The following is a 288,358-nucleotide window of genomic DNA, read 5'->3' as shown; positions in this document are numbered from 1 at the left end:
AAATTATCGTTGATGTGCTACAAAATCTGTATGTTAAAATGAATTATTATTACATTAGAATGTCTACCTAATGAAGTTTTGAGTTGTTATGATCACCGGATATATATAAAAGCCTCTTTTAGACATCTGAAAAACATTTTCGTAAATACCAATGTTTTTGTTCAGTGTTGATTTTTGAGTGTATAAAAGATAATAGGTAAGGGTTGATTTCTCTCACAAACACAGCCTCAGGGCCACGCATCTGTAAACCTTAATTCTACTTCTATTACATTAATCTTGAAACGTTGACAGGATTTCGTAGTAATCGATATGCAAATAGGATAAACTGTATACATACTCAATCAAACGTAATTGCATACGTGGCTTAATGAATTATGAGTATCACTTCTAATAAAGGAATAAACGCCGTGCGGAAAATATGAGACAAATAAAGTAATTAGCTATATTCAGTTATATTGCAACTCGAGCGGGTATGGCCCTACGCTTTTATAATTGTAATTGCCTTTAATAAAGATCACATTACGTTTGTGTGCTGATGATACATTTTTCTTAAATGATACAGAACTTCGAAGTTCATAAGCGCAATTCAATGCTGAAAAAAATAGTGCTTGCCTGTCGGTCTAAATGTTGTACTTGCCGGTCAAAATCCGTATAAATCAGAAATAAAAACACTGTACATTCACACTTTTCTGACTAGCATTAAAAGCTATGTTTTGTAGCTTTTAATTTATCAGCAAAATACAACAGAAACACAAAAAGGATGATTATAAATAGTACAAGGAAGTAAAAAGAGACAAAGCGTAAAAGTGATGATGAAATTCAGAGATTTACAATGTCAAAACTATGACTACTTTGGCTGATTTTCATATTATCTTGGATTTTTCATTATAACATCGAAAAAGTGAACGTATATTGGCTTAATATAAATATGAAAATAAAACTTCTCCAAGATTGGTCACATTTCGAGTTTTGACAACGGTAGTGAGCACAGAATGAAATTTATCCTTAATTTGCATGAGTAAAATACTTGTCAATTATTACGCTGTCCATGTGTCTTGTTACACCACTATCTTATTGTCAAAATGAAAATCTATGTAAAAGTCTTTATTGAAACCATTCAGGTGTAAAATTAAGTCACGTCAGTGCCATTGTTATACCTTTAGCTCCGACATAAATTCTACCTCTGAAATGAATGGTATCTTACGTAAACAAGTTATTTTGAATGCACTTCTTTTAACTGCATAGCTAGGGTAGACTCTGATATCTCAGAACTGTTTTGTTACTGCATTGCCTTTATGATTTGTTTACCAAGGATTTTATAAAATAATTGGTTATACACAATGTTATCAAGTTCAACCTTACATGGATTGCCACCACTACAGAATCTCTAGAGACATGTTCCATTTTTGTTCACAACACACACTGGCATACACTGGTTAAGGAGAGCACTCATAAAAAAATGGATCAGAATACCTAAAGATATAAAGTTGTTCCTGTCCACGTATCAAGCATAACAATAATACTAACTACATCACAAGGTCATGAATCAACAGTGCGACAACAAAACAATCTATTTTCATTACTGCAACTCCGTTCTTTTATCGGCTGGATCTTGCTAATACAATAGATTTATGTCTAACCTCATCGCGCCTGACAAGATCATATGATGCCTGGAACAATATACGGGATATAGGTAATACAGTAACTGTTATAAAAAGACAAATCAGTAACAAATTTCTTATCTTTTTAGCTGCTCTATGTCTAGACAATTATTATAGTGTGAAAATTACAGTAATGAAAGCCATTTATAATGGATAACAGTCTAGTACGCATACGTATACAATAAGATGCACACAGTCTTGAAAATCACATATTACAACTGTTATTTCTTATTTATTCTCGCTCAATATTAATATTAAAATTATATATCTATTGTACGAAACATTTTTACCTCCAATTAAATTATATTGACGCTAAACAGCAGTCACTGTGTCATCTTCAGTTAAAGAACATTTCTTGATAATATTGACATAAACAACTCAATAAACAAACGAAAACTGCTGGAAATGAACATTACTTCGTTCATTTTGATTGTATTTTGTCCACATTATCTTTATTTCTTCTCGTAATTTTCAGTCCTATTGATCCCAAACTTTATTACATATAAATGAGATTTCTGTCTCTTATAAATTTATATGACTCATACAGATCTTTTGAAAACCACTTAAATTACACTTTCCCTGCCAGCTGACTCATGAAAATAGGACATAATGCATTACTTGATTTTGATCAGGAACATCCACATGAACAGAAAACAATAAATAATAGTTTTAAATTCATTTAGAATAATGTAAATATACGTAGATGCAATGTCTTTTTGTCATTACGTGAATAAAATTTGAACAGTAAATCAATATATTGAAGTGTAATCCAACAACAATAAAAGTCTTATTCAAATTAAGCCCGCTAGCACATACTTCGGCTGAACATAACTCACTTAACGCCACGGATATCAAAATTAATGCAAATACATCCAAATGATGAGATATACCTTCATATCTAATGTCCGTCCAGGTTTAAAAACAAAAAGCTTTTATTCTGTAAACCTCTCAAATCCCAAAACAAACTAGATTTAAATGAGTTTTCTTTGATAGGTCAGTTGAGACTGAGTGTTGAAGAGATGAAGAGATGAATTGATATGTCCTGATTGCATCTGTAAATTTTGTGTTAAGGAGAAGAAATTTGTGCTGACAAGTAATCTGTACCTTTGATACAAAATAGAAATAAAACTACTGGATCTAAATGACAATAATTTGAATTTTGAAATATTCCATTTCACTACGGAAAAAGCAGAAAACGCTAAATAAAAGACTGTTGTAGAAATAGCAGACATAAAATATACCCCCTACTCCGTACACGGCCCCCTCCCTATTCCCCCACCCCTACAGACACACACGCCCTCCATCCCCCACTCCCGACCGAAAAATATATAATAGCAGTAACAACAAAACAGATTTAAATTAAAAGACTACGGTAGAAGTAACAATCAACAAGGCACAAAAACCTGATATAAAAGACTGTGATAGAAGTAGCCGACACATATGGCCAACATTTCCAAGGAGTTTGCTAGAAACACACTAATATCCTCATCAGCATGTACTTAACCATTAATGTCAAACAAATGATTCATTTCTAATTTGTTACAATTATTAAAGAAATAATTAATAGTAAATGAGTGTTTTAACCCTATTTATGCACGATGGGCGGTCATACGTCGGGCGTAATAGTTTCACGAGTGCGACATATTACCGACGTACGAGGATCCTCGTATTATAGTTTTGTTATAAATTATTTCGATTCTTATATGCCCTTAATCTAAAACCGTAGACAAAATATAGAAGCGCTCTTTCTTGGTCGCAACAAAAACTTTGACGTCACCGCACGTTAATGTGACGTCATTCTAGCGTAAGGGTGTTTTGACAGAGACAAGCATATTAGAATAAAATATAACTCAGGACTTTTCCAAATATGAGACCTAAATAAGCCGCTCAACTCACATTGAAACGTTCATATGTACCGAAAATTTTATCTATATTGATATTTTGCTTGCAGAAGGTTCAGCGAAAATATTCATTTGAAGTATTTTGGTTATACTACACAGTCGAGTACAAAACTTTATAGAGTTGGCTATCAGTTTGATAATAGTTATTTTAATTGCCTATGGCTCAAAAGTAGTAATTTTATAATCGATAGATGAAATGGCCTGTGCAGCAGATATAACTACAAAATATATAATCAAATGCACCATGCTTATATTTCTAAATGCCGGTAAATTGCGCATACGAGTGTGTAATTACGAAATCAGTTAGTATAATCTAACTTATCAAAAGCTTAAACCTATTCAACCATTATTTAAAGATGGTGAAATGTGAATGTATAATTTTATAGTTCACTGGTATAAAAGCTTACAAAATTGAATATGTTCTTCCATGAAATAAAATAGGGTTATTATAATACTGGCTCGATCTGGGATGCTGTATTCAGCTAGAGTGGGTTTTGTCGAATCAGATCTCACGAGGCGCACAAGCGCCGAGTGGGAACAAACCTTGCAAACTCCACGAGAGCCGAATATAAAATCCCAGATCTAGCTACTGTTACGATGACCCTTATATACCTCCAATTTTTTGTCTGTTGTTTTGCTATCGAACGAAATCTTCATTGCTTTTTCGGCGACGCCGTCTAAATTCGTTTTCGTTACCTATGCCACGTGACTTCAGTTTGCAAATCAAACTACTTGATAACGCATTATAGATAATTTATCAAAATGGAAGATTTATGCAACACTCTGCCTGATTGGACGAGAGTGTCAATTTCTTTCACTCTGTTGATTGTGCTACGCTGAGTGAAATGTAGACAAAGCTTTTATCCTAAACGACGCTGTTCACAGTTTTAAAGCTAACTTTGGCTCAGTATATTTAGCAAGAATATTGATATATCTCAAAATGATAAGTAAGTTTAATAAATATTATAAAAACCTGTTCAAATACCAACATATATCAAATTAAGGAAAGAGCTGAATACGGTCTGCGTATCACATGAATAAGGGTGTGATAAGAGTATTTTATGTAGAGAAATGCTTTTTAAAAGATTTTGCTTGTTACAATTGTCGTCTGTATATGAAAAGGTTTCTTGCTTTTGTGACTTATTCAGATTGCACATTAAAATGAGTACTTGTTTGCTTTGATATATTTGTTATAAATTATTTAACTGATTTATTATATATGAATATTTTTCTTTAGTATGGTATGCAAATATTGAACTCAGTTGAAATCTGTTTTATTATATATATGCTATATAATGACTGAATCTCATTACAATGAACTGAAGGTACGCTGCATACAGTTTATCTATGTGATATGACTACGGTCAAACTTTACTTATGAAACAGAAATATTGAAATAATTACAATTGTATGTTTTGCTTGACCTTCACTTTTTTATAGGTGTGACGTCATTGTCCAAAGATTCATGAATAGCGAATATGCATTTGTTAAAGCGGGATCAGTTGGCCTATTTTAGAAATAAATAAAAATACTAAATAAAATAATCCTTTAATTGATTTTTCTCATGTATTCTAATCAAACTTGATTTGTAGCATCTTTATTAGGCCCGCAGCCAACCTTTTTCAGCTGGGACATTTAACCCCTTTTAGGGGCTGCTAGAGCTAAAATTAGAAATGCCTTTATACAGCTTCTCATGAACAGCTTCGTGGATCTTTGTCATACTTGGTCATTATAAGGTCCTCTTCCAAATTTATTTATATAGGAACTTGGGCCCTATTAGGGACCACTATAGCTAAAAGTAGATATGCCTTTTTTCGCATTAACCACTAAAATGTAATGGATTTTTATCAAACTCGATGTGTAACAATATCGCAAGGTCTCCTGCTATTTTGTTACAAATGGGGATAGGGACCAATTTAGCTAAAGATATAAACACGTTTAATGACCTCTTCTCATGAACCACTTCATGAATCTTCATCAAACTACTGTAATTATTCGTCTAAGGATAAACGAAACAAAATTGCATACCTACGAAACCTTTGCGAAAATTTTAAAAATATCCATTTAAATTGTTAAAGTGCGGTGTTTAGTTTTGCAATTTGAAAAATGTTAGATGAAAGATGAATGTTAGATGAAAAATTCATAAACTTCTTTCCTTATTACAATTCGCCGACCATCATTTTTAAAGATATTTCTTGTTATGTTTGAATAGAACTGAGTGAAGTTTTTTATGTGCGCTGTTTATAGAACTGTATCAGGTCATATATATTAAATGAAAATAGTACGGCAACATACAATACAAAAGGTACAATACGGAATGTTTTCCTGCATGTTTATATTTACTTGTGAAACTCAAGCCAATTTCTTGATAGCCTCATATATTACAATAATTCCGTTTAGTTTGCTATGCATGTCAAAATAGTTGTAATAAATTCAAATGGTAATTTTCCCACCAAATTTAATTATTTCATCACGATTTGAGGACTTTGCAGAATCGTGCGTATGTGGTTTTACAAACATGGAAACATATGAAGTCGTTTCTAAATACATGCTAGTAAATAATAAGAAATTAGGCGCAACATAAATGCAGATCTGTCTTGTAAAAACAGGCGCCTCAGACAATGCTCATAACTGATGCTGTATTATTGTTGTTATATTGTGCCACAGTGAAATGTGAGCTTTGAAATCTTCATATTGTGTAAACTCTGGACTTTGAATCCGACGATGGCGGCGCAGATGCAAACTTGTATGCTTGCATTGTGGGGTATTTTTTGTCTCCATTTTATACAAATTTAAATGGTTGATTTAATACAATCAGAGTGAAGAACAGATAATAGTGAGAGTTGTATTTTTCTCTTTTAGTTTTATATATTAACTTAAGAAAATAGTGTATCATTGATACATCAGCACTTCAATCACCGGCTTTCAATGCAGTTCGGTTAGCGACTGACTCATCACCCACTAATACATGGAATATATTACATGTATTCTGTTAGCGACATAGCTGTCACCCCGCATGTGATGAAATAATGCCCGGAGGGCACCTGGGGTCTTCCTCTACCATGAAAAGCTGGAAAGTCGCCAAATGACCTATAATTGCGTCGGTACAATGTAACACTCCCAGCCCCCCACCCCCTCCGCCCCGGTCTCCTGAAAGATATATTATCTATAATTTATTTTTTTAGAAAACTAGTGTGTTGTTCTATGAGTGACTAAGGCATCCCTTATCAATACTTTTTTATTTAGAACACAGAATGACGTTCTGCTGGTGATTGACATGTCACACAAGTCATCAGGTATCATTAGTTTGAAAATACTGTCTTAAAGTTTTTACATGTATTGCATATTTGTTTGCAGGTACATGTAAAAGAAGGATTAATGTTTACATGGCATACAGGAGCTGATCCATACGCATGATCGCTTTTTATGGTTTTGTATGATTTCATGAATCAAAAAGTACTTTTTTTTTTTCCAGAGGTAATGTCCTGCTAAACGGAAATAGTCATACAGCGTGATGCTGGATGGGATAAATCTGAGTAAAAATTGAGTAATTCAAAAAAGATTTGTTCAAGAGTAACAGACCTACAGATTATTATTTCAGAAATAACGCAGTATTTAGAGATAAGCTGAACTTGCATCAAAACATAAACTGAAATTCTATAATAAACCATGGGTAACATTTATGACCTGCGTTGGCTGGAAAAGAAGCTTGATCTCCAATACTCTGTACAACTGTCGAAAATTACCCAAGGTAAATACTACCTCTGAGTCAAAGAAAGAAAAACATTACAAATCAATACGTGCTTGATTTTAGGTTGATTTTAGTCATATTAAGCCCAACCTAAACATGGTCGTTCAAATAACTAAAACTTGAATGTGTCTGTAGGACACAGGGTGTGCCCCCACTGGTATATTTGTCACAAATAAGGGGCAATAATTCAAATGTTTGCTGTCTTAAGGGGGTATAGCCTCAACAAACATTTTATATAAAGGATTCATTATTCTAGGCCATACACTTTTTTAGCTATGAGCATCACAAACAAAAAATCCACTATTTTGGCTATTTCAAGGGCCACAACTCTGTAATAATCGCTAAGATTTCCAAGAAGAATGCTCAAGAAGAAAGAAGTGTGCAAGGTCACATTATGATAAAGACTTATGCAAGGTTTCATGAATTAACATCTAATACTTTTTGAGCTAGCCACGTCATTAGGTAAAAATGTGCATTTTTTACTATTTCAGGGGCCATAACTTTAAAAATAGGGGACAAAGCCAGACGAAAAATAGGAAGTGCGCAAGAATATATCATGATAAAGACTTATGCAAGGTTTCTTAATTCATATCGAATACGTTTTGAGCTAGGCACGTCACAAGGTGAAAATGTGATATTTTACTATTTCAGGGGCCATAACTCTGGAAATAGGGGGCGGACTCAGACAAAGAATAGGAGGTGCGCAAGTTCATATCACGATAAAGATTCATACTAGGTTTCATTAATTTATATGAAATACTTCTTGAGCTAGGCGCGTCACAAAGTGAAAATGTGCATTTTTGACAATTTCAGGGACCATAACTCTGAAAATAGGGGGCGGAGCCAAACGTACAAATAAGAGGTGTGCAAGTTCATATCATGATAAAGACTCAAGCAAGGTTTCATCAATTTATATCAAATACTTTTTGAGCTAGGCGCGTCACGAACTTCGGACGGACGGACGGATGCACGGACAAGACCAAATCTATATGCCCCCACAACTCATGGGGGTGGGGGTCACAATAAATCTATTCCATATATTTACTAACTTTTATGGAAGCTCTTAGGTGACAAATACGCGTTTTTTCGTGACCGTGTGTTATTAACTCGTAGGAAACGAGATAGTATCTCGTGACAAAGCGATACTTAGCTCGTGGACACGAGAAAGTATCTCCTTCCCAGGAGTTGATGTCTCGTGGCCACGAGATAACTTACTCGCGGCCGTGAGATTTTATCTTGTTCCTACTCATTAGTCACGTGGGTACAAATTACTATCTCGCGGCCATGGGTTTTTAATCGTGTGGCAACGAGATAAAAATACACCGCAAGCTTTTCACCTCCAATATTCCGTGTTTTTCCACTGTAGTGATTGAATTCGTAGAGAAGTTACAAAAGGCTTTGAATATCAATGTTGCTGTCATTAAATTTGATAAAAGGGTTTACTGATTTTTATAGATGATGCTATCAATACACACTAATGAAAATCTTAATGTATTTCATTTCCCAACTTAATCATCTGTAAACTGCAAGTCAATGTAAATATAGAATCGGGATTGACTGTTACAAAATCCTCTGCCGTTTTGTGCTAAGTGCCAGAGGAGCATAGCTGAATCATATGGGAAAGACCGGGATGCGAAAGAACCTATTAGTAGATCCTTTGAAATCACAGAAGGAAAGCAAAACAAAGAAAAAATGTAGTCTGTTATGAGGGGTAATGATGTATGCAAAACACTTAGTCCCCGTTTAGGATGGCTCTGTTATGCATATGTATTGAATTGACTCCCAAAAGATTATCCCAAAGGACCAAACACTATAACAATACTGACTTCAAATAAAGTTATTATTATAATAAAGTTATTTTGCGGCTTACTCACAACACGTACCAACTGCTGTGGTGATTATTAATTGAAAGGAAATCGAGGCAATCAGGCAAATAATAGCAGACTAGGTTTGACTATTTTAGAAATTCATTATATGCTTAAATCATCACAACGATATTATGTTGATGTCACGTCGACTTGATATTTAGCGCAATGTTTTCAAAATTTATCACATATTTTACGTATTAGCATTTTTAAAACGAAATATCACATTGCACGACGGTCTGCATTAATTTACACACAGTTTGAGTTGTTTTGCAAAATGATTCACCATCATTTTCGTCCAAACTGAACTGTTCCGCAATACATATTATCATTTCCGGTCCTGGCGTATTTAAACAAAGGAGAGTGAATAACTACCATTTTGCGTCATGCATACGTGAAGAAACAGTCCTATTATATTTGATCTAAATTTTACAATAAAAGTCATATCAGAATCAAACTAATCTATAGCAAAACCGTGTTTGAACACTATTTAAAAACTCGGGCGGTAAAACATCGGGTGTTATAATTTCACGAGGGCTGCATAACCGCCCATCGTGTATAAATAGTGTTTAAACACGATTTTTCTATAAACTACTTCTTAAATAAAATGTGCGATATATTTGCCACAGAACTGCTCATGATAGATATAATTAATATATCGAGGGGTGAATGCGACAAAGTGCTAAGTGCATTTCATGAAATTTTACAGGAGAAGGAAAAAACATTCCTATTGCTTTATAATTCTGACAGCTGTTGTAATATTTTTAAATCTGATTAAAATCAACTATATTTTTTTTAATCTAGTGAACTTTTAAAAAAAATGTCTGGCGGAAATGAAATTTTGATGAAAATGTCACTTAGAACTTTGTCGCACTCCAAACAGATAAATATTTGCAAAAAGTTAAGTGCGACAAAGTTCTAAGTGGTTTTATATTCTATAGTGAAAGGGACATAAAATGCATCATTTTGTGTCCAGTTTTTTTAGTGTTTGAAATCATTAAGTAAAATGAACCTTACTAAAATCATGTCACTTTTTCGCAGTCATTTTTGCTTACTATTTGAAAACTTAGTGAGCGTGAAAAGAGTCTAAGTGACATTATAAGTAAGCACTAAAAATGTACAGGTCATACAAAGTTTTTGTTTTAGAGCTTAATTTTCTTTAGAAGGAAATATTTTTCATGTATCTAGTAAACCAGCATGGTGTTTGATGGCTGGACACAAGAAGTTGTCCTTAAAAACTTACACAGTAATCAAAAAGTTGTGTTCACTGAGCAGAGCAGAGTATAACGAATGAAACTGCTTTATCTGCTGATTATCTTTTCAATAATACATGAAAATATTTATAACACTAAATACAGAAACAATACATAAATGTTTTTCAATTTATTTCTTAAAAGTTTTCAAATTTCTATAATTACACTGAACAAAATGGCTAGCCGAGCACAATTTATCTTTTTAAATTGAGCCACGCCATGAGAAAACCAACATGGAGGCTTTGCTACCATGGATCCAGACCAAGGCTGCGCGGATGTGCAGTCTGGTCAGAATCCATGCTGTTCGCTTTCAAAACATATAGCATTTAGAGAAACCATTAGCGAACAGCATAGAACCTGAAAAGACTGCGTGGATGAGCAGGCTGGTCTGGATCCATTTTGGTCACAGTCATTATGTTGATTTTCTCATGGCATGGCTGATTGTATTCCTTGGCTTAGTTAGTGTAACAATTTTTAGACAATTATAAAAAAAACTGTTTTTCAGACTTGATATTTTCCTAAGAGTCTAAAATTCGTTACACTACAATGAAATATTTCTAGAAATAATAACAAAAATTGGACAGCTGGTATTGTCCGTAAGTATTGACCTGGCACTCATTAATCTTTGCTAATATTTTCGGTGTTTTTCGTTAGTTTACGCAATATTTGTAACCCTGAAAATATTTATATTACCATACTAACCTATATAAATAACCACTGAATTATAGTGGCGTGGTAAAATGTCCACGTACATTACTACAAGTTCAAAACCACCTTGGAACATTTTTTTATTCAATGTAACGTTATATTATCGATATTGCTTTTCACAAATTCTGATTGTTTTCTTTTGTAGTACATACTATCTGGAAACACTAGTGACAAGTATCTTGCCTTTTTATCTAATATACTTTAAGATTTTTATTCAACATTTTCTACATCGGTTAACTTTACTACATATAAATTTCTTTGAAAAACTTAACCATGATGTTTGATCAGATAAGTGTTGCATTTTTTCTACTTGTGTAGATTGCAGATAAAATCGGAGTAAAAACGTTCAGAGCAGGACATGAACCACAACCCTGAGATTGGCAGCTAAATGTTCAGTCCGCACAGCTACTTGCATATATGACATTTGGTGAATTATGAAGAAATATATACGCAATAGTTACATCACTGTGTAGCGTCGGACACCGAGAATTAATTTAGGGAAATATACCGAATATTCATGAGTGCCAGGTCAATACTTATGGACAATATTGTTCAGTGTAATGCTTTGTTACAATAAAACAGTTCTCTGTTTAAACTTTCAATAGCAAAATGTTTTTTCATAACTGTAAAAGAAGCTGTTTACAATAAATAAAGCTTTAAATTATCATGCATTTTTTCTATCCACTGTACTAATAAGTTGTGAGTACAGAAAATAGTACGAGAACAGTGTTTAAAATTGCTTAATGAAGCTTTAGTACTCAATTAATTATCGAGAATTATATACAAGTATATAAGTTGGAAAACAAGCCTTTCATAAAAATAAGTATAATTAGATAACTTAATCTTGACATGATTGATTGATTTTATTACATGAGTACCTATAAATAGTATCAATTTTGCACTGAAAATGCTCCTATTATCCTATTGCCTCATGCATTGTCACATCGCAATCGCCATTATCGATAATGACCCTGACGTTAGGACGGGAAATTAACGTCTGTAAATAGAAATGACGTCAATTTGTTTAATTGAGGTAAATAGCACATAGTTTAATGTAAGCTTTATTATCTTGAGCGTAATTGTGCATTCTTCATGAAATAACTTATTTTCTATCCCAGATTGTATTTTAAGCAACTAAGTACAACTACAAAGGCATTTGATTTTATAAATACAGTTTATAAAGGAAATGAAATAGAAACAGAAAATTATTTTGGTAGTACAAAATGTATATGCTAGAAGCCATGTAAATGGTACACTTTTCTTACTATGTTATAGGTAAACATATAATAAAAAGGTATATACATGGGAGAACAATGCCTTTGAGAGATAATGGCCCTGGAAGAAGATAATAGCGCACAGGCTAAAACCCTCGGGTTATTATCACCTTGCAAGGGCCATTATCACTCAATAGCATTACTCTCCCATGTATTAACATATACATAGGTAATGAAATTTATTAGAAAGTGAGTTAACCTCAATCTTATCAGCATTACCATTTCTGAGTATATGAGTTTATTTATGAATACATAAACGTACAAAATTTTTCCTAGAAATCCTATGTAGATTTTTTAATCCAGAGCACTTATCACCAAAAGCTCAGATATACATGCATTCATCCACTGTTATTGGAAACATACAGAAAATGTAGTAAATTTTTTTCAAAATAAACATGACAATGTTTAAGTAAACTGAGAAATGACAAAAAAGTTACCAATGAATCTAAATTCCAGGCAACCATACACATGTAATTAGAAAGCAAAATGAACTTACTTATATTCTTGTGAAAGGAAAACAGAATTTAATTATATACTGTGCAAATGTTGCAGTATAACTGTGATTCAAAAGGGAAAAAACAAACGTTAAACAAGAACTATGCAAACAGTCATAACTCACAGAAGATTTGTCAGTGTCCTCATATTAGAGTATTTGTCAGTGTCCTCATATTAGTTGTGTGCTACTACACAGTTTGTTTTAAGTATACAAAAATGTACATATTACAATGTTAAGTACTTTTTGTTTCATGTGGTAGCAGCTCATAAAACACATGACATGCTGCTGGAATAACATCATTCAAACATAATTAAATAAGGTCATTGCATTAGGCAAGGCTTAGTGGGATCAGATTCACCCTAAGCTGTTGCAACTGAATGCTGCTTGGATCAGGGGGTGTTTCATTTGTACGCCTGACCCGTGAGGCAAAATTTACAGCACCGAAGTCAGAACTAGCATAGTTGTACTTGTAGAAATACTTGTTGGGTTCGTCACACCTCAGTTCAGATAATCTTACTTCACTAATATATACTTTTCCCCGTCCTCGTTTAGGTCAAAACTTTTTAGTGAACAAGACAAATGTTTGAAATAAAAAAAATCAGACAATTTCATCTGAAGAACTTTGTAAGGGTTGTTGCATCTAGCTGACTGAATTATAGTTGCCCATTCAGGGGTTGCATTAAATACTGAGATGTTTAGATGCTGTTTCAATAGCAGCATGCACACTGTCGTTTTTGTTATAAGTGTGCCCTGTTTCAAGGTATTTATGGGTAACCGATATCAAGCCATACTTCTGAATACAATACCACAGCATCGTTATATAATATTTATTCTTGTTCTGAGCATAGCAATTATCGGAGTAAAAGATGAACTTTTTACATCCTAGTTCACTCTTCTCTCTTATAAAGTTATGAACACACGATGCTATCTCACAGGCAGCCCTGCTTGCGACTGTCTCATTCCACAAATATGAATGGGCTTCCTTATTTCCCGAATTATATATAGTAAAATTGTATGAATTAAGTCTGCGTTTATAACAGAATGAATTTGCTTTCCCTTTAGGAGTTACAAGGACCTGTTCCAAGTCAAAACATGCAACTGTAATATTTTGATTGCTTACTGCTTCTTTTTTGTCATTTTCTTTGTTTTGACAGGCTAGGCGATGATTTTGTAAATGCTGATCATTTTTCATTTTCATATTAACTTTGTCTGCATCTGAGGCATTGTAAAAGGAAATACACCGGTCACATTGGTCATTAATTGGTTTGTGGAAAGCTATAATAAATTCAGTATTGAATACTCTTCTGTAAGTATGAATTTCAACCATTTTTTCATTTTTTTCTTGGCAGGACTGACAGTAAAGTTTGTACATTTTTTTTTCAACGATAGCGTTGGATCAAGATACTGTTTCTTTGAGTCTTTTCTACAGTAATGAGACTCAATAGCTCGAAAGGATTTAATATGATCCCTTACTTTTTGAAGCAATAGATCAGGTGTTTTGTTCCACCGGCTACCCTGACTTTGACCCCTTCCATCTAACCTACTACTCCTGGTAGATGAACGTTTTTGTGTGCTGTGATGACAATTTTTGGAGAAATATCTAAGGTATGTAGAAAGAAAAGCTTACAAACACGAATTGAAGTTTGATTCTCTAGCTTTGGCAATAAGTACTGAAAAGAATACTTACGATTTGAAGTTAACTTCTTGCGCCCTCTATTTTTCAAAGACATTTTTGTGAACTTTAGTAAAAACTGCTTTTGTTTCGTTGCACAACCAAGTTGCCATTATGAATGCAGAACCTTTTCTCTATCATTTTCCGTAAAATTTTTGGTACACTTAAAACGACAACCTGGTCCACAAACTGGCTTAAGTTGTCTCTGCCTCCGGACATTTCCCCTTTTTTTACATAACTTGCACCTTCATTGCACCTTCTTTTCTGTATATTTTTTTCCATAAAAACTTATTTCGTTTTCTTTTTCTACCTCTTGTCACTTCCTTTACAAACTCACCTTCTGTAGCTGCCACCTCTGTAGTAACACTTGAGGCATTCAACTTCTCCTCTGAATTTACCTTCCTATGATCAGATTTTTGCTTTTTACGCTTCAAGGCCACAAAGCTTAATGGCAATTCATCTTCAATATTATTGCCTCCTGAGCTACTTAGATCATTGTCTGTGATAACATAATCTATAGTGTCACTGTCGCTACCCTGTAAAGCATCGATATCAATAGTTTGTAAGAAAGTGGCATAATCATTTAGATTAACAATTACCTCATCCAGTAAGTCATTTTCTTCATCCTGTTCAGATCTATCAGTATCTACTCCCCTATTATCATGATCACACTCAGATCCTTCTAGCCTTGATCTGATATTCTCTTCTACACTACCTGATCTGATATTCTCTTCTACACTACAATCTGTTCTATAACTTTCTAAATCTTCTTGTCTAAATTCTGCATTCTTGACCTCACTCTGTTGTGACATCTCCACAACATCTCCATCATGCACGGACACAATCTTCTCAAATATACTATCTGCTGTTCTATCTTCTACTATGTGCCTTAATCTGTTCGATTTATCTGTTGAACCTTCTTTGTTTCCTACACTACCTACAACTGTTTTAGCATTCTCTTCTACAATACCTGGTTTCTACATTCATCTTCTTCTTTGTGCCAACCACTACTTTCTTTACCATACCTTAGGCTATCTCCTTTTTCATCTAGTATCTCATCTTGGTCTTCATGAAACTTTCTAACATCCTCTTCTGCATACGAACTGCCTTTACTGTTATCAGCAGGTGGTTTTAAACTTACCTCCGTTCCACTCTGTGCGAAGTGGCATGTTTTATTTTCAGTTCTAGATACAACGCTTTCAGTTTCACTGACTGACTCCAAACCTTCAGACAAGCTCTCTTGCAATGAGTTATCTGTTTGAGATTGATTTACATAACCTTTTATTTTCTCTTCTACCAAATACATTATGCAAGCATACTCTCCATCACTTATAACTGAAAAACCAGAAAACTCGCTAGAACTATTGCAGTCTTCAGACAAATGGAATGCATTAAAAGGCTTGACAGGACACCTAGACAAAATTATGTGACTGACCTCAAAGCAACATTCTTGGCTTTTAAACAAACCCGAGCACAAATGCTTGATAAATTGAACCAGGTTATGTATAGATGAATGCCCTGTCAATGTGGCTTTGCCATCAGGACAAGGCATTCCACAGTCATTCCGACTGTGTGCATCAAAAACAAAATACATGTCACTTTCTTTCATGACAGAAATTGTGTAACAATCAATTGTTACAAAACAGAAATGAGTCATGTCTTTTAAGGAATCAAATAAACTGTAAAAAGGAACATCCGTCTTTTCTCTATTTACCATACCACTGTATGACCTAACAACTTTCATATTCAATCCACACACTTCTGTAGGTAGTTCACAAATCATCAACATTTTGCTCAATCCAGTAGACTGGTATAAGAAATTTCCATCATTTAAAATGTTATCTAAGTCATTTTCTTTCCAGGTATCAGTTTTCTTTGCCACTGCTAAGACCATAGCCATGAGACTGTTTTCTGTACACTGTTTTCCTGCACCACTGTATCTACTATCCCCCTGATGGGTTGTAGCTTGAACAGACATCATCCTGATGATATATATGTGTATATATTATACAAAAGAGTATCTTGAGATTCTGTTTAGGTCCTGTTGGTAATTGATCAGACTAGATGCAATGATTTTTTTTTCCTTTTTGGGAAAAGGTCCGGTACCGGATAAATTGGGGAAAATAGCGCGGTTTTTACTCAGATTGGGAATTTTCATAGTTAATTAATAACATCATTTAGAATGCTTCTTCCTTTAATTCCATGTAAATAGCATCAAACAAACTGTTTAAATGGTTAAATCATGGTGAATATCAATGTAACTTAAGTTTTCCTTCTGCAATCATCATAATGCAAACTTAATTTGGTCATTTGGGGAATTTTTGAATGATAATTGGGAAAAAAGACTGCATTTTTCAATTGGGAAAAGGTCCTTTTAGGGGTACTGTATAAAGAAGGAAAAAAATCGCTGAGATGTAATGATAATAATTAAAATGTTAGGCAAGTAGAGATATGTTTCCTGCATGCTGCAAATTCGAAATATCATCAAGCTATTGTATTTTTTGTTTTGTTTTGTTTTTATAGGTTATATGGCAACTTCCAGCTTTTATCGTGGAGGAAGACTCCAGATGCCCAGCCGTGCATTATTTCATTACGCACAGGCACCTGGGTAGAACACCCAACCTTTCGTAAGCCAGCTGGATTGCTTTCTCACATAAAGAATTCAATGCCACGAGTGAGGCTGAAACCCACATTGGTCAGGGGCAAGTGATCTGACGTCAGTAACCTTAACCACTCTGTCATGGAGGTCCCTCAAGTTATTATAACAACAATGGGAACCAAATTGTATCAAGTTCCAATACCTAATACACTGTAGCTCATTGAACTGTGCACATCTTCATTCAACAGAAAAGTTTCCAAAAAATCTCATGCATGATAAATGTCACAAACAAGACTGGTGTATAATTTAAGGGTCAAAAATCACTGAAATGTACCTAACCTGCTACAATGTTTCATTCAATTACTGACAAATTGAAAGTTTGCTTAAAACAGCATTGACATATCTGTAGGACGGACATATAAACATATACACATACATAGACAGAAAGACTGACATCTATTTTATTCATTTTGGAAATCATACTAAAACAGTCAAAAAACACAACTATTTATTATCTATAAAAATAAATCATAATCTTCACTGTTCTCAAAACAACTAAATGAATGAGCGCAAAAATATACCTTTATATGTAGCAGTTACATAGATGCTGGAGAACAATGCACTTTGAGAAGCTGTATTTGGTTTCTCCCTGAAGGCAAACAAGAGGAACATGATGGCCAAAATTTGGTAGAAATACAGCAGGCATTACTACATACCAAATATATTATTATCTTTTGCAAATAAGGTTTAAGGTAGTTCTGCACGTTTGGGTTGAAACTTTTTCAACAATGAAGAATTTGATTACACATTGATTATCATAACTTCAGAATATACCTAGAAAATTCGGCAATTGAAAAGATAGGGTTTTGTGCTTTTTTTTCTAGACTGATTTGAAAAATTTGGACCTCACACAAGAATTCATAGTGGGAGTCTATGGGAAAATCAAAATTTTATTAACATTTCCGCGAATGGATTTTTTTTCTACAGTGTAGAATTTAATGAATTTATTCACAGTCATAAATAAACTATAATAATTATCGTGAAAAAGAATTTATAGATCTGTGTGCTTGTTTTTGAGATATTTGCCCATGATTAGAGTGATCCGCACATTTCAAGCTAACATATTTTTGAATTACATGTTAGATGATTTAATATCATGTCATAATTTTACAAAGATAGTTGCGTTTTCCTAGTAATACAATTACTCACCATTTGCCATTTATTCATAAAAAGATTTTCATTTCTGTACAACGAATCCAGGCTTTATTTTTATACAGATAAATGATGTTACGCCATCAATTACGGTTTATCAAACATGCAGATCTACCTTAAAAGAGGACTTTAAAACTTTTCCTTTGCAATACTATGTAGGACAAGTGGCCCATGAATGGGGTACCAATGTTGATGTCATCTGAAAACCTGTATGTCCGCTAGACAATGCCACATTAATGTCTAAAGTCTAGGAAATTTTTTTTTTCCTTTCGGTTGCCATAGCAATTTAGGTTCTGCATACTTATTTCAAACTAGAGTCACCCAAGGATCATTTCTGTAAAATTATCTTAAAACTAGCTATATACTTATTGTACCCCCCCCCCCCCCCCCCCCCCCCTCAAACAATGAAGTTGTTGTGCATGGTGCAAATTGTTAGGTTCTTTAAAAAAAAATTGCAGTTACAGGACTATGCTTTTCGTTACTTTACTATATACATAGACTGCATAATTAAGATTATGCCCTTGGTTAATTTTCATTAATGTGTGCAAAGTCATCTTAATTTATGGCTGAATGTACCTAAAACATACATTGTATTTCATTACCATAACTTGTGCATACATGTATGAATGAAATACCCAAACATTGCTTTTTAAGATATTTTTCCTTACAAATAAGCAAGGTAGAGTGAGTGACACAACAGACTGATGAGCCTTTCTACAAATGTAGGAATTATTATTGGTTGTTGTTTTTATCTGAAAAAGAAGTGGAAAATTTACCTTTGTTTGTTCAAGTGATTCTCATAATTATAAGTTGACTTGGCCCGATATTTCTAGTATTTTCTACTGTGTTCTGCAATCAGATCTTTGGGCTGAAAACATAATTATAAGTTCATGTTGACTTATATACTCTGTAGCTCTACTTACAGTTCTTTTTGTTTTCATGCAATTTTTTTTTAAGAAAGAATTTTCAAAATGTTTGACAAGCGTTTTTCAGAACTTAAATAAATACTGTAATAACAAAGTTTACAAACAGTGGCATTTATTTTTAAAATTATGTAAACAATTTCTTACCTAACTTCAAGAGTTTCCAAATTCTTCATAATCACATACCCAAGAATCTGCCACACTGTGCTCTGTTATTTTACAGACTTGATGAGATCACAGACAATGGTTATGACATCATAGTCATAACTGGGTTAAATGCATTCTGTCACTTAGCACTTTTTCACAGTAAACAATACTTGGTTTACAGCCACATGTTTTTACAGTGAAAAATCAACTGTTTGTCAAAAATACATAATAATCCTTGATACCAGATACTGATAATGATATCATATTTAAATAATAATACTAAATGGAACAAATATTGAGAAATTGAAAAATATTTGTCACTTAGTACATTTATACTTAGTGCCAAACTTGATATAGTTAAATGCGACAAAGTGCCAAGTGCCATGAGGCACTTAGCATTCTGTCGCACTCAAATTGTATGTCATTTTCACTAAGCACTTTTTGACCATTTTGTTATAAATTCATTTAATGACTTACTATAATATCAATACTTTTACAGGACATGGGCAAGGTCATAACAGTTGATATATGACAAAAAGTGTTTTTTTCAAAAAAATGTCACTTAACACTTTGTCGCATTCACCCCTCGATATGTACATGCGCACAGTGACTTTGTGGAAAGGGGAACGAGGAACAACACAAAAAAAGCTTATTAAACATGCAACAAAACCGACAAAAGACCAATGAATCGACATTATTCTACTAAGTCACGTGATCTAGGATACATATTAAACTATCAGTCTCAATGATAATATTTCAAGCAGATATTAAAACTATGTTATGTCGCATATCAACGAGATTTCATATCATTGCAATAAGTTTGTTCAGGATTGATTTTCCTTTTTTAAATCCTCGCTTAAGTCACAACTAATCTAAAAAGATAATAAACAAAATACAATGTAGCAATATGACTTCTGTTGACGACCATTATCATTGATTATTAGATTTCATAATTATGAATTTCTGAAAACTGATGTGTCTAAAAAAGAGAGTATGCATGTGCATGCTAAAAACGAAGTGTTTGATTTGTTTGCAAATAAATATCACAATATGTCCACATTTATGGCTGTCTTTCCCTCAGTTAATTTTAGAACTCTTTCTCTACATTAATTTTGTTCATTTTAGAACTAGAGATTATAATCATTTTTGTACCCCCCGACAACAAAGTTGTAAGGGGGGGGTATACTGGTTTCAGGTTGTCTGTCTGTCTGTCTGTCCGTGTGGTCGTCTGTCCGTCTGTCCGTAGACGCAATCTTGTGCGCACCATCTCTCCTTATCCCCTTGACAGAATTTAATGAAGCTTCACACAAGTGATCAGTACCAACAGTAGTTGTGCATGGGGCATGTTAGGTTCTTTAAGAAAAAAAAATTGCAGAGTTATGGGACTTTGTTTTTTGTTACTATACTATATACATAGACACAATCTTGTGCGCACCATCTCTCCTCATCCCCTTGACACAATTTAATGAAACTTCACACAAGTGATCAGTACCAACAGTAGTTGTGCATGGGGCATGTTAGGTTCTTTTAGAAAAAAAATTTGCAGAGTTATGGGACTTTGTTTTTTTGTTACTATACTATATACATAGACACAATCTTGTGCGCACCATCTCTCCTCATCCCCTTGACACAATTTAATGAAACTTCACACAACTGATCAGTAACAACAGTAGTTGTGCATGGGGTATGTTAGGTTCTTTCAGAAAAAAAAATTGCAGAGTTATGGGACTTTGTTTTTTTGTTACTATACTATATACATAGACACAATCTTGTGCGCACCATCTCTCCTTATCCCCTTGACACAATTTAATGAAACTTCACACAACTGATCAGTAACAACAGTAGTTGTGCATGGGGCATGTTAGGTTCTTTCAGCGACAAAAATTGCAGAGTTATGGGACTTTGTTTCTTGTTAACATACTATGTACATACAGCCTGCATATGCAATCTTGTGCGTGCCTAATCTACCAAACCCTTGCACACAATTTAATGAAACTTCACACAAGTGATCAGTACCAACCCTAGTTGTGCATGGTGCATGTTACATTCTTTTAGATAAATATTCTGCATAGTTATGGGACTTTGTTTTTTGTTACTATACTGTATACATACAGTCCACATAATTATGCAGTCTTGTGTGTGTCAAATTCAGTGTACTGTGTCAGTGCATGCGGGGGGTACATTCATCACCTTTAGCTCTAGTTATTACACGTATAGCAAGTGTGTCTTTGGTTTTGAAATAGTCTTGATTGCACATTTACATAAAATAACTCTAACAAATATATACTTGTATAAATGTCATCTAACCTAATCAAGACTTTTTGCGATTTGTTTTGATATTATACAAGGACAAGGTTTAACAAGTTACGCTATAAGCTTTATCATTATTCTATGCAAGTTTTATTTTCTACAAAAGAAATCTCACAAAACAGTTCCAAGATTGGACAGTTTTATTAGATATCTATAAACAGAGTCTTTTTTTTTTGAAAAAAAAATAGAAAGGAAAAAGTTAGACCTCTGAAAACGAAATGGCGGAGGTTCTTTCGACTTTTTTTATATTTTTACTTCTCAAATCCTCTGTCTTTTTACATCTACTAACATGCCGTCTGTTTGTGATTGTACTGTATATTAACAAAGATAAAAATCGGAAATGATGAGTCGCCGAAAACATGTTAGTTTTCTGACGGGTCAGTTGACATTTCTATCTGACGGTTTTCTTTCCAGATGAATGCTATGAGCACTACAGTGGGTACTGAATAACTTCGGCCTTCGTGATATATTCATACGCAAAAGAACTCCAAACTCGGGTTATTCTACGGTAAACCTAATTTTGATACGTAGTATTTCTTAATTAAATGACAAAGATATATTATATATGATGCAACTTCAAAGTTTGATGAAAGTGCTTTAAGGTTTCTGGGTTACTCATCTTCAGCTGACAAAAACACTCCAGCTTAGGTACACTTCTACCCTTTACAAGATAAAATGCGGTTGTTCTAACCAAATTTTTAAAACAAATATATATATATATATATATATATATATATATATATATATTCTTTATTTCAGTCTCATCAGTGTACAACATATATATACATAATATATATATATATATTCTTTATTTCAGTCTCATCAGTGTACAACATATATTACATAATGTACACAATAAAATATCAATAAAATGCACACTGCCACTCTGTAAAAGAGTTATAAGAGACTTATAACTAAAACATATCAAGAGTACTTTGGCTATTATATAAAACACCACGTTAAAAAAAGATGTAGTTGCTAATCGAAGCTCAAATAAAATGTTGAGACAAGCCCATAAAACAGTGAATAAGAAAACAGCCAAAGTTAAATTTAGTTGTACTAAAAAAAATATTTTAATCTCATCAAATTTTTGATGAGCTAACTAGCATCCACTTTTTAGCAAGAATTATAAATGAAATCATTTAAATATCAAGAGCTGTCCGCAAGACAGCATGCTCCACTATTCGGCAATTTGAAAGTAAAATGAATTTATGTTTCAATAAAAGACCTCTACTTACATACAAAAGCTATGTCTATAAAGGAAGCTTTCGAAAACATGACCTTGACCTTATGTATAATGTGCCCAGCCCCTGCATATACTTTGTTTGTATGCTGGACAATGTTAAGTGAATTTGCAATAAGATAATACGCAATAGTAACAAATATATATAAGAAATCAAAGGTTGCCGAAAAACTATTACCTTTAAAATAACCTAAGTATAACACCTTGGTGACCTTGACCTTGGGTATAATTGACCCAGCCCCTGCACATACTAAATTTGCATGCGGAGCAATGTTAATGTGGAGTTACATTAAGCTTTAAGCAAAAGGAACAAAGAAAAACAAAGGTTGCCGAAAACTTTTAACCAAGAAAAAGGCTCACGCCGACACCGGGGCGCTAGTAGAGTAGCACCCATTTTCTTCGAATAGCGGAGCTAAAAGGCACCTTAGCATTTTTACAGAGGTAAACAATTGTAAAAGTGCACCTTAGCATTATTTATAAAGATAAAATTGTCTTCTGCTTAAAATATCATTACAGGTTTGGCACATCTTCTGATTAATGATGGATATGTGAACAACACAATAAACTGTTCAGTTTCTGATAAAGCAAGGAAATTAGATTCTGCATTCAATGCATGGTGGAATAAAGTCTCCCTCAAATTATCATACAAGCTACAATTAAGTAGCTGTTTAAATTACATTCAGTTAATATATTTCTAACATAGAAACCCAATTCTTACCTTACACACGCGATTTAGAAATAGCCCATTGTGCAATTCGCCTGTACATTCTATCCGCAGATGTATTACAAAGACGCACCCAAAAATTTGAAACAGTTTTATGTTGACGTGCTATAGGGGGCTGCCACTCCATCTCTCCAGCAAGTGCTGCACTAGGTGTATATTTACCAACACATAAAAAACGCATGGTTCGATTATGCACTGCGTTAATACAAGAGTATTATCGATAGCCCCATTATTGATTATTGGCCATACAAGTGAATCATATAGTTTAGAGCAGATATCATACGGCACCTCTCCAATGGCTTTACATTTAGCAATAACTAGTCCAAGCGCACGACTTGCACTTTGAGCTACAGCTACACTTTGCAGTTACATTATAGTCAAGAAATTCATTTAAAACTATACCAAAATATATATACTTATCTACAGTATCGACAATCATATTACCACACATACAAACACAGTTTGATCTTACCACTATTAATATTCATATAATTGGTATAACACCAGTCATTTAGAACATTTAATAAAGTTTGCAAGTCATGTGCGTTTTCAGCTAGTAAAACTATATCATCTGCATACATCAGAATACAAATATTTTCATTCTCAAACGAAATACCAATCGCCAGAGATTTTAAATACAGTGCTAAGTCATTGATATACAAATTAAACAATAAAGGAGACAACATACATCCTTGTCTGAAACCAGTTTGTACACTGAACCAGTCTGTCTTAAAGGAATTGACTCTAACACAAGCATAAACAGATGAGTAGAGTGATTTCACTGCTGTCAACATTTTTCCAGAAATACCGATCTCTTGTAGCTTTACCTATAGCTTCTCTCTATTAATACAATCATAAGCTTTTCTGAGATCGATGACGGCAGAAAATGTAGATTTATGCAATTTCTTCCTGGTTTCAATCAAATTAGTAAGACTTAGTGACGAAATTTGGTCAGTTGTACTACGTTTTTTTCTAAAACCTTTCTGCTCATCCACAAGCTTGTCGTTACCTTCCACCAAAACATTTAACCGATCATTAAGAATAGTACAATAGATTTTATACATGGAAGATGCAAGTGCTATTCCTCTTTAAGATAAAGGATCTCTGGGGTCTGCGGAACCTGATTTGGGAATAGGGTTGACAATAGACTTTCCCCATACTGTCGGCGCAATCCCATTACTAAAACATATACTAAAAAGTGAATGTAAGAATAAAATTGCTGTATCATTCTTTAAAACTTCTGAAGATATGTTATCTGGACCCTGAGCTTTACCATATTATGCTTTATCAACCGCATTTTTTACTTCAAGGATAGAAATAGTACCATTTACGTCGGAAGCAAAGTCAGAGTTAGAAACACTATAATTATGGAACAAAGAACTAAAGTCTGACTGCCATATATATACTTACTTCTCTACTTACCTTGACAATCAATTTATCAAAGAAAAAAGACGGGGGCAAGCAGTACGCACGTGTGTGTTAAAACCGGATCATAGATAACATTGATTGACACGTATCGGCTATTCAGTTATATAAGGACTCTTTCCACGCCGTTTTCCAACAGTATATTATGGTCACTTTTATTATGAGATTGTTTCAACACGTAGAAAAGGAAGTCCGTTGTCTGTTTACTTGAAATTGGTTAATCAACAGAAGAGCAAAATCACACAAAATTGTTTTTACTGGTACGAAAATGAAATCTGATTCGGTAATTGCGTTCCATATATCTGTGCACATAATATTTATAGTTATAAAGCTTATTCAATAGTATTTGCTTTCAAAAGGACGTTTAGTCAGCATATGCACGTCTAAATAATTGTTTAAAAGTTTAAAGTTTGAGTATTATTGCTGATTTCCATATTTGGGGGATCAGAAAAAACTATTTAATAGTGATTTGTGGAATCTTCTAGAACCCTTCTTGAATGACAATTACGTGATTTTACGAACCGGACAATCTGTATTGAGATTAAGTTAAACATAATAATTTCGAATACAACTTCAGATAAAGAATGCATATCCGTTTAGTAAAAAATGTGTATATAAACAGAAAATAGTTCTAAAAAGTCTGTTCTTTTATTAATACTATTAATTAGTTCAAAATTAAGGACATGTGATATTGCACCAATATTATAAGTGAGCTCAGAAATAGTAAAGATAAGAGAAAAAGGCCCGACTTCATTTAGAAATAATGATGAGATTATACATACTTTGTAATATAATGATACAAATGGATATATTGAAACACAGACAAATAAATAAAATGCGAAATTAATATGAGCTGAATTATAATAACAACTCGCTCTACTATTTTCGAAACTTCCACATAACTAGCTTAAATATAAAACTTTTATCAAAATTGTCTTAGTTTAAAGAGGCATAGTTTTGTTAACTGCAAGTCAAAATAATGGAACTTCTCATGAAGTCGGAGACTTATGAAGTGTCTGAAAACCTTCAGTACAATAGTTCCTGAGAATGCTGTTTACAAACAAAACTTTCATAAGATGACCATGTTTAAAAGGGGCATATGTATTTGTCAAATCGCCACTGCGAACAAACGCCCGCCCTAGTGATCACGCGATTAAACAAGATATATTCAAGTTCACGCATTTGGAATGACGAGCTTCTTAAAACATTGCACAAATATATGACCATTTTGCACAGTTCCGGTGCTAGTTTATAACTTAAATTATCGATTCCTTATTTTAACAATTCTCATCAAACAGTAATGATGCATTCCATATCCATTTTTTTAAATGGCCTGATTACAAATGGCAAACTTCAATACGCATTTATCAGGCGTTTAGAGATATCAGAGGGGTAAATAATATTATGTCTGAAATGGCATCCTTGGAGCTGAACATTGAATGAAACATATTGAAGATCCTAGATATAGAAAAGCAACATAATATTTAATGAACTTTTTGAATTTGTTGTTTTTTTTTTAAACTCATATATTATAGCCAATCTAGTCAATGGAGTATTTTTACATACCTTAAAATCATCTTTAATTTCAATATTCGATACAATGTTTTCATGTTACACATGGAAGAAATATACTACTACAATTTCTGACATTAGGTTACGTTAGAATCATTTTAATCTTCTCTGAGATAAGGCTTTTTATTTCCCAACAAAAGAAAGACTGCGCAATTATTACCTAGTCCTGAAATGTAGGAGTTTAAAATTGATCAACGCTTAGCTAATGTTATCATAGATAAGGAAGAGAAAATCGAACTTTGAAACATGGTTTGAAAATGGTTCTATTATAATTTATTTGATGAAAATTGCAGTTTTTGATCGGGAAAAATGAAGAAATGACTCTGTCTCCATTACATAATAAAACTTTAAATCTCACAATGATAAAATATCATCTATTGTGTTTTAGTCTATGAAACATGGAAGGTTGGTTGACTCATAATCGTTTTTATAGTCGTAAAATCGTATCTTGACGATAGATAAAAATGCATTTCATTAATGAACTATTGCACTGAAATCCATCATAAGTCATGGAAGTCGAAATAAATTTGTAATTGTATAAATAATGTTTACAAAATTGTGATTTTTTCTGACTTATTACCTATAACTATGAAGTATTCTATACGAAAATTGTGCATTATATTAAGAACAAACGCATATGCTTCATGTAAACAGAATGGGAAATATATGTATAATATATGGCAAGATTTAATGGAAGACGGACGAACCATCGCGTAAGACACCAAGGGAACATGATCATAATTTGATTCTATGATCTTGACTTTGAATGGACATGTCCGAAAAGTACACTACTGACATAATTCATCATATTTAACAGTCAGGGAAAATACATTGTAATTTGTTAACTTGTAATGTATACGCCGTTTCTTTGTAACTGGTAAAGTATATAAAGTATATAAAAAAATCAAAAGCTCGAGCTGTTTGAATTCTATAATTATAGTAAGGATTGTGGCCATGTAATGACTGCTTTGCTTTTTTGGTTATATAACTATATTTTAATCCTCTTCATTATGAAATTGTATATAGAAAGGGAAGTGCTTTCTGTAACCAGTCTTGTGTACTCACTTACGTACGTACAACATCAGTATAAAATCTCACAAAATTGTTAGAAAAATGAAATCAGAATCAGTAATTTCATTGGATAGCTCTGTACACATTACATTCATGGTTGCTAAGCTTAATCAATGCAATTTGCATCATGTAAAGCCTCAATTTACAACCGAGCCGTTTAGTTAGCATATGCACGTCTAAATAATTGTTTTAAATTTGAATATTATTGCTAATTTACATTTTGGGGGGATCAGATAGAACTATTTGATCATGATTTCTGGAATCTTCTGGGGCCCTTCTTGAATAACGATTAGGTGATTTCATGAACAGGACAATCTGTACTGCTATAAATTCATACTGGATATTAAAATAAGGCAATTTATTCCAACAGAAACTTTAAGAAAACATGTAAATTTTTATCACAAACATTATGTTAAGACAGAATATTCTGCCTTTGTAATAGTACTGTTAGTTTGTTCAATGTTAAGGGCATGTGTTATTTCATATTTTAACATTTTAAGCAAGCTCGGGAAAAATGAAAACAAGAGACAGCGAACAGACGTCTTGTAAATATAATGAGGAGTCTGCCTAATGCACAAAGACATATTTTAGAACATAGGCAAATAAGTGAAATGTTAAATTAATAAGAGCTGACAAGTGTCGACTATTAAAAGGTACTAGTACTTCAACATAATACGAGCTAACATTCACAAGCTTTATCGAATTTTCTTAGTTATAATTTTGTAAATGTAGGTCAGAATTTTGAAACTTGGTTCAGAATTATCATTTATTAGACTTATAAAGAGTTCAAAATCATTCAGTGTTGTAATTACAGTTACTGGGAATCCTGCTTGCATGCAAAAGTTTAATAAGATGCCTATAGTGTTGACGAAAATATTAGCATACTTTATGTCTGTGAGATCCTCTCGTGATATCAAAGACTTTTGATCAGTTTGAAAGCATTTAGTCAAGTAGTATCTGAAAAGCTGCTTACATGAAATACTATCAAAATGTCTCTCGTAAAAACATGCCATGAATCATAAAATTTTGTTTCGACAATATTGAACTGAACATGTGTCGTGGAGTGTATTTCTACAAGTACTTAACATGTTTATCTGCATCTGTCGTTTTAGAGATATATAATATGAAAATATAATGATTATAGATCGCAATCGAGTTAAACAATAGCGGAATTGGTTTAACGGTGTCTTTTCTTGAGATGTTATGGAATATGTAACATCCCTCCTTTCTCCTAGCACTGACTTAGTGGAATTATATCATCAAAACCATTGAATGCATAACTTGATACAAAAGGACCATAAAATATAACAACAATGTGGAAACATTTTACAGCCGCCACATGACAATTAGATACTGTTCTTGTGACAGTTAATGTATCTTTACGAAGATCCATTCGAAGCGAAAACTATATGTTTTTGAATTATCCAAAGTCTACTTTATTTATAGTGTTAATGCACTAAAAGAAGAGTAAAATAATTTTGAATGTTTAGTATCTATAGGAATGTTTAAGGTACTAGATGCGAGATTAAAGTAAAACTTTAAACGTGTATCAATTCCCGTAATTAATACTGTATAGGGCTTTAAATTCGCTGGAATCACTTTTATTCAAACTGTCCTGTGACTCCGGAACATGGTGGGGGTAAGAGTGAGGTACGCAGCATTAACTGGTTTAAGCTCCCAAGTGTTGGTTATGCATCTTACGGTTCCAATGGAGAGCCCATTGTGTTTCTTTATTTGTTCATTTTGTCCTCATGTGTTTGCTTTGTCTTTGACTTTGCGTGTATTTGTCTATGTGTACTAATCTTGTGCACGTCCACTTTCTGTGGATTACGCTTTGGGATGATGAATATTCATCTTTGTTTAAGGATAGTTCTTCAAAATTAGGTACGAATTTGAAGCTATGTGTGACGGCACTTTTAACAGTTTGTATTTCATATATAATACATAAAAATTAATATAATTAATGCCGCTGTCAAACCTAGAAATTTTCCTAGGCCTTAAGTTAAAATGGCATGACTTCCCTTCGAAATTTATATTTCTTACCTAATGACTGATTTCCAATATGTGACAATGTAAAAAGCATATAACATGATTATTATTTACATATTTATTTCTGCTCCTTGGTGAATTCTTAACATACCTTAAAAAACCGAGAAACATATAGGACCAATTCCATTAACGCGATCACAATAACTTAAAAGTCATATTCCCTTCACACTAAAATAGAATTTAATTTTCCTTTTCTTATCAACGATATCCCAAGTTCAAACCAAACAAGATATTCTATTTCTTGTCGATTAAGGAACATGAAAGGCTTCTAGGAGAATATTACGTCAGAAACAAATTTTTAAGAGATATTTTATTTGATTTTCTCCCACGTTTGCTAGTAAATGTCTTTGTATGGATATTTACTGCAACCTTTTGATGTTTGCTATAAAGAGAGTCGCTGTGATATCTATTGATCAATCTATAAATAGTTCAATAGTTCAATTTTTATTTCTTTAAACTTTCTATTACCAAACATATCATTAATTCATATGTTGTTACATTTGGGATTATGGACATCATTCAAATTATCTGTATTGCAAATTTCCCCTTTAGTGAGATGTGTTTCATGAACAGACTCAATAGAGTTTGCTATTATATAACTCTCATCTCACTTTGCTTAGCTTGACTTCTAACAAATATTAAGCGCATTTTAAAGCAATAAAGATACGAAAAAGAGAATAAAAATATTTATTTACGTTTTGTAGCATTTTTCAGTTTTTCTAAAATTTGCTTCATAATTATCAGCTTTTATCTGTTTCTCTTTCCAAAAAAAAAATTAATATGAAAACGTACCGAATCTAAAGATTAATCTGTGATATTTTGAATAAAGGCTACCTTAGCTGTATCACATATGTTTTTGGAAGGAAAACGTTGATATGAAGATATAAATCAACGAAGAAATAGCTATATTTACTGTTGCCTAGTCATATGATATCAACAAAAAAAAACTTCTGTATTAGAATGATTGAAACGAGATAACTGAGTCAATGTAGAAAAGAAAACACTGCGATTTGCCTGATGATAATTCAGATACGGAAAGTCCTACTCTTAAATTCAGATACGAAAAACACGAACAAGAATCGCTTCATCATATTGCTCTAAATCATGATTAAATACGTTTCTCAGATATCGATATGTAAATCGGCAATAAGAATTGAGTTTAAATCAATTACTGAGACGTGCATATCAAACTAAACGGCACCATTTTGCAATTTCAGACTTAATGGAATGCAAATGACTATGATTTAGCGTTGTTATGGAATCTCAAATATCCACAGGACAAATGATTGGAATGCTATTCAAGATACCGACATCACAAATAAGCGCGCTAAACCGAAACAGATACAGATACCTATTTAAGCTAAGGTTTAACCTCTTTTAATGCTATGGTTTCAGCCTCTGATTTATTTTCGCGTATGTACAATGTACCATGGTATGTATGGCAGTTTCATGAAGTCTGTCAAAATTTTGCATCATTTTAATTACCTTTTTGTTGCATATTTCTAGCATATTACGAGAGTTTAAGTATTTTAAATGTCAGACCTTAAATATTGTTTCAGATCTGATTCGTGTTTTTTGAAAAATGAATTAACGTTGTTTCAATTCTTAACTGTACTCTTTCATACTTCAACGAATCATGACGTCTTTGTTAACTAATTTAACGGTACTCAATCTGTTGAACGTCACTTTCGATAATAGTAAAGTGCACCACACAAAATCGATCGCAAAAGAAAGGAACGGTATAAACTTTTATGTTACAAAGTAATGCAAGTTCAGAAACATCAAATGACTTTAGGAATACTCAGTTTCTATTTGCCCCAGGTAAAAACACGTTACTTATGTGATTTGCAACCGAAGAGAACAATTCGGTTAACTCTTTAAGACAACTAGCAATATTTCAAAAGGCATTTTACTGCATCTTTCGGCAAAACCTGCTCAACGAAATTTTAAATTAAACTAGAGGCAATGTCAAACTCATACGCATTTAACAGATGTTTACTCAACACTTAATCAATTAACAAAATAATTATAACACATTTAGAATAACACATTGCCCATCACACATTAATGTGAAATCCTACTCGAGTGTCAATGCGGTTCACCATAGAGCAATTAGATTTTACCTGGGCACGGGCAAATACACCCCAAACGCAGCTGTACAGGGTGAAATGGGCTGGAAGCCTATTTTGCATGAGCAGTGGAAAGTGATCTGTAATCACTGGTCTAGGTGTTTAAATTATGATAGTACAAGAGTGAATAAGAAAAATTTTAACTGGACATTAAGCAAAGGTAGTAGTAGATGTAAGAATTGGTCTTTTATTGTTACAGAAAAACTAAAGTCGATTTGTTTAGACAGGTATGCTCATTTACCATTTTCTTGCAAACAGTTTCTTAAAGATGTATCTGATGTGTTGATGCAAAACCATGTCCAAAATTGGAAGACTGATTTAGAAAGAGTGACAACTGTAATTGGTACAGGTGGCAATAAGCTAAGAACATATAAGCCATTTAAGTCTACATATACTGTCGAACAATATTGTAAATTAAACATGTCATTTGGGCATAGGTCTGCGTTTGCTAAATTCCGGTGTGGTGTGGCACCACACCGGATAGAAACTGGGCGCTATGAAAATTTGCCTGTAATTGAAAGAAAATGCCCATTTTGTGCGGACAAGGTTGAAACGGAAATGCATGTTTTACTTGAATGTCCAATGTATGTGCTAGATAGGCCATTGCTATTTGAAAAAGCTAACTCTGTCAGTGCTAGTTTTCATACTTTATGTGATACTGATAAGTTACAGTTTATATTCACCCACCCAGATATGTTAAGGATTTTAGCAAAAACCTTATATAACATTTTAAGACTCAGAAATAATCAACTATATAGTAAAAAAAATACATGTAGTTGATTGTATAGATATCTAATAGTTGCAACATTATTATTGTTTTAAAATGAAGAATTCTTACACACAGTATCACTGATAATTGTAGTGTTGCCGCGCGGGTGGGGGCTTTACGTGGTTTTGTGCATCGTCTTGTGTTGGTCGATGAGTGGCTGTAACATAAACTGATTGTATCCCCTCGTTGACTGATGGGAGATTGTGCGTACGGCTGTTGTGATTGCCTTCTGTCGCGTTGTAAGGGTACAATTATCTGTGTGTATACATGTAAAATATTTTTGCTAATCCAACTACAGATGATCTGATCATAAGTAGATTCATTATTTTAGCTCCAATTCTTATGTTGAAGTACATTAGTACCCTAATACAATTTTCAGTATCTTAATATCTTCTACTTTTATGGCAGATTTTAGACTATGATTAGCAAAGATATTTTAACTTTTAATTGTATAAATGTAAATAGCACGGTGAAAGTTCATTGATGCTTGATCTTAAGCACAGGCTAAATCACAACTAAATAGAGTCTCTTGGTAATGTGGTACTTTCCTCTGGAGTGGGGATGAGGATCATGATCTAGTTTAATTAGATACCTTAACCCATTTTGAACGCATAAAACAATTTTGTGTGAAACTGCTTTATTTATGACAAGCGAAATATTTATTCTTATATAATTGAGCCCGCAAGCTTAGCTCAATAGGGGGAGCGCAGATCAATTGATCTCGGGGTCGTGAGTTCGAGCCCTGGGCCAGGCGTATTTTCCCTGTGCCGATTTGATAAACGACATTGTATCTGAAATCATTCGTCCTCCACCTCTGATTCATGTAGAGAAGTTGGCAGTTACTTGCGGAGAACAGGTTTGTACTGGTACAGAATCCAGGAACACTGGTTAGGTTAACTGCCCGCCGTTACATAACTGAAATACTGTTGAAAAACGGCGTTAAACCGAAAACAAACAAACAAGCTTATATAACTGTTTGCAATTTGAACCCGTTCGTGTCAAATATTTCGAAAGGTGAGGTTTTTAACTCATCCATATGCACTTTTGAAGGGCTGAATAAAATGATTTTTTTTTTGCGTATATCAAGATTTTTACAATGATTTCATGATTTCACCACTTTTGTATTTTCGCAATATCAGAGATATGTCACATCACACCATCAGACCATGAGTGTATCAAGATTTTCAAAACGACCGAGGAAAGTGTTTGCGTGTCGCTTTAAATGAGTTGAATTCAAAGTTGTAGATACTTACTTGTATGTAAAATATGTCAAAAAAAAGTTAAATTTTCGTTTTTGGATTTGCAAAACAGAAAATGAGATATTACTGCACTTATTATTTTTTGTTTTCCTGTTAGGGTGAAATTTTCTCCTAAAAACACAAAATGTTTACGTGATTTTTTTTTTTAAATTGGTGTAGTCTTGAAAAATAGCGATGTAAAAAAAATATATGATGGCTTTAATTGTTTTATTATTATTTTATTTGTTTTTTTTTTTTTTTTTTTTTTTTTTTTGGTTTTCTGTGCAATTTTTATGACATAAACAATGTAGTTGTGTAAACGGATAAATATTATATATATATATATATATATAATATATATATATATATATATCTATATATGATGAAAAGCGCTTACCCAAAACGATATTTCAGACAATTTTCTCATTGTGGCATTATATGAGATATAAAGGCTTGTCGTCGATAATTACTGCTAGGAAAGTCGATTTAAATGCTTTGATCTATGATTGCATTTCGATTTTCTTCTGTCGTTACATGTTTCCTGCTATATAAAATATAATCAAGCTTTCCCAGTTAAAGAGCATGAAGCAAGTTCAGAGAATATTTATTTACAAAAGTATGTTGGCGACCGGAAGTATAGTTTATTATCCTGTATTCATGGTATTGCTGATGCAGCGCACGATAACTCAGAATGTTCAGTTGTTCAAGGTAGAAGGTAGTCTGATAAAATGTGATGTGAAGATTTTTTCTATGAAAATGTTTAAATGTACAATAGAAACTAGAAAGTAACGACACACTTTAAACTGTGCAGTTCCACAAACACTTCTGATTATAATAAATCGAAAAAGAGTGAATGGAATATATTGCTTGACATTGTTTGAATGTACAATCCATCAGTGAAACTTCACAAAACTATTGCATTCTTATCACAATAAATTTTGATCGAAAAATAATCAAAACTATTAAAAGTTAATGAAGTATCCAGAAGTTTGATTATTTCATTACAAACTTTTTATTGAGTCAATAAACATTAATGACTTCATGCAACATGAACGTTATGAAACGCAGTGATGCTGCACTTCTTGATCAGAGTATACATACGCTTGGGTAACGGCAGTCATAAGTCTGAAACTGAATACAATGCTGTAGACAGGTTTCGTGGCATATTGATATAAAGAAGATAAAGAGAAGATTTCTATTTAAGAATAACCTGTTTGTGCTTACGAACAGCCAATCCACTCTCTTATAATACATAATGGTGATAAAACAAGTCATCCAATTGTTATGGTACAATCCGCAACAAAAGACTTAGTCAGAAGCGTGTGTAGCAATAGATGGATGATTACTACCGAACGAAATGAAATTAAGCCGTTGCTAGAAAATCCATCAGAGCTTGCACAAGGAAAACTTAGACTAAACAGTTTAACAACTCTACTTCTCTGTTCAATATTGGCAAACTCTTGTAAGAGAACATTTTGTAGACATTCTGCAAATCTCATACAGTTGAGACCATTTATCCTGAACGATGCTGTTAGACATGTCTTGCCCTTGAGATGTATAAACGTGCTTGATCGAACAGCTAAATCAGAAAACATATTATACTATCAATTCCAAAGATTCAGCAGACGGTCCAAAACAGTTGTTTAGACATATAAGACGAGCTCTAAATCTAACATACCTTTGAATCGGAATGCATTTCAAAATAGATATTTACTTGAGTATGGTAAAAAAAATGGTCAAACATATATACTAGCAATTTACTAACACAGAATCGCAGATGTGGTGTCATGAATTCGGATAGGAGACATACAGTTGATGTAATGAAACTCAACAGAAGTCATAACAATGTAAATCTGAAACAGAAATGTACCGCACTGTTTGTGGCAGAATGTATAAACTAGAAAGTTATTGACTCTAAGATTGAGATAGGTGCAATACATTCACTTGTTTCAACCATAATTTGATGAAGCAAATGCATTGGGTGGCTTAGTTTCCTGTTCACATAATGAGTGAGAAGATGTGAGTTTATATTGAGATTAATCATAAGAAGTTTGAATGTGTCTTCCTGGTTGCAAATCTGGAAGCAATGTGATAATGGTGGGATTAAACTCTACACAGAGGCCAAAAGGTAGTTCAGCGTTAGAACATGACAGATCATGCGTTTAGAAATAAGATAATAGATCTTCCATTTTACATCATTTTATATCTCAGATTAAGCTTAAAAGTATGGTAAGAGACAAGAACAAACGTCCATCCGGAAAAGTCACATTCAAAGAATGCATCCGCCAATACAGCATTCCAATAAGAAAAATGTACATGTTGTGATGTATTCGCATGCTCACCGACTGCGCATATGCGCGAAGGTATATATAAACAGAAACAAATGCAATCAAATAGAAGTAACACCCGAATTACTGTCACAGTGATGAAATTTAGCCAAAAGTTTGTGCAGCATATGAAAACGTAGCACTGCTGAAGATGTTGGTAGTAGTATCACATAAGTTATAATGTTCGACATGACTAAATGTTCTTGCAAATCTTATTAAATGTAAGTTATACCTCCTTTTGATATTGCACAGGTGTAATTATATTTAGGTAAGGGAAATTGACAATATCAAAATAGTTCCCGAAATTAAAGCTTTTCGCAACCATCAATACTCCTGTAATGGTTTCCCTTAACGATTAAATTATTGAGGATACATGTTATTGTTTATCACTATAAGATAAGTACATCATATTTTTGTAATGAGTGTTGTCACATTAAATCGAAGACACTAAGAATAACAAGGAATATAATCGACACTTATTGACGAGTTTTTCACAGTCATTTAACTGGGCAATTGGGAATACTGTCTGAAAATAACTATAAAATGTATTTCAGAATAATTTATGACTCTGCCCACGCTAAAGTTGAGCCAATACCGGCGGTCGTCTTAACAACATGTAGTGTAATGTGCATCCTTTCTCAAAACAGTCCTCTGCATACTCAGTTAACATTTTGTGACCGAGGAACCCACTGCAAAAACCAAACATTTGTAAATCTATGGTATTTAAAAGTATGTAGTCGCTGTACAGTTGTACAAGGGCAGTATCCTATAATTTCAGGTATTTCTTGCATTTGCCCATTGTCTCTTGAATTGGCTGCATATTGCCATTATCGCAGGTTTTCCGTTGTCCTAGGGGTGCGATTTCTGAAAGTCCAGTAGAGAATCTGGACGCCACTTATAAACTAGTGTCCGCGAAATATTTTGATGCCTCTCGACATGCTGCAGTAAGTAGACGGACCAAAAAGTCTATATTGTTGCGTCTTGTTGGTTTACGCTGTTAAAATGTATTGGGAATCAACAAGAATTATAAATATATTCTTGAAATGCTATTTTTGATAAAATCATTGATAGTTTTATATGTATGCATCGATTTGTCCGAAATGTTAACAGTTGGTAAGACACAATTATATCACTATCGTCATTTATTGTTACCTTAAATGTTTAAGCACAAGCGCTATAATTGCAGATCCATACATTCAAGTGGAAGCTATTGTTGCACTGATTTCCTATCGAGGCACTAGGAAATCATCTAGTCAGAATCAATACCATTCGTATCCATTTTAGACTCGAGTTCAGTTTGATATGTACGGACAAATAATAGGTTTAATTTGAATATTATTGCCTCTTTATCAAAATATAGTGCAGTATTACGCTGTGTTATTTACAAAATGAGCTGCTCCATTCCGAACGATATTTCTCATGTTCCAGTTTGAAGCAATAGCATATTTTGTGCATTTTGCCGCGGCTGACTCTTCTTATGATTTCCATCGAAAAAGTAATTTAAAATTCAAATTGCCCGTTTAGTGAAAATAATTCTTTTTTTTTGCAGTCAATAATAATTGAAACCGAGTCTGATGTTATAGTGTGCGTGGTGCGGTCATTTCTTAATTCCAACACGAAACTTCTTGTACATTGTCTCATATGTAATACCTATCTGTTTTGTCTAGATTTATGTACTTCTGTTTTACTTCATATAATATCTTTAGTATTCATTGATATTTTATGTGAATACTGTATTACATTTTACATTTTTATCGATAAAATAATTCCATACACATTAGTAAGTAATACATATTCCCTGAGTGCAACGAAATTGATCATGTCCATTACAGATTCCAATTAATGTCTCCGTAGAGACTCCATTTATTTACCCCATGTCTGGAACGCTAATGACCTGATTTCTGCATACGACAGCTGCAGACAATAAGGAAACTTTTTAAGGAACAATTAAGAAGAAAACATAGGACACGGTTGCAGATACAATTGATTTTCTATGACAGACAAAATATGGCGAAAAATACCATGGCTACCGAGACAAGAGAACAAACCATGGTAACTGCTACAGGAAGTTTTAAAAATATTCTCAACAGCAGACCGATTCAGGTTTGTTCAGTGACATATAATTAGCATATCGCGGAAACACGCTACAACAATGTAAAAGGTTAAAACACAACAGAAACGTGTGTTATCGAGACTTTATATAATATTGAAATATACAGATTGTAACTGTGTTCAAAATATTACATACCCCGGGAAAAATTACAAAATATTGTACTCCTTTGCCATTTTATAATTCAGTGTGGTAGATTTTGTTGATATTTACAAATATTACGTGTAAGTGTGTAAGCTTGCATTCATATACTAAGCATATATGCACGTTGGATTGATCGCAATGCGTCAAATGATCAATGAATCGGATGCTTTATACTGGCACTTGTAAAATGACCAGCATTTATATTTGCACTGGTTTCGTAAAATCTTCTTATTGCAAACTTTCTATATGTCATTATAAACTGACTTTAAGCGTTTTGAATTTGTAACATTTGGTTTTAGTTAACAAGTTTCCTTTTAACTTTTGTCAATGATTATACATGATTGTATATCTTTATTTATCTCATGCTACTCTGCCATTGATATTTGTAATACATATATATCAATAAATATCGAAACAGCTAGTGCTTTTTCTAGTTGCATCAAGTGGAACTTCTTTCTGTGAAAGCACAGCGTATATAAAGAACGAGTGTTCCAAAGCACAACATCGTATTAAGCTCTCTGATATAGCAGCCTTGTATTTTAACAAACGTTACTTTATGTGAAAATAACAATATACATACATTTCGTACAGGTATTGTTGCACATGCTCGTAAAATCCTAATGTCTCAATGCACACATGATCAGTCTATACATGCAAATAACTGGGACGAGTAATATTGTGAAACTAATGAGAAGTTTAAAATCAGTATGTTTATCCTTTAAACAGTGCTAATTCTGATACCAAATTTAGAGTTTAGTTAACGCTTCGCAGTAAATCAAAACTTACCAAAAGTATGAAAGACAACATATGTACACGTAATTTAATGTTGATTTTAAAAAGACATTCTTCAACTGAATACAGTTGTGTTTCAAACTGAAATAGTCAAAAGTCAATTTATTTCGCAATATTTCAGGGGTATATATTTTTTCGAACAAAGATGTGTATATAACATCTCAGCTTATTCGTGAATAGCTGGAAATTATTTCAGCGCTTCCATTTTTAAATTAGATTTAATATAACTTCCACCAGGTTTCTATCTGTAATCATGACAGTGAACATAAAGTCTGACCAAAAGTTAGAAGAGGGCAGTACCGAGATGATTATCGAATAAAGACAAATCCTTTACCAAGGTATCTCATTGCCTGTTTTTAAAGGAAGACTCCGCAATAAAATATATGCCCATCAGGCAGAAACCCAAAAAATGGTGTTCAATTGTAGTTGAGGTAGATATAACGCTTTATGCAATGAAAACCTTTTTAAAAAATCTTCTCAAATTTCCATTTATTAGAAAAATAATTACCACACAAGAAACGTAGCCTTTTTCCACATTTGCTCCCATTGTTGCAACTTCAATGTTTTTATGAATATTTATTTGACATTATTTGTATGTGATATCAACAAAAGTTCCCAAAATGGCATTAAACTTAGTTTTAGCTTCATGCCATATTTCAAATAATTAAATTGTTATTAAATTAATGCAAATACAGAGGCATAATTTATCACTTTGATTATCAAATAAATTCAAAATCAATGATGATGGACAAAATAGATAAAAAACAACTGTGCCATAAAACGTAATGTACTTTATCTGAAACATTTAGTGAAGCAGACAAACAAATTCTGGTATGTCATATTTTAATAATGGACACTAATACACCATTGAAAGGCAAGCATTAGCTTATCTTAACCTGTTAACTTTGAAGACACGGTTTCTTTGTTATCAAATTACATTTATAATTAGTATCGGAAAATTAGCTTAAGCTTTGTGTTTACGCCAAAATTTTAGCAAATGTTGTCGATGTCGCATAATTAAGATAACAGAAATCAGATTAGACGTCTAACATGTCGTAACCTAATCATTTCACTATTTGTCATTAGCTGGTTATTCTAAATTAACCGACATGTGTAGTAATTTTGCATTTAACGGATTCCTCGACCTTGGATAATATAAAAATAAATTCAATTTTCTTAAGTTAAATAATACAATTATAATACTAAAGGCGTTCATATTAAAGGTCCAATACTAAGGAAAGTGAACATTTTAATTTCTTTTAAAAAGCACAGAAACTTATTCATTTTATTGGAAAATGAAAGTTTGTATGTAGAAATTCGAAATAAATCGCAGTATATGTACAATTATTTTTCTATGAAGTATGAAGAAAGTTAAAAAGACCTGGGGGGTCATTCTGTCGATTCATTGAAATTTCAATATAATGCACATACATTTCTTTGAGTTCCAAAGACCTTCTGTAAATTTTGACCTGCCAATCTTCATTATTTAGTGTCTTGCAGAAGTTTATGCACTGGCTATGAAAAAAATTGCCAACTCACTTTCCCTTAGTAATGGACCTTTAAAGAAAATACGCATAACTGTTACTTTTTGCACATGGCAGTTGTATAAATTCTATTTCTTTATCGAAATATGAAGCTAGCAGGATTTTCTAATAATGTAATAAATGCAGATATTGACCAACATGTTAACACAGTTATAACAGTGCTTACATCCGTGAAGCAAGGCGAATTCGGGTAAGGGATGTGGTATAAAGAAATGATTGAAACACAGACCATATCGAAATATTAACCTCTTAATGACAGGTGCTGTGATAGTTATAAACATCTGTTATTCAAATTATTGCAAAATGTAACAGTTGTCTTCATTACAAACTCTTTGTTTTCGTTGGAACGCTTTTCATACATGTAAACTGCACTGCACTGCACATTATCTTTGAAAGGTTTCTAAATGCCACATCTTGTTGACAAAATTCCTTCTGAACTTTCTTATTAACAGTCTTTTGTATGAAACATATATGTACGCGGTAACGCCTTCGACACGCTCATATATTTATTCCAAAATTAAAATTACAAAACCTATATTCATTCCTTTAATGTTGAAATATGATCGACAGAAGCAAGCACTGAGCTTATTATAACGCTACAACAGAGTATTTTGTAGTACATAATGAGGATGCCGTCAAAGACATTTGGTAATATGTACTAACTATTTGTTTGCTGCTCTGAAAAGAAGACAGCGAGAATGTTAATAATATCACGATTACATGCCCGAAAGATGATCGACCGGGATTATGTTTAACAGATTTCGGCTGCAAATGTATGAAAACAATTTTACGTCGGGTGAACTGCCGGTAAATGTCAACCGAAAACTATCACAGGAAATGTTCCTTATACTGAGGTGAACAAAGTAAGGCTTTCCTTCATAATCATAGACGAGCTACTGACTAGTTTGAACAACTTGCTAATGTATAAAGCATAATTCTTACATAATTAATATTTCCTTTTTGAATTCTGCACATTGTCTGAACTTTTGAAATATCTTAGGAAACTATCAGGCGCAATCACAATAATATAAAAGTCATATTCACTGCACACTGAATAGAATCTTATCAATGTTATTCCAAATGAGTTCATACCAGTCAATGTATTTAATTTTTGCCACTTAAGGAATATAATAGGCTTTTAACAAGATTTAACGTCAGAAACAAACGTTCAAGCAATACTTTAGACTATTTGTTCCTATTAGATGTCACTGTATGGAAATTAAAGCCAACCTTTTTTGGAGTGCTAAACCGTCACATGCCTTATATCTACTGATAAATCTGTAAGCAAAATCCGCTTTTATTTATTTAGTAAACATATACATCTGATATACATCTTTTACAAAAGTTTTTTTTTTCTTATCCTTTGAGTTAAAAAATATCTATTCAAAGAAATAAAGTTCCGCTTAAGCTGTTGCTAGAAGGTGTGGGGGATTTTGGACATTTCATTATCATTTCATGACACGAGTGTACTATTGTTTTCTTGATGGTATTCTATGCTTTCTTAGGGTCTTCAAATACACGTAAACAATATTGTTAGTATGTGTATACTTCAAAGCCATCAGAAAAAAAGGGTTATAGTTATTCAAATGACAAATCCTGTACCTTTAGTTCAGTTGTAGTATTTCAAAGACTTACATTAATTTTGAATTTACATAAGCAGGTATAGATCTAAAGTCATTTTCATCCATCTGTCGTCATGAAACAAACCGAGGAACCAAAGCAGACCGCTTGTTTGCAAAAATAAAGGTCAGTGCAGCATTTGAAGTAATTGTGTTATGTAAAATTTTATTGTCATATTGAATTACGTGAACAAGAATTACTATAGCTAAATTATAAAATAGCACAATGAAAAAAGCAACTGACCAAAAATTTGTCTTTCAAAACTCTTTTGAGTAGCGGCATGCATCTGTACTTTGTCCAGCTGTATTTGTGTAAGCAATACCGACCTCAATTCTAAATTGCTTACAATATATAGAGAGCCCTAGAACTTCCGGCAGATAAAGCAGCTGTCAAATCAGAGAATATGCATAATTACATTGTTAGAAAAGTAGTACTTTCTATTTTCCACATAAATTGATATTGTCAGGGTCATAAAATGAGGTTACGTTAATATGATAATGGATTGAATATATACTTTCTTCTTTGTTGGAATGTTTAAACTTACAACAAATATGAGAGATGACAGAAGAATTATTATGTTTTTAACCCTTAGCCTGCTGCAGGCGAGTTTAACAGCCTTTGCAAACAGCTTGGAACCTGGCTCCGTGTTCACAAAACATTTTTCAGTCTCAGCTGAGTTTGAGTTTGAAATTTTAATATCAATTTTACTAAAACTTCAAGGCTAAATTCCAACTGAGACTGACCATCAGTACTAAATAGTCACTTGAAAAATGTTATTCACTTCAAATCTAATTTTAAACATACTGTTTAGATATAAATGACAAATAAAGTTTCGTTATCAAACTCAGCTGAGACTGAAAATGTTTTGTGAACACGGGGCCAGATCAGACGCCGATTAAATCGGCGTCTGATCAGGTTCCAAGCTGTTTGCTACTCTGACAATATTTCTTCCAATTTTGGAGCAAATTGAATGAACTTTACAATTTTAGCAGACGACATTTCCAGCAGACGACAATTTATCTAGCATGCTAAAGGTTAAAGCCTACATCTACAGAATGTTAAGCAGTATGTTCGTTTCAACTACTCATATATGATCACACCACATGTCCAGTCGTACGACTGTGAATTTCGTATAATTTCATGCATGCGTGGTAAACTGAAAGCTTGTCCGCTCGAAATTTCTAAATACAAATAACAGACTTCAGTTTTAAGCACAGTCTTAATGCAAATACCAGTAATTTGCTGTTGTCTTTGATGCATACATATCAACAGACAGAATCAAATTCTACATCAATATATAGTATAGCATAAATATCTGAAGTAATGTTTCAAGACGGTTAAAAAGTAGTGTCAAAATCATTCCAATAATGGTTTTCATTCTATTCAGTTTTATATTTGCCACGCAAACAATTGGAAACTACGTTTATTTGAAAACAGAAATAAATTAGAAAAAACTATTCAGGATTTAGTATTTGGTTTTATATTTTGCACTATCTTTCATTTCATATGTCATTATTGAACTTTTTCTTGAAATTCCATTCAAAAGAACCAACAAACGAGATGTTTAAAAGGTACAGGAGACATTTGAAATTAATAAAGCTTTTATTTTTGTTACTCTGGACTTTCTCTCATTTGTATCTATCATTCCCATTTGATATTGCACAGTTTATGCTCTTACGAAATGAAAAACAATAATGGTAGGAAGAAAAATAGATATATTAAATCAACATTTTTAGGATTTCCAAATTTTTCCACAAAATTACTTCATATTAGCTACTATATTTACGTCCATCGTTTCGGGGTGCTATTGTTACTCATTTTAACAATACAATAGGCTATGTGCTGAAAGTAAGGCTTAGGTTGTGCATTTTGAATAAAGGTGGCCTTAGCTGTATTAATTTGTGAGCATTTTATATTCATGTATATTCTATAGAGAAAAAAATTGCTCTTGCCTACTAGTAGCCGAACGGTTTTGTCTACAAAAAAATAATTTGATTTTCAAACTTTAACTAAGATTATTAAGCCAACTTTAACTAGAATCCTGAATAATTTGGCTGGTAATCATTCAGATATGAGCCGTGCCATGAGAAAACCAACATAGTGGCTTTGCGACCAGCATGGATCCAGACCAGCATGCGCATCCGCGCAGTCTGGTCAGGATCCATGCTGTTCGCTATCAGTTTCTCCAATTCCAATAGGCTTTAAAAGCGAACAGCATGGAGCCTGACCAGACTGCTTGGATGCGCAGGCTGGTCTGGATCCATGCTGGTCGCAAACCCACTATGTTGGTTTTCTCATGGCACGGCTCATATGTGGAGTCCTACACGAAAAAACAGAACCGCTCCATCATATTGTCCGAAATCATGACTGAATACGTTTCTCAGATATCATTTTGTAAATCGGCTGTAAGATTGACTACCGAGACGTGCATATCAAACTTAACGGCACCATTTTAGTTTTAGACTTTAAGGAATGCAAATGACCATGATTTAGCCCTGTAGTCGTGTCTCAAATCTCTATAGGAGACTTAAGTTGAATGATAGTTAAGATACTGATACGACCAGTAAATTGGCTAGTCCGTAATTTGTTATAAAATGAATTGAACAGAACCTATTCAAACGGAATAAACTTATATATATAATTGTTGTGACATTGGCTCTAAAAACGATGAAACAATGAAATTTGACAAAGTTGTTTTTAGCTGATGAAACTAAACCGATCAAACAATGAAACTTGAAAAAGTTGTTTCAGCTGATGAAACTATAAGTGTCCAAAATGATTTTTCATTTTCCGTCCGTACAGGTGTCATTTTAACCGCAGCCTTAAAATTTCACACCATTTCTTCAGATGGTTTAAACAGGCTTAAGTTAAGATTCGGGAAGTCGGAATTACAGTTTATCATGTTTGAACTTTTAAGACCCGAATAGTTAATTTTACCAAAGCAAATAAAAGATACAATTTAACCATAGAATGTGGTACTATAAATACAGTGAAGAACGCTGCAGTTTCATAGTAATTTGCACGCAAACATGAATATAAATGAATAACGTAAGAATGAAAACCATAATCTAACATTCAGTTATTGCCATGGTTTCAACCGCAATGTGATTACATTTGTCATAGGTCCCATGGCATGAATCAGACTAATCTGACATCTGTTTAACTTTTAATATCATTTTGCAAAACTGCTCGTTGCATTTCTATGGTATTACATGTGCGACCATTCAAAGTATATGTACAATAAAGACGGAAATTGAGATATGATATTTGTTTCTTTGAAAATGTTCTTCAAATCATTTAATGTAATTTCTACTCTAAATTGTCTTTACAGTTGCATCCGTATGATAAGATGTCATCAGGCAGTTTCTTGATCAATATAAATCTAAATGACAGAAGACTGCAATAAAACCTTGTACATGTATATTAGATTCAGTCTCTATTACCGGTTATTCTACTGGACTGTAATGGACGAGATTCTTTTCGTGTTTTAACCAGTTTAACACGAATTCATGCCTGAAAATCACTTTATACACCTTCCAAACTATTCTCTTTAAATACTTCATTTTTTGTCACATTAGTGCAATTTTACTCCGTCGATATTCGCCTTAACTGTACAAATTCCATCAAATGTTTTAAAACCAACTCAATAACTACATGTCCCAAGTTAAAACTCATCTCATGTTCAGTATATTTGTAATTTAGGTATGTTGCTTATGAGACCAATTATACAAAGAAAACTAACAATATCTTAATAGCTATTTACGGTGTATATGAACGCGGACGTTTCACAATTTTAATTTCATAAGTGGGAGGCAATGTTAAACTCATATACCTAGGACAATTATAGACTTTTAACGAAACACTTAGTTCTTGTCCATGTTTTAGGAATTATTAAATTTCTAATACACTTAGAAAAATAAATGTTGTTAACATCTTTTTGAAGGATCGAACGCGAACAGGGAAACGAATACTGTTGTTACGAATAATGCTATCATATAAATGAATTGCATTAATACACGCCACACGCTCTGATTTGTATGGTCATTTCCAGTTATGTAAAACGTTTATTTCAAACTGAATTTTTGAGAGTGACAAACAAAATTAATATTCCGACATAAACTTTTGCATTTTGGTCACATTAAGGTCAAAATATTTCAAAAAAGGAATAACTCATTCGTTAACATTTTTGAAAACATAAACATAAATAAATTTGTATCAGAGATACTTTTCACATCGGACCATGTGTGTATGTTGATATGCATAATAGTAACCGCCAGTGTTTGCGTGTTACTTTAAAACAGTATTCAGTTGTGCAGATACTTATTTTTATCACAAATATGCTCGAAAAATAATTTTAAATTTCTTCCTTGCGTTGCCAAACACCTTGCGTTGCCAAAACAATGATGTAATTGAATGTGTTATGATTCATATTAATATATAAAATCTGTGACGCTTTTTTTTTATTTTATTGAAATTTCCATATGACATTAACAAGATGATTGATTGTCCAAATGTTCGCCAAATTTAAGAAATACACGCGAAGTAACATTAAAAAAATTAAGTGGGCGTACATCTAACAGGGCATTCTCTTTTTGTCAGAATATTAAAATAATTTCAAGTTATAGATATATAAAAGGTTAAGTGCGCTGCTTCAAACAGTACTTGTGACAGTTTTCTCATCTCAAGCTGTTTTATGACGTTACATAAAAGTTAAAGACTTGTTGCCAATAATTACTATCAGGAAAGTCAATCAGCTTGCTTTGATCTATGATTGCATTTCGATTTTCTTTTGTCGTTATCTGTTTCACGCTGTATGAAATGTAATCAAGGTTTCCCGATTTAAGAACATGTAATAAGTTCAAAGCATTATTTTTTACAACCGCAACTTGGCGACCGGAAGTACAAACTATATTATCCTGCATACCCGACATTTAGGTCTGTGTTTAATACACGATATCTCAAAATATTCACTTGTTACCAGATACTTATCGTAAATGCGATTCATTTAAAATTATGTCTGTATGCATAGAAGATTTTACAGACGCACGAAACATTTAAATGTGCAGTTGTACTCTTCTAAATATACAAGAATGTAGCGAAAAGATTATATTGTAAGACATTGTTTATATTTGCAATCTAATAATGAAATTATGTTACACTACTATTGCATTCTAATAACTAGTACCATGAAACATTTTGACTGTAAAGGAGAAATGTTTTACCGGTAACAACACCGGATTTGTGTTGATACAAAACGCCGTCTTCTAATAAACGCTCGAGAAAAAAGTTAAACTTTTCTACAGTGGTTATGATGAGACAGGAAAACATCTTGCAGAAATAAATGACCAAAAGGTGGTGAAAAATGCTTATATATGGCACTGTCCTTGAGAGTTCCAGCTTAAAGAGTCTTTGGACATTTGGCAACGAAATTCAATGAAAATGTTGAGTTTGTGAGGTCTTTACAAGAAAGTTTTCTACCAATAAATGAAATGGAGATAAGCTGTTTTAAGAAAGTCTGTCATATAATTAGACTTACCAGTCTTCTCATGCCTTCTTCTCCGTCTAATTTTAGGTACATCTGGCAAAAGAAACATTTGCAGACCCTCCGTAAAACTAATACATTAGGTTTAATCTGAACGGGACTTACATTTGCATAGGAAATAACTTTAGAGAAAATTATGAATTAAATAATTATGAATTAAATAATTTTCGCAAAAATAAACATATCGTGATTTTATTGAAAGATTTGCGAGAAATTGTTTTTACAAGTATAGAGAAAAAAGGCGAAATGTCTAATGCTTATGATTTTGGCGCGTTGAAATTCAAGCTCGGATTTGAACTTTTCAAAGAACTTGACTTAAATCTTAATGCAATGACAGAAACATTTTACATTTCGAATTATTATTGTCAGAGAGTTTTATTTAATTAATGTATATATGTCATACAATGTTACAAACAAAGAGTTCGAAAAAAATGAGTAAAGGTCACTCCAGATATTAAAGGGGTCAAAAGTCATTTTCATGTGAAAACTAAAATGTTCAATAAAAAGATAAAAGAAGAATATGCTAATATTAAAAATCAAAGAGTAAGATACGTGTAAAAATCTCAAAATTTGGTATTTTTGTAATACTATCTTACGGTTCAAAAAGAGTAACTGATAATTATTCATTTTATGCATTTATGTCCATATATATGGTGGAGAGAGAGAGGAGAGAGAGAGAGGGGGAGAGAGAGAGAGAGAGAGATGTGGGGTGGGGGCGGGGCGCAAAGAGTTCCATATTGGACCACCTTCATTGCATTGATAGAATGTGCATGTATATAAGTCAGATATTGTTCTCAGCATTCGGTACTTTATCAGAAGGGAAGTCAATTTCAAAGGCTAATAACATTCTTAATTATATATTTCATCTGCTGATAAATTCTTGGAGACGGACATGGCTAAATTTATGAAAATAGATGTTGATTGTATGGCTGCCCTAAGTGCAACATTTCCACATATTTCGGCCGAATTGTCTTCATTACTCTTATTTACCCTGCCGAAAAAGTAATCTCTCATATATTTCCGTGTGTATATGATACCATAATGTATATATAGTTTTCAAACATCTATATCAAAGTATTCTATTCTGTAAACAAAATAAAACTGAAAAAGAGTTAACTTTATTTTAATGTCTAAGATTTAATAATACAAGCTCAGACACGGTACTGTCCATACAAAAATACAAAAAAAGAACAAAGATTTAAAAACTATATTGAATTATATTATATTCTACAGTCTAAGTTACTTATACACAGAATAGAAGTATCAAATAATGGACTTTTCGTAGAATTTTATTTTAAACTGAAACTTTTTCCAACCATCAGTCCTACTTTACTTGGTGTAATGATTCCCTCTATATCTGTTTCTATATGTATGCCGTATGTCAGTTACAGTGATTTATCCGAAACCTGAAAAGTTCGCAAAATAGACACAATATTTCAATCGAAATCGGCTATAAACGGAAACACGACATGATATTATTTCTGAAAAAAAAAACAACTTACCTTTATCTTCATACTTTTATAAATTATTGATAAGAATGAGTAAAATAATGCGTATTTTCAATGTTGATATCTTTTTTCTTAATCATGAGTTTATGTTTTAGTACACAGTGTTTATTAATTAAGTAAAACGCGTTATTGCCGAGACTGAAGTCGAAACGACACTCATTTAATCTGTTTCCCTATGCAGACACGAAGGACAACCTAAGTGCTAAATCAATGTCATTTGCATCCACTTAAGACTCAGATTACAATTCATATGCATGCCAAGATAATATCAGCTGAATATTCTTGCAGATTCATGTTTCGGAAACTGATAAGCAATTAATCATGATTTTGTTGCTTATCTATATGAAGCACCCGTTGCAATTTTATAGTGCGTGTACTTTTCAGACAGTCATATTAAATGATATTAGAATTAACCAATACATTTTACTTGTATGTTATCGCTGCGTATTTGAGTATAAAGTAATGGCAGTTATAGTTATAACGCAGTTTTTTTTCGCGGGATGACAAGAACCTTTTATAATATATGTAGATCTACTATTATACGTTTGTCAGACTTCAATGTTATTATAAATTATGCTAAATTGAATCCCATTTACAGATCAAAAAGGTAATCGGTTGGGACACCTAAATGTCAGTATTGATTTGAATTCTAATAAAAAAAAGTGAATACTGTAAAAGCGCATATTTTCGCTGGGTCAAAATGTCGCGAATTTTTGAGAATGTTCGCAAGTTTTAATATTTGCGAAATAGTAAAATTGGTATCCAAGTTGAATTTGAATTATACAAATGGTGAATATTTACGCGAGGATTAATTTTTGTGAGATGTAGGGCCCCGCGAATATAGCGAAAATTTAACCCTCGCAAAAATTTCTGCTTTTACAGTACTCGTATTATTCTTATTATGAATCACTACTACTCTGGAAATCTTGAACCCTTCTTTACAACGTATTTGGTCTGTTTAAAGAAAAGGAATTAAAAGAAAAACATTGTGGCGTCGCCTTTATACGATAATCTCATATCTATCCATTATTATTCTATGTATTGCTGCATTACTTACGTACTACTCTATGCCTTATAGACATTTGCGAATTAAGACAAAATGGAGTGGGAACACTTAGGACGATCAATTTTCAAGGGGATATCTCAACATAACTTGTTATAATGGTAAGGCCTGGCTTGTTATGCCATCACTATGTGGTAGGGGTATAGATTTGGCTTTTTCTGTTCATCAGTCCGTCTGTCCGTCAGAGAAAATGTGTTACACATATCGCCAAAAGTAAGGAACGGGCATCATGAAATTGTATAGGATGCTAAAAACACCAGGAGTTGTTTTGTGATCTATGGAATGTTAAATCGAAATTGTTTCGTCGCACCGACACGACAGACGAAGGACACGGGGCGATCATACTAGCTCACCATTTTGTCTCATATTCACAACTTCTTCTCTAGAAGAACATTTTAGTCAGGTGTCATAACGGTAGGCCAAATACTTTTGGCGACATTTGTAGCCTAAATTTTCTCTGATGGACGGACAGACAAAACCAAATCTATATCCCCCGCAAAGTGGTGGCATAGTAAGTCAGACCATATCACCACTGTGGACATGTTTTCCTACAGCGCATAATATAATTGCATTATGTTGAGATGATCCCCTTAAAATGTCAATCGTCCTAGTTGTCCACAGTCCACCTCGTCCTAATTCGCAAATGTCTATTAGGATAATAGCTGTAAGCGTTACTACCAAACCATGGCTGTGTGTAAATACCTAAGTTGGTTGAACAAGTATGTTTGATAAAATATTGTTCTCTGTATTAATTAAAGTTTCGGCTTACCTGTTAATAAATTCAATTTTTAGCTCAAATGTAACATCTTTGTATCAACCATGATAAGTGAAGTCTGGATCTTCGTGGGGAATGCGTTTATTTATTGCTATATCCAGTGAAGTCGTGATGCAATGATTATGTTGGCAAAAAGTTCAATATTTTTATGCTAAGAAGTGTCTTCATCAGTAACGGTATGATGATGATTTTACAATAGCGAGAACTTTGAGAAAGGGATTAAAACTGAAAATTTAAATAGTACAAAACGAAATACAAGTAACTATTTTAGTCAAAGCCCTGAGAACTGTTGGTTTAATATATTGCTTCAAGCGCAACATGTACAAATACAGTTACAGTTTGATAATCATCGCTTGGTGTCAAAGCCGGTAAGTAGTGTTAGGACCTATCTTGTGTCGATCTGATATATACCCAATATTCACGCAATACCTTGTACACTGGTGTATTTAATTACAAGGTCATACTCCCAACATGAGTGTTTTTATTTAATATTTATCAATATAATATCAAAACATTTGGCAGTGCAAATTTGTTAAGGTAAAGGTAAAGATGAAGTTTATTTACCGTCGCTTTTTGTAACAAAGAACTTAAGCTCTGTGGAGCTTTTGAACGACCCTATTTTAAGAACAGTTAAAAACCAATTATACCTTACCCCCAGCTATTTGCTGGTACCCATTTACAGCTGGGTCGACTGAGGCAATCGTGACAAAGTGCCTTGCCCAAGGACACACCGCACTAGGAGAAGCCAGGAATAGAACCCTGGGCATTCACCTCCGTAGGAAATCGTCTTAGCCCTCTCGATCAATGCGTCCACTGCAAGTGATGTTTTTCGATATGTCATATTAAAAGCAATGTTATTTTGACAAATTGAATTGCTTCTTTTTATTGTATGAAATAAACAAAATTAGCCATGGACAATCCATTATTTTGTAACAGTTTCGAAGCAATGGCACATTGTGTTTTTTTTAGACTCCTTATGATTTCAGATTGAAAACGGAAAACTTGTTTAGATTTAAATTGCCCATTTACTGTAAATTCATTTGTGTGAAGTAAATTACAAATTAAACCCACTCTGCTGTTACTTTGATTTGGTGCAATCTTTGCTTCTTTCCAAAGGAACTTCTTTCCGATTTGCTATTTGAAATGTTTCGTATTTATCTGTTTTATTACATTTCATATAATCATGATTCACTTCCTGTCTCTTTAATAGCTTATTTATAAATGTGTAAAGTATGTATTACATGTAATATTTTTTTCGATAAAATTTTTTCCATATACATTAGTGATTTGTTAGAAACTGTATTCCCAAAGTGCAACGAAATTGATCTCGAGCATTACTGCGACCATTACTGCTTCCAATTAATGTCTCCGTAGAGATTGTATTTATTTACCCCATGTCTGGCACGCTAATGACCTGATTTCTGCAAACGACAGCTACAGACAATGTGAAAACGCTGTAGACACAATTTAGCGGCGACAAACGTAGGCACCGTTGCAGATACAATTAATTCTATATGACAGACAAGATAATTATGGCAAATACCATGGCTACCGAGACAACATTAAAACCACACTTACTTTTACAGGAAGTTTAAAAGTGTTGTAAGCAGTAGTCCGATGCAGGTTTGTTCACTTACACAATTTGCATAGTGAGAAAGCGCAATAGAACAAGAATAAAACAGAGTAGTCACGTGTGCTATCATGAATTTATATAGTATCCAAATAAAGATATTGCAGCTCGTCGTTTGCTACGGTCAAGTACTTTAATGTGGAATCATTATGTCTTGAAAAAAAAACACGAAGTATTGTAGGTAATTAGGTGTTGTATTTTTTGGTCCTCTGGGATCATGGAGTTCATTCAATTCATCAGTAATAAAATTCAGATGGAGGTGTGGGTGTTGTTGCACTTTCCATTACCACTCATGGACAGGCTCAATCACAGAGTCAGTTATTATTTTGCTTGGTTGCATTCTATGTTTCCAAGTGATATTCTTATAGACTTTATCATTATATCAGAAAACCCGAAACTAATAGTATGCTTTATTACTTATACAATATCAATAATGTCATTACTTTGGTACTGTTGTAAATTACTGTAATACAGAATGTTAATTCATTCTATTTTTGAATGAGTGTCCCAGGCTTTAGAAATGTTCTAACTGTCTTACAGCTTAGATTCGCTTTTTAATTAACTTTAGATTGAAAAAGAACTCAATTTAAAGGTTATAATAGATCCAAGTTTCATACTATTACTACATATTCTTTATATAATCGTGAAATAAATATATTTTTCGTATTAACAATACTATACATCAGGTTTTAAAGACCCCTCACAAACTATTGGCTTACTTTTTCCTCCCACATGAACTTCGAGAAAACCATTCTTATAATACAGCTATATTAAAAGATGAAAGATGGAAAATTTAGACCCGCATTGAATATTATGTTTTCACAACTTCATCTGCAACTTGTTTAGTCAATTTCTTCAAGTATGGTTTTAAAACATAGATAAATAACTGTCTTACACTGTGGAAATAAAGCGTGGTCTCAATCAAATACTGAGCATATTGCTGTATCCATTCAATCAAATGTTTAGACATTTGCCTAATATATGTACGTCACAGTGAATTTGTAACGAGATACCTGTATTTCTCAAATTTATCATGCTAAACATGTAAAATTACCATCATGGAAATAAAAAAGAATACAGTTAATCTGTGGCGCGTCTTTAATAGTTCACATTAAATGTGTTCGCAGCTAAACACAGTATAAATGTGTACTTCCACTAAAATACCAGGAAGGTTTTCATATCAATTGACTGTTACTGTATTGCATTGAATTGTAACTGTAACTCTCCATATGCAATTAACTTCTACATTTAGCAAAGTTGGATACATTTGATGAGGATTTTCTATATTTGAAGTAAAATTAATGTTATATTCAATCTATAAAGTAACGTACATGTATATTGCAGTTACATCATCGGACCTAATTCGAGAGAATTACTTAGACAACAGGTTACTTTTGTGCTGTGATTGCCTTTTTGTATTAAGAATAAATGTAATATTAATAAAGCCAATCGATTCAGAAAAAAAAATATAATTAGAGAAAATAAACTTTGATGGTGTCTATATATATATTGAACTATAAACAGTGATAACTGTAGAAGCGATAAAAACTTATCTTCTATCATGTTTTGCTTTTAAAAATAAACTTCCAGTCCTAGGCATAACACATTGTTTTGGTGATATTCATGTAAACAGCAATCTATTAAAGAATTATAAATGAAATGACTTAGACAACGTTTGAATGCAATCCAGCATGAAGATTGAAAGAAGATAATCTAAATATTGACTGAAATTGTACGACTAAACGGTCAAAAAAATGGAACACATTCAGTTACAAAAAACAGCAACATGCTTGTAGAGAAACTTCTGAGTAATGACATGAATATCTTACAAAGGTTGTGATTATATCCTGATACGATGAAATTGAAATATGAATGTATGCTGCTTTTAAAATTGTCTCAAACGGAAACTACAATTATATAGTGAACAAAACATATGTCGATGTGCATTCATGTAGTCATGCAACAATGAGAGCGTTTTATTTCTAAGGAAAGCCGTCTATTGTTCTCATTTAAGCTGTATAGTTTCAAGGATACGTAAAGTTATACATCATTATCATGTAAGGACAGCTGAGCCGCACCATGAGAAAACCAACATAGTGCGTTTGTGACCAACATGGATCCGGACCAGCCTGCGCAGGATCCATGCTGTTCACTAACGGTTTTTCTAATTGCAATACGCTTTAAAAGCGAACAGTCTGGCTCCATGCTGGTCGCAAACGCACTATGTTGGTTTTCTCACGGCGCGGCTCAGTTCATGTTCGGCTTTGTATACTTACGAGCTTTGTATTACGCTTTATGAACTTTTTGTATTTAAGAACCACTGTGATAAAGATCAATGCAAATGTTGCTCCCAAACTACTCCCATTTCCTACAACTATATATCTAAAAACAAATTCATGTTAATCATATACAAGAAATTCCATGTTTTCTTTATACAAATAGTTCTATAGTTCTACAGAACTTGATATTGGAATTGATCAAGACCATAACGTATTCTCGGGGAAATATTAATGAGCCACACTATGAGAAAACCAACATGGTGCGTTTGCGACCAGCATGGATCCAGACCAGCCTGTGCATCTGCTTTCAAAGCCTAATGCAATTAGACAAACCGTTAGCGAACAGCCTGGATCCTTGCTGGTCACAAATGCACTATGTTGGTTTTCTCATTGCGCGGCTCATTTATTTAGTAACCTTGATAAAATGAATGTTAGAAAACGATAGCCGACAAAATACAGAACTATTATAGAAAGTCACCAGACAGATAACGTTGCTGATATTAAAACACTAAGACAAGTTATGGTTCATACGAGGGTTGCTCCAGACGTAATATGACTGCGTCCATTGCGCATTATTCATTGTTGTATTATTATAGAAATTACATCAAGATGTAAGCTGATTTTAATTATGATTACATAGATAAATATTATTTTCTAGCGTTGTTTCGATGTGAATATATAAAACTTTCATTTCATTTTCGACCCAGACGACATTTCGCCACGCACAAAAATAGCACTTCTTTCATAAACAGTAAAAATACTACCAAACAAAGACAATCGCAACTGACATGATAACAACACACCTACTCATATGGAATTATAATGTTGTGTGGTCACATCTGTTAGTAGTCAATCGTGAAAAATAAATGCATCCTCGCGAATTGAAGTTCGTTATGTAGAGCTTAGTCTTGTTACTACTTATTGACAAACATATCCATTTGAGCCGCACAATGAGAAAACCAACATAGTGCGTTTGCGACCAGCATGGATCCAGGCCAGCCTCCATGCTGTTCGCTAACGGTTTCTCTAATTGATATAGGCTTTGAAAGCGAACAGCATGGATCCTGACCAGACTGCGCGGATGCGCAGGCTGGTCTGCATCCATGATGGTCGCAAATGCACTATGTTGGTCTTCCCATGGCACGGCTCATTTATGAAGTCCATAATGTCAGTGATGTGCGGTGATCTTCGCTTCCATGTGGTATTTTCAATACATATTGTAAATGGATTAAGGTACTAATGTTTTGTTGTTTTCTTTTCAGCATACATATTTTTGTGGTTCCAGTGACATTTCTTTCGGTTCAGTCCTGGTATTTTGGGCCTTCGTGGTCGAATGGTTCAGGTCACTGTCTTTGAATCAACTGCCTCTCACCGATTTAGTTGGAGCTGTGTTCAGAATGGAAGCAATTAATACATTACAAGATTATAACAACAGTTTACAATATCATTACAAGGCTATTGCTATAGATTATTATGGGTTCAGATATTTATAATATCCAATACCCTTTAAAACAGTCTCGATTATCGATAACATGCAAGGACTTAGGTTTTGTGAAGTCGTTGATAAAATACGCCACCATGGTCATTAAAGTTAATAAAAATCGGATACAAAATGACAACCTATTGGAGGGAAAATATTTCCATGTTTGGAAAAGTACATTTAACAGTTTGCAGAACACTGTAATAAGGCTATAAATTACAGGAAACCAACACTTCCGTTATTTTTTTCTGAAATCTTTATGATGACATTTCTGACGACCATAACTAAGACACCTTCAACTTAAATAGACCTACGCTTTTAGTTTCCAATTAAACTATCAATTGCGGCTTATTTGTAGTCAGGGAAAACGGGGAGAATGGATTTATTACTTAATTTAGAAACGGAGAATGACAAATACTAGAAAGACATTTCAAAAACATTGCAATGTGCTTCCTCTAAATAATAAAATGAGCCGCGCCATTAGAAAACCAACACAGTGGGTTTATGACCAGCATGGATCTAGACCAGCCTGCGCATCCGCGCAGTCTGGCCAGGGTCCATGCTGTTCGCTGTCAAAGCCTAATACAATTGAGAAACTGTTAGCGAACAGCATGGATCCTGACCAGACTGCGCGGATGCGCAGGCTGGTCTGGAACCATGCTGGTCGCAAACCCTAAATGTTGGTTTTCTCATGGCGTGGCTCAAATGATATCGAAAAAGAAAGTTAGATTCTGTTTTTTTTTTACTAGGGAAATTTGAACTCATCACATATTTAGGAATGTCATTTTATTTATGCCATTACAATATGATTAACATAAATAAAGTTATTATTTCACAAATGGGATGTTTCCCTGCGATTAATTTATATTCCCAGTATGCAAACAAACGGATACAGCTTATAAGAGTTTTATTTTTATTGTCTGTACAGAGTTTAATTACTGTAATGTCTGGAGCGCTCCTTATTCCTTAAGACAAGAACACGCAACAGTGTATGAAATATTTAACCATTCAAGCTGCATACTTAACGCTCATCATGCTGAACACGATTGATGTTTGCCTTTGCGACCACATCCGTGCAGTCTGATCATGATCTGCACTGTTCGCCATTTAGTCAGTAATTTGTGTGTGTGTGTGTGTGTGTGTGTGTGTGTGTGTGTGTGTGTGTGTGTGCCCTTTTAAACAGTTATTGGTACTGTCCAAATTGAAAGATGGACAAGTTCATTATAGAAATTTAGCAGGGTAAGGGTTAAGACAGAAGGACGCTGCTGCAGATTCACATCTGACCAGTAGTCAGCCACTTTTGCCATGCTCACAATCAAACTACTGAGAATATATAGACATAAGCAAATACAACCGTATAAGGTGTGCATGACTACAATTCTAAATGTAAGTAAGACATTATTTTAAGGATATACTGGATATACTAGATACTAGAATCAAGTGAAATGTAATAAACTGAACACTAGAATTTCGGAAAGCGATGTATCATAAACCAACAAGCTTATAGCATGTTCCTGTAATGGGAGGTAGCATGGTGGGTGGAAAAAGAAATACCCGAGCACCAAGTAAACCTGAATGATAACTGACTAATGGGAAGGTTGCTCAAACACTAATGCAACTCCCTATATTACTTTTTTTTATAAAAGATATGGTTTGCAAATTGCAATAACTTTCACACTGAAACCAAATCTTTCCTAGATGTTGATATGCGCCCTGACAAAACTTCCACAGTAAAGGAAATAAAAGCTAGTCACATAGGGCTAGATCTAGTAGATGTTAAAAAACTATAACCCTTCTTCTTTAAAAATGAACTTACAGCAGCTGCCGTATGTGAATGGAGGCTGGCATTTGAAAAAAAAAAATGTATTTTTAAAGTTTTTTTTCAATACAACATATCTGTAGAACTTTCCAGTTTCTGATCTGCACTTGGAGACAATAGTTTGCAATTTGTCAAAAATATAACAATTGTAATGCCTGTTGTAATTACAGGAAGTCTGGAATTTCTAGGGACACACTATTAACCTGCTTTGTTATGGGTTCATAAAAGTGTACCCGAGTCTCATCACCCGTAATGAGATGGACGAAGCGTTTTAGGATATTGTAGATACATTTTCAATACTAACTGTTTAGCCGTCAAAACGCGGTTGCACTTTCGCTCTTCATGTTGATATCCGCTGAAATATTTCGTTAGCTTTGAGAAGTGTCTTTAAAAAAACATGACCTCTGGATAAACTAAAACCAGAACAATGAGCAAACTGTTGAACAATCAATCTAGCATCCTTGTTTGGTATTTCTTTTAATATGTCTTCAAGTACTCTTCCGCTGACTTGAAATGTTTATCCAACGAGTAGCGGTGTTGTATGATACCTTAGTATCTACATAAATATCAACTCTTTATAGATAGATTTTGTGCTAAAAGCAAGTTTTAGAACCAAGAAAATTGACAAGCATATTTTTAACATGTATATCCTGGTGTATGCTTGAATTCAGAAAAAAAGACCAGTCTTCTAGACAATTTAGCGCCTTTTAAATCTCACAGTTACATATCTTTGTTTGGGGCATTTTAAACAACGTTCAAGTGCTAAAATTTTACAAAACTAGGTTTAACATTTTGAAAATTGTTTATTTTTATTTCTTTAAAAGGAGAAAAATAACAGGAGGTCAGATAAACAGCAATATTTCAGATGTCACAAAATCGACATTTTGTAGAATTTTGTTTAACTATTGTTCCTATTTTATAAACTGTTTTGATTTCCTTTATAAATTAAACCATTGAGGATACTTGTTTTTTACTTTAAGACACATATATTGTTTTTTCTTACATACTTTTTGTTTTTACAAACAGCGGCTGTAAACTGAAAGAGGCCTTCCGTTGTAATACCATTTCTGACCAAATTGATCTTTACCATATACTTTTAATAAACTAATGATAGGTATGGGTGATAATGATGCATATCTTACGTTTCGGTAGTTTTTATTTCTGAATGGTAAATGTATTTGAGCCGCGCCATGAGAAAACCAACATAGTGGCTTTGCGATCAGCATGGATCCAGACCAGCCTGCGCCTCCGTGCAGTCTGGTCAGGATCCATGCTATTCGCTAACGGTTTCTCTAATTGCAATAGACTATGAAAGCGAACAGCTTGGATCCTGATGCGCAGACTGGTCTGGATCCATGCTGGTCGCAAAGCCACTATGTTGGTTTTCTCATGGCGCGGCTCATTTGTAATACAATGTTCTTTGTAGCAGCTTCTATATTTCAACGTCATCGTGTTCAAAGCGTTTAAAGCACGTGTGCTATCATAGCGACAGAAATTGATTATGTCCCTGTTTTCCCAAGAAAATAACATCTAAACTAAATCAATGTCATTTGCATCCACTCAAGACTCAAATTACAATAGTGCCATTTAATTTGATATGCACATCCAAATAATTGATTTAAATTGAATGTGATTGCGGATTTATGTTTCGAGATCAGATAAATGATTAATCATGAGTTTTGGAGATCCACTTGAGTCTTTCTGGAATTATCTTAGGGAAAATTTAAAACAAACAAATGTTTTAGTTTTCAATGTCTTTTAATGTTTTAACCAAATTTGGAATGTTTGATAGTTTACACACAGTGTAAAATATTTCACTCATATATTTCAATAATTCACTCAACAAGCTGCATTAAAAGGTTGCATTGTGACAAGTAATTGTTGTACATTTAGATAAATTATATGAGCCTGCCATGAGAAAACCAACATAGTGGCTTTGCGACCAGCATGGATCCAGACCAGCCTGCGCATCCGTGCAGTCTGGTCAGGATCCATGCTGTTCTCTAACGATTTCTCTAATTTCAGTAGACAATGAAAGTGAACAGCATGGATCCTGACTAGACTGCGCGGATGCGCAGGCTGGTCTGGATCTATGCTGGTCACAAAGCCACTATGTTGGTTTTCCCGTGGCGCGACTCAAATTATATTCTGTCTTTGAATGTACATGTATGTGATATTATTCATAAGTGGCTTCGCACGGATTAAGGGAAGGTTTCCGTTTTCATTTTTAGCAATTGTTTGAATCCTGAATGGATGGGAATTAATTGTGACATATTTGGATAATTCAAATCAGCCTTAAATCATATAAATAGATAAACAAAAGTATTGCATTCTTAAAATATATCACCTTGCAACTCTGTTGCGAATATACTTTGGCACAGACAAATAGCAAATGTCGCAATTAAATATTGAAGAATTCTGATTTTATACCTTAATAAGAATCTCGGGTGCTGATTTTTTAACTTTGCCAAGGTGCTTTGATAGGAGATTCATAATGAAAAAGAATCTATATTTGCAATATTGACCTCACGTTTACTTAATATATGATATTGCGCCGTACAGGCGCCGAAACACATTTGATCTGTTACTTTATATAAATGACCTTTCAGAATCTAAATGATATTGCTGAACGGTGCGCACATATCAGAATCTGTTATTAGGCGCAGTATTCTGCGCTAGACGTCTGCACATTCATATTGTTCCGCAGGACGTGTGGCATCTTCGTTGTGATTTAGGGTAACATGGACCTACATATTTTCCATAATGGGTAATTTTCACAGAACTGCCACACAAAGCCAGTCCCATGTCAGTTTACAAATCCTTATTGCCCTTATTTAAAAAATTGTCCTAAATTCACATAAAATGGTGAGAAAAGTACTGTTCGTATATATTTTAAGAGAGTTTTAACTGTCAGATTCGTTTGATGCAAAATCACTTCAAAATTATTGCTCGGACCTCGATTTAATACTCATGCTTTAATTGAGTTTAACTTCACCACAAACAAACCTTCACTTCTATTCTTTGCACCGCAATGTCAAAATACATTATACAAATGAAATCTAAGCAAACATCAGCTTTGATTTAATTAAACCACTGTGCCCGACCACTCAGCTCAATAGCGAAAGTGCGTACCTTCGTGTCGCAGCGTCGTGCGTGTGATCCCCGGGCAAGGTGTATGTTCTCTGTGACTAATGATAAAATATATTATGTCTTATGTCATTCATATTCCCATCTGATTCATGTGGATAGGTTGGCAGTTACTTGCCTGAACAGGATGGTACTGGTACTGGTACTGCCGTTACATAACTAAAGTTGTAACTACTATCCTGTTAAAAATGGCGTTAAACCCAAAGCAAACAAAAACCTAGACATATGGTACCACCTAAAATGATAAATTTGTGTTCAATAATCTGTCCACCATTACATCACTAGACCAAATGACTCCCGTGTTGGTTCCTTAGTACTATTAGGTCTTAATATGAAACCACGGTTACGTTGATGTCAAGTCAACCTACTATTTGGCATCATATATGCAACAAAAAATAAGGCTTCCCTTTATCTCTCACTATAGTTCACATAAAAGACGAATTAGAATTGAAATAATTTACAGCATTTTTTGATATATTACAAATATGTTACAAGATCCGTTGACGCAAACAATCAAACGCAGTTTGATTAAGTCTATTCATAAAATCCCCCACGCCCCTTAACACCAGAACTTTATAAATATAACTAACAATGAAACGTCGCATACTCCAACAGAACAAGAAATAGAAACATTTTTATAGTTATAGCACACCAATCAAACCTGTAGAAAGATCTATATGGAAATCAAGATGTCGATAAAGTTATATCTACTGCAATTTTAGCTAATTATTTTTTCAACTTCTTATTATGAACCGACTATTTTATACTTCAAAAGCATGACACTGCATTTTTAAAATATGTACTACTTTTGCTCGATCTACTGAACCTTTACAAACTGACACCAGAAAAATAACGTTACGTCGTTCAGACATTATTATATAATGATAAGCAGCTGCGGGTCAAAATTTCTACTGGCTCTTTTTGCAATTTGTCAAAGACGGTCATTACGGAATTACGGGCTTCACCCCGTTGTAATTACACATAATTACCGTGTTCCTAGAACAATTGGCAAAAAGAAATTTTGTGTTTGAAGTGCTTTCCAATACAAATGTAACTGATTTCAATAGATTTTGCTTCACATGGTCCAGAAACATCTGACTCTCAAACAAAGCATCACATTAACTGAAGTTGATAATCAATAATGGTTTCCTTGTACATGTGGTTATGATGTGACATAATTGCAAAACATATGCAATAAGGTCACAACTATCCAGGCGCTCTCTTGATATGGATAAAGGGTTTAGATGATATTTCAGTGTCAGGATACTTCCCTCAGTCTAATTTTTCATTTTAGATGCAGTCTATTAAAGTTAAGGAAACAACACAAAGTCCTGAGACAACTGTGACTGTGCCATAGTTACTGGTGTATTAAGTATCCTCTGGCCTTCATCAATACTCATTTGATCAAGAAAGGAAATCTCTGACTAAACGGAATAGTTAAATTTTATTATCAACATCTTGGTATAAATCATACAAAATCATTCATAAATATGCTACACTGCGATAAGGAGGAACGAAATATCTATGTTTTTCTACAAAACTGAAACATACTTATTTATTGCTGATCTGTCAACATGTCCTCTTGAAAACAATCAGTATTGACTGCTGTAAGCAGGTTCCATGTTGCAGTACCACCGATGTTTGCACTATTATCTATTATATACTTGAGTATAAAAAAAACACATAATTTTACTCTCTTCTGACGAAATTTTTCACCTATATTTTCACTGTGTTAGCACCCCACATATGTTAGTACTTCACTGAAGACATATAAGAAATGTTCACGGCAAAATCACCTTTGACATTGAAATAATTTCTTCCTGAAAATACTTATATACCTTCTGGTTATATTTTAGATCAGGTATGTTAATACAGGACGTGTATATTAGGGGTGACATTATTTATTGCGTGGATAAGTTGTGAAAGTATGCAAAGCAATATTGATATATCATTTGAGCCGCACCATGAGAAAACCAGCATAGTACGTTTGCTACCAGCATGGATCCAGACCAGCCTGCGCATCCGCACAGTCTGGTCAGGATCCATGCAGTTCGCTTTCAAAGCCTATATTGCAATTAGAGAAACCGTTAGCGAACAGCATGGATCCTGACCAGATTGCGCGGATGCGCAGGCTGGTCTGGAGCCATGCTGGTCGCAAACTCACTGTTGGTTTTCTCATGGTGCGGCTCATTTTACTCATGCATAACGTACTTAACTTTTTAAGCATGTATGTTTTGTTATAATGTCTGTCATAAAAACTGCCTTTGCTACTTTGTATGAAAGTAATGTGATGGAAGGTGCAAGCACTATTGTGGAGGAAGAAAATGTTCAAAGAAAGATTTGTATTGCGTGTTTTTGCTTATGAAGATACAAGCATAACTGCAGGGCTAAATCAATGTAATTTGCATCCATTTAAGTCTCAAGTTACCATATTGCCGTTTATGCTTGTCAAAATAATTGAATCAAATGCAAATCGTTGCCAATTTACATTTGGGATATGATAATAATTTTGGTCATGATTTCTAGAGTTGCACATCAATAGTCATCGAAGGACGCACTTATAAGGAAAAGATAATTTTACAAGACATATAAGATCTAATGGCTTGTTTCGATTCTCGGGACTGGTCCAAATATCTGGCAGTTCTTACTTGGCGTCTCTATTTCCCGTTTAATCTAGAACGTTCTAATATGTCCCTTTTCCATTTCAGATGTTCAGTTCAACCTCAGACAGGCAGGAACATATTTTATCATTACTCAGGGAAGAATTTCAATAGCTGTGCCTTTTAATCTTGATTATTTGGCATGTATCGCTATACCAAGTAATCTATACGAATTTGACGTTATTCTCTTAAATATCAGAAATGTGAAAAAGTAAGTAAAATCAGAAAGGGAGACACTTTTATTTTAAATACGCATCAGGGTTATGACACTTTCTATGTCAACTTTTTTTAGCCACCTAGATGTATGTGTTAGGTTCAAGTGTACTATCTTCATTGCCATGGTCCCAGTGCTATTACTGGGAAACAATATTTGTGCCACATGTATAGACCAATTAGCTTTGTCAAAGTCAAACATTTATGGTTCCTGACTTTAAGCGTATATACTTGCAAAATGGTCCAATGTTTGTGTGAAATCTAAATCCAATGCATAACATACTGAAGGAAACTGTAACTTTTGTTCATTTCCAATGTGTAGAAAGGGATATAATTTTTTCATAACAAAGGTAAGGTTATGGGACATGGTATTTGAACTAATCTTATGATGTTTACAACCTTATAAACAGTATGAACTGTTATGCCAAGCATCTCAGACGTGTAGTTGGTCTTTATCCAATGCGACATACATTGACGTTAACGTCGAATCACGGATATTTTGTCTTCTTTTCCAACCTTCGCTGTCTTCTAGCGATTTCTGGTCCATTTGCTTGTTTATACCAATTGAAAACCAGGACACAGAAAACCGTACATTTTCGTGGTTGCAGCTTCATTAACTTATAAATTTCAGCTGGAGTTTGCCAAAATCTCTACATTACTTAACAACTGTCTCATTATCCATGCGAGCAGATGATGACTTCACATTCGTAATTAACAACAATATTTAGATAGTTTAGACGTTTTTACTTCCGCCCTCACGTTTGAATAGAGCCTAATGTCGGTGCATGCCGCCTGGACGTGTTGCTGTACTTTGGCATAGTTTTAGGTATAACTGCGAGTATTAACGGTAAAACTTGTGTCGGTTATGCGTAGATATGGTATTTAAAACTTTCTACGCGCTTTGCCTATCAGCAAACATGTTACAAAAATATATGACTAAACTACACAAAGATTGCGTATTACAATCATATATTTCACATTGCACTATAACACAACAGGCAGACTTTCACATCAAAAGTTTACGTTATTTTTGAAAATCCCTCACACACATTTACCGCGGATTGTTTTATAGTGTTTAATTTTTGCCTGCATACATTTATCACGCATTGTTCTGCAGTGTTCAATATCTAGGGTGCGTTGTTAAGCTCTATTTGTTTTGTGCATTTCATTAAAGCCCCTGCATTTCCTGTTATCACAAAACAAGCAATTTCTGTCTATTTCATAAATTGCATTGTAAATATTGACATGTGTTACTAACGGCCCGTTATTAAGCAGTTGGTGGTCATATGGAATAGGCATATAATACTTAGAGACTGCAGTTAAGCTATTTGATCTGTACGTGGGCAAATGATATAAAACCCTCATCCATCGTGTTTTGTAGCACAGTATAATTTACATTATTAGATCATTTGGGTGGGGGGAGGTAAAAAAAGTGGTCTCTTAACACATATGGTCTTCTAATATAACATTATTTGTTCTTTAACAACACAAAAAGCAACTGAAAAAGTGGTCTCTTAATGCAAGTGGTCTCTTAATAGATGTGATTTCTCCAGCAAGTTGAACGGTACAAATGAAGTTATAATATTCAATACTTTGTTACAGAAGGTATGCTTTATGAAACATAGTAGTTTCATACAAAGCTAATATCTCTGAAAACCACCATTTCCATAATGTATGAAGAAAATTCAACTTCTCGGGCTCTAAGTATTTCTGGACATATGTTGCATTAACAGCAATAATGTTTACCACTTATTACACAGAATAACGACATTCTCAGGTATTTGCATGTTATATTCCCATATAACCCGTCCCTTCCGCATCTTGGACTTACAATAAACAAATACTGGGATCTTTCGAAACTGTCCAACAATAACAGTGTACAACAATTATACAACTATAAACCTGTTCTAGCTTACAAACGACCCAAAAACCTACAGGATTATCTTACTCATTCGTCGCTAAACAAAAAATCTTTGGATTCTAAAACAAGTAGATGTAACAGACGCAGATGTACACATTGTGACAGTATTATTGAAAGTGATACATTTACGAGTACAAATACAGGGAAAACTTTTAAAATATTTTTCGGTGGAAACTGCACGTCTAGTGACGTTATTTTTTTAATCACATGTAAAAGGTGTAAAGTACAATATGTCGGTCAAACGCATCAACTTGTGTCGAAACGGATGAACAGTCATAAATTTGATATCAGAAGTATATGTGACCCAAGTTTTTCATCAAATGTTGCTCTTCATTTCAATTCTACTGAACATTCTATTGAACACTTTATTTTTATGCCGATAGACTCCTCAAGGAAACGTATTGGATTCATAAATTAGATACGTTATATCCGAACGGTATGAATGCAAAGTCATTGTATAAATTCTTACAGGAACCTTTATGAGAACTGAGATGTCCCGTATTATGATTATGATGTTGAAGTTAAGTTTTGCACTTTTATATACTACCTGTTTAATATAGTTACGTAATCTTTCTGTATAATCTTAACACTATCAAAATTGTTCAGTTTTAATTTTTAACATGTTTGTATTCTCAATTTATTGTAAATATAAATATTTTTGTGACAACGTTTTACGAAAACAACAAAATGCATCTTAATTATTACCTCCCTTTATTATATATAAAATTTTGATAAAGACAGTACCGTCTGCAAGTTTTGTTTGGAACGTAATTTGATTAATTCTGGCATATATATTGTATTTGCTAAATAAATTAGCAAATAATATTATAAACAATTAGATTATTTTTTTTAATGTTCAATTATCTTGTTAATAATTTAATGTCTTTCCTTCATATATATATAACAAAGTGTGCCTTTATCGTGGCTTTATGAATTTTAAAATGAATCTCTGTTAGATTCCACCTTTAAAACTTTTGTATTTGAATCTTCAATAATTAACTGTTATTTCCACTTTTTTGAATATTATTTACTGGCCGAGTCTCTGTGGAAATGCATGTATCATTTGATTTAGTTAATTAATGATGAGTTTATGTGTATTATCTAAATTATAACGTCTACAACTATTACATTGAAAAATAGAATAATAATGTATATCATTTAACATTCATAGACGTATTATTTCATGAGGCACTTTTATCAGCCATTTATGGCGTCTAAACGTCGACGTCCATTTGGCGCGTCAACGTCATTTCCGTATTTCACGTATCATTGTGTATGTTATTGTCAACTGAAGAAGCTTATTAAAGCGAAAGATGTTTTGACAAAACTGTGTTGGTTTATGAATTTTCAACATTATAACATGTTATATTCAGGAACTTGATAATTTCAGACTAGTTCGATTTTGAGTATTATTTGATTAACATAATCGTATTAACTGAATGTACTGCAATAGAATCATTTTTTTAAGGTCAAGGCAAGCTGGAAGACTTCTGTCCGTTATGTGTAGGGTCTGAACATGTAATTCTAATTTGTTTTGATTTTCTTAAATTGTTAGTACGTAATGAACAAAAACAATATTTGTATATATATGAAAGGATGGAACGACTATTAACATTAAAAGCAAAATGATTTTTGTACTGGCAGCCGATAAACACAACAAAATACTTTATATCTGTGCGAGAAAATCAAAGGGAATACTTAAAACTAAAATCGATTAAACTACAAAGGTACACGAAGCGAATTGCTATATATAATTCGAGATCGTCGACTACAGTGTTCAATTATTGCCGCGGTGATTTCTTTAGGGCTTTTGAATTTCATTAAAGCCCCAGCATTTCCCAGTAACTGCGATCGCTGGAATCCAAATACATTTTACATTCATTTAAATCCTTAATCATGACTAAAAAAGGTTGCTTGTTAAAGTTTTGCCGTTCATCAAAAATCTGATGGTTAATGACAGCTTAGCTGAATCTACATTTATTTGTATTCAGGCCAATTGATCATGTTTTTGTGCTAAAAAAAGAGCATGTGGTATCTTACTCTAGATGTCTACATCCGCCAACGCCGAGGGTAGTAGTATTTCCGCAAGTTAAATGTTTCTGGTGCATGGACACTAGATACGATTAATCTCTTTACGGTATCTACACAAGTCTGAAATTGCCAGTCAAGACATCGGTGGCTGTACACCGATATGTACACCGATATACATTATGGCTACGTGCATACACCGGCGAATTAATTAAAGAGCTAGATTTCACTGCTATAACCCCCCCCCCCCCCCCAACAACAACAACACACACACACACTTCCTGCTTTTCCCCACAGCCCCACTTAAACTAAATTCAGTAAAAAATCAAATTTTAGCTGTAGCATATTTGTGGTGATGAAATTACGCTTTACCTAGGGTAATAAGCAAAACTGATGATCGCAAATACATAGGTATTTGCCTTTTGCTATATTTCTAGGGTCGCTGAGTAAAAATAAATATCAAAAACTTACGGATTTAAAATTAAACCTAATTCAAAATTCGAAGCACGTTCATCAGACTGCAAGATTTTCAAAGTAACGTGTGAGCATAACAAAACTGAGAAATACATGTCAAATTTGTACTTTATTCCTAAAGTTGTTTATAATATTTTGATACAAAATTGCCGAATTATACAACTTTAGTCAGATGATGACGTATCGCATATATATTTAAATACTGTAAGCAAGATGTTCTCTTCTGTCAAAAAACATGGCTGACTTTTCTTAATTAATTTATGACCCTGTATTAAGCCATCATCGAGTCCTTTACCAGCCGTATGTCGTATAATTGGAACCATTTGTCAGTCAGCTATAATATTTCAAATATTCTGACATCAAATGAACGTCACCAGCTCATTCAAATTTCCATTGTCTATAGTTTATACACATTGTCAATGTGTTATTCAGTTTGTGGTGGAGATAGATGGTAACACGTACATAAACATAACAATTAGATGATATACATCTACATGTGTTATGAATAATGAATGAATATCTGTCAAAAGAATAACATAATAGTGTCATTATAGAAGATATTGCTGAATAACAAACTACATGTAAAATGTATAGTTTAGTTTCACGACATTTTTTAAAGTGTAATATTGAATATACGTTGTAGTTCTTTATTCTCCACAGCAGTGTTGCCGCGCTGTCGACTCTATTATGAACAGATTTTAGCAATCAGGCAAAATTGCGAATGTCTGCTCTGTTGTCATTAATTATTTACAAGTATCAATTACTCTAAAACAAATGAAATACTCAGGTATTTCCATGTTATAAATGTTACCTTAATGAACCATTAATGAAACCATTTTATTATCATACAGGCCGGCGGCGCTTAGGTATATTGCAGCTTCATTAACTAATGGCGGTCGAACGGAAAGGCACGTGTTCTAGGCATGCAATGTTTTACAAGCAGCAAATGAATGAATTTTTACTTGTGATAGTAATCTTTTTCAAGATAATTTCGTTTTTTTTTCTATAAGATACCCGTTGATAGCATAAGTCAATTGCTTAAATAATAAACGATATCTGATTCAACCAAGCTTTATGTAATTCACTTGCTATATGACAAATTCCAAGTCGAAGTACATGAAATCAATTGTATTTCGTAAGAAAACTGTTTCTGTGATCGATCCGGGATTAATTAAAGCGTTCACAAAGATTACACAAATAGCAAGGCCCATCATACCTCATTTTTATACTGCGGAAAACCCACGTTTGTCTTCTAATATCACATATGTTTACTATATAGTTGCCCGGCTCCATGGCTGCATGGGTTTTTTCAAGTACAACAAACATTTTATAACTGACTTTTGATCCTGTAAAATAGCATATTTTAGCTGACGGCTAAATTAAACATATGTTCGGAGCCAGAGACAATAAAAAAAGGTCAATAAAGAAGCAACCTGCTGGACTGCTATAAATGAGAACAAACGTAGAGCCAGCCTAAATATACGAATATCAAGCAACTTGTTATTACTATTCACTTTCACATCCAAACACAACCTTTTTTCTGTCTGTAGTTCTACACAACTGTCAAAAATATTTAAACAAAGCTGTCTCTTGTAAAAAGAACTTTAACCGTCTTCAGAGAAATACATGGTATTCATAACCTGTTCGCCATCGAGTCTGTAACGACACAAATGTAACCCTATCCGTTCAAATAGATGAATAAAATATTGGTTGTTTCACAAATATGACAGTTACTAAATGAATATATCTCTGTCCCGAAATGCCAGTAATGAATGATAGATCTGGATTTAATTTGTTTTTATGTGTTTATATGTTTTATTTTGTGTATAACTCCGTTTTAACAGCATTTCGGTAAAGAATGGACAGTTACACTAACCAGTATTCCATTTTCATTTCTATTCTCAAATATTTTTTATTATGTATGATGAAGATTAAATCAATGAAAATAATAACAGAAAACTTTATATTAGCTTATAAACAAGGCAAAAAATGTATTTTTATTCAGTGATGCCAGTGGCTTACCTTATCAACCTCGACAGTATTTCAGTAGTATTTCAGTACTTAGTATACAGTCACATACAATACATAGAAATACTAGGAAGGACGCTATCATGAAATGAAAACGTATTGTCCTTCAGAGATAAATCTATTCCAATCTGTACATAAAGCATTTTTGTTTATTGTTTTTGTTTGAGTTTCACGTCACACCGACACAATTAAAGGTCATATGGCGACTTTCCAGCTTTGATGGTGGAGGAAGACCCCAGGTGCCCCTCCTTGCATTATTTAATCACGGATTGGCAACTGGCTAGAACTACCGAACCTCCGTAAGCTAGCTGGATGACTTCCACAAATGAAGAATTCAACACCCGGAGTGAGGCTCGAACCCACATCGATGAGTGGCAAGTGATTCAAAGTCAGCGACCTTAACCACTCGGCCACGGAGGCCTCTGTTCATAATATATATGACAGGAAGGTGTCTGCATCATTTTAAATTAAATAAATGCATACAGAAGTTAAAAATATAATGCTAAGTCACAGAATAACATGTACATATTGATTTCAATACATTTAAATAGCTTGAACTATTAAATATAATTTCTTATTTTCCAAAACAGAAGCTGCTGACTCTTTTATAGCATTGCCTAAAACGTGGTCGGCTGCCCTGATTTAAGAAATGATCTTCATAAATTATTTACAAGTGTCATTTATTCGAAAGCAATAAAATGCTCAGGAATTTCTGTGTTATATTTGTAATCTTAATTTACCATTAATGAAACCATTTTATTATGATTACAGACCCGCGGCGATTAGGCGTATTTCAGCTTCATTAACTTTAATGGCGATCGAACGAAATGGCACGTGTTCTGCGCATGCAATGCGTCTGTAATCAGCAAATGAAGTAATGAAATCATTTAACAAGATAGTTAATGTATTTCAGAAAATCGATATAAACGGAGGTTTCTTTTAAATGCATTGATATACTACTGTACATTTGTTTAAAAAGATGAAAATGTGATCAATGTATTGCCTTACGTGTATTATTTGTTCAATGGCTATATGACTAATTCCAAAATTTATCTTACACGAAGTTTTTGGCATTCCATACGATAATATGACTGTAATCACATCAATTAGACAGAATATTGTAACCCATTCTGTTTAGATAAATGAATAATGTATTAGGTGTGTCATATAAATGTAATCTATGTAATCTTTTAGATTACGATGCACTGGAAATACGAAGAAAATTGTCTTATAAATATTCCGGTTCCGAAATGTCAGTAATGGGTGATTTATCCAGATTTAATATCATAAATGCAAAGCAAGATGCTGACGTTGCAATGGAAGATGTAATTCAGTCTAATTTTGATTTGCTATGGAACGTCTCAATCACACTTATAATGAACAATTTCAGAAAGAAGTGTTTCATGGCTGGATGACGACAGCGAAATTACAGCGATTGTTCTATGAACTTCATTTAACAAATCAAAACCAAAGCATGTAAATGGTGTTTGGTGATCATTTTGTTTGTTTTGTTTTTGTTATGTTCAACGTCACAATCATTTCACCGACACAATCATAGGTCATATGACGACTTTCCAACTATTCATGGTGGATGAAGACCCAGGTGCCCCTCCGGGAATTATTTCATGACGGGCGGACACCTGTGTAGTAAGCCAGCTGGATGGATTCCGCACATGAAGAATCCAACGCCCCGAGCGAGGCTCGAATCCACAACGGCAAGGAGCAAGTGACGTAAAACCACTCAGCCGTGGAAGCCCCTGTTCGTTGATTATATTGTTACACGTTTACGAATCATAATTAACGAAACGAAAATAGAAATACTTTTGAGCAAAATAAAAAAAAAGTGGAAAACCACAGGTCGCCCAACACGACATAACCGAAAATGTTGCAGGCTCGGTTTGATTGAGATATGTATTAAATGATTCTTCAATTTGATCAGGTCAAATTAGCACAATTATCAATAATCTAAATATTCTAATCATTAATAGTTTAGTGTTGCAAAAAGTAGGAAGTAGACATCATAAGATTGTTCAAAAACAATCTTTAACAGATGGATAAGTTGTATGAGAACGTGACATTTGAGTATTTTACGACATGACACAGTGAGCCAGTACCTACATATATTACAATATAAAGAGATGTTTACCTAAGGTCCGAGATTGTACTCTGTGTTATTTGTCTTGTCCTGTTGGTTCTTAGAGTCAATTCAGTGCACTTTAATATGTCAAACTGAAAATGTTACCATGTTTGATGTGATTACAGGGCTAGAAATCGTGCTCTCCCTGGTTAAATCATTTACTCTTAGAAGAACCCATTGAAATCGACAATAACAACAATTTTATGCTAGGATGCTAGGGTGATGAGCGTTGCCGCACATTTTATATCTAGTTTTCTCTTGAACAGACGCGATCGACCCAAGTCTGTAAATGTTTGCTTTGTTTCATTCTATGCTACAAATAATGTTCTTAATGATTTGATTTACATATATCACGCGAAAGAGGGCCGTAGCACATACGAGTATTTCAAGCATCGCTTTTAATTATGGACTCCATCTGCGTTGTTTACCGCCCTAGGTCATGTAGGTTGGCTTCAGTTTTACTACTAGCCGGCAATTGTATTTCATACACACATGAACATAATAGACACCAAGTATAAGTATTAATTTACTGCATCTGTGGTGTCAAATTGTAAATTGTTACAAATGGCACCAGGCAAATAGATTTATTACAAGGAAAATGAGTACTATACAGTATTTGATTTCAAAGATTAATTTTTTTCTAGTTGTTTAGTTCAACGAAACGGTAAGACGATCAGTTGTTTCTTAGACGAAGGGATAAAACTCGGTATGGTTTCTGTCGGTAATGATCTTTTGAGTTAATTCTCCTATTTCTCCACTTTGGTGCATTATGGACACGACACCACAAGCTTAAAGTGTCAAAAGCTGTCAATTTTTCCACAATTAGCAGTTTCTTTTGACCGTTTTAAAAATTAGAATTATTTTTCTGGATAGTCTTTTTGTCTTCCGTCAGACTAGTTCTTATAACAATGGTGTAAAGTGATTTTATAAGCGTTTTTAAGTATCATTGAATATTATAAATTTATTAACTGAAGTTGAAACGAAATTACACCATACAGTCACAGAACAGCAATGTCCCAATCAGTCCATTGGAGAATCGTGTTTAACTTCGGAATCCCTCGGCATTGTGTAAGGTATAAATATTACAAAGCCAGCTATCAGTCCACCCATTGCGAGGAACGGCCAGCTGAAATAATAATAAAACATCACATATCAAATGACAGTCTTAGAATGACTTGCTAATGTCTGGTAAAATACTGATGACTTGCAAGATGCTAATGAAATACTGATGACTTGCAAAATGCTAATGACTTGCAAAATGCTGATGACTTGTAAAATGCTAATGACTTGCAAAATTCTGGAAAACAGTTAACAACCTAAATTACAATTTTTATCGCGGTTTGTGTCTTTGATACATAATTATAATAACAGGTTAATTTCACATTAATTTTCTATTTAGAAACATTCATTGTTTAATTACGGCTAAGACATTCTAAGAAAATGAAGGGATTTTGTAGTTTTAATTGCCTTATAGATAAGTTTTCAATATAAATGCTCCTTAACGTTATGAAATATCTAAAATTTACGTTTAAATACATTACTATAACATGAATGCCTCCTGTCCGTATGTCATATCAGAAAAGTTTAAACTCTTTGTCCGATCATTGCAGCAGTAACGGAGGCCATTTGATTCGTTCAAGCAACAGTAGAAATCAGACTTGCCAACGAGACGGATTGCTTCTGGGCAATTAAATCCCGAACGAGTAACATCATTCCTATCTATGTAAGATTCGCAGTATTCACACATCACTGAAAACAAAGATTTGGAGAGTTATAAATGACTTCCTCTGGAACGCAACAAGTACTGGGAGACAAGACGAATGCTGACGTTCATAACGAATACCTCCTGTCAGAATGGTATTTACTCTTTATCTGATGACTGCAGCAGTAATGAAGGCATTTTGATTCGTCCAAACAACAGTAGAAATCTGACTTGTCGACAAGATTTGCAAACTGAATGCCTGTATTACAATCTACATATCACTTGGGCAGTATTCACACATCATTCAAAATAGACAGACCTGGAAAGTATGTTATATTATGCATGGCATACTGAGTACACTCGACAAACATCAAACTAAAACAAAACCAATCACTTCAGACTACACAGAAAAATTCTGAGGGAGAGCAAAGAAAAGAGATTTTTTTCTACAACACAAAACGTTGAATTGAATTACAAATAAATTTTTGCATCTTTTTTTCTGAAAAACAAGTATATGATATGTGTCCGTCGTAATATTTAAATATGTAATGTAATTGATCATCGGCAGGTTGTTTTAAAACGTTCGCTAACGGTTTCTATAATAACAATAGACTTTGAAAGCGAATAGCATGGATCCTGACCAGACTGCGCGGATGCGCAGGCTGGTCTGGATCCATGCTGGTCGCAAAGCCATTATATTGGTATCTGTCCAATATATCACTTAAACAGACCGCTTTAGGTTCAGAATTATATAAGTTTGGTACTTATCAACCAATTACGTTATATTGACACCACTGTGTATATTCGATGGCATATCTATTAGAAAATAAAAATCAATTTTTATTCGATTCTGATCGAATAGGGCTATATTTACTTCGGATAGGTACAAAGTTACATTTGGTTGAATTCGTGTAGTAAATCCCTTACTGATGTAACCACTTGCATGGAGAAGAAAAAACAATATAAAACTAGACAATCTCTAGAGCAGATGTAATCATATGAGCCGTATAATCTATGAAGTATACACCGCTTTTGAAAATGAAATGAGAAGTGCCATGAGAAAACCAACATAATGGGTTTGCGACCAGCAAGGATCAAGACCAGCCTGCGCATCCGCAGTTTCTCTAATCCAATAGGCTCTGAAAGCGAACAACATGGATCCTGACCAGCTGGTCTGGATCCATGCTGGTCGCAAAGACACTATGTTGGTTTTCTCATGGCGCGGCTCAAATGTGTTCGTTATACAGATGTTGCTGTTCTTAGAATGTCAATTCACTATGAATTTCGTTCAGTTGATAATTCTATGTGAAACTCAGGAATATATTTTTTTAAGTATCTTTAAAACAGGGTGATTGTATAGTTGTATTGTATTGTATTGTATTGTATTAAGATGTAAAACAAATGTATTTAATGAAATGATTAATAAAAAGAAGTACAAACCAATATTAAAAAGAAACAATCCAAGAACTATGTACGCTAATACATCCATGTTTATGTATTTTGATAATCGTTGTGCTTTTTATTCAACATTATTTCAGTTGTCATTGAGTATTCTTGAATGTAGAATAAATATTTTATTAAGCCTTTATAAATAAATCATAATAGTTTTAGTGAGGTTTTATTGTTTACAGCGAATATTTATCATGCAATTATATTGATCTTAGGCTTCATTATGGTCGATTTTGCTGTAAATTGAAAGTTACTCACTGAAGCACAAAATGCTTTTCAGTCTAAAACAAAACTCGTTTCAGCATATTCAAATTAAACCAAGCCCAATTGTACAGGATCCTGTTGAAGCCATCGCATATTGCCTTATGTCTATTTATGTCGACACATGACCTGACAATATGATTATGCAACAGGATGCATGGAACGAATGTGATATGATTACCGCGATTTCGAGACCAATGTCGTGGTAGCAATATGCTATGTCCTTTCCCAATAAGCATTTTCTTGTAATATAACAGATAATTGTCGCATAAATCTTTGACAATGATTTTTGTTCATCTGTATAGTCCATGTTTACCTAATTAGCCTTTTCAACCAGGTATAGCCATTTATGATCAACGCATTTATAGTACTGACTTTGGGTTGTCTTATGGTTTGTTGTACGCAGGGCAAAATCAAATAGTAGTTAATATCTCTTTTATTGCTAATCGATACATGTATGAAAAATAAATCATTGTCATCAATTCAAATTAATTTATTAATAATCAACCTTGCATTATTCTGCTCGGCCCTTTCCGCTGAATGGAGGTCTTTCAACTACCTAGTCATTTCGCCATTACACTGGAAGACGTACATTACGACAATGCGATACGAAGTTACGACGACGCAACATGTCATTTTAAGTCGCGATGTCGTGCACTGAGATGCACTTTTGTTGAGGTGTGTCTAATATGCCTAATATCGTGTCTGTGTGTCGTCGCAGCGCATCAACGCGGCACGACAAGTGACATTTCATCATTACATCACGATTTGGCTACACGACATAACAGGAATGGAATACGACATGGCAACACGACATAACGGCGCAATATTACAAAAAGACAATAATGAGACGCATTTATGATATTTGTGCTCATTTTAGAAAGTAGTTGCAATGTATGTGAAAGATTGTGGAAGGGAGGGGAGATAAGCAATATCGATATATGCTTTTCCATGCCTTCGAATATTTTGTTCAAAATTTACAGACAGAACATTGGTTAAATATACTTATTATTGATTTGTGTTCCAGTAATTGAAAAAAGTGTGATAAATATAAAGAAAAAAATTAAATTGGGCCTAAGCTAAAAAAAAAAAAAAATTCAAGCACCTTACGAGATTCGAACTCGGACCTCGCGCATGGAAAATATGTGCGCTAATCACTGGACCACAGTGACTTGTTACATAAATATGTGATAAAATTATGTATATAAATAAATTTTGACATGTGACGCGTCAAATCGACGGTACGACCGGTACAAGAGCATTTCACTGGTTTAAGCTGCAGAGGGGAATATCCGGTTTCAGGGTAACGGCGGTAATTAAGCTCTAAAGTAGCGTTTGTTTTTTTTAAGCGAGAGAAAATTATGTGCGTAAACAGGAAAGACGTAATTGAAAAGTTTCAATACTGCATATTTTTATTATGCTGTAGGAAATATAATCAAAGATTTATTTGACCCTAGAAGCAGTTCTAAGTCCTGACACAAAGTATGGGCTTAATCTTCCTTTGGTTTCCTCTCTTTGATATATTTTTGTTAAGACTGGCCACCAAGTTCTTTCAAGTTCTTTTGTAGTATCAAAATGTCGTTCTCTTAAACACGTCTTAATTTAATAAACACACGTTTCAATTCATGAACAAGTTTTCAAATCATCTACCTCCTATGGAGACAGTGTATTAATGATAAACGTTGCTGAGTATCGGTTATATTTGCATTGCAGTAAATAAGAAGTACGCATCGGTTTATCTTCTATTCTTACACGACCGGCAAATTACCTACATACACATAGAAGAAAATCAATCCACGGTTATTTTGCGATAACCCATTTGGCTGTTCCGTATACCGCCAAACCCCCGCGTGCAATTCTTTATATGAATGACAGACACGTGACGTTTGTAAATACGCGCGTGAAAATCGTAGTATCCGCGTACAACAACAAAGTTCGGCTGCAAAAGGGTACAAACAACTAATCTGTTGCGTACAGGAACAGTCTGCGAGATTCGCCTTGGTTTTAGGGGCTGGAGGGTTTGATGGCCATGTTACACAATATTTGCTGCAATTCGTAAACAATGGGGAGACTACATGGAGGTTTCGCCATGAAGTTACTGAGAAAAGCTCTTCTACTTATTAGGAAAAGCAAGCAATTAATATTAAGAATAAGAAGAATATTGATTAATTAATATTAAGAATTAATATTAAGAAGAAAGAACTTAATGAGTGTAAATAATTTTAAACAATACAACCAAAGAAAACAAACAAACAAAACAAAACGGATAGAGACAAAAAAATTAAAAGGCAGAAGGAGTATTCAAAGCTCACACTGGTACTCATCCGTGCAGGTCTTCATAGACACATCACTGCTTTAACTTTCTCCGGAAAACTGTCACTTATGCGTGATCGTGATTTCGTAGAGTCTAACAAGACCCTGTCAGGAAAAAAATATGACACTGAAAAGAGAAGGAAAATACTTTTGTGAACATATATTAAGGAACCAATCAGTGTTAAAGATTTAGAAAAAAAAATTAAATGTACATTAGCGGGCTATTTTCTCTTGAAACACCAGTTCCATTACAGAAAAAACAAGAGCTGTCGGAGGACAGCAACGCTCGACTATTCAACAGCCTTGTCGCTTGAATGAATACGAATGTCGAAAAAGGGGCATAATGTAGTAAAAAAGTAAAATAGGGTTATGGAACCTGCATAGGGCTTATCAGCTCATAACAGTGGACAAGTGTATGAAGTTTCAATCCATTCCCATTACTGGGTACTGAGATACCAGCTTACATATAAGAATATAACCCAAAACTCTTAAGTTGAAAAAGGGGCATAATTTTGTAAAATGCGAAGTTGAGTTATAGACCCTTTGCACTGCATGTCATATCATGACAGTGAACTAGTGTGTGAAGTTTCAATCCTTTCCCATTAGTGGATACTGAGATACCAGCTTACATACAAAAACTTAACCAAAAATTTCTATGTTGAAAAAGAGGCATAATTTTGTAAAAAAGCAAAATAAAGTTATGGGACCTGCTTTGTGCATGTCAGATCATGACAGTGAACAAGTGTGTGAAGTTTCAATCCATTCCAATTAGTGAGTACTGAGATACCAGCTTACATACAAAACCTTATCCAAAAAATTCTAAGTCGAAAAAGGGGCATAATTTTGTAAAAAAGCAAAATAGAGTTATGGAACCTGTGCAATGTAAGTCAGTTTATCACAGTAAATAAGTGGGTGAAGTTTCAATCCATTCCCATTAGTGAGTACTGAGATACCAGCTTACATACAAAACCTTAACCAAAAATTTCTATGTCAAAAAAGGGGCATAATTTTGTAAAAAACGAAACAGAGTTATGGAACCTGTGCAATGTAAGTCAGTTTACCACAGTGAAAAAGTGTGTGAAGTTTCAATCCATTCCCACAAGTGGTTGCTGAGATATCAGCTTACATACAAAAAACTTAACCAAATCGGAACGCGGACGCCGATGCAGACGCTGACGTGGACGCCGACGCATGGGCGAGTCCAATAGCTCTACTATTCTATGAATAGTCGAGCTAAAAATTGTTTGAGATAATTGCACAGTTTGGAGTAAGGAGGGTTTACAAAATCTGCGAAAATATTCATTTGTTGTTGCTGTAGATGCTGATGGGAATAGGCATGTAAATATGTCCTATAATTAGGCAGATAAGACATACTATGGCGTACAAGCAAAAGAAAATGTAAAGCAGCCTCGCATGTAAGAACTGTTATACAACATTTTCTTTTGGAAAGTACATAAGTAAACTCAATCTAAATTGTAACCGCTTCTTTGAAAGGCATTTGTGCAAGTACGGAAATAGCAGTGTCTGGTATGCCAATTCACCGGTAGGAATAAACACAAGTAACAACCGGGTGTCAAACTTAACAAAAAAGCTTGCAATGTTAGGTACACAAACCATTGTATTATAGCTATGGTGTCTTCTAACTTATATAAGACTGGGTTTTCTAGCAGTCAAATTATGTCTGTCACTTGGCACAGAAATGTGCAAACTTTTAGTCATTATATAAAACCAAATGATCAAGAAAGGAAACAATTAAGTTCACATCTGTCATATAAATGAAACAGCAACAAGTTCTTACCTTGTAAATCCTGCTCCATGCATTCCAACATGACAGGATAATGAGAATAATATTTCTGACATCCGAGTTGCTGTGAATTCCAACATGTCAAAATTAGTTGATGTTAGTTATTCTGGCAATATAACACAATTTCAGCTTTTTCCTGGTAACATTTCATCATGTACGATAAATGTGTACTGTAGTGCCAATCCTTGCGAAACGTAAGAAGCCAATCGGTAGTATTACACCGATTATTTTCTGTAGGAAAGCATTACATATAAACACTACATTTTGTACATTTGTTGGAGAAATAAATGAAATTATAGACATGATCAAATTTCTATCACTTATTCTGTCATTTATGTGCTAGATCAATTAATGTTGTGAAACTGCAACATTTACAGTTTGCGTGGGAGGAAATTTCCACAGCCAAATCCAGGTGCGTAGCACGAAGTGTAATTCATGTAAAATATAGTTACCATTTTTCTAACACTGTTGTTTCAAGTGTGTCGTGTTAGAGTCGAAATAACAAGCTCCCAAATGTGATTTATCGTAGAATAACCAGAGATTTTAGTTCTTATTCGAAACAATAAATCATTAAGGCTTACTGCCTTCATGATACATGTACATTCGTACGCATAAGAACTCAAACATCGGTTATTCTACAATAAACCACACTTGGGAACTCATTATTTCTTTTTTTATATCTGTTATACATATGTCTAAAAGGTTTTATTACTGCTTTTATGACAAAGTTTGTTAAGATGAAGATGTCATGCGCACGAGATAAGATGTCGAGTGCACGAGATAATTTAATCTTTAAAAAAAATGTATGTCCTAAACTTAAACGACTTTATCCCCAGCAGAGCTATTGAAAAAATGTCTTCTTACGGTTGTAAGCGGACACTTTATCAAATGCACGCACTCTATCAGTAAACAACCAGCACGTGAAGTTCGTGAACGAAGTCATAAACTGTGCCTCACGTAAAGAATGTCTATTTTCAAGGTGATTCAATTTTTGGCTATCTTCTGTTAAAGGTATCAATTTTTTTAGAATTCCAATATATGTAAATAAAGCTACCGGTAAACACCCACGTGATCCGACTTTCAGAAATAGCTGAAACGTCCCAGCGTGTTTTTCTCTGCGTATTTAAGGGCATAGAAGACAATATTGGAGTTCGTCCTAGCTAGCAGAGATTTAAATGAAGACAAATCTTCTGACGTTAAAAAGCTTCAAGCGTCTTCTACGCCGTTAAATACGCAGAGAAAAAAACTCGCTGGAGCGTTAGTTCTTGGGATGAGTTGGGAAATTGGCGAAATGACAATGACTATTGCCACTGGACTGGAAAAGAGTGCGCTTTACGTGTTAATACCACCCCTTACTGTCGACATGTAGGCATCGGAGCTCCATAACTGGATGTGTCGTTTTGTTATGGAGGTACGATATATCTTATCTGTTTATGTATATCAAATTTTAACAGTTATATAGGGGTTTGTTAAAAATTTAATCTTGGACTTCGTAAAAGGTGTCTATAATATATGTTAGCAATACACCCACCACAAATGCTTTAAAGAAACCTCGAACAGTATTGGAGTTTGTCCTAGCGAGACGGCTTCTTACGTCTGTAAGAGGACACTTTTGAAGAAGCCTCGGATGAAATTGGTGTTCGTCCTAGCGAAAACGGATTCTTACGTCTGTAAGACACTGTATCTATCACATGCATCCGTATAAACAAGTCCTTTTTTTGTCAGATATTAGCCGTCTTTGTATAAATAAATACCGGGTAAAGTATGACTAAATCTTAGCTCGTTTTTGATAATGCGAAGTATGTGTTAGATATTGTTGAATGGACGTAACCATTATAATCTTTAGCCTGCTGGCGGCAAGTGATTCTGCCTTTGCGACCAGCATGCAGTCAGTAAATTTTCAGTGAACACCCAAACTGAATGATGGATCAGGCTATTATCAAAATTTTCCAGGGTAAAGGTTAATAACATATTTTGAACAAAGCGTTGAAATCTGTAGATATTAGTGCAGCAATGTGAACTCTAAAACATGTTTAAAGCTTTGCTGAGGCTTAGACTTTAGACTACTAGCAATAATCTTAAGTTTGCAGAACGTGTACAGATGTGAAAGAGTCATAGGGAAGATTTTATTAAAAGGTACATTGTGAGAGGGCGTGGACAGTAGCATGAATTTCCACTACCGTCCATGAACAGGGTCAATAAAACCGAGTCTGCGACATTTTCATTTTTATTGTGCTTGGCAACTTGTGGAGATTCTACCTTTTCTTCAAATGTAGACTCACTCTAAGTTCTGTATTTAAAGCACATTAGTGATATATACAACAGAACATACGAGCCGCACCATGAGAAAATCAACATAGTGGCTTTGCGACCAGCATGGATCCAGACCAGCCTGCGTATCCGCGCAGTCTGGTCAGGATCCATGCTGTTCGCTTTCAAACCCTATTGCCAATAGAGAAAATGTTAGCGAACAGTATGGATCCTGACCAGACTGCGCGGATGCGCAGGCTGGTTTGGATCCATGCTGGTCGCAAAGCTACTATCTTGATTTTCTCATGGCGCGGCTCAAATAAGAAGATCCTTAGAACGCAATCCAGAAAATAATAGCAGAAACGGTTTGATTGTGTCTATTCATAACAGGTAATGAAAGGGTGTACACCCATCACGACTCCTATCACCGGCTTAAGAGGATTCTACTATAGAAAAATAAATGGACTCCGTGATCCCCGAAGAATTGAATTTTCGATGGAACTGTCTGTTTTTAGAGACATGTTTCTTTTCATTTATACATGCAGTTAAAATGACCTTAATACTATCAGATGTTTTTAGCAGTTTACAGGTATCAGTGGGAGATTTATTTAAGACAGCAAAGACATATTACATATTGTTAGATTCCGATTAATAAGATATGTTTTATTGATTTTTAATTTCATTAGTTTGTAATTATTCCCCTCTAATATGGAAGAATTTATAAAGCTATTTCTTAATTTTTCAAATTAATTTCTAGTTTTACATTTGCATTTGACAAATATCGGAATATTTCAACAATCTGAACCAAACGGCGAGTTTTAAAATGTGTATAGCTCTAAATTCAATTATTTAACAAATATTATACAATATGTCTATATTTATATCGTGCCTAATATACTTTTTATTTATACTTAATGCTAAAATAAATCTACCTTGGTACGGCAACCAGGATAAAAAATCTAATTTCAAAAGCACCACCACTTAATCTCCAGCTTGTATTAAGCGCAAACTAATCTGTAACTTGACCAAAATGTGATAAACCACCATTAAAACAAAATCCTGATAAAATAATTCAGACATTATTTTTTCTAAAATATGACCTTCTATTAAAACGAGACAGAAACAATTTGAAAAAAATACAAATGAACAAATTAGGATGGCGCATAACAATTAAAATATGACGATCGTTATGAACGAAAATAAGAAAAAGTCCGTATCCTGACAACAGTTGCAAAATTTGAAAGCGTTTGAAAGACGTAATTGAAAAGTTTCAATACTGCATATTTTTATTATGCTGTAGGAAATATAATCAAAGATTTATTTGACCCTAGAAGCAGTTCTAAGTCCTGACACAAAGTATGGGCTTAATCTTCCTTTGGTTTCCTCTCTTTGATATATTTTTGTTAAGACTGGCCACCAAGTTCTTTCAAGTTCTTTTGTAGTATCAAAATGTCGTTCTCTTAAACACGTCTTAATTTAATAAACACACGTTTCAATTCATGAACAAGTTTTCAAATCATCTACCTCCTATGGAGACAGTGTATTAATGATAAACGTTGCTGAGTATCGGTTATATTTGCATTGCAGTAAATAAGAAGTACGCATCGGTTTATCTTCTATTCTTACACGACCGGCAAATTACCTACATACACATAGAAGAAAATCAATCCACGGTTATTTTGCGATAACCCATTTGGCTGTTCCGTATACCGCCAAACCCCCGCGTGCAATTCTTTATATGAATGACAGACACGTGACGTTTGTAAATACGCGCGTGAAAATCGTAGTATCCGCGTACAACAACAAAGTTCGGCTGCAAAAGGGTACAAACAACTAATCTGTTGCGTACAGGAACAGCCCTGCGAGATTCGCCTTGGTTTTAGGGGCTGGAGGGTTTGATGGCCATGTTACACAATATTTGCTGCAATTCGTAAACAATGGGGAGACTACATGGAGGTTTCGCCATGAAGTTACTGAGAAAAGCTCTTCTACTTATTAGGAAAAGCAAGCAATTAATATTAAGAATAAGAAGAATATTGATTAATTAATATTAAGAATTAATATTAAGAAGAAAGAACTTAATGAGTGTAAATAATTTTAAACAATACAACCAAAGAAAACAAACAAACAAAACAAAACGGATAGAGACAAAAAAATTAAAAGGCAGAAGGAGTATTCAAAGCTCACACTGGTACTCATCCGTGCAGGTCTTCATAGACACATCACTGCTTTAACTTTCTCCGGAAAACTGTCACTTATGCGTGATCGTGATTTCGTAGAGTCTAACAAGACCCTGTCAGGAAAAAAATATGACACTGAAAAGAGAAGGAAAATACTTTTGTGAACATATATTAAGGAACCAATCAGTGTTAAAGATTTAAGAAAAAAAAATTAAATGTACATTAGCGGGCTATTTTCTCTTGAAACACCAGTTCCATTACAGAAAAAACAAGAGCTGTCGGAGGACAGCAACGCTCGACTATTCAACAGCCTTGTCGCTTGAATGAATACGAATGTCGAAAAAGGGGCATAATGTAGTAAAAAAGTAAAATAGGGTTATGGAACCTGCATAGGGCTTATCAGCTCATAACAGTGGACAAGTGTATGAAGTTTCAATCCATTCCCATTACTGGGTACTGAGATACCAGCTTACATATAAGAATATAACCCAAAACTCTTAAGTTGAAAAAGGGGCATAATTTTGTAAAATGCGAAGTTGAGTTATAGACCCTTTGCACTGCATGTCATATCATGACAGTGAACTAGTGTGTGAAGTTTCAATCCTTTCCCATTAGTGGATACTGAGATACCAGCTTACATACAAAAACTTAACCAAAAATTTCTATGTTGAAAAAGAGGCATAATTTTGTAAAAAAGCAAAATAAAGTTATGGGACCTGCTTTGTGCATGTCAGATCATGACAGTGAACAAGTGTGTGAAGTTTCAATCCATTCCAATTAGTGAGTACTGAGATACCAGCTTACATACAAAACCTTATCCAAAAAATTCTAAGTCGAAAAAGGGGCATAATTTTGTAAAAAAGCAAAATAGAGTTATGGAACCTGTGCAATGTAAGTCAGTTTATCACAGTAAATAAGTGGGTGAAGTTTCAATCCATTCCCATTAGTGAGTACTGAGATACCAGCTTACATACAAAACCTTAACCAAAAATTTCTATGTCAAAAAAGGGGCATAATTTTGTAAAAAACGAAACAGAGTTATGGAACCTGTGCAATGTAAGTCAGTTTACCACAGTGAAAAAGTGTGTGAAGTTTCAATCCATTCCCACAAGTGGTTGCTGAGATATCAGCTTACATACAAAAAACTTAACCAAATCGGAACGCGGACGCCGATGCAGACGCTGACGTGGACGCCGACGCATGGGCGAGTCCAATAGCTCTACTATTCTATGAATAGTCGAGCTAAAAATTGTTTGAGATAATTGCACAGTTTGGAGTAAGGAGGGTTTACAAAATCTGCGAAAATATTCATTTGTTGTTGCTGTAGATGCTGATGGGAATAGGCATGTAAATATGTCCTATAATTAGGCAGATAAGACATACTATGGCGTACAAGCAAAAGAAAATGTAAAGCAGCCTCGCATGTAAGAACTGTTATACAACATTTCTTTTGGAAAGTACATAAGTAAACTCAATCTAAATTGTAACCGCTTCTTTGAAAGGCATTTGTGCAAGTACGGAAATAGCAGTGTCTGGTATGCCAATTCACCGGTAGGAATAAACACAAGTAACAACCGGGTGTCAAACTTAACAAAAAAGCTTGCAATGTTAGGTACACAAACCATTGTATTATAGCTATGGTGTCTTCTAACTTATATAAGACTGGGTTTTCTAGCAGTCAAATTATGTCTGTCACTTGGCACAGAAATGTGCAAACTTTTAGTCATTATATAAAACCAAATGATCAAGAAAGGAAACAATTAAGTTCACATCTGTCATATAAATGAAACAGCAACAAGTTCTTACCTTGTAAATCCTGCTCCATGCATTCCAACATGACAGGATAATGAGAATAATATTTCTGACATCCGAGTTGCTGTGAATTCCAACATGTCAAAATTAGTTGATGTTAGTTATTCTGGCAATATAACACAATTTCAGCTTTTTCCTGGTAACATTTCATCATGTACGATAAATGTGTACTGTAGTGCCAATCCTTGCGAAACGTAAGAAGCCAATCGGTAGTATTACACCGATTATTTTCTGTAGGAAAGCATTACATATAAACACTACATTTTGTACATTTGTTGGAGAAATAAATGAAATTATAGACATGATCAAATTTCTATCACTTATTCTGTCATTTATGTGCTAGATCAATTAATGTTGTGAAACTGCAACATTTACAGTTTGCGTGGGAGGAAATTTCCACAGCCAAATCCAGGTGCGTAGCACGAAGTGTAATTCATGTAAAATATAGTTACCATTTTTCTAACACTGTTGTTTCAAGTGTGTCGTGTTAGAGTCGAAATAACAAGCTCCCAAATGTGATTTATCGTAGAATAACCAGAGATTTTAGTTCTTATTCGAAACAATAAATCATTAAGGCTTACTGCCTTCATGATACATGTACATTCGTACGCATAAGAACTCAAACATCGGTTATTCTACAATAAACCACACTTGGGAACTCATTATTTCTTTTTTTATATCTGTTATACATATGTCTAAAAGGTTTTATTACTGCTTTTATGACAAAGTTGTTAAGATGAAGATGTCATGCGCACGAGATAAGATGTCGAGTGCACGAGATAATTTAATCTTTAAAAAAAATGTATGTCCTAAACTTAAACGACTTTATCCCCAGCAGAGCTATTGAAAAAATGTCTTCTTACGGTTGTAAGCGGACACTTTATCAAATGCACGCACTCTATCAGTAAACAACCAGCACGTGAAGTTCGTGAACGAAGTCATAAACTGTGCCTCACGTAAAGAATGTCTATTTTCAAGGTGATTCAATTTTTGGCTATCTTCTGTTAAAGGTATCAATTTTTTTAGAATTCCAATATATGTAAATAAAGCTACCGGTAAACACCCACGTGATCCGACTTTCAGAAATAGCTGAAACGTCCCAGCGTGTTTTTCTCTGCGTATTTAAGGGCATAGAAGACAATATTGGAGTTCGTCCTAGCTAGCAGAGATTTAAATGAAGACAAATCTTCTGACGTTAAAAAGCTTCAAGCGTCTTCTACGCCGTTAAATACGCAGAGAAAAAACTCGCTGGAGCGTTAGTTCTTGGGATGAGTTGGGAAATTGGCGAAATGACAATGACTATTGCCACTGGACTGGAAAAGAGTGCGCTTTACGTGTTAATACCACCCCTTACTGTCGACATGTAGGCATCGGAGCTCCATAACTGGATGTGTCGTTTTGTTATGGAGGTACGATATATCTTATCTGTTTATGTATATCAAATTTTAACAGTTATATAGGGGTTTGTTGAAAATTTAATCTTGGACTTCGTAAAAGGTGTCTATAATATATGTTAGCAATACACCCACCACAAATGCTTTAAAGAAACCTCGAACAGTATTGGAGTTTGTCCTAGCGAGACGGCTTCTTACGTCTGTAAGAGGACACTTTTGAAGAAGCCTCGGATGAAATTGGTGTTCGTCCTAGCGAAAACGGATTCTTACGTCTGTAAGACACTGTATCTATCACATGCATCCGTATAAACAAGTCCTTTTTTTGTCAGATATTAGCCGTCTTTGTATAAATAAATACCGGGTAAAGTATGACTAAATCTTAGCTCGTTTTTGATAATGCGAAGTATGTGTTAGATATTGTTGAATGGACGTAACCATTATAATCTTTAGCCTGCTGGCGGCAAGTGATTCTGCCTTTGCGACCAGCATGCAGTCAGTAAATTTTCAGTGAACACCCAAACTGAATGATGGATCAGGCTATTATCAAAATTTTCCAGGGTAAAGGTTAATAACATATTTTGAACAAAGCGTTGAAATCTGTAGATATTAGTGCAGCAATGTGAACTCTAAAACATGTTTAAAGCTTTGCTGAGGCTTAGACTTTAGACTACTAGCAATAATCTTAAGTTTGCAGAACGTGTACAGATGTGAAAGAGTCATAGGGAAGATTTTATTAAAAGGTACATTGTGAGAGGGCGTGGACAGTAGCATGAATTTCCACTACCGTCCATGAACAGGGTCAATAAAACCGAGTCTGCGACATTTTCATTTTTATTGTGCTTGGCAACTTGTGGAGATTCTACCTTTTCTTCAAATGTAGACTCACTCTAAGTTCTGTATTTAAAGCACATTAGTGATATATACAACAGAACATACGAGCCGCACCATGAGAAAATCAACATAGTGGCTTTGCGACCAGCATGGATCCAGACCAGCCTGCGTATCCGCGCAGTCTGGTCAGGATCCATGCTGTTCGCTTTCAAACCCTATTGCCAATAGAGAAAATGTTAGCGAACAGTATGGATCCTGACCAGACTGCGCGGATGCGCAGGCTGGTTTGGATCCATGCTGGTCGCAAAGCTACTATCTTGATTTTCTCATGGCGCGGCTCAAATAAGAAGATCCTTAGAACGCAATCCAGAAAAATAATAGCAGAAACGGTTTGATTGTGTCTATTCATAACAGGTAATGAAAGGGTGTACACCCATCACGACTCCTATCACCGGCTTAAGAGGATTCTACTATAGAAAAATAAATGGACTCCGTGATCCCCGAAGAATTGAATTTTCGATGGAACTGTCTGTTTTTAGAGACATGTTTCTTTTCATTTATACATGCAGTTAAAATGACCTTAATACTATCAGATGTTTTTAGCAGTTTACAGGTATCAGTGGGAGATTTATTTAAGACAGCAAAGACATATTACATATTGTTAGATTCCGATTAATAAGATATGTTTTATTGATTTTTAATTTCATTAGTTTGTAATTATTCCCCTCTAATATGGAAGAATTTATAAAGCTATTTCTTAATTTTTCAAATTAATTTCTAGTTTTACATTTGCATTTGACAAATATCGGAATATTTCAACAATCTGAACCAAACGGCGAGTTTTAAAATGTGTATAGCTCTAAATTCAATTATTTAACAAATATTATACAATATGTCTATATTTATATCGTGCCTAATATACTTTTTATTTATACTTAATGCTAAAATAAATCTACCTTGGTACGGCAACCAGGATAAAAAATCTAATTTCAAAAGCACCACCACTTAATCTCCAGCTTGTATTAAGCGCAAACTAATCTGTAACTTGACCAAAATGTGATAAACCACCATTAAAACAAAATCCTGATAAAATAATTCAGACATTATTTTTTCTAAAATATGACCTTCTATTAAAACGAGACAGAAACAATTTGAAAAAAATACAAATGAACAAATTAGGATGGCGCATAACAATTAAAATATGACGATCGTTATGAACGAAAATAAGAAAAAGTCCGTATCCTGACAACAGTTGCAAAATTTGAAAGCGTTCATGCCATTTCTAATTGCATTATCACATGACATCAACTAAGACGTAAATGTAGTGCAAAACAATTCAAATAAAATTGATGCAAAATAATAAACGACTTATATTATGACAACGGCATTTTGATAACGTTTTAAGACTTCTTCTAAACACTCAAACGAATCGACCTGCAGTGTTTTGCACTTTTACTAGTAAATCATTTAGCCGGATGTATGATATCTACTTCAGAAGTTCATTGCAAGTCCGCGGTAACAGGTGCAACCTTCTTCGAGCAATGTTTTATTGCAGTTTACCTCATTTAAATATCACCCAGTTTGAAATAAAATGTTTATGACATGAGTGATATTTTATTGGTTGTGAAATAAAACCCGGAAGACAGACAAAATTTACTAGTCCTAAAATTTAATTGTATGGGTATTTTAGTCCCAAAGTTGTAATCTTACATTACTCTCTATATTAATTTCATTTTGTACCTCACTTAATATTTTGTAGATCATGGCTTTTGATATTTGCAAGATGAATAAACTTGACAATTGCATCCGATTATACTCTTGCTGTTTATATTTTCAAGAAGAATAAACTTGGCAATTGCATCCAATTATACTTTGCTATTTCTTGTTCAGTGTACTTGTTTACATATAAAAAATGTTAATATAATACTTTGATGTTGGATAAAGGACCGCGCACTGGTCAACATTGCAGATCCTAAATAGTTGATAACTGTGAAATGGCGTCGTGTCAATGTTTATGTATTATTATACATGTGCGTATTTCTTCAAGTGCATATTTAAGCTAGACAGAACTATAAATAGACAAACGATATCTTTGAAAAAAAGATATTCGACGTTGTTAAGGGTTTTATGTGTTGAAAATGTTGGATTGTAATTTAGATAAAGAAGTATTTGTTTTTTGTTTTTGTTTTTGTTTTTGTTAGGTTTAACGTCGCACCGGCACAATTTAGGTCACGTGGCGACTTTTCAGCTTTGATGATAGAGGAAGACAACAGGTGTCCCTCCGTGCGGGAACCTGTGTAGAACAACCGACCTTACGTAAGCCAGATGAATGACTTCCTCATATGAAAAATTCAACGCCCCGAGTGAGGCTCGAAACATCGCCAGAGACATTAACGGAGGCCCCCATAAACAAGAATAAAATAAAGAAGTATAATATAGTCATACTTTCATACTGTTTCAATGAAATAACTGTAACTGTCAGTCTCCCGCGCGTTGTTTACATATTAAGAAATGTATTACTTCTTGAGAAAATTATGACGCTTTACAAGAGAGGGCAATTTTAAAGTTATGCTGCATTTCTGACAAATTTCGGTAGATATACCAGCAAAAAGACGACACTTTTGTGATTCAAAATCATATCAAACACTTCCTTTTATTACTAATGGTTTAATCAAGCGGTGGAAATCAGTCCACATGTACACTACAGAATATACGGAGATAGCCGAGCTCACCACAACCGTCAACTACACTCAACATAAACACACACTTTGACCCCCAGGATTCGTGTACTAAAAACCAAGCATCATTCCGGTAAAACTTCAATATTACGTGTGTTAATACTTCATATCTGCAGTATTTTGTGCTTCTCATACAGGCGTCATTAGACACAGTACCTTCTGTATCTATGTAATACTGTGTTGAAATGTCACGAAACGTTTTGTGAAACAGTTTGTTAATGTCAGCCAATTAAAACTATGCATGTATTCATTTCTGTTTAGTCCCGATGTTTAATAGGTTGAATAGATATAAATTGCTACCTATTTTTTTTTTAAGGTTACATTCTACCAATTCAATTCCTTATTTAAAATCTAACAACAAAACATTCAGACCTCATTTTCAGCACTTTAGAGCATTTCAATGATATGAAAACCATATATGGTCATTTAGTATAACATGTCTTCTTATCAAAAATAGAAAACTATTGACATGTTATGTTGTATATAAGAAAAACAATCTGTTCTGAGAAACATCACCCACTAAAAATGCCCCCATGAAAACAGCCGTTAGCAATTACGCGTAGGTAGACATTTTTCGCAAAGAATAAAACTTATTCCAGGAAATTCACAATGAAAATGGTCTAGATCTTTTCTCAATACAATAAGCAATAAAAATAGGCCACAAATTTAACTGTCACCTCCTCATGTCACTCATTATACCAGATTCCATCCATAGCATGGAACTACATTTTGGACTACTTCACATTAACACTGAGTACTTTCGTACTTGAAGTCATTTTACTGACCGACGCCGTCATATCTTCTAATATAGTGGGCTCCGATTCTGTTTCGTTAAAGTGTATAATAGTTGACTATCTACTATCCTGCTTGTTTAGAATACATTTTACTAAAAGAAACAAAAATGTAAATGTCTCTTTAATATTTTACATATGTTTGACAATAAAAAGAAATTTCAATATCAATAGTGTAAATATTTAAACACATAAGCCATCTTAAGTTAAATATAACTAAAGTTAATATGACATTGAGACCATGTTAAACTGTTTGTACTTGCAGAGCGACCATACATCTGCTCAACATCTAAATATAAACAATTCGATAGAACAAAGTATCATTCGATCTAATCAACTCTTTAACTCTTTGTAGAAAGTGTTGGTGAATAAAAGGCTAAGTACAACTAGGTCAAACTATTTAAGATACTACAATGAACATAATTCCCTCAAGGGGGATTGCGCTTTGTAAATATTTAACTAACCATTATATTATTTTAGTAATCCTTTTGCAGTTGGAGTTACTTCCTATCATAGGAATGTGTAACTTTCTTGGTTATAAATGATACCTTTCACTTGTGACGTCGCAATCATGACCATGTACGTCATTTTAGTGTCAAATACGATAAAAATCCGGCAAATTTTCTCTAATATTTTTAATTTTGCAGCTACAATAATAAAACTAACATATAAACATGCGTAACTAAAATTTCTACGACACTAGAAAGCTTTCGTGTCTTTTAATAGTGAAATGCAATATAGGGGAACGAAAAACGGATAACACAAAGGAGTCTGCTAAACACTTTCAAGGATTATTTCTACCTGATTAAAAACCGACATCTGTTTTTACAAGTATATTTTGAACGTGTCTGACTAAAATTTTGTGAGACTCGAAATAATGAATTGAATTTTGATACATCAAACTCTGTTTGAAATCGTACGCTCAGTAAGTACTAATACTGGCATTCAGTCACAACCTCTCTATTATCTTAAGAGAAATTTCACTGTAAATACATTAATTAGCGTTTTACAATAATTTTTCAGAACTTATTTTTTTAATGTTTCTTCATCAAGCAATGTTCTGAATTCCGTCATTTACAGATGAATGCATTTCTCATGGTTACGACAATGCGCTACTTAAGTTTGTCATTGATCAATCCACTTTTGACTATTAGACCTTTCTAACGTAAACGTAATTACGAAACGGAATACTGAATCCGTAAAATTTTAGGCTAATTTGTGGTCTATGGGAGACAATTTTATCCAATAGTAATACAATAGTATCTGCCTTAGACCATTATTTGCAAATAACATTTACAGATTCAGTAATCCGTTTCCGATTTACGTTTACTTTAGAAATGTCTATTACCTGGTTGTAGTATGGGTAAGACTTAATTGTTCATTCGCTTTCAACTGAAAATTAGACATTTGAAATAAGATACGAAATTTTTCCCGTATGAAAAACCTCTTCTAACACCCATCAAAGCTAAAAATCTATATATTCTAATTTTGAGTAATGGTTTTATTTGATACATCTCATTTGTTTTATTACATTACTCCTTATATAAATCGCCAGTCAATTGTTTGTGTAATTGACTTTTCTATAACTCAACATAGGTATGCTTGGCTAAAGTCACAATTAAAAAATAACTATTTTGAAATTCATTGTAATGCCATGCCATAGAATACTTTTTGAATGCCTTGCCGAACAATAGTAAAACAATGAATCCTCAGTTATTTGGATCTCGGGCAATAGTTTACACTTTGATATAATTTTTGATATTGACAAGCAAATCATTCAATAAACGTAAATCTATAATGTTGCATAAATTATCGGTCAATAGATTTGCGATATGACCGGTCTATAGTTCTCAAATTACCGGCTTGTGGGTAGGCCTTCTTTCGGGTTTTTACGCAGACGACAAAGAAAATTAATGGCTGGGGCTGAAAGATTTGCTGAAACGTTTGAAAAAGATATTTATTAAACGAAAAATAGTTGGAAGACGTCGACGTCAGAAACATAGATAATGTGGAAATCTCTGACAATGTGGGGAATCACATGATCAAAATAATCTCTAAACCAAATTTATATTTTGAAGAACATGAATAAATTTCACACCATGATAAGATATGACATTCAAACATAGCCTTACATATGACTAGTTAATTGTTTTTAAATTATTAGATAGCTGACAATAATGATAGATATCCAGTAATTACAAACACTAATGAAAATAAGAAGTCTCAGTTTCTTGAGGTGTTCCAGATAATCAGAAAATGATTGTGATTGAAATCTACGTAGTTTAAGGATACATTTATGTTGCCATATGATAGGCTATAGTTTAGATAAACAACAAAAGTTGCTTCAATATTATCCCATATTATTCATAAAATTATTTTGGTTTAAAGATTTTTTTGATCATATGATTCCCCGCAGTGTCTGAACACAAAATTTAAGCAGGGTAATATTTTTCGAACTTTGTGTGGCAAATGGAATATTTGACATCTTTAACAAAGTCTAAATTTCAGACATAAAAAAGCTGATTAATATACATTATGAATAATCAGTTTCTTGTATTTTTGCATGACTGATGTCTAAATTTATTAGATATAATAATAACAAGAAGATAATCTAATATATACGATTTTAAAGCTATCGCAGCAGGATATGCATCTTTCAACAGCATGGAATCTATAACTTTCCTTCTTCATTGGCGTAGTAGAGATTTAAAAAGCAATAAGTGTTGATGAAAGGGCGTGCTGTTGAGGAACCAGAGTGACAAACCTATCCATGTTTTCCTTAAATTAAAAAAAAATGGTTTTTGTTATCCACAGAAACAAAGAATTTTTAGCAAAAGGTCTGTGAGGGGAAATCATACGTTTGCATCTACCAATCTCCTTCTCAGCTGTTTACGCACTGATAATTGTAGTGTGTTTTCCGTATTGTCTTTATGATCATTTCTTTTATTTTTGAACATTACGAGTAATCATATCCTTTATAATGTTTTAACATATTTCAGCTATCGGAACTTTAAGACGGTTTCTTTTAATGTAGCAAAAATGAAGATATGAGTTTCTTCATGGCCTTCATTTCAACCCGCATTTTTGCGAGAATATGCAATTTCGTATAGCACTACTATCACAAATCTATTTACCAAACATTTTAGCGCTTTATCATTTAAAAATCGAGAAAAAAAACAATATCCTATATACATGTACAGTTATAAACGTACTTTTGAAAAACCATACATGCGTTACCTTTAAGTACGTACATAATGCACGTCATCTGTTTTTCCTTTTAACGTCACATTTTACTGTTGGGTACAGTAAGCAAATTAAAGATAAAAAAAATACTGAAAGGTTAAAATTGTCAATATTTTCAAAATTTATTGAAAAATACCCGTTCTTGAATATAAAAACATGGCAAAATTAATTCGAGCCGTTTTAACGAAATTAGATGAATGTGCCTTTTACCGAAAATCTGAAAATTTGAAATCTTCGTTTTTTCTTCTTCTTTCCAGTATTTTGCTTTTAATGGAAACAAATACTTTATAGCATCAAATGCAATTTTATTATTGTAGCTCAAAACGATAAGAGAGAAAATAAACTTATTTTTTATCTTTTTAATTTTGTACTGAATAGAGACGAATTTGCAACATCACAAGTCCACGGACTTGCTAAAACCAATACACAGTAATTACAATTTCTATTGTACATAACATCAGCTTTAACAGGATATCAAAATTATATGTGGGTTGTTAAAAAATTAAAAAGTGCAAGTCCCCGTTAAGTGTATAAGAATTAAATATAACATTAATTTTAAATACTATAAAATCTTATCAATGTATATAACTTGTCTAAAAATAAAAACAAGATGCTTGTGTAAAACTGCTTTCATCGTGACATGTTAGGCAGTGGGGGTAGTATTTGCTAACAAAAATGCTAGATTTACAGTTGTAGAACATACTCGTACTATATATAATCATACATTATAAATATGTACTCCGTTGAATCTACCATACACGAACATGCACGCACGCACACACGGACACACACAAACACACACGCACACATGTTATTTCGTGCCTACATAGATACTATAAAATAGTTCTTCGTTTAATATATGCATACTCTAATGTCACACAGTAACACATGGTTTCCGACTTACAGTGTGATGTTTTAAAGCCAAATAGCTGTCAAGACTTCTGCTGAATCTTTCCACTGGCAATTGATAGAAATCCTTTTCCTGTGCTTAAGAAATGGAATGTGAAAGTAATGGTTAATGATTACATTTCTGTAACTGCGTGTTTTCTTACTACAGAGAATTTGCATATGCATGGTTACGTAGAATGCGTATTTATACAATGTAGCTGAAAACTCGAAACATGATTGCTAAAAGTTTTCCTTCCACTTATCAGTAATCTTAATATATGCTTTAAAGGTCTGAAGGTCGAACCGGAAACCAATATCACATGAATTTATCTTCTAATACCTATATGAATAAAATCTATTGAGACTCTCTCTCTCTCTCTCTCTCTCTCACCTCATGACTTTATTTGGATTCGTGCAAAGGAGCATCAATTCGCGCATTCGCCTCTCTGTTTATTTGAAAGCAATACAGTATAAAAGTGTACCCTGCCTTGCATAACTGGTAATAAGATTTGGTTCATGCACTTGCTTAAATCCCTGGCGGTAAAAAAGAGCATCGGAGTAATAATTCAGCATGGACTTCTACTTAATATTACTAGGTTTCGGAATTGTTCAGTGTGCTAGTTTAGGGCCTGAACCTCAGTGTTCGAAATTCCACTATGAAGAGCAGCTTCTGGAGAAGATGATAAGGACTGAGGTGAAAGTTGAAGAGATAGAAAAACGTATTTTGGAAACTAATCAACACGTGATTGACGTTCTAGAAGATTTGAAAACCGAGAGTGTAGACATAAAGAATGAATACGATGAATTGCAGAAACGATATTCCAAGGAAATGGAGGAACGTATATCAGAAATCTCTAAACTGAAAGGTATCGTTGTGAACTACTTATTGGTCATTTTTATAGAAATTGTAAAGCTTTCTTGTGCTGTTCATTGATGCATTAGATTCAAATTATAATTTATTAAGCAGGATACATTTTTTTCTTATAAGACACTTTTATTTCTTTTTTCTGTATGGTGTGCCATTTCAACATGGAATCAGAAGAATTTATTTGTAGCAACAAATACAACTATCAAAAGGGAATTGTAGTCTAGTGGTTAAGGTGTCAGTCGCTTAACCCGGAGGTCATGGGTTCGGAATCCACTGAAGTCGCGACCATGGCTTTTCATATGACACCAGTACTGATTTTTCCAGGATAAACTAAATATACCTCTGATAAAATCATATACTAAAAGACTCCGAGTCCCCGCCCGCTTAGCTCAGTAGGGAGAGCGTTGGTCTACGGACCGCGGGGTCGTGAGTTCGATCCCCGGGCAGGACGTATTTTCTCCGTGGCGATTTAATAAAAGACATTGTGTCTGAAATCATTCGCCCTCTACCTCTGATTCATGCGGAAAAGTTGGCAGTCACTTGCGGAGAACAGGTATGTACTGGTACAGAATCCAGGAGCACTGGTTAGGTTAACTGCCCGCCGTTACATGAGTGAAATACTGTTGAAAAACGGTGTTAAACAAAAAATCAAAAAACAAAACGAAAACAAAGAGTCTGCACTAATTAAGTATCAACATCTAAGTTTGAAAAGGAAACAATGATGTTGATTCGACCTACATGTACTTAGTAATAAGTCGAAACCTGAACTAGCACCTTCGCCGCCGGAGCTTATTAATCACCTTCGGTAACTTCACGTTCTTCGCCTAAGTTTTTTATATCTGTTATTGTATATTTGTGTGTACTTTATTTAATTACAGATACCCTGTTGACAGAGACAATAGCATTTCAAGCACGTGGACCTGCAGATAAAAGTCTTGACACTGGTCAAACTATTGTATTTGCAGAGACAATGTTCAACACAGGTGGAGCATATGACAACATGACGGGAATGTTTACAGTTCCTGTGAGCGGAACATACCTGTTCACCATTCACCTGTGTATAAAGAATAAGATGGACATGTATTACGGTATCATGGTTGACAACTCTGTTCAAACGTCGGGACGATTTTACGACAATGACGCATACATGTGCTATTCAGCTGATGCTATAAGTGTTCTTGGAGGTGGAGAAAAAGTATACATCAAGTGTTTATCTACGTCATCTGGAGATATTCTGTATGAGTCCAGTAGTTCAACATACAATAACTGGAGTACCTTTTCCGGCATGCTGGTCCACAGATAAACAAACATTGATAAACGGCTTCAATTAACAAGCTATATGTGTGCAGTTACAGTCAAACTCGCTTTATACGAACTCATCCGGACCTAAGAAATATGCTCGTATCAAACGAAATTCGTATTAATGAATGTATGACCAGATAATTTGTCCGAGCAATTTGGGCAGTATCACCGGTATCATCGATGAATAGATTCCAATATTATGATACATGAAAGTAGTGAATAGTTTTAAACTGATTAAGTTAATTCATTCAGATAACATTGAAATTACTCAAGAAAAGTCATACTTAAACAGGTAAAACTGTATTAATTCAAATTTTAATGTGCGGTCGAGGTCAAGAGCGCCAAATTATATCCACCGCCAACATTGAAGCTTGTACTATATAACAAGCATTCTAAGAGGTATAAAAGTTTGTATATTTAGGAAGACACAGCCTACCTGTATCGACACTAGAACGTCAATAATGTGTATACAATTTTTTACACCTCTTTAAATCTTGACCTGTTAATTGATTAAATTATTTTATATTTACATGATATACAAAGGACCGAGTGTTTGTTTGTGAATAGGTGTGAACTACTCCATTGTCCAATTACCAAGCGGCACAAGCTTGACCATATTATTATTTTCAACACATTTTATAACGGCCCCGACTTATAAAGTTAATTCGTATCAAAAGATGGAAAAGTATAATATTTAAGCTTATTGGGACTTCCAAAATGTGTTCGTATCTACCGATTATTCGTATCAAGCGAGTTCGCTATTACCGAAATAATTTTACAAAGAAAATAGAAGGACCCGGCAGGGGAATTCGGACTTTGTTCGTTTAATCAGAAAATTCGTATCAAGCGAGTTCGTATTAAGTGGACTCGACTGTATATTTTACTTAGGCAGTTACTGTATTTAACTCTTAATACATTTTTGCTGAGGCAGAAGTGTCATATAAAAGTCATATACACTAACGTAAAATAAGCAATCTTAAACAACTAATAACTGTTATCAATTCGTTTAATATCTACATTTGCATTTAATACACATATAAAAACATAAAATAGCACACATTATTCAAGTAAATGGCCATTCTATATAGAATTACAACAGGCTATTTATAACTCATTTTCTTATACCATAAAGTGTTACACTATAACTCTACCCTCTTTAGATAAAAGTATTAAAACTATTGTACACGCCTTTGACGTATTTTTGTAATAATGGCAACAAGGTATTAGCGATTGTCGAACTCAGATTATCGGGCAATCAAAAATGCACTTAAGGATTAGGAGTATATATCGTTAAACGACAAGTAACGAAAGGTAAACTATGAGTTTAACATAGACGAAGGTATGCATTACAACTATTAAAGAATTTGGTTCCAAAGTCCTGTACTGAATCAATGTAAAACAAATGTAACGAAACGTATATGTGTTTCTTATTAAGCTCCATATAACTCAATAAGACAGGTTTATGTGCATGCGTCTTATGAAATCTCTTTTGTCGTATGTATTAGTGAATTTCATCTTTATCCAATATTTGCAGTAATTTCAAAAAGTGATTTCAAAAACCGCTGTTCAGATAATTTCGATTTGATAACATACAGAAGGTTATTGATTATTCTCAAAAGTTTTATGGTTCTTGCCTTACAAACTTTTTGATAGATACAAGCCTATGACTTCACATGTAAATGGTTGAAATATAATTAAAATTACTTTTATTGGACAGCAATGCGTATCCGTTGCTGGTTTTTTACTCGTTCCTTAAGGATGTACATGCGTTTTTAACAGGATATCCGCAATTTTGAAAAATGTTTCCTTGAATATTTCTTTATGCCGAAAATAAGTACTAAATCATCAAAATATACATAATAACGCTCCAAACAGGTTCTGCTTGTTGCGAAAAAAACACACACTTTTGGCCAGCGTCTGCCTTAACCTTTAGCCTGCTAAATTTCTAAAATGGACTGGTCCATCATTCAATTTTGGCAATACTATTTATTATTCGAAGGGGTATTCACAAAAACATTACTGACTGAATAGCAAACAGTGCAGGCACTGGTCGCAAAGGCAGAATCACTTGCCGCCAGCAGGGTAAAGGTTAACCTGACGTAAAATGCACAATGGGGTAGAGGTCAGTAAATATCTGTTTAAGAAGATAAGGTTTGTTTGGTTCTGATATTTTTCTCACTGATATATACAATAATGAGCTAAAACTGACATAGAAGTTTATCTAGTAAGTATAGATTGAAACCAAAAGAGCAGAAAACATCAAAATTCTCCAGTTTCTAAAGATTTTTAAATATATCTCTTAGATGCATGGTAGCCCTAACGTTTTTCAGTTTTTAAAGCAGTTTTGTGTGTCATTGAAGCAGCAAAATATTTTTAAAATCTTAACTACAAAATTTATTTTGTAGATTTAAATACTGAAAAAAGTGGGTGGGGTAATTATGTCAACATGTAAAAATGTGAAACAGATTTGTTTGTGACATTTATGTTTACATAATACTGATGTCATCATTTATTCATAGTAACCTGAAAGACATGAAATCCCTTTAACATTAAATGGGATATTGTATGTTTTATAAAGTACCCCTATTTTTCAGTTTTATTTGATTTAAGAAATGCTTCAACTGTGGAGGAGGAAAATGCCCTATTAAGCAAAAACGAGTGCGGAGACCTGTGCTTTTTCTGCTCTTAAACGTCTTAGAAACTAATGTTCATCAAGCTCTGTGAGTATGAAAAAATCTTAACTGTAGAAAACAAATTGGTCCTACATCCTTAAGAACATCTGTGTAACTTTAATAGGAAGTATTTATTCAGAAGTACAGATGTATGACAGAAAAACAGGTTGTTTCACAAACGTAATTTTTATTTCAAATACATTTCAAACATGACCTCTCATATTTTAGGTTGATATTTTCTTTTGATGTCAGTATTGATGTTCGCAATAATGAGTGTATGGAAGAAAATATTACAAACAACTAAGTCAGTATTTTATACAAGAAATCTTCATGTAGGGCTTTTGTTAAGATTTGATGTTGTAAAAATTTAAATAGTGTTATAAATACTTTGGAAACAGCAGATATTGATCAGCAAGTACTTGATTCTCAGTATGATCCACTTGTGGAAATTGTTAACAATGACATGTAAATTACAATTATTCATCATCAAAACGTACTAAAAAGGGCATCGAAAATTAAAAAAAAAAACACGTGGAAGACAAAATAATTGTCTAATATGTGTAATGAAATGAGTAAAGCCGAGAGCAATAAAATGAGTAAAACCAGTGTCTGAAATTTAGAACATTACAAGTCAAACAAAAATATTAAAACATATTGAAATTGATAGAAGAAAAGATTTGGTCGTTGTGTTCAGAGGACCAAATGAGAACATATAAGATTAGCTAAAATGATGCAGACCTTTAAGAAGTTAAACCAAACGAATTCTGAAACAAATTGGTACAGCTTTTGAACACAGGCAAATGTGAACAATTGTTCTCATCCGGAAGTTAGTAAAAACGGTATTGAGCTGATGTCTATTAACGATTTAATCCGAATTCTGCCATTACAGCCGAAGGGACATAGAGGGCTATTTCTCAGACAAAGTCTTGTAAAGCTTCTGGTCATGATAATGTACCGGCTGAAATACTAAAATAAAATGGTTTGGTTTTTTGTACTCTTTTACTCTTACTGCTGTTTTAACCAAACGGATCCACTTTCATATATTACTTTTGCGCCATCGATGTATTAAGTCTACTGTAATATTTAAAATAAAAGGATTACTAAATTTTATGACAGAGACGATAACCTTCATGGTAGGAAAAAACATTGTTAAAAATAGAAGTATGATAGATCATGTCTATACGCTTACAAGCATTGTAAAATAATGTAAAGGAAATTAAATAAACAAAGTACCTTTGCAGCTTACATTGACTTTAAAGCGGCATGTGATAGTATCCCAGGGACAACGACAAAAATACGGTCAGAATGGAAAAATTCTTAATACTGTTATTTCATTGTAAATGAAATTCTAAATGATGTTGATTTCGTGATGGAATGTAAATTGCGGCTTGAGAGCAAGGCTGTCCATCAACTATTGTTTTTAAGTTGGGCACATCTCGGCTGAATACTTACAAATAGTTTACAAATATCTTAGTGTTCTACTAAGCAATTTTTTAGATTTTGCAGAAATGGCAAAATAATGTTCCCATATTACCTGAAAGAGCACTTTATTTTGTTATCCAAATATTTTAAACTTTTGATAGTTTCAACTTTTCAACATTTTCAAAACTACATGATTCAAACACTTTACATGTTATATGTTATTCAGCTCCCATTTTGGGCGATTATTCTAAAAAGACGTATCAATGCTGTTCAAAACTGAAAAAAAAGAAAAACAATAAAAGATTTAATAAACAAACATGAGTTTACACGAAGAAGGAAGAAGGAAAACAGCAGGGGTTCAGTAGTTAAAACCACCACCAGGGAGTTTAAACCGGATTACTGGCGCCAAACCTTACTCTTAAACCTGACGAAACAGTCATTACAAAATACACGACAGTGTAATATCATAAAACAAAGAGCATTCAAATACTTAAAAAGATTAATTTCGAATTTTATTATCGGTTGAAGTATCAAATCGGCAACAAATGTAACTTTTTCTTGCAGATGTCAATTTTAAATAGACATAAAAGTACCTCTTTACAGTGCATGTTTTATTACAATTATGTTGTTTTATTTTTAGATATAAAAACGTTTTCCGTTTCAGAAAAACTCTGATCTCATGGTAATTTAAGTAATTTTAAAAGGTATCTGATTGGTCGGTTTTCTAAATCAGGAAGAGATTTGGTGCAACAGAAATTGAATAAATATTGGAATGATAACTGCAATCACATACTTTGCCGAGGGTTGAGGCGACCGTCAAGTTTTACAGTTAAGGTACGTATGTTTTACTGCTTATTGTTATTTGACAGTTTCTGTGCACAAATAATTCAAAAACTTTTAAAAATATTACTCTAAACAAAGTCATGTATTTCATTATAACAACTTACAATGTTAAATGATAAGAATATATTTTGCAGTAGAATTATTAACATCATGTTTTTCTTTTCTTTTTGTGTATTTTCTCAAAACTTTAGTTAAATATATCAAAGAAAAAATTACATATGTCAAAAAAGATACATTTGTTTTAGAAATGTTGTGTTTAGATGGTACATTTAGTATTTTCCATTGTTCTGCTTGCAGTTGTACACCAGAGGTTTCAAAATATGACCATGTTCACGCTTGTTGTAATTCTGTTTATTACCGCGGGAATACATGCAGACACTGAGAAGGTAAGTCAGCTATTTTGATCTCGATTCTTAAAATAGTAGCAACTAAGTCAAAAGTAATTATTGATATAAATATTCTTAAGACTAATGTTGATATTAAAGGTTTTTATTGCACAATTGATAATTGACTAGAACATAAATCACTCAATAGGTTGCGCCTGAACTAAGGGGTGGTTTCGAGGAAGATTAGCGGGAAGAAAAGAAATGCTACTAGCTTTAAAATATAGGTCTAGTAATATTTTTTTTCCACAGGAACATGTACGATAAATCATTATACTAAAGAATATTGTAACCTTTAACCAGTCCATTTTTAGTATACTTTAGTATAGTTTTATTTGGACAAACATGTTCATTTTATAGTATTATATACAATATAAACATTTTTAATAATTAAAAATATGTATTACTCTGGATTTAAAAATGGAATAAGATAAATAAGACCTGTAATTTAAACATCACAGAATACAATCACAGAAAAACAAAATTCTCTCACTTATCTCTACTTAAAAACAACTAAGAGTGAAAATCAAATGTACTTTATCAGTGTATTTAGAGAAGAAATTTTAAAATATTCAGACTTCAAACAAAAAAAGAAATTTGACATGTAGTGCCAGGTTAGCCCATAAAGTTTTGCGACTTAATTTCAATGGGGTCCTTTATACTACTAAAAAAAAGGGAAAAATGATCAGAACTATAGTTAAAGCAACTAAAACTCTTTCCTAAATTTAATATACTTCAAAAATTTATTGATATTTTATTATATTATTTGAAATTAAGCAGGCTAAAGATCGTTCCTGTTGGAAAAGTAAACTAGTATTGAAAAATATAGAAAATAAGACAATCATTGTTTAGAATCATGTAAAATTGCAATATATCGAAGCATTTCTAACACAGACAATTTGAATTCGTGTATATTAGAGAAAAAACCTTTATTTTCGGATTAAAGAGTCAATTTTTGACAATAAATTCTCGTTACTTCATTCAATTTTCATACCACTTATATTTGATATCAGATCCTTCACAAATATATGTGTAATAAAACTAACTTCTAAATATATTGATCACGGTATGTCATACATTAAAGGCGTTCTCTAGAGTTTATGTATATGAGATGGGCGAAATTTTTCCCAATAACAGAATCTCTTCAAACTTTGGATATTGAAGGGCAGTCATTTAAGAAACAAAAATATGCAAAAACAAAAACGTAATAGGTCACCAGAAAAAATTTCGCCCATCTCATACAGAAACTCTAGCGAACGCATTTAATCTGGTGTCATACAATTATAACACTTATGCCATTACTATATGTATGATAGACATTCTGTGTATTGTAGCAATCTTTATTATTGTCTCTTTCCTCTTGATGCACGCACACTATTGCTCAACAGGAAAAATAACTGTTAGATTATATAAGTCTACTTCGAAAGTTTCTATTTCATTTTAAAGTCTGAGCTTCAAACGATAACAGATGACTTGGGAAATATTTTGACGGCAAACATCACACACAAGACAGCAGAGGATGATATAGCATTGGTGGATGATGAAGGAAATCCTGTCATTAAAGTTGATGTATTTGAACTTGATGTAAGTATATAATGGAATTTCAGCTAAATGAAACTTCACAAGAATCTACTAGTTCCAATGAAATGAAACCGGCCATATTGTTATTAAGATATTGAATAATTGATATAAATTATTGTTTTATTTTCAGCGCATTCTTAAAGAAATATATTAAAATTATAGGTGACCGATTATAAATGTCTATGAGTGTATTTCCAAAACATTTTAAGGAGTATTTCAAAGCTAAGCCATTCACAATAATAGTTTTGAAAAACAGCTATGTAGTTACAGAGCACTGTATTCTTTAAACTTTAATATAAGGATATAATAGAAGTTTTGTCCCTGTTGTGTTCCTATGTAACTATGCAGACTTAACGGTGCACATTTATTTCAGGGATATCAAATCGACAAACCGGCCAACGAAAGTGTATGCCTTCTCTCGGAAATAACAGAGGTAATTTCTTGAATACCTAGTGTGTATAAATAAGCTTTTCTAAACCATATATTTCCAATATTCGTTACTTTGTCTTACCTATTAAATATGCATACATGCATTCTGTATAAAACAACAACACAAAAGTTATGATAAAATCATTATATATTTCGTTTTTGAAAGCTGCGCTTTTTTAAAGGAATATGATAACCGAATAGAAAATTAGAGTCAACAATTATGCGACAGCACTTATGTTATATACCTATTTTAAAGAAATTTAACGGTATACTCACCAGAATTTTATGATAATTTTCAGTCGGAAAACGGTACTCTGTGTTATGACAGGATAGATTACCCGAAAACAAACCTCACTCAGAACATTTTGGACCACTGCGATGGACGCACAATATACCTACTTGTTCCAAAGGTCTGTGATCTTGATGAAATAAACTCAGCAGTGACTGAAACACCTCCTGGCACAGGTACTTCATAATATATCTAAAACAAAGATAACTAACTTTTGAATATCATTCTTAAATATCAACTTTATGAACGGTTTCTTGTCTGAAATATTTAAGTAACATTATTTTATAAACTTCGATATAACTTCGGTATAATTTTGCTTTATCTCCTAACCCGACAAGCCCGCTCGCTTAGCTCAATATGGAGAGCTCAGATTTACGGATCGCGGGGTCGCGAGTTTGAGCCCTGGGCGAGGCGTATGTTATCCATGACGATTCGATAAGAGACATTGTGTCTGAAATCATTCGTCCTCCACCTCTGATTTATGTTGAGAAGTTGGCAGTTACTTGCGGAAAACAGGTTTGTACTGGTACAGAATCCAGGAACACTGGTTAGGTTAACTGCCCGCCGTTACATAACTGAAATACTGTTGAAAAAGGCGATAAACCCAAAACAACCAACCAACCTAACCCGGCTACATGAAGCAATAAATTATTGCCTTATTGTGTATTTTGTCATTCTAAGACTTGAGTCATCTTACTATTCTTATCATTTCAGTCCCAAGCAGAAGGAAACGAAGTTGGCGGTGCTTTTGGAGGATTTACTATACACTTAGGTGTTATTCCGTGTCAAGGTGTTGTGGATGGTTTTGTCGCAGAAGGTGTCATGTTAGATACGAATATCGCTTGGTCAAGGTCTATTATTTCTGGTGTGGTTATCGGTGGTGAACTGATGCGCTTACCAAAATATACAAGAATGTCTGTTCTTTGTTGGTTATTTTTTTTAATTGTTTTTTTTTTTTTGTTGTTGTTGTTTTTATTTTCATTGGCAACATATAAATATTATGCACGAAAAGGTGTGTCATTTGGAAAAAAATTGACTTTACTCTGTTCATTAATTTGAAATTTCAGTTGATATAATTAAAGAACATAAGACATAATGTAAAATATTTTTTATAATATTTTTGAATAGAATTACAAAAACTGCAAAGTCGTGTTTTCCTTATTTCCATTCCCAGTATGTTACTGGCCTTTATTAATGACATAACAAACAGTAACAAGTTTTATGTTGACGGAAGTCATGTTAACCATGTCAACTGGGGAACACTAATTTGTTGTACTTGCTGGCTTTATTGAACGAGCCCGGTTACGGTTAATGCCATTTTTGCTAAATTGTCACTTAAACTAGAGAAGACTTAAAAGATGTACAAAACTTGAAGTTAAATGTGTAAGATATAAGGAATATAATTGAATGTTATTAATATCTTATTCGAACAATGTCATAATATTTGGATTTATGATTTTATAGAAATTGATATCTGTTTGAACATACTGCTATTTTGAAACAAAAACTAAACAGAAGAGTTCTATTGTCAGCTGCTTATATGACAATGAGTTGCTGTTAATGTATATTTAGCCTAGTACCAAACAATAAAATACAACAATGTACACGGATTGATGATTTTATGGGCGTTTATGCCTGTTTGATCATATTGATATTATAAAAAGTATCTGGATGCAACCCATTTAAAGCCTTTTGATAAACGTCGAATTTAGGTTGCCCACATCTGTGCCATGTTGTTTGTCTGCTTCTTACGTTTATATTTGAAGAGGCCTCCGTAGCCGAGTGGTTAAGGTCGCTGACTTCAAATCACTTGCCCATCACTGCCTCACTCGGGGCGTCGATTTCTTCATGTGAGGAAGCCATCCGCTTGCTTACGGAAGGTCGGTGGTTCTACCCAGGTAAACACCTGTGATGAAATAACGCGCTGAGGGGCAACATGGGTCTTCCTCTACCATCAAACCTCGAATGTAGCCATACGACCTATAATTGTGTCGGTCCGACCTTAAACCAAACAAAAACAAAAAAGATACTTACATTTTTTTAACAGAAAAATAAAAAATTAAATCATTTGATTGTGTTTGCATGAAATGTTTATGGTTTAGATCAAAACAGCTATTTCGTGGTGATATGAATTTACCGTTATAAAACGAATAGGAATTTAATTTGTGCGTCGAATTCACGCAACCAGAACTCCGCGAAAAATAGTCCCCTGCAAATATTATTGCTTTCATATTTCATATTGTATGTGGTTATTTGAACGTAGAATACCTCTGAACGTGTTTATCGTGATAAGAGTGCTATATAACTATGGCATAATATATATTATATGTGTCATTTCGCTAAACGTGTTACAAAAGTGGTAAACTTTAAAGAATCGCGATGCATGTTCAGAAGTGTGATTTTTCTGTACAGGAAACATCACATGTAGGAAACATGTTGTTTTTTTAATTGAACCCACGTGATTCTCCCAAGATTATCTGAAATTATATATTTATCTATATTTTAAATTATCCATAACGTGACTGTGAAATAGATTTAGTAATATATGTGTATAAATTTTAGCTGTTATTGTCGTGTTGCTTACTGTCTGTGTAAAATTCGTAAAATAACATATTTTGGGGATAGTTCTTCGTGTGAAAGATAGTGTACCAATTAAATGATTCTAAATGAATTGTGAATATATATTTTCTAATCACCAATAATGAGATATAAAAACAGTAATTAATACGAGTATTGTCAGTTATAATATTATCGAAATCGTCCTAATTTTTTACCTTTTTCAGTTTGCTAGGATATATGTACATGTAAATCCAATTAACATGTTGTCGCCTCAAAACATTACTCAATTCTTCAATAGAAAAAAATACCCTTTTGTTTCCATACAATCGTTTTAAAATCAAATCTACTACGCATGTTTCGTATATACATGGGAGTGACGTAAATAAGCTGATAGCTTTAACAATAGATAAATTAGTATCAACAAATATATGTACACATATTGATAAAAACAACTAGTTAGACGGAAGTAACATATTGTTCTAAAAAAAGACATGATCAAAAGCAATTTTATCAGTAAGTACTAAACTATTTATTACGGTCTTTCGCATAGACATTTGAAAGGTGTGTATCAATTCACCCTGAAAAATATAAGTATATTTAACAGTCTGCTGAACTATTGAACACGTATGTAATTTAACTGATGATCAGTTATATCTGGATTTGCTAGTCTGTAAACATCTAGAGGAACTATTTGATTTTCCTTCCCAGGTTATCATTCAGTAATTATATTATGATAAAGAAGAAAGAAGGAAAATATTTATATAATAATAATTCATTAAAAGTTCTAATTTTTCTTTCCAGAGTTGGTATACCTGTTTTATAAACCTTTAAAATTAATTGCGAGTCAACCATTAGTTTTAAAGGTATTTCACATTCATACTGTTTAATACTTATATCAGCTTTAACGTTAATTGAAGCGTGCAGTGTATTATATTCAGCTAATATTGGATTTTCCATATCTAAATATAGCAAGTAGTGTAATCTATACACTACATACACTACATAATCTATACACTGTGAAGTAGATCATAGTCATATGACTGAAGTTTATATATTAAACTAAATGAGGAAGCGTCCGCTTAAATGGCAACTGAAAACATAGTTGATCGTATACAGGACTCTTTCTTGTCCTGTACCATATGTTTTCAGCCATATAATAAACCGAAGGCTTTACCGTGCCTACACACTTTCTGTGAGGGATGTTTACGGGATTATGTCACAACAAGATTTGAAGACACGGGGCAGTTTCCATGTCCCTTATGCCGGCAGGTACGTTATATTCTTCCTCTAGATATATATTCGAATTGTGTAACAGAAAATGTAAAAATTCATTACTATTAGTTTTGTTATGTATGTTTTAAAAATAATAAATCAAACAGAAAATACGGGGCGTATGAATTATAATAGATATCGTTTAACAAACGACAATAGTGAACAATAGATATTATCTGTATCAACAATAATTGGCATATTAAAGTATGTGTCGCATAGATAAATGATTAAACGGAAATTTATATACATGCACACTATCTTACTTCATTTCCGCGTGTTCGTAATGACATATGCTAGAATAGATATTTTAAAGCAGGATTTACATTTGAATCAAATCATTCGAAGAGTAGGCACGCAACGTTTCCACTGGACAGTTTCTCTTGCTACAATATAAGTCAAACTTGTCTATAAAGACCACCCTTGGAAGATCCGAAATGTGGTATTCATTGGAAAGTAGTCGTTATTTACAGGTTATTTACAGGTTATACTGTAAATGTTAAAATGGGAAATTAAAGACGTGGTCTTTAGAGCCAGATGGTCTCTGCTCAGAGGTGGTCTTGCACACGGGTTTGACTTTTATACATATTTAGGCAATTTGTATTTAGATACCAAAACGAACTTTTCTTTTTAATTGTACATAAGTCCAACTACGAACGTTGAAGACGAAGCCATCAAAATTATGTTGATTTAGGACCCTAATGTTTATGAACAGAACAGGACATGTACTTTATTAAAAGTTGTACATAGTACATGGTCTGGAGCCTCCGTGGCCGAGTGGTTAAGGTTGTACTGTAAATCACTTGCTCCTCATCTCATCGATGTGGGTTCGAGCCTCACTTGGGGCGTAGAATTGTTGATGTGAGGCAGCCATCCAAGTGGCTTTCGAAAGGTAGGTGGTTCTACCCAGGTGCCCGCTCATGATGAAATAATGCACGAAGGGGCACCTGGGTTCTTCCTCCACATGTCAGTCAAAGCTGAAAAGTCGCCATATGACCTATATATATTGTGTCGGCGCGACGTTAATCCCAACAAAATAAAATAATTAAGTACATCGACTACAACACATATTCTTTACAAATATAATATCGACCTGACAATATACATAAGGAATATTGTGAATTAAGTAATTTTTTAGATTTATCACAAATTACCAATTTTGATTTTCATGAAGACCTTCAAGCGTTTAATACTGATGTGTTCTGGCCCCGTATTCACAAAAGATTCTAGGTCTCAGCTGAGTTTGAGTCTGAAATTTTAATATCAGTTTTACTAAAACTTTAAGCTTAGGTTGAATTTAAACTGAAAGTGACCATCATGACTAAATAGCCACTTGAAAACAGTTATAAACTTAAAATTTAGTTTTGTACGCGCTATTTAGATATTATGGAGCCCTGAAGGGACAATTTACTTCCATACTTCCCACTTTCGACAGCTAACTTTTGCACTTCTCACTTCCAACTTCTTGACTTCCTACTTCTAACTTCCGCACTTCAGACTTGTAACTTCCACACTTCTGACTTCAGACTTCCTGACTTTCGACTTTTGATTTCCAACTTCCACACTTCTTACTTCCGACTTCTGGGTTTCTTACTTCCTTCTTCTAACTTCCGCACTTCTGACTTCTAACTTCTGCACTTCTGATTTCCAACTTCAACACTTCTTACTTCCGACTTGATGACCTCTTTCTTCCTTCTTCTAACTTCTGCACTTCTGACTTCCTGTCTTTCGACTTCTGGTTTCAAACTTCCACACTTTTTACTTTCGACTTCTTGACTTCTTACTTCCCTCTTCTAACTTCCTGCCTTCCGACTTCCAACTTCGAAACTTCTGACTTCCAACATCCCCCCTTTAATAGTCGGAAGAAAGATGTGTGAAAATTTGAAATAAGAAGTCGAAAGTCAAGAAGTTGGAAGTCAGAAGAGCGGAAGTAAGAAGTCAAAATTGCGAAAGTTAGAAGAAGGAAGTAAGAAATCGGAAGTAATAAGTGTGGAAGTTGGAAATCAGAAGTCGAAAGTCAGAAGTCGGAAGTCAGAAGTGTAGAAGTTAGAAGTCAGAAGTGCGGGAGTTAGAGGTAGGAAGTAGGAAGACAAGAAGTTGGAAGTGAGAAGTTCAAAAGTTAGAAGTCAGAAGTAGGAACTACGGAAATCATTTGTCCCTCGAGGATATAAAAGAGAAAGAAAATTTCATTATCAAACTCAGCTGAGATTGAGCATGTGTTGTGAACACGGGACCTGTTTATTTTAATTTCTTTTAATTTCGTACATGTATGTTTTCATTATCTAAGTTAGTGAGGGTATATTTAGCAATTATACGGCCAAAGCAATTAACACACCCGTCAATAATAATATATTATTACTATTTGTAGACAATATTTATACCTCCTGGAGGAGTGGCAGCACTACCAGACAACCATTTCATTGTCGGGCTCAGCGATACTGTCAGTACATATGGAGCATGCGGCTCTATACAGCGCCAACATGAATCAACACCTTTATTATCCGGCACCAAGACTGATCATTTCTCAACAGAAACCGCAAATAAGTTGATTCGAAGATTCGGCAACTTTGGCACTCAGCCACACGAGTTTATTCAAGTGACCGGGATATCAGTCTCGTCATTCACTGACGATATATTCCTGTCTGATTCGGCGTTGAACAGAATTTCGATATTCTCGTCTGCGGGGTTGTTTCGTGGTAGTTTTCAGTGCGACTGCTCTGTCAGAGATATTGCAATAACACATGGAGGTACCATCTTAGCTGCAGTCAGTCGATCTGGAAACGCACTCCTTCGTGAGTACACAACAGATGGACGATTGATAGCTTTACATGGAACTTTTTACAGCCAGGAGAATCCATTTGGCGTGACAGTATCCAGAAATAACTATGCCATAGTTACAGGACTTCGTCAGAACTGTATACATGTACTAACAGACAGGCGGAAACCTTCTGTGAGGTTCGGTTCTCGTGGAAAAGGCATGCAACATTTTATGTCACCGTATTACGTAACCGTTAATAACAAAGATGAAATAGTAATAGCTGATAGTGGAAATCATAGAATAAAAATTCACAAGCTAGATGGAACGTTTCTTCATGTATTCGGAAAGCAAGGGTCAAAGCCAGGAGAGTTATTCTATCCCATGGGAGTTTGTGTAGACAGATATGATAACATTTACGTCGCTGACGCCAATAATTATCGGGTGCAAGCTTTTAACAGGAACGGTGAATTTCTGGGGCTACCGGTTAAAGATACATACGAGTACGGAATGGACGTGAAACCTGTGAATATTAGATTCAGCGAAGACAATGTACTTCTTGTAGTTCTTCGTGGTTCAAAATTTTGTCAGATTCATACTTACCTGTGGGATGTAGAGAAGTACAAGCCTGTTCACAAATCGGGCTGGCTTGATCTGCTTTCTTGTTGCAAATGAAGTAGTATATATAAATAAATCCAAGACGTGATACAAAGCAAACTGCGACATAAACAGTAATATGTGAAACTAAATTTCGACATATTTTATAACAAAATAAAAATGTACGGTAAGAAAACTACTTTAAATTTGCATCCAATATAAGTTAAAATATGTTAAAGAGACATAATTTATGTAAGTCTTTTTATTCTCGATTTTTAGCGTACCTAAGCACAAAGTGCTCATGGTGAGATATTGTGATCACGCCGTGTCCGTCGTCCGTTGTACGTACGTACGTGCGTCCGTCCGTCCGTCCGTCCGTCGTCAACATTTGTGCTTAAACGACATCTCCTCCAAAACCAATGAATGGATTTTGATAATACTTGGCCATGATATTCCCTGGGTGGTCCTTTACCAAAGTTATTCATACGGTTCCGCTTTGTTGCACATAGGGGTTGCCAGAGCTAAAAATAGAAAAAACTTCAAACAACATCTCCTAAACTGATGGTCTGATTTTAAAATAATTTCACACAAATGGTCCTTATGTCACTCTCTACCAAGATTGTTAAAGTTTTACCGATTCTTCAAAAACGTGGCCGCTGATTTTTCCTTTATGTATATAGTGGAAACTTTAAAAATCCTCTTGTTTGAAACTGCAAGCATGATTTTAAAATATTTTTACACAAATGGTTCGTGTGTGACCCTCTACCAAGATTGTTCAAATTATTTTGATTCGTCAAAAAGCATGGCCGCCAGAGGGCTTGGTCACTTGTCCCTATATGTATATAGTTGAAAGTTTAAAAATCCTTTAAAAATCTTCTTGTTTGAAACTGCAAGAATGATTATAAAATAAGTTTACACAAATAATTCTTGTGTGACCCTCTACCAACATTGTTCAAATTATTTTGATTCGTCAAAAAAAAACATGTCCGCCAGAGGGCTTGGTCACTTTTCCTTATATGTTCATAGTTGAAACTTTAAAAATCCTTTAAAAATCTTCTTGTTTGAAACTGCAAGTATGATTTTAAAATAATTTTACACAAATGGCTTTTGTGTGACCCACTACCAAGATTGTTCAAATTATTTTGATTCGCCAAAAAGCATGGCTGCCAGTGAGCGTGGTCACTTTTCTATTCTGAATCAATAATAGCTAGAGCCATGATATTTGGCGTGTGATATCAGATTTGTAATGTCTATTATAATTGTTCCAATTATTGACCTAGGTCCAAAAGTGTGTTTGTGACATGTATATAATAAAGGCTTACATAGAAGAAACCTAACTCTGTACTTGTACAAACACACAAACACACGTGAAGCCTTGTACACAGATTAGCGCTTAAGGGTCAGTGACCTTCTTGTTACTGTAATATTTGGTTTCTTTAACACATGTATCTGATTTAAACAAACAAGTGTAATTATTTTTGTTATAATTGTTGATATTATGATTTTTGGAAAGTTACATGCATCTGATTCAAAGAAACATGTGTAATTATTTTGTTATAATTGTTGTTACTATTATTTTGTTGTTGTCGCTTTATCTTTTGAATATTTACTTCGATCCCTTGCCGGGGAGTATGTTCTCCTTGAAAATATAATGATGAGAACAGTTGGTGTCTGAAATTGTTCGTTTTCCACCTCTGATTCATTGGCAGTCAGTTGCGGAGAACAGGTTACATCGTAATACTCGTTTAGAGGAGCACTTGTTACAGTGACTACATGCTGAAATACTTTTCAAAAGCGACCCTATGCAAAAACTTCTAATCTTACTGATTTATTGAACTAAAAGCGTTTGTATAATAACAGGACGTCATTGTATTTCTTAAAATATCAAAATTATATTTTACTGGTGCTTATGACTGTGATGTTAATTTATATGTTGTATTAAGCTTTCAATTAAAATAATATTTACTCATTAGGATTGTTGTCTACAATTTTTAGCTCACCTGAGCACAGAGTGCTGTGGTGAGCTTTAAGGATCGTAGGAATCCCGTTTATCCGTTCTTCTGCAAATTCTGTAAAGATCATATTATCATAAACTACATTGCCAATTTCAACCAAACTTCAAAGGAATGTATTTTGTGTGTTTCCTTTCTGATTCTTTCAAATACAGACCATCAATGCTATAATACCATAGGAAATCGTTTTAGTCATATTTGGAGCCGTTGAGCCGATTCAGAAATAAATTCACAGAAATGTTCCTTTGGTGACATTCTACTAAATTCCTTCTAATCATTCTGTTTTATTAAAAACATGGTCTCAAGGAAGTGGGGCTAGTTTTCCATTTTTGTTTTTATTTTCCTATTTGAAACTGCTGGCCACTCAAGCCCATCCTGCTCCCTTAGTTGAAACTTTTTTTAAAAAATCTGATCCGTTTTTCAGAACAAGTTCACGGGTAGTTTCCTTGCGTGATCATCTAATAAAACTGTTCAAGCAAGCTGTGAAACTAGGCGAGCGATCTAGGGTCATCATGGCTGCCTTGTTATTTTTGATTGGTTAAACGTCACACTGGCACATTTATAGGATACTTTCCTGCTTTTGAATGTTGTGGAGGAACCCGTGTGTCCACGGCACTTCTTCAGGCACGGTGGACACCTGGATAGAACTACTTACATTCCACAGGTCAGCCGGACGACTTCCCTGAAACAAAGAGCTAGATTTTAAATCCTCTGCAGTGAGGTGCAAATGTTCGAAGTCGGGACCTTAATCAATCGGCCTTTGAGGCCATTAGTTTGTATTATTTTAGAATTGATTTATCATGTTAATTAATTATTTTTTTTATATTAGTAGTAACTACAGACAACAAACAATTGTTTATGTGTTTACGACAAATATTATGATAAAGATATACAAGCGTTTTTTTTTTGCAGGATATCAAACATTTTGAAAAACGGTTCTTTGAATATTTCATCCCAACAACATTTATGCCAAAAATAAATGCTAAATCATCAAAATATGCCTAACAACGCACCATTTAACTAAACTGATTCTTCTTGTTGCCAAAAAATAATCACACTCACGTTTGGCCGGCATCTGGCTTAATCTGATGTTTAATATCTATTTAAGTAGATCAGGTTTCGTTCGACTGATATATAAAAAGATACAACTGAAATAAAAGTTTTCATAATAGCAATTTATTTTATCTAGTAAGTATAAATTGAAACAAAAAGACTGTTAGAAATATCATAATTCATCGGTTTTAAAGGGTTTTTTCCAAAATATATCGCTTAAATGCACGATCACTCCAACTTTTTTCTTTTTTCTTTCCATTTTGAAGCATCTTTGTGTATCATTAAAACAGCAAAACATTTTTTAAAATCTTAACTACAGATACGTTAAAACTTTATTCCATTGAAAAAAATGCGTGAGGTATCGTGTCAGCATGTAAATATGAAACAGATTTGTTTCCGACATTTACATTATGTGCTTACATGATACTGATACCACCATACATTCATAGTAACCTGTAAGACCTGAAATCACTTGAATATTAAGTGGAATATTATATGTTTTATAAAGTACCCCATTTTTTCTTCAGTTGAAATCCCTAGACTAGATACTGAGCAATTGCGTAAGTCCTTTTAATCTGGATTGTGTACATGGAACAACTTTTTTTCACGTCAAATGTGCACTTCATATCCTTATACTTGAAGTATTTATCACACATCCATATAAATAATATTTTGTCTGTGTTTTCATCTTACAGTGCAACCTCTGTAGAGCAACATCCTTTTGGGAGACACAAATATGTAGAGGTTTTAGTTCTGGAGAGGTAAATTTGATAGTATATTTTAGCTTAGGGAAATTTTGATCATGTTTTTACAGAAAGGCTTTGCATAAGACAGGACCGCCCTGGAGAGCTTGTACTGTATTTGCTTGTACACTGAATAATTGTTTATTTTTTCTGCTGTTCTTGTCAGGGGCCTCATGCGAGATTGATGTGTTAAACAAATGAATTTTCCCGTAAATTCTAGTATGAAGTATATAATTCCTTGGTAGTAAGAGCCAAAAACTAACATATTTCAACCAGCAATAACTTTCATAAGCAATGATCTGACTATCTCAGTAGTCAACATTTCTTTAGGAAAACGTTAAGCGACACGTTATTTCCTGCTGAAGAAGCGAATATGCAATTATACATGGTTATATCATTACATGATTTTTGATAATTTGTCTGTAAAACAAGTTAAGTTGAGATGACAAGGTTAAATTCATTTTGCCTTATACTCAAGATTTATTTATGGATTAGTAATCCGGAAAAGGTACTCTAATAATTGTAAGTTGAACTGTTATACTCAGTCAGAACTTCTCCAGATGACGTATATAAACACTTGACGTATACTCTTTCTCCGCCTTCAAGAACTGATATAGCATCAGCCGTGTTGCATTGATGGTTGTTACTGTCGTAAAACACCCCAGAGGTCTGAACAATATTGTCTACCATAATGCCATAATACATGTTCATCTTGTACTTTATACACAGATGGATAGTGAACAGGTATGTTCCGCTGACAGGAACGGTAAACAAGCCCGTCATGTTGTCGTAACCATTGCCTTTGTTGAACATTGTCTCTGTAAATAGTATCGTTTGACCAGTGTCTAGAGAATAGTCTGCGGGTGCACGTGCTTTAAATGCAATTGTTTCTGTCAGCAGGGTATCTGAAATACAAATACACACAACAAAATTCCTAATCGGTCAGTTTTTATTGTATAACTATTTTGTTAATAATGCATGTATTTACACGAAATTTCACCTACCGACATTTAAATAGGTACTGCAGCTAATTATTGACTTATTTTGACCGACTCACCGCCAAAGTAACCGCATTAGGCGTTTTGACCAATTTAGCATATTTTGCACGTGCAGGGCATGTGCACCAATATGCACTTGTTAATGAACACTTTTGACATTACTGACGAAAGTCCTACTAGAAAAACACATATCGTCGTGAAATTGACACAAGAGCAATGCGCCCGGGCTGTCGGAATTATACATCAAAATTCAAAACCGGTCACCTCAATGAATTGTACTTAGGCTGAATTTCGCCAAAAGAGCGCGAATGGTAGATAACCAACGACTGAAGGTTCTTGTAAACGGAAATAAGGTTACAAATGGAAATAACCATCGAAGTAACAGCTACAAACAAATTACATCAATTTTTTTTAAACTGCCAAAATAATTACACACGTGTCGTAAATGTGTCCCAGCTAGCAACATTCCGACAGCTCGATCGCGTTGCTAATATGTCAATTTCACCATGATATGTGTTTTTCTAGTTGGACTTTCGTCAGAAATACCAAAAGTGTAAAGAAACACGTGCATGTTGGTGCACATGCCCTGCACGTGCAAAATATCCAATAATAGGCAAAACGCCTTATGCGGTTACTTTGCCGTTGAGTTGGTCAAAAATAAATTAATAATAAGCTGTAGTACCTGTTCAAATGTCGGCATGTGAAATTTCGTATAAATGCATACATTATTAACAAAGCAGTAATACAAATATAAATTGACCGATTAGGAATTTTGTTGAGTGTACTTATGTCAGGAAACTAGAAAACACATCGACAGTCGAAACTCAGTATCTCAAACTCGCTTACCTCGAAATTCCGCTTAAGTCGAAGAAATTTTCAAGTCCCGTCAAAGTTCCTTCTTTACATATGTACTTCAACTCCGGTTACGTCAAAATTTGACTTATCGAGATTCCGGATATGTCGAAAGGGATTTTCAGTCCCGTCAATAAAATTCAAGTGCACTGTAAACCCGGTAAGTCGAAATGAGAAATATATGCGATAAAATTTCACACATCTCGTTGTGAATTTGGTTGGTTTTTAACACATATTCATGTTTATTGCCTAACCAGAAAGCCGTGATGCCGACATATCAAAGGTGCGGCGATTATCAAAATGAGATGATGTCATACTTGTTTGCACGTGCCATAATGATAATTGTTTGATGTAAGCGTTAGATTTCTTAATCAGCGATAATTTGTTTTTGAGACGTTATGAAAACTGCTTTTAAGTTAAACTAAATGAATTAATTAGTTTAAACAGTTGAGATCTTTAATAAGGATTAATTAGCGGTAATCGCGATGAGACTGTAAAAAATAACTTCTTTGGGGAAAGCCTCATTCTTTCAAAATGTCAGATCGAAATGCTGTCAATCCTCAGGGGAAGAAACGTGGTACGAAAAGGAAACTTGCCTCAAAAAACTTTTGAGGTTAGTGTCATTTTTATTCTTCGAAAAACTGAAAACTTTGATAAACACAAACTCGTATCGTGTACGCATAAAGTGCCGAGAGCGTATACACGGCATCAACGGCATCAAGGAAACAGATTTTATTTTTCATTAAATATTTTCGTAATTTAACCAACTTTTTTGATAATTCGTCCATATACATCCCTCCTCATAACTCGAATTTCGGTTATCTCGAAATAAAAAGCACGGTCCCTTGAAATTCGAGATACCGTGTTTCGACTGTATATCATTACCTGTGTTCGTAACAACCTATCAAACTAACAATCAACCTTGACTAAATTAAAGTAAATTAAACTAATCACTAAATCACTTTCCTGGTAGGTAAAACACCAATGGAATTTTTCAAGACGTAGATGTAGATAAGCACTTTTATCTTACAAGTATAAACATTGGACATGAAATGGTGGTTACCACTGCTTGCTTTTATTGCCATATTATTATTATACCAGATTTATATAGCGCCCTTTTCATGATCAGTTTCGCGTTCAAAGGCGCTGTACATAGTTCAAATGCAGCCACACAGGGCGCATAATTCATCCTCTACTAGTACAGACACAGAGCGATCTGACCAGAGGGACAGAGTGAGACAAAGCCCCCACGACAGAGAGATCAGAAATCAGATACAGGCTTGTCCGGCTAACTTAGCCTAGCTCGTTGCGAATAGACAGCCTGGTTCTTTAACGTGCCCAGTGTATAGCACTGATACACGCAAGGATTTCTAATTTTCAAGCAAAGATATAGTGTTTATTACGTGGCCACTTGAGTGACATACTACAAACCTCTTAAATTCGTGAAAATGAAATATTAGTTTGCTAAAACGAAATTTTATTTCTTTTATGCAAAATAATTTATCGCCATATACTAGCACTTAAAAGAATGTGGTTTTCTTCTGACCCATCAGTTGAGTCCCTGAAGCTCTCTCAAGTTTGCTCCTCTCATACCCCTTTTGTCTTTTTGTTCTGTCCAATATTGGCATATAAGGTTATCTTTATTATATCCTTTAACATCTTTTCCAGAGCATTCAAGTTAGTAGGTCACATCAAGTATTATTTAGTTGTTCTCTATCAAGTTTGAAATCTGTATCAAGCATAATGTTTGTGGTCAAGTTTCCACTGCTGCAAATAAGTCTATGTAAAACAAGAGACCACCCGGGTGTAGCCTATATTGACCTGCGGGTCACAATTTGAACAAAACTTGATAGAAAACCACTAGAGCATACTATCTACTAAATATCTAAGCTCTGGTCCCTATGGTTCACGACAATAATGTTTATAAAGATTTTCCTCGTACAAGTCTATATATTCCATGTGCCCCCTAGGACGAGGTCATATTTGACCCTATCGGTTATATTTGATATATAGCACAAAGCATTCCTTTAATTTTTCCGATTTCAGCCATATGTTTTTCCATTTCTTGTGAATATCTTGTCTGTAGACCATTGTAGTCATTCTTTAAGTCTCGCTTCTCTGTTTTAACTTCTTCAAGAGTTTGATGCACGTGTTGATAAGTTTTTGAAATACGTTTTTCTATCTCTTCGACTTTCGCCTCCATCCTAATCATTTTCTCCAGAAGTTGCTCTTCATAGTGGAATTTCGAACACTGAGGTTCTAGCCCTACACTGGCTCCATGGACAACAATGAAACCCAGTAAAACTAAACCCAAATTCATGTTTGCACCAATACCATGTGCTTCTCTGAATATAGAACTCCACTCGAGGACATAGTAAAGAAATAAATAATCGTAGAATTCAGGTATTAATTAAGAAAACTCGTGGTTTAGTTCATAGCAATGTATATATGTAGAATACACATGCAACAGTTGAAAAAGGGTGTGAGTTTACATAAGGAAAACTAGAATTTCTTTGGTTACCAAAAATACACAGAAAATAACGCTAAAAATCTAACATTTTACCAAGAAGTGACACTGGAATTTAAGTGTTTTTATAGTAATGAATATTTTTTGTATAGACGCCAACAAAGCCAGAGTATTGTTGTTGTTTTTATTATGCAAGGGGACATAAGGTACGTTGCACATCTCACCATTGTTCATTATCGTTGATGCCTTGCTTTCTTTACATTCAAAGTCTTCTTATAGATCAAATTACATCTTTAGAACTGCAGCATTTGCAAAGTAGTGTAGGTTTTTAACTATAGTGGCTGTTTAATCATACTTTTTGTAGTAAGTATAGTTGCCGCTATCGTTATTACTGCCTCATTCTGAAGACTTTTCCGTTATTTGTCCGTTGTAAATATTTACACTTATCATTGTGTATTGTCTGCTTGATATGTAGCATTTAATATTTATTAACCGCCTATTTTTACACTGCTACCATGGATAACTCAAGGTATCAGCCATTAAACAGATATTACAATCATCAACTTACAAATTTCTGTTTCTGTTTACTCCCAAAACACTTGTCTGGTAATGGCTATCACGAATACCACAATCCACAAATAGCTCTATTATAATGCCACAAACTGTAAATATGATCAAGAAATACATGTATACAAAATGTGAGCTATCAAAAATTTAATCTGGTTATATTTATACTACTTTACATTCAACTTAAATTAACATTTTGCCATTAAAAATTCCAGCCAAGAAAGTATCGTCCAGTTATATATAGTTCATTTGATCTAGGCACTATATTTGATTCGACTCTCTAATTATACAGTCTCGAACACTACGTAGATACTTAGAATACGCAATTTGGTACGCAATTTCAGTAGCAAGATGTACATTATCTGGATTAAAAGATACACTGGTTTTTTTAAAGAAAACATCCCATCAATCAATATCTTTATAAAATAAATTGAGGCCACCACGGATGTAAATTCAAACATCCCACCAATATTTATCGGTATTGAGTATACCACGTAAAACATCACACAAATTACGATCTTTATACAAAAATTTGCAGCTACCACAGATGTAAATTTAAAACATCCCGCTACTATGTATCAGTTTTAGAAATATATTCAGGCTACCACGGATAAAAAGACATCCCGCCAACTCCAAACCAAACTTACAAACAGAAGTTGCAGCTATGAAACATTTCACCGTAAGTCAAAACTGTTATACATAGATAGCAAGTACCACAAATATAAAGATAAAACATCCCTCTAAATTATCAAAAACATTCCCGCTATCACATATGTAAATTCAAACATCCCGATAGTAACGACATTAGATAGTAACTAGAGAAGACAATAGACAGAAATTCAGACTTAGAAGTAAACATATATTCAGACTAAGAATGTCCATCAGCAAATCCCAGTGACAGATGTCTGAATAATGGATGTTGCGGGCACTAACCGAATTCAGAGTACATTAATCAATGAACCAATGGTGAAGCCAACCTTTAAGAGACTACCGCCAAATAGACTGAAGCTCAAATTCTAAACAAACCAATTTCTAACGCGAATTATGAAGTCCCTAAAACTGCGTAAATATTTAGCATGTCTAGTATCTGACAAATTATTACCATCAGTACGGAAAAAAAATGATCCGCATTGTTCCAAAAACCTCGGTGCTTTCAGGTTAGAGTCAGCTACCAGTTTCCCAAGAGCTACATTTGCAGCAAAAACACGATTATTGTATTCTTCATACACACCCGTCTGAGAGCGCAAGACCTGAAGTATGACAACTACACTCATAGACATTTATAACTGGTCACCTATGATTTCCATATATTCGTTAAGTCTACGTTGAACATCAAATAATAAAGTATACCAAGCATGGGTGATTTAAGATATTGTAATGGAAAATTACCCTCACGAATAAACAGCATATAGAAACAAAGGTGATCGGGAAAATTTCAGTCGTGTAGTTTAAAATATGATTCAAGTTATCGCAATTACAACAGTGGTCAATCATAAAAGTCTTTGATTGTATTTGTACATTCAATACAGTCAATTAACACTTGACGTGAAAAAATAAATCTCGTCGTGCAAATGTATCATGTGTGTAGCTGTATAAATGTCTTTGTCGAAAATCATAAAACTGAATCCCAACCTGGTCTACAACTAATCCAACACTTGTAACATTCCGCAGACAGTTCTTAAAATGACACAAAGCTGTGACCTGGATAAGAACTAACTGAATTCAATTTGTATGCACGATCTCAAATGCAATAAAAACACAAATAAAATACGTATCTGTATATGCTAAAATCTTTGCAAATCAAAAATATCTTGAGCAAAAATAGTTTTTCTTTGTTTCCGTTATCTGGAGGCTGGCCGATATTATTCTATCGCGCATGACCTTTGTTTTTTATTTTTTATTGATCACGCACTGGCGACAAGGTCGGTCAGATGGCGCATTAAAACATCCTACTCTTTAAATAGCCATAGGGGCGATCAATAAACTCAAACAAAACAATTCAAGGATTGAAGCAATAGCATTTTATCTGCGACAAAATCTTATATTTTTCTCTACAACTATTCCTAAATTATACATGTACATGTATATGAAGAAACTTTGCCTTGAAATATAGTTATTGACAAATTAGTCAAAGTCTTAGGTATTATAAAGAAAACTTTGTTGTTAAACTGTTTTTATAAACAAAGTCAGATCGTCAAACGTGCTACTACTAACAGCCCAAATTTCGTTCGGGAATATATTTAAAGCAAAATACTAAATGTTTACATTGATTTCCTAATTCTATTCCATTAGACTTAGTTACCAAAACTTAAAGAAAATCCGATTTTTGTTCGAACAGGTTGCACTTTTCGAACTATATGTATTGTAATGTTAGTTCCATCTACATATACTTGTGACCTAGTTTGTTCTTTAAGTTTTGTAAGTTTGTTCGTTACTTTACTGTTCTTGATTTATCTTTCTTTAGTTGAACAGTGTCTGTTCCTGTACTGTTGTGTTCGTTACGTATTACGAGTAGCGTTTGTTGCTCTACTGTTGTGGCATCCCAATTTCGTTACGTTTCGTGAGTAGTGTGTGTTTCTCTACTGTTGTGGCACCCCCATTTCGTTACGTTTCGTGAGTAGTGTTTGTTGCTCTACTGATGTGGCATCCCCATTTTGTTACGTTTCGTGAGTAGTGTGTGTTGCTGTACGGTTGTGGCATTCCCAGTTCGTTACGTTTTGCAATTTGTGTGTGTTGCTGAACTGTTGTGACTACCACACTTCGTTACGTTTTGCGAGTAGTGTTTATTGCAGTACTGTTGTGACATCCCCATTTCGTTACGTTTTACGACAAATATTTGTTGTTGTACTGTTTTGGCATTCCGATTTCGTTACGTATTGTGAGTAATGTTTGCTCCAATATGTGCATCCTTATTTCGTTACGTTTTGCGGGTATTGTGTGTTTCTGTACGGTTGTGTCATCCCTATTTCGTTACGTTTTACGATGCGTTTTGTGAGCAGTGTTTATTGCTGTACTGTTGTAACATCCCTATTTCGTTACGTTTTGCGACCATCGTTTGTTGCTATTCTGTTGTGACTACCCAATTTCTTTACGTTTTGTGAGTAGTGGTTGTTGCTATACTGTTGTGACATCCCTATTTCATTACGTTTTGCGAGCAGTGTTTGTTGCTATTCTGTTGTGACTATCCAATTTCGTTACGTTTTGTGAGTAGTGTTTATTGCTGTACTGTTGTAGCATCCCTATCTCTTTACGTTTCTTGAGAAGTATTTGTTGCTTTTCTGTTTTGGCATCCCCATTTCGTTACATGTTGTGAGTAATATTTGTCATTGTATGGCTGTGGCATTCCCATTTCGTAAACTATTGTGAGTTTTGTTTGGTTCTGTACTACTGTTGCAGCCCTATTTCGTAAAGTATTATAAGTAGTGTTTGTTGCTGTACTATTGCGTCATTCCCCATTTCGTTACGTTTTGTGAGTAGTATTGGTTGCTGTACTGTTGTGTTATTCCCCATTTCATTACGTTTTGTGAGTAGTATTGGTTGCTGTACTGTTGTGTTATTCCCCATTTCATTACGTTTTGTGAGTAGTATTGGTTGCTGTACTGTTGTGTTATTCCCCATTTCGTTACGTTTTGTGAGTAGTATTGGTTGCTGTACTGTTGTGTTATTCCCCATTTCATTACGTTTTGTGAGTAGTATTGGTTGCTGTACTGTTGTGTTATTCCCCATTTCATTACGTTTTGTGAGTAGTATTGGTTGCTGTACTGTTGTGTTATTCCCCATTTCATTACGTTCTGTGAGTAGTATTGGTTGCTGTACTGTTGTGGCATCTTCATATCGTTAATTAATGTGAGTAGATTTGTAATGTTTGTTGCTATACTGTTGTGGCATTTCCATTTCGTTAAGTTTTGTGAGCAGTGTTTATGTACTGCTGTTGTGTCGAAAAATATGTGAAACTATCAGTTTTTACACATGCCTTTTTGACCTCTGTAAGTTGCATATAATGGTCATATATTTTTTGGAGATGGCACCCAGACAAACCGGAAATGTTTATACATTAATTTTTTGGCCCTCGTGAACTATTTTCAGTGGCAAAACCCATCTGGCTATAATGCTTCATATGTATATTTTCTTTTAGCACTACGTTTTTGTTTTGTTTTTTTTCCAGACATTAACAAGATATTATGGGAATATTGAATATGACACAAACCAAAATGTACTTGCGATATTTATCTTTACATTTCTAAAAACATAAACAAGACAATTGCAGCTGTAAAAATTACCAGGTATCAAAATTAAAAGTACATTTTTAGCATAATCACTCTGATGAAAGTCTTCAAAGCAGTCGTTGATATACTTTCTGGCTCGTATCAAAACATTTCTTCTTTTTTTTTTCGTATGCGTTAAAATATTAATTATACATATATTTTATAAAATTTTGACAACTCTTGCATCTTAAACGGAAATGTTAACACTTCTTTAGATCATAGACTCACATAATTTCAAAAGATAGCTGCAAGACTTATTCTTGACAAAGATTATGGTACGCCATCTACAGGTTTATTTTCTGAATTAAACTGCGTAACATTTCCATCATCTGCTCTTCAACTGTACATCCCTAGACTAGATGCTAAACAATTCCGTAAGTCTTTCATTTAATCTGGCTTGTGTATATGGGACATAAGGTAGGCCGGTTGTGGCCATTTTAAACCGGCGAGAAATGTTATCGGTCTCTGTGTACAAAATGTTTTGTTTCTTTTTTGGACCGTTTCCTTCAATTTGATTGGCTAACAGAATTATTTTCAAGTTTCAAGTTTCAAGTTTATTGAATAAGCTGGGCCTCATAGAGGCATCAGTCACATAAAACAATAATACAATGACCATTACAGACAAAAAAACATGTGAAATGATATGTTGACATATCCATAAAATCCACAGAATAAAATGATTCAAATGATATTTGTCATAGTCAAGAATGTAATAAGACTACATACCATACATACAGCGTAATCCAACTAATTAAATGACATCATAATTTTTTTGCAGAATATTGCGAGTTTTAACAATGTATTTTTATCTGTGCTATTCATTAACATAGAAAATTTAATAGAGTTAGGACGTATAGCATGTTCTCTAGCAATATACTTTCTTCTGTCATCACTAAAGAATTGACAGTTAAATAAACAATGAAATTCATCACCAAATGAGTTTGAAGTACACAAGTTACATACCCTTAGTTCTCTTAGTACATTATAAAATCTATCTATATATCTATTTATACTGCAGCGCTCCTCTCTGCGAGTATTATGTGCAGCTGCGCGCCTGTACAAGAAGTTAAAAGTAGATTGGATAGGAGGATAAAAGTAATACACGGTGTGTATTGCAGTATAAATATAGTTGATAGTGTTAAAAACAAGAAGGATTTACAGATAAAAGCAGTTTAAAAACAGGTCTATCATGTTAAGCATTGTGTACAAGTTTGGTCACACCCTGTTTAAACTGATTCAGGGTGGGGGCTTGCACAAGTTGTACTGGAAGGGCATTCCAAAGTACTATGGTGGCTGGGAAGAAAGTGTACTTATTGTAATTACAGGGAGTGAGGATCTGAGTATGGGAGTGGGGATGCATATGTCTTGTTAGACGGGATGGGGGGCTGACATAGGGGGGGGGGGAGTGGCACAGCAACCAAACCATTCACTATCTTGTAGAACATAAGGAGGCGTGAATCAGATCTCCTATCTTCAAGGGTACGCCATCTAAGCTGACATAGCATGTTTGTGACACTGCAGTAAGGGGAGTAGTCATGATTTACCCATCGCGCTGCCCTCCGCTGAATCATTTCGATCTGGTGGATGTTTTGTTGGGTGTAAGGGTTCCAAACACAGCTAGCATATTCTAGCTGTGGCCTGACTAGTGATTTATAAGCTACTTCTCGAACTTTTGGGTTCTTGCATGGGATGTTTCGTTTAATGAAGTTTAGTGTTCGGGTAGCTTTGGACGTGACTAAATTTATGTGTTTATTCCAATTTAGATCTGTGGATATAGTGACCCCAAGGTACTTTGCATCAGGAACTGTTTCCAAGACTTGGCCATGGAGTGTGTACTTTGATTTAAAAGGGTTTTTTGACCTTGTTATGTTCATAACAGTGCATTTTGAGGGGTTGAACTCCATGTCCCACTTACTTTCCCATATCTGTAACCTATTTAAGTCTTGCTGGAGGATGTTTTCTTGGGCAGAATTATTTACAGTTAAGTAGACAGCAGTGTCATCGGCGAATAACCGAATTTAGATTTTCAGGCAGGTCATTAATGTAGAGTTAGAATAGAAGGGGGCCTAGGACGGAGCCCTGTGGGACTCCGGACGTTACTGGAACTTCTTCTGATGTTTCACCATTCACAAGGACAGACTGGTGCCTGCCAATCAAAAAAGACTTGACCCATTGCAACGTGGTGCCCTGAACGCCATGTTGATGAAGTTTATACAGAAGTTTCAGATGGTTAACATTGTCAAATGCTTTAGAGAAGTCCAGAAGGATCAGGTCCGTCTGGTGGCCTTGAATTAAGTTTCGGGATAGATCTTCTACAAGTTCGAGTAACTGCGTTTCGCATGACCTTTTCTCTCTGAACCCATGCTGTAGGTCATAGAGGACATTGTTAACCTGGAAGTGCTTGGTAATATTAGAGGCTATGATGTGTTCGAGTAACTTACAAAGGATGCAAGTTAGGGATATAGGCCGGTAATTTGCAGGATTGCTTTTGTCACCCTTCTTAAATAAAGGAGTGACATTGGCCTTGGTCCAGTCAGCTGGGATAGTGCCCGTGTCAAGGGACCTTTGAAAGAGCTTAGTGACTACTGGTGAGATTTGTTCACTAAGATTTTTAAGAAGGATCGGCTTTAGACCATCGGGACCACATGCTTTATCTATTTTTAGGGACGAAAGGAGTTACTGAACACCATTTATGACCTTTGGCATTTTGGGATAATTTGGTTGGTAATCAGTTGGTATGGAGAGTAGAGACTGCACTTTCATTTTACAGAGTTGGCCCAGTTTGAGAGGTGACATTGGGGTGAACATGGACTGGAATTGACGACTGAGGATATTGGCCTTCTTTTTATCATCTGTATGAATTTGACCGTTTTCTAGGAGTGGGGAAATGCCTTGGGAGTCTTGCTTGGCATTTTTGGCAAGGGAGAAGAGTTTCTTACGAGAGAAATTTTGACCTGTTTCAACCGGTAATTTGTGATTCATACATCTAAAACGAAATAATATTTTTGCCAAATGTGTAGGTAATATATCCAAATAATTTTCAAACCTAAATTCATTCTTGTAAATTCTATAATTCAGACATTTGCTAGATTCTGTTACATCACTATACCAGTTTTGAATGAATTGATCTTTAAGTCTATTTTTAACAATATTTTTAAACAAGGAAGGTGAAGTGGCAACATTGCTAATCCAATAGTTTGATAAACCCAATGAATCTAATAACTTATGAACATTACTAATAAAAGGAAGCTTAACCATATCATTACTATATAGGGTGTATGAGGTATCATATAATATACGACATATTTTTTCATGTTTGCTATTCAAAATCTTATTCCAAAAACACAATATCCTACTCTTAATATGAACAGATAATGGTAATACCCCCAGATCCCCATAAAGCATACAATTTGGAGTACTCTGTTTCAAGTTCAAAATAAGTTTATAAAATTTTAGCTGAAATTTGTCTATAACATCAACATTCTCTATCCCCCATACTTCACTTCCATATAACAATATAGGTGCTATCACACTGTCAAACAAGAATGCCCTGGTGGGCGGGCGGGCGGCGTCCACAGACCTTGTCTGGAGCATATCTTCAACATGCATGGAGGGATTTTGATGAAACTTGGCACAGTTGTTCACCATCATGAGACGGAGTGTCATGCGCAAGAACCAGGTCCCTAGGTCTAAGGTCAAGGTCACACTTAGAGGTCAAAGGTCAAATTCAAGAATGACTTTGTCCGGAGCATATCTTCTTCATGCATGGAGGGATTTTGATGAAAGTTGGCACAATAGTTCATCATCATGAGACGGAGTGTCATGCGCAAAAACCAGGTCCCTAGGTCTAAGGTCAAGGTCACACTTAGAGGCCAAAGGATACAGGAATGAAAAATTCAAGAATGACTTTGTCCGGAGCATATCTTCTTCATGCATGGAAGGATTTTAATGTAGCTTGGCACAGTTGTTCACCATAATGAGAGGGAGTGTCATGCGCAAGAACCAGGTCCCTAGGTCTAAGGTCAAGGTCACACTTAGAGGTCAAAGGATACAAGAATGAAAACTTTGTCCGGAGCATATCTTCTTCATGCATGAAAGGACTTTGATGTAGCTTGGCACAATTGTTCACCATCATGAGACGGAGTGTCAATGAAAACTTTGTCCGGAGCATTTCTTCTTCATGCATTGAGGGATTTTGATACAACTTGGCACAAATGTTCACAAGCATGAGACGGAGTGTCATGCGCAAGAACCAGGTCTAAGGTCAAGGTCACACTTAGAGGCCAAAGGTCAGATACAAGAATGACTTTGTCCGGAGCATTTCTACTTCATGCATGGAGGGATTTTGATGTAACTTGGCACAATTGTACACCATCATGAGATGGAGTGTCATGCACTGGTCCCTTCTTTTGAATTACTTCCCTTTGCTGTTACTATAAATAGCTTATATTGTAACTTTTTCATTACAAGTCGTAGGGTAAAATCGGGACCACTTTTCTGTAGTACAACATGCATGTTACATCCAATTCTGAGGTGTATTTTGAGCTATCTTTACCTGGTAAGGATTTTTATGTGGACTTGTAATTTTTTTTTTCTGATTTTTTTTTTTTTTTTTCTTTAAAGATTAACTTCCCTTAGTTGTTACTATAAATAACTTACATTGTAACTTTTTTTATAATTGACCGTAGGGAAAAACCAAGACCACTTTTCTGTGGTACAACATTGATGTTACTTTCAAATTTTGGGTGCATTTTAAGGTATCTCTACCAGGTAAGGATTTTTTTTGTGGACTTAGAAAAATAAAAGAATTTCAATAACTTCTAAAATAACAAACATTGTAAACAACTAGAAAATTAAAATTCCATTTGCAAATACAGATGCTAGTGTAAAGAAATTTGCTGTGACGGGCGTATATTGTGACATTCTGGCACTCTTGTTTACTAGTAAGTTTTTATTTCTTTCAATACTTATTATTGATGTTTTGTACAAAATGCTGATGTCCGTATATCCGTGTACAAAATGCTGATGTCCGTATATCCGATAGAATTTTCGTGTCTGCTGTGTAACTCTTGAAGCCTTGAAGGATTTCAACGACACTTGGCACAAATGTTCACCACATTAAGATGATGTGCATAGTGCATGTTTCGAATGGCTCCCTTCAGTGTCACACAGGGGTCAAACGCCATATGTCTTTGTTTCATGTATATATTGCTCTGCATTGCGGTGCTTTTGTTTTTATTTGGCAGATACCATTTTTGTTCGCTTACTGTAATTTTTATAGAATTACTTCCCTTTGATGTTGCTAAAAATAGTTTATTTTGTAATTATGTTATTTGCCTTGGGTAAAAGCCAAGTATATTTTTCTGCGGTACAACATTAATGATACATTCAATTTTTAGGTGAATTTTGACATATCTGATTTTGTACACTTATTTTTTCTGTTGACTTAGAATTTTTTAGTTATTTCTTTGCTTTGTCTTCCTGTTGGGCTTCAACAGTCAGGTTCTTTGATACGAAGTGATATGCCAAAGAACTAAACTCTGACTTGCCTAATTTTCGAGTAATCTCCCTTTATCATATGTTGCTTGTCTGGTGTATAACTGGAAAAGTATTAGAGAATTTGATTGAATATTAATTTAGTGAGAGGCCATTGAAAGTAGGTGCAGTGTCAAAGAACAATAACTCTTCCTTGCCTAGTTTTTCAATCACCCCTTATACAAAATAATGCTTGTCAAGAGTACAAACAGCATTTGACTGAAACATAATATAATGATAGAAGTTATTGAGCAGAAGTGCAGTCGGGAATAACCATATTTCAACCATATTTTTGTCAAGCCCGCTCAAGGAATCAAAGACATAGTTGTCCAAATGGCTGTTCGGTACCGTCCAAGTTGGTTTGTCCGGACCATAACTTTGACTTGCATGGAGCAATCACATTTATATTTGGCTTGCCATGAATGTTAACCTCAGTTAGACAGAGTGTCATGCCCAAACCGCAGGTTCCTATCTCAAAGGTCAAGGTCACTCTTGGAAGTCAAAGGTTAAATTCAATAATGACTTTGCCTTGAGCATTTTGTCTTCGTGCATAGAGGGATTTTGATGAAACTTGGCACAACTGTTCACAACCATGTGATGAAGTGTCATGCGGAAGAATAAGGATCCTAGATCTAAGGTCAAGGTCACACTTGGAGGTCAGAGGACAGATACAAGAATGACTGTCCGTAGCATTTCTTTTTCATACATGGAGGGATTTTGATGTAACTTGGCACAATTGTTCACCATCATACAACAGAGTGTCATGTGCAAGAAACAAGGATTACTTCCCTTTGTTGTTACTATAAGTAGCTTATATTGTATTTTATAACTGGTTGTAGGGAAAAATCAAGACCACTTTTCTGAGGTATGCATGACACATCCAGTTTTGAGGTGTATTTCAACCTATCTCTACTGCTAAGGATTTTTGTGTGGACTTAGAATTTTTTTAAAGATTTACTTCCCTATGTTGTCACCATAAGTAACTTATTTTGTAACTTGCAGTGATTTTTATTTGGCATACATGTTTGCCTCAATTAGACATGGTGTCATGTGCAACTCCTAGTCCTTTTGACAGCTGGCGGGCTAGACATGTTACCTGTGGGCATCTAATTTATTATGTCCCTTTATTACACAAAATAATGCTTGTCTGGAGTATAACTTGAAATGTATTAATGGCATTTGATTGAAACTTGACATAATGATAAATAATTTAAGGGTTGAAGTGAAATGCCCAAGAACTATAACTCTACCTTACCTAAATTTATAATAATCTCCCTTTATAATTCTTCTTCAGAGCATACTATGAAAAATGTTAAAGGTACCTAATTGAAACTTCACAGAATGATTAAAGCAATTGAGTGGAAGTGCAGTGTCAAGCACTTGCTGCAGAGAGTATCATTCAGTTTAACTGATTCCTTGTTTGTATTTGAATTAGAAATATATGTTATATATACACATACATACGAATGTATGAATTCTATTCATTAATTAATTTTTCAAAAGATAATTTTACTTCTTATTAGACTGACGTATTGATCTATTCAGCACCTGAGTAATTTCATGTAACATTCTTGATATTTCGTTTCGCATCAAGATTGTGTAACTGATTATTGATGGAGCTAAATTGCTTGGTCAGTATGTACATGTCTCAGTATTTCAAACTTTTTGTTCTTAAGTTTGATTCAGTTTTCACTAACATACAAATGGTTGTAGTATACCTTCATTAAATTTCTTGTTTCATACCATTACTTTTTTGTACATTAATAAGGTTGTCAATAATGAATCTCTTTGTCAGTGGAAGAACATGTATAAGTAGATATACTTGTATTTTGTCTACCAATGTGATTGGTTTAAAACTTAATTTCTGATATCAGGGTATATTTTTATAATTGAAATATTAAGTGTTGTACATTGTAACAGTTCGTAAATTTAGAAAATTCATAAACAAATACACAAAGCCTATTTTTTCATATTAATTGTAATCAGTTTAAGCTACTTTGTAAATTTATGTTGTTACTTAAATTGTTTGTAAATTTACATTTCTTAAAATTTGAAAGTTAGAAGTTGACATTTAAGTTCTTCAGAGTTATGCAATAATGGACAATTTTAATGATCAGTTTAAGCTACGTCATAAATTTAATAACCAAGTTATTACTTGTTCGTAAATTTACGAACTGTGCCAAATACATTTCTTCCCATTTGTTAATTTTTCACAGTTTTCATCTTGTATATGAATTTACGGACAAGTAACAACTTTTTTGCTTTGTTAGATTTACATTTCTTACAATTTGTTAATTTTTCACCTTTTCATCTTGTTTGTAAATTTATTAAGTTTCTCAAATTTTTAAGAATGATAAACAAGTAAATCACTTTCAGCTACTTCGTAAATTTACGAATTATGTCAGATTTACAATTCTTCGCATTTGTAAATTTTTCACAGTTTTCATCTCTCTCGTAAATTTTCAAAGTGGAACTTTTAAGTTTCTCAGTATTTGCAAAATAGAAATTTTAATCACTTCAAGCAACTACGTAAATTTACGAAGCTGTTACTTGTACATAAATTAAGAAATTATGTCAGATTTACATTTTTTCACTTTTATAATTTTTTCACAATTTTCCTCTTGTTCGTAAATTTACGAAGTGGAACTTTTGAAGTTTCTCAGATATTGGCGAAATAGAAATTTTAGTAACTTCCAGCTACTTCGTAAATTTACGAAGCTGTTACTTGTACATAAAATAATGAATTATGTCAGATTTACATTTCTTCGCATTTGTAAATTTTTCACAGTTTTCATCTTGTTCGTAAATTTACAAAGTGGAAGTGTCTCAGGTTTTTGCAAAAAAAGAAATTAGTATTACTTTAAGCTACTTCCTAAATTTACGAAGCTGATACTTGTACATAAATTAACAAATTATGTCAGATTTACATTCCTTCGCATTTGTATTTTTTTTTTCAATGCACATTTCTTTTTTATACATATGCAAAGCTGATTGTTCCATTTTTATTTGTTACCTTATTTCATGCCAAGCCTTGGCAAACTTCGTAAATTTACGAACTACTTCTTTTGAAGACTTTTAAAATCCAATTAATGTATTAGTTTATATGAAATTTTTACGACTTATTCCATTCGTAAATTTACGAACATGTCTTAATTAATAATATCTTAGTGCTAAAACTTAAGTATGTTTTTATTTCTTATGAAATGCCATTTAATGGTTGTTTGTAAATTTACGAACTTTATTATATTTGAAAATTTCAAAATAACATCGCTTTTGGCAAACTTCGTAAATTTACGAACTACTTCTTTTGAAGACTTTTAAAATCCAATTTATGTATTATGAAATTTTTACGACTTATTCCATTCGTAAATTTACGAACTTGTCTTAATTAATAATATCTTAGCGCTAAAACTTAAGTATGTTTTTGTTTCTTATGAAATGCCATTAAACGGTTGTTCGTAAATTTACGAACTTTATTATATTTGAAAATTTCCAAATAACATTTTTATTATGTATTATATGTATTATATATATATGAAATAAATGTATCATGACATGTCATTTTATGTGTTGATTTTTACTTCCGTTGAAAAATTTACGAAGAAAGTATGTTGTAAATTGGGAAAAAAGCACGTAAATTTTTAGGTGATGAGGTTAAATGTGTGAAGAAAAGCGTGTTGATTTTTTCTTCGCTAAAAAATTTACGAAGAAAGACAAACAGAATTTGGAAAAAAAGCGCGCTTTTTTTTAAGGTTTTGGCTGAAAAAGAGGAATCTCGATATAAAATCCTCTTTTAAAATACAACCAGTTAAGTGTATTTGCATACTAATAGGTAAATCCAATTTTCTAGCTTTAACTATAACAGAAAACATAGCTTTTCTTGCTTGTTCCAATAAATGATTCTTTGTTTTTACAAATTTACCATTGTGTGAAAATTTAACACCAAGATATGAGAAATGATCAACAACCTCTAGCATACTACCCTCAAAGCTGAAAGATGGAAGATTACGTAAACCTCTTTTACTTTTCCAAAAGACTACAATTTTTGTCTTGGAAGGATTGACTTGTAGATGCCATAAATTACAGTAATTTGACATTGCATCTAATGCCTTTTGTAGTTCTTCAGCTGACTCAGCAAAAATTACTGTATCATCAGCATATAAAAGAATGTATATTTGCAAGTGTGTAAAACAAATTTGTTCGGATAACTTTTGTGTTGCTCCCGATGTTGGACTACATTTTTCACTTTTTATTTAAACTGGCAGTACAGAGACTTGAAAACAATGGCTATAAAAAGAAACAAAAGTAATAAATGACATATTCTTTGTTTTACACACTTGTAAAACCCGAAACCTTGTACACATATCTACGATAACGGCCGGCCGTTATCGGATATGTGTACTTCGGTTTCGGGTTTTACAAGTGTATAAAAAAATGACATTCATTACTTGATTGTTCCGGAGACCGGTAGTGTCCATGTTTTGACTCTGCATTATATCTTTCGTCGGTCTATAAAATGTTGAGGAACAGAAAAAAAATCGGCGACATTTCTTACAGTTTGAGTAGAAATTCCACAAAAATTTCGAGGGTAAAACATAAGCCTCGACTTTTTGTTTAACAACGGTCTCATAAAATTTCGCGGCGAAAATAGATTCTAGGCATTAAAACTCAATGCTTAAATGTTTAAACTGTTTTAACTCGCATCAAACCAAATATTACGGACTAAAATGGCCGCAATCGGCTAACTAAAATAAGAATATGTTTGCGTGGCTTATTGTGGTAAATGTTGCGGTTTCGACTGTTATTCACGACCTTTTACGACAGAATTGTGACATAAAAATCGAACGTTTCTCTTGGCAGCGATTCGACAAATAATCTCGCGGATTTTAACGTTGTCCGCGACATTTTAAAAACTGACAGTAAAATTTCACGTGGCTTTAAAATGAACGCTGCAGGCCACCATTGGGACAGCCTTCTTCTTTACGTTAAATGTGCAAATTAATATCCTTATGATTGAAGAATTAATCGCATGTCATATAAATAATATATCATTTTGTGTTTTCATTTTTGTATTGTGTTTGCTTGTACATTGTTTAATGGTCTATTTATTATGATATTCTTGTCGGGGGTCTCGTGGAAGATTAATATGTTAAATAAATTCTCTCTCAAATTATTGTATGCAATTCCTTGGTAGGAAGAGACGAAACTAGCATATCTCAGCCAACAATAACTTTTTCCTAGGCAGTAATCTTTATATCTCAGGAGTCAACACTTCTTTAGGAAAACATTAAGCCGTACGGTGAAGACGTCATTATGCAAATATGCAGTTATTCATCATTACATTAATTTATATTTTTCGTCTGCAAAACAAGTTACGTTGAGATGGCAAGAAAAATCATCTTGCCTTATACTCAACATTTATTTATGGATCAGTAACCCGGAAAAAGTACTCCAATAATTTCTAGTTGAACTGTTATACTCAGTCAGAACCTCTCCAGATGACGTAGATAAACACTTGACGTACACTCTTTCTCCAGCTTTAAGAACTGTTATAGCATCAGCCGTGTTGCAATGATCGGTGGTACTATCGTAAAACACCCCAGAGGTCTGAACAGTATTGTCTACCATAATACCATAAAACATGTTCATCTTATACTTTATACACAGGTGGATAGTGAACAGGTATGTTCCGCTGACAGGAACGGTAAACAAGCCCGTCATGTTGTCGTAACCATTGCCTTTGTTGAACATCGTCTCTGTAAATAGTATTGTTTGACCAGTTTCAAGAGATTTGTCGGCGGGTACACGTGCTTTAAATGCAATTGTTTCTGTCAGCAGGGTATCTGAAATACAAATATAGAAACACAGGATTTAATTACCTGCAACCTACGTAGCAACCTGTGAAACTAACAATCAACCTTGTCTTAATTAATGTGCTTATTCTAAGTTAAATGAAGCTGATCACTAATACTACAATCACACATACGGCGCGGATAGCTACGTCCAGCCACGGATAGAAACGTAGTAATCCGTATCGATTCGTACCCGAGCCGTACCTTAAAGTAGTAATCCGTATCAATCCGTACGGCTCAGGTACGGATCGATACGGATTACTACGTTTCTATCCGTGGGTAGACGTAGCTATCCGCGCCGTACGTGTGACTGGGGGTATAAATCGTTTTTCTTAGGGACACAACACCCATTAATGTAGACGTGGAGAAACGTTTTTGTCTTACGAGTGTAAACATCAGACAGGAAATAGTAGTTATCACTGCTTGCTATTATTGCCATATTCTCATTTTACAAGCAAGGAATGAGTGTTATTTACATAGCCGTTTGAGTGACATACTACCTTTAATTCGTGAAAATAAAATATAAATTTGTTAAAACGAAACTTTATTTCTTTTATGAGAAATAAATTATCGCCATATTCTTAAAAGATTATGGTTTCCTTCCATCGCTCGTCAGCTGAGCCCCTGAAGCTCTCTTAGTTTGCTCTTGCCATGCCCCTGTTCAGTCCAATTGGCGTATAAGCTTATCTTTATTAAATCAAAATACATCTTTTCCAGAAAATTCAAGCTTTTAGGTACCATCATGTAAGGCTATTATTTAATGGTTCTCTATCAAGTTTGTTCAAGCCGGGTCATATTGTCCAAATTTGGAGCCTCGACAAGGACAAGGTGTAACGTAGTGGCCTGCACCTGAAGCCTGTCTTGAAACACAACACGATTACGACAGTTCTAACATTTTTATTTCTTAAGAAGAGCAATGCACAGTTACTGATAAATGTTCAGACAAATTTCACAGACATAATCAAAGTTCAATGAGACTTTTAAAACAGTTCTGTTAAAAACTCTATAAACATAAGTTCTTAATTATAAATGTACTTCAGCCTAGCTCTTAACAATGCTTATTAAGTTTCAGCTCATGAGAGCGGGAACAAGTCCCTTGCCCGTCACTTGGGCAGCCCCTCTTGTTCACAGAGTAAACTGAGTTTATAAAGGATTATACCGGAAAACACAGCAGACACAATATATAATTTCCTGTCAACTTAATGATACGTAGAAAAGAATTTACTGCTGTGTACATGTTCATAGCTTCAAGCTACTGAAGATTTGACAAGTTTTGTCTGACTTTTGAAATGTACAGTTAAAATCTTAATTATCCGAAAGAAATACCAAAATAGAAAATTATAAACCTAGGCATTACATTACAAATTGTTTAAGAAAGAACTATATTCTTTATACTTTTAAAGCAGTTTTTTTCTCCAAAAGTGTTAGAATCAGACACAAGACACTATAGCATTTGCAATTTATTAATTACCAAGTATGTTTAAACTGGGTCCTATTCTGATGACTCCGAAGATGCCCATATAGTTGAAGCTGTATTAGCGGCCATCTGTTTTAAGCAGTCACTTGCCTTATGTAGCCAGTCAGTTTTCATCCCAAATTGACTTTGGTCTAATATCAACTTTTCCTTAGAAGCAACCAGACTTTAGCAACCAGACTGTGTCACTCCCTTGACTGTCTGCTTAATACAGGTTTGACTGAATAGTAAACACACTGTTTTTCTGTATTTTAATTTGTTCCTAAGTTATTCTGTATGAAACACTTCTTGTCTGAGCTATAACTTTAATACTATTCAAAATAACCCAGTAAAGTTCTATGTAAACGTACGTTCAATGTCAAATGTAAGAGCATTCCGATAAGGGTTAATACTTAATGGCTTTAAATTTTCAACTATTCCAGCTTTTTTCCAAACTTTAAGCATTAGAAGGTATGTCGAGAGCAAGTTCAAAGGCAAGGGCATTGTTTTTGCTAGGACTTCAGTTACAATACTTATTATATGCTCAACAACTTTGCTAACAACGTATTTGAGTTTTTATCTCTGCCATGAATGAATATTAGACCAATCTTTAATAACTATTGTGTAATAAAATTAAAAACGATGACAAGCTAACAGTTAGTCGTAACGTTACAATTATACTCTTAAATAAAAAGTCGCATAATCCGTAAATCCCAAATGACAGCAGAAAACTTTTAGCGTATCGAACTGATGAAACTCGAATGATTATATAATGATTTTTAAAATCCGTTTACTAGCAGCTCAAATGGAACATCTTTCCTTTAGGAAAACTCTTCACTGACCTAATAAAGCAAAATTTATTATAACCCCAGATTTTGCCCCTTTTCCGCCTGAAGGTAGGAAAAAGGAATACACTTTATTGGTTCTTCACTGTTGAATTCCATAAACCTTGTTCTGTACAAAGGTCAATAAATGTTGATTGCTCTATTATAACTAGACTTCATAAATAAGGCATAGTTCCAGCAAACCTATGTCTTATAAAATTCTACATTTAGGCTCAAAATTAAAACATGAGGTCCATGAGGGCCCCATATCGCTCACCTGAGTTAAGCTGCCTGCTTGAACTTCTTTGCTTAAGCTTCACTAACTAAAACTAGGTGAGTAGGTCATAGTAAAGATTATTCAAGATTACTACTGAAATTTGTATAAAAATTAAACTGGTGGTCCAAATTTCCATGCTTTACCTTCAAAAACAAGTAGGTAGGTCGGTAGGTCATGATTAACATATTGAAATCGGTATTATGCTTGTGATCCAAATTTCCACTGCTGCAAATAAGTCTATGTAAAACAAGGGGCCACCCGGGTGTGGCCTATATGCTGCGGGTCATGATTTGACCAATCTTGGTAGAGAACCACTAGAGCATAACACATACTAAATTAAGCTCTGGGCCTTATGGTTTAAGACAATAATATATTTAAAGGTTTTTCCCGTAAAAGTCTTTTTAAAACATGTGCCCCAAGGGTGGGGTCATATTTGACCACATAGGGATAATTTGAACAATCTTAGTAGAAGACGACTAAATGATCCTACATACCAAATATCAAAGCCCCAGGCCATGTGATTTGACAGGAAGATTTTCAGAGTTTTGCCCTCTGTAAGTCTTTATAAACCATGTGGCCCCCGGGCGGTGCCATTTTTGACCCTAGAGGAGTAATTGGAATAAAATTGGTACAGGACTATAAGATGATACTACATACCAAATATCAAAGCCCTAGAACTTGTGGTTTTGGACGAGAAAATTGTTCCCTATATACCCTAGGGAGATAATTTGAACAATCCTGGCGGAAGACCACTAGATGATGCTACATACAAAATATAAAAGCCCTATGACCTGTGGTTTTGGACAAGAATATTTTCAAAGTTTTTCCCTTATATAAGTCTATATAATCCATGTGACCCCGAGGGCGGGGCCATTTCTGATCCAAGGGTAATAATTTGATTATCTTTGTGGAGGACTATTAGATGATGCTACATACCAAATATCAAAGCCCTAGGACTTGTGGTTTTGGACAAGAAGATTTTCAAAGTTTTCCCTATATCAGTCTATGTAAACCATGTGATCCCCCAGGACGGGGCCATATTTGACCCTAGGGGACTTATTTGAAAACTTCTGGTAGATGACCACTAGATGATGCTACATACCAAATATAAGAGCTCTATGACCTGTGGTTTTGGACAAGAAGATTTTTTTCTTTCGGTTGCCATGGCAACCAGAATTCTTTGAACAATTTTAAAGAAGATCATCCAAGGAGCTTCATCAAAATTGGCCTGGTGGTTTAGGAGGATATGTTGTTTAAATTAAAGTGTGGACGGGAACACGGGCGGACGCTGGACGGAGGCCGGACGTTGAGCGGTTACAATAGCTCACCCTGAGCACTTTATGCTCAGGTGAGCTTATGACAGGCCTATAGGTTAACATATGACTACATCGGTGGATTATTGAAGAAACAATAAAACAGTTTCAGGAACGATTGGATCATAAAATTGCAACACCATTCTACATCAAATATTTACTGTGGTGTGACTAACTCAATTATTTTCTTTTCTTGTTTTTATTATTATTATTATTATTATTATTATTAAAACTGTCCGAATGAGTGTACTGTCGAAACATGGTATCAAAAGAGTTCTTATGAATACTTATGATTACTAACAAACTACTATTCAAAGCTTTGAAAATAATGATTTAAATCTGAAGGTATGTCTCTTTAGATACTGTGGAATAGTTTTCAAAAGAAATGTTAATTATACATTAAATGAATCAAGAACTTGTATTCGTCATTTTTTAAATAAAACACAAAGCATACCTTTTAATTTTCCGATTTCAGCTATATGTTCTTCCATTTCTTGTGAATATCTAGTCTGCAGTTCATTGTAGTCATTCTTTAAGTCTCGCCTCTCGGTCTTAAGGTCTTCCAGAGTTTGATGCACGTGTTGATTAGTTTTCGAAATACGTTTCTCTATCTCTTCAACTCTCACCTCCATCCTTATCATTTTCTCCAGAAGTTGCTCTTCATAGTGAAATTTAGAACACTGAGGTTCTGGCCCTAAACTAGCTCCATGCACAACAATGAAACCCAGTAAAACTAAACCGAAATTCATGTTGGAACCAACTGCCGTGTGCTTCACTGAATACAGAGCTCCACTCGATGATATGCTAGAGAAATAGATAATTGTAATTTTCAGGTATTAATTAAGAAAACGTGTGGTGTATTAATGTGTATATGCAGAGTGCATATGCAACAGTTGAAAAAATAGTGGTCGAGTTACCATACATAAGGAAAAATCGAATTTCTTTGGTTACCACAGAGACACACAGAAATAAATACTAGGGAAGATGACGTTCTTTGCACGTTTCATTACCTCCATATACACCGACTCTGTCAAATTGAGTTTTATATTTATTGCTTATTTTAATTACTCTGTTGTTGATGCCTTGTTGCGAGGGTTTTCTTATAGATCAAATAACATCTTTAGAACTGCAGCATTTGCAAGGTTGTGTAGGTTTCATACTATACCGGCTATACTTTTTGTAGTAAGTATACTTGCCGCTATCATTTTGAAGAGTTTTCCGTCCGTTATTTGTCCGTTGTGAAGATCAACTTTTGCCATTGTGTATTAGTGTTGTCGGCTTGATATGTGTTGATATTTATTATCCCGCTTACTCTTATAAAAGTAAAACAAGAGCTGTCAGAGGACAGCAACGCTCGACTACTCAATAGCCTTGTCAATTGAATGAATACAAAAGTCGAAAAAGTGGCATAATTTTGTAAAAATGGGAAAAAGGGTTATGGAACCTTCACAGTGCTTATCAGCTCATAAAGTGAACAAGTGCGTGAAGTTTCAACCCTTTCCTGTAAGTGGATACTGAAATACTGAAATAACATCTTACATACAAAAACTTAACCAAAAACTGTTAAGTCGAAAAAGAGGCATAATTTTGAAGAAAAAAAATGCAGAGTTATGGGACCTACACAGTGCATGTCAGATCATGACAGTGAATAAGTGTATGAAGTTTCATTCCATTCCCATTAGTGGATACTGAGATACCAGCTTACATACAAAACCTTAACCAAGAATTTCTAAGTCGAAAACGGGGCATAATTTTGTAAAAACGCAAAACAGAGTTATGGAACCTGTGCAGTGTTGTTCAGTTTATCAGTTTATCACAGTGAATAAAGGTGTGAAGTTTCAATCCATTCCCACAAGCGGTTACTGAGACACCAGCTTACATACAAAACCTTAACCAAATCGGGACGCCGAGTCCAATAACTCTACTATTCTTTGAATAGTCGAGCTAAAAACGACTACCATGAATAACCAAAAGTATCCCGCCATAAAACAGATATAACAATTATAAACTTACAAATTTATGTATACTCCCAAGACACTTGGATGTAATGGTTACCACAGATATAACAAGGTTATCCCGCCAATCCACAAATATCTTAATTATAATGCCACAAACTGTAAATATGATCAAGAAATACATGTCTATAAAATGTGAGCTATCAAAATTTAAATCTGGTTACATATATTTATGCTACTTTACATGCAACATAAATTCATAAACAGTCTGCCATTAAAAATTCCCGCCACAAAAGTATCGTCCAGATATAACTCATTTGATCTAGCCACTATATTTGACCGACTGTTCGGCTTTGACCAATTCGACACTCAAATTATACAGTCTCGAAAACTACGTAGAGACATAGGATACAAAATTTCAGTAGAAAGATGCATTCTAACGGGACTAAAAAATACATTGGTCTGGATTACACTTACCCCGATGTTTCCAAAACACAACAGACAAAAGAGTTTCTGAATTTAATGGTGGCTAAAATAACGTTATCATTGTAGCCGGAAAATGGGGCCGATATTCTCGGAAGCACTTGCATTTCTACTACACGTTTCATAAATTTGCGGCTACCACGGATGTAAATTAAAAAAAATCCCGCCACCAGAGACAGATGTATGAATAAATGATGTTGCGGAATGTTAAGACCAGTGCTGCTAAATGGCCACTAACCGAATTCAGAAGAAATTATTCCATGTACCAGTTATGAAGCCAACCTGAACGGACTATCGCCGGATAGACTAATAGTTATCATATACACTCTCGTAGACAGTCGAAATCTGATTCTCTAAACAAACCAATTTCTAACATGAATTATGCAGTTACTAAAACTGCGTTATTATTTAGCATGTCTAGCATCTGACAAATGAACACCATCAGTGCGAAACAACGGATCCGCATTGTTCCAAAACCTCGGTGTTTCCAGAAAATCACCGGCAGGTTAAAGTCAGTGATGAGTTTCCCAAGTTCTACGTTTGCAGATATACACCCCTCTGACAGCGCAAGACCTGAAGTATGACAACTATTTGTACATTCAATCCAGTCAATAAATACTCGGTATGAGAAAATAAATCTCATGCAGATGTATCAGAGTCGTAGCTTTCATCACACAAATCATTTGATCCAATATCTAAGATAATAAGGTCCATATACCTGATCTTGGAGTCTACCCTTTGCAATATTCTTTGTCGAAAACCATATAACTGAATCCCCACCTTGTCTATCACTAATTCAACACGTAAAACACTTAAAATGAGAAACAAGCCTGTGACCAAACAACGCTACCCGAAAACTCGCCATAATCTCACAAAGTTCCTGGATAAGAACCAACTTACTTCAATTTTTATGCGCGCTATCACATGCAATAAAACGCATATAAAATACGTATCTGTAAGCTGGAATCTTTGCAAATTGAAAATTTCTTGAGCAAATATAATTTTTCTTTGATTCCGTTATCTGCAAAAATGGAAGCTGGTCGATATCATTCTGTCGCGCATGACCTTTGTTGATCAGACGGCGCATGATAACAACTTACTCTGTAAATCGCCAAAGGGGCGTTCAATAAACTCAAACAGTGCAAGGGCTGATCCAAAAGCATTTTATCTGCGACAAAATCTTATTATCTCTCTACAACTATTCCTGAATTATATATGTATACGTAGCACAATTGCCTTGAAATATAGTTAGTAAATAAATTAGACAATGTCTTATGTAGATTGATGAAAACGTTGTTGTTCAACTGTATTTATGAACAAAATCAAATCGTCAAACGCGCTATCTATTAACAGCCAAAATTCGTACGACATATCTTTAAAGCAAAATACTAATGCGTTTAAAAGTTTCATGCGTTTATCATATTACTCTAGATGACGTCTGACAAATAACTATGAACACTGATTTCCTAATTATATTCCATTAGACTTAGTTTAGTAAAAACCCAGTTTTTCTTTCGAAAAGGTTGCACTTTCGAACGATATGTGTTTTAACGTTAGTTCCATCAACATGTATTTGTGACCCAGTTTCCAGACCATAACTTGTTCCTTACGTTTTGTAAGTTTAGTTCATCACTGTACTGTTGTCGTATCCCCTTTCTTTAGTTTTTGTGAACAGTATCTGTCTCTGTACTGTTGCTATATCTCCAACCGTTATGAGTTTCAGTGTGTTGCTAAACTGTTGTGACAACCCCATTTCGTTACGTATTGTAATTATTGTTGCTATACTGTTTTAGTATCCCCATTTCGTTACGTTTTGTAAATAGTGCTTGTTGCTAAACTGTTGTGGCATCCCTATTTCGTTACATTTTGAGAGAAGGTTTTTCGCTGTACTGTTGTGGCATCCCCATTTTGTAAAGTATTGTGAGTCGTGTTTGTTGCTGAACTGTTGTAGCATCCCCGTTTATTTTCCTTTCGTTAGTAGTGTTTATTGTTGTACTGTTGTGTTGTGTTATTCCTATTTCGTTGCGTTTTGTGAGTAGTTTTGTTGCTTTACTGTTGTGTGACATTCCCAGAGGAGGTTTTCGCTGTACTGTTGTGGCATCCCTATTTCGTAAATTAGTGTGAGTAATGTTTGTCACTATACTACTGTGGCATCCCCATTTTGTAAAGTATTGTGAGTAGTGTTTGTTGCTAAACTTTTGTGCCATCCTTCGTTACGTTCTGTGAGTAGTGTATGTTGCATTTCTGTTGTGGCATCTCCATTTCGTTACCTATAGCGAGTAGATTTGTACTGTTTGTTGCCGTACTGTTGTGGCATCCCCGATTCGTTAAGTTTTGTGCTTAGCGTTTGTTCCTGTACCATTGTGGCATCCCCATTTTGTTACATTTTGTGAGAATTATTTGATTTTGACTGTTCCGTTAATGCATACCCATTTCGTAAAGTATTGTGAGTAGTGTTTGTTGTTATATAGTTGTGGCATTCCCATTTCGTAAAGTATTGAAAGTAGTGTTTGTTGCTGTACGGCTGTGGCAACCCCATTTCGTTACATTTTTGCGAAGTGTTTGTCACTTTACTGTTGTGGCATCCCCGTTTCATTACTTTTTGTAAGTAGTATTTGTTGCTGTACTTTTGTGCATCCGATTTCAATACGTTTTGCGAGTAGTGTTTGTCACTAATCTGTATTGGCATACCCAATTTTCTTTACGTTTTGTGAGAAGTATTTGCTTCTCTATTGTTTTGGCATCTCATTTTGGTACGTTTTGTGTGTAGTGTTTGTTGCTGAACTATTCTGGCACACGATTTCGTAACGTTTTGTGACTCAGTTTACAGCTCATACCTTACGTTTTGTAAATGTTTTCGTCACTTTACTGTTGTAGTATCCTCTTTCATTAGCTTTTGTGAGCATCGTCTGTTTTTGTACTGATGTGGTATCTCCAACCGTTACGAGTTTTTGTAGTGTTTGCTGCTATTCAGTTGTGACTTCCCCATTTTGTTACGTATTGTGAGTAATGATTGTTTCTCTTCTGTTGTGGCATCCCTATTTCGATACGTTTTGTGAGTAGTGTTTGTTGCTTTACAGTTGCTGTGTTTCCAATTCTTTACATTTTGTGAGAAGTGTTTGTTGTTCTTCTGTTGTTGCATCCCAATTTCCATACTAGTAGTGTTTGTTGCTATATTGTTGTGGCATCCAAATTTCGTTGCGTTTTTTGAGTAGTTTTGTTGCTGTACTGCTGTGGCAGAAATTATATATTATACATATATATACTGTATTATATACTGTACTATATAATTCTTAACTAAAGAGATTGTGACCTTGACATTGATCCGAACGGTCAATAATTTCCATAAGTTTTGCGGGTAGTGTTTGTTGCTGTACGGTTGTGGCAGAAATTATATATTATACATATATATACTGTATTATATACTGTACAATATAATTCTTAACTAAAAAGATTGTGACCTTGACATTGATCCGAATGATCCACATGGCCCTTTTCTAATTACAAAATATTTGTCTACTATCGGGGATTGAACCGTTACCCTTTAAAGTCCACTTAGTCATTGTGGAATTTCTGATATAGTTTGAAATTTAATGCAGCAAATTTATTTACTAATGGTGTCGTAAAAACCTTTTGTCATATATGCAGTCCCGATATTTGTTTTTATAATAAATTACATATAAACAAAATTTGATTTCAACGGACACTACTTTTTCTCTCCTTTTTCTTATTTACTTTTATTTTTAGTAACGAAGACATTAACTTAGGGTTTGCACAGTTTGAACATAGATTCAGCACATCGTCTTGATGAGATGATAGATTCTTCGAAATTTTAGAACTATCTATCAAATGATTTAGAAAATATAGAGCGAACAACAAATCTTAATCCAAAAAGGGACAAAACTTTGTAAGACTTAGTAAACATTAGTACTCGAACATTAACTTGTTGAGAGTATGTGCATATTCACTTCATGGTGATAATGAGTACAAAGCTTCTTTTGAATTGTAAGGACACTGGAGGAGGAGTTGAACACACATGGTATAAGAAGAGCTCTGAAGCAGGCATACCTCAATATACAAAAGTCGGACATAAACATTCCGCTAGTATTCTGATTAAACTCGTTGTGATTTTAGGCTTTCATTATTTCAATTTTAGGATTATAATCGTTAAAACATTACGTTTGCATGTTTACGTCTTTCCTGACACGTTTCGCAGGATAATCACGCTTTTAAACCAAAAGATAAACACTAGGAATATTAAAGCAAAAACGTTTTGCTTAGTGACGACAAAAATATACATTTCTGACATCAATTAAGTCAATGAAGTGCGCAATCACCGTAGCCAAGCTTTCTGTGCATGTCGATATCCTGATAAGTATGCAATACATTTTCATGGTATTTTCAAAAAATGTTACCACTAGATCAAAGTCAGGAAAATTTGTTGTGTTCTTTTCAATACACACATTTTACAATTCCAGTGACAATACTTTGCGGCTGTTCTGTGAGAAATAACACCTGATGGTACATTAAGGGATGGGCGATCGACTGTGTTGTATTGAAACATTTACAGGTAAGAAAATTCATTTGTCGTGACAGTTTCTATAAACTATGATGCAATAGTAACTGGACTTCGTCAGAAACTGAACACATGTTTTGACAGAAAGACGAACAACTTCAATGGAATGTGGTTTGCGAGGCAGAGGCATGCAATATTTTATTACGCTTCCGTCAATAATAAAATTGAAAAGTGAATTCATAGAATTGAAATTCAGAAGCAGTTTATGTAGACAGATATAATAACATTTGCGTCGCTAATGCCAATAATGACGATTATTATTGGGGACAAGCTTTTAATCAAAATCGTGAATTTCAATGGTAACCGGGTAAAGATATTTCGGATTACGGAACGGGCCTGACACCCGAGCGTGTCAAATTCAACGAAGACAATGTCATGCTTGTAGTTCCTCGTGGTTCGAGTCTTTATCAGATTCATACTTACTTGTGGAATATGGAATCAAGATGGGTCATTTTATACATAAAATATATAATATTATAACTACGTTTTATAGAAATGAATAAATACTGTACACTTTTTTATTATATAGGAAGCTGGTGATTTTTTATTGAATTCATAGCGTTAATATAACAAAAGACGAGGTTTGACTGCGTGCCAAAGCGTTTTTAGTTATTGAACGGAAACCATTTTCAGTATCAAGACCACTTTGACACTGACGTTTGACCCACCACCCACCAAAACAATACTACTGATCACAGGCAATCCTATTAAGTTTGAAGAATGTAAACCAAAGCGTCTTTTAGTTCCTGACAGGAAGACGTATTAATGAAAAGATAAGTTTGACAACGTTGCCGAAGAAATTTTTAGCTATTGAGCGGAAACCGTTTCTAGTGTTCATATCTCTGTGACCTTGACCATTAACTTGACCTCCGGAACTATAGAAGTCATTTAATGACCACAAGCAATAATACTTTGAAGTTAAACGGCTGTATACTACAGCGTTCAGCGCGAAAACCGTTTTTGGTCACAATGTCACTGTGATATTGAACTTTTTTATAAAACCATGTTATCTAATTATCACAAAAATTCATTATATGCAGTTTGATGTTTGTAGGCCAAAGCGTTTGCTTGACCTTGAAAAAAACCGCCAGTCCACAGAAGATATCCTAATTTTCTTAAAGTTAAAACGGGCATGACTACAAACATTCATTGAGAATGACATCCACATTCATGCCTGTGACATACAACACGGTTAAATCAACAAACAATACAGTGGTAGGACGTGGGACTAGAGACCAGCAGCCAAAATCAAATTATAAACATTATCTAATATAATAACCACGCGTATTGCTTGATCTTATACTATATACAAATTAGTATAACTAACATCCTTCAGGAGGAGTCGCCAGACAAATGTAATTCTGGTGTACTTTGTATTCAAATCAATCTACCATATCAATCTTGCGTCACTCGTAACAATTATGGTCGGTGGTATAGGTGGTGTGGTACATGTGGTATTGGATATAGATATAACTGCTATCGTATTGACAGTTAGAGCACATCGCAGTTTTTCTTCCACAATGACGTTTTTGATGCGGAAATAGCAAAATTGTATCAAACGTAATCCTGATAAGGCTAGTTTCAAAAGGGTATTAATTTATGTATGTTCCATTACATCAAAAATTTATAACAAGAACAGTATGCAGAAAATACGATTAAATGATGAAGTAATGAATCCGACAAGAAAACCTAGTTTCTTTTTAACCAACATGATTTTCTGAGCGAGGTGACTGCGATTAATATAGTGTCAATGACATGTAACAAAACTAGATAAGTTTGTGTGTATAAAACCTTGAAATAATATAAAGTTTACGTGTTAAACGTAAATGCTCTGTAAGTGTCACGATTAAGGATATCATTGGTATAATTAAGCTTATTTATCTGTGAATCAGCAAGCCGGAAAAGCTACTCCAGTAATTGTATGTTGAACTGCTATACTCATACAGAATGTCTCCAGACGACGACGGTGAATATAGACACTTGACGTAAACTCTTTCTCCTCCTTCCAGAACAGTTATAGCATCAGCCGAATCGCAAGTGTATGCGTCATTGTCGTAGAATCTTCCAGACGTGTACAGTGAGTTGTCAATCATGATACCATAATGCATTTGTTTCTTATTCAGTATACACAGCTGGATGGTAAAAAGGTATGCCCCGCTCACAGGAACCGTAAACATTCCCGTGACATTATCGTATGCTCCACCTTTGTTTAACATTGTCTCTGCAAATACTATAGTTTTGCCGGTGCCAAGACTTTTATCTGAGGGTCCACGTGCTTTAAACGCTACTGTTTCTGTCAGGAGGGTATCTGTAATTATTGCAAAACATATAATTATAGAAGAAACCCTGTCCAATACGATATTAAAGATAAATGTACCCTTTTAAATGTTATATCAAATGATAGAAGAAGAAAGGATGATCAGTTTGTTATTATTCTTGGTAAGAGTCACACAACTGATAACATTTAAGAACTTCAGCAGGGAAGACAATATTTACTGTGACAAAAATGACGTATTCTTAAAACCATTTTTCGTATCAGTCACATTAATAAGTTTCTGAAATACTGGAGAGAATGAAAGTTTTACACAAATAGTACCACAAAATGTGTAGATTTTAACCACTCAGAATGTGTACAATATCTTTCTTGTGACAGGCATTGGAAACAGAAGTCTAAACTAAAACGAATATTAATATATTTCCATGCTCTTAATGTGAGTCAAACAGAGTCTTCTATTGACTGATACAGATCCAGGGCCGGGCCAAGGGGGCCCGTGCCCCCCCCCCCCCCCCCCCCCCCCCCCCCCCCCCCTCCCAGTTGGCTGAGAAGTTACCTATACTCATCAAGAATGCATCCCACGGCAAAGGAATATTTTTTTCTCAAAATTTAGACCCAGAAAGGCACCAGAGGCCACCATTTCATACCTGCATTTCAAAATTTTCCAGGGGAAGAGCCCCCTGACCACCCAATCAAGAGGATAGTAACGTACTCCTACAATACCTAAAAATTAAGACCTAAAATGCACCAGAGGCCACCATTTCATTCCTGTATTTAAAAAAAATCAGGGGGAGAGCCTCCTGACCCCATCCCCGTAATATGAGGGAAGTACACGCACCAACAAATGCAGCTGAGGATACCATTTCATACCTTTATTTCGAAAAAAATTCCAGGGGAAGACCTTGAATCCTAACTTGGGCAAAGGCACCCCCTCCAATACCTTGCTATGCACTTCGGCAGTGAAGTCTTCGTTCAAGACCTCTCAAACATTTCTGGATCCGGCCCTATGATACATTAATATTTATAATAAAACGTAGCATGATCCATTTTAAAAGAGAAGAGCCTAATACATTTCCAACCTGCATCAGATGTCATTTAAAACTAGCAGATAATATAGAACTTTGTTTATTTGTCCCACTGCTTATCTATTAAAATAACTGAGTAATAAATTTAACAAAAGTGTAGAGATGGTACCTACCTAAAAAGATCTAAGGGGAACAACTCTGAATTGACCAATAAACTAAAGCCAGTATAATGCCAGTGGTCAGAAGAGAAAGAACTCAATAGACCCTTCTCCGATCAACTGGTCAGGCATACAATATATGGCCTACATTTGTTTAAAGCTCGTCATTATATAGCAAATGCACACTTTTCTCGTGGCTTACACTTAGAAGTCATTAAATTATTCATCCTGAGGCCCTGATAGAAAGTTTATAGGTGTAGGAAAAATAAAAATGCATTAATAACACTCAAGAAATTTTTCGACTTAAGAATCTTACTGCAAAGATTAAGATTTTGTTGGTCTTTTTTATAACTTAAGGTACTTATTCTCTCTGTGAGGATAACTTAGTTTACAAAAAACTACTGTTACAGTAGCTTTGCGTTTGTACGAATCGGCCCATCCTTTCAAATCAGTGTTGAAGACATGGTATACGTATATGTGCAGACCTGTTTTTGAAGCATGTTTTCGCCCATAGGTGAGTAATACTGTTTTACCATCAAAGTTCGAATTTTAAAATCGGTTTTACATTTTGAAGGAATAATTGTTTTACATTTGTGACCAAAACACTGTTTGTGACGCTTTCATATGACATGTGTGACCAGGCTTATTTTAAATTTAGAACAACTAGCTTTCACTTTTGTAGAACGTTTTTACATATGTAACACCTTTGTAACAATTGTCACATTTGTAACCATATTTTACATTTTGGGGTCCTATAAGCATACGGAGAAAACGCAATTTGCCGAATTTTACTACGGGTCCACGACCTTAAACAAATTGTAAGGTGAGGTCATAATAAAGAGCATGTAATTCTGTTTCACTCAGAAGTGTTTTGAGACTTGATTTTTAATTTGAATTTACTAAAAGGCAAAACAAAGTTCAGTATAGGCTCTTTCAAAGTGTCGAAAGCAGACTAAACTTACATCATACACTTTTAAATTCATTTACTTTTGGATACTTTTTACATCGCATCGATTATAATTGGTGAAATGAAACTGTCAATGCAGGAGATGTCTATTTTACTAGATATTTTAGATAGTCATTTTTCAAATATTTCTTTTTATAAGGGGAGGAGGAAAACATAAGCCTAATTAATCAATGGGTGCACTGAAAAGTTCTTTTTAGTTTGCTTTAGGTTTAGCGCCGTTTTTCAACAATATTTCAGCCATGTAACGAAGTTAACCTAATCAGTGTTGCTGGATTCTGTACCAGTACAAACTTGTTCTCCGCAAATAACTACCAACTTCCCCACATGAATCAGAGGTGAAAGACGAATGATTTCAGACACAATGTCTTTTATCAAATCATCACGGAAAACATACTCCCCACCCGGGGATCGAACTCACAACCTCCGATCCGTAGACCAACGCTCTCCCTACTGAGCTAAGCGGGCGGGCGCACTGAAGAGTCGAATATGAACTCGTTAGGTACAATCTCTAACGACTGTGTAAAGTTACTGAAAATTGAATAGAAAAATATTCATTTAATATTTATTAGATATTTGACATTTACAAAACCATACCTTTTAATTTTTCAATATCAGCAATACGTTCCTCCATTTCTTTAGAATATTGTATCTGCAATTCATTGAATTCATTCTTCATGTCTTTTCTCTCTGTTTGCAGATTTCCAAGAACGTCCAGCACACGTTGATTAGTTTCCATAATTCGTTTCTCCACACCTTCAACTTTCACCTCCATTCTTACCATTTTCTCCAGAAGTTGTTCTTCGTAGTGAAATTTCGAACACTGAGGCTCAGGCCCTATAACTCCACCATGAACAACAACGAAACCCAGAAAAACTAACCATAGCCTCATGTTTTACGGTGTGTTTCTGTGAATTTTCCACAACGCACTAAAGCAGAATATACGAATAACTGGTAACAAAGTGTTATTACTTAAGTAAACACATAATTTGATTATGAGAAAGAATGAATATACTTACCACAATTGTTACGCAACATTTGCACAAACATGCTACTACATTTGAATCTATAAACTTTATATTTCAAAGTATGAAAACAAACAAATGCATACAGCCCAAAATCTGAATTGGAAAAGCCTTATCGATGATAAGGTTTTGAAGTGTAAGACGGAGCCTTCGTTGCCGAGTGGGTTAGGTCGCTGTCTTTAAATCATTTGCCTCTCACGAATGACAGTTGAAAAACTCGCTTAGGGTGTTAAATTCTTTTATGCGAGGAAGCAATTCAGCTCGCTTACAGAAGGACAGTGGCCGCGCCATGTCTTAAAGATAATTCCTCGGGTCTTCCTCTACCACAAAAGGCTGCAAGGTTGCCACATGTTATGTCAATGTGACGTAAAGCCAAACAAAACGATGAAAGGCAGCAGGAGGTTATTACGAAATGCCTTTCGGGTAATTCTATTCCACAGGTTAGCTCATCTGTTTTTAAAAGTAAAACAGGATCCGTTTGCTCCAGCAATCAGTTACATCTAAAATTAACATGTAGATTGTCCATTTCAGAGCATGGTATGAAATACCTTGATACAACATGCACATTATAGTTACTAGTGGTGTATATGAAGTTTTTGTGGTACGTATACTTACTATCCTTGATGGAAACAGCTGTTTGTCATCAACATCAATAGCCCATATTCATTAGCAAAATAAATGAAGTTCTGTTAATTTGTAAGAAAGAATGTACATTAACTGGATTTGCAGTAATAATCCTGTAGTGTCTGTACTACAAACTATTACTTAGGTCTATAATTGTGATATATATCTAACGTTGAATGCTTAATGTATATTGTCCGTGGTCCAGCAAGGAACACGAATCAAATGTATTATAAATCTCTTCAAAACATGTGCATTTGCGTGAAACACTGACAGAGAAGAACGGATTCCAGAAAAAGAAATAAACCAAAGGGACGCAGGTCCGGAGTAAACTGGAGCTATATGCTATTGTGGTAATTCTTTCCGGCTTGCAATATTCTTAATTTTATATCTATATCCTGGTAAAATACCATGTAGTCAGCGGAAATGATTGAACCATGTCACTTTGCGGCGAAACTATAATATATAATGCAAATTTGTAACGCTTTTGTTATTTCGCACTGGGTTGTACGAAATAGAATATCAATTTATTCAGTGACTTACGTTTTCAATACTACGTGTTCTACCATGTTTAATAGCCATATCGTGTTTTTCATTTCATGATCTTGTAAGAAATGAAAGAACCATGTCTCGTTACCGGTATCAACATTAAGGATGTTTTAGAAACGTCTGGAGCAAGGCTAAGACATTTTAAACAGAAACCTTAAACAGGCTTTGGTATTAGTCTGGTATGACACGGAATGAATGACTTCTACTGTTACAAGCTAATGTATCTGTTTTTTGTTTCAAATTATAACGCAAATGTTACAGACGTTTTTAAAACCCTGTGTGTAGTCTCGGGTCTTGTTCCTTTGATTATAGCTATCACATATCCATCTCACTATAAAACGATGAATTTAAATAATTCACACTCGGCAACAGAGAGCAAACCAGAACATGATTATATACATTTTCAAGTCTTACAAAATGTTTACAAATTGTAAAATGTATTCTTTCTTTCGAACAACATGAAAATGGGTTTAAACTTACTCCCCGCTTTTCTCTGTCAGTTAAGGCTATCTACAAGCGACTGTTGACTCTTACTTATATAAATATGACGTTTGCTACAATACAGAATATTGATAAACATTTTTTTTATTTGCTGTGATCATCAAAAATATGGTCTCCACTTGATTAACATACTGTACCCAAACGTAATGTATAGCATTAGCAAATTTATTTAAAGAACTAGCTTTGGATTGTACTTGGGCTCACTGAAAAAAATGTTGAAAGACGGAGCGGTGAGTGATCAGAATATCTCGCTGAGAGCACTGAACGCGTTGTGTCTTGGCGAGTTAAAAATTGGGAATAATGAGGAACTATTGAAAATGTATGCTTCAAAGTTTCAAAGTTTATTGGAAGTCAATGCCCTTATGGGCATCTAACATAAACATAACATATCATACAACAACATGGCATATTAATTAAACAAGATGTAATATGCATGCGGAATGTTCATTTTACAGCGAAACACGATGTTTGTGGCTTGTACAGCTGTGTCAAGTTATGAATGGATATGTTCTAAAATCTGGCCAGGCCAGAGATTAGAACATGCCATGTGAATGATGTTATTTCGAAAAGTTGTAATGTAATTTAGAGAATGCTTTTAAATACAGCCAATTCTGAATGAATTAATTTGTGTAAAAAATCCAGCTTAGGTTGTAAATACATTGGTTTAATTTGGTAAACAATAAATTGAGTTTTAATTGATAACAACCACCTGTAGCAGACAAATCAGATCAGTTATATCCAGTGTGGGTCATGGGCCAATGAAAACAACAGCTGCTGCCTTTCCGACCCGTTTCCGAAAATTTATCCGGCAGAAAATGGTTTTCTCGAGAGACCACTTTAAAAACGAAGCAAGAATTTTACAACCAATAAAGAGTGTATAAAGTGTCCAAACAACATATTGTTTTATCATCCTTGTTTTTTTTGTATGAAGATCTAATGAAGATAATGTAGAATGAAACATTCTGGTGGTATAATTACGTGTAAAATATTTTCTTTTACTATGTTTATTTTTCCGTGAATCATTGAAATATTAGAGTGAAACATACCTGGTTATTTCACTGATTGAAAAATACCAACAACAATAACAACAACAAAAAAGAATAATTACCATTGAAAAACAATTTTACTTGTGGATCTACTTTAGTTTCACTGCTAGTATCATTTCAACATAGACGATCGTTATAATAACGTTACTAAAAAGCAAAAGGTCAAAATACATGTACATATACATGCTAGAGTTACATATAGCAAAGAATTTGTATTTCAAAGTAATGTTATATATTTTTATAAAACTTGACACCACTATCCTTGTGATAATTTCAAACTCTATAAATCAGCTGACCTTGAAATACAAAACTTAATTGTTATACTGTATTCTAAAACATCATATGGTACTAAACAGTTTTAAGCATGTTTTAGACTTACATTAATTTGTAAATCGTTTCTTTATGATGTAAACAGTTTATTATTTTCAAATATTAGATGCATAAAATGAATCTATTTAACTCGTGTATTTCATAGATTTTACATTTCTCAGATACATGCTTTGGTTCCAGACAAGTACCTTTTGTGCTCATTTACTTTATCATTGATATCATCAGCTGATCTTCAAAATAAAATTCGCCAAAACAGTCTTTTAAGCAGTTAATTTAAAAAAAGGTTCTTAAAGTATATCAACTGTTATATTTTATGCGAATAATATATCTGACTTGAACAAGTATAATGTTTATTTAGCATATATATGTATATATATATTTTTAAATATAAAAGGTAAATGCTGCACTTACTCTATCTGTTCACTTTATATTCCAGTTCGCTGATAAGCCAAGTGGCTTGCTACTGTAGGTGGTAACAAGTGGCACAAAGATATCTCCCTGACAACTGACGCTACAACTGCGGGAGCACGCAGGGTCAAATTTCATAAAAACAGAGTTAATATTTCCACCTAGGTAGCTGGAAACGCACAAATGCGTTCTCATTCATACCTAGATTTTGGTCACGTTGGCAGCATGCCAAAACTATATGTCGTATATTACAAGTCGACAAAAAGTTTTCTTGAACGCAAAGACAATTAAAATGAAACTTATGTAACACACGAAAATTCATCTATACCAGTATAAATCTGTGCGACTTGGAATAATATAGAAGATTTACTTTGTAAGTCCAATCAAAAGAGAAAACAGTTTCTAGACAGTGTTTATCTAGGTTGGTTTTATTGCATTTTTTTTCGCTTCCAAAGATGATGGTCCTAATTATATCCTCGTGTTTATGATATCTGCACGACTTGATGTGGTTACACCAATATGAATTACGCTATGTTGGTACAGTTTCAGGAGCAGGAGACAAACTTATTAATCATATCTGTAAGAAGATCCTTTGTTAGCATAGGACGCAACTGAACTAAATACTAGCGGATTCGGTTGAATTGTATATCATCTCTCATGTGCTCCAGCACCTCAGTGTTGCTATCTAACGTGACTTTGTCTGTGAAAACTAGTTAAACTGACACACATGCACGATATCTTCGAAGTATATGTCCATTTTACTTTTAATCAAGTCCCGATACTTCTCCATGAGCAGTGAATTTATTTCCGCAACTCTTTGTTCCCTTGTATACGCGCCTGTTATATTCTATGAAGACTATTCATTTGATTAAAAAAGTTGTTAAATCGGAATATGAAGGAAGGACTATGATGACCATAGACTGCTCAAGTGTCTGCAAACTTTTTTCGAAAACTGACCTACAGATACAAAGGAGTAAGTTTGAAAAGGGAAAGCTAGCAGTCAGACCTCTAGGAGTCAGGTTTTAGCTGGAAGGTCACCACAAGAATATGACTGTGAAATAATGGTATACATTTTATACTTCAAATTTTTATCATCAGTGTAGGATTTTGGTGCCGTGGCAAACGAAAATGTTCTCCTGGGAAACTGCTGGCTCATTTAAGAAGGGATCATTTGATGACTCTCTCCCAAACATCCTTCAAACTACGATGGTTTGTCAAAATAGGCTTCGAAATGCTCTGTCCCTTTTTCCTAAAGTATATTATACTAAATGGAGTAATAATTAAAATAAGGTCACATTATTTTAGTTGCTGTTGGTTTTACGTATTCTTTATACCTGAAAAAGACAAATTTTGTCTTTTGTACAAATGCTCAAATGCAGAAAAAAATATCAAGTATCTAGTTCGAAGTATATCTTTCCCCGATGCCCTTTTCTGTTCACCTACAAAATACAAAACAAAACATCTTTAATCTCTGTATTGTTATGACGATTTTGCCAATTTTGACTACTGGATGCAAAAATATGTGTATCAACGTATGTTATGCATTTAGATGCATATCTGGATTCTGTATGTCAAACAGTTTTGATATAAAAAAGATTGTGTCGCTCGTTCGCTGAAAAAGTTTAAATTCTGGAAAGGGAATCATTTTTGTTTATAAGCCAATAAGTAATTTTCAATACATGCACTTCAGTTTTCACGAATCCGGACGCAAATAAAATTCCTTTATCATACAGAATCCAGTAACATTCAATTGTAAGGTACGATAACCTCTCATTTTTATGCTTTTCGTATACTCTTTAGTTTTCTCCCTTCCATAAGAAAATCTAGTCAACATATATTTAGCTAAAAACGCAATACAATGTATTCTTTTTATAACATGTAAGTTTTTCCCCATAAAAAATGCCGTTTTTAAGAGCAGATAACACTTTTTCAGTACTGGTGACCTATGACTTTTATTGCATATCTTTGTTCCTAAGATGATTGTCCTTCAATAAAATTCTATTACTTAAGTTGGGAAAAAATTCGCCCATCTTATATACAGAGACTGTAGCGTACGCTTTTAACATAAATTTTGAAATTTATATCACGCACGTGTTAGGAAATGCCAATGCGTTACATCCTGCATATTTCTATTCCAGTACGGCCGCTAAATATTTTCACGAATCTAGATGGGAAGTAACTCGTGTTTAACAAAGACACAGGGTAGACAACCCTATACTTATGAAACATGTTCTTCAGATATATCTGTGTGTTGATAGTATGCAGAAAATTTGCTGACCAATACTAATATATACTCGTCTTAACCCCAGTTTAAGTGTTATTGGTGTTTACCACTTTACTCGTTTGTTTTCATTCAGTTGATACGGTTCACCACCTAACACCGTTTAGCTAGCAGATGTAAATCCAAGAATCAAAGCTAGAATTTCTTCTATTTGATATAAAAGCAGCTCCCCGGCCATTACTTTGTTGTGTGAAGCGTTGCGGTTCGACAAGTTGTGTAGACGCTTATTAACACAAGGACAAAACTAAACGCTCAGTGCACGTGCCAGAAGGACATACGTTTTTATTTGATAATAGTTATTGCTGCAAATCTATAGAGGTTTAGTTCCAAAAATATAAAACATTTATAGGATTTGTATCAAACAAGCCATCATTTTTGACCCTCAAATGGTTTACTACTACCCTTAGCTTTTGAGACACCTATTTTACTTATATATCGCCTTCCAAAATGCATTTTGTGTCATGCTCTACCTGGTCTAACATATCTTCTTGCAGTGCATACTAATAATTGCGTTTACCATTTTATTTTTTCAACAAGTATGAGGGACTTTGGTGAGTTTCAAATTGTCTCCCTTATTTGATAATGTCCAAGATAATAACATTGTAAGAAGGTCCCATCATTTGGAATCCTCTGACATTATCGTTGTTTTGGCTATGAGCCATCTCAGTTCTAAGGTATGAGATATCTTGCATTTTTGTTAAATTAAATGTCTGGAATGTCAAAATTAGAGACTTGAGTGTTTATAGAATATGTAGTTGAAGGCATTTTTAAATCAACAGTCATGATGATCATTAATTTACTTAGCTTCATTTACACCATAATGTTACAAATAACATTGCGATAACAACAGAGTAATCCAAATGAAAGGACCTACTTACTTTAATAGAGTATGAAAGGGAGATAACTGACCAAAGTCTCCCATTATAATCATCTCTAAGCTGCCTTTATCATGGATATTACCTTTAACCTAAACTTTTTCAGCTAATACAAGCTTCATTCCATAGTCATTGCCGAAAACCGTCATCCCACAAGTGTTTCCAAATAATACTCCTCTGGTTTGAAAGTTTTATCAATAGTACTCTGTGTCTGAAAACCCTGCTTTAGGCTATCATCGATTATGAACTCGTCATGTGAAACAGTATCTGGTATTTTGTCGAATAAATACTTAACCCGTACAGAACCTGTCCCTAGATCATTCACAATAGTTCAGATTAGAATTTTCACAATTGGCTAACACTACAGCCGGCCAGTTCAACTGTTACTGACCATTACCCTCAACGTGTGTGATATCGACGAGCTGCAGCTCTATACCATTCTTAATGAGATCCCCGACATTCCGGCGTAGATTTCAATCCTCGTGGAGTGGCAGATTATGGTTAACAATGTTGGACACAATGTCTCTTTCTTCCACAAAGTGATAACCATCGACACGAGATGTAATCTGGTCCATTTGTTCGGTGATCCGAGTCACCTTCATCAGTAATTTGAAGTTTAGAGGTCTCATCAGTAATTTACTTGTCACACAGTTTGGTAAGTTTATTTGTGATTTTATCCAGTGTCACCAATCTACTCATCTACCGTATTGAGCCCAGTGTTAATCTTCTCGTGAATACTTTTGGGCAGTTGAATTAACAGTTCCTTATTCAAAACCATCGTTTACGCTACTACCAAGCGGATATGACAGATGAACTATGAGGCTCCATCCCACCCCCATCACTTTTTTGCACAGTGCCACTAGGGCTTGTTTGTAAGTTAGAAATTGGTGACGTTTTAAAAGGACCAGCTATCCTACCAAGTGTACTTTCTTTTTCCATTTGTTTTCTAAATTCTGTTTTATACATTTGTGCAGACAACAAATTATTTCATGTAGAAGCCCCGTGTGAGCCAGTATGTCCTAACTTGAAGCCAAACCTGAAACCTTCTTTTAAAATTGTGGCATCTTGATTATTTGGGTATAATTCTTATTATTTGCACAGTTTTTCCACAATGATAGTTGCCTAATGACCAAAATTTTGAAACATTATAATAATATTATGAGAGTCCCCTAGCCCCATTGTAGCTGTGACCCTTAGGGTTTGGGCATGGTGTCTGGGGCCAGTACGATGTCTGGGAGGCTGCTCCCCGTACAGTTCCTCCTCCGCGGGGTATTCCATTACGAGCATTCTTGCGTTAGACATTTAAGTGCAGCAGTTGGTATCGAATCCACATACCTGAGAGGTTCCATGTAAAGCAGCCAAAGTTCAAGATCATCCACCGCCCAAGATTTTGAGGGATCTGCCCCCATTCGCATCCGGAATTGCTAATTTCCAGCCAATAGAGTGCCTGGCTGCCCCCAATCTAATTGTTTGCAAATATTTTAACATATCTTGGACTTTTTTCTGGGTGGCTGCTTATATCGACACTAGAATAAATCAAAAAGGCGTCTGTCCATTTAGAAATGGTATCAATCTTTTGTTTTTGAGCGGTTTGAATTACCAAGGAACCAGCATCATTGACAATAGGCTGATTTTTGTTTTCTCCATTACGGGCAAGCAGTAAAGCCATGTCTATGTATTGACCTGATATAATTTTGTCTTTAGTGCCTTGAAACAAATGGCCAACTTAGGCCGAGTGAAAACTTGATACCTGGTTGGACAGAAATTTTTTGATGGATCATAAGAATAATTTTATATCGTGTATTACAATACTCCTTTTTGCATTATGCATGTGATTTGTATGTATGTCAAATTTCAAGTGATTTATTATGTTTTGTATGTATTGCAAGAATTTGCCGAAAATTGCTATAAATTTGAACTTTGAATTTTTCTTTTAGTTACAGTTGTATTATGAGTTACAGCTATCCGAGTACACATCGAGGATGGTTTGCTCTTAACAAATCGTCGAGACGGGTAAAGATTTTCTTTGTAAGTTTGATAAGTTATTGGCACATATTTTATCTGCGCATCCATGCTTACACTGCTTTGGTTTGCGGTATAGGGAGGCGGCCTTTCGAAACGAGGATTTCTGTCTTGAATAGTCATTCTTGTTTTTCCCGTCCCCAAACACCACATCTCTTTTCTGTCCCATCCGCATTTTTGTATCTTACATATTACTAAAATATACTTGGAGCTCGATTTTCGAAGCAACCCCTGTACAATATTTTTCACTTACAGTTCTATTTGTGGCGGCTCTTCTTTGCGATGTAAATCACCCTTATCTGTTTTATTTTCGACATGCTTTTGAGATCAAAGGACATTACCGCACAATAAATTGTGATAATAGTAAAAGAAAAGAATGAATATGTAGCACTGACCTATGGAAAACATCTTAATCAGATAAAGTTGATCATATCGAAAATGGTCAAACTCTTTTATTTCAGTTGCGTTGTAAATATGAACATTAACAATTTTCAGGGTTAGGAATAAAATGCAGACTTATGTATATAACAAAGAAATGCAGATTTAATAGAAAATATTCATCCTAAGGAATGGTTCTTTTTATGTATAGTATTTATATTTTTATTCTAACAAATCCGCCTTAAAATAATTGAGAACTGTGGCAAAATACACCACATTTTGCAAGACAAAACAAATTAACATGCATCTTTTTCAGCAAAATCAAAATGACGCACATGTTTTAAACATTACACAAGTTTAGATGAATATTTATCCATGTCAGTTAGAAATAATTTCTATATATTTTATGCTTATTCGCACAAATAGATTGGCATGTCATATATGTTTAACATAAAGTGTATATATTTAAAGCTCAATCCACCAAAATTATTACAGAATTAATTCCGTCTTTACTCGACTTTTTTAAGATTTCAGTTGATGGCCAAACACCACCTGGGTATCAAACTGTTTAGAGGTGCGCACCAAAGCTCACTCTTAAGCTCCACCATGTTCAGATGTAACGTGATAGTATGAATATCAATTATAGGCATTCGGGGAATCCGTTACGTTGTAACAAAAGGCACGATATGTATACCACAAAAGTGCTCTAACAAAAATATGAATAGCAAACTTATAAACCAAAATACGAAAGTTCTTGACGTTTTGCAGGGGGTAAAACGAACTAGGCCAGAAGAAGGGTATCTTCCACCGGCGTAGCGTCTAACTAGAAATGGCCAAATATCTATCGTATCTCAAAATGTTTCTGTCAAAGTTTGTTCGGGTGTAGATTACTGTTTGATAAGCCATGAAAATATTTGCAGCATTCTGCTGATTTTAATGCTACCCATGTCAGTGATTTTAAAGTACTATTGGTATAAGCGTGTTTTTCAAAAAAATATTCATGATCATTCTGTTCTATCATGGAGTAAGAGTATCAAGCTTGGACCTAGTTCTCCTAACAAAACATAGTCTGTCCAAAGTTTTGCCAATCTGACTAAAGTACAGCTCCAGTTAACCCTAGGCACATAGGATCTGAAGACGTGCTATTGATAGCCTCGTTCTGACGACCCTTACGGTAGCCAATCAGAGCCTACTTACAACATTTTGTAAGCGAAAGTAGAAGTTTAAAAAAATCTATATTTAGCCTGGGTTTTTCATATTTTCAATCCTTCGTGTTTTGAGAGAAATCATATGTCATGGTACGGACTTGATTACGTTAGGTGTCAGACAGCCGGTCAGCTCAGTCGTTGAGGACTCTCCCTGTAAGCGAGAGGTTCCGGGTTCGAGCCCCGGACTGACTGCACGTTTTTCTCACCCTTCGACATTCGACGCTATTTTGATGTTGATGGTCCAAATGCTTGTTGAAACAAGTCGTCTGATTGGTTCAAATAAAAATAGCAATATCGGAAATCCAAAATATAAGAAGACGAATGTGAATAGGTCATTCTCAGATCTTTAGAAGATCAAGTACTTTAGTCAGATTAGTTTTTTGCAACCTTTTCTAAATAATCCCTTAAAGAGAGGTAATTCTTCTGAAGTACAGAAGACAGCCATAACACACCCCGCTTGGAGGAATTCATCATATACTATATGATGACGTAAAGTTCATTGTGAACTGATAATTCCCACATTCATATGGGGTACTTCAAATTCCACACCCGTTTGTGGTACATCCCGGACGAGCCCCCATCTTACGAACATTGGTCTGCAACGGAGTGCAGTGAATTCACATTCCATAACCCTGAGAATACCGCACCTTCGCCTAAGCCAGCCATGCTGGTAACCTTAACAATACGATACATCCACATCTTCAATAAAGGACGTTTCAACAACACATATATAGGAGACCTGAACATGGCTGACATTTCAACGGGTTCGAAAGCCGGATACACTACTATCGGCTATCAATGTTGAGATTCTTTGTCTCAATTACTTGTTTCATTTTGTTCCTGTAATAGCCACAGACGACCGCCGAACAGAAGGTATTTCGCAACCTTTTTCTAAATAATCCCTTAAAGGGAGGTAATTTATCTGAAGTACAGAAGACGGCCATAACAATATTTAGACATTTTCTACAGAAAACAGAAGGTGAAAAAGACGGAATGATAGCCGGGGTCAGTCGTAGTTAAAGATAGTACTAGACATTGATAAGTCTTGTGCACCTTAAGGTTCTGATTTTAGTACTTTCTATATTAAGTACAGTATAGTCCTTATTTATATACAGAAAATCTGACCGCTATCGCTTATCTGGTTGACGGGTATTTTTCGGAATGGGTGTTAAATGACCCCTTTACATTCTATTTCTGAATTAAATTTGTCCAGAATTTTGTTCCTTTACTATTGATGGCACTGCATAGGATTGATCAATGGTTAGCCTTGTTGGGCATATGATTTCCTACATGGATGTCAATGAAATTCGCAGGGTGATTTGTATCAGTCCTAGCAATGGATATCGTCGGCATGTTCTTTATGGATTTAATGGAGTTCTTTCTATTTAAAACACACTTTCTTATCAGAAGGAAGTTTGCATGGCAACGGTCGAATATAAAACATATGATTCTTTTTTATATGCTGCAAGAAGAAGCTGTTTGCCCGATTTTCCTGTGGCGTTGTTCTATTTCTTCTTACCATTGCAAGTTTTGGGTACGAATCCCTCTTGGGCAATGAACTGTACATGGAAAAGTACCCGTTCTTGTCATGCTGCATTGTTAGATTTAATCGCCAGAAGACAGATGCTGTTGATAGGGATCTGTATTTATTTAAAATTATACCTGCTGTCATTTAATACAGTAACTACTAATGCATGTATATTTCTTTGAGATATTTAATAAACGTATTATATGACCATTGAACAATAGGACAATACGTAATATATCGGTTACAAAACAGCGTTTCATAAAACTAATGTATACATGAAAAACATGATTCTATACAATTTATACGATAATGTGGCGTTATATAATGCTGTGAATTGTTTTTAATGTATTTATTGATATATCAGTGCATATTTTACTTGTACCAAAATGATCCTAGTTTTTAAAGTACACTGCGAAAGATAAAAAAGAAAGAAAAACAAAACACTTAAACATGGGATTGTATCTGAACATTTGATAATGATAATGCGCCGCTGATTGGCTAATTATTGCTACATAAAGGATAATTCATTGATTATATAATATCTGTTCCATGTTGGACTTACTCAGATTTCAAAATGGACACCGAATTTAGTTTGAAAATTCTTCTAGTAGGAATAGTGCTGATATGTCAAGAGCTTAATGCATCCCATTTTAGAGGGGCAATAATATCTTGGAAACCAGGATCAAGACAGGTATATAAACTGTTTCTGTACTTATCCCCCGAGAGTCTTCTTCTGCATAATACTTTACATACACACAAAACAGTTGTATTTCTTGTGACAATAGTTCCAAGAGAGATATATATCTCACGAGATAAAGGATTGAAAAATATAAGATAAAAAATATACAGTGCTTAAGTCAGAAAATATAAATGGCTTGACTTAGAGATACAGTGTAAACGTTAAACAAAATTATCTGCTTCCAAGGATAATAATACGTACGTATTTATTGTTGCATGTATTACTTTCTTTCGGCCGGGTCGAATGATTTGTCACAGAGTTCCTTTTTATACTGCAGGGAAAAGATACATTTTTGTATGCAATGAACAAGAACATAATAGAAAAAAATGCGTACGAGTCGTTTTGTGTACGACAGAGTTGACTTGTTCCTAAAGTCGAAACGTATTTCGTTAGATATTAAAAAAAGATACCGGTTAATACCTTCCAACATCGTTGATATGACTCCTTCGAAAACAAATGAACAAGTCCCGTTCAATTAATTTTATTCAGTTAATGCATTTATTCTGACGTGACCTTCATGAGAGTGAACAGGGAAAGAAAACGAGTAAGCACAAAGCTAGAGAGACTATATGTTGGGAAAATGGCATTGCGATGTAACATAACGTATATATACCTAATTTTCATTTGCGACATTTGCACAGGAATAGATATTCTATAGTAACACATTTAGAAAATAAAAAAAGATCACACTTTTATAGCATGTGAAATGCTTTTTCATCAAAAAATAAGTAAGACCACATTTGCCTAATACTTCGGATAGTACATGGTATCTGTCAACTCAGATAACTAGCAGTCTGAACAGCTGACTTAGAAATAACATTGTATATAACTTGTTGTTATATTTTATAGTTAAAATGTTATTAATTTTGCAGAATGAAATAATTATTGATTATCGCATCTCCTGGCGAATGACATATGGCAGTCAGTTCCGTTGCGATGATTCTATTATTCAAAGTGGTGCACTTGTTCGTGCTGAAGGCGCTGTTACATGTTTCGAAGGATGTTCTGGCACATTAGGTGACTTATCTTTCCAGTGTACAGATTATAGTACAATAGAAGATTGGACATCTGGAAAAGGGCGTATAGTCACAACACTTAACACCGCAAATGCTAGTTTTGGGTTCGTATAATGCGCGAATAATATCAATGAAGTAGTCAACAATTAGTCATACAATTTATTTTAACTGACAACTGCAGATAATAATTGTAATATCCTAAAAATCATCAGATGATCAGTAATTAAAATCTTAATGATCATGTCAGAAGTGACCGGAAACACACTCGGCAAACCGTAATATATTTACAAAGATGTTCGAGTTCCCATATAAGTGACATGGTGGCAGATTTTAACCATTGTTATCGCTCAACAAGAATAAAAAGAGATGCGTGTGTGAATTGCATCTCCTGCGTGTATATACCATGTAGTTCCGATATTCTGTGTCGCCATCGTAACACTGAATGAAAGCCATACCTTTGAATCAACTTATAACGCTTCAATCCATTATTCCCGTGTTCTTTACATTTCAGATTTCAAGGTGCTGCCTGGATCAGTACACTTAATGTTGGTGCTGATGGTTCTTGGAAACTTCGTGTCAGTGCTAATCTCAATGTAAGACGCGACACGGGAACAATAAATTCCTCACCTACAGCAGAAATAACGCCTATAGTGAGGTTACAGTATGGCTGCAACCATACGATAACTATACCAGGTACTTGTCTTATCATTACATTACCAGAATGTTAATGCTTTGCTAACTTAAAGAACATAATCATGTATACCATGAACATACCTATCTATTATCTATAAAACAACTACCATAGTAAAAAATTCTGAATTTGCCGTATCTTCCCGTTAACAATATTTTTAAAGCATAGCATAGGACATTATATGGAGATATGGAGTACTTTTCATCCCGTTCAGGCATTTAAAATTTTAGTCTGAAAATTAATGATATTGAATATAGCTATTTATAAGATAGAGTAGTTACTTATGCTTCCAAATTTATCCAGGTAAAAAAGTTATATCAAAGATATTACTCAAACAAACGGCTGTGATTTATTTAGGAGTTAACAATTACTGGAATATATAACTTGCACTAGAGCTAAATGCATTTAATAAAATTTCAGTGAAAGACCCAGATCACGACATCGTAAAATGTCGTTGGGCAAATGACAGTAACGAGTGTGCAGATGTTTGTTACGCCTTTCCAAACGCATATCTTGATACTGTGAGTAGCTTTTCTTAAAACTTAACACCTTGGTTTCTCGCAGGGAACCTTTTCCGAAGATTCTTTTAAGCATCTATAGATACGCTAAAGAATAGCATTTAGATCATATCTAATGTCTTCGACTGGAAATAGGTGCGTTTATTTTAAATTTATTTTATACAGGATATGTGCACACTGACATATGATGCCCTGTATTCTCTTGGCTGGTACGCTGTGGCCATTCAAGTTGAGGACTTTGCAAATCCGTATGATAGCTCACCTCTCAGTAGCATACCAGTACAGTTTCTTGTCCAGGTTTATCAGTCAAGTGATTCATGTGCAGTAAGACCGGAACTGATTGACCCGTCGCCACAAAATGGCGACTGTATTGTTGTCCGGAAAAATGAAACTTTTGAAACATCAATAACAGCTCACATGGGGGGATATAACAGAAGGTATGAAACTTTCTACAGTTTTTTCGTAAACCTTTTTTTGTCTTCTATGTGTCTGCATCCTATTTAATTACGAATGGAGCGTACCTTTATCATTACAGTTTGTAATATCTTGTAGAGTATGTTTATAACGTGATAACGGGTTCTTCATGATTTGAAAGATATGATAAATTATGATAGACAAATGACATGCCCGGTCGATTGTATGTTGATGTAATATACCCAAACATCCTAGTACGATTACAGTTAAGTGGTTAGAGAACTAGACACTGGTATGCTTAACATACTTGAAATTTTCTAAACATTTTAAGTGTTTAGTATTGCAGAGATAAAAACCATATCACCACTTGGGATGGTTAAATCACCGCTAATGCAGATAAATTCAACCACTTGGCAGGTCAATGTCACATGGACACCGACTGCTATCAATGATACAAGCAACGTGTTTTGTTTCACAGCGAAGGACACGTCCGGGTAAGGCAGTGGTTTTGACCTGGTGTTGACGTTGCGTCTATAAATAATAATGATGCTCATTTCGCAACCGGCTCGGCTGGAGTTTTATTAAGTGAGCACCATTAGAATGCACTGGGTCCGTTATTGTGGGCAGATTAAAATACTTGCACTTGTATGTGGGAATAAGCATCTGCTTAGCATTCTCACAGAGCTGGTCATCATCGTTAACTATTCTGCGGTATATGTTTTAAATTATGAACATACATTAAAACTATTGATTAACTTTGTACGGTATACTTTAATGGTTATAGGAATTGTACGTTCATCTATCCTGGCATTATGATAGCTGCAATATTTATTGCTACGATTTAGTTCCTTCATTGGTCCTTTTAGATCATTGAGTCAGAATGCTGATTAAGGAGATGTTAGGGGGCATGGGCGTGCTGCACTTTCCATTACCTCTCATGAACAGACTCAGCGAAGTTAGATAGAGAAAATATCCTTAATATTTCACTGACATATTCCAGTATTTCACGGAAAAACATAAAATAAAGTAATATAATTAAACACCCCTTTCCTAATTTGAAACTGAATGTATTCTTGGAAACTAACTGATTTTCGAGTGATAAGAAAACGACCTTTAAAATAAACATATTCACGATTCTTAATAATGATTTAAAAATATCTTTTAAAAGGCAACAGAGTGAGAAAAGATGCATCACATTGCTATCTGGAGGTATGCATTTACATTATCTAGACATCATATTGGCTATTAAAGTATCTACACATCACGTTGATGTGGTAACTTGTGATATCTGGTAGTATGCTTGCACCTTTGAGTTCTTTTGGCGGTAATTGGTGGTTCTTGCCATTTTCTTAGCCATTGTTTGTTTTTTATCCGCCTTTGAAGTTCGAGATAATATACCAATATCTCACCCCAGGTGAGAAGTTCATTAATCAATTTCAGCTGCATTTTCATAGAGTTTAGAAGCTTTGCGACATTTCACCATTTGAACATACCTTCGATAATATCAAGTGTTTAGTCAGAATTTCATGAACACTTCCCAATTATATGCCCACTAATGCAGCTATTTGGGAAACTGTATATCTCGAGTCTTCTGCCACAATGTCTGCTACAGCTACAGCAGCAATGTTATGACAGGATGCTGAAGTTTAAGAGTGCCATACATGAGATAGATTATCCCTTATTAAATAGCATTACCCAACTATAAACAGTGGCTTTAGATGGGAAAGAATCACCGCAAACAGTTTTAAATTCTTGCAAAATCTGATTGGCTGGTATGTTCAGAGAACAACACATCTTAATGCAGGTCCCAAATTCCTTCCTACATTGATCATCCATTCTTACGAAACATAACACTAGTGTATACAAGTAAGGTGCGTTAAAACACAGGTGGCAGTAGCGTACCTAGGATACAGTATGGGTCCTGAGCCATATACACTTAAATATGTTACAATTATTATGTTTTTTTTTAAAAAATGCCAAAAAGTAATCTTGACAATTTTTGCCTCTGTGACAATGAGCCATTAGAAAGGAAAGGTAGATATTACAATTTTGACATGTACATTGCTTGCAGGTCCGTATTTTTTTTTTCATTTACGCTGTGCGTAAAAGGTTTGCAATTTGGCTTTGAAGTAAGATTTTTTCTGAAAGAGTATTCATTTGCCCAAAAGACGGTCAACCATTTGTTCAGAAATATTTTTTGAAAAAAATTACGGACCTGGAAAAATGTTCATATCTACCTTTCTAATGGCTCATTGCCACAGGGGCTAAAAATTTCGAAATAACTTTTGTGGCATTTTTTTTCTTAGAAAACATAATAATTGTAATATATTTAAGTGTATACGGCACATGGACCCAAACTGTATCCTAGGTACGCTACTGCCACCTGTGCGTTAAAACGCTTTTAACTTAGCTATAACAAAACAATGATGTTGAAATTTACAGTGTACATGGCTACTGAAACCCTTAGAAACCCTTGAAAAAATTGAGTTTGTACCTGTAGTAGTTTCTACATAAGAGCGTGTGTCTCAAATTTTTCTGAATATCCCTCGTTAATAAGCCAATAATTTCCCGTATATTTGAAGTAAAAATATGTTCGCAGATAAAATGAAAAATATTTGACATTTTCAAATCTAAGGAACACGTCATATGTTTGTTTTGTGAGTGAATCTAGATTTGGGATTGTTTGTGGACTTACAAAAATTAAGGAAAAAGACGGAACACCTCAAATAGATATTATTAATAACACATCTTTCTTTAACCAAGTAGGTTTTGTAGGTTTTCTTAATGTTGAGCGGTCTTTTTGCCAAACACAAAAAGCGCATGTGCATCAAATTAAAACATCCGGTTAAACAGCAGGGCAACAAACAACGTTGTAAATTCGTCGATAAAGCGTAATTTCTTAATTGTATTTGTACTTATTGACATTTAAATCTTGATTACTTAGTCAACATGTAAGTGTATTTTGCAGTTTCAAAACCAACTTTTCTCGACGGCTATCAACGGCCAACAGGCATGGTATCTCCGGACCAAAGACAATGGAGTGTTCGGGTAGACAGACCAGTAAGTACAGCAATATAGAGTTTTTATTTTGATAAGCTTTAGTTCTTACTTGTTTCATGGATGATGCCAAATTGTTTGCTTGATTTTTTTGAGCTCTTTAAAGCACAATGACATTGTCCATGTCAAATGGACACCGCCCACATGTCAGACCAATGGCGACCTTATTATAACGAAAGTAATTTACAAACATAAATTATTGTTTGCTTATTTTCAGGCATTTTTGACAATTGCCAGTTACAGTAAATCTAGAAATGATATGTTTCATTCATGTGCGATGCCCATATATTGGTGTTCGTATTTTATTATATTTCAGTTTACTCCTGGTTCCCGATATTCCTACATCAGACTTTATAGTGAAAGAGGTTCTCTATTAGAAAATATTGGCTCTTCAAACAGAAAGGCTTATAACCACTCTTTGGAATTCAGAACATCAACCACTCTTTATGAGAATCAGACGTATTATTTTCTTTTCGATTCCGGTGAGAATGATTGAGACATATTTGAAAAATGGAAATCTAGTAGTTTCTGTTTAATATTTATAGCATTGCTTTTAGGTAGACATAATTAAGGCTTCTAACGTGAAAATGTTTTGGTTTGGTGCATTGTTCTAATTAATTTTCTCAAAGAATAAAGTTTTTGTATAAAATAACGATATGTATTTATGAAGTATTTTCAAGCAATTATGCTCTGTGCTTACATTTATTGTAGGCACTTTGTATTTAAAAAAGTGTAATAAAATTTACAAAAATGCATTTATCTAGAAAAGATATTAGATATCGGCAGGAATATAATTATGCAGAAATAAGACCGCATTGATCTGTTGGTAGGTGTGGTAAAGAGTAATTCATACTGCGGAACCGAATCAGACTCTGAGGCTATACATGACCAATACTTCTGGAGATTTCACACAGGTATTGTTGAATTAAGGGGTATAGGCATAGACAGTTATTCTCATACATCATAGGATTATGATAGACCTCCCGTATGCGAGAAAGACAGTCAAAATATGTGTTAATATTTTTCGATTGTAATTTGCACATACATCTATATTAATTTTAAGAAATAACGTCAGTAAATTATTCAATATATTTTATAATACTTTACTTAAATAAACTTAAACCTGACTGAATAGTAGAAACAAGCAAAGACTGCAAACATGTGATTTTTATGAACGTCCCAGACGTTTAGATAAGCATTTCATTTAAACAAAGACACCATAGGAGAAACAAATGTTTTTAGTTTTGATTAGATTAGGTTGAAACTAACAATTGATTGTATGCCTCAACAATAGAAACTGTGACTAGTTCTTTGCGATTCAGTTCATACAACCACAATGATGTCCACAATTTGTTTTAGACAAAGTCCCTGTTCGCCTCGTAAACGGACCGAATCAGTATTCTGGGAGAGTAGAAGTGTACCACGGTGGAGCATGGGGTACAGTTTGTGATGACAGTTTCGATCGACGCGACGCTGAAGTAATTTGTCGAATGTTAGGAATGCTCAGTAACGACAGGTAAATTATTACCAAATTAAGATAATATTCTGAATATATAGTGGCAATATATGTAATTTAAAATGTATAACAATAATGTAAGGAAAATGTTAAGTCTTTTTCAAGTAGAATTCGTAAAATTTAGGTTTCAGTGCACTTGTAATAAAAAAGCAGTTAATATGAGTTAGCCATTAGCGGCGTTATAAGTCTTTCAACCTTACATTTTTGTTTCTAAAACAGTAATTTTGAAATTTGTCAGCTATAGCCTTAAGTACATTTAAATCCATTTTAAGCGATATAGAAGCGTTTCAACAAGCATATTTCGGTCAGGGTATTGGAAGAATTGTCTTAGATGACCTACAATGTTATGGAGATGAGAGCAGCATTGACCAGTGTAGATCATCTGGCTGGATGCACGAAAACTGTGGCCATGGGGAGGATGCCGGTGTCTCATGCCATAGTAAATTAAATACAATCCCTTATTATGCCCCCTTCGAAGAAGAGGGGTATATTGTTTTGCAGATGTCGGTCGGTCGGTCGGAATGTAGACCAATCCGTTTCCGGATGATAACTCAAGAAGGCTTAGACCTAGGATCATAGAAGTAGATAAGAAGGTTGTACATCACCAGCAGATGACCCCTATTGATTTTGAGATCAGTATGCCCAAGGTCAAGGTCACAGTGACCCTGAAAAGTTAAACGGTTTCCGGATGATAACTCAAGAATGCTTGGGCCTAGGATCATGAAAGTTTAATAGAAAGGTTGGTCATCACCAGCAGATAACCCGTAATGATTTTGAGATCAGTATGTCAAAGGTCAAGGTCACAGTGACCCGGAACAGTTAAACGGTTTCCGGATGATAACTCAAGAACGCTTTGGTTTAAGATCATAAAAGTTATAAGGAAGGTTGGTCATGACCAACAGATGACTCCTATTGATTTTGAGGTCAGTAGGTCAAAGATCAAGGTCACAGTGACCCGAAACAGTTAAGCTGTTTCTGGATGATAACTCAAGAAGGCTTAGACCTAGGATCATGCAAGTTGATAGGGAGGTTGGTCATCACATGACCCCTATTGATTTTGAGATCAGTAGGTTAAAGGTCAAGGTCACAGTGACAAGGAATAATAAAACTGTTTCCGGACGATAACTCAAGAACGCTTGGGCCTAGGATCAAGAAAATTGATACGGAGGTTGGTCATGACCAGCAAATGATCCGTAATGATTTTTAAGTCATTAGGACAAAGGTCAAGGTTACAGTGACCCGGAACAAATATACCGTTTCCAGACGATTACTTGAGAACGCCTAGGCCTAGGATCACAAAACTTGATAGGGAGATTGGTCATGACAAGTAGATGACCTCTATCGATTTTTAGGTCAGTAGACCAAAGGTCAAGGTCACATTGACACGGAACAGTCAAACACTTTCCGGGCAATAACTTGAGAACGCTTGGGCCTATAATCACAAAACTTTATAGGGAGGTTTATCATGACCAGCAGATGATCCCTCTTGATTTTGAGGTCAATAGGTCAAAGGTCAAGGTCACATTGAACCAGAACAGTAGAATCTTTGTTTACAGTGAGCAAATAATTTCTGGTCCTTGTGCAATTAATGAATGCACCAAGGGGGGCATTTCGTGTTCAACGAGCTCTTGTTTCAAATATTTTTAGATCACAAAGAAAATTTAGCGAACGTTTGCAATACACAAATTAAACACAAGGAAATATCTCACTGTGGAAACTAAATAGTACTGAAAGATGCGTTCACGAATAGCTACTGAAACTAAAATGATACTTAACAAAAACTAAAAACAAATTTAACATTGTAAGAAATGAATGTCAGAAATATGAAGTCAATGTAGATAAGTTAAATATTATAACTGTATTGTGTAATGCATACACATGCTACCTCTGTATCTTAATGAAATAATGTCACTTATCTACAGCTACAGTACGCCTTGTGAATGGAACCAGTATGTATTCTGGCCGGGTTGAAGTTTACCATAACGGTGAATGGGGAACAATTTGTGATGACCGATTTGACAGATACGAAGCAAGAGTACTCTGCAAACAACTAGGAATGTACCATGGAGACAGGTACTATATTATTGTATATATGGACATTGAACGTTTACAAAAATGTTTGATTATTTTCTTGAAAACAATTTTCGTTTTTTTTTCTAGTTTGCTCATCGGGAACAGTATGTTCAGTTTGACAGAACTATATATCATACTAGCATTAACGAAGGAGATATTTTGATAACATACATTATAATTTATTATAATCCAATGACCATAAGGATGTACGAGCGTGTTGTCAAATATACATAATTATAAAAGTTTCATAATAGCACAATTTATTATGTAAAAATATCAATAAAAACAAAAGTAACTGGAAGTAAAAAAATCCACCAGACTTAACAGGCTTTTTTTCTTCTAAATGTATATTTTAGCTGCACGCTGACCCTAGCTTTTTTCTTTTGAAGCATATTTGTTTGTCATTAAAACAGCGAAATACTTTTTAAATCTAAACTGTAGATTATTTTTGTAGATTAAAATGCGATTTTCCATTGAAAGAAAATGGTTAACATGTAAAAATGAAAGAGATCTGTTAGTGTCATGTATGCTTATGTAATACCGATATCATCTTGAATACATACATAGTGGCCTAAACGACTAGAAATCTATTAACACGAAACGGGATACTGTGAAATCATTAATTTTCGTGGGGGACTAATTTTCGTGGATTTCGTGATTGAGTCAAACCACGAAATTTAATCCCAACGAACAAGTAAAATTCCCATTAATTTAATGTTCAAAAGTTGAAATCCACGAATTCATATCCCCACGAAATTGCCGTTTTGACCAAAACCACGAAATCTCATGCCCACGAAATTAAATGCTTTTACAGTATTCTGCGTTTTATAAAGTACCCCCCATTTTTCAGTTTTACTTGATTTCAGATATAACTAGTCAGACTAAAGTATTCGATCTTCCTAAAAATAGTAAGGCTATGCGTAGCGTTAATAGGAAATAATTTTAATCAGACTGAGAAATGCCTAAACAGTGGAGGAAGAAAATGTCATATGAAAGAAAAATGAGTGTGGGGACCTGTGCTTTTTCTTTCTCTTCTGTGTCTCAGATACTAATGATTTTTAAGCTTACAAAACATGAACACATTCTTAATTGTAGAAAAATATTGATAATACATCCTTGATATGAAACAGAATAGTATATTGATATATTATTTTAATAATTGCTTCGAGTATAATCCAGAAGTGAAAACCTTCAAGTTTAGGTTTTATATTCCTGCTGCTCCTTATGATGATTGTGTACTATTTGTTGCAGCGCTCGCTATTTGATTACATATCGTGTATTTCGTGGGCGGCATAATATATTGTCCTGTAACTTTGGATACACGGAGGGTTTGTGTTCACAGTTAAAGTCGATGGTGTTATTGTTTGCAAGTGATGCCAAATTGTTTATGTTGTTCTCTATGTCGATTTGTATAGTTTTGTTAATGCATTTTTGTATTATACCAAATATGCATACATATATTCATACGCGGCTGTAGGGTTTCATTTTTACAAGGGATAAGTCCTTTGAAAATGACTGTTCATATTGGTATTTGCCCATGAATATTTTAGTTAAACTGAATTGAATTCTTGCATTCACTTTGATTTTACATAATTTTTTTTTCCAGCCTTACACAAGTTTATTCAAATGCATACTTTGGAGAAGGTAATGGTAGTATAGCTCTAGATGATCTAGACTGTAATGGTTACGAACAATACATTGGGGATTGCAGAACTAAACCCTGGTTTTCAAATGACTGCAGTCATAGTGAAGATGCTGGAATAGATTGCAATGGTAAAGTAAACGATACTAGTTAAATCACACAGTCCTGATTTCGAAATGTAGAATATTTAGATACAATAATTAATATAATTTTGTCAGACTGTTTTCCAATACTCCTCCAGACAACTATTTGGAACTAGTCTAAAAGTATGTCATTTACGGGGAATGTTAATCGGATGTAAGTTGCAAAATGGCATCAAGGTCGGTAACAATGGTATCGATAAGATACTGTTATAAGTATATTTCTTTACTTTTAAATATTACCTTAAGTGGATAAAATACAACGATACTTCAGTTTGATGAAAGTCACTCTTGTTATTGGTTTCCATAATGTCCAAGAATGCTACTTTGTTTAATATAGGGGATGTACGTACGTATAAAAATGAAATGTCAACTCCTCGTATTTATTTTTTGGGCGTTGGAATTTACAATCGAAATAATCTCACCGTCAAACTTTCAAAGGCACTCTCGTCCAATCAGCAACGATGGAAGAATTGATTTACCAATCAAATTGTTCCTGTTAACTAAGTACTTTCATGGTTCTTACGCCTTCAGGAAAAATAGGTCCGCTAATGATTCCGCTAAAAAAATAAGATTGTTCTGCGTTTGCACAATAAATTCACAAAACATTTAAGTCCGATATTGAGCAGACGATACAGTATCTGTATATACTTAGGGTGGTTTGTTGCATTGCGGTAGTTTTTGATCGTTTGTCTGTTTCCGTCAATGTATCAATTATTCCCCCCCCCCCCCCCCCCCCCCCCCGATTATTTCGCGATCACGATTAATTTGACTGCACTGAGTACAGGTTGATTCTATGCATTTCTGACTGAAATCACGGAGCGCTCGTACTGTTTGTAAAGTAATTAGAATATGTGTTATGACTATGATGCAGTTTTCATGTCAGGAATGTTTCATTAACACAATTGTCGAGAATAAAGTTAGGCATTGTGAAGTTCAGTAGCTCTTAAACAATAGTTTTGTATGCAGAAAATCCTGAGATCCTGTCAAATTACAGGAATAAGACTCTCATGTAAGATCCTCCTTGTAAATCCTGATAAAACTATAATTACATTACTGTAATATTTCGTAGGTGTCTTGCCTCATTGAACAGACTTTTGTACTGATATTTCTAAATATGTTCTAAGTGATAAAATTCATTTTGTTTGTTTCTCTTGTCAGCAAATGAAATAACAACCTCACCTTGGTGGTACAACCACGTCGCTGAAACAACTGAAGGTATATCTTTTTCAGTTAACACTTTTAAAATTTCTATATATATTATAGTGCAGTATTACATAAGGAATCAACTAATATTCAGTTACGCTTAAAACAGTACCGTTCCAGCTATATACCGTTATCTCTTATGGTTAAATTGTTTTATCTATTATAATTTCTTACAAAATAATTATCATATTTAAAGTTCAAACGCCAATAAGACTTGTCAATGGACCGACATATTATTCTGGACGTGTAGAGATCTATCATAATGGAGCATGGGGTACGATATGTGATGATGATGTGGATTATGATACAGTCAAGGTCATCTGCAAAATGTTAGGATTTTATATTGGTAACAGGTAAAAAGTTTGTTGTTTTAAAGTCGGTTTTACAATTTTGTGAGATGCGTTAAGTTCTATTTATTATTTTAGACATTGGATAGCATTAATTGTTACTTAGATGCATATAAGCCACATTGGGGCTAGCAATATTACATCATTGGCAGACGTATCAGTATGGTTTATACGCGTCATAAATTATTCCCCGCTTTGCTCATCGTCTGTTGGTCGGTCGATAGGTCAATAGGTTGCTACAATATTGACCATTTGGCTTCTTACCAATTACTCGAGAATGTGGATAAAAGCAAGGACCTACCTGTGAAATAAAGATATTTTTAGAGGCACATGAGGTATCCGCTTAGGGTCGACGATAACTGTTGCAGTTTGATCATGAACTTCCGATGAGTTTTCCCCGTTTTACTTCAGTTATGGCGAGCCTTACTCAAGTGCACATTTCGGTGAAGGGAATGGCAGAATACTTCTTGATAACTTAAACTGCAATGGTTACGAGTCTGATATCACACAATGTATGACTTCTTACTGGTACACCAATGACTGCAGCCATCAGGAAGACGCTGGAGTCGATTGCCATGGTAACTGATGTGTGGTCTATGACTTTTATATATGATGTAGACTCACCTGACGTGTGAAAATTCATAACTCCCTCAATAACAGTCAAACACACATGTACTAACTGACCAACCTGGTGAATAAGTTCTTACAAAAATCATTTATAACTTTTAGTGTTTTCGTAGAATACAATCGTGCCGACTTAAAGCTGGCGATGTTCCAATATAGCATCATGTCATTTTAATGATTTTATATTTTAAGGACAACGTGCCAGTCTGTAAATCATGATTGTATGTCACAGCAACAAATAGTTAGTAAGCATAAGAACATGAATGATAATTAATTTTAAAAGTCATCTTTAAAATATTCCAGGTTACAGATACGGAGATATCACTTTACCAAGATATTCCGGTTATTACACAAGCGCATCTTACGTTACTGCTAGTTCACGCCGACCATGGTACTTATCTACTGCAAGTAGGTTTACTGATTGATTGCCTTTGTTTTTCAATACAAGAATAAGCATCATCGTTTTTGTTGTTCCGTGATTTTCGATGTATGACGTTTGTTTAAAACAAGCAATAGCGGGTCGATGAAAAATGAATGGTCTGTTATTAGTCTAATCATAATAATCTGCGCACAATCTATAGCATATACTGCGGTAACACACAGACACCATAGGAAACTGAGGATAATCGCTATATGCGCACAGTTTCACATGTTAAAGGATCGTACGCAACTATATTTACCTGAACATATAATTGTAAATAAACTCAGTCAAAAGATCATTTTGAAGCATAGCAACAAACTGTGCAAAGCCCGTCACGCCCCCATCCCCACCCTAGCACTAGGTTAAGCGGAATTCTTATACAGTAAAATTAAAATTAAACTTAATGGTGATAAAGGATAAATAAGTTCTGTCTTGCTCCTCTCTGCTTTAGGGTATAGCCTGGCTGATGCGATACAAGTGAGTTGTAACGAAAATGGATGGAACATCAGGGTAAACCTTGCACTACTTAGAAACATCCATCCAGGATCCGTTTCTTCGGACATATATCTCGGTGAAAATAGTTGTACTGGAGTTGAGAGCTGGAATACTGTGACATTCCATCAAGGATTGCACGAATGTCTCACCAGCCAAATGGTAAAACTCACATATCTGTGGATTTATTGCACTATTATTGATATTATCGTGCCGATTGTTATTGATAAATAGTAGTAATGTTAGACACTCTTTGTCCTTTACAGTTTAAAAATAAATTACTTTCTTTTTCTTTTGTTATGATACCCAGTACATACAATTGTATTAAATTAAATTATCTGCAGATAAGGAATAACGTTCTAGTGTATAGAAATCAACTGGTTTATGCCCAGCGCGACCCAGTCCATTCGTTCATTATCAGACACTATAACTGGACTATTGGTGTGGAATGTGATGTAGACAGAAACGAAACAAGTTCAGGTACAATTGAACATTACAATACCAATAACTGCATCAACACATTAAAGGTAAAATATCAAGTTGTAAGACAACTGTAAAATACTCTACTCGTATGAAACACTTCTTTCGTATACTTACAGTTAAGTTTAATTTAGAAAAAAACATAAATTGAATGAAAGCTGTCGGATTTTCACACGTAACAAAGTCAGCATGGCCATAAGCAAAGAGTCCTGTAATACTACGGCCCTGTTTCAAACTTTTTTCAAAAGTATTGTGCAAATAGATTGTTGTTTCGTTCATGCTTTGTCTCCTTTTTGAAATGTCATTTACAAAACTGTTTTTTTTAAACAATAAATTTATAAACTACGGCATTGTAACTTTTTTTATGATGAAACATGCATTTATGACCAAGGTGCGATGCTCCCAGCTGTAGAGTTTTGCGCTTGTTCTGTTCAGTGCATCCTTAGATATACTTCTTTTCTCTATAATGAATGACAGCTGTCCATTTAAATATCTTTTCAGGTCATATTCATCATGACACCAGTAGTAATCCTGTTGATTCCGTACTTGGATCGAGTCATTATTTTGTCAACATGAGCTTCTTCTCTGACCCAAATTTCATGTACCGTATCCAAGGCAATCCTATTCACGTTGCAGTGGGTACCAAAGTATATGTAAAGGTGTATAGTACCACATCTGATTGGACGATCAAAATGAAAGTGCACACATGCTACACAAAGCCAACGGCAACCGCATCTGATCATTTGAAATATGAGATTATAAAGAATGGGTAAGACGAAACATAATTTTGAAAAAAGTAAATTTAAAGCCACTCAGTCAGAAGCATACTTACAAGGATAAAGTTAGTCATTGGGTTGTAGATAGGGACATTCTTACAGGGGATGAGATATCGTAAACTGAGGATGCGATTGCTATATAACTACAAGAAACTGGCGTGACAGAATTATTTTCTTATTGTCTGGAACACTTTTGTTTAACAAATAATCTTTATTAGAAACAAATACTAGACCGATATAGTGACGTCAATTAGCAGTAATTTTCAAATAAAAATGACATCAAAGAGCGTAAAAGGTTGATTTCCTTTAACTTGCACTGTGCATAATACGGCTTTGGCATTGATAAAGCGAATATAATGTAACCAAACTAAAGACAAATAGTACAATTAAGAAGCTGGTGACCAGTGTGAGAAAAACGATGTGAGACAACATAATTTCACACCGGTTGTCTATTCGGAATACTCTGCCTCATACTTTTAGGTAAAATAAAAACGTATACTTTCATATCTGCCGGTTAAAGCTGTATATACATTATTCTTTTAATTAAGGAATGCATTTTGCATCATTGAACAGGTAAGGAGCTATGCACGACACCAATGTTTATTCCATTATGTAATATTTACATTCATATCCTCTTACATTTAGGTGTGAAATGGATTCAAACACTCATATCATATCGCAGTCTTCCCATGAAACTCGTTTTGTGTTTGAAGATTTTGAATATACCAGCAACCACGAGGGACTTTACGTCTTCTGTGATGCCATCTTTTGTCGTTCCTCTGATTATTCAAGACAGTGTATGCAGACATGTAATCCATGAAAGTAACAACAACAAGCCTAAAACATCACAACTGTGTTTCTGTGCTAATAATTTAGGAAATGTGAAATCCTGTTTTACTAGTGTGATTCGTGTTCATTTAAAGAACAGATTAATCATTGAAAAATTGTATTTCACTCAACAATTTCATGAAAGGCTTATATGGACTTTGTTTTTAACGTGCCTGTCACAATGAACATATTCTATATCATTTTCTTTCTTACTCCCTATCTTCTGTTTTCGGTAATTGTTATCTCGATTTGAAAGTTGTATTAACATTGTTGAAGTTATTACTGTATCCATTGTTATTGATTGTCTTTCTTAATTGTATTAAACTGATATGCAGCACTGAAAGTGTTTCTAATCATGTAATTGTGTATAATGTCTTTTGGGGCAGTTGCAGTTGCTTAATTTGACTAAAATAAAATTTAAAGCCTTAAAAATGGAATGTTAATGGCAAAGTGATTCTACATTTTGTAGATCTACTGTATGCTTGTTTTATTATTTAGATTAACTACATTCGTCCTATGTATGAAAGGAATTGATGTGAAATATCTGTAGTCTATCATTTTGCTTGCTTGCATCGGCATCTAAATAAACTTAATTTACATCGCATTTTCAATAGCGTCAGCGCAATTGTTTGTGTATTGTTGTCACTTAAATACATTTTCAATAAACCGTAATGCTCTCCTGGCTAACCCACTGAAAGGACCTTTGATATCTACTTTCGATGGCACAGTTTTAAACCCAAATGTCACAATTGATATGTTTGATAGCCAGGATATTGACTACAACTAAAGTTATTCGTATTTTTCATTTTTAAAATATGATAGAACTGAAGACCCAAACATCATTCAGCTTTAAATGAGCCGCGCCATGAGAAAACCAACTGGTGGCTTTGCGACCAGCATGGATCCAGACCAGCCTGCGCGTCCGCGCAGTCTGGTCAGGATCCATACTGTTTGCTTTCAAAGCCTATTGCAATTAGGGAAACCGTTAGCGAACAGCATGGATCCTGACTAGACTGCGCGAATGCGCAGGCTGGTCTGGATCCATGCTGGTCGCAAAGCCACTATGTTGGTTTTCTCATGGCGCGGCTCAAATCTATTTCTGAGATCCATCCTGAAACGGCTTTGTTCAGTACTGGTTATGTTTACCCTTGTGTTCAGTTATTAATGCAGTTTAAAATGAACGCATATCTAGAGTATTTTGGTTGGCATTTTACAGTACAGGTTGTGACACAGCTGGTATTTGTATGGAAATTCAAATGCGGTGTACATCAGCACTTCTTTACGCATTTTGCAATATATTCACGGTTACGGTATATGTGTAGATATGAATATATTTCTAGAGCAACAAACCTTTCTGAATTAATGTCTTGACATGTTAAGTTACTAAGAACAGATGTTACTTCCAAGTACATTATTATAATTAATTTCTATATATCGATCAACTAGTCATGACTACTGTAACATATTGTTTACAACTAAAATGTGACTTTATCAGTAGAAAGATATTGTTTTTATAATTTTAATAAGGAAAGTATTGGATGGTTTTATAGTTGATTTACATGGAAAGTATGAATTTTTTGGATTTATAAAGTTTAAACGTAAATACTATTATGTTTTATTTGGTATTTATTTACATTTACATAAATTAACTGAAAAGGCATGATTTGTAAACAATGGAAGCAACACTAACTGTTAAATACAAAACACAATTAATATAAAGTATTATAAAATGATAAGCATTTTCACACCGTTTTAGTAGTGTTTTCAGATTAATACCAAAAATGTAATATAATTAAGCACTTACGATTTTTTTCAAATACAGATGTTCAGACAACGTTCAAACCGAATTTTGTATGCTCGTCGATGGCGGCGATGCACTGACTTGCGGAGCATATTGGCTCTATGTATTTGTCTAGCAACATTAACACTGTATATGAACTTACCTGTACAGACTTCTATTAAGAAAATGAGACCGAAAATGAAATCAATGTTATCTTATACCGTATCCGGCCAACAAAAAAGACCACAAAAGCAAGTTAAAAATCCCCAACAGTGTTTGCCAGTTGAAACAAATTTCCTGAGACGGGACGTGGATCTTAGAATTATAATCATCACATTTAACAGACCAAAATCTGTTTTGCGCTTGTTAGAGTCTTTGAACAGGGCAGAATACAATGGAAGCAAGGTAGTAGTTGAAATCTGGCTGGACAGGGACCATCAGCGAGAGTACTCGACAGAGACCGTGAAAATTGCACTAAATTTTGTGTTCGATTATGGTGCATGTGATATACACATTCAAAATCACCATGTGGGTATAAATGGACAATGGCTAAACGTGAGTCTTTATTTTTCATAGTTTACATAAAACATTTCCACAGCAATATATGGACGGCCTAGTGCAAAATTATGCCTATACAAGGGCCGTTCTAAAATACTGACAATCGTAATGGAATATATGTACACAGTCTTTGTGTAGACGTCAAATTCAGTTTTCCCCTTCAAAGTATTCGCCATTGACTTCCAGACACTTCCGCAGTCGAGAAATCCAAAAGGTGAACGCCACAGAGTAGTCCCCCTTTTGTATAGTCTTAAGTTACTGAAAAATAACACTCAACAATGCTTTGTTCGATAAGCATTTGCATTTGCATTCAGCCAGCATCCTTTCAGTCTTGAAAAGAGAAAATAAGTCACAGCAGTACTCTTTGAGATAAAGAAGATGGAATACAAAAACTTTAAACACTTAGTTCTGTCTACGGTCACATTTTTGCAGACACTGTCTATTGTTTACGCAGCGCTGTGGCTCATAAAATTATAATTATCTAGGTCCCATTGCCTGTTTGAGCTGCGATCTTCTAAATTTTATAGTTTTTCTTAGCGTCTTTATAGCACATTTGACCCTATTGGCATTTAACTCCTCGGTTAACATGCGAGGCACCCATCGGGCACAAACCTGTCTTTAACCGGAGTGTTTGGTGAGAATCTCATGCGTTCTCCCCGTTGACATGCCAAGAAAATACTCTAACACAGTACCTGGCATCTTCATCAGTCAGACGTCTTCCAGCAGCAGTGTTCTTTGACGTCATTGCTTTAGGCCTTCAAATAAGAACCCTGTGTTTAAGGACTGCCTGACCATTTTCAAATTTACATACCCACCTGTAAATGGTTTTCTCTGACATTGCAGGCTCCCATAAGAAGTAGGCAGTTCACAGGGTATCTGCCGTGCAGGTATTTCTAAAGAACAACGCACTTTAGTGTACGCTATAATTTCAGATATCTGTTAGATTTAAAATTTCATAGTTACACGTACACGCTTAGCTTATAAGGCTACACCTGATACAAAACTATAACTTTAAAACGTAACTTTGTAGAATAATAAAGGAGACATTCGTGTAAAGCTGTTACACGGGTTTCTTACATGCTTCAACGGAAGCGCGCAATTGTCACAATTTCTAGAATGGCCTACGTACACAAACTTAAATAAAATAATTTTAATTATTTTATGATACAGTTAAAACCTTTACCGTGGTTAGCTGTTGGATAAGGAAATCTCCTGCTTTTTGTTTAGATGCATAATGTATTCTGAAGCCTAAAATTTCCCATTATAGCAACAACACTATGTTAAAATACCAAGTAAGTTACCTTTAGCTTCGCTTAAAGAGAATTTCTGAAGAAACCGCCATTATTTGTTAGATTCTGACTATTTGATCTTTTACCTTTATTGTTTAGATAATTTTGGAATTCTATAAGTCGTAACTTACTTTTTCGACAAATAAACAAGGTAATTTATTTATGACCATTAATCACAACAGTATTCTATGACTTGCTTTCTCCCATAGGGGTCATAAAAAGATTTATGCAGACATTTGTGTATCAGTTTTCTCAATCAAAACATTTTTTCCCCTGAAAAACAAGACACACTATGAAATAGTTTTATCAAATATTCTGTTCAATCGAACATCCATCAATATCAGACTTAAAACACTTATACCAGGGGAATCTTCTTAAATTTTATTACTTTTATAACAACAATATACCATATACTGAAATTCGAGGAAGATAGAATTATTTAATATATTGAAAAAGAAACAAAAACACAAGCAATACAAATAATTTGTATCATAAATGAAATATCCATGCACTTATATATGCTATAAATGTTGAATTGCCACTACGGCTGAACATGTGAATGTTGTTTTTAGTTTCTGAAACATACTTTATATAATTATCTCAAGTGTTATAGCTATTTTTATTCTGCACAGAAATAGTTGTGACCCCTGAAAAAAACGCTGTACATGGGAAAATGAACACAAAAAAACACACAAGTAGATAAGATGGATATGTGATTTTATCTTTTCGTCTTGCGTGAAATATTTCACTAACATAAACTAGAGTTGTTGAATATGACTTTTCTTAGTAATATATATGTCGATCAGTCTCGTTTGAATTTACGTTTATTTTATCGCAGATTGACGCCATTTATGTGCAAATGTTACCATTAGATTCAAAAAATGACATTATTAAATTAGGCTTTATAATATGAATTTTCGGAATAATTAGACAGATAAATGTGGGCAAGATTTTTTATCAAATTCGATTAGACATTATTATGTTGTGTGAAAGTCTGTCACAAATCGTACCTGTTTATTGGTTACAGCTCATGTCTCCTCCATTACTTGTAGAATGAAAGGGAAAAAATGCCATTACTTTTCACGTTTCCAGGCATGAACACATTAAATAGCTGGTCGTCTTTATTCTAAATAAAAATGACAAATTTCAAATGGCTGCAGCACACATCAGAACAAATTTAGTGCCTGTATACATTTAAGGTCACAGACCTGTAATGAAATATGATTGAGTATTCACCGTACGCATACACAGGCTAATTGCTCATATGAGCGGCATTACCAGTCCGAGAATGTCGAAATAGCATTTCTAGATTACGGTAATCGCACGTGCATTGCCGTAATTGTCATTACGTGTCCATTACACAAAGCTCTTTGAAAGATTTCTGTCTTTCTTCTTTATGCTATATGTTTTTACAGTGAGAGAAACACTTCAAATTGAGGAAACTTACGCTCTTTGTTTCAGAATTCATCAACGATATGAACTGATTTCGATCACATTATGGTCCAATCATATCTCGACAATGATGTGTTGTTGTTGTTATCTGTTTGTTTTTTTTTCTGTTTTTCTTGTTTGTTTTTTTAACAAATATTGTATTTGAAATAGTCGCGAATAATTGATTTATGTTCCAATACCTCACAATCAGTAAAATCAGCGTATTGTATTACGTAGCTTATTTTTAGGTCATTCTTTCTGGCCAAATCGGAACATTATTTCACAGTTTCGTCGTTAAAAAGAATAAAATACCTTACACGGGGTCAGAGCTATTACGCTACAAAGTAGTACTAACCTATTTTGGTACTCTTTCTGGCCAAATCGGAACATTATTTTACAGTTTCGTCATTAAAAAGAATAAAATACCTTACACGGGGTCAGAGCTATTACACTACAAAGTAGTACTAACGTATATTGGTACTCGGTACCAAAATGCAGCTGAGTTTTGGTCGTACCAAAAGGCGTTGGAAAAGTGCATACGATTGAAAAAGGAACATGGAATAAAACAAAGTGGGTATAATATTTTTAGTGCATTCATGAATTACTCAGATCAGTTTAATAAATAACGTATAGATTATTTCTTATTGATAAACTGTTTCTTTTTAACTCTTTTCCATGTGTATTTGCACACATTGGCACGTGATATTTGCTTGTTCCTGTTGGAGTCATTGACCGTCCGTTGTCTCTTTTACTAACTAGAACCTGTATGCTAGGAAACTTCGTGTTAGTTTCCATTGCTATTCAAATTTTGTATCATTATCTCCATTCTCTCCTCGAAACGGAAAAATTTTCTAACATAGTAGAAGCTAAATTTTCCCTCCTTTTGGCGAATTTATTCTTGAGTAACATATATTAACTAGTCTAAGTACTGCATGAGATTTTACGACGAACGAGTGAGATACTAACAGTCAGGGGTGTAACTGTTTTAAGTTATGTAACCTATTTCAGTTACTTTCTCAAACATTTTATAACCTGTTTTAGTTATAAAAATATAGTTAACTCAGGTAAGTTATTCAAAAAAAGTCTTTTTGCTGTTCTCACAAAGTGACCTTTAAAATGTAATTAGTAGCAAACTGTGGCTAATTAAATTCTCTTTTAGTCTGATCATGACCTGATAAGAATAATGGGATGTTAAGAGTTTTATAGCTTTAAAACTTCTGCGTAAAACTTTATCAGCCTTGCTTAAAATTTTTACTGCATAGCCAGAAAGATAAAAGTTCAAGGATTCAGGAAATAATTGCATTAGTTTCATTCACAATGAGGAACTGGCACAGGAGGGCTTTGTAATATTTTATGATAACTGAAACAAGTTATGAAAGTATAAGCTGTAACTCAAATGGGTTATAAACTGCGATAACTTGAAACAGTTACACCCCTGACTGACTAATAGACATTTTTTTGTTAAAAGATTACGAGAATATTCTTATTCCTGTCTTTTCAAACATTTCGCGTTATACACACAGACTGGGTATTTTCTGTTTTGGATGTACATGCATATTTCTTATATGTGGCATATCCTACTGGTATGTCAAGGCTGAAATTTCGGAACTACTTTCTTTGAAGAAAATAACAAACTTTCACTTGAGGCTATAAAGATTGCGTGAAGCCTAACTGATAATCTGGTTTGGCATAAAACCTTTCTAACCTATCTGTAAATCTTGAAATTTATGTACCAACAGCACTAGATTATCACTTTTGAGAACAGAGTGTCTTTGTTTTTATTTTCAAAATGACGCAACACTAGATTCTGATAATAAAACTTATTCGAAAACGCGATAAAGTCTAGTCGTCGAATTTGGTTTCAAGAATGGAAGCTTTTGGGTCTTGTCTGTTTTTATTTCTGACTTTGAGATATGGTGGTAGCAAATTATATTTACATGCATTTGAGAAATATTTCGCTTGCAGTTTCTCAAATGACAACTCGTTTAGGCTGTTTCTAGCAGACATGAATCTAGGAGCATGCCACCACAACCCGAACATCGGATGCCCTCAAGTCAGGGTTGGTCAGCCTCTATCAGTTATTTGTGAGGTTTTCGGCTTTTATCTGTTTTCACATCTGATGTTTTTGTTGACCTAACAACATCCTTTTACATATATGAACACACAGACAGAGGACTTGGCAAAATACACTGAAAAAGGCGACTGATCACAGTCCTTACATGTGTCAGTCATACTACACATAAAATCAATGAACTTATTATTAGACTAGAGCTGTGTCAGCAGGTACCTGTCCTTGATAGCACCAAGCCAGCTGAAGAGGTCATACATACAGCGGAACTTGTGCGCAAAACAACTGGAGGGGCCACACGTACAGTTGGAACTTGGCTCTGGTAGCGATACACGTACAACGTGAACTTGTCCCTGTTAACGCCGGAGAGGTCACATGTACAGGGGGCAGGGGCTTGTCCCCGGTAACGCCAAGTAAGCCGGTGAAGTCATATGTAAAATGGGGACTTGTCCATTGCCAGTACGGTCACATGTATAGTCGTTGAGTGGTACAGCAGCAGATTAAATTTGTTTTCGTCATACACTCTTATCCTTTACTAATGCCTGCATTTCATGTTAAAAATTACGTTACCTCGTAGATGTAGATATATTTAGCAGGGTTATAGTCTGTATGTTTCTCAGCGGACCGGCGTTCGCCTCAAATAGGTGTTTCAATGGCCTTGTCATAAATTCATTCTATGTTAATTAATTAGACTTGTAATTGCTATCAGCGTTTGGAATATTGTCGCAAAACAGCGATACACTCGCCGGTAAAAATAAACATTTGCTATCAGCGTGTGGAATACTTTAAACTCGCCGGCAAAAATAAACAAACTTACTGATGAGATAAACCGTTTTTCTTGGGAAAGTTTGTTATTTACTGATGTAATTTAGATACCTTATCTTCAGACAGACAGCCTATCATTATCATCATTGTTTTTCCTTAATTTGTTATTAATATGTGTTCACATGTTGCATTTTACTCCCAAGAAAACACAGACCTGACCGTTTTACGGAAGCCAGATTGTTATTAACAGATATATAATTAAGATACGTTATCTTAAGACAATGTACTTATCAGCGCTATCAGTGTTTATAATGTTATTAACTAGAGAATAGTTACTGTACAGTGCCGAAAACATGAACATCTTGTCAGGAAGATAGATCCTGTTTGTACTAATTGTCTTGATGTAAATGGTGAGGTAGATCTAGATACCACATCACAATGTTAACATTATTTGTCGCAAATCATGAATATTAGCTTGTCTATGCCAAAGAACTGATATCGTAGGTGTTTCGTAAAGTATACAAGTTGTAAAGTTTCTCAAATTCTGTCTTTTTGCAAAGTTCCAACTACAAGGTAATTTCTTTCAATTCTTACTAAAATAAGGCTACTTTTGGCCGTAATTAATTCATTGCGACGTCACATTTGAATAATGAATCAGGGAGTTCGCTCATCTTCCAACATAAATAATTTTACGAACGCATAGCCAAATACTGATAAGTTATCAGATGATTTCTATGCAATATTTGCCGTGATATATCATAATATTGTCCCGTGAAACATATTGTGTAAATAGCAAAGTCAGCTGAACCAATAAGGACAAAACATAAGGGCCAATATGACCGTTCTGACATATTACAAGACTAATACATAAATTACGTGATTTATAATATTAAAGAGACACACAGGCAGAATAATGGAGAAAAACATATGAAAATTTTTATAAAATGTCATATTTCATTTTATATGCAATTCATTTTTGCTATTGACAAGATAATTAGAGCTTTTGATCGGACAATAGACTATTTCTTGCATGTTTACGCGACTTCACATATAGACATATAGTGACTACCTTCGATAAACAGACCTTTCTGTTTCCACTATAGTATAGATAAAGCATGGATCTATGTCTTGATAATAATCTGAGTACCCCTTTAACAAAACTTTATGCGATGTATGTTTGTCCCTTTTTACGTGGCGCATCTCACTGACCGTATGCTTTGGCTTCTTTGGGATAATTATCATCATCATGATATTATATCATATCTTTGCCTGCTCACAGGTGTTGCATAAACATACCTTTGTTATTGTTCTCTACGTGCTATATCTAATTAATAACTCATGCACCTATTTCATTTAATATTAGAAAAATCTTAAAACGGCTTTGCCTCTGGATCGCTTTATTGAAACCATCAGATAGCGCCATACCTACCAAAGGCTTAAAGGTCGAAAAGTTTAACAAATTAGCCATTCGTCATGCTTAAAATATAGATATGAGTGGTGATTATTTATATATACATGTTTCTGGTTATGAACCACTTTGTGATGAGATGAACCGTTAGCTCCGTTACCATAGCAATGTGTTTTTTGAGTTTTGGAATGTATAACATAAATAACGCTTATCGAAAAAAAAAGTTCTAGGAACGAAATTATGTTTAATATATTTGGAGAAAAGATTATCCGCGGATTATTTCAGATAAATAACGTAATATTTCAGCCCTACTTCCTTTTGATATTTAAAAGTTTATAAACTCTAATCTGATTTATTTTTTCAAAAATATGAAAAAAAAATGGTGAAGACAGTATTTTATGTATCTTAAATTGCAACTTGTTTCCAGTCATCATGAATCAATTAAACGAAAAACAGCGTTTGTTTGAACATGTTTCTTGAATTAAACTACTTCATAATTGAAGAGAAGCAGTGGTTCCATCGAGCATCTGCCTTTAGCGTAAGTTTTTTTGCCTAATGATTGTAATTCGGTTACATGAACAGGTAACATATTGAGGTAACCAGCTTTAATCAATGATTGTAATAACAGGAAGAATGAGGAATATAGGGGGGCATGATTGAAGTTAACTATATAGACTGCATCATGCTATTGAAGAGGGTTTTGAAACGAATTCTATTATTCAAGAGAGACAGCGCTCCTTGCCTCCATACCGGAAATGAGTGATACTCCGCAAAAAAACTGACAACTTCCTTTCATGCATCAGTGATGCAACTGACGTTATATCTTCAGTGTGTCACCACCGTGAGAGAACTAAAACAAATATCATGTGAAAAGCTATGCAAATAAAATGAGCAAGTGCACAAAGGCTAGAAAAGAAGATTTTTCAGAGACCTGCTTTTTTCTCTCTACGATGTATTTTATGTTGGAAAGCGTCCTACTCGAGCGCGTATAATCTTGATGAAGCTATGAACTGAATTTCTATTAACCAAAGAAAATCTTGAGTAGAAAAAAAATGCTTTAGAAGCCCAGACTCCTGGCGTACACTGTAATAATACTGTTCCTGGTGCTCTTTTGACTGATAAAATGTACGTGCTAGTTTTCTTATCATGTGTAACTAATAAAGATCAAATAAATAGATATGAAAATATTTAGTTATATAGATAGTATCACCCATTTTCATATATTTTATATATTCTTTAGACAGAAAACACGATTCTACAGGCGGAATTTTATTACGAATGAAGTGTCGGAAAAAATAAGATATTTTTATGGATGGATTGATTAATTTGTGATATAGTTATCATCGTTATAATATCTAACTCTGTCTGCGTGAAATAATTCTATATGCAAGACATTTTTTTCTCTTTTTTTTTTTTTTTTGTTTATTTTCTTGAGCACCTACAATAAAATTATTTTTGTCTAAGTTTTTCAAACTGTTTAGCAAGCACTTAAAAAGATTAAGTTTCCATCATTGCAAGTGCATGCTGCTTTACTAATTTAGAGAGTATTGTAGATATTTTAAGGCTTACATATGATATTTACTTGTTGTGCATAAGAATGTTCAGTATTATGCAATATTGGAAATAAAACACAAAATCTGAAAAAGAGAGAAAGATTCTTGGATAAAGTTCAACTGAAACATCACATCTTGCTGTTTAATACTTGCTGTATACAACAGGAATGTAAGTAACTCTCGCTGTTGCATCTTTGATGGAATCTTCTATTTTTTTCTGTATATCTGGTTTTATCGTACAGCATACAGTTATAGTTGTGCAGCTTTTGCAGCTTGCATGTGAGATAGGTATGTGAGTAAGGATGTAAATGTATTTGTACAACTGAGCAGATTTGATTTTCAGATTACGCGAAATTAATATTGTTTTCCGAGGCCAGAGTATTCTCATATCTTTCATTTTATAAAGTCATACTCAGATACATTCAATTATCATAGAGTTAAAACAACGCATCGACTGTGTTTAAGTCCAAGGCCAACACAGTTAAACACAGTCCGAGTGCTTAAATACTGTATCATATTTTTCGTTGGTCAGATTGCAGTTGCACGGAAATAAGTGACAAATCTACGTAATTTTTTTTTTTTTCAGTTTTCGAAAGCCGCGATTTCACCAGAATAAATGTTTATTAAAACATGTCGTAGATACTCATTATTGTATTACATTGTAAGAATTGTCCGTTCATTCTTGTCTCACAGGTAACAAGTAGGTCGATGAACTTTCTCTTTCTCATGTTGACATAGTATTTGAAGCTAACGTATAAGAACCCGTGTGGCTCCGGCTATTACCTGTTTAGTTTTTCCTAATTTACGTGACTCATCTCAGTTATCCGTTGTAACGGAAGTTTCAATTCCAAAATTATACACTTGAAAGCTTCTAAGCTCAATACTTAGAGTGGATTCTTAAAGTAAATTAGAATCTACTTTGATAGCAGGTACCTTCCTGTCTGATAGGATCACACCGAGGATAATTATAAGAACTAACTATAAAGAATTTTTCAAATTTTTTTTCGCTGTTCAAAGAATAAAAACGTTAATATAAACCCGTAGTTGAAAAACGTACCTGTGAATGAAATAACACGAAAAGTGAAAACTACCATTTTGACAACAGGCTCTTTTGCCTTCTTTATGCACCATCACTGTACATTTCTCGTATAATTCTACATTTTGTAAAATACTTTTTAAGATAAAGTAAAGCTTTTCTTTTTATCGATCATGGCAAACATTCAATTTTATAATACTAGAATTTCCGCTTAAACTGATGCTACGGGGGCGTGAGAGGTGATGCACATTTCATTACCACTCATGAACAAACTCAGTCAAACCGAGTCTGCTATTGTTTTGCTTGGACGAGTTCTATGCTTCCAAAGGATCTTCTAACAGATTTTATTAACTATCACAAGAGTAGTCTTTAAGTGCCGTATGGCGGCTTTAAAAAGTCATTCGGTGTTATTACATTTTCTGGTTCTTAGCGATCATGGGGAACATTCTATAGGGTGTTTTCCAATTCATTACCACTCATGAACCCAGTCTATTGTTATATTGCCTGGTTTGGTTCTATGCTTTCAAAGGATCTTCTCACAGATTTTATTATTATTTAATACATTTCAGACAATCAGAACATGATATTCTTTGTCAGTTACAAGTATAACCTCTAGTAATCAATTTCCGTTTTATGTTCTACACCCATAGGCGGCTGAAGTAGAAGAATTGACTTGAAATGAGCCGCGCCATGAGAAAACCAACATAGCGGTTTTGCGACCAGCATCGCAGTCTGGTCAGGATCCATGCTGTTCGCTTTCAAAGCCTATTGCAATTACTGAAACCATTAGCGACCAGCATGGATCCTGACCAGACTGCGCGGATGCGCAGGCTGGTCTGGATCCATGCTGGTCGCAAACGCACAATGTTGGTTTTCTCATGGCGCGGCTCACTTGAAATATTTTATGTGGAATATGATTCTATAAAGCACGTGTCTGTTTCTGATAGACAACAATTCTATATCCAGAATTTATTAACCGTAGAGATTGTATGATCTAATGTAATTTATGAATCTATAAAAAAATTCTCTGCTATCCAAATGTAATAAACGGCACCATCTTTACTCCTATAGTAGTTGTATTTTGTTTGTTTTTGTAGCCATAAATCTGACATAAATAACGAAAGGTAATAATTTGTGAAACGCCGAGATATTTTTTTTTCTTGTACCTGGGTAATAGTTAATAAGCCCTCGGAAATCGATCTGTAGAAAATTCCTTTCCTATCTCAATGCATTCTGCTACATCTGCAACTAGTTATCCACAAATGATTACAGGAATACTTTCTTGTGTTCAAGGCTGTTATTATTTCATCGGAGATATCATAAAGTATTTAATCTAAAGTTAATTCTAATTAACCAACTAGTTTACTCTGTTCTGTGATTCTGGTGGAATTAGTTTCTCTAAACTAACGTACATTGTGGAAAGGGCGAGTTATTTGGTCTTGCTTTGGAACTTCATTTTTTTTGGAAGACGACAAAGTGATAAAGGTTCTGTTAATGTGACTGTGTAACAACAACATGTAAGTGGAACAATTTTGCTTCTTATTTCTTTACCAGTACCAGATGATACAAGCAGTGACTTAATATTTTGTATTTGGGCTTTCAATGTTACAAAACAGACATGTATTTCATAACAAATATAACTATCGAGTGTAAGTCTCATTGTTTCTAAAACAAATGCGATAACTGTTTGAGCCATCATGGCTTACAATTCTCGGAGAGCATAACGAAACTGACGGTTATCATGTTTTTAACACGAAGTTATTAGAAAATAATTGTCTCAGTTTAGAGTCATCAAAACATGTCAGTTTGTTTTGTAATTTTAACCGTTGACGTAAACAATGGCAACCATGCCCTTCAGTTTTTTTTATAAATCTGAACTATTGAATCCTGTTTTTCAGACACAAACTTAAACCTTTTAGCTAGAAGAGTGATTAGATATTGATGTACATGAAACATTTTCCATCAAGAAATGTTGGTTCTAAGTAATAGCCCATCTGTAACTTTTCAAGGATAAAGGCAACAACTAAAACGCTAAAGCCATCGAAGTATACGGGTACTGACCAACAACAAACGAGGTCTATAAGAATATGGATCAATCGGGTCACAAGGGTTTATCAAAACAAAACGTGAAAGGACTGAACACCAAGACATTTTGTTCATTTGTATATGCAGTTACAATAGGAAGAAACCTGTTTGACTTGCAGTCATTGTTAATACGCAACGTTACCATAGTGACTGTGGATTTTGCAAGAGTGCAATTTGTATCATTTTGTCATTCGGATTATGTACAAAATATATCAAAGTATCACTTTTAGAATTTTCATTCTAATAACCATATAAATAAATAAGTTATGAAACTTTTCCGGATACGAACACCCCTCTTTTTTGTACTACATTGTACTATCATTTCAGTTTTAAAGAGCGAAACTGTGAACCATAAAATGGAATGAAATCGTTCATATCGTTTTTTATTTCGAAATACTATCCTTACATAATAATGTTTTATATACTCTTCAATTTATTGAAATACAATATTATTATGAAGCAAGTATGAATCAAGTACTTATGCAATGGGAATTTCTTATCTCTCGAGCATTAATAGTCATTAAATGGTGAATTGACTAGATTCGCTTGGAGTGAAAATTGTGGCATCAATTTTAAAATTTTGTAATTTGTTTATATGAACCGAACGTTGAAGGCATTAAAACTTCACCTTGTGGCACTCCTGTTGGTAAATCTATATAATGAGACGCCCAGATGTCCTAAACATGATCTTGAGTCTGGAAATAGCCTTATCATATTAAACTCATAGAGATAAAATAGTTTGATAGAAAACCTACAACTTTTATGGTTTGATAGTTGGTCATGAATATGGTTTTATTGTTGCTCCTGTCTGTTTGAGATAAACGGCAACGAAATAACACGATTTTATGAACCGTAAAGATTGCATGATCTAATTTAATTTATGAAGTTACTTCATTCGTGCGTTGATTTATTAAAGTTATAAATAGCATCCCAATGTAAAACAATCTCAGGAAAATGATTTACTTGTGTAAAGATCTACGAAATTGACAGAAAAAATAAAGAAAGATTATATCTTACATCGTACCTATCATTGAAAAGGCCCCGTCGAAAAGGTGTTTCTAATTTCTAAGATAGTATGCAACATAGATCTAGGCAAAGCTGTCTAAATTCGTTACCAGAGGAAAAAAGTATATTTACATTCATGAAAGTGATCAGCAATATAAACAATTGCATTTAAAAGTGGCTCGTTCTTGATATTCTTAAAACAACATAGTTTATTGCTTTCATATGGACACAGATTAGACCTGAATGGTATGCTCGCTGTACTGGACGAATAGTGTGGTGTGTAAATATATGGTAGATCAAAGGAGCTGTTTATAGTGTCTTGATTCAACTGACTTCATTCATATACACACAAAAAATGTGCCATTAGATTTTATTTAAATATATCTAAAACATGTAATATTATTATGAATAGTCTACTTTTAACCAGTTTTTATCTATATCATTTTAATGATATTCTAAGGACTTTTCCGTCATATACAATCTAAACACATGAACTTGCATCATTTAAAGGTCGCTAAAATCTTGCTTGCGTTTCAAATTAGAACCCGTTTCATTCACATTCAATTTATATAGCATACGATTTTTTCGTTTGCAGATCCCTTCTTAAAGTAAAACGTATAGGACCTCAACCATTTGTATCAGTCATACGTATAAAACAAACATTGTTGCTGAAAAGAGCAAATTCTACTCGTTAACGTGACCTATTTATTTACTAACTCAAAATATTGTAGATATACATTATCTCTATTGCTAGATACAGATCTCAATGTAAATACATGTTTCTAGGGGAGATGTTGGAATTACCTTAATATGATTTCACAGTAAGATGTTTATGTTGAGTGATATTTACATATTAACTTCGCACTTTGAATAGCTTTATTTTCTCATTTATCACATATTTTCTCACCGATTAGTGACAGCAGATTTCGAACAGCGATATCTAAAACTAATTTTTTTGTCCATGAATATCTAATGCTCATCAAGATATAACCGCTTCATTTAAACGATTTTTGTAGAAACTAAATGCTTATGTGAAATAACACCCTGTTTGTAAGCAATGTTTTATCGATGTACCCTCCGTTTCTAGTTAGTTATGATGTACGTTCCAGTTATAGTCAGTAATGATGTAACCTCCGTTTATAGTTAGTTATGATGTACGTTCCATTTATAGTCAGTAATGATGTACCCTCCGTTTATAGTTAGTTATGATGTACGTTCAGTTTATAGTCAGTAATGATGTAACCTCCGTTTATAGTCAGCAATAAAGTACATTCCGTTTATAGTCAGTAATGGTGTACCTTCCTTTTATAGTCAGTAATGATGTAACCTCCGTTTAAAGTCAATAATGAAGTACATTCCGTTTATAGTCAGTAATGGTGTACCTTCCGTTTATAGTAAGTAATGATGTCTATTCCGTTTATTGTCAGTAATGATGTACCTTCCGTTTATAGTCAGTAATGAAGTACATTTCGTTTATAGTCAGTAATGATGAACTTTCCGTTTATAGTCAGTAATGATGTACCTTCCTTTTATAGTCAGTAATGCAGTACATTCCGTTTGTAGTCAGTAATGAAGTACATTCCGTTTATAGTCAGTAATGGTGTACCTTCCGTTTATAGTCAGTAATGATGTCCATTCCGTTTATTGTCAGTAATGATGTACCTTCCGTTTATAGTCAGTAATGAAGTACATTTCGTTTATAGTCAGTAATGATGTACTTTCCGTTTATAGTCAGTAATGATGTACCTTTCGTTTATAGTCAGTAATGCAGTACATTCCGTTTGTAGTCAGTAATGAAGTACATTCCGTTTATAGTCAGTAATGGTGTACCTTCCGTTTATAGTCAGTAATGATTACCTTTCGTTTATAGTCAGTAATGATGTACCTTCCGTTTATAGTCAGTAATGAAGTACATTTCGTTTATAGTCAGTAATGATGTACTTTCCGTTTATAGTCAGTAATGATGTACCTTCCGTTTATAGTCAGTAATGCAGTAAATTCCGTTTATAGTCAGTAATGCAGTGCATTCCGTTTATAGTCAGTAATGGTGTACCTTCCGTTTATAGTCAGTAATGATGTCCATTCCGTTTATTGTCAGTAATGATGTACTCTTCCGTTTATAGTCAGTAATGAAGTACATTTCGTTTATAGTCAGTAATGCAGTACATTCCGTTTATAGTCGGTAATGATGTACCTTCCGTTTATAGTCAGTAATGAAGTACATTCCGTTTATAGTAAGTATTGATATACCTTCCGTTTACAGTCAGTAATAGTCTGCTCTCCGTTTATAGTCAGTAGAGCTAATATATATATGGATGTTATGCCTTAAGGAAATCAGTCAAGGGCGGACATTTAACGTTCTTGCAGCGCAAAATATTAACTTGATTTACTAAGTATACTGCTTCCGAATTCCCTCAGATCAAAAATAACAGTCAGGCAAACGCATATATTTCTATGCCCAACTAAAACATCCTACATTAACACAAGTTACTGAACATATTCTAATAAAATATTATATTTTACCAAGGCGGAATGGTGATCTGGAAAACTCATTATACCGTTATCACAAACTCTACAAAGATATAGTGTTGTAAGATAGATGCCATGAAAAAAGCAAAGTTTTTACTGCGATGTGCGACGTTTCATAAAAATCGTACACGTGTAATTAGGTTATCCGTGCAATGATACGGATATAACATACAATATATTTACTTCCTTAGTACGCATTTTTTTTTTAATTTTTCAATTTTTCAAGAAATGCGCGTGGTTGAAAAAAAAGTCAAAAGTCAAAGTCTGACTATTCAGTAGAACCACATTTTTGATCTCGCTGCTTTTATTAAAGGTGCAATAATATCTTCACCTGACACATATTATGCTGTTTGGTTTGTGAAAGTTGCAAAGCATTCAGCTGCTGCACATTACACCAAAAGTGCTACAACTTCAGAGATGAAATTGAGATATTTTGGTATCATCAAAACTGCAGGGAATAGATGTTAGATATTGTAAACACTGTTCTCAAGGCCAGGTGCAATACACTTGACTGTATTTCAAACAGCCAATATGGTGGTAAACAGCTGTAACAACATGGTGCAACGCCTTTGAATCAGGATTCCGCTCAAGAACAGAATCTATCAATATTGTATTCAGAATGTACTATTTTCTGTGTAATTGATATATGAAAAAAATAGTTCTTATTTCTTTTATATTCCTATTAAATGCTTAAGTTTATCCTATAAACAAATAACCCCAAGTAAAACAGGTGCGACATTGCTTTCAAGATAAAAATGTTATAGGTAGATATATGCAGCGCTTACAAACCACATTGATCTGTTTTCATCAGAAACACAAAATGCCATTTGGTGTACCACATTTTTTAGTGAAATCTTTCCAAGGTCAAAACAATTATAGATAGAAAGGAAACAGACATCTTATTAGATTTGAATGAAGTAAGCCAGATAACCGAAATAACATTTATCAACAATCATATGTCAGTCTTTTTATAACGGTTTTAAAACTGTTTTCATGGAGCAAATAATAGATATGTGAGTATGTCAAATGTGAACGAGAAATGGTTATTCAAACGTTTAAATTTTTTTGTTTTCTAAATCTTCGAACTGATTTTTACTCAGAAATGAAAAAAAAGGTTTCCATGGCAGGGTGGTCGAGGTCGCTGAATTCAAATTACTTGTTCATCACCTCTTTAAGTTTTAGCCCTGCTCGTCTCGTCATGTGAGCAGGTCGGTGGTTTTAATGGGCACCCGGCTTTGATGTATAGAAAAAGAAGCATTTTTGGACATGAATTTTGAATATCACAGCAAAATTACAGCAACGGCCGATCTATATTTCTAAGATTTAGCTCTATTCATGTCGCAAAGACTTGAAAAGAACTGTAACGAACGGTTTTTTTTTTTGTTATTCGTTAAATTTACAATATTTACAATCCCTATCCACATTTCCATACACATCTGTCATGACTGACTGGTCTAGAGTACTTTTTTATTCCTTCCGCACAGAAATGTGATCCTGCAAAAAAAAACCAGACAAAACAACTGTAAAGGTCATAAGAAACGACAAAATTAACACAGTGTCAGTAAATACTCCTGAAATGTAACCTATCAAGCTAGAGATGACTTCAAATAGGGCGATTCACAGTTTCAAAGAATTACTTCATAGACCGAAGTACTTCAATACCGGGCGGTTACACGATCTACCAAAGCGACTGTCCATGTCCGAAATAATGTCATCCCACGGAAGGCCGGAATAGTTACTGACAATTTAATATAATGTGATGTTTCTCACAATTTTTCTTTTTATTGCATAAGCTCAAACTCGTACCATGAATGTGATTCCTTTGTCTATGTCCGATTCAGAAATCATTTCATTTTAATGAGCAAACATTTTAACCAAAATATGTTGAGTAATTGACAATAATTCTATATCATGCATGTCAATTTACTATGTCAAGTGGCATCAAAGATAAGAAAAACATGTGCGTCTTACTTTTTGAAACATATGCTTCGTCTGCCATCGAGTAGACCAGTTCTTGAAGAGCGCATCTTGCAGTAACAGACACTTTTTATTTCAGTGCATTTTAGTTCAGAAATTCTCCTCCATGATTATACAGAGATAAGACCATCTAGGTTTACGAGCATTCTTTCTTGACGTAAGATGTCGTGACAGAATTTTTTTTTTTTTCGTTTCAGGTCTTCCCTCGTGAAACTGCTATGTGGCTTATATGCCCTGATTATTGTTGTGCTTGGTATTGTATTCGCAACTGCGTCCTCACTGACAGCCGTTGAAAGGCAACACAAATACTACCTCGAGGTAAGATCAGGATAAACCTAACAATTTGGAGAGAAACGATTTAAAATTATCTTTATACAACATTATACCATAAACTTATTAACATCTATAGAGGTTATTTTGTAGGGATAACGCATGTTTTTTCGTTTTAAAACATCTGCAGAATCACGAGGGATTGGTTGGTGCCCGAGCCCGTTAGGGCGAGGGTACCAACGTATCACGAGGGATTCTGCAGATGTTATGACACGAAATAAACATGCGCTAACGCTGTTCTAGCATAAAACGCGTAAAAACTGATAAATGAACACAATGTCACTCAACGTCATTAAATTTCCACGAAATGCGCGGGATTGTCTGAGTTGTTTTTTTTTACGTTGACGTCATTTCGTTTTGAATTATCCGTTTTGGGGCCGAATGACGTTTACGCTTTGCCACGGAACGCGCATATGTAAAAATGTGTTCTAACAGCACGCGAGCGCGAGAACCTTTCTGTTAACACACGTTTCCTCTCCTGTTAAAACACCCCCGAAAAGTGACAAGAACAGCAGTTTTATGCTAGAATACGTTGAAATGTTTGAAATACATGTATAACATTACGACTAACTGGGCATTTGCCTTTCAAAATCTGACAAATTCGTATGTTGCTTAAATACTGAAATGCGGTAGGTATTTCAACAACAACACGTATAAAAGTTTTTATGTATACGAGGAGGCGTAACTCCTACATGCGTGCTCATAATCACGTCAAATTTGCAGTGTATTTAGTAGAAAGATTGCAAATAATGATGGTATATATCTTGTTTTGCTTCATTAAAGTATATAAAATCTAGAGAAAAAGTCTACATTATTTTTGAAGAGCCCTCGTAGTAATTCATCTCATCAACGTTTCGGCTAACGCCTTCATCAGGATAATTCACATACAAATATAAACAACGGACGTGACGCAAAACTGATAACGTAACGTCAAATGGAGGGAAAACGTTAAGCAAAATATCAAAATGCAAATACAAATATCTATATGGTACTATCCCAGATATGAAAATACCAAAAATGTCCTATATTTTTTAAATACTGAAACAAATACGTAAACCTCTTGTGTATATTTCTTTATGTTTAGTGATTCCTTTTTAGCTCACCTGTCACAAAGTGACAAGGTTAGTCCGTTAGTCCGTAAACTTTTGCTTGTGACCACTCTAGAGGTCACATTTTTCATGGGGTCTGTATGAAAATTGGTCAGAATGTTCATCTTGATGATATCTAGGTTAAGTTCGAAACTGGGTCACGTGCGGTCAAAAACTAGGTCAGTAGGTCTAAAAATAGAAAAACCTTGTGACCTCTCTAGAGGCCATACTTTTGAATGGATCTTCATGTAATTTGGATAGAATGTTCACCTTGATAATATCTAGGCCAAGTTCGAAACTTGGTTACGTGCAATCAATAACTAGGTCAGTAGGTCAAATAATAAAAAAAACTTGTGACCTCTCTAGAGGCCATATTTTTCAGTGGATCTGTATGAAATATGGTCTGAATGTTCATCTTGATGATACCTAGGTCAGGTTCGAAACTGGGTCAACTGCAATCAAAAACTAGGTCAGTAGGTTTAAAAATAGAAAAACCATGTGACCTCTCTAGAGGCCATACTTTTGAATGGATCTTCATGAAAATTGGTCAGAATGTTCACCTTGATGATATCTAGGTCAAATTCGAAACTGGGTCACATGCCGTCAATAACTAGGTCAGTAGGTGAAATAATAAAAAACCTTGTGACCGCTCTAGGGGCCATATTTTTCAATGGATCTTCATGAAAATTGGTCAGAATTTTTATCTTGATGATATCTAGGTCAGGTTCAAAACTGGGTCACATGAGCTCAAAAACTAGGTCACTATGTCAAATAATAGAAAAAACGACGTCATACTCAGTTCAAAACTGGGTCATGTGGGGACAGGTGAGCGATTCAGGACCATCATGGTCCTCTTGTTCATATTTGTCTTTTGTGTTTAATGATTCTGTTCGTAGTTACAAATATAATGAAACAAAAGTATTATTACACTGGCACACATCACTGCAAAAATAACACGTTAATGTTACAGTCTGCTAACGTGGGAGGTTTGAACGAATGTAGTATCTTGTTTTTACTTCTGTCTTCTGCTGATCAGGCAATTAATAGTTGCAGAAATATCTGTGTGGGTAAAACATACTGACTGTTTTATGACAGTAGATGCTGCTTTGTTTACGTCTTCTGTTAGTTTTGTTTATATATTCCTCGTAGTAAATAGTAAAGTCATGCTGATACATATCGATTCATTGATTTATGTTTTCTTTTACGGAATACCGATAATGATGAAATGCTTCTTTTAATACTGTGTTCTATTTATAGTTCTAAGTTTTGAGTAATTGTTTCTGATAAGAACTTTATTGAAGACATTAGTGCTAATGATTATTCCCTGTTATTGCAATAGTTTCCTCTTTTGTTAAAGCAAATATTGGTGGCCATACATCTTAACATTCAGCAAAGAAGATAAAATATAAAAATGTTTTAATATATAATTATTACAGAACTGAATATTTATCATTCAACACTTTACAAAGTTGTTATGAGAGAATTATATCTAGGATATTTGAGTAAAGCTCCTAAAAATGAGAGCAATTTATCCTACCCGAAAACCATCTATACCTGGCACTATCATTTTTGTTCATTATCTTCCCATATTTCTCTCATAAATAATATAATTCTTGATATATTTCAGGTGTTTCTGGTCTACCTGTATACAGGATCTCTACTGGTGTTGCTCTACTTTCAAGTGGTTCTCCTTCGTGGGGTGAAGGTCAAGAACAGCTACTTTGAGACAAATATAATTAAAGTGTCTATAAGACCAGATGGAAGCATACAAAAATCTCCAACTGCGACCCCTACCCCACATAGGTAATCTAGATGACAAAGCAAATTATATATTTATACAAAATTTATGTTAAGTTTCAAGCAATAAATGTATTATTTAATGCCGACAATACATAGTTTTTTTTTACTATTTTTTCAATTTTAAATTAAAACATTTTACATCTGCAAAACCTTAAATTTGTAAATCGGAATAAAATGGATCTTCCAATCCAAGATATTAACTTTAGTAATGCACTTAAAATCAATATATGTTATGTATAAGACGGTGCATTGGTTTTTACATATATTTTTAAATAAATGTTATATTCATTGATCTGATTTTGACGTTTATAATCATATTTGATAAACTTGGCATTTCGTAAAAGACATGTAAAACTGTTTTTAAACTGGAAAAAAAATCAGGACCAAACTTGCAGAGAATATCACCGTGTGTAACAAATGAGCCGTGCCATGAGAAAGCCAACATAGTGCGTTTGCGACCAGCATGGATCCAGACCAGCCTGCGCATCCGCGCAGTCTGGTCAGGATCCATGCTGTTCGCTTTCATAGTCTATTGCAATTAGAGAAACCATTAGCGAACAGCATGGATCTGCGCAGTCTGGTCTGGATCCATGCTGGTCACAAACGCACTATGTTGGTTTTCTCATGGCGCGGCTCAAATGTTAAAAATGTATCCATTATCATATTTGCACATACGATAAAAATAACCCAAACGATTAGACAAAATATTGCCAGAACTCACAGGTAATTTGCCAATTTTCACACAGGTTTTTATGGTTGAGAACAATTGAAAAATGCCTTTTGTTTGACGCGTGCCACGTCTGTCTATTTATCGTTGGCAAAGGATATATGTTTCATATATTTATGCTCCCACACATTTGGCACTGTCATACGGGTATCACGTTTTAAATAATTGTATTCAACTGATAGAATATGTATTGGTGTATCATACATGTTCGTATCACAGGGTGAGGAAAATGTGCAGCCAGATCATGACTCGAACCCGGGGCCTCGGAATACCGTTCCGATGCTCTACCGACTGAGCTACCCGGCCGCCTACACATTTTCTCCCCGTTTCAACATTCAAGTTCTATACTGTGACATATTTCCCCACCATTTTGAAATTCGTCTTCGAATTTCAGCGGGTACTTCATATTTAAGCAGTTACAGGAGTTGGAGACTAACCAGTGTAATGCCGTCACGGTTCCATTTTGGGTGCCAAATGTCACAGGGTGAGAAAAATGCGCAGCCAGACCGGGACTCGAACCCGGGGCTACGGAATACCGTTCCGATGCTATACCGACTGAGCTACCCGGCCGCCTACACATTTTCTCCCCGTTTCAGTATTCACGTTCTATACCGTGACATTCGCTAAATTTAATGAATCAATCAGATTTATCATTTATGCTCTTTAAATTTGATAAATCAGTACCCACACACATTTGACATTGTCGTACGGATATCACCACTGAAATGATTGTATTCAGTTGTATCATTTATGCTCTTTGAAGTTGATAAATCAATAAGGTGTACCATATGTCCTCTTTAAAATTAATGAATCAATCAGTTGTATCACCTATGCTCTCTGAATCTAATGAATCAATCAAGTTTGTCTTCTGTGCTCTTTGAATTTGATAAATCAGTAAGTTACTGTATCTGTGCTCTCTAAATTTGAAAACCAATCAGCTGTAACATCTAAGCTCTTTTAGATTAATGAATCAATTAGGTGTATCACCTATGCCCCTAAATTTAAAGAATCAATCAAATGTTCCAGCTGTACTACCTAAATTTGATGAATCAATCAGGTGCACCATCTGTGTTCTGTAACTTTGAGGAATAATTCAGGTGAATCCACTATGCTGCCTAAATTTGATAAATCAATCATGTGCAACATCTATGTTCATCTATGTTCTCTAAATTTGACATATACTCGTGTGTATCATCTGTGCTCACTAGATTCTTAAATCGGAAAAGTGGTAAACGTGTTTGGTAGAAATAATAATGTTTTTTATTAAAAGGTAGTTATGTACTGAAATATCTACTGTCGACAGAAGCCTATTCAGTTCAATTTCCTCCTGCACAGATATCACATAAAATTATCAAGAACGCATATTTGAAATATTTTACCTGATTTTATAATTATGCACAATAGGAAATCTCGAATTCTTTATTAAACATGAAATATTAAGTGTAGGTTATAGAAGAAAGAAATCTTAACGTAAAATTGTATGTGCAACTCTTTTTTCAAGAAAAAATTATAAACCTCTCTGCCTGTTCCGTTTCGAAATTCATTCTTGTTTGTTTGGTTCGTCGTTAGAATATTGCCCTAATATGTGTATATTGCATTAAGTAATTTATTTATTGTTAACTGTAGCTCAGTTTCAAAAGAGAGGAATAGCGATAATTATGGTTACGTGTTTTCTTATTATCATTACTTTTGATACACAAAAATAAATGTACATGTTTGTATTTTATGCAAGATGATATGTAATATATAGAATAGTACCATTAGGGCACGGTGTATGTAGATCATATATTTCATTCGTATGTTTGTATTCAAATGTTTTTTTCTAAATAAATATTGTAAAGTAATTGTGTACTTGTTATTTTTATTAGACTGAGTACTTTTTATCTGTATTAGTGTTTCGATTTTAACTCAAGTTTCCTTGAAGTCACTCTGCTGTCTGTTGTCTTCTCTTAAAACATTGTTTCCAGTAACTCGTGGTCATTTCTCCATCGTTCTCTTGTTTTGCTTTGTTGCTGTATTATTTTTTACGCCTATAACTGACACTTTTGACGGTCCTTCCGTTAGTAGAAATTAGTACGAGTATAGAAGTTAAGACATGAATTAAAAAGATCACACATCTTGTTGAGTTTGTCTTTGTGCGCCACCGAGAAAATATTTGCCGTTACTAATAGTTTATTTTATGTTCCTTTTTACCTTCAGTAGTCAGCTAATCTTTTTCAGTTTTCATAATACTTACTTGATAATCCATTTATAATTTCCGATCTTTGGCAGTTTTTACAATACTCACTGTTTCACAATTTATATTTTGTTGGTGTATTTTAACCTCATGCCATGTGGAAAATTTCGATGACCAGTTGTCCACATCTGTAGTCTTATTTTGTGTCTTCTGTCAACTATAAAGAAAGGTTTTAATTGGCATGACTCTTATCAAACATGCATAATAAACTATAGTATATTTTATTATTATTACTTTAAATTTGAATTTTGAATCTCAAAGGGCAAGAATTGCACCAATGCCGTGCCAGTTATTTGTTGTCATACCGATTCAATGACAGCTCAGACATTCCATTCTAAATGCCAGTTAAAGACACGGCACGGACAAATATCTGATATGGCCTTTGGCCCGCAAGCGGGTCAGGCAAATTCAAGGTAATGGCCACAACGTCAAAAACAGTACTAACCTGTAGCTTAAATCGCAGGAGCTTTAGCTGAACATTTGCTTCTTGTAGGTTGCATTCTAAGTTTATTCTGAAAAAAATATGTTTCTAAACATGAAAGTTGATATCATTTGTACTTCAACATAGAGGTAAATGTGTTTTCTAGGAAATCCAGCCAAATAACAAAGTCTTAAAATCTTTATATATAGTTCATAAATTATGTTATGTTCATGATTTCGAATTTCATCATCTGAAAATACGCTGCGTTTTTAAGTAAATTCTAAGACTAAATCTGAATCGTTGTGGTACAATCTGGCGAAATATGTATACTATTTATAGAAACGGTGGTTCTGCTGAAGAAGTTTATTTGTTATATATTGATTACGTTCATTCAAATCCTCAGCACGACAATACAAATCTAAAATCAAACGTTATTTCATCACCTTTTGTATTGTTCTTGTTTTCTTTTTTACAGATGCCAACCGAAATAAAAAAAATATTATTTATTTATTCAATTTGAAAGGTCAGTTTTACCAGTGGCATCGACAGGCATAATGTAGATTTTGTTTGCACACGTATGATAAGTACATATAAATAACCTAGAATGCATTGCATAAGTTTCCAAACTACAAAATGAAAACCTTCCTGAATGAAATATTCTGGAATGAGACATGGTTATTGATACACTTTTATTCGACGCCGCGCTGAAGGCGGTGTCGAGTATATGGGATACATTTTTATTTCGGACCCTGTAAAGATGGTAATGAATAGTTTCGGAGTGATAAACCGAACACAGTGAATAGTTTGTAAAAGGATCAACGATATTGCACAATACATTTTAGTGAATAAACAAAAAATAGCAAAAAGAAAACATAAAAAATGTATGTAATGCAACTTATTATGTGATTTAAAACAATGCTATCTGTCTTTCCTCTCCTTATTTGTAGAGCAGAACATATTTTTTTTATTTACAATTTCGTCAAAAATGTTGATCCGATTTATTGATAAGGGATGTTACTCTGTATATCAAGTTTTCTATTTCTATTCTTAGCATGACCTACTTACCTATCTCATGTTCTATAAATAGAACAAACCGCTGATATACCATACTGTAAAGCGTGAATCGCCTGGACAAGGGAGCGTTCGTGTATTTTACAACTTCGAAGAGAATATTAAAAAAAAAGTTATGGAAAATTACAATTGCCTGCATAAAAATTCCTTGAAAAAAAAGTATTTACAAAGTAAATAAAGGAATCAATAAGCATAGATATGTTGAAATGAACGAAGGAAGTGCCGCTGTTAACTTATTTTTAACCTTTTTGTCTTATTTTCTTTGTTGATAGGTACAGTGATGTAATTTCAGAATGCGCACACTTTTGCAAATTCCTATTTCTATTTGTTTTTTTTTGTTTTTTTTTTTTTTGTTTTTTTTTTTCTTTTTTTTTTTTTTTGCTTATGTGTCATATAGATCTACTCATTGTTTACAGATATACACTGTCAACTAAGGTGTGCAATAGGCTAAAGAGCACTTGGCTGTATTTGTCAGTGACAAGTTAATACTTCTTTAAATGTGGTTAGATCGAAATATCAAAAGCCATGGGACCATAACTTATCAAAGCATCAGTGACTTTAAAATAGAATTCCTTGTTGAATTTATATGTTCATTGATCTTATATGACTAGTCAGTTGCTCTGGTTTTATTATATCTTGTTACATGCTTCTTTTTTTTTTTCTTTTTTCTTTTTAATTTAATAGATAGTTTTTGTATTTGTCCATTCCTGACAAAAAAAAAAAATAAAATAAAAAAAAAACATTTTCATTGAAATATTTTCTACACTTTGGCAGCGGGTTATTATGCTTTCTAAATGTCTTGTAATATTAGATTTGAACTAGACACTGACATACTCCTAGTAACCTTACAGTTCAACGAGGACTTCAAGTTTATCGTTCGTCCGAAAAAAAAATGAATTCTATGATATTCAAAAGTAGATAAGAAAGATTCATGCTTTGTGAATAGGGGCAATATAGAGATTATTTATGTTATATCATTCTTTTCTTTCTTGGACAAAATTTTTGATTGTTTTTGTCAAGGGAAACAGTAAATTGCTGTGTATAATCTGCATTCTGAAATCTATAATGTAGGTGACTAAGGTCCATAAAACTTCATCAGTAAATAGAAAACACTCATTACATTACATGATAATAAAAATAATGGTTTCTGTGAACCACAACTTTGAAATAATTTCAACATTTCCTCATTTCCCAACAAACTGCATTTCTGTGAAACTACATACAGACGCTCCTGCATATAAGAACTTTTCACAGGAGATAACCTTAGTTAGTGAAATAATTACTTTAATTTTGTATGTAAAGGGACCACCTACTCGCAATGTTAATGTCATTGCAGGTAGAGGATTTGTATTGCATGGTAAAACTTTTCTATCATGCTTATTCTTCATGTTTTAAACAGTTTATAACATATATTGTTTTATGTGCTAATGTTGATAACTTGTAGCCAGTCAGACTAATAAAGTAATGATTAGGTGATTTCTCATATTGCAATATATGTACTTCAGACACAACACTTGGCGGCGTCTTTGATGCTTGCATCAATGAATTGCCTTGTTCTTACCTGTCCTTACACTTCGAAGCAACCAGAAGTGATCTGACGTCTGTGTGTTTGGTAAACTTTTTATGAAAATTTAAACATTCTCCACAAAGGAAGTGTCCAAGAAGTCCGCATTCACTGCAGAAATGTGTTGCATATACTCCACGCTTTCGGGGATTTGTGAAACAAATAGCGCATGGATCTCTGACGCATTCATCAGCGTCCCCTGCAAAGGATGCCGCTGCAAACGATTCTAAATCCTCCCCTCCACTTGCAACACTTAAAGTGAAGTTGTCCTCTGTAGATGAGCCTCGCACGCTTAATTCCGATTCGGAACCGGCATATGTATAGTCTGTAAATTTCTGCAAGTCACGTATCATTTGTTTTACGCGTCCAGTGGATTGCATGTCTTTGAATTCCATATTTATAAAAAGAAAAAGAGCGTATATTTCTTTTTTTTTCTATTTAAAGTCGAAAACTGAACGTATATTCGTTATAAAGTGTAAACTATGACAACAATTGTATTTCCTTCCTGGTCATTCAGTAAACGTCTCAGTATGATTATCAATGCACCTATATTTGTTCAAAATTAAAGTGAATTAACATCAATAGTAAGTGTAATAAAAGACGAACGAAATCATAAAATTATGATCTAATCATGTGTCATAAATTATGAACTTAAACTGATTTATTTTACTGACGTTATTCCTTTGAAATCATATGAAAATTAAATAATTAAATTAAATAAGATTTCAATTTAATATTAATTGAAGTTTCATTTGAATATTAACTGCAGTTTCAACACAAGTCGGTGGTACATCATCATCTATCGCACGAGTAATAACTACATAATGTATATCATTATACAAATATCAATGTTAATGTCTTAAACATTTGAAAATATAAATAATCTAAATATACGATTAAAACGTCAGTGTATTTAAGGCTAACTGTCAAATTATCACATTATTAAAGACACATTAATATCATAAAATGTAAGTTATATTGATCTAATATCGTCTGTAAATTAAGACATAGAGAGGGTTTATCAACATTAGAATCAAGGACATAGAACATAATACAAAAATACTCAAGGTAATATCACTAAAACGAAATGAATGGAAAGCATGCGCTTATTATTTACAGGTACATGATCAAATAACGATTCAAGCTGATAATATTATTATTACTATGTGCAAGGTCAATATTAAAAGTTTGTTCGATTTATAGAAAAAGATCTAGATCCAGCAAATTAGATTTTTTATAAGTAATTTTCAAATGTTTAGAGGTTTTAACAGAAACGGAGATAACTTTAAAATGTAATTATTATAAACAACATGGTGTACTAAAATATGGTCTTTTATAGGACAGTACAAAATTGCCTCATAGTCGCATTCATTCTATTTTTGCTAAAACATTATAGAATACATACACGTATAGATTATTGGTCTTTTTCTCCAAATTTGTAGAATACACGTTTCGATATCATTTTATAAATTTTATCTTTCATCGCGCGGATGCAACTGGATACAAAACATTTAAATAGTACATCTAAATACATTTATATTATCGTGCTAAACATGTTTTTGCTTAAGGGCGAGGGCGATTCCAGAATTAACTGTATGGGGTGGGGGGGGGGGGCTGTCGGACGGCGCCGGAATTTTTTATTGACTGGTGGCGGGGTCCATACAAAAATCGTAATTATGTGTGGTGGGGTCCATCAGAAATTAATAATTATGGGTAGTGGGCTTCACAAAAATAATCTATATGGGTGGTGGGTAAATTGTTTAAAAATAATTATGGGGTGTGGGGAGTGGGGGGGGGGGGGGGTGATCATCTCTCTCTTAATTAATTCCGGACAGAGTGCAAGTCGCTACTTAACCGACCGCGATACACGAGCCGCAACTTTTGACCTCACTGACCGTCAAGGCTATATACCAATAAAAGAATTTGTTCTTTGTTTCATATAAAATTCAGCTACTTCAGACCAATTTTGTTAAAGTTTATAGATGTTCACTCCGTCGTAGACCTATTTTCCACAAGATATCCATACATTTGCTTCAAGAAAACGAAAAGAAAAAGGGGTGTTGAATAGTATGCAGTGAAATGCAAGTCAACTGAAGTCAGGTACCCTCATATTGCCGCATTTCAGAAAGCGGTCCGCAGAATAAACACCTACTTTCGTTTTCAAGTAAACAACTCGAAAACATGCGAGTATTAGCCTGAAACGTGTCCTATTTTATGTAAAATTCATTCCACGAGTGAAATAATACCCATTTGGTCCCCGATTTACGCGCAAATGCGTGAAAAATGGAAAAATTAGGATCTATTTATTAGGGACTTCTTTCGAAAGCACATTTTGGACCGAATTACTGCATTATAACCTATAAGAGATATCTTTTTATCAAATTTCATAACATTTTCATCTCTATTTTCAAGAAAGATGTAATACCAAACATGGCAACAAGTTTCATTGTGAAAATTCGAGATTTTAGAGAAATATAGACATCCCCTACCCATTTTCTGGGCTAAATTTAGGCTCTGTGGTCGCTTCATTGTAAATTTTGGTAAAAGTTTCACCTGTATGCATTATGTTTCACTTTGATTCTGAAATATCATTCATTCCGTCATGAATATGACTCAAATGGACGCATTTTGTGCATTTTCACACATTCTGGAGACAAAATATTGGCCTTTCTATTGCAGAAATTGCTACCGAAATAGGCGCATCTACTCAAAATATGGTCAAAATTTAAAAAAAAAAATTCAAATTTAATGATTATTTTGCATTGAAAACATCATTTTATAACATATACAATCGATTTATGACTATGAAGACTAATTGTGATGTGTTTCGAGAAAAGTCTTATTTCAGCTCAACTGTACAGACATTACCTGACTTGACGTGCACATGCGCAGAGTGATCAAGCGAGCATGTGCCACCATTTGGAAAAACTGGAGCACAGAAGAGGTGGCGAAATGGCTGCACAATGTTGGGTTGGGGATCTGATTGGGACATTTCGAGGTATAAAACGAATTCAGGTTGATGTTATGGGTAGTGGGGTTGGAGGAAAATTAAAAATCATGGGTAGTTGGGTTGGAGGAAAATAAATAAATAAATATGGGCGGTGGGTATTTTCAAAAAGTGCCTTCCGAACCCCCCCCCCCCCCCCTATAAATTTAATTCTGGAATCGCCCTAATTTGTACAGAAATAACCCTTGTAGATATAAACAAACTTGCTATTTTTATTCCAGTTTGTATTTTTCATAGTTTTCCACATAGGGCATATAACAGTAATTATTTTAAGAGGACTTTCATTTCTTTTTCACAAAGAAAAGGTCGATGAACATAGACGTTATCAAGGCTATTACGGAATTTAGGATAGGTATACCTAAGATTATAACTAACATTGTACATATAAATAGGACTATGTAGTTGAATATTATAGTTATACTACTATGATAATATCAAAACTTCATAGATCCGATTTGCGTAAATTAAATGGCTGATTTGCTCCACTGCGCTTTGAAACTGGGTAGTATAGAGGTAGCGTTTGTGCCAGTTTTGTATTTGCCAATAACAGCAGTATCATTGAGATTGTTTGACTGTAAAATGTACAATGATATAAGAAATACTTTTTTGAAAGTGTCGACACCTAATCTTATATATTTATGTTAATATATTGATTACATAAAATTGATTGTAACTGGTAACGAAATTGTAACAATTTTGGCTTAAGCCTGCCTCTCAAGACTACAAGGAAAACAATTTCACATGACTTTTGTGCTAAATTTGCCTATTTGGCCTGTTTGTTTTATATGATATAGCTTTTATAATATTTGGGTAATTAATGCTAATTAACTTCTGTCAATCTAACCATGGCCAACACGTGTGTATGAATGAATCGTTTACGTTTATAGCCAGGCACTATCTGGAAATCATAGCACAGAAATTAGCATCTACAACTCAGTTTTATATATGTAAGTTGTTTAAAGTTGACATTTTTTTCTTTAATTAACTAATCAATGACCTATCCTTCTAGGTATCTTTTGAGGAGGCAGTAAACAGCTATCAGCTGTTATTGTCAAATTGGCCAGGATCAAATTGACAAATATGAGGCAATTTACCTGTAGCCTTGGCCTTGAAAATATAACTTAGTGACTTTTAGAATACGTGTCTTCGTTGAGCTAGCTTTAAGTGATATGGCGCTCCGGGAAAATGAAACAGTAAAAAAAAGCCCGTATGTCACTTATGTTTTACAGTGTCATTGTAGTAGTGCTATCATCTGCAGGAAATGTTCTGTAGCGACTTGAAAATTATCAAATTTAGCCTTTCTTGTCATCAGATTTCGCGACCGGGAGAGTACACAATTCAGAGGCTGTAAACTGAAAACTAGATTTTAGGCATTGAACCCACGACCTCCCGCACTCAAAGCGGACGCTCTACCACTAGGCTACCGAGGCGGTACAGTAAATCAATAATTGTTATCTTTAATTTTTATAAAACAATAAGCACTAATATGGCATTACTTCTATAAATTGCCTAGGTTCTTTTCAGTGAAAACGCATCTTTAAAGACATGAGCGAGTTTCTTTGAAACTTTTGCTTAACTGAATGATGAGTTTGAAAACATTGCACGAGAAAGTAACATGTTCACAGCTGATTGGAAAAGTGGTGCGATTCGTCAATGAACCCATATATGTATGTATATAATGTTTGCCACCTATGTCCTCCAAAAGAATGTTTGCCATTTTACGTCTAAGAATAAAGTGCAGAATACAGAAGATGCTCAAAAGAGGTTCCCATGTTCCTGTCAAGTGCAAGATGTAAAGAACCGTGCGGGGGCCTTACTTGAATAGAAAAAAGAAAATGCGTAAACTCCACAGGTCACCCAACACAAGAAAAATGATATTGTTGCAAGTTCGGTGTGATTGAGCCTGTTTTCTGACGGTAGTTGAAATACCCGCTGCCGTACACGCTCTGTCAATCTGAATACTGTTAGAAATCCCCGGCATTTTTTTTTTTCACTCGACCACTGCAACACCTACAAGTAATGAGAAACGTTAGCTAAATCACACTGACCGATATAATCACAGCAGCTGTAAAATGTAGTCAGTTTGATTTTTCAATTACCATAATGACCAAGAACCGAGAGTAGAAATGCTATCGTCGTCGAATTTTCAAATGCCTATAGACAGTCCTATTCATTTAAAGACAAATTTAACAAGAAAATACTGGTTTTAATTTCCATGTAGTAATCAAAGCACCATAACGTCTTTGTTTATAATATGGCTGCCACTTTTTTGATATGGACTTAAAATATGTTCGTCTTTTGTTAAGTCTATCTTTTAGAAAATAGGGTCCTGAAATTGTAAAGTGAAATCATTACAATTATTATTTGAATGTATTCTACATAGTCAATTTATACTTATTGTAAGGTCAGTATGGGATGGTTCACCGACCAATACTGACCGTTTGACGGGGACAATAAATGGGAAAAACTATAATAACATATAATACGATACGAACAAAAAGCAAGTTGAAAACAAGGGCACCGACTTAGGAATGGTCAGTAATCTTTATAAACGAAAACGCGTTTAGGGCATGCCATCCTTGCACTTACCCAATTTTCAGCAGGTTAGAAAAGACAGCGTAAATAAAACTCCCAGCTGAGAAAGGCTCTAACATTAATGATATAATACCAGATTTTATAAAGTAAACATATAATACAGGGCCATTCTGGGGTATAAGTACACTAATGTATTCAACAACCGACCTGAAGTCAGAGCACGAAGAGCCTAACTTTTAACGTAGTGTTAATAAGGTTATGGCTTTTATGCTAAATCAAGGGCAACTGGAATGAAGGTACTACACGAACATAAATAATAAGATGCACGAATTAACTTAGTAATACCTTCCTACATATAGGTATTATAAGTTGCCAAAAGTACATATTGTTTTTTATTACCAAGGTTTCGGCTACATTAGCTTTTTTCAGGTACAAAATAATCATGATAAAGTAAATGACGAAAGTTTGGCGGAAAAAAGCAGGATCATAGTGTAAATACTGGTGATAAGCAGTATAAGTGAAATGGGTAGGTAAGGGCAGCAGTTAAAACTGATTTTGAACCTAATTGATATATCATCAGTACATTACAAATGTATAAGAATGATTTAGAAATCATTCCTTACGGAGACACAGTACCCAATTAATACATCTTTTAAGTCTCTTTTACGAAAGCCTTTTCCAAAGATTCGTTACATATTCGACAGATCCATGAGAGTTAAAATTAGCTGTTTCTAGATAACGATTAAAATTGAATGAATGATTGTTCATTCTTTGTGAACTTTGTCGATGTGTCTTGTCCAACATACTCTTCCAAACATTTATTACATGTTATTAAATATATAACATCAGCTGAATGGCATGACAGGTAATCTCTAACATCACAACAAGGTGAACTTATGGTACTAGTAAATGAATAAGATTCACTTATATTTGATAAGTGGGTACAGAGAAGTCTGTAACATTTACAATACTAGTGAATGAATAAGATTCACTTAGATTTAAACGTTGCCGTTTTATTAAATTTACTCTCAGGTTACCATTACTTCTGACTTGCCAAACGTTCAGAACTATCTAAAACCAAACAAAAAGTAATAATCATTACAACAACATACTCTGTGCCACCCTATTTGAAAACAAAATGGGTAAAAAGATACAGAGTGGGCACAGCGTATATTCTATTCGGCATTGGATCTCACTTGAAACAGTGCTCTCGAACCATACTGACAGGAAGTTGCGTTCTGTATGTCACTTCAGAATGTGAAACATTTGAAAATCAATCAGGATGGTAAATGTACAGAGCATATATATATTTTAGCGTGAAAAGTATACTTTGTTAAAAAAAATCTTCTGGTGAATTATTCTATAACAGGAAAACACTTGTTAAATTATATAAATTATAAAAAGGCCACATTGTAATAAAATGTAAGTTTTTATCTTTCAAAGAAATGCCGTAAGGATTTCTAGTCATTAATAGAAAGAAAGAAAGAAATACCACAGAAGCGCATTTTGTTTATCAAATTACTTGATCTAATAATAATTATGTAAATTATAAATGTACATTTATCAATTAAACCATTCTGTCATATCCATTGAAAACATACTGTCATATCAATTAAAACATACTGTCATAAACATAACGAGAAATGAACATACGAGAGTCAAGAATGTATACGAAGACATTTGTTTGCAGCATGAAATATATTCTCAATCTTTTATTGTGATCATATTGTTCGCCATTTTAATCATGACCACTTTGAGTCCATTGTATGACATATCATATTTACACAGTCATTTCCGTCTATTGACCAGAAAATAACGCTTCCGGTTAAAGCTCATGCAGATTATAAAGTTTCTACTTGCATCAAGTCGGTTGAGTCTGGTGTGTTCAGTTGGTCTAGTAATTTTGGGATCGACAGATCAAATTTACTGAAGAAAGCGTTTGATCAATAAATAAACCGCAACTATTTTTAATCATATCGCATGAAGTTAAGAAGTCGGATTAATTACAGACAAACTTTTGTATCCCGGCACCACTTGCATCGATTGATAGGGAAGATAAATATTATGAACTGAATAACAAATACATAACAGTTGTTCTGTCTGTCACTTATAACTGACTTCCAGCTGGTATCGCATGACATTTAGATTTTGGCCATTTAGGGATGACCATGCCAGGTACATCGACGAGTATCCATCCCAACAGATAGAATGATACTGAAGAAGCAGTAGGTGTTGTCTTTCTCTACCCGATGGCAACACAACATCGAATGTTTCACCCTCGTCGGTGGTTTGCTGGACTTCCCCATTTTCAAGCAAAATAAAGAGAACCGAGCTATCCACCAAAGTAATCCCTTTAGGACGGTTTAGATCTGAAACAATTTTGAGTACCTTAAAGGCAGTCGCAGATATTATGACAACACCATTGTTCCTGTCAACAACATATATCCTTTTTTTCATTCCTAGAGATTTTAACTTCTCTGATATCGCTGGGCTAACTGTTTTATGACGTCATCATTAGGACAATTGAATTCGTAAAAATTATATGATCATGTTCAGGAACGTATAAAATTTTATCGCCCTTTCCTAAATTTCTAATAATCTGGTGACAACACAATTGGGCTATGTAGAGCTTCTCAAAGTTACATTATTCTAAGAAATATTAAAGAAGGGTTACTTTGTAAATAATTGGTATGTACAGGGATAAATTATCTAAAACGACGTATCACAAATCGTAAACTTTACATCCTGTTTTCAAACAAAGACAAACATTTAACAAAATAGTGATATAGAAAAGGGGAAGCATGTGTTTATAAAAGATTAAATCACTTTAGAATTCTTCCGACTATAAATGCCCTTTGGGGTCATTTTAAACTTGTCCACACATACCGGAGAGATGCCTCATATTTTGCTCATTCTAAATGTTGTATATTTCTTTCTTGTGGATACGAACTAAACCTCGTATTTATGTTATAATCAATTCATACGCAGATCGTAAGTCGAATTAAATACTTTTTTATACTTTTGCAGCGATATGTTACTTGATATAACATAATGAAGAACAATGTAGAGTGGTTAATTTAATTGACTATTTTAGAACAGAGCTAGGTTAAGGGATGGCATATAATATATAAAAAAAAAGCAGACTCTTACTAATTGTTAAAAAAAACAAGGAAGGTATATATAACTGAAAGAAAAATATTCCCTTAAAGAATATTTGTAGGGATATGTCAGAGAGATTTTATTTGTACAGCGATGTTGCATACAGCTGTAAACTGTATAACAACATGCTTTTACCAAATTTTCTAGCGTAATACTTAGTCTTTTTGAAATACCTTTCAAATTACTACATGCACATATTTGTACTCATTTAGAAAAGTATATTGTTAGTAAAATGTCAAAATTACAGCTAATGGAAACATGCAATATCTTATACTTTTATTCTAATCAATGCCTCAACCCATTTAGAAGCGGGTCAATAAAGAACTAAATATATTTATTTAAGTATCTGGCTCATATTTTATTGTTTATTGTAGTCATTTAAAACATTTGTTTAGAACCCCATTATTAAAAGTGGCATGTGAGATAATGTTTTGACACGAACTAATGCAACTTGAAATATCCTGAAAAAGGTGCGTTGTGTGTGTGTGTGTGTGTGTATGTGTGTGTGTGTGTGTGGCAGGGGGGTGGGGGGGAAGAGTAGGGTACTCATCCGAATATACTTTTTAACTGATGAATAAAACTGAACATTTGCGTATGTTTGAAACGATTTCCTTACTAAATTTCATTTTTGAGGTGTTTTTACCTGTCAGAGATACATCATTCTATTATAAAAATTAATGAGAAAAAATGTCTGACTGCTTTAATGTGTTTCTTATAGTGTGGCAACTTTAATCTAACATATTTATATCAAACTGAATTAACAGCACATTAATACATTTGCTGTAGTGTTCCTAAAAAGTACAACTCCCAAACTATGTAAAATTAGACTGAATATTTCAAGTAGTAGTTGTAAGATATACATCACAATTGTGGTTTATAAATTTATATACGTTTGGATGTACAATTGCTTACAGACGTCGCGTCGTCATTCTTTTGTAAATACACTGGACATTAGTCATAAGACACTTTCATGATGATGCATGCTAGTACATGTATAAATATATGCCGTAAATTGAAAAGTTTATCTAGAAAAAAAAAGTAATGCAAAACTGAATCAATGTTAACAATGTTAAAGAAAGACAGATAAAAATGTAAACAAGAAATATCTTTAAAAATGATGGTCGGCGAATTGTAATAAGGAAAGAAGTTTATGAATTTTTCATCTAACATTCATCTTTCATCTAATATTTTGCAAAACTAAACACCGCACTTTAACAATTTAAATGGTTCTCTTTTAATTTTTCGCAAAGGTTTCGTAGGGTTGCAATTTTGTTTCGTTTATCCTTAAACGAATAATTACAGCAGTAGTTTGATGAAGATTCATGAAGCGGTTCATGAGAATAGGTCATTAAACGTGTTTATATTTTTAGCTAAATTGGTCCCTACCACCATTTGTAACAAAATAGCAAGAGACCTTACGATATTGTTACACATCGAGTTTGATAAAAATCCATTACATTTTAGTTGTTAATGCGAAGAAAGGCATATCTACTTTTAGCTATAGTGGTCCCTAATAGGGCCCAAGTTCCTATATAAATTAATTTGGAAGAGCACCTTATAATGATGCTCCAGACCAAGTATGACAAAGATCCACCAAGCTGTTCATGAGACGCTGTATAAAGGCATTTCTAGTTTTAGCTCTAGCAGCCCCTAAAAGGGGTTGAATGTCCCAGCTGAACAAAGTTGGCTGCGGGCCTAATAAAGATGCTACAAATCAAGTTTGATTAGAATACATGAGAAAAAATCAATAAAAGGATTTTTTTATTTATTATTTTTATTTATTTCTAAAATAGGCCAACTGATCCCGCTTTAACAAATGCATATTCGCTATTCATGAATCTTTGGACAATGACGTCACACCTATAAAAATGTGAAGGTCAAGCAAAACAGACAATTGTAATTATTTCAATATTTCTATTTCATAAGCAAAGTCTGACCGTAGTCATATCACATAGATAAACTGTATGCAGCGTACCTTCATTTCGGTGTAGTGAGATTCAGTCATTATATAGCATATATATAATAAAACAGATTTCAACTGAGTTCAATATTTGCATACCATACTAAAGAAAGATATTCATATATAATAAATCAGTTAAATAATTTATAACAAATATATCAAAGCAAACATGTAAGTACTCATTTTAATATGCAAATTGAATAAGTCACAAAAGCAAGAAACTTTTCCATATACAGACGACAGTTGTAACAAGGAAAATCTTTTAAAAGCACTTCTTTACATAAAAGACTCTTATCACACCCTTATTCATGTGATACGCAGACCGTATTCAGCTCTTTCTTTAATTTGATATATGTTGGTATTTGAACAGGTTTTTATCATATTTATTAAACTTACTTATCATTTTGAGATATATCAATATTCTTGCTAAATATACTGAGCCAAAATTAGCTTTAAAACTGTGAACAGCGTCGTTTAGGATAAACGCTTTGTCTACATTTCACTCAGCGTAGCACAATCAACAGCGTGAAAGAAATTGACACTCTCGTCCAATCAGGCAGAGTGTTGCATAAATCTTCCATTTTGATAAATTATCTATAATGCGTTATCAAGTAGTTTGATTTGCTAACTGAAGTCACGTGGCATAGGTAACGAAAACGAATTTAACGGCGTCGCCGAAAAAAATGTACTTATATGATATAAATAGCAAATTAGCAGTTTCCATTTTGGTATGTACTACATGGATGCGTTCGAAATACGCACCCCTAAACAATATGTTTTTTTTCTGAGCTGATTTTTATTTACACTATGGCCATAGACCTTTAGGATAATAGGTCAATAATTACTCTGTAAGACTTTTTTCATGCTTTGTGTGATTAAATGAAGTTCGAATGTCAATTTTCTTTCAGCCTTAAAATATTCATCTCTCAGAAACACACTTTGCTTAACGTAAGAAATAAATCGCGACTTAGTACTTTTCATTTGAGTATATCTTTTATTACGTTAGTTCGCAAAGATATACATAATGATACACACACCATGCCGTTACAAAGAGTAAAACAGTTTTGTTAGATTTATAGAAACTTTTCACTTAGAATATTACACCCATGTCTTTATAAAAATCACGTTGTTAAAGATATCGCATTTTAATTAGATATATTAAAACATTTTGGTTCAATTCCTGCGCATCTGAACCGTGATAAATCAGGTGAAAAACCACTCGACGGCCTTATTTATTCTATTCTTACATGGTCCTTGAAATATTATGATAAAATTTTGCTGGGCTTCATCTATCCAAGTAGAAAAAAATCGGACGTCATGTGACGATTTGACGTCATAATGGACTTCATAATGTTGTCTTATCGGCCCGCGCGTCAACCGATGTTTATCGCAGATTCTAACACAACCAAATTCATTTTCCTGGCTGATTATTGTGTATTATTATACATCAATGCATATTCCTGACGTCACAATTAATACGTCAAAGCGTTAGACGGCATACAGTCGCGCAGGAAAAGAAATCAGCAGAAAATAGGAAATAGGCAAATACGAGCATTTGATGGATGTCGTCAAGGGTGTACTTTAAAGTCCTTCGTAACGTGTTAGAATCGAAATAATATATCTAATTTATTGATTTGCTCTTTATTGTTTGTCGTTCTGATGCGTGTTATTATATCATTCGAGCTGCGCCCCCGTCAGATATTATTCCTGATTTCTTAAATAAACAAAGATTGACTACTTTCTTCTTTGTTTTACTTGCAATCAAATCCAGTTATGTCAGAATGTGCAATTTATTTAACGGTAAATCGCCATGAATGATTCCACTCTGAATCACGGTAATGCGACAAATATTCACAATCTATGTCCATGTACCGATAACCTCCCTTTTAATTGCGTTAATTGATTTTTTTTTTTTCAGAAAAGTAATATATTCGATCGCGGATAATGTCACAAAAGTGTAAAAAGTGTTGTCTTAAGGGTTTTGTATTGAAAAATGAATAGTATATTACAAACATTTTACGGTAATTTTGATAAAAAAAGAAGAAGGACCGATAGCTGTATATAAACCACAATGAATATTTTTGTCTTTTTCTGAAATATATTATTTATTTATAATATTTCAATTTTGCATTCCTATAAAGATAAATTATATAACGATTTTGTCAGGATTCATTAAAAAAATACCTACTAAAAGCATATTTATCAAAATAACGAAAGCCGTTGCGCATGAATAAACTTGAGAATAAACCTACTTTTGTTACTATAAATAGAAACATATTAACATAAAACACTTAAATCCCAAAAATCTTGAAGTCCGATTAAAATTTGAGCGAAATATGACGATTTAAAAAGAAATTTGCTGAACATATCCTTTATATGAGTTGTCTGCCCCTGACACGAGAAGGTGCGAAAAGTCAGTGTTCCATATCCAGATTTCTATTTGACATAACCTTCAATCATTTTATGTTCATGGCTAGTCTCTACTAAAAAGTGCAAGATCGAATGACTTATAAGCCGGGCTATTATAGACTTTTGAACAAGGTCACAGACAAAAGTGCTTAAACTTGTCGTAGTCGAATGAAAATATCAAATAAGGCTTGTTTCTCTATGTTTCTGTCATTTCTTAAAAGAATAAATCCCCATTAGGAAAATCAACGTTCCAGGGGCGCATCACTCTCTCAAACTACAACCCTCTAATAGCACTGTTTGTATCAGATATATACGCAAAAATAAATAGACAACGGATCGTATAGATAACGAGGATGAAAACAAAGTAAGGAAAACAGTGATTTCGATATAAGACAGTGTCTGTTGAAGAATCAAAACGCCATGATTGATGACAAAGAGGGTATGGAGGCCACATGTGAGCTTCTTTTTCTTGTTGCATAGCCGCTTACAATGTAACATTTGAATATTTTCAACACTTCAACTTTAGTATACGATACAGAAATATCTAGTATAACTTTTTACGGTGACATATACCGTTTTAACAAATGCAAATTCGCTAAAGGTTTGTATCTTTTTTATATTTCGAAAATATATCAACATATATATACAATTTTAGAAAGTTATTTTAAATTTATAAACGGATAAAAACAAAACTTTTGTTTCTCGCATATCTCAAAAAAAGTCATGAAACTTTATTTGAAATTTATCAAGCATGTGAAGTGACGCGCCTGTGGCCCCGGCCCCCGATAATATTTTAATAAAGATATTATTTTATCTTTTAGTTTCTTGTATCTTGTTTTTCTTGCTATTGTTTTGTATCCATCTAATGAAAGGTTCAGTCAGTCTAACAATTTTAAATAAATCTTAAAGATAAGAACTAGTTTGAAACAGGTTTAGGTCCTAGTCCCAGTGCCGAACATTGCGCAATGAATGCCGGTATTATCCCTCTGTAATCAGCTATTCAATATAGTTTCATGTACATATTAGCGCTACGTTATGTTCTAATGGTCTTGGCTCCTTATGTATAATATTCATTGTATATGGTGCTTGTGTTAGGAATCGCACAAAATGTATTTTTAGGTATTTTATACAAGATGATATGCATAGAGTAGTACTATTAGGGCACGTTATATGTAGATCCTATATTTCATTCGTATATTTGTATTCAGTGGATTTTTAAATAAAAAAATGTAAAGAAACAGTATACTTTTTATTTCTATCTCAGAATACTTTTTATCCCTGCCAGAGAGACATTCTTCTGTCTCTGTCTGACAGAGAACCAGACAACGTACTTTTTATCTCTATCAGACAGAGTACTTTTTGTCTCTGGTAGACAGAGTACCTTTTTATCCCTGTCAGAGAGACATTCTTCTATCTCTGTCTGACAGAGAACCAGACAACGTACTTTTTATCTCTATCAAACAGAGTACTTTTTGTCTCTGTCAGACAGAGTACCTTTTTATTCCTGTCAGAGAGACATTCTTCTATCTCTGTCTGACAGAGAACCAGACAACGTACTTTTTATGTCTATGAGACACTCATACGATAAAGTCACAAAACACATAGCCCTATGTTTGACACTGTGGACGAAAAGTATTAATTAGATGGCGCCTGATATGTATGCAGGTGGAATACTCAAGAATCAATGTAACTGCAATACCCGCACGACTAAACCATAAAAATCAAATTACGTAGTTACTTTCCTCAGTAATGTGGGCTACAAGCATGCATAGGAAGCATGGATCATAAACACAAATGTCAGAGTTTCAAAAGCATGTCTGTATAAGCAGTGTGGAAAATGGGTATTTTCATCCTAAATCATGAACATTCTGTGACGTGTCGAATCTAGAACATGACAAATGTAAAACCGTCAGCCGATTAATGTCGAAAACACAATGTCTTCACAAATGATGATTGTTGCTAAATATTTTAAAAAAAACGGGGCTTACCCTTGAAAGGATCCAGTCTTTGGTATTAATGAAAAACCAATGATTGTTCGACAAAAATAACGCAGGAATTAATATTTGAAATAATTCATGAGCTAAAGCAAACAATAATCTTATTTATTCATTTATTTCAGTCAAAGTTTGTTCAACAGATTATCTGCATTTTCACTTGAATCCTCCCTCCTTTTTCTCTGGCAACGTTCCTGGAAAACGCGAGCTCTTCAAACATATGATGAGTAATTTTTTAAGGAATGAACCGGTTTGAGTAAAATATGAACACACCCGTTGACTGTTCTTGTGTAAAATTGTTTAATCGAGGCACGAAAAGATGAAAGATTCCCGAGAAGGAACCACATAAAGGGCTCACACTTCCTGACAGTTCAGCGCCTTTAAAACCTCATCATTTTCAAAGAAATGTTACATATCTTTGTTTTGACACATTTGCAACAATGTCCCAGGGCTAAAATTTCGAATAACTGTAGGTCAAACATATTTCTAGGAATTTTAAAAATTGTTTATTTCTATTTCTTTACAAATGGAATTCTTTCTTTAAGACTCGCAACAAAATAACTGTATAACTGTATTCTTTTGTATTTGCATGGGGGAATTACACAGGATTTGCCTGAGAAAAAATTGAGAAGAAAAACTATCTAGCTACAATTCTACAGTGTCATATTTAATGCCAATATAATTTGTTTAATGTCTAAATATATTATCAAATCAATCTAGTAGTTCGCACAGTACTTGATGTATTAAAGTGAGTTTATACCACACTTTCTGATTACAGTGTAATAGTTATTATTCTATGGTTTTAAAACTATACTCAAAAGAGAATGATTAAATCAGTGCCGATGAACTTGTGAAAACATATTAATTCAGGGAGGGCCTAAATTGTCCACCTGTCATCTTGTAGAATAGCTGTATCAGACCAGTATTATCAGAATTATCTGCACGAAGTTCATGCGGGAGGAAGTATATCACTAGGTTGTAGTGGGTCTTGAAGGGGCTGTGGGCAACTTTTTGAGAATATTTCGAATACGGAACGGTACGGAACACTATGATAAAACATGTAATGAACAACTAGACTGCCGGTAAAGATGTTGTTCGTTTATAAACAATTGTGAGAACTTCATTTCACGGTTTTTATTCTCTTTTTACGAGGGGAGACTCCGTGGCTGAGTGGCTAATGTCACTAACTTCAAATCACTTGCCCCTAAACGATGTGGATTCGAGCCTAACTCGAGGCGTTGAATTCTTCATGTGAGGACGCCTGACTTACGGAAGGTTGGTGGTTCTACCTAGGTGCCTGCTCGTGAGTGATGAAATAATGCACAGAGGGGCACCTGCGGTCTTGCTGGAAAGTCGCCATATGACTTATAATTGTGTCGGTGCTACATTAAGCCCAACAAAACAAAACAAACTTTTTACGAAATAATCATGTCTATTACATGATATTCATTATACACATTTGTTTACAAAAGATGTTCTCCTTAGATTTGGTTGCAAATGGCCATCTGTCAAATAATTGCATATGGCTGACAAATAGAAAAAATAACTAAATCAACGAAAAACTTACTCATTTCTCGGTTAACTTTAAGGACTGCCATTTATTTTCTATTTGTCCATCATATGCAATTGTTCTCAGTTTGTCATTAACAAATGAATATAATGACTGTAATGAAACTTGATTATTCCGTTAAAAAGAGAATATAAAACCGTAAAATTAACGTCTCATAATTGTTTGTAAATGGACAACCATAGACAACATCTTTACCAACAATCACTTTCCAATACATGTTTTACCGTATAGTCGCGTACTGTTCCGAACGTAAAATATTCTCGAAAAGGTGTCCCCCCTTTTAAAAAAATCTATTTGTAAAGAATTATCAAAATTTCTGAAAAGTATATTTAACCTGGTACATGTAATTTTGAATTTAAGCATTAGTGCTAATGCATTAAAGCGAAGATGTGTAATAGTTTAAATGGTGAGTTTTTAAGGCGCTGAACTGTCCAGAAGAGTAGCCCCGTGATATGGCTCCTGCATACATCATACTTTTGTCAATCCTTTTTTAATGATATACCTATTTTATAAGCTGTTTAATTTTCATGTTAAACGACTCTTCCTTTCTATTATTTGGTGATGTTCAAATTTCAAAACATCATATATCCATCGAAACCTTAATTTATTTCTCAAGAGAACATAAATTCCTTTTTTGCGATACAAACTCAGCTGCTGTTCCATTTTCATTAGTTATTCGTCTATCAACTGTCTTCTCCTAAAGCACTGTTTCAGGTAATTCGTTGTCATTTCTCAGGGCCAACCGTTTTCATTTTTCCTCTTTCATAACTATACTTTTTCAGTGGCCCTTTCATTTAAAGAAATTAGCGTACGTCTAGAAGTTGAGTCATCAATTAACAAAAATATCACAATTTTTGTTAACAGATTGTCTCTACAGGACCGAGAAAAATATACGCGTTCAGAAAATATTTTAAAATATTGATAGTTTAAACCAAAATACGGTAGCTTCCAATATCAATAATTCATTTCATGTTACATTTCACTTTCAGTAGTCATCCGTGTGAAGTTCTTTTTAGTTTTCATAATAAGTTCTTTTAACGATCTTTCACAGTTTTAAATGGAACCTCATGTCCAGCGGAAAAAACTATTCTTTCAATTCTGATGACCAGTTCATACCATTTGAACTCTTATTTTGTGTCTTCTGTCAACTGTAAAGAAAAGTTAAAAGTGAAAGGACGTGTTATATACAAATAGGTTAATATTTAGTTTTGTCATTGATATCTTTTCATTTAATTAAAATTTTGAAACCAAATAGTCATCAATGTAGAGCATTTGATGTGTAAACGCGACTCAAACAAGCCTGTTAAAGACATAGCACGGAAAATATCAAATATGACCATTGACCCCTTTGTGTGACCATCACCTTTGAAATAGGGATCTGAAGAAATCATTTTTGTTAACATAAAAGGATGGCTTCATGCATGTCAAGATTATGATCCAGACAAGATCTGATATGACATAAGAACATTGACGTTTGAGGCAGCACGTACGCGAGCTCTAACGCACATACATTTAACAGCCATTATAACGATTTTGTCAAACTGATAGCAAACGTACCAGACAAAACAACTACCCGCCGCAATGTGTCTGATATATTTAGCCAAAACAATATTACTTGCCTGTAGCTTGAATTGCAAATTTTTTATCTGAATATTAGCTTGAAGAAGGCTGGTTTCTAGATGATGTCTGAAAAAAAAATATGTTTTTAAAACATGACAGTGCATATCTTCCGAAGCAAACGGGGTTCTCTAAAACAAAACTAGTCAAATTACAAAAGTTTTTCAAATATTAATATTGTCTATGTTTATAAGTTTGATGCTGGAAAAAACTATGCTTTATGAGTGACATTTTATCTCAAGAATGCATCAAGACAGTAAAAGCTTTGTTTCCAACGTATAAAATGTGTTGTCAAATACTTGATTTAAAAGTAAGTTTGAGATAAATCCAATATCATCAGGCAATCTAAAAATCTATCTAACTCACATCTTTTTAATCTTTTCAGTTAGTTGTTGTCTGGCTATCTTGCGTTCATTTTCAAGTTCTGTCTGAATATCATTATATTCCCTACAACAACATACATATAACTACTTAAAATGAGTGTAATTAAAAGTAATACACAATGTTTTGCTTTCGAAAATCTTAAATCATTATGATTATGACTTGATTACAGTAAAAGGTCATCACGGTCTTTGATTTTTTTTTTGTATTGTCTGATTCATTGTAGCATTTGATTTCTTTCTGTGTGTACGTTACTGTTGCTGTGCTGCTACAATATTAGAGAGTAAAATCATTGACAAAGGCAGACAGGAAAATAGCTTTGCAAGAACGCAACCTCCCCTAAATAAAACCCTAGAGAAATGTATATATGGATGTGTAGACGATAGACGTCTCTGCAACAACACATAGACGGAGTAAAACAAATTGCCAACATGGACAAAACAGACACATAAAGGAAAACAGCGGGCGCCGCCTTGGAACGGTCAGTGACAAAAACTTCACAGAGAGACTGGATAATCTAATGCAGACCATCATTCTTAATGCCTAACATTTGCCAAAATGAATCCCTTACACTCAAAGTAGTAACAACAGGCACGATATATAAATCACAAAATCCTTGTTTAGATATACGTATGTATATAAAATAGAAAAATGCGGAATACCAAATGTTGCCCAACACGACATTAACGAATATGTTGCAGGCTCGGTTTGATTGAGCCTGTTCATTGACGGTAGTGGTAATGTTAGCCAACATTCACGCCCTCTAGCCCGGTTTGTGCAAAACTCAACATTTACACAGGTTATAAGTACCAAAACATAATTTACAGACACCCGCGGTGGTGACATGGAACCTTCAATGAGACACAGAGTGCAGTTCAATGAAAAGCGTCGTATGGTCCCCAGTTGAAACAATGGTTTTGCCCTAAACGAGAAAAAAAATGAACTAAACAAACTGGAATTTAGAGAGGGTGTCTGAGGCTATGGAGCCAGCATGTCACAGTAACTGCCAAAAGCAGACAGCTTATCCAAGGGGTGATTAAACAATACACAAAGCTATAAAAGCGTAGCATTGAAACTACCCAAACCGAAATGCTCAAAGTAAACCAACACAACATAAATGTCGTGCTGAACGATCTGAAGATCGAGATTGAAGGTACATGTACGGGGATATTTTAACGGCCGCCAAACGGAACAAACACCGTTGTAAAAATTAAATAAAAGTGGAAAACCACAGGAAACTAAAGAATCATAATACGCAGGTAGATCTACTCAATATTTTTGTAGAAAACGTCAAAAGCAGGTCTGTCCCTGGCTTTTAAAACTACTTTATATAGAACCTTTCTTTATTTAAAGCCATAATATTTTTGACAAGCATTTGGTTTTAAAACATTTATAACAGAACCTATGATAAAACTGCCAATGATCAATAAATAATTGTTTCACAACATAAATTACATACTCATTCTATTACAATGGCAAGAAGCGTCAGATTTATTACAAGGTCGTTTATAATACATGATTAGTAACATTATAAAGTCGTTCTCATTAAGCAATAAAAGAAGCTGTTTTACAACAATATAAAGTATAAAAATATATTTTACGTTTGTGTGCTCTTTTCTTTAACTTCTTTCACGTCCTGCTTTTCTCTTCCAGTTTCGTGTTCTTTTTCAATGATATTAACCTTTACTCTGAAACAAAAAGAAAGACATCCTAAAACTTTACAAGCATTTTTGTGTATTTTGGTTTTCTATTATACCATATTTCCCCACAAATCTTACAGGCAAGTATTAGAAAATGGCAGTTATATAGGAGTTATTTCAAAGATGAAAAACAATAGAGAAAAAAGACACGCTCCGAAAGCAGCCCTCTCAAACAGCAATCCTATTGCAGTCATATTTAGATCTGTACATGATTAACATAAACACAAAATTACAAAAAGGAAGAAAACGAACAAATAAGGGCACCAATGGGAAACCGCCTTCGAACGGTTGGCAAAAGACAACACCTAAGAAGCTAAAACAAATACCATCTAAATGTGCCCTTCAACCTCTGCACAGGAATATTGTTAAAAAGTCTACTGCACTAATAAGGGGAAGTTAATAAGGCTATGGGCGAAGAGTGTGTATAACTTTAAGATCAAGACAGTTCGTCAAACATTGCTAGGGCGTCCGTTTCGTTAATACATCATTTTCAGTTGGTGTTTATAACTTAACAATGACGTCATCATCTGCGTTATAACCAGCAATATTTACTTAGTTTTAACCTTGTTTACTTCCGCCTCCCACGTGTCCGAATGACGCAGTACTGTCAGTGCGTGCCGCCTTGACGTGTTGCTGCACGTTTGCATATTTTCTGGTAAATAAATGGACTATCAGTGCAAACATTAGCTGGTGAATTCTAATTATGACAGATGAAAAAGCGACTGCGCCAGTTATGCGTAGCCATGGTAATTAAAACGTTCTACTTGCTTAAACTGCAGAAATATTACAAAAAAATATATGACCAAATCACACAAAGATTTCGAATTATAATGATATATTTTACATTGCACTCACTATGCACAACAGTTGGCGTTTGACAGCAAAGGTCTGCGTTACTTTTGGAGAGCTGTTGTAAGCTCACATTGTCTTTTCATCAACAAAAACACAATTAAAAGCCCAACAAAACAGGGAATATGACAGGGGTCAAAACAGTTCTGTTGCAGTTGGTTTTTGCGGACTGCCAGTGATGGAGTCCTCCACCTGTTTGTTCCGTCATACAATTAAAGAGAAAAGTGTTGCGCATAAATGTAAATGGGTTGAACACCGCACATGCGGTGTGTCTAAAACAGTCAGATTATAATCTCTTTTAATAAAATGTTTTATAACACAATTAGAAAATTGTTATGACCAAAACCGTACGAAGGTTATAAACAATATCCCCACAGAAATTAAGTTTTGATATAGAAGTGTCCTTAGTTTTAAACATATTTATTCCCAAAATAAAGAACATACGTTAATACATATGCCATACTTTGATCAAAGCAACACAGGAATGGATAAGACTCACAGAATTCTTCTCGGTCGCGGACAAGATATAGCTGTATGGTCATACTGAGGTTAGATATTTAATGGGACTAGGATCACAGTTCTTAAAATATGAAAATATTGTTCATTATTGTTGCACTTCAAAATGGTAGCAACGCAATTTGGTAGTCACTACCAAAATGCGTTACACTCAACGCAATTCACTCATCCAACGCAAAACGGTATTAATAATAATCTCATGATTTACAAAAAAATATTTGGTGACGGATGGACAATACTATTTCAAAGAGAGTCATGATGGAACTTTGTCGCCCATCCGTCCTTGACCTTTTGACCTTGAAAATATAACGAACACGTCTGTCCGCCGCCCGCCCTCCGCAGGTGTTCTCATAATACGTCGTATACAAATGAAGAAAAAAGCCAAAATCTGCGATAAATATTTAGAGAAAATCACTTGCATTTTTATATAGAGATAAATAATACGATACATGACATTGTATACATTGCGGAGGAGGTTTCATTACTGATTAAATTATATATTTCTTACCCATCTAAACACATAGAACCCACAATTTCCATGCGTTATCTAGGGAGGACCCCAAAATACCACTCGCATGTAATACACCAAAACAAATATGTAAATCTAACGACGGAGAATTTAGTTTTTTGGAAAATTATTCGAGTAAGCCCAAGCCCGCATTTTACCATTCTTTTACGTTGTATTTTAAAGGTGTATGTGATGGACTCCCGAAACCCTTAAACTTTAAAAAGAAAAAATCATTTTTGCCGAAAATACTTATCTAAGACGGTTCACCCCTAAAACGCACAGAACTCACCATTTATGCTTATGTGGGATGTTTAAAAAAAACATGTAGGTGGACCACCCGCGTGTCATCCTTACATTAATTAAGTTCTTCGTTTTACAAAATTCAACATTTTCGTGCTTTAAAAAATCTCGGTGGACTATATCTCCGACAACACAATGTTACTGTACCGGAAACGTCGTTTGAGGCCCCTTTCACACGCCCAGGAATCAAAATTTTGGTTGTTTTTATACGAAAACTATATCTCGGGAGGAGAACTACGAACCCCTCCGCCACCTTTTTAATAGGAGACCTTCCCTCCTTTTATCTATTTCTTTTGTGCGTAATGTAAAAAATGAGCACAACCCCTGATATAGATAGTGACTACCAAAACTCGGCCGAATTTTGGTAGTGACTACCAAAATGCGTTGCTACCATTTTGAGGTGTAACACATTATTAATGTAAAATGTGGAAAGGGGACAATGTATGACAGACGAGAAAGTGTCATTAAATTAATACATGATTTTAAACATAATATAATATAAAATAAGATAGTATAATTTAGCAACATATTTACGCAATTTATAGCAGCAGTAGTCCCGTTGAAGAAATTGTAATATACATACAGAGTTACATAACTTTACGCTCTTGCAATCAAAAATTGAAATCTGCCACAATTTTTCACCTAATACGAATACGGGTTAAGTCAGATAAGTCATCTGGTAAGATCCCACGCATTTTGAGGTTTACATGTTCAATAATGTCACCTGTCAAAACAGCTCGATTTTACAACACAATCCATCACACAACAATATGTTATCTTTTTCATACGGGGTTTGTTAAAAGATCCTTTGACCTGATATGCATTTTATCAATATCGCAAACGTACACAAGTGTTTAAGTACAAAAAATGAAAACAACTTTGCATAAAACATGCTGGAGTAAAACATTACATTGTACTAGAATTATGGTTTAAATGTGTGATTATTCATAACTTCACACTGTTATGCTTACCTCTCCTTACACTTAGCAGCAACCCTAAGTGACCTGACATCTGTGTGTTTAGTTAACTTTTTATGAAAACTTAAACATTCTCCACAAAGGAAGTGTCCAAGAAGTCCGCATTCACTGCAAAAACGTGTAGCATATGCTCCACGTTTTCGACGATTTGAGAAACAAATAGCGCATGGATCTTTAACGCATTCATCACCATCCCCTGAAAATGATGCCGCTGCAAACGATTCTAAATCCTCTCCTCCATTTGCAACACTCAAGGTGGAGACGTCTTCTGTAGATGTACCTCTTATGCTTAATTCCGATTCGGAACCCGCATAGGTAAAGTAACGTATTAATTGTTTTACGTGTCCACTGCATTGATTGTCTTTAAATTCCATATTTAAAAAGAAAAAAGCTTTCTTTTTAAAGAAAATAGTTCAATGAAGTGCATACTAGGACATTAATGAAATTTTCTTCCTTGTCATTAAGTAATTATCAATGCGCCTATATTTGTTCAAAGAATGATGGTAGACGAAACGAATAACACCAAAAGTAAATGTTACAAAAGACGAGAATAATCATAAATTCTAATGATCTAATCATGTGTCACAAATTCTAAACTCAAACTGATTAAGTCATTCCTTTGTCATATTCTTTATATGAAAATTAATTGAAGTGTCAATTGAATATTAACTGCAGTTTCAGCACAAGTCGGTGGTACATCATAAACACTCACAAGAGTAATAGATATATTCCTGTCAATGTCTGAAACATTCAGTGAAAATGTTGATGTCAATGCATTAAGGGCTTCCACACTGTAGTAACTGTTAAATTATCACATTATCAATGACACAGTAATATCACGAAATATAGGTGAAACTGTTCTAAAATCGTCCGTTTATTAAGAAATAGAGAGGGTTTATCAACATGAGAATCAAGGACATAGAACATGATACAAAGCAAACAAAACCGAAGTGCATGCACTAGCTTCTTACAGGTACCCGCTCAAATATCGATTTAAGCTGATAATATTATTATTATTATTATGTGCAAAAATTATATTAAAAGTTTACGCAATTAATAAAGCAACAAAAACTATAAATTCAGAAATTTAGATATTTTTTAAGTTGCTTCCAAATGTTTTGTTGTAGATCATTTCGAACGGTAGTATAAAACAACACCCTGTACTGAAAGATGGTCTATGTTGGGCAATACAAAACTGCACCATAGTCGTATCCATGAAAGGCTTGCTAATTTTTTTAGCTTAAATAATTCGATATTATTTACCCCATCACGATGAAGCAACTGGATACAAAACAGTGCACCTTCGTGGGCCCCACCGTTGTCAACTATGTTCTAATTAATAAATATATTTGAAACACCAAGGGTCAATATAATTACGTTCTCATACTAAAGCATGTTTATTTTTTCTGATTTTTTTATAGAAATCATATTTGTGAAATAAAAGAAACTTTATGTGTTTTCATATTTTCCATAATATATAACGATAACAATTTAATAGGAGTTTCTTTACTTTTCATGAAAAAGGTAGATAAACCAAGAAGTGTAGTTTAAACTAGGTGTATATACCCAAGATGATAATTTGGCACTTAAACACAAAATATCAATGATATATAAAAATAATGTGGGAACGGTCTGAATTTGCCTAATTTATTGACTGAATGATATCCTATAAACCTGGCTTGATTAAGAAATGATATGTTATAGCAGAACCAGTGTAGGGAATCACATAATAAAAATAATCTCTAAACCAAAGTGGTATTTTGAAGAACATGAATAAATTTCCTACTATGATAAGATGCGAAATTTAAACATAGCCTAACATATGGCAAAGGAGAGTTGTTAAAAAATTAAGTAGTTTACAATGATGATAGATTTCTGGAAATTGTGAACACTTACGAAAATAAAACGTCGCATTTCCTTGAAGTGTTCCAACTAATTAATAGGTGATTGTGAAATCTGCAGACTTTTAGAATACATCTATATAATGTTGCAATAAGATAGGCTTTGTTTTTTGATTTAGAGCAAACAGTGAGAACCATGTTTTAACATATCGAACTAATACGATAGGGTTTTACGCTTGCGGAATAATTTCACGTGGGCACAGGCCGAGTGAATTATTCCTGTGACTATGTTTTAACAGTGTTAAAATACAGGAAGTAACACTTCCCGCTGAATAACTTAAGAGTGCTTAGATGTCTAATGAATTATGTTATGCGCCTAATAACCTATACAGTGAGTGTGAGACCATTATGTTATATTATTTCAACTCTTCCCTTATGAGGATCGGTGGTTCTACCCAATGCACGGAGGGGCACATTGGGCCATCCACCACCATCAAAAGCTGGGAAGTCGCAATCTGACCTATGTGTCGATGCGACGTTAAACCCTACAAAACAAACAAACAAAATGACCAATTAAAGAGAACTAAAAGTAGAAATGCCATGGTCGTTGAACTTTCAAATACATATAGACAGTCCTTAATGTAAACATCAAAGACAAATGTAAAAAGAAAACTGTCTGAATATTGATTAACATAGTCAAAAATAGTACTGAATCCATAGTTTATGACGTTCGTGACTAATATTGAATGTAGTGATTTTATAACCATTTTATTCTAATGAAATCTATTTTGATAACTGTTATATCTGTTTCAACATAAAAATAGAAGTCTTGTGCAATTTTAAGAAAAACATCTGTGGAAGTCTAGTCCAGCTCATACCCAGCAACTAGATGTGAGTTATACCAGTGATTTCCCTGAGGAATGGAAAAGTGCTATGATAAAACCTTTGTTACCAATCTATCGCCCGGTGTCAAATTTGCACAAAAAGTTGCACTAAACCAAATCAATAAGCATATTGAAACTAACAATCTCCTCCCAGCTTACCAAAGTGCCTATAGAAAATATCATGGGGTGGTTGAAACAGCAATGGTCAAAATGTACAATGATCTTTTGTAAACCATAGAACAAAAAAACAGGTAACAATCGTGGTTATGATCGATTTGAGTGCAGCGTTTGATACCATTGATATCCCAATACTGATTCAAATCCTTCAAGTTGAATTTGGTATACAAATCACTCCCTTGAAATGGATAGAATCTTATCTCACGAACAGAACAATGAAAGTTTTAGTCTAACAGTCAGCATCTGACACGGAGCCACTGAGGTTTGTTGTCCCGCAAGGTTCTTGTGCCTGACCGATGATCTTTACCCTGTAAATATCGGCTCTCAACCGAGTGATGCAGAAATATCCAGCCGATATCTATGGATACGCGGATGACCACAAGATTGCGTTAAAAATTCAAGCGGGAAATTCTCAAAATGAGACAACTGTTCTTCAACAACTCGACAGTTGTCTCAATGAAATCATAAAATGGATGGCAACCTTCAAACTGAAAATGAATCAGTCTAAAACTGAAATAATTATGTATGGAACTAGACAACAGTTAGCGAAATTGAACAAGTGTAAACGTTAGTGGGTGTGACGTAAAATGCGTCGATCATGTCAGAGACCTGGGTGTAACCATGACCAATACATTCAACTTGGACCATCACATCCAGAAAAAGTGTCAGATAGCTCATGTGCAATTACGAAACCTTAGAGCTATACGGAAACATCTCTCACAAAAGTCAACTGAATCATTAGTGCATGGATTGGTTCATTCCCACAATGACTTCTGCAACAGTTTATTTACCGAAATTCCAGCCTACCAAATCAACAAACTAAAGCGAGTCCAAAATCATGCCGCTAGAGTAGTCATGAATGCTTCCTATGAACAACCAAGTGCTGAACTTCTGAAAGAATTACACTGGCTTCTAGTTAAGGCTAGGATCATGTTCAAACCCTAGTAATAGTCTTCCGTGTCATCAATGGTACAACTCCAGTATATATGAGGGAAATGTTTGTATCTTCTCGACAATTGTACATACTACGCTTACAAAGTGAGACTAACTTTAACATCCCTAGACGGCGGACAAAATTAGCAGACAGATCTATGGCCGTCGTTGGTCCCAAATGGTGGAACGATCTACCTAGCTATCTGAAAGACATTCAGTCTGAAGCCAGCTTTAGATCAAAACTGAAAACACATTTGTTTAGTCAGTTTCATGTATAATGAATGTACAAAATATCAGTAGTGGTATAAAATAGTATTTATACATGTCTAAATCTCTAAATCTAAGTTCTAGAATCCTGAGCATATTTTGAAAGTATATATTTAAAATGTGTGTTATGTAATTGTAAAGCGCAATAGAATATTTTATATTTTTTGCGCTATATAAATGCTATGTATTTGTATTTGTACTTGTATTTCAAAGGTTATGATAAGTGTTTAACTAACCATGATAATGGAATATTTGGACCATTAACTGAATGTGCAAATTACACATAAAAGTTTTTTTCGTATAATGCATACTTCCCAGAAAATGAAGAATAATCTGACTTATCTAAATGCCATTACTAGTCATACTATTTTATAGCCCACCCTGTGATAAAGCATGAGCAATTCATACCCGTTAGACTGGTGATCATCCATAATGAGATGCAGCAAACCTATATGCACCATAATCAATATTACACTAATCAGGAAAATCCACGCCAAGATTTGATTAAGGTTGTACGACGCACCAACACAGTATAGGTTAAATAGGACTAACATTTTGGTTTGATATCTCCTTTACATCTAAATAAAAATATGGGATATGGAATCAAACGTTTATACCTGCTAAAATCACAGAGATACAGCAAAACCAAGTATTCAAGGGTCTGCCGCCTTACGATCATACACAGATCGTCCCAAAACCAGATGAGACCAATGCCATATTAATTATATATCCAAAGTAAATACCGCTCATTGGGCTGTTCAATTTATTCATGAGCAAAGGATTTTAATATACAGTTGAAAATAAAAACAGCATTTTCCTGCAAAAGTACAATGGTATTAAAAATTACATGTATCAAAACAGAAGTTTAACCATATCAATGTTGGAGAGAACAAATAATAGTTTTTCATCATCAATATAGTTTACAAAATCTGGCTTTTTCAGATGCTTCCCCTAATAGAGGTTGCTGTTTTGGGGGTTTTTTGGGGGTGGGTGGGGTGGTTTAGCTCACGCTTTTGTGATCGCCTTTCGTCCGCCGTCCGTCCGTCCGTCGTCCGTCCGTCCACATTTTCTTGTGAACACTATAGAGGCCACATTTTGCAAACAAATAATATCTCGGTTCCTTTCGAAAACTGGCCAGATCCCATCATGGGTTCCAGAGTTATGACCCCTTAAAGGGCCAAAATTTGCTATTTTGGCTTGTGAACACGATAAAGATCACATTTTGCAATCAATTTTAATCAAACTTGCACACAACTTGTATTGGAATAATATCTCGGATTCTTTTGAAAACTGGCCAGATCCAGTCATGGGTTTTAGAGTTATAGCCCCTTAAAGGGCCAAAATTTGCTATTTTTGGCCTGTGAACACGATAGAGACCACATTTCGCAATTAACTTTAATCAAACATGACACAACTTGTATTAGCTTAATATCTCGGTTCTTCTCAAAAACTGGTCAGATCCCATCATGGGTTCTAGAGTTATGGCCGCTTAAAGGGCCAAAATTTGCTACTACACAATAGAGACCACAGTTTACAATCAACTTTTATCAAATTTGCACACAACTTGTATTGGTATAATACCTGGGTTTCTTTCGAAAACTGGCCAGATCCCGTCATTGTTTCCAGTGTTATGGCCCCTTAAAGGGCCAAAATTTTCTATTTTTGGCTTGTGAACACGATAGAGACCACATTTTGCAATCAGCTTTAATTAAACTTGCACACAACTTGTATTGGCATAATAGCTCGTTTTTTCATTTTGAAAAACTGACCAGATCCAAGCATGGGTTCCAGAGTTATGGCCCTAAAAGGGCCAAATTTTGCTATTTTGGCTTTTGCAGCCATATAGAGACTTAACTAATGGTTTGATTTGATACAAACTTGCAAAATATCTTCAGCAACAATAAATCTTGGATTCTATGATGAATCTGTCAGATCCAATCATAGGTTCCGGAGTTACGGCCCCTGATTGGATCTTAAAACTGATTTTCACTGACCTTGAATGTGACCTAATGACCTACTTTCTTGTTTTTAAGATACAGTTTTGAAATTTGGATAACATGTAGTTTTGCAAGCTGATCTTTACACTGACTTTCAGTGACCATCAATGTAACCTACTGACCTACTTTCTTGATTTTTAAGATAAGCCTTGCAATTTGGATGACGTGTACAGTTTTGCACGCCGATCTTAAAACTAATTTTCAGTGACCATGAATGTGACCTACTGACCTACTTTCTTGTTTTTTAAGATACAGCCTTGCAATTTGGACGACATGTTCAGTTTTGCACACCGATCTTAAAACTGACTTTCAGTGCCATTAATGTGGCCTACTGACCTACTTTCTTGTTTTTTAAGATACAGCCTTGAAATTTGGATGACATGTACAGTTTTGCATGCCGATCTTTAAACTGATTTTCAGTGACCATCAATGTGACCTACTGACCTACTTCCTTGTTTTTTTAAGCTACAGCAAAAAGATTTGGACCACCTGTAATATTTTTTTACAGATTTCAAAAGTAATTTTGCATAATCTTTACCTTGACCCACTCTCTTAATGTTTTATTTTAAGCTTTAGCAAAGAAATTTGTTCAAGCAAGCAACTCTATTCAGTTGAGCGATATAGTGCCATCATGGCTCTTGTTTTTCTTTCTTTCTTTTTTTTTTTTTTTTTTTTTTGGTTGGTTTAACTTCACACCAACAAAGTTAATAGTCATATGGCGGCGACTTTCCAGCTTCTGATGGTGGAGGAAGATCCCAGGTACTCTTCCGGGCATTATTTCATCACGGTGCCCGCCTGGGTAGAACCACCGGCCTTCCGTAAACTACCTGGGCTTCAAGAGTTCAGTTGAACGTTGCAATAGTTCTAAATGTTCTTCAAGTTCTGATACTGAAACTAGTTTTTTTTTCATTCTTGCTGTAAAAGTTATGTTAATTTGTGTGAATCTAGGCAAAGTAAGACTGACTGTCTTGAGAACACTTGTTATGCTCATTCTGTTCAAAAGATTCATTTTAAAACTGTCTCATGCAAGATGGGGTTACTTTTGATAACCCACATTATGTTGAAGCTAGTAACATGTATATTGTTCGTTATCTAGTGACGAACTAGTAAAAATTGCTTTTGTTAATGTTTGTAGGATAATGACAAAACTACGTAATCCAGATTTTGCAAATTTTATCGAAAATTATGATAGATTTGATGATACTTCATCAGATGGTTATACTTTTAAAGGCGTTAACAGAGAGTTGAGTAAATAAATAATTATTTATACTGGGTGGGTTTTATTTAAACTGATCTCATTCAAGTATTATTTTCTTCAGAATTTAGTCGTGAAAACTGTTTGTGGGTCAATGTTAAAGAAAATGATTGAATTTTAGTATGGTCTATTTTCCATCAGAAAAGTCATCTTATAGCTCTTAGTATTTTTGATACCTTAGAAAAATATTTTAGATCTGACAGCTAAATATGTGATTAGTACATTTTGTATTCTTGGCGATTTTAATGCTAGAACCGGCTTTCTCTCAGAATTTACAGCTAAGTACATTGTTGAAGAAAATTTTGATAATACCATATGTGATGCTCTAAATCATTATAATCTGTGTGATCTTTGTTTTCCTATTGAGCGCCTTTCAAATGACAAGGATTTTGGAATTAATTACTCACAGCTTTTCTTTTCAATTCCACAATGCGAATTAAAATTTTATCCACCAACAAAATTTAATTATTTTCTGAACATTTTGCGACTTACTACTTACTAAGGTACTACCAAAGGCACATGTATTTCCTGTAAAAAGAGCTTAACTTTGGTCAAAGGGGGAGGGGGGCAAATCAAAATCAAAGATAATACCAGCTGAAGATGGGCATTTATAAAGTTAAGAGATGTTGCGGATACAAACTCGTATGCGTTAACGTGTAGCAAGAAAAGTGTGTTTAGCTTTCATGTCTATTTTGCACAGTTTAAAGCGCAGTTTTAAAACTTTAATTGTATGAAAGTAAATGCGCCCAAGATGTTAAGGTAACAGGGTTCTGTTTCGGTATTTTATCTATTATCTAATTCCCAATTTAATTCTAGTTTAATATCTTCTTATATTTCTGTACGTTTTCTATGCTAACATGCCTATTGGCATCTATTTTTTTGCCCAAATGTTTTGGGAAATCAGTCTATACAGTCAACATGAATCGAGTTGCTTAGTAACGCATCATATTTTCATATAAAAACCTTTTAATGATTAATTCAATTCTCGAACCCGTTGACAGACAATGTAGCAAATTCATACTTCAACAATATGGAACTGAAAAGAACACGTGTTCTCGTTTCGCCACAGCAGAGATAAAAATGTCCACAATACCTCATGTTTCTTGGTCAGGTCAAGGGGCCAAGATTTTATTTAAGTATTATTCTGGTCTTCTGGTTGTATGAAATAGTCGTTGATTCAGAATGCACACCAATTATTGTCAGTATCCAAACCCTACCGACTAACCAATTGTATGTTTGGTATCATAAGACGTTGTGCAATACTTCAAAGATCAAATGGTAAAAAGGGTTCGTAACATTTTTTTCTGCCAGCGTAAAATTAACATATTTTTGATAATACACTTTTTACTGATTACAACGTTAGCAATCAAAATACATTATTAGTCGACAGTACATTCATCTCAGATGACATACTCAGAAGCGGAGTTATAGACGTCTGTGAGGGATGACGACGAGAAAACATAACTTCTTGTCTTACTTCGAACGTCTGTCGCCCGTCGCCATGTCGAAACTCTTTTTGCATTACCGAATGTACCAGGAATCGCGTCAACATGAAAGGAACCAGAGCTACCAACTGTGCTACTGTGTCAAATACAGAGATGATAATGATTCTAACTTTATTGGACAGCATTTTAAAAGCAAACGACAAAAGTATGATGATAAATAGAAATGTCTTTCACACGCAGAGAACTAAGTTTCATAGTATCTTATAAAGAGTAAAGTCCTTGTACAGTTACGACTCAGAATGTCTTCTTCATAAAATAAGCAGCAAATATTTTAAAGCTTTGGCAAATACAGAAATTCTGAATGCAAATAGGTTAATAATTCGAGACGACGACGGCCTGACATACTTTCCTTATGTTACTTGTTTACAGTGATATATATCAGTTTCTGAATATGAGCATTTGGACCTCTATACCAGTCCAATACTCCAGTTGCGATGCAGAAATTCATAACTTTACAATTATGCTAATCTCTCGTTTATTAACTCATTTACTATCTATCTCTATAATGTTGTAAATTCATTTACAAACAAAAGATGATACAGTTTGCAACATTTTTGTCTAAAACAATCGGTCTATTTTGATTTCAACTTTATATTTTCAAGTTTACTTTTAATTAAAGAAAATATATCTGTTGTAATCTTCACTGCAACAAGTTGTCTTCCTGTACAAACATAGCACTAACCAATTACTACATATATTTAAAAAGAATATAATTTATTATATTTACCTGAATAGATTCTAGACTCCATTTACTTTCATATGGATGCAATGTTCATTTCATCTTGTTGTGCAAGAAAAATTTTAAGCTGTATTTACTGTACTCATGAAAGATAATCATTGGGCCAAAGTTGGTCCATATTTTTGGCCATCTTCCTTATTCAGCAGTTTTATTCAAGCATGACAACTCACGCTCCTTCATTTTGAAATGCATTTTAGTTGGTTTTAAGGAGAAAAGAGAAATTTATTGATTCTAAATCGTCTTGGTTTAAGCCACTCTGATACATAGCATCAAAATTCTACTTTTTACGATCAGATGTTTTGAGTATTCTGTCAAAGTATTACTGACCTCAAAATTACGGAAGATTCGTTTGCTTTTAATTAAAACATACAGACTTACTAGAGATATTTTACAGCACTTTAACACTCAGCCTGTTTTGTTTTTGCTGTGTTCAACGTGACACTGACACAATTATAGGTTCTAATAATTATGGTGACTTTCCAGCTTTTGATGGTGGAGGGAGACCCTTGTTGCACTTTCTGGCATTATTTTATCACGGACGGGCACCTGCTAAGAACCATCGACCTTCCGTAAGCCAGATGGATGGTTTCCTCCCATGGAGAATTCTACACCTCAAGCAAGACTCGAATACTTATTGGTGAGGAATAAGTGATTTGAAGACAGCGACCTTAACCGCTTGACAACGGAAACCCATACACCCATCTTGTATTTAAAATGAAAACGCAAAAATAACTCTTATACGATATAGAATAATAAAACTTTTATTGTAGAAACCTTACAAAACCAAATATATAATATATATCCAAGAAGTTGTATGTTCAGTATTAATTTATCGATTTATTTTGAATTTGTATTAATCAACATTAACAAAAGTCAGGTATACAGTTATACAACAAAGTAAATTCAAAAACGTTTTTCACAAATACGAAGGGATTATTCAAACATGATTTGCTGGCAATTATTTAAACAAATACATAAAACCATGCAAGCGTAGCATAAAATGACCAAACGTTTATTCTAGCCTCTCATACACTTGAAAGGCTATCGTTAATAACTAAAATGTTAACGTTTAATAAGTAGTATGTCTAAGAAATATCAAAATATTTGATTTGCAGAAATCAGGTTTTCAAAGTTTAAATGTCCTTTGACAACAGACTGGGAATTTTTTAATCATTATTACACATATTTTTCTAAAACGATTCTGTGCAGTCAAAATTAAACACTAGAAAATAAATCAATTAACTACAAAATTATCATTTTTAGAACAGAGGCACATATATTACATGTATGATATTAACATCAAAGACTGAAGATATTGTCATTTTGAATCATTTGACTAATATATATTCATATCAAATAAATAGAATCCACAATACCAAGAAGCCTCATACCTTTAATTTGAATGTAACAGATTAAGTTTCTTAGTCTCTGTCGGATAACAAAAATGCCAATAAATGGCTCTTGCATGCCTTCTAGCCAAAGAGACACATCTAGTTTCATTACGGCCCGCGGAAATTTATGACACTAAACTTTGCAGGTGTGTCATTATTGCAAAAAGGTACAACCATGCCGTATATTAACCTCATTTTGACTAATGCAATGGCAAATACTCCAGCATTACTGGATGAACTTTGTATATCGTTATAGATCTATACTTTATTATAAATAGTTAGAAAAAATGCCATTGAAAACGGTCATTAAAGAAGCTGTTGAGGATACATCATGGTACAGTGTGCCTCATGCACCATGTTTAAAATGACCCCGAGGAACTAGAATGTCCGCGTTGACATCATTTAGCAAGGTCATTATAGCAGGAACTGGAACATCCATGCGTTCTAACGTTGACATCACGTAGTAACGTCATAATGGCGTGCGAATGGGTGCTGAATCGTTTTCTGATCGATTCTCAAATAATGAAGGAATTATTAATGAAAAATAAAACAATACAAATGATACTTTAGCTTGTGGAAAATATAAAAAAATGAAAAAAACAAGATACATATAAAGAGAAGGTATAATACATAATAAAAAGGTCAATAAATGGCATGTGTGTACCTTCTAGCCACAATGGCACACCTAGGTATGCCATTAAAGCAAGAAGGTACAACCAAACTGTATCTTAATCTCTTATTAACGAACTTCACCGCCCGCCATCTTAAGTTGTGGCTAGTTAGTTTCAAGAAATGAAATCTGTAATGTGTTGGACAGACGATGGCCACACAGCAAACTGATGATCACTATATATAGTCCTTGCACTGTGGTAAAAAAGATACTTCGACAACACAAATGTCATTTCTTACACTTATAAATTGTCATCTATTAATATGAATATCCGAGGTTTTGAGCATCTATAATAGATCTTTGTTCGTTTTTATTACAGTTAATATTGTGCGCACTGCCTGTCTTTATTTATGACATTTTAATCCGACCGATAGCAATGATAAATGCATGATAGACATGTACATGTGTATATAGTAATTCTACCAATTACATATGGCTGAATTCCAGGCGATATTGCATGACTTTCAGGCACTTTCCAGATATGCATGATACGTACATTGAGGAGTATCCATCCCAACAGATAGAATGATATATTGTTTTCTCACGCGTACTACCTCTCATTCTCCCTTTTGGCTCTGGCTCTGGCTCTTTCTTAAATACAATATTCCACGTTTCTCCCTCATCTATAGTTTGTCTGACTTCTCCAGTTTCAAACAGAACAAAGAGAGACATATCATCCACTAGAGAAATTCCCTTTGGACTGTTGAGATTTGAAATGATCTTAAGTATCTTGAATGTAGCTGCAGATGCAATGACGACACCAGCGTTCCTATCTACTACATACAACTTCATTTCTTGCTTAGATATTTTAACTTCTCCGATACAGCCGGTAAATATGTTTTTTCCCTTATCGTTTGTTTTCAAAACATTATTTAGGCTTCCATTAAGAGTATATTCCCGCAGCTGGCCTGCATGATTGCTCACAACTGTGACATAAAACATGTTGGATGATTTAATGATACCAACACATGGCTCGACAGTTGTAAGAACAGTTATCATTTTGTCATTTTCCCCAGGAGTGACGACCAAACCTTGATCTTGCAGAGCGATGAAAATTTTATCTTTCTCCACAGCTATAGCAGAAATCTTTACAGGGAAGCTCATTTGCTTAGTTTGATTTCTCATTGTGTCATGTATGGAAATTGATGAGTTATCAGAAAATACCAACTCTGACGGTCCCCGATATATGCATGTGTAACGTGTCTTTTCGTATTCGTAAACTTCTAAACTTAATACCCGTCGGCATACCGTGTCTGCTTCGCCAATTGTTTTGTATAAACGTACATCCTCGGAGAAATCGATTAGAAGTTCTGGTTGATTCAGTACTCTTGAACAAAGCGGTGTTCTCTTCAACTCCAAACTCTTTTCCGGAACTTCATTTATCATTGCATTCGCTGTAGTTTCGACAATGACAAGTTGTTTTAAGAGTTGTTTCATAGTTACAAATTGCTTCATTTTATCTTCACATTTCAATGCCAGTTCAGATTTCTTTAAACTGTCTTCCATTTCAACGCACGTTTGAATGTCATTTTCTAATTTTCCTCGAAGTTTCACACATTTCCTTTCAACAGTTTCTGTATGTTTTTGGTAAAGTTGCTCAAATACATTCTGCAAATCAAGTTTTATTGATCCGAGGGAATTCAGGGTGTGTTGCCTCTGAGTAACCAGCAAATCCACGTCTTTAGAGCGAGTTGCTTTGACTTCATTCAACTTTACTATGACCTTTTGTATTTTCTCTTCAACGTCATTAATTTCTTCCTCTGAAAGTTTTGATGATACCTCGTATATAGTGGATTTAGCCTTACATGCCCTATGCCTGGTATTCAAACATGAAACGCAACAACATTCATCATGCTGTTCACAAAACTGATCTAATTGCTTATCAGAGTGATAAAAGCAGCATACACCTGCACTCGTCATTACAGGACGGCTGCTTATGTCATCTCTTTTGTCCACAATTTGATGGTGCCTGGTACAGTTTAATTTTCTGTGAGCTCTAACGCAGTCTTTGCAGAGGAATTCATTGCAGTCTACACAAAACTTAGATGATTTGACTGTCATATCTTCAGTAAAACAAGGTTGACAGTGGTGGTCCACATCTGTACCAACATTTTCAGTATTATCAAACTTTTCCTCTTTGTTCTCCAAACTGATGGACCTTTCTGACGATCTAGCTCCGTCTACTTCGGCTGTCGCCATATCCATAATCTCCATGTAAAAATAACAAAAATCCAAAAGATATTGACTTGTCCTTTCCACGGGTAACGAACGATTGTCTAATGGTACAATCAGTTTAACATGTAAAGTTATCTCTAGATAAAAATGTACGCGACTGATAACATACCAACATTTTGAAATAACACAATACATGTATTTCAATCTGTTATCTTTATTTGAAATTTGACTTTTTGCGAGCTGCATAGTTACTACCCATTAAGAAGACGTTTGCCGTTTGCCAGTTTTCAGCCATTTACTTGTGAATCACTTCGAACACCTGTTTGCCCTCCGTGACCTCGGTACATGTCTTTGAAGCGTACCGGCATGTCATCGAGAATTGTGCGTGTACATTTCACTGTGGGCGGATTTTATCGATAAGCATGTTGAAAACGCTCGGTTAGGCCTAAACCAAACTTTTGTTTGTTTGCCGCTTAATGTTTTTATTTCTGTTTATCAAAATATGTTCCTATCATCATATCCAATTTTCCTATCAGTGAGGCTATCACGTATCATATCCAATCAAATTTGTAGTCGAGTGCCCTTTATCGTAATAGTTTTACGTGACCTCTGTTTTCTCCGTACAGTTTTTGAAATAAAAGATGTATAGAATCGTGTCATCGGTTTATTTTACCGTGTCATGCACTAATGTATTAGTTGACCCGGTCCGTGTAATTGAGTTTGTTGGTTCCAGCATTGATGGTGGAAGAAGACTCCCAGGTGCACATACATGCACTATGTCATCACGGGCAGGCACCTTGGCAGAACCATCGACTTTTCATAAGCCAGCTGGATGGATTTCTAACATAACAAATCATCGCTCTTAGTGAGGCTCGAACCTACATCGGTGAGAGGCAAGTGATACGAAGTCAGTGACCTTAACCACTCGGCCACGGAGGTTCCGTGTGTTTAAGCTGGACACGAGCACTCGCATACTATAAAACTTGCGTGTATCATGTATAGGAGAGCGCTTTATCGAAAACATTGATCTATTGATCCGATGATCGAACTCATGACCCCGCGATCCTGAAAAGACGACGTAAGTGGTCATGTTTGAAAAATATAAGGTCATAAATAGATTCAATACTCCTGAAGATATACAGAAACGGAATTGTGGGGTGGTGCATTCTACCATAAACGAGGAAAACATAATATGCTTTTAAACATAATTATATTTGTTATCGGTAATATGTCATTTATTAAGACATTGACAGAAAGGTATCACTGTCTTAATTTGCAAGTGTAAGATACGTAGCGAAACATATTTTATCAGAACTGTGTTTGGCTCAAAAATGTATATGTGATTCATTGTCTGGAAATTACACTGGCGTCACATGTTTTCAGCACAAATTGAAGTACATTAAAACTGTTGTGCAGTTTGAATTGTACTTATTTTACAGTCGATTCGTCCAATCTCCAAAGCCAGTTTGCATCTCAGACTGCTTTTTATTATGCTTAACATGTCATTAAGAATATTTTCATTTTACGCCAATGCTGTGTACATGATTGCAGAGATAAATATTGTAACATCCGTTTTTTTCCGCTTTCGAAATACTTGTGACATGATCAGCGCTCAATTTATTGATAAAAATTCGATTTATAATTTAATCAAAACACAAGTTAGACTGTTTTTAGACTCAGGGAATATTTCCTATGCTTTTCCAAACAGTTTTGACTTATTATTCATTAAAATCGTCAATATTAGAAATCGTGTATCTAAAATATATCGCAAACTGGTAATTTTCGCGCAATACCCATTTAATACAGTCATGTTTTGCCAAGACATGCACCACACAATATCCTTACCCGAATCATCAATCATGACATACATTTTTTTGTAAGATGCTCTTGACTGAAAATAATACTTTCAAAATTGTATTTTGTTGAAACATTGCTATATACATTATCTACAATAACTCCATATTCGCTTGCTGTTATTAAGATCGACACATTTTCTGAATGTATTGTATAACAGCTAGTTTATACGTTTTTTGTCGGGAACGTTGCACGTGCCTTCAGTAGACTGCCTATACATACTCGTACATAACGGTATATGTTGACGTTATAGTTCCGTGTAAATAGAAATGCTGAACGTTTATCTTAAAAAAGAAACCAAGAAATAAATTTAAACACACAATTAATTTTTGATTACCCTATACGATTGTCATTGTAAAAGTAAACGACAGCTGGTGACTGTGACGTATATATTGCGGCAATATCAAACTATCGGTTTTGTGTTTGAAGTTGCTCAAAGTGAAACGCGGGAAAATGGTCAAACGGGAAAGATCTTCTTAACGGGTAGTAATATGTTCTTGTTATTGAATTGGAGCAGGAACATTTTCAAAAAAATAATGAATTTTATTTGCAATTCCATTTGGTATGGTGGCTGATTTTCTGCCATTCCGTGTGTTCGTGTCGGCGAGGCGAAATGACGAAGTAACGAAAACACGAAAGGTCGAAATAATGCTTATTTGTCGTGTGTTTGCCTTTCGACTTTCGAGGCGAATACGCGAAGTAACGAAACATTGAAGGCGAAATAACGAAAATTCAGAGGCGAACACGCGAACTTTTTTATTAATTACTTTTCATGTCGGCGGGTATTAAAACTTCGTGTTGTCGACCTTCTTTTGTCGTGTCTTCGTGAATTTGCCCCGAAAGGCGAACACACGACACTTGAGCTGTTTTCGACCTTTCGTTACTTCGACCCGCCGATACGAACACACGACAAATGTTTCGTGTAGGGTCTGCCTAAATACATTAATATACAGTAATGTAGCAAAATGATGCGTAATGGCAAAATGGGGCGTATTGTATATATAAATTTAATACCAGAACTGAAATACTTGAAGAGTGGCATGTTTTATTGCATATGAAACATTTTCTATCATAAATTGAGAAAAAAATGTATAAATGGCTAAACACATTTTCTAGATAGCATTCAAAACTCAGGTCGACGTAATGATATGCCCCGTAAGACTGACAGAAGCTTAATGTATGTACAAATAATTCCAGTGATAAAATATTTACACAATGACATCTTTTATGGAATATAAATCTTATCATCCTACCCTCATACAAGACCGGCCTGCCTAATAAACTTTGCTTTATCTAGTCAGTGTCAAGATATCACTTCTGCAGGAACTTTTGAAATCACTTATTTTATCAAAATTTTGCATTGAAACAATCACCAGTGTGTTGGAAATGATTGAACGTAGAAAATGAGCGGTCAAATCAAAGGTTTTAATCCTGAAACAAAAACTTTATCGCTATTTTTCGCTTTTACAGCACCGTTCAGCCGGAAATATTGAAAACAATTTTTTTCCGAATTTTTCATTAAAACTGTTATCATTGTATTGGAAATGTTCTAACTAATAAAATAAGTGGTAATAGCAAAAGTTTTTATTCAGAAACAAAAATGTTATTGCATTATTTTTCAATTTTATCCACAAATTGTATTGCACTTGCAAACGTCATATATGACATTTTCAATATCCACTGGTATTCTGGTATTTGGAGTCTGTTAATTTGCTCGTTGCCAGTGTATGCCTCTAAATGAGATGGATCTTGCTTCTATATTTGTTTAAAAGACTTAAAAAGTACTTTTTTACAGAAAGAAACGTATTCTATTCCAAGATAATACAGGTGTGGGTGAAAATGCTGTTACTGCACCTTTTTCTCTAAATTTGGGTATCTCACTTGCATGAGAAAAAACATGAGGTAGTGTTAATTACGACTAAATGATTTCAACAGACAATCAATCGCACGAGAATAGAGGAAACATTAACAGTTATGGCTGGACTCAAACCAAAAGAACAAAGATAAACTGTAATTGCGTATTTAGATTTAAGATAGTCATTCTCATGCAGAGTGAACAGAACCTTAAAAAAATTTTGGCAAGGAATTAGCACGCGGTATACTAATTGCCAGCAGTTTTCATTCCTTTTTATAAATCTTAGTAATTTATTTTTAAACATTTGTGCCTTGACTTAAGGTATACAGCGGAACACGTCCGAGTGTTTTCTAATATATATTTTCCTTCGTTCATTTACATTCCCGCACCTACTGACGCAGTTTTTGTTGAAACTATTGTAGGGATAATACACGTTTTTTTGTACGTCTGCAGACGTTAATACACAAAACAAACGTGTATTGTCGCTATTCTTGCATAAAAACATTACACGACGACTAAATGTATTGTTTTCATATGTGATGACTTGACGATTCCGGTACATTTTCTAATTACAATTCTGGTGTTCTTGGAAACGGTAAATATGTTTTGAATATCCATAACCAGGGCTCAGAAATCAACAACACTACCAAAAGCATGTACTGGAAGTTTTTAAACGTTTTTTTATCGCTGGTTACTATAAACATAACATTACTAACAATTTGTTTTGTGTTTGTTTATCAGGGGAGCGGTTTCGTAGTTTTGGCCCCTGTCGATTTTCTGTATAAACAGGACAGGGTAGATATAAAGGCATATCTGTCTTACTGGTTATTTATCATTATCAATTCTTTAATATATCTGGGGAATGTGGAACGGTTAATGATTCTACATGGCGGGTGTTTTAAAATTCCTAGCTCCGTACTTCCGGTTGAGGCTTAAACATAAATATCAATATTTATAAAAAGTCAATATTAGAGTGGTTTGAAATTTTGACTATTTTCCTTAAGGAAAATAGACAAAATTTCAAACCACTCAAATATTGACCTTTTGCATTCATTTAAACCCATTACGGAATGAACTGTAACATTTAGAGGTTTTTATTCATTTCTGAGTGCTAAATCCCAGAATGGCAGTGGGTGGCCATATAACAATGAAGCTAAGGGCCCCCAGCCAGTAGGATTTGTATCATAAAACGGTCAAAAGAAGAAAATAGTGCCTAGATAATGACTATTTATTACATTTTGTTTAAAAGTAGCACATGTGTCTATATCTAGCAATGCCATCAAGCTATAAAGTGGCTGGGGTGGCCCCAAAGGATGGATGGATGGCCTTTAAGGGGTGTCCCGATAGGTTAAATACGGTAATCTGCATTTGTATACCAGAATTATGTTAAAAGTGTATCGTTTTAACATTTGAAAGGCTTTAAAATGTAAATATCATGTTAAATTAACTTTAAAGGCAGTGAATACTTTTTCGGGGTTACTTTGATTCAGAATGCAAATTTTGGCTGATTTTTACGTGGAGGGGTGGGCACTTTTGTTGGCTTATTCACCGGCTATCTTGTAAGTTACGGCAACACTTTTTGTTCAGTTGATATCAGCATAAGTGTCTTAGGATTCAGGACAGGTTACATTTTATTTTATTTAAACATCTAAAAAACTTAAGGAAAATAGACAAAATTTCAAACCACTCAAATATTGACCTTTTTGCTTTTATTTAAACCAATTACGGAATGAACTGTAACATATAAAGGTTTCTATTCATTTCTGAGTACTAAATTCGGCCTGGCGAGTCCCAAAATGGCAGTGAGTGGCCATATAACAATGAACCTAAAGGCCCCCAGCCAGTAGGATTCGTATCATAAAACGGTCAAAAGAAGAAAATAGTGCCTAGATAATGGCTATTTATTACATTTTGTTTAAAAGTAGCACATGTGTCTATATCTAGCAATGCCATCAAGCTATATAGTGGCTGGGGTGGCCCCAAAGGATGGATGGGTGGCCTTTAAGGGGTGTCCCGATAGGTTAAATACGGTAATCTGCATTTGTATACCAGAATTATGTTAAAAGTGTATCGTTTTAACATTTGAAAGGCTTTAAAATGTAAATATCATGTTAAATTAACTTTAAAGGCAGTGAATACTTTTTCGGGGTTACTTTGATTCAAAATGCAAATTTTGGCTGATTTTTACGTGGAGGGGTGGGCACTTTTGTTGGCTTATTCACCGGCTATCTTGTAAGTTACGGCAACACTTTTTGTTCAGTTGATATCAGCATAAGTGTCTTAGTATTCAGGACAGGTTACATTTTATTTTATTTAAACATCTAAAAAACTTAAGGTGGCAGGGGAGCGGTTTCGTAGTTTTGGCCCCTGTCGATTTTCTGTATAAAAAGGACAGGGTAGATATAAAGGCATATCTATCTTACTGGTTATTTATCGTTATTAATTCTTTAATATATCTGGGGAATGTGGAACGGTAAAGGGGCAATACATGGTAATATGTCAAACTCCTCGAAAATCAATGAAAATGCCATTAATCTATTCCTTACGATGTAAAACGGTGACAAATGGCTGAAAACTCTTAAATTTCTTGAGATTTTGGAATTTAGATCGAATTTTCGACCAGGTGGCTCTATTTTGGTCCGTTTTAGGACCTAGTAAATGTCTTTTCTCGCATTTTAGCACTACAATTGTCTAAATATTATTGAAATTAGCATGCTTCTGAATAAAAAGGACGCACATCGTAACGATTAAATGGATCTTGAATGAAAATTCGACGAATAAGGTAAAATAAATTGAAATTTTGGTTGCACAGGGCTAAATTTCGCGTATTTTTAGGGATGGGGGTGACCTGTAATGAATTGTTATTTCTCTATATTTTCTCAGTATTTTGCAACAAAACTAAGCAGAATCATTGTAAAATAGGTGTACCTTGAGAATGAATGCAAATTCATGGAAAAATCAAACAAAATGTTTTTCTTGTAGGCTGATCACTACCAAATAGAATGTAAGCCTCTGCAGGTCTAGTCACAAGTAGTCCAAATATAAATAGTACTAATCTTTTTTCCTTTCCTAGTGCATTTTCTCGACAGCAACGTGCTTACTTTTACCCTACCGTGTTTCAGTATGTATCACTTTGCATTCTATTTAAAATCGGCATGTTTCTATCGCATGCTGGGTAAAAATGGCAGCGTAAGAATTTAATGTCTCGAAAAGAGAAATTGAAAGAAGCGAAAAGTAGTAAATCAGCGGGTCGTGTTTACCGAACTGTAGTTTTCTTATATAAAAATTAACACCCCCTTTTCTTTTTCTTTTTGTAAAGTAGCGATCTAGTTCTTTATGGGAATATAAGTCTCTGAAAATCTGATATGCTAGAAAATGTCGAAACACCGTTATGAAGTAAGTGGATTTTATATGAAATAAAGAAGAGCTGGATTTAGTGGTGTTCAGCCTTAATGATTCTACATGGCGGGTGTTTTATAATTCCTAGCTCCGTACTTCCGGTTGAGGCTAAAACATAAATATCAGAACAAAAAGTCGGTCAGACGCGCGGCTGTCATCCATCCACATTTTTTCAAGTGAAAATTAGGGAAATGAAGTGGTGGTTGGCAGACACATTCCACACCACCTGGGTATGCATCTATGTTCGTACTATACATATATGCTACGAAATTGGATTTAAAAATAGAAATGGATGAATGGCAGAGTTCAAAGTGAGGCCCGGTTAGGCTATTTTTGGTCTATAAAATTTGGGTGCTTCGGCCGATTTTCACTACATCTGGCACGGAAAGCGACAGGTGCATAGGACAGGAGAGGCTTCGTTACGTAGTCTATAGTATCTGCAATGGTCCATAGTAGTTTCAAAGAAAAATAAGCAAAAACGAGATTTCTATGGATAATTCAACACTGGTACCCACACGTCAATGTGGAATTCGCAAATTTGCACTCCTCTGCCACCTTATATCAATTCTTCGAGAAATACGATAAAAACATACTGACTGATACTTACCAAAATCATTAATATGAACCCTAATAACAAACAATTGCACAAATTACACGCGATTCTTATACATTCACTTTTATTGATAAAATTGAATCGACACTTGACTTTGAAAAGAGAGCACATTTTTGGGGGAAGAGCATTTGGGGTTGTAACTGATACAGCAACACATACTATGGATTAGATTGCATCTTTTATGCGACAAGAAGAAGGGGTTATTATGAAAGAAACAAGACGCAGACAGCCAGATATCAATATGCACAGAAATACATATACGTCCCTGTAAAAGCATTTAAAAAAATAAAAATCATGTATTAACAGCACGTGAATTGCCATGTTTGCACACGATTTGTCTCCCGTTAATACATGGGCGGATCCAGTGCAAAAAGTAGTTTTTTATGCAAGAATACATAATTATGTTACTATCAATTGCCAGTCCAGTTCCTTTATATTCACATTTCGACAAACTTTTGTTCAAAGACGAAGAAGGAAGCTCATACGGCTAAAAGTCTGATAAGGGATACAACGACGAAGGATTCAAAAGTCGCGAAGATGAAATTTCTTTTGACAGCTCAAAACGACACTGATTCTTGGCTTGCCAAAGCAATTAAATTATCTTAAATAAAATCTTAGAATATCCATTGGGACTTTGATGGACATTTCCTTTTAAAACGATGTTCATATAGAAATAAAAATCTAAATTCGTAAGATCTAGATGAAATCAAGGACTTAAATTACAACTGGAATTTATTTACTGAGGAAAATACCTAATATATCTTTAACAATTATATTCTGGATCATATTCATATTCTAAATATAAACGAAAATGTACCGTGCACAGAAAACATCAACTTTCAATTAAAGAATATTTATAATAAACTTGAAATCCGCAAAAAAATAGAACATGATCAAACAAGAAATGTAGAATGTGAGTGTAAAACACCCTCCCCGCTACCCGCCCCCTCTCTGTTAAATTTTACCGTTGCGGTCACCACACCCATCACCTTGATCTTGTTATATAAAAAAAAATAATTTAAAGAATCAATAGAAATAAAAAATCACAATTTTAAGATGATAATTATCTATTTGAATACGGAAAAAATTGATCCCCATTTGGGTATAATTGGATACAAAATCACAGGAGGGATTGTGTCTCAGCATAGGGGGACTGTGGCGGGACTTTATAGGTGTACGTGTAGAGGTGGAAGGGGGAGGGCTACATCAGTTGGAATAAATCGGTAACCCCGTCGAAAATCTTTAAAATCCATACTTCAATACTACATATAATACATACAACTACTCTTAATTAAACTTTTATTTTTTATGTTCGACTTTAAAATGGTATTATCATGTAAGCTAATTGCGATAGGATGTAAGTCCTGTCACATCATGTTAAGAAAATTAGCTTTTTAAAATGATGAAAAATATCAAGTAAATAAAGCCACGTGTATTACCTTCACTATCGATTCAAACTTTCAACATTGTTTAGGAAACAATAAGCTGAGATTGTATCGAAGAAATACTAAGTTATCGGTAGTTATATAGGAAAAAATCAATAAAATTAGCCATTTTACATAAAAATTACCTGTAAAATCTTATATAGCGCGATCTAAAATTGCACGTTTGTATCATTAGTTAACAGTCATAATACACTTTGAGCATAAAATACAGACTTTGGACCGAAAACTCAGAAAACAGAACAGAATAATCTGAAATAATAAAAATAAACGGCAGCAATTTAAATATATGGAGTAACACTTTAGGAGTATAGCATCAGAACAAAGAAATATTTGATAAACGAACAACATCTACTTAACCATTCCATGTTCTACCCTACTGTCCCGTACGATTGGGTACATAAAATATTATCAAAAAGTTGTCCCTCTTTAAAAACGAATGCCATTTGTAAAGAAATAAAAATAAACAATTGCTGAAAACTACGTTCCATCTAGTTATGTGAAATTTCAGCACTGAGACATTATTGCAAATGCATCATAACAAAGATTTATAACAGTTCTTTGAAAAATATTGTAGCTTTTAAAGGCGTTGAACTGCCCGAAAGTGTGGATCGTTTATGCAATCCTATGTACAGTAGTCCTTTTCTGGAATTCAATGCATATGTCAGTAATTTAATGACGTTATGTTATAATACTTTCATAATTAAAAAAAGTATATAAAAGAGGTAGAATGTAGGAAGTTCATGGCTGTGGCAACTGTCCCTTGACTACTGTATGTGTAAGTCAGGAGGGAGCGTCAAGGGTTTCTTCGTAGATAATTTCGGTAATTTATAACAATCATATATAAAAGTAGGCAATATACAACTTCAATAAATACTGGCATATCTATTAAACAATTACGGAAATTTCTTTCAAAATCTATTTAAAAGTAACATCTAAAAACAGTCAAAAACAAAAACCTCCACCAATACACAGACATGTTTCAAAGGCGTTGAGTCAAAGCCCCTATTTAAAAACAAACAATTGAATAGGATTTTATTACATTAAGACATCAATCTATCTCCAAATTTAAATTCCGACGGGCCTACAGTTGATTGGTAATGGCCGAAAATAGTTACAACTACGCAGCGCAGCGTGAACAAATAAGAATGAATAAAACAATATAAATTCAAGCAAGTTTGCTTTGCCACTAACTTAGATGCTTTTCCATTTTCATTAGTTATTCATCTATCAACTGTCTTTTCTTAAAGTATTGTTTCTTGTAGTTCTTTTCACCTCTATGATTCCCTTTCATTTATAGAAAATAGCGTATGTCCAAACGTTAAGACATCAGTTGATAAAAGTCACACAGTTTGTCTAAACGGGACCGAAAAAAAAATATTGATCATGTATCTTCTCTACTTATGATTCATTTTATCTTACATTTTACTTTCATCAGATATCCTCAGTTTTCTTAACAAGTTCTTGTTACAACCCAATTACAATTGTCAATCTTTTGCAGTTTTAGTGTTTCTCTGTATATGTTATTGGTGTATTCTCATGTATTTCTTCATGCAAAGCAGAAAAGAGTATTCATTGAATTCTGATGACCAGTTCGTCCCATTTGTACTCTTATTTTGTGTCTTCTGTCAACTGTAAAGAAAGATTTTAAGTGATAGAACTCTTCATACAAGTAGGTCAAAAATAAAAAATGGAAACTTCACGGGCCGCTCAACACGACAAAAATGAAAATATTGGACGTCCGGTTTGATTGAGCCCGACAGGTTTAAAGACGGTAGTGGAAATGTATGCTACCGTCCACGCTCTCTAGCCACAGGTTGGGCAGAACTCAACTTAGTATGTTTACATTAGGATTTTGAGGCTACAAGGGCAACAATACCGGGCCTGATATTTGTTGATACACCGCCTGAACAAATAAAATAATTCAGTCATTTAAGCTACTGCCACATACCAATTAAAGACTCGGAACGGACAAAAGCTGATATTACCTTTGATGACTTTGTGAGACAGTGAACTTTGAGGTAGGCATTTGTTTTTTTGTTTTTTTGTGGAAAGAATCCGTTTTACTGAGGCAAATATTTTATCTCAGAAATAAAAAATGATCCATTCATGTCACAGTTACGATTCAGAGAGGATCTTACATGACATATACTTGCCTGTAACTTAAATTGCAAGTTCTTTATCTCAACATTCGCTTGTAGAAGGCTGGTTTCTAGTTCTTGTCTGAAAACAAAATATTCTTCTAATCATGATAGTGTATATATTGTATACAATAATATAGAAGTAAAGTGCCTCTGAGAAAATTAGCCTAATTACAAAAGCTTTCAAATATTAATACACGTCTAGGTTTATATGTTTAATATCGGATATCATCAGCTGGACAAAACTATGCTTCGTGAGTGACATTTCATCTCAAGAAAGCATCCTAATATTAAAAGCTTTGTTTCCCACCTATATGGAGTATATTTGTTTGTTTCAGCTTAAGATTGAAATATCTTTCACGAGTGAACACCAGATGCATAGGTCACCTTTGGCATAGCCAAAGGTGAAAATGTAAAAAATGGCGTGCATGAGTGAAAGATATTTTAATCTAACATGAAAAAAAAACACATTTTCTTTTTATTTCATGTTTTGACTGAATTAACCCATTTTATCGTTTCTCATTAGTGTGAACATATCAGATATATTTCACTCTAATATTTCGATAATTCACTGAAAAACATGTAATAAAGAATAATTTGTCAATAACTTAGTTTAAACTTTATGTTGCAATAACTTCAATTTTATCAGGCAATCTGCAGAATCCATCTGTAACTCACATCTTTGCCCTCTTCAGTTAGTTGTTGTATGGCTGTCTTGCGTTGATTTTCAAGCTCTATCTGAATGTCAATATATTCCCTACAACAAAATACATACAACTGTTTAAAATGAGTGAAAGAAAAAGTATTACACAATGTTTTGCTTCAAAAGTCTTATGCTTATTACTTAGGTACAATAAAAGATCATCACGGTCAGGAAAGTCATTATATCATAATAGAAACATGTGATTTATTTAAACTTGTGTTTTTTTTTCTCGTATTGTCTGATCCATTGCAGCTGATTTCACTGTACGTTTACATTATTTGTCTTACTGTGCTGCTACCATATCAGCAAGAAAACCATCAAAAACGCAACCTCACCTAAACAAAACCCTAACACAATGTATATATATATATTGATATGTAGACTACAGTCATCACATAGACGAAGTTCTCGAGCTGTCTACGAGTTCAGAAAATCCGTATGACGCTCGTACGGGTCAACGATGTCCGTACGGACATGTATGGAAGCCGTACAAGTTTGCCAAAATTCTCGTACGGAGCTCGTAGCGTTCTTGTGACCAGGATAAAATTAAGAGCAATAACTCCAAAATCACTGAACCATAACCTTCCGACGATATACACAACTAGGCATGGCAATGGTTACTCCTGTAAGTTTGGTGGAATCACAACCAGTGGTATAGGAGTAGTAGCACAGAACAAAGAATTTGACAAATCAAGAGTCAATATTCCGCTGAATATCTTTAATTCAGTACATGAGGATAATATGAACAACTATGCTTCAAACTCATCACTCGTGAGGCTGGATTAAATTCAGCCTAATTGTATACAGCAAGTAGTGTACACACTGTAAAATATGACAAATGGCAAAATTTTATGAATCAAGGACCATAACTCTTTTGAAATATACCGAACTGCAACATGCCGACCATATCCAAAACTGGGCTTGATCGCTTTTGTGAAGTTTGGTGTAATTCCTTGAGGTGGTATCGGAGTAGTTTTCCGAAGAAGATAAAATACGACAAATCAATGGCCACAACTCCTCTGAAAATCATTAAACCGCAAGATGCCAATAAAATAACAATATAAATGCACAATGCAGCTTGGCGATGATCATTCCAGTCAGATTTGGTGAGAGTCCATCAATTAAGATAGAAGTGACCAAAACATCCTAAAATTTGATAAATCAAGGGTCATAAATCCGCTGAAAATCATCGAACCGAAAAAAATGCAGACGATATGCACAACTAAGCTTGGCAATGATCACTCTATGAAGTTTGATGTAATGTTGCCCAGTGGTGCCGGAGAAGTTGCGTGGACAAATTTGGTGACAGACGGACGAATTGACAGACAGACGGACTGTCCTCAAGGGCGGATCCAAGGAGGCGCACCCGGCGCACCACGGCCCCCTCTTAAAATCGCCGGAGCGTAGGTAAATTGTCTTTTGTTCTGGGTGAAAAAAGTGCAAAATACGCATTTTTTCTAGCTCGTTACGCTTTCATAGGTATTTGTCTTTTGTTCTGGTTGAAAAATATAAAATATGTATTTTTTCTCGCCCGCTACGCTCGCATAGGTAATTTGTCTTTTGTTCTTGGTAAAAAAAGATATAAAATATGCATTTTTCCTTGCTTGCTACGCTCGCACAATAAAAATCCAGCAAAGTTTGCATGAGTTCCGATAATGCTCTTTACCATTTGTACAAAATGCTAATAGCCCTTGGTAACCCCTCCAAATAAAAAAAAATCCTCAGAAATCCATTCGGGCTAAGAAATTCTATTCTGGCATACTTACGCAAGAATAATTCTGATAAATCTTGGAATAAAATTAGCATGTTATTTGGGTTGATTTTATCACAAAACCTGTTCTTTTAAAATACTTAATAAAGTTCCTCAGAACGCCCAGAATGCACCAGAAGGATTCATAAATTTTCAAAATTTTCAGGGGGAGCATGCCCACGGACACTCTAGTTGCGCGCCCCCCCCCCCCCCCCCAACACAAAATCCTGGATCCGCCCTTGACTACATGTGGGAGACATAAATATATATCACGTCTGTGTGCTCTTCTCTTTAACTTCATGCGCGCTCATTTCCTGTTTTTCTCTTCTAGCTTCGTGTTCTGTTTTAATTGGATTACATTTCACTCTGAAACAAAAAGAACGGCATCCTAAGCATACGAGTATTTATGAAATTGTGTATTTTGATTTTTTATCACGCCATTTGTTTTTTTGTTGTTGTTTTTTTTTTAAGAAATAACCGTACGCGTAGTACTATCGGAAGGTGAAAAAGATCAATGAGTCGTTGGTAAGTTTTAGAAAAAAAAAATTTCAAAATAAAAAAACAGGTCAACTATAACACACGTAGTGGGTAACAGAAGGCATGGCATCTAAAGCACAAACATGTTTATGTAAATTTACATTATAAGTAAGCCTCAAAACTATTAACGTATTTTCACATTCTCTTTGCATCAAGAAAAACAATTAATAATAGAATCTGGAAAGTAGATCCCTCGGAAGCACCGAGAACCCGACAAAATATGGAAGAAGACAGATATAAAAACAGTTCAACAGAACTGCCTATCATTGTGTCCTCCGCCTGTTCCATCGTACACAATGAAAGAGAAAATTGAAGCGTCCAACTGTAAAGCAGCGGAACACCGAACACACAGTATGTCTAAAAACAGTGGGATTATAACTTCTTTTAATATTTTTATATCTTTGCCAAATACAACTGAAAAATTGACATGACCCAAAACCTTGCGAAGGTTGTAAACAACATCCCAACAGAAATCAGGTTTTCATATCCCTTATCGCAGAAGTGTCTTTAAATTACTATTAAATGTTAAGCTAAATACGATAACATATTTACGCAATTTATTGTAGCGGTAGTCCTGCTGAAGAAATTAATTTGTATTATACTGATTACGTTCACTGAGATCACAACTTCACGATCCGGCAATCCAAAATTAAAATTTTGTCAACCTTTTATGTTGGCATTAATACCAAACGAACTTAGCTATGTGTTGTTCAAATACGTGTGATACTAGTATACTAGTAAATCATCTCGTAAGACCCTGCCCATTTGAAGATTTGCTAATTCAATAGTGTAACCTGTCGAATCATTTCAGTGTACGACATAATTCATAACACGGACATCTACAATCAATATGAACGTGTTATCTTCCTGATATAGGGTTAGTCGTGTTATCTTCTTAATATAGGGTTAGTCTGCATTGTGATGATAACGGATCCATTGAGTACATATAAATGACCTGATACGCATTTTATCAGTTTTAAAACGATAAAATCGCAAACTAAAAAAGTGTTTTCAGTACAAAATTAAAACAATCTTAATGAAACATTCTGAAATTAAACATTGCATATGACTAACCTCCAAGGCAAAAAAAGGTTGAATACTGTAACCCAGAAATTAGGCAAAGGTTGAGCTGTATCATGATGTTATGCTATCCTTCTGGAAACTTCTACTATGGATGTCGGTCTGAACAACATGTCAGTAAAAAATAATGATTATTCTAATAACGTTGATATCCAGTGAATGCAATTCAGCCTTATAATGGCGTAACCTTGATTTGGATGCTGAAACGAACTTCATGTAACATTTCTAATCACAAATCTTATCTTTTATTTTATGAAATAATTAAAATTCTGCTTTGGTTGTTACAAAATGATATTTTAATTATTACATACCGAATCAAATGTAACTCGTCACATTATATTTTTTCGAAAATCTTAAGAACTTCTTATCATTGATCTCATATTTGCAATAACTAAAACAAAATGAAGTAATTAATATTAACTAAAAATTCAAATATATATAATTGCATCCTAATTTAACTTAAACTGTAGTCCGCGTTTCATTTCTGAGCGTTTTACATACACAAAGACCTATTCTTTATTAGTGGGATAGAACTGATAAAAGTAGTGCAAAATTAAACTCTTTCAAACATTCTTCATCGGCGCACGGGAACAACAACTGAGAAACAAATCCGAAAGAACATGTCTCTTTTCAAAATGGCAGCCATTTCGAATTGGCTGACTGAAATAATTCCAAAATACAATTGACCTAAATTAATCAAATTACTCATATTTTTATAGCTTAAACTCACTTGTATGATTATTCTGGTGTCATTTTAGGGAGCCATTGCTGTATTTACATCATACTTATTAAACCACTCAATTTAAATTAGTTAAACCATCAACAAAATACGTTATCTGATAACACAAACTGTTAAAATTACGACGACCTTCATTTTCAAAAAGTCGATCAAACATATACATTCAGAGATTTTCGAATGGTACCAGCTATATCAGAAATCACCTGATATATCGTGGATTTTATAATTCTTTTTAGTGACCACCTGAAATAGGTTACATGTACACATATTGATGAAGTGCAATTGCTGAAATATTCATTATCATAAAACAAATCAAGTGATGTTTATTTATAAAATAACATTTCAAGATAAACCTAATAAAGATACTGTCATTTTCAAAATGGCCACCTAAATAAGTTTACAAATATACATTATTTATTATTGTAAGATATAGCTGTCAAAATACTCATTGCTGCAATAGAAATTATCTGATTTTTGTTGAAATAGTTTCCATTGAAAAATCACGCTAACAATATGTTTCAAGCGCTATTTCTTTTGTTTTAATAAGTATTGCGCCATTTTCAAAACGCATTCTTGAACTCAGCATAATGAACCCACATTTCATCCCCAGTAAAAAATACAGTTCCAAAACTTATTTTCATTACGGTTAAAACGGCCCAAATGTTCTTTTGCTACAGTCACCCTGGTTTGCTGTCAGCTATTTAGGCGCCCACTTAGCGATTACCTTTATCAAACCAAATACTGCGTGTGAAATCTGATGTGCCGATACTTTACCGATCCTGAACTGATTAGCTAACTCCTGCTATGTCACCCGGCAATCCTTGTTGACCAAAACCTCAACATAAACCATTGTAGGGATCACTGCCGGAGCGGGCCTCCTTGGCCTAGGCTTTCCCTCAAGCTTGTCCTGTACTCCCTAAACTTTGAAATCCAGCTATAAAAGGTTTAATGTGATATGCAGGCTTTAAGAAACGTTTTCTGCAATCTTTGAAACCTTTGGCAAGGATTTTCACCCTATAAAATCAGGATTTTTTTTATTACAAACCTCTGTTCATCGGGTTTAGAGTACATGGTAGCTCTAACACCTACTTTGTTCAAATGCTCAAAACTTCATGTGTAAATACTTCACAATACAAATAGTCTAATCTATTGTAGCTCGGATGGGTAGGGTATTTTATCCCATAAATTTTGGTAGGAACGTCAAACTTTGGAATAAACTGTACCAGAAAAATTTGTAAATGCTTTAAAACAAATACAGTCATAGTTTAAAAGTTAATATTTAAAATTCAGTACTGTAACAGCCGTAAGATATCATTTGTAATCGATAATAGATTCAAAGAGAGAGAATTCGCATTTTTCATATACCAGTTTAATTGAAATGTGTATAATTTTTGTTTGACAAACGGTACAAAGCGACACCCGACTTCGAACGATCCTAAAATGAACAAATTTATAACCTGTACCTTATTTCTGGATTACGAAATCAAAAAAAAAAATAGAGGACTTACAAAAACTGACTGACTGACTGACTACAATAATACTAAGATAATTAATTAAATGTTTGATTAATTTATAAATTCAGTCTGTTAAAAGTCTGCTTACCTATTCTTATACTTAGCAGCAACTTTAAGTGATCTGATGTCTGTGTGGTTCGTAAACTTGTTATGAAAACTTAAACATTCTTTACAAAGAAAGTGTCCAAGAAGTCCGCATTCACTACAAAAATATGTTGCATATACTCCACGCTTTCGAGGATTTGTGAAGCAATTAGCACAAGGATCTTTAATTTTTTCATTAGTGTCCCCAGCAAAGGATTCCGCTGCAAATGATTCTAAATCTTCCCCACCACTTGCATCACATAAACTTGAGACGTCCTCTGTAGATGCACCTCTCACGCTTAATTCCGCCTGGGAACCTGCATATTTATAGTCACGTATTAGTTGATTAACGCCGCGTCCAGTGTTATATTCCATGTTTATAAAAGGAAAACGAATGTGTATGTATATTGCTCTTCATATATGCCCCACGTATATTTGAATAATCAAGTGTGAACTATAACAACAATGATATTTTCTTCTTTGTCATTTACTAAAAGTCTCAGTATAATTGATTATTAATGTTTTTGCAGTCAAATATTTAAAGTAAGTTAAACGATAGTTAGTGTAAAATCACAAATTCTAACTTAAACTTTTATAAGTTTGTATTCCTTTGATATAATATAAATAGTAATTTAAATTCTGTTTGATTACTTAAGTTGAAATTTTGTAACAAGTCCTTTATCATCAGTCTAGTGGCTTGTCTTTTAGTGCAACATCAACAGTCACACGAGTAATGAATGTATCCCTGTAAACGTTTCAAACATGTGAAAAAAGCACTATATAGTGAATATATCATATTTAAGCCAACGCATTAACAGCTTCCTCACTGTAGTAACTGTCAAATTATCACATTATTAGTTACACAGTAATATCATAAAATGTAAGTAAAACTGATCTAATAATCAAGGAATATAAAGTGTTAACCAACGCGAAATCAAGGACATTAAAAATATTACACAATACACAAGATAGTATTACTCGATATGAATGAAGGCATGAACCTGTTACTTACATGTACACGCTCAAATATATATTCAAATTGATATAATTGTTTTGTGCACAGCTAATATTAAAAGTCTGACTTATCAAAAACACAAAAATACAGAAATAAATACAGCGTCCGCTTCGAGTGCGGGAGGTCGTGGGTTCGATCCCCGGCCGCGTCATACCAAAGACGTGAAAAATGGTACCAGTAGCTCCCTTGCTTGGCGCTCAGCATTAAAAGGGAAACTGGCCTCTTCTCTCATACCCTCGTGGCGATGGATTCCGGAATGAGGTGTCGAAAGTGATTAATATAAGTTGTAGAACTTCCTTCACAATAGACCTAAAATAAATTATGTATAAGCTAAAAATACAGATCCAGCAATTTAGATCAATTTCAAAATAATTAGAACTTTAAAGAAAAAACAGAGAACTTTTTAAATAGCGATTTTAAACAATATCGTGAACTGAAAAGTTATCTTTCGATGGACAATACAAAATTGCGCCGTATTCGTGGTATTTTTGCTAAAATTTATAAAATATATACATGTATCTTTTATTGATCTTTTCTCACCATATTTATAGAATACATGTATCATATCGCTTTACTTGTTGTTTTCATCTCCCACTACGCGGATACAAAACAGTGCACTTTCAAGTTGCACGCCGTTGTCAATAATCACTAGCACATTTGAAACATTTAATAGGCCAATGTAAAATTATGTTCTCATTTTCTCGTCATAAAACATGTTGTTTTTTTTTTTTTTTTTTTTTTTTTTTTTTTTGTTTTTTTTTTTTGTTTTTGTTTTTTTTGTTTTTGTTTTTTTTTTTTTTCAAATAAACTTCGTAAAATAAAACAAATTGATATTTTCCAATTTATATATATAACGATATTCATTTTAAAAAGGACTTTCATTTCTTTTTCACAGAAAACGGTAGATAAGCATAGAAGTATATCGACGGTTATCAAGGAGTTTAAAATAGGTGTATATTTTTAAGCTAATACCTTGAAATTTACTGCACACTTATGACACTAAAGTTGGTGAGCAGTTAGTTTGTACATTTAAACAGGACTATGTTTTGAAAATTACTGTAACATGATAATCCAAAATGTAATAGATCGGCTTTGCGTGAATGCGTGAATTTAGAGTTGCTCTAATGCGCATTGAAAATTGACGGTTTGACAGTTTGTCTACTGGTACCTTTTTATAACATATGTGTATTAAATGCTAATTAACTCCTACCATTGTAGTCGTGTGTCTGCAGGAATCGATTACGTTGTAGTGCAATAATTTCAAAAGTTAGTTAATGGAAATCTTAACACAGCAATTAGCATTTATTATTCAGTTTTAATTATGCAAGTAGTGTTGTAGATAATTCAAAGTTTGACATTTCTTTTTTGGACAACTATATCCCACTAGGTATCCCTTCATATTCTGATCAGTGTCTTATATCTGTATTCAAAAGCTGTTTGCTAAAATAAATAGGCGCCGCTGATTGGAATGTGATATGATGGCGATGCGTATTAGTTTATGGATGCGCTGTTTGGTGAAGCATTTCCTACTAACTAATAAAATTATATATGTAGTATATATGTGATATAAATGTTCTCAGGAATGTGATATTTTAGTATTATCTGTTATTGTAGAACGACTACGTACGTGTTATGTTTGTCTTCATTTGATGATTTTATAATGTATATGCATGTGGGTGAGACTATAATAAAGAATAAAATTTTAAACACAAAATATCAGTGATTATTACCAATCAAGGAAGGATGGTCTTCAACTTTCCCATATCCTTATAACTATATAATTACCGTTCGGTATCTACAGCAATCTTACTGCGGCTTTATGTGAATACGCTCGGGCCAACTATTCAATTGACTGTTATAGTCAATAAGAATTTGATATGTATGGAAATAAGAGTTACAGAACGGGTTTCATGTAGAAGTAAATATGGTCAGGTATGCCTTTATAATACGTTTGATAGCACTAGATATCCTTAGGACGGCTAGCTTATTGTTATACAATCTCGGCAGATGACGTAAGATGACCTTCAGCTTTTCCCGGAAGTGAAGAAAAGGAAAGAGAACACAGGCTAAACTTGAGAACGAAAGTCGCTTTTTCACTGTTTGCCTTGTTCTTGGTGCTTCCGAGGGATCTACTTTCCAGATTTTATTTACTTAACAACAGCAGATGTTAATTACTGTGTGGCGGCCATATAAAGTCGACCCGAGTTCATCTCAGTGTTGTTATATTTTCTGGTATTTCGGGATCATTGATTTCAACTCTTTTAAATTTGAAGATTGAATACTGCTTAAGCCAGTGCTAGGGGGCGTAGGCAGTGTTACGCTTTCCATTAATACTCATGAACAGACTCAGTCAAACCGAGTCTGCAATTCTCACTGTTTGCCTTGTTTTCGGTGCTACTTTCCAGATTTTATTTACATTGGTCGATTGCCAGGGTTCTCGCGCAGTCGTCAACCCGTATACTCGTGGACTTCATTTTTTTTTCTGCTAATGAAGAGTCAATTTTCAGCACTTTCTAACAATCTGAAAATACCTGGGCTTTAGCACGACATATCAGATTTTCATCTATGAAAAATATTTGCGCACGGAATAAACACAGAGCCCACAAGGGTCCGTTTTAAACGGAGCAAGGTTATACGGAGATATTTGGAACTTTGTTAAATCGTTCAAAAGGTCAGTTTGATGTTGTCTTTCTTCTTGTCGTTCGCGATTTGATGTTGTCTGAAAGCATATGCCTAGGATGCCAGATATTTCCGTATTTGAGAGCTGCAGACCTTGACATTTCAGGAATATTTTCAAAATGAATTTCGTATAATAACTGTTGATTCTACGGAAGCATAAAAAGGCCATCAGACGCTAGTACGTTTTATTACGTTACGTCCGCGCAAAGGATATAGAATTATTTTAACACCTTGCTAGGATGCTTTTCAATCTGACTAAAGTACTTGATCTTCTAAACGAAGATCTGAGAATCGTCTTCTGTATATTTTGGATTTCCAATATTGCTATTTTTATTTTCGCAAATCTATTGTTATTTGAATCAGACGACTTGTTCGAAAGTCAAAAAGTAAAAAAAAAATGTGAGGTCAGTCCAATGTTCGAACTCGGGACCCCACGCTTACAGAGTAAGTGCCCTACCGACTGAGTTAACCGGCTAACTGACACTTTGCGTCATAAGCATTGTAAATATGAAAAACCCAGGCTAAATATATTCTTACAAAATGTTGTAAGCCTTTGGATTGGCTAGCGGAGGGTCGTCAGCGCGAGGCTATCAGTAGCTTGTCTTCAGATCCTAAGCGTAGCGTAATAGGAGATGTACTTTAGTCAGATTGGGATGCTTTTCAACGAAACAACATGAGCGAGATTCTTTTAAACTTAAAAGTGAATGGTGAATTTAAATAGATTGCACTAGAAATTGACACGTTCACATCTGATAAAAGACGTGACGTGCATCAAGAAACCCACGTGACACGTATGTATGTTTGGCACTATGCCTTCCAGAAGAATGTTTCCATTTTACGTTTGAGTGTTAAGTGCAAAATACAGAAGAGATTCAAAATCCAGAATTTCCCTGTTATTTTCAAGCATGATGTTAAGCACTGTGCAGCGGCCTTACTTTGTTATCACATCTAAAACACTGTTCGTAACCTCCGGCATCCTCGGCATTTTATCAGTCGACCACTGCGACACCTTAAAGTAGGAAGAATTACTGGATAAAGTACACTGACTAGTAAATCCGCATGTATAAAATGTTGTTAGTTCGATCTTTTAATTACCAAAGAGACCAATTTAAAAAAATAAAAGTAGAAATGCGAACTTTCAAATGCTTATAGTCAGTTTAATTACATTGATGCTAAATGTAATCACCAACGAAAAATGTAACCAAAAAAAACAAAACACTGCGATATTTTAAGTAACACATGGTGACGAAGAACTAGTAACAAGTACTCATTGAAAGTAAAAAATTGCACAAAAAGAAATGTTGGTTTTGATTTTATGTGGCACCTAAAGGCCTGTAACGCCTTTGTGTATAATGTGGCTGCTACATTTTTTGTTATGAATACAAAATATGTCTACATTTTGTCGATTTTTTCAATAACTGTTTTCTCAAATATTTTTGAAAGGTCTGAATATTGGTTAACATAGTAGAAAATATTATTGACTTCATAGTTTAAGATTGCCCCCGCCCCCACCTTTTATTGCTCTAACTGTATAGTTATGCATAAATATATTTTGATAGTTGCTTTATCTGTTTTAACATGAAAATAAAAGTCTTATGAAGCTTTAAGAAAAAATTGTGTTAAAGCCCAGTACATACTCAACAACACGATGCGAGTCATACCAGTGACCCAAAACTTAGTATAAGATATGATGATAACGTATTTAGGCCATTTATGCTTAGACTGTGCTAATGAAATATTAAAGCTTTTCATGTAATGCGTACTTTGATGGATAATAACCGACCTGCATTATCCAAATACCATTAATTAGTTTTATTTTTTAAATAGTCCACCCTGTGATATAACTTGAGAAATTTATACATGGTAGTCTGGTGATCATCCATAATGAGATACAGCTTACATTTATGTACCATAATCAATATTGCACTAACCAAGAAAGTCTACGGCATACTTATATACCCAATGTAAATACCGCTCACCGGGCTGTTGATTATATTCATGAGCAAAGGATCTTTATATACTATTGAAAATAAAACATAGCATTTTCCCTGCAAAAGTGTAATGGTATATTAAAATATGCATAACTAAAATACATGTATATAAACGTTACCCAGTATTCACCATCTATACAAAATATTGTAGCGAAACTGAAGAATAACAGAACAGATGTTTGCTGTAAGTTTACCATATCATTGTTGCAGAGACCAAATATTAGTTTTTTAACATTACATTGTGTAATAAGGTTTACAAAATCTGACTTTTTTCATGGTTTCACTAATAAAGGATTTAACGTCACACCGACAAAGTTAAAGGTCATGTGGCGTCGACTTCCCAGTGTTTAATGCTGTAGGAAGACCCTACATGCCCCGGACTTTATTTAATCACGGGCGGGCACCTGGGTAGGAACACCGACATTCGGGTGGCTTCCTCACATGAAAAATTGAACGCTTCAAGAGTTCAGTTGAACGTTGCAACAGTTCTAGTTTTGATGCTGAAACTAGTTCTTTTTCATTCTGATTGTAAAAATTTAACAGTAATTTGTGTGATTCTAGTCAAAGTAAGACTGTTTGCCTTAAGAAGTCTTGTTATACTCATTCTAGTCAATATAATCTGGAAAGTAGATCCCTCGGAAGCACCGAGTCAAACCATTCATAGTAATATATATGTCTTGAAAACATCACAGTGCAAGATAAGGTCATCTGAAAAAAATGTATAGTCAAAGCAAGACTGAAGTATTAAGAACACTTGTTATACACCTTTTATTCAAAATATCCAGTGATTTGTTTCTTGAAAATGTCTCTCTGCATAAAGCAAGATTATTCTTGATCACCACAGGATGTTGGAAGCTAAAACATATCATATGATCATGTATATTGTTCATTATCTCGTGACAAACTGGTGAAAATAGCTTTTGTTAATGCTTATGGATTCTAAAAGGATTCTGCTTCAGTATTTTATCTATCATAAAATTCCCAAAATAATTCATGTTTTATATTTTCTTATGTTACTGTAGTTCTTCTGCTAAAACATGCCTATTGGCATCTATTTAATTTTTTTTCCAACTGCTTTCGGAAATCAGTCTATTCAGTCAACATGTATCGAGTTGTTTAATAACGCATAATATTTTCATATAAAAACTTTTAACGATTCGTTCAATTCTCGAACCCGATGACAGACAGTTTGCAAATTCATACTTCAACAATATGGAATTGAAAAGAACACTTGTTCTCTGTGATAAAAATGTCCACAATAGCTCATGTTTCAGCCGTGGTCAGCTCAAGAGACTAAGTATTATAAAAGCATTATTCTGGTCTTCTAGTTATATGATTCAGAATGCACAACAATTATTGTTAGTATCCAAATCCTACCGAACTCTTGTAGGAATACTTGAAAATCAAACAGTAACAAGGGATCGAAACAATTTTCTGCCAGCTTGAAATTACCATATTCATGATAATATATTTTTTACTGATTTCAATAGCTATCAAAGTACATTATTAATCGTCAGTACAATCTTCTCAAATGACGTACTTAGAAGCGGATCTGAGATATAAACAAAAGTAAAAGAGGGCCAAGAAAATATATAACTTCATTATCCACTTGTAAACAATGCCGTCTGTCGCCATTTTGAGGCTCTTTCGGTATGACCGAATGTACCAGGAATCATGTCGACATGACTTCCTTGAAAGGAACAAGCGTTGTCAGCTGTTCTGTCAAATACAGATATACGAATGATTCGAACTTTACTGGACAGCATTTTAATGCAAAGACAAAACAAATGATGACAAACAGAACGCTCGTCTTAAACACCATCTGTTACCGTCGCAGTGAACAACTTTTCATGGTATCTAATAAACAGTCAAGGTCTTGTACACTTACGACTCATAACGCCCTCTTCATGAAATAAGCAGTAATAAGCGATTTAGGACTATTTTAAAGCAATTACAAAATCTGTCGGAAATTCCGAATGGCTAATGATTCGAGACGACGACGGCCTGACCTAGACTACCTGTTTCCTTATGTTACATGTTTAAAATGAAATACATCAGTTTCTAATGATAAGCATTTGGGCCTTTACACGAATCCAATACTCCAGTTGCGATGTTGAAATTCATTTATTAATTTATTTTCAAGTTATAACTTAAAAATTATAATAATCTTTCGCGTATTAACTCATTTATTAGATATATGTTTTAACTGAATAGGATTTGGTTTAAACATATTTATTTATCAAGATATATATAACACATAACATCCATACGTGTAACATACATATAATACAAATATCAAGACAAGTGGATTGAACTGAAAGCTTCTGGAGCTTACATGATAGGTTTTGACTCCCAATGCAATGTTCGTTGATCGCGACCGTTGATATTGAATAGGACAAGTATATGCGCGCTGGGGAAAATATTTCATAATGGACCTGTGAATTCTTTACTTGTGGGTGAAACAGGTCTCATTAACTGTTGTTGAACTTTTAGTAGTTCAACAGCCATCCTTGTTTAAGAGCAACATTTAAACAAGAGCTGTCCGTAAGACAGCCAAGCTCGACTATTCGAAATATTGTCCCAGAAGCAGGAAAATATCACCATAAAAAGCTAAATATCAAAAGAGTTTTAAGTTCAAAAGGGGGAATAATTTGACCAAAATGCATATCAGTTATGGGACTTGCTGCTATCAACTAGTTTTATAACCCCGAAGGCACATGTGAAGTTTCAATTCAATATCTGCATTAGTTTTGGAGATAGAAACTTGCATGTAAAACTTTAACCAGAATTTTCAAAGTCCAAAAGGGGGCATAATTTGCCCAAAATACATGCCAGAGTTATGGGACTTGATCCAGTGAGGTTAGTAATTGATCTAGAAAAAAAAAATAAGTTTCAAATCTATATGCCTTTTAGTAATAGCTGTTGTACTTGCACGCAAAACTTTAACCAGAATTTGCTAAGTCCAAAAGGGGACATAATTTGGCCAAAATGAAGGTCAGAGTTATTGGACTTGCTGCTATCAACTAGTTTTATAACCCCGAAGTCACATGTGAAGTTTCAATCAATATCTGCATTAATTCTGGAGATAATAACTTGCATGTAAAACTTTAACCAAAATTTTCGTAGTCTAAAAGGGGGCATAATTTGCTCAAAAAACATGTCAGAGTTATGGGACTTGACCTAGTGAGGTTGGTAATTGATCTAGAAAAAGAAAAAATAAGTTTCAAATCTATATGCCTTTTAGAAATTGCTGTATATACTTGCACGCAAAACTTTAACCAGAATTTTCTAAGTCCAAAAGGGGGAATAATTTGGCTAAAATGAAAGTCAGAGTTATGGAACTTGCTGCTATCAACTAGTTTAATAACCCAGGAGACACATGTGAAGTTTCAAATCAATATCTGCATTAGTTTTGGAGATAGTAACTTGCATGTAAAACTTTAATTAAAATTTTCTAAGTCCAAAAGGGGGCATAATTTGCTCAAAATACATGTCAGAGTTATGGGACTTGACCCAGAGAGGTTGGTAATTGACCTAGAAAAAGAAAAAATAAGTTTCAAAACTATATGCCTTTAATTGATGGCTGTATGTACTTGCATGCAAAAACTTAACCAAGGTGTGACGCCGACGCCAACGCCGACGCCAGGGTGAGTAGAATAGCTAGACTATTCTTCGAATAGTCGAGCTAAAAACACGTTTTTTTTTTCATCCTCAAGTAATAAGTACGTAGACTCGCCCAGTTTAATCAATCTAGACGCATAATCTAACTCTATACACAGAGCGCTTACTTCACCCGATTTACATTCGGAACATTTTCACGCGTTTCGGGCTTTATTACCTGCGGCCAGGTATATTGGAATACAACAAGTAGTGTAGCACATGGGGACTGGGTGATTTCACGTGACTTTTTACCGATAAGCGATTGGCTTATCGCGTTTATGGAACGCCGTTTTTGCAATATAGCTGGCACTCTGTATGATATAGAGAAATTTTTGTGACCTGAATTCCTCATTCATTATTTTATATAATTTATTCAAACTTTCAGCAATGATCAATATTGATACCTAGTTGTGCATAAGGGTTTTTTTGCTAATTGCTTTTCAGTTTCCTGTATTATGGTCCTGTGTTGTCAACGAAGTCCAGGTGAAGACATGAATCACATTTGTGAAAGATTTAGTAAAGTATTTCAATATAGTCAAGGAATGTGACCAGATGAGCTAAAAGTTATGTTATACATGAAAGGGAAATATAGTTATTTTTGCTCAAAACAATTAAGAAACACATATTTCATAGATCTATATACACTTGAAAATTATGTAGAATTATGTAGAATGGAGTAATATTTCCTACATTTAAGCGTAATGGTATCATAAAAAAAACAAGTACGTTATTCTCCCATAAGTTACTTTTTAGGCTGAGTGGTCACCCATACATCCATAACCATTTCTGGTCTGTGTAACTAATTCTGGCCGCAGGAAATCTTTCGACTTGTCGTATGTTTAACATGGGATTTTTGAACCGTCCAAAGATGTTGGAAATGTTTGTCTCATTGTTTATTTTTTTTTAATAAAAATGTTACTGCTTACATTGTCTACCACTTTTTCTCCACCCTTGCCTGAAAAAACCGTAATGAGTCTGTACACTGTTCAGACAATTGTGCTCTGTTGAAATTTAACCAAACACAAGTTTACCTGCATAAACAGAAAGCATGATATGTCACCATGCGCGGATCCAGAGGGGGGGGGGGGGAATCCGGGGGTCCGGACCCCCTCTGGAAAATCTTTAAAAAAGGAAAGAAGACAAGAAGGAAAGAAAATGTTTTTCGAAAAAGGCAACATTAGGACTGCATGTAAAGTATATGCGGCTGCTGCTACATACGACCCCGACATAATTCATATTATTTATCTAAAAGAAACTAAGAATTTTACCTTCAAGAAAGCTTGATTTTATCATTTTCCCACATTTAACAGGTTAGTCCATAAAACTGTCCCAGAATGCAAAAATGAAGTGCTAAGTTTCAAAATTTCCAGGGTGGGGGGGGGGGGGCAGGGGATCGGACCCTACTCTGAGAAAATGGGCTGTGCCCGTGCATGGTCACTATACCTGTCCAGTACTGGACATTATGGTAAACGCTTCTTTCCTGCACAAATGACAATTTCGCAACTTCTGTCCGGTTTGTACAAATTTCTGGCCGCGATAAACCATTTGACTTGTTCTATTTGTTGTAAACAAGTAATACATTGTTAGCTGTATTAGATGTGCCCAATGTTCCCAATGTAGAGCTAATATAGACCAGCCACTAAACTGATAATAAATAATTGTCACAGAATTTCAGATTTTTGTATTTTCTCTTATTTTATGTAATGGTGACAAATGCCAGTCTATTTTACAGATTTTCTGAGAAAAATGATTGATATTGGACCTAGGATATAGACGGGCTATAGTCACAACTTTAAAAATAAATATTTAGAAAATATATCATAGTCTAGAGCTAGTGTAGTGCTAACAGTACCCGTCTGATAGATAATCCATTAAATTTAAATATCAATTTGTCCTTATTTTTTGTCCATTGATTAGATATTCTCAACATTTTATCAAAGTATGAATAGTCTCAAAATAATATTTAGAACGGAAAGTGATATCTCAGTAAGTGTTGTAAATTCATTTACACACAAAAGATGTCACATTTTGCAACCTTTTTTGGTCCCAAATTTGCTCCATTGTAGATATAAGGATTTAAAATGTTTAACTGAAGTTGCATTTTGTATGTACTGGGGAAGGCCATTCCAGAGTACAGAAAAAAAATCTGAAATATTCACTCTTTGGTTTGGGCATATAATACTGGAGATGAGAATGGATCATTAGAATATACCTTGCAGTCAACTGTTAAGACAAATGCATAAAACACTGCTAACTTTAGCATAAAGTGACCAAACTGATTCATTCTAACCGGAAAAAAACAAAAACTTTAACAAATCGCTAATGCTCCCCAATAATGACAAAAGGGTCTCCTGTAAAATGCTTTACCATTACGAAAAAAGAGGAGAATACAATCTTGTTTTTCAAATGATTTTTAAGTTATATTTTCTTTAGTAGTACGACTGTAAAATATCAAACAATTTGATTTGCAGCCATCAGGTTATCAGAAGTTTAATGTTATTGGACAATTGCATCAAGTTCCATAAACGGTTAAAAGCGCATTCAAAACGATTTTGTAAAATTTTAAATTCATATTATACATATTTTTCTAAAATCTATTTTCTATTTTACAAAGAATAGACACGAGTTGATAAATGTCGGTTGACATAATAATGCACTTAAAAGACTCTGTGCAGGCCGAAATAAAACCAAGCTACAAAAAGCCAGTTCATTACAAAATTAACCTTTTTAGCATAGATGCGCAGAAATAATATGAGTGATATTAACATCAAAGGCTGAAGATAATGTTAATGGAATCATTTGTAGAAATGTTATGACCAATATACCAATAATACAATCAATAATTCCAGACTCGCTCCTCATACTTTTAATTTGAATGGTACAGATTAAACTTTTTAATGATGAAGGTTCTGTCCGAGTAATTTACTACTTTTGCGATGCAGCTTTATCTAGCCTCTTAATAACTCTTCGCTGAACGTGTATAATAATATCGCTCGAGCGACTTCAGACTTTTGACCCAAATGGTACGTCATACCAGGGAACGTCATGTAGTCACGTCACAATGGCGTGTGAACGGTGCTCGTTTTCTTGCCGATTCTCAAATTATGATGGAATTGTTGATGAAATGAAAGCAATACAAATGATACTTAAGCTTGTGGAAAATATGGAAAATGAAAATACCAAAATATACATGAAAAGATGATATGTAATAAAAAGGTCAATAAACGGTTTCTGTATGCCTTCTAGTCAGAATGACACACCTAGATTCATATTGGCCGGCGGGAATTTATGACACTAGGTGTGTCATTATGGCAAGAAGGTACAAACATGCCGTATATTAATCTCATTCAGACTAATTCAAGGGCGAATACTATTGTGTTACTGGATAAATTTTGTCTATCATTATAACTATCCCTTACTATAAATAGTATTAAGAAGAACGCTGTTGAAAACGGTCATTTTGCCGCTGTTGACGGATACATCATAGCACAATGTGCCTCATGTAGCAGAGTTTTCATGGCGGGAGAAAGGGTGCTGAATCGTTTTCTGAACGATTCTCAAATAATGATGGAAATATTAATAAAAATAGGTTTGATACTTTAAGTTGTGGAAAATATGAAAAATGAAGATACAAAGATAAATATGAAGTTAATGTATATAATAAAAAGTTCACTAGATGGCAGGTGTGTGCCTTCTAAGTCAAAGTGACACACCTAGGTGTGCCATAAAAGCAAGAAGGTACAACTAAACTGTATGTTAATTTCTTATTAACGAACTTGACCGCCCACCGTCTTAAGTTGTGGCTAGTTTGTTTCAAGAAATGAGATCTGTAATGTGTTGGACAGACGATGGACACACATCAAACAGATGGTTACAATAGATAATCCTTGCAACTACAGTAAAAAGGATACTAGACAACATAAAGGATTTACTTCGAACACTTTTAAAAGTGTCATCTTTATCAATACGGATACCCGAGGTTTTGACCATCTATTATAAATCTTTGTTCGTTTTATTACCTGTGTTTATTTATGACATTTTAATCAGAACGGTAGAAATACTAAATGCATGACACACTAGTATACGTGTATATAGTAATTCTACCAATTACTTATGGTTGAATTCCAGGCGGAATTGCATGACTTTCAGGCACATTCCAAATGTGCATGACACGAACATTGAGGAGTATCCATCCCAACAAATAGAATTATATAATGTTTTACGTCTCACTTTTGGCTCTGGCTCTTTCAATACAATATTCCAGGTTTCTCCCTCATCCTTAGTTTGTCTGACTTCCCCATTTTCAAATAGAACAAAGAGAGATATATCATCCACTAGAGAAATCCCCTTTAGACCGTATGTTTTCTCCCTTATCGTTTGTTTTCAAAACATTATTCAGATTTCCTTTAAGAGTATATTCCCGCAGCTGACCTGCCTGATTACTCGCAACCGTGACATAAAACATGCTGGATGATTTAATGACACCAACACATGGCTCACCAGTTTTAAGAACAGCCATCATTTTGTCATTTTCCCCAGGAGTGACGATCAAACCTTGATCTTGCAGGGCGATGAAAAATGTATCTTTCTCCACAGTAATAGCCGAAATCTTTATACGGAAGCTCATTTGCTTAGTTTGTTTTCTCATTCTGTCATATATGGAAAGTGATGAGTTATCAGAAAATATCAAATCTATGGGGCTCCGATATATGCAGGTGCAACGCATCTTTTTGTATTCGTTTGATTCAGTACTAAAAATATTTAATTTCCGTTCGCATACCGTGTCTGCTTCGCCAGTTGTTTTGTATAAACGCACATCCTCGGAGAAATCGATGAGTAGTTCTGGTTGATTCAATACTCTGGAACAAAGCGGCGTTCTCTTCAACTCCAAACTCTTTTCCGGAACTTCATTTACCATTGCATTTGCTGTAGTTTCGACAATGACAAGTTGTTTTAAGAGTTGTTTCATAGTTACAAACTGCTTTGTTTTATCTTCACATTTCAATGCCAGTTCAGATTTCTTTAAACTTTCTTCCATTTCGACGCACGTTTGAATATCATTTTCTAATTTTCCTCGAAGTTTCACACATTTCCTTTCAACTGTTTCTGTATGTTTTTGGTGCAGTTGCTCAAATACATTCTGCAAATCAAGCTTTACTGATCCGAGGGAATTCAGGGTTTCTTGCCTCTGAGTAACCAGCAAATCCATGTCTTTTGAGCGAGTTGCTTTGACCTCTTGCAACTTTACTATGACCTTTTCTATTTTCTCTTCAACGTCATTAACTTCTTCCTCTGAAAGTTTTGATGAAACTTCGTTTATGGTCGATTTAGCCTTACATGCCCTATGTCTGGTTTTCAAACATGAAACGCAACAAAATTCATCATGTTGTTCACAAAACCTATCTAATTGCTTATCAGAGTGATAAAAACATATTCCTGCACTCGTCATTGTAGGAAGGTTGCTGATGTCATCTCTATTGTCTACAATTTGATGGTGTCTTGTGCAGTTTAATTTTCTGTGAACTCTAATGCAATCTTTGCAGAGGAATTCATTGCAGTCTACACAAAACTTAGACGATTTGACTGTCATGTCTTCAGTAAAACAAGGTTGACAGTGGTGGTCCAACAATGTACCTACATTTTCAGTATCCTCAAACTTTTCCTCTTTGTTCTCCAAGCTGATTGTCCTTTCTGACGATCTAGCCCCGTCTACTTCGGCAGTTGCCATATCCTTAATATCCGTGTCAAAACAACAAAATTCCAACGGTATTAATTTATCCGGCGGTATTAATTTCGATCTTACCACGGGTAACGAACGATTGTCCAATGATGCAACCAATTAAACGAGTATAGCGTATGATCGAAACAAATGTTTTCTATAAAATATACTTTATTGAAATCTGCACAGTGTAAACACATTAACATTTTGAAATATTTTACGACGGTAAGACGATAATTTAATCTCTTATCTGTTCACGCATGCGCTTTATTTGAAATTTGATATTGGACTTTTTGCAAGCTGCATAATTTATGTTCTTGTTATTGAATTGGAGCAGGAAGTAACAGATGTTATTGAATTGGAGCAGGAACATTTTCAAACAAGAAATATCTTTAAAAATGATGGTCGGCGAATTGTAATAAGGAAAGAAGTTTATGAATTTTTCATCTAACATTCATCTTTCATCTAACATTTTGCAAAACTAAACACCGCACTTTAACAATTTAAATGGTTCTCTTTTAATTTTTCGCAAAGGTTTCGTAGGGTTGCAATTTTGTTTCGTGTATCCTTAGACGAATAATTACAGCAGTAGTTTGATGAAGATCCATGAAGCGGTTCATGAGAAGAGGTCATTAAACGTGTTTATATTTTAGCTAAATTGGTCCCTATCCCCATTTGTAACAAAATAGCAGGAGACCTTACGATCTTGTTATCGATTTTGATAAAAATCCATTACATTTTAGTGGTTAATGCGAAGAAAGGCATATCTACTTTTAGCTATAGTGGTCCCTAATAGGGCCCAAGTTCCTATATAAATAAATTTGGAAGAGGACCTTATAATGATGCTTCAGACTATGTATGACAAAGATCCACCAAGCTGTTCATGAGACGCTGTATAAAGGCGTTTCTAGTTTTAGCTCTAGCAGCCCCTAAAAGGGGTCAAACGTCCCAGCTGAACAAAGTTGGCTGCGGGCCTAATAAAGATGCTACAAATCAAGTTTGATTAGAATACATGAGAAAAAATCAATTAAAGGATATTTATTTATTATTTTTATTTATTTCTAAAATAGGCCAACTGATCCCGCTTTAACAAATGCATATTCGCTATTCATGAATCTTTGGACAATGACGTCACACCTATAAAAAAGTGAAGGTCAAGCAAAACATACAATAGTAACTATTTCAATATTTCTTTTTCATAAGCAAAGTTTGACCGTAGTCATATCACATAGATAAACTGTATGCAGCGTACCTTCATTTCAATGTAATGAGATTCAGTCATTATATAGCATATATATAATAAAACAGATTTCAACTGAGTTCAATATTTGCATACCATACTTAAGAAAAATATTCATATATAATAAATCAGTTAAATAATTTATAACAAATATATCAAAGCAAACAAGTACTCATTTTAATATGCAATCTAAATAAGTCACAAAAGCAAGAAACCTTTTCATATACAGACGACAACTGTAACAAGGAAAATCTTTTAAAAAGCACTTCTCTACATAAAAGACTCTTATCACACCCTTATTCATGTGATACGCAGACCGTATTCAGCTCTTTCTTTAATCTGATATATGTTGGTATTTGAACAGGTTTTTATCATATTTATTAAACTTACTTATCATTTTGAGATATATCAATATTCTCGCTAAATATACTGAGCCAAATTTAGCTTTAAAACTGTGAACAGCGTCGTTTAGGATAAACGCTTTGTCTACATTTCACTCAGCGTAGCACAATCAACAGAGTGAAAGAAATTGACACTCTCGTCCAATCAGGCAGAGTGTTGCATAAATCTTCCATTTTGATAAATTATCTATAATGCGTTATCAAGTAGTTTGATTTGCAAACTGAGGTCACGTGGCATAGGTAACGAAACGAATTTAGACGGCGTCGCCGAAAAATAATGAATTTCATTAGCGCATATTTTCGAGGAGGAATTTGAATTCAATGTGACAAGTATACATATGAAACATTGGATATCACCTGAATTGGCAAGCTGACAAATTTTACCCTTACTACTGGACATCTAAGCGAATGAATTACATTTATTTGATAAGTAATATGATAAATAGTGTAGCGTTTAAATATGCATAAAAATAAATGCAATATCCAGACACATTGGTACACATACTTCGCCGGTAGATTCAGTGGAATCTGGTTAAATGCCATATATATACAAAAAGACAGTGTATTTAAGAAAAAAGATAAAAAGAATAATTAACTAACAAACATACACTTATCGATAACTTGATACACTGGCAATTGTCTGTGATTTTACATACTGTACATTTATGAAATTTCTCAACTTTATCATTAAAACAATTTGTTGTAAATAACATGTAAAAACGTTAACCAAATCTGAAGTATAATTGCTAAGATAAAATTTTATTCACTTTACGATCTCAACCCTATTTTAAAAGGCCACATACATATAAAAAATGTCTGAAATTTACAACGAATGAATTTTTTTACAAGGCAAGAAAATCATAAAACAACCTATAACAATATACCTCCCACACAGCAAGTTACTTTTGACTTTTAAAATACTCTGCTTATTAAGCAACCTAGTTATACGTTTTCTCAATCAAAAGACAAAGACGATCTGACTGGTTATCGTACTGGGCTAAAATCATAGGCCCGTAAACTGTGTGACTAAATTTGGTGAACACTGGATTAAGTTATTTAACATGCACTGTCAATTCTCATAGTTTGGGGTAATTCATGTGTAATAACTCAAAAAGTGACTTGGACTAATCAGCTGATAATTGAACTTGTCAGAGATATTATGCCCATAAACATTGTGACCAAGTTTGGTGATCATCGAATAAGAACTACTCAAGTTCTAGAGAGCCACAGGAGACCATTGTCAATTTCTCGCAATACTTACTAACTCAAGGGCCATAATTCTAGAGCCGCTGGGACAACCCGGATGGTTGTCGAACCTGGCCAACATATTATGTCTATAAACATGACTCATTTTGGTGAAATCTGGACAAGAATTGCTAAGTCAGACAGCGGCCAATTCTAATTTTCACAATTTTGCGTAATTCAAAGGTCATAACTCCAGAGAGACTTGTAAGATCCAGCTGGTAATTGAACCAAGGTTTGTGAAAATTGAACAAAAACTGCTCAAGTTAAAGAGCGGACAATTTTTGTTGAAGCACGCCGCCCGCCGCCGCAAATGTTCCATAATACGTCCCGTTACACCGGCGTATAAAATTACTTCTTTTTTCTATCATATTTTAGATCTGGTTTGACCACACACCAGAGGAAACTCGAGATCTACACCTGTAAAGCCGTCTCCTGTCTTAAAATGGGTAGTGGTCGCCGAATAAATAAGATGATATCATTGCACTATTCAATTTTGCTGAAATTTTAACATTTGATTTACAACATATTTTCTTACAAATGTAGGAAAATTTCATGAATGTACTAAATGTAATATCAAAAATAATTTTATAAAGTATCGAGGGGGCGTTACAGGTTTCGATTATATATTTTTGTGTAGGTTCATGTCGTATAAGTTACCGCAACAGCGGTAATAACAGCACACTATACAGTTTACATTCTTATAGAACTAAGTCTTCATCATAAGAGATCAAATGAATTGCCATTTTGTGTCAGTAAAACAACACCGTCCTCAGTCAATTCTTGAAAAAGCCCACTCTTCTGTTAATTCAGGCTTCCTTATTTCATGTCTTCTGTCAACTGTAAAGTTACAATAAGTTGTAAAATATTCCCCTCAATGAAGGCATATAATACCACCATACGGTAGTTTTACTTTTGTTTCTGAATCAAATATAAAATTTTTATTTTTTACCCAATATTTATTTATAAATACTGATTTTGTACGATGAAAACACAAGATATAGCGTAAAAACAATAATCTATTGCACAGCACAAATGTTGTTCTCTCCGTAATATTTACCTTCATCCGCATATAAAAAGTAAACAAAAAGAAAGAAAGCCGTTGAAAGAAAAAGAAAAAAAGGAAAACAGTGAATCTATTGGAATAAAAACTTACCTGTAGCTTAAAACGCAATACTTTCAACTGAACATTGGCTGTTTGCAGGTCCACTGCTAATTCTTTGCTGAAAAAAAAAATAGAATAATTATGTTACTAAGTATATAGATCCGTAGTCGAAAATGCTTGATTACTGGACTAGCTAGACCTTCCGTAAAGTAAAACGAATGTCGCTGTTATAATTATCAAATAAAATGAATGTATCTTACATTTTTGTGTTCCTTTCACTAACTTCCCGTTTGGCGACCTTTACACTTTCTCTTTCATTATCAAGCTCTTTCTGAGTGTCTGTCATATTACCACTGAAACAAAACAAGAAAATATTACAGATATAAACTGTATGAAAACTCAACACTCATAAAAATGATATATTGTACACACAATAATTTTGTTATCAGACTTACAGCTATTCAATAACATTTTCAATATCCTCCGGTATTCGGAGACTGTTAAATTGTTCGTTGCCATGTAAGACGGATTTAGCAGTAATGTGCTAGGTAGTTTTAGAAATAATGCACTTAAGCCATATTCTGAATTACTGTAGGTCATTTACTTTTGGTCACATTTAAAGAGATGTTTCAGCTGATAATCGTTATTAAGCATATGTACAAGTTTTCTTGCTTCCATATTCGTTGAAAACCAGTGTTTAAAAACATTAAAAATAATTTTCTGCAGTACTTAATTTAAAGACGCGTATTCTATTTCAATAACATACAGGTGTGGGTGAAAATGCTGTTATTGCATCTTTTTCTCTAAATTTGGGGATCTCAGTTGCCTGAGAAAATACATGAGGTAGTGTTGATTACGACAGAACAATCAATCGCACGAGAATAGAGGAAACATTAACAGTTATGGCTGGATTTAAACCAAAATAACAAAAGATAAACTTTAATTGCGTGTTTAGATTTAAGTTAGTCATTCTTACGCAGAGTAAACAGAACCTTGAAAGAAATTTTGGCAAGGAATTAGCACGTGGTATACTAGCTGCCAACAGTTTTCATTCCTTTTTATAAATCTTAGTAATTTAATTTAAACATTTGTGCCTTGATCTAAGTTATACAACAGAACAGTCCGGATGGCTGAGTGTTTTCTTATATATTTTCCTTGGTTCATTTACATTTCCGCACCTACTGTTGCAGATTTTTTTTTGGTTATGAAACTATTACATAATTATGTAACTATCAATTGCCCGTACAGTTCCTTTCAAGTCACATTTCAACAAACAGTTCTTCAAAGACGAAGAAGAAAGAGCACATACAGTTAATAGTTAGGATACATCAAACTCATTTTAGCAACATACCCTCTTTTGTATTTTGCGGCCACGAACGATTTAACCGCTTTGTGGTTGGTAAACTTCTTATGAAATCCCAAACACTGCTCGCACAGGAAATGCCCAAGAAGTCCACATTCGCTGCAGAAATGTGTAGCTTTCTTAGAGTAGTTACGATTTGTAAAACAAATTGCACAAGGGTCTTTGATGTGTTCATCCGCGTCCCCTGCAAACGAGGCTTCCGCTAGATATTCCGTGTCGTCTCCGCTTTCTGTTACACTCACATCCGATTCGTCGTCTGGGACAGGATCCCTCACACTTAACATAGACACAGTGTAGGAATCACTCACTGACACATGTCTCGCTGGTGGGCTCTTCAGCGTGTCTTTAACACGGTCCCGGGATAGGTTATAGATATCCATTTTCAATTTTATGATTTATATCAGCAATTAATCAATCTTACTAGTTCTAACAATGATTATATCTTATCCTTCTCAGCTTTCTACCGCAAAATATTATATTTCACTGACAGATTGTCGACGATTACTTCCCGTAAAATATATATAATTAGTTTCACGATATCCTCCAATTTCAATAAAACAAAATAAAGCTATCATGATAAATAGAAGTTTGTAAAAGAACTAAGATTTGGCAAAGTTTGTTTACAATTTGATTAGATCAGTTACGTCACAGACATTGTCATTGTGTTATTATGTTATTTCAAAATATATTTGCGACCGTTTCAAATTCAATTCAATACAAATAGACCCTAATGTGTTTCAAGTTTCCCCCTTTTTAAATGATGGTACATTGTCACAGAGTTTATTGTTAAAACAGTATCTTTATGTTTGTAAACACTGCAAATTCATTCATAAAGTTTAACACAGAAGGAACCGAGCCAAAGGTTTATTTATATTTAATTCGGAACATTTTAAAGATTGCCATGGGATTAATGAATTTTGAATCAATTTCAAAATAAC

The 288,358-nt window shown here is 34.2% G+C and overlaps 13 protein-coding genes and 1 long non-coding RNA gene across 17 annotated transcripts; 5 read left to right on the top strand and 9 right to left on the bottom strand.

The window, feature by feature from the left end:
- Nucleotides 1–73,752: 73,752 nt before the first annotated feature.
- On the bottom strand, nucleotides 73,753–81,298 carry LOC123558941 (protein shisa-1-like). Of its 2 annotated transcripts, XM_053543352.1 has the most exons (4): nucleotides 80,757–81,298; nucleotides 78,958–79,085; nucleotides 74,775–74,982; nucleotides 73,753–74,359 (listed from the first exon to the last, which is right to left on the bottom strand). In XM_053543352.1, exons 2-4 carry the CDS (start codon nucleotides 78,983–78,985, stop codon nucleotides 74,254–74,256), a joined length of 342 nt encoding a protein of 113 aa, XP_053399327.1. In that variant the 5' UTR covers nucleotides 78,986–79,085; nucleotides 80,757–81,298; the 3' UTR covers nucleotides 73,753–74,253. The 2 variants fall into 2 exon arrangements, with proteins under 2 accessions (XP_053399327.1, XP_053399326.1); XM_053543351.1 differs by lacking the exons at nucleotides 78,958–79,085; nucleotides 80,757–81,298 and adding an exon at nucleotides 76,376–76,575.
- A 16,044-nt stretch (nucleotides 81,299–97,342) lies between these two features.
- LOC123557038 (uncharacterized) lies at nucleotides 97,343–99,604 on the top strand. Its single transcript, XM_045348224.2, has 2 exons — nucleotides 97,343–97,755; nucleotides 98,636–99,604. The coding sequence occupies exons 1-2, from the start codon at nucleotides 97,461–97,463 to the stop codon at nucleotides 99,058–99,060; spliced, it is 720 nt and encodes a 239-aa protein (XP_045204159.2). The 5' UTR covers nucleotides 97,343–97,460; the 3' UTR covers nucleotides 99,061–99,604.
- Nucleotides 99,605–103,915: 4,311 nt separating this feature from the next.
- LOC123557040 (uncharacterized) lies at nucleotides 103,916–107,824 on the top strand. The gene is made up of 6 exons (XM_053543349.1): nucleotides 103,916–103,987; nucleotides 104,294–104,382; nucleotides 105,826–105,963; nucleotides 106,334–106,393; nucleotides 106,689–106,854; nucleotides 107,393–107,824. The coding sequence occupies exons 2-6, from the start codon at nucleotides 104,317–104,319 to the stop codon at nucleotides 107,560–107,562; spliced, it is 600 nt and encodes a 199-aa protein (XP_053399324.1). The 5' UTR covers nucleotides 103,916–103,987; nucleotides 104,294–104,316; the 3' UTR covers nucleotides 107,563–107,824.
- Nucleotides 107,825–110,253: 2,429 nt separating this feature from the next.
- Nucleotides 110,254–115,828, top strand: LOC123557037 (tripartite motif-containing protein 3-like). Its single transcript, XM_045348223.2, has 2 exons — nucleotides 110,254–110,506; nucleotides 112,875–115,828. The coding sequence occupies exons 1-2, from the start codon at nucleotides 110,321–110,323 to the stop codon at nucleotides 113,934–113,936; spliced, it is 1,248 nt and encodes a 415-aa protein (XP_045204158.2). The 5' UTR covers nucleotides 110,254–110,320; the 3' UTR covers nucleotides 113,937–115,828.
- A 21,247-nt stretch (nucleotides 115,829–137,075) lies between these two features.
- On the bottom strand, nucleotides 137,076–145,571 carry LOC123558939 (uncharacterized). Of its 2 annotated transcripts, none has more exons than XM_053543347.1 (4): nucleotides 145,226–145,571; nucleotides 144,083–144,183; nucleotides 142,524–142,873; nucleotides 137,076–138,193 (listed from the first exon to the last, which is right to left on the bottom strand). In XM_053543347.1, the coding sequence occupies exons 3-4, from the start codon at nucleotides 142,816–142,818 to the stop codon at nucleotides 137,769–137,771; spliced, it is 720 nt and encodes a 239-aa protein (XP_053399322.1). In that variant the 5' UTR covers nucleotides 142,819–142,873; nucleotides 144,083–144,183; nucleotides 145,226–145,571; the 3' UTR covers nucleotides 137,076–137,768. The 2 variants fall into 2 exon arrangements, with proteins under 2 accessions (XP_053399322.1, XP_053399323.1); XM_053543348.1 differs by having other exon boundaries at nucleotides 145,408–145,571.
- A 3,619-nt stretch (nucleotides 145,572–149,190) lies between these two features.
- LOC123557036 (uncharacterized) lies at nucleotides 149,191–154,451 on the bottom strand. Its single transcript, XM_045348222.2, has 2 exons — nucleotides 154,103–154,451; nucleotides 149,191–151,391 (listed from the first exon to the last, which is right to left on the bottom strand). Exons 1-2 carry the CDS (start codon nucleotides 154,395–154,397, stop codon nucleotides 150,961–150,963), a joined length of 726 nt encoding a protein of 241 aa, XP_045204157.2. The 5' UTR covers nucleotides 154,398–154,451; the 3' UTR covers nucleotides 149,191–150,960.
- Nucleotides 154,452–166,534: 12,083 nt separating this feature from the next.
- On the top strand, nucleotides 166,535–183,861 carry LOC123557035 (deleted in malignant brain tumors 1 protein-like). Its single transcript, XM_053543338.1, has 22 exons — nucleotides 166,535–166,968; nucleotides 167,889–168,136; nucleotides 168,544–168,725; nucleotides 169,144–169,244; nucleotides 169,407–169,678; nucleotides 169,994–170,149; nucleotides 170,824–170,864; nucleotides 172,624–172,715; nucleotides 173,029–173,194; nucleotides 173,543–173,626; nucleotides 174,072–174,228; nucleotides 174,501–174,667; nucleotides 176,151–176,301; nucleotides 177,908–178,074; nucleotides 179,245–179,301; nucleotides 179,486–179,642; nucleotides 180,048–180,214; nucleotides 180,564–180,668; nucleotides 181,133–181,335; nucleotides 181,518–181,653; nucleotides 182,155–182,422; nucleotides 183,075–183,861. The coding sequence occupies exons 1-22, from the start codon at nucleotides 166,852–166,854 to the stop codon at nucleotides 183,247–183,249; spliced, it is 3,369 nt and encodes a 1,122-aa protein (XP_053399313.1). The 5' UTR covers nucleotides 166,535–166,851; the 3' UTR covers nucleotides 183,250–183,861.
- Nucleotides 183,862–194,144: 10,283 nt separating this feature from the next.
- Nucleotides 194,145–205,994, top strand: LOC123557032 (uncharacterized). Of its 2 annotated transcripts, none has more exons than XM_053543354.1 (3): nucleotides 194,145–194,278; nucleotides 202,939–203,059; nucleotides 205,787–205,994. In XM_053543354.1, coding segments are annotated over exons 1-3 (303 nt in total). In that variant the 5' UTR covers nucleotides 194,145–194,276; the 3' UTR covers nucleotides 205,967–205,994. The 2 variants fall into 2 exon arrangements, with proteins under 2 accessions (XP_053399329.1, XP_053399328.1); XM_053543353.1 differs by lacking the exon at nucleotides 194,145–194,278 and adding an exon at nucleotides 196,321–196,662 and having other exon boundaries at nucleotides 205,787–205,993.
- Nucleotides 205,995–208,342: 2,348 nt separating this feature from the next.
- Nucleotides 208,343–209,434, bottom strand: LOC123557033 (uncharacterized). Its single transcript, XR_008370971.1, has 2 exons — nucleotides 209,368–209,434; nucleotides 208,343–209,079 (listed from the first exon to the last, which is right to left on the bottom strand). It is a non-coding gene; the product is annotated as an uncharacterized LOC123557033 (long non-coding RNA).
- Nucleotides 209,435–226,303: 16,869 nt separating this feature from the next.
- Nucleotides 226,304–235,864, bottom strand: LOC128546180 (uncharacterized). Its single transcript, XM_053544569.1, has 5 exons — nucleotides 235,455–235,864; nucleotides 232,212–232,298; nucleotides 230,596–230,676; nucleotides 230,232–230,298; nucleotides 226,304–226,468 (listed from the first exon to the last, which is right to left on the bottom strand). Exons 1-5 carry the CDS (start codon nucleotides 235,832–235,834, stop codon nucleotides 226,304–226,306), a joined length of 780 nt encoding a protein of 259 aa, XP_053400544.1. The 5' UTR covers nucleotides 235,835–235,864.
- Nucleotides 235,865–247,545: 11,681 nt separating this feature from the next.
- Nucleotides 247,546–249,318, bottom strand: LOC123557031 (uncharacterized). Its single transcript, XM_045348213.2, has one exon. The coding sequence runs from the start codon at nucleotides 249,316–249,318 to the stop codon at nucleotides 247,546–247,548; it is 1,773 nt and encodes a 590-aa protein (XP_045204148.2).
- An 8,982-nt stretch (nucleotides 249,319–258,300) lies between these two features.
- Nucleotides 258,301–268,790, bottom strand: LOC123557030 (uncharacterized). Its single transcript, XM_053543350.1, has 6 exons — nucleotides 268,561–268,790; nucleotides 267,010–267,750; nucleotides 263,325–263,417; nucleotides 261,277–261,355; nucleotides 260,614–260,680; nucleotides 258,301–260,089 (listed from the first exon to the last, which is right to left on the bottom strand). The coding sequence occupies exons 2-5, from the start codon at nucleotides 267,378–267,380 to the stop codon at nucleotides 260,642–260,644; spliced, it is 582 nt and encodes a 193-aa protein (XP_053399325.1). The 5' UTR covers nucleotides 267,381–267,750; nucleotides 268,561–268,790; the 3' UTR covers nucleotides 258,301–260,089; nucleotides 260,614–260,641.
- An 11,887-nt stretch (nucleotides 268,791–280,677) lies between these two features.
- On the bottom strand, nucleotides 280,678–282,078 carry LOC123557029 (uncharacterized). Its single transcript, XM_053544568.1, has one exon. It carries the CDS (start codon nucleotides 282,076–282,078, stop codon nucleotides 280,678–280,680), a length of 1,401 nt encoding a protein of 466 aa, XP_053400543.1.
- A 1,045-nt stretch (nucleotides 282,079–283,123) lies between these two features.
- Nucleotides 283,124–288,138, bottom strand: LOC123558937 (uncharacterized). The gene is made up of 4 exons (XM_045350772.2): nucleotides 287,409–288,138; nucleotides 286,318–286,410; nucleotides 286,109–286,175; nucleotides 283,124–285,792 (listed from the first exon to the last, which is right to left on the bottom strand). The coding sequence occupies exons 1-4, from the start codon at nucleotides 287,798–287,800 to the stop codon at nucleotides 285,772–285,774; spliced, it is 573 nt and encodes a 190-aa protein (XP_045206707.1). The 5' UTR covers nucleotides 287,801–288,138; the 3' UTR covers nucleotides 283,124–285,771.
- Between the last annotated feature and the right edge of the window lie 220 nt (nucleotides 288,139–288,358).

The sequence above is a fragment of the Mercenaria mercenaria genome, chromosome 5, assembly GCF_021730395.1.
Source record: "Mercenaria mercenaria strain notata chromosome 5, MADL_Memer_1, whole genome shotgun sequence".
NCBI classification, from domain to species: domain Eukaryota; kingdom Metazoa; phylum Mollusca; class Bivalvia; order Venerida; family Veneridae; genus Mercenaria; species Mercenaria mercenaria.
The sequence above is the reverse complement of the archived record's forward strand: the minus strand, read 5'-3'. Positions and strand labels throughout refer to the sequence as shown.

Bases quoted from the DNA above. Each gene is read 5' to 3' on its own strand.
- LOC123558941 (XM_053543351.1), bottom strand. From the start codon at position 76,424: ATGGATGTATTAGCGTACATAGTTCTTGGATTGTTTCTTTTTAATATT. The intron at 74,983-76,375 runs GTTTGTACTTCT...CTTTGTTTTCAG, and splicing joins ATTGTTTCTTTTTAATATTG to TGATGTGTGAATACTGCGAA. The intron at 74,360-74,774 runs GTAATGTATTTA...TTATTATTTCAG, and splicing joins CAGGAGGCATTCATGTTATA to CTGGCCGTTCCTCGCAATGG.
- LOC123557038 (XM_045348224.2), top strand. From the start codon at position 97,461: ATGGACTTCTACTTAATATTACTAGGTTTCGGAATTGTTCAGTGTGCT. The intron at 97,756-98,635 runs GTATCGTTGTGA...ATTTAATTACAG, and splicing joins AGAAATCTCTAAACTGAAAG to ATACCCTGTTGACAGAGACA.
- LOC123557040 (XM_053543349.1), top strand. From the start codon at position 104,317: ATGACCATGTTCACGCTTGTTGTAATTCTGTTTATTACCGCGGGAATA. The intron at 104,383-105,825 runs GTAAGTCAGCTA...TTCATTTTAAAG, and splicing joins TACATGCAGACACTGAGAAG to TCTGAGCTTCAAACGATAAC. The intron at 106,855-107,392 runs GTACTTCATAAT...TTATCATTTCAG, and splicing joins TGAAACACCTCCTGGCACAG to TCCCAAGCAGAAGGAAACGA.
- LOC123557037 (XM_045348223.2), top strand. From the start codon at position 110,321: ATGGCAACTGAAAACATAGTTGATCGTATACAGGACTCTTTCTTGTCC. The intron at 110,507-112,874 runs GTACGTTATATT...TACTATTTGTAG, and splicing joins CATGTCCCTTATGCCGGCAG to ACAATATTTATACCTCCTGG.
- LOC123558939 (XM_053543347.1), bottom strand. From the start codon at position 142,818: ATGAATTTCGGTTTAGTTTTACTGGGTTTCATTGTTGTGCATGGAGCT. The intron at 138,194-142,523 runs GTATGCTTTGTG...TTTGTATTTCAG, and splicing joins TGAAATCGGAAAATTAAAAG to ATACCCTGCTGACAGAAACA.
- LOC123557036 (XM_045348222.2), bottom strand. From the start codon at position 154,397: ATGAGGCTATGGTTAGTTTTTCTGGGTTTCGTTGTTGTTCATGGTGGA. The intron at 151,392-154,102 runs GTATGGTTTTGT...CAATAATTACAG, and splicing joins TGATATTGAAAAATTAAAAG to ATACCCTCCTGACAGAAACA.
- LOC123557035 (XM_053543338.1), top strand. From the start codon at position 166,852: ATGGACACCGAATTTAGTTTGAAAATTCTTCTAGTAGGAATAGTGCTG. The intron at 169,245-169,406 runs GTGAGTAGCTTT...TATTTTATACAG, and splicing joins CAAACGCATATCTTGATACT to GATATGTGCACACTGACATA. The intron at 179,302-179,485 runs GTATATCTTTTT...TCATATTTAAAG, and splicing joins CGTCGCTGAAACAACTGAAG to TTCAAACGCCAATAAGACTT.
- LOC123557032 (XM_053543354.1), top strand. The intron at 203,060-205,786 runs GTAAGATCAGGA...GATATATTTCAG, and splicing joins AACACAAATACTACCTCGAG to GTGTTTCTGGTCTACCTGTA.
- LOC128546180 (XM_053544569.1), bottom strand. From the start codon at position 235,834: ATGGAATTTAAAGACAATCAATGCAGTGGACACGTAAAACAATTAATA. The intron at 232,299-235,454 runs GTAAGCATAACA...TTTTTGTTTCAG, and splicing joins GCTGCTAAGTGTAAGGAGAG to AGTAAAGGTTAATATCATTG. The intron at 230,299-230,595 runs GTGAGTTAGATA...TTTTTTTTTCAG, and splicing joins ACTGAAAAGATTAAAAAGAT to ACATCATCTAGAAACCAGCC.
- LOC123557031 (XM_045348213.2), bottom strand. From the start codon at position 249,318: ATGGCGACAGCCGAAGTAGACGGAGCTAGATCGTCAGAAAGGTCCATC.
- LOC123557030 (XM_053543350.1), bottom strand. From the start codon at position 267,380: ATGGAATATAACACTGGACGCGGCGTTAATCAACTAATACGTGACTAT. The intron at 263,418-267,009 runs GTAAGCAGACTT...TTTTTGTTTCAG, and splicing joins GCTGCTAAGTATAAGAATAG to AGTGAAATGTAATCCAATTA. The intron at 260,681-261,276 runs GTGAGTTACAGA...TTTTGTTTTCAG, and splicing joins TAACTGAAGAGGGCAAAGAT to ACAAGAACTAGAAACCAGCC.
- LOC123557029 (XM_053544568.1), bottom strand. From the start codon at position 282,078: ATGGCAACTGCCGAAGTAGACGGGGCTAGATCGTCAGAAAGGACAATC.
- LOC123558937 (XM_045350772.2), bottom strand. From the start codon at position 287,800: ATGGATATCTATAACCTATCCCGGGACCGTGTTAAAGACACGCTGAAG. The intron at 286,176-286,317 runs GTAAGATACATT...TTTTTTTTTCAG, and splicing joins AGTGAAAGGAACACAAAAAT to CAAAGAATTAGCAGTGGACC. The intron at 285,793-286,108 runs GTAAGTTTTTAT...GTAACTTTACAG, and splicing joins TATTGCGTTTTAAGCTACAG to TTGACAGAAGACATGAAATA.